At 53.7% G+C, this 250,545-nt stretch overlaps 7 protein-coding genes and 4 long non-coding RNA genes across 55 annotated transcripts; 5 read left to right on the top strand and 6 right to left on the bottom strand.

Annotated features, from left to right (window-relative positions):
* Positions 1-4,595: 4,595 nt before the first annotated feature.
* Positions 4,596-21,401, bottom strand: TRMU (tRNA 5-methylaminomethyl-2-thiouridylate methyltransferase). 13 transcript variants are annotated; one of them, XM_032492475.1, is made up of 11 exons: positions 21,261-21,401; positions 18,371-18,536; positions 15,347-15,453; positions 12,348-12,470; positions 10,287-10,459; positions 9,116-9,169; positions 8,965-9,031; positions 7,539-7,639; positions 6,032-6,176; positions 5,576-5,731; positions 4,596-5,084 (listed from the first exon to the last, which is right to left on the bottom strand). In XM_032492475.1, exons 1-11 carry the CDS (start codon positions 21,340-21,342, stop codon positions 4,945-4,947), a joined length of 1,314 nt encoding a protein of 437 aa, XP_032348366.1. In that variant the 5' UTR covers positions 21,343-21,401; the 3' UTR covers positions 4,596-4,944. The 13 variants fall into 13 exon arrangements, 12 of the variants coding, with proteins under 12 accessions (XP_032348366.1, XP_032348367.1, XP_032348363.1 ...); XM_032492476.1 differs by having other exon boundaries at positions 5,576-5,658; XM_032492472.1 differs by having other exon boundaries at positions 8,965-9,169.
* Positions 21,402-21,409: 8 nt separating this feature from the next.
* On the top strand, positions 21,410-25,114 carry LOC106728661. 2 transcript variants are annotated; one of them, XR_004324391.1, is made up of 2 exons: positions 21,410-21,729; positions 23,363-25,114. It is a non-coding gene; the product is annotated as an uncharacterized LOC106728661 (long non-coding RNA). The 2 variants fall into 2 exon arrangements; XR_004324392.1 differs by having other exon boundaries at positions 21,413-21,729; positions 23,426-25,114.
* Positions 25,115-25,215: 101 nt separating this feature from the next.
* Positions 25,216-45,769, bottom strand: GTSE1 (G2 and S-phase expressed 1). Of its 4 annotated transcripts, none has more exons than XM_006176671.3 (12): positions 45,385-45,769; positions 44,436-44,534; positions 38,426-38,483; positions 37,714-38,338; positions 37,037-37,207; positions 36,164-36,290; positions 34,223-34,570; positions 30,941-31,013; positions 28,748-28,984; positions 26,796-27,000; positions 26,162-26,374; positions 25,216-25,650 (listed from the first exon to the last, which is right to left on the bottom strand). In XM_006176671.3, coding segments are annotated over exons 1-12 (2,241 nt in total). In that variant the 5' UTR covers positions 45,386-45,769; the 3' UTR covers positions 25,216-25,566. The 4 variants fall into 4 exon arrangements, with proteins under 4 accessions (XP_006176733.3, XP_032348358.1, XP_032348359.1 ...); XM_032492467.1 differs by lacking the exon at positions 45,385-45,769 and adding an exon at positions 44,942-44,966 and having other exon boundaries at positions 25,217-25,650; XM_032492468.1 differs by lacking the exon at positions 45,385-45,769 and adding an exon at positions 44,920-44,937 and having other exon boundaries at positions 25,217-25,650.
* Positions 45,770-46,961: 1,192 nt separating this feature from the next.
* Positions 46,962-67,149, bottom strand: TTC38 (tetratricopeptide repeat domain 38). The gene is made up of 14 exons (XM_032492470.1): positions 67,016-67,149; positions 65,896-65,973; positions 63,968-64,049; positions 62,404-62,575; positions 61,385-61,558; positions 60,113-60,188; positions 57,173-57,292; positions 55,160-55,219; positions 54,271-54,309; positions 52,751-52,832; positions 50,494-50,659; positions 49,276-49,435; positions 48,980-49,053; positions 46,962-47,819 (listed from the first exon to the last, which is right to left on the bottom strand). Exons 1-14 carry the CDS (start codon positions 67,046-67,048, stop codon positions 47,726-47,728), a joined length of 1,410 nt encoding a protein of 469 aa, XP_032348361.1. The 5' UTR covers positions 67,049-67,149; the 3' UTR covers positions 46,962-47,725.
* A 4,345-nt stretch (positions 67,150-71,494) lies between these two features.
* PKDREJ (polycystin family receptor for egg jelly) lies at positions 71,495-78,653 on the top strand. Its single transcript, XM_032492466.1, has 2 exons — positions 71,495-71,873; positions 71,952-78,653. The coding sequence occupies exons 1-2, from the start codon at positions 71,732-71,734 to the stop codon at positions 78,617-78,619; spliced, it is 6,810 nt and encodes a 2,269-aa protein (XP_032348357.1). The 5' UTR covers positions 71,495-71,731; the 3' UTR covers positions 78,620-78,653.
* Positions 78,654-86,061: 7,408 nt separating this feature from the next.
* On the top strand, positions 86,062-92,634 carry CDPF1 (cysteine rich DPF motif domain containing 1). Of its 14 annotated transcripts, none has more exons than XM_032492490.1 (5): positions 86,062-86,238; positions 88,721-88,751; positions 89,834-89,945; positions 91,147-91,240; positions 92,063-92,634. In XM_032492490.1, exons 3-5 carry the CDS (start codon positions 89,856-89,858, stop codon positions 92,410-92,412), a joined length of 534 nt encoding a protein of 177 aa, XP_032348381.1. In that variant the 5' UTR covers positions 86,062-86,238; positions 88,721-88,751; positions 89,834-89,855; the 3' UTR covers positions 92,413-92,634. The 14 variants fall into 14 exon arrangements, with proteins under 14 accessions (XP_032348381.1, XP_032348386.1, XP_032348376.1 ...); XM_032492485.1 differs by having other exon boundaries at positions 86,141-86,238; positions 88,721-88,833; XM_014552309.2 differs by lacking the exon at positions 86,062-86,238 and adding an exon at positions 86,247-86,727 and having other exon boundaries at positions 88,721-88,833.
* A 193-nt stretch (positions 92,635-92,827) lies between these two features.
* On the bottom strand, positions 92,828-158,132 carry PPARA (peroxisome proliferator activated receptor alpha). Its single transcript, XM_032492464.1, is given in 10 exon segments — positions 92,828-100,350; positions 102,621-102,852; positions 102,854-103,069; positions 107,571-107,773; positions 108,541-108,679; positions 110,814-110,945; positions 110,947-110,975; positions 114,332-114,580; positions 156,708-156,789; positions 157,943-158,132. Coding segments are annotated over 8 exon segments (1,407 nt in total). The 5' UTR covers positions 114,540-114,580; positions 156,708-156,789; positions 157,943-158,132; the 3' UTR covers positions 92,828-100,102.
* A 1,250-nt stretch (positions 158,133-159,382) lies between these two features.
* On the bottom strand, positions 159,383-165,326 carry LOC116667552. Its single transcript, XR_004324389.1, has 2 exons — positions 165,192-165,326; positions 159,383-160,951 (listed from the first exon to the last, which is right to left on the bottom strand). It is a non-coding gene; the product is annotated as an uncharacterized LOC116667552 (long non-coding RNA).
* Positions 160,951-166,525, top strand: LOC116667551. The gene is made up of 2 exons (XR_004324388.1): positions 160,951-161,433; positions 162,715-166,525. It is a non-coding gene; the product is annotated as an uncharacterized LOC116667551 (long non-coding RNA).
* Positions 166,526-176,487: 9,962 nt separating this feature from the next.
* On the bottom strand, positions 176,488-248,256 carry LOC106728660 (translation initiation factor IF-2-like). 15 transcript variants are annotated; one of them, XM_032492453.1, is made up of 7 exons: positions 222,719-223,982; positions 202,356-202,541; positions 198,532-198,604; positions 195,983-196,044; positions 190,065-190,118; positions 189,389-189,646; positions 176,488-176,499 (listed from the first exon to the last, which is right to left on the bottom strand). In XM_032492453.1, the coding sequence occupies exons 1-6, from the start codon at positions 223,425-223,427 to the stop codon at positions 189,399-189,401; spliced, it is 1,332 nt and encodes a 443-aa protein (XP_032348344.1). In that variant the 5' UTR covers positions 223,428-223,982; the 3' UTR covers positions 176,488-176,499; positions 189,389-189,398. The 15 variants fall into 15 exon arrangements, 11 of the variants coding, with proteins under 11 accessions (XP_032348344.1, XP_032348347.1, XP_032348348.1 ...); XM_032492456.1 differs by lacking the exon at positions 176,488-176,499 and adding exons at positions 214,864-219,331; positions 247,985-248,256 and having other exon boundaries at positions 186,309-190,118; positions 222,719-223,116; XM_032492457.1 differs by lacking the exon at positions 176,488-176,499 and adding exons at positions 214,864-219,331; positions 241,762-241,951 and having other exon boundaries at positions 186,309-190,118; positions 222,719-223,116.
* Positions 224,404-225,392, top strand: LOC116667550. 2 transcript variants are annotated; one of them, XR_004324387.1, is made up of 2 exons: positions 224,404-224,668; positions 224,843-225,392. It is a non-coding gene; the product is annotated as an uncharacterized LOC116667550 (long non-coding RNA). The 2 variants fall into 2 exon arrangements; XR_004324386.1 differs by having other exon boundaries at positions 224,404-224,680.
* Positions 248,257-250,545: the final 2,289 nt, after the last annotated feature.

Below are 250,545 nucleotides of genomic sequence, written 5' to 3'. Positions count from 1 at the left end.
GTTGCTTCTTGCCTGTTTTATCAGGCGGTCAGCCCAGTTACATTCAGACCACAAGCTCTGTCTCACCTTCTGTGAGCCATGACTTTGCTGTGCTGCCCTGGTTCCACCCTGCAGACCTGCTGCTCGGCGAGTCTGGGACTCGGGGCACTTTATGTCATAGCCCTGCTCACAGAGCCTCTGATGTGCTGTTTGGGGTCTGTTCCGTACACCCACGATGCGGGCGAGTGGCACTGGCAGCTCACGTGGAAGCTGGGGTCCACCTCGCCGCTGTCTCCCCCCTGGGATTTGCCTTCAACACTCCAACTTCTGGGGCCCCTTCTCTTGGCTCCTCTGTCCAGGAAGACAGGTTTCTCCCAGAGTTCTAGCCACCTGCACCACCTCACACTTCCACCCAACTGGGGCACCTTTGAGGAAAATTAAGGGAGCAAAAACAGTGGTGGTCCCCACACTGTTCAGCCCCCAGGGCCCCTCCTTTCAGGCCTCTTGGAGCCCTTGCCCCAGTGTGGCCACACAGCTCCAGAGATGGGGCCAGCCTTGGGTCAAGTCTAGGAAGGAAAAAAAAAAACCACCCACAAACACCCCACCCCCAAAGGCCATTCTTCAGGTTTTGCTTCCAACGCAGTCCACCTGCTAGCGGTCACCGCGCACAGCGCTCAGGCGTGGCCGTGAGCAAACACGTCTCCCTCGACCCAGAAGCAGCGCTTAACGGGAAAGCCCTGGGGAAGGAGCGCAGCCCCCGGCGGAGGGGAGCAGGCGCACCTGTCCGGCCTGGCGGTCCTCCCGGGGACACAGGTAATTGCACTCAACACCAACCTCGGACACGGCCGCTCTGGGACCTCCCGGGATTAAGACAAAAACACAGGTGTGAACACGGAATGTCTAAACATCGTCCAGGCCACAAAAATATCCAAACTGCCCCCAACCCCGCTGCAGGTGTAACGGCTCCTTCACATCACAGCTGCAGCCTCGCTCCGGGCCCCCTCCCTCTAGACGAGGTTTGCTAAGACACCCGAGAGGGTGGGGGGATCGGGGGGGTGCGGAGGGTGGGGAAGGCTTCCTGGGACGTGGACATAAGGCAGCTGGAGCCCAAGGGGACAGAAGACAAGCCCCAGGGGGTTGACACCGACTCAGGGCCTCGGGCTAGAGCCTTCTGGGTGTGAAGGCGAGCAGCTCTGGGCTCTCGCTGCAACGCTCTGGAAACGATGCGGGCAGAGGGGGCAGCGCGTGGTTCACACCAAGAGCCGGGAGGAGGTGTGTGAAGGCACCCAGCCCTGGGCCCTCCCCTCACGGGTGTAGGGTGACGGGGGCCTGGAAGCCGGGTGCCCGTCGGGGCAGGAGCGGGGAAGCACATCCATGTCTCGGCCCGAGCGGGTCTTCTGAAGGTCCCCTGGAGGGTACCGCCCTGGAGTCTGCTGGCCCCAGGTGCTTGGGCTGGGCTGGGAGTGGGGAGAGGCCAGAGTCCCAGCCAACGAACTCAGCTCAAAGGCACCCCCTGGCCAACAGCTGCAGCTAAATCTGAGGCATTGCCCAGAGGCTTTCCAGAGCCACCCAGTGGCACGGGAGGCGGCTGTGCCCCAGAGAGACTATAGCACTGCCAGGCAGGAGGATGCCGAGGGCGCCAGGCAGGAGGATGCTGAGGGCGCCAGCCACGGGTGAGGCCTGGTGCCCCGAGGGGCAGCAGCAGCTTTGTGCCCCCTCCTCCCACTTGCATCCACTGGTCATCCTGGCTGGAGGCCTGGCAATGGGCTGGCAGGACAGACAGAGCCGTCCAGAGGCTGGAAGGGTGGGCTCCCCTCCGCTGGCCCCTGCCCAAGCTGACCTCCCCCTGGCCGCCCTTCCTCCCACTGCAGAGGCTCCCCCACGGGTCCACAGTTCAGACCTTGTACCAGGCGAGGGGCCCAGCCACCAGAGCAATAGATCAAGGGAACCTGAGCCCAGGGAGGCTCCGCGCTGCCCTTCGAGAAGGCAGAACAAAGGCAGTGTCTCATCCTGGCCGCCACGCTGGGCAGAGGGTCCCCAAGGGGCACTGCTGGCCTGTCTGGCTCCCCCAGCCCAGACAGGAGACACAACGTGGAGAGCAGGTGCCAGGCTGCCGTCTGCCTCCAGCCGTGCAGAGCAGGGCCTCCCTCGTCCAGCCTGGCGGGAGCATGCACCTGCGCTGGGGCAGCCGCCCAGCCCAAGCCCTCTACCTCGCCGGGACTACTTCTGCATCTGGATCACAGGAACCGTCTCAGAGGCCACGTGGCAGGGTGGGCCGCTTGGGCCCACTCCCCACGCTGGGGAGGCGCTCTGCTGGGTGGGGCCTCAGGTGGGAGTGAGCCGAGGGCGAGGGCCTGGGAAGCGGGAGGAGAGGGACACGAGGGGCTCAGCTCTTCAGACTGGGGCTTCCTCCAGTCACGGGGGCGTGGGGGGAAGACGCTCTGCTCTGGGTGCCGGCCCTCACTCCCCACCAGCTGTGCGTTTCTCACTGCTCGGTTGTCGCAGGCCCCGGGCCACATGGGGGCTCTTGGTGCAGGTCGGGCCGGGACCCTCAGTCCCTCCTGAGATGCGTCCTCCTCCTCATGCGGTCTGCCCACTTGGCAGGGCAGGGTCCATGTCCTGTGCCCCTGACCCCTCACAGGCCCCACTGCAGAGTGGGCATCTACGTGCTGCTCTAGGACTGGACACCACTGAGCTGGGGCCGCTTCCGTCCAGCACTGGGTGGGGGTGTGCAGTGGGGGCTGGCGCAGCTCTGGAAGCTCCCCCACACCACAGCCTGTCACCCCAACGCAGGGTCCCACTAAGCCGGCTATGGGGCCCAGCCTGATCCAAACTCGCTGAAGAACCAAGGGCATCTGGACCCCCTCCCACTCTGGACAACACCCCGCTTTGCAGACCAGGGTGAGCAGAGACACCCAGCCAACAGCGTCAGGACAAAGGGCTTAGTGTCCATTCCCTGACCCACTTTGTCTGACTTTCCAAGTGCAGCATGTCCCTGCTGTCACCTGGTTCAACCCTCCACAGCCCACCTGGGCCCCCCATCCCCTCCATCTGAACCTCACACAGGCCTGAGTGATCTTCCGCTCAACCACGTCTGCCACTCCCCAGGCCTCCCCTCCTGTTCAGAAGGGAACCCAGTCCTCACTGCGGCTCCCAGGCCCTGCACACTGGAGGTGAGGTGCCCGTCACCCACTTTGGGCTCCTTGTGTGACCGGCCTGGGGGGGTTCTGACTTGGGGTGCCTCAACCCAGAGCTGGCCCTGCAGCTCAGCCCCCCAGCACCAGGGGCTCCTGAGCCTCGGAGGGCAGGGAGGCACACAGCTCTGCATGCCCCCCCCGCCCTTGGAAGAGTCTCTCCCAAGGAGCTCCCCCATCAGAGGCTCTGCTGCCTCTGCTCTAGAACCTTCTACACAGGAGACAGGGAACCACACCTCAAACCCCCACAGAAGCCTGGCTTGAAGAACCAAGAAGGTGCTGGGTCTAAGGCCAGTGAAAGGAAGGGAGCCTGAGGTTCACCTGTCCTGGCGCCCAGAGCAGGCGGCTGGGCCCAGGGGCTGGGGAGTTGTGGCAGTGGGGCATGCAGACTCGGGCCCTCCTAGGAAAGGCCAGTTTCCCGCCTGAGCTGGGTGATAGCTCCTCCCGCAGCACAGAGCCCACGAGGGGCAGGGAGAGCTGAGCGTCTCCAAACATCCCGCCTCCCATTCCAGCCAGCCTTTCAACCGCTGACAGGAGGACAGCGGTCACCCCGGGACTCCGTGGAGACCAAAATACCCCAGCCAACGCCAGCTCTGAAGGTCTGTCTGCATTCTCATCGGCCAGGCAGAGCCACCCTCTCCCCACAAGACACAGCTGTGCACACACGCACGTGCACTGAACGGTCCGAGTGTTTGTGTCCCGAGATGCACAGGTTAGAATCCTGCTGTCTGCCATCACGGCGCTAGGGGGTGGGGCCTTTGGGAGGCGGAGCCCTCATGGGGGGGACTGGCGTGCTTACAAGCCTTCCCAGAAGGTCCTCACCCCTTCCACCATGTGAAGACACAGTGAGAAGACGGCCATCGGTGACCCGTAAGAGGACCCTTATCCAACTGAGCTGGCACCCTGATCTCAGACGCCAGCCTCCACAACTGTGAGAAACGAACGCCTGCTGTCTCTAAGCCACCCAGTCCGCGGAATTTTGTCACAGCAGCCCAAACAGACTCAGACACGTGCACGTGCTCCAGTCAGTTTCCCACCTCTGATCCCTCCGTGGGCAAAGGCCCCTGCGGTCCTGCAGCTTTCAAGTGGCTGGCCAGGTGCTGGGCACTCTGCAGGGGAGGGGTGGTCTCGACGCAGCCATGCAGACGGGGGGGGGGGGGCGCCCCTCAGGGTGGGCTCCAGATCCCCTCCCCAGCAGACAGACTGAGTGTGACCTTGTAGGCTGGGCCTCGGCTCAAGGCCCGTCAGGTCCTGTCCTAGTGCCACAGGTGGTGGGCACAGCTGTGAACGGAGGGGCGAGGAGGGTGAGGGTTCCATCGCTGTCTCGTGCTGTTGACGTGTGTGTCCGCACGGTCGGGCAGGCCAGCGCCGTGCAGCCCCTGAGACCACGTGCCCGGGCCTCTACCCCACTGGAGGCCGCCGTCAGAGTTCACATTCCAGACAGAACTTTTATTGGATGCCGTCCCTGCAGCCCACACAACCCCGCCCCTGGTCCGCTTTGCGTGATCCTGGTGGGAAACACTCTTGGGGGTGTGAAAGAGGAACTCTCTAAATGGGGTGCCTGGGACAGACCCACCAGCCAGCAAGGGGAGGAGACGGACCGCCCCTGCCCTGGAGGCCTTCAGAACCTTGTCTGGCCTGGCCGGGACCGGGGCGGCAGGTTCTGGCAGCAGCAGCCAAGCCCCAGGCCCTGCCCCCAACACGTCCTCTTGCGAGCTCTGCAGCAGAGCAGCCGCTCAGCCTCCATCAGCGTGTGGGACCCAGGCCTGGGCTATCGCTGTGGCCGTCGCCAGAGCCCTCCGTGGCCACTCCGGCTCTGCTCCTGCCCTTCTGCAGTGTGTAGGCGGACGGCCCCAGGCGCAGGATTTTCCCACTGCCCAGGCACTCGTCCCCTTTGTAGAACACGGCAAACTGGAAAGGAGAGGGGCTGTGTCACTTGTAGGTGGACCCGGCATCCGGGGGCCTGCAGAGCAGCAAGGAGCCCGACCTGCGGCTGCTGGTCTAGGGTGGAGGTGGGAAGCAATGCTCTGCCTGTCCCTGTTCTGTCCTCGTCCTCAGGGCCCAGCCCGCAGGCAGCCGGGCCCTCCCAGTGGCTGCACAAGTACAGCCTCATGGCCACAGCAGTCGGGAGAGAAGGGGCACCGACACAGAGCTGGCCGCAGTTCCCCCCATCACTGGCTGTGTGACCTGAGCCCCCGCACCCCGCCTGCCCCCGGGCCCCTCGATGCAGACCACGTGCTCTGGGGGGAAGTGCGATGCTGTCTTTCCACAGCAAAGCCAGACCCCGCGCACAGGCTGAGAAAGAGCTAAGAAGAGCCGGGGTCCAGGTCACACTGCAGACTCAGGCTCGGGGTGGCATCCCGGACCCTCTGGAGCACAGCGCAGAGCCGGCGCCCCCTCACCTGTCCCAGGGTGAGACCCCGCACAGCCTTCACAGCCGTCACCCACACGGTGCCATCTTGATTGAGGGTCAGCACACAGGGCACTGGGTGAAGAGAAGGACCCTTGGAGGAGGGCACGGGCCTTGCCAAGTGTGCTCAGCCCCAGGCCTCGGGCTCCTGGGAGGAAGGAGCAGGGAACTACGGAAACTCAGGGCCAGTCAGAGGGGCCCAGTGCCGCCTGCTGGGCCTACAGGCAGCACACACTACAGCCTGGACCCTCACCCCAGCACCCTCTTCCCAAGACCCTCCCTGCATCACAGACAGAGGAGGCTGAGCTGGCCTCAGCACCTCCCAGGGCTGGCTCCCGAGCAGGCAGAGGAAAGGAGGTTCGGGTTTGTCCTATGGTCTGAACGACGGGGACCTTGCCCGGGTCTAACCGCCTCCCCTACACCTGGCCGGGACGCCCTGCTCAGTCACCTAGCGCCATCTGGTGGCGGAAACGGAAGTGGCACTCCATCATCTTGTCTCGGACCAGGGCTGCGGGCGGCTCCTCTGCAATCCAGTGCACGCGACCGGTCCGCAGCAGGTCCCTGTACAGGGCCGGGTGGTCTGTCCGGGGGGCCTGCGGAGCGGAAGGCAAGGCCGTGACGCTCTGGAGCCCTCAGCAGAGGGTCCCCCACCCCAAAGCCCCCTCACTGCACTTCATTACTAAGGACTGTAACAGCTGGCACTCGCTAATGAAAAGCTGCACTGACACGTGGACACGCACGTGCTTATCCCACGGCCTGCACCCCAACTCTGCAAGTGAGGAGACCAAGGCACAAGAGGGAAAGTCACTGGTCACGGTCGCACTCAGCAAGCAGCAGAGGAGTACGTGATCCGGCCCATGACCTCACCCCTCCTCCAAGTTCAAGTCACCCCGCCCAGCACCAGGGGCACACGGGCCAGCCACGCCTCCACAGGGATGCCACGCAAGGCCACTGCGGGGACCCCACGGAGCCCCAAGTGTCTGGGGAAAGGGCCACTGGAGGAAAGGGCCGGTGCCAGCTCTCCGGGGCCTCCTCGGACCCAGTGCCTCCATGAGGCAGGCCCTGTGGGTTCTAGCGGACAGGGAGCCCCATAGGGACAGCTGTCAGGGGCGACCTTCCTGTTTTCCCCTCAAAGCAGAAGAGACCGCTCTGCTCTACACCACAGTCACTGCGGCTCACGCCTGACCCAAATCGCCATCCAGGCTTTCACACCCACGGCTCTTCTGGGAAGGAGACGTCCCAGAACCAGCAGGTGCGCTCTGGCCCTTCCGCCCATGTCTAAGAAAAGGTCCCTGGCTCTGGGACCGAGCACGCTGAGCCGGGCTCTCTGCACCATTCAGGTCTGGGCTGGATCGTTCTGTCATGGGATGGGGGCTCCCTGGTCTCCACCCACTAGGTACCAGTGCCCCCTGTCCCCCCCACCCGCCCCCCTGCTGTGACACTAACAATGTCCCAGACGTTGCTAGAGGTCCCTAGGGGAGCAAAGTGGGGAAGCCCGCCCCGTCTGTGAAGTCCTGCTCTAGAGCGTGGGGACAGTCCCAGCAGATCAGGGCCCCACTGCGGCAGACATCTTGCGTTGGCCCTGGCTCTGCCACCCCCACCCCCTGCTCAATGGTGACTTGCTGGAGCCTACTCTACGCACACTCTGTCCAAGGCACTGAAGCGTCCTCCACGCCACTGGACCTTAATCCTTGGGTCTTGACCTCTTTTGTAAAATCAACTTACTAGGAACTAGCGTGATGACTGACTGTGTGAGCAGCACACAGGGAGCCTAATAAGCCCCTTAAACAAACTCCTCCCGGCACCGAAGCACCAGGCCGACCCCGGGAGGGCGCAGGGGAAAGGCGAGGATGCCGCACCGTCACTGCTGCTCTGTGGTCCCTCCGGCCGCCTGCCTGGTCTCAGCACCGAGAACCAGACCTCCCCCATCCGTCTACATGGCCAGCCTGACTCACCACCAGCACATCACCCTTGGTGCCGTCCTTCTCCACCACGTACCAGGGCTCGCGTAAGCCCCCTATCTTGGCTCTCTGGCCCAAAGTGTACAGGAACCAACCTATGGAAATAGTTTCTCGGTGAGGTGGGAGTGAGCCCCATCTCAAACAGCACACCCATGGGATGGGGAGGAGGGCGGGGGGAGCAGGCAGGAGGCTCTCTTTGAACCACTAGAGGCAGCTGGGTTAGGCTGTACCCCACACAACACAAGGAGCAGTTCCAGCTGTGGGGCTGCCTGAGCCACAAGGAGCAGGGACAACTCCTTTAGAAAGTGGGCCGAGTGCCCTGCGTTAAAGCCACGAGCCCTCCTGCTGAGCCCTTGATGCACCTGTGACTTCTTTCACAGGCACTCCCTCCCCTCCACCATGTACCAACCTCCTCAGGGCAGGACATCAGGGCTGCCCCAATTTCTCTGTGCCAATTCCTCCCAACTGCCTCTGTGCACCCCCACCCCCATCACAGACATCCCCACCCTGCAGATGACATGAGCACAGGCCCTGGCGGAATCGAGGTGCCCAAGCTCCCCTGCGTCCTCTGACAGCCTCCCACTGGGGACAGGCTGGGAGCCCCCGCAGTCCTGCCCAGCAGGGCTGTCGCCTCCTCCTGTCTCAGGAACGCTTGGCTCTCTGGGACCCCCACTCCCCTCAATAGTAACAGGAAGGGGAAGCCACCTGGCCCAAACCAAGGTGGGGCATCTCCAAGAAACACGCCCCAGGGTGGGAGGAGGCATCCAGGTCTGAGCACCAGCCCCGCCCTGCGGGCAGGTCAGACCCTCGCTGGACCATCAGTCCTGAGGGCACAGCCCCACTGCCCACCGACCCCACCTCTGTCCTCCCACCTGGGCTGTGGACTCTCGTGCCTGCCTCATCTCTGTCCCTGTCCCCTCCTTCCCACGAGGCCCAGTGCAGGCTCACGGTGCCCCCACCCCACAGCCGTCTGGGAGGAGGGAGCAGCACCCGGGCCGGGAGGGCCACCTTCTGATCCCATCTCTTCACGCGGTCCAAAATCATGACACTCACGCTCTGAGATCACCCTAACTCCCTTCATCAGGATGGACTTTTTCTGCAGCCTAGCACTGCCTTCATGTAATGGAAAACAATTCTACGCACAAGGACGTAACACAGGACTCAAGAGTGCAGTCGGCCTGAATCAGACGAAGTCCTCTTCTGTTAGCCGCAACGTGTAAAACGGAACTGCATCTCAAAACACACCCCCTAGTCACAGCTACGACCGCCCTCCCTGTCACCACGCGCACCCCTCCCGGCGGTCTCTGATCACGGGCCACCGCGGAAAGGACTGTCAGCATCTCGTCCAAGTTTCTGGAGCTCAAACTCGCCCGTGACTCGAGAAGCTTAGCATGAAAAGCAGCCCCAGGTTGCGTCTCACCTTTATGCGTTCCCAGAACTTCACTGTCTTCTATAGAAATAAATTTACCAGGTCGAGGCTGTAAATACTGGAAAACAAGTGCTTCGTTACTAATGGATCCAGGTCCAGCGCAGAAACGTGACTCCACCCCTTTGCAGCAAAGAACACTCACCTGGAGGATGAAATTTTCAAAATTTCTTTTACCAACGAAACAGATGCCCATGCTCTGGAACAAGAAGGAGGCCGACCGTTAGACGGGACGGCCGGCACCAGGACAGGAAGCGGCTCCACTCAGTCCCGCCGGAGTCGGGGAGGCAGGGCCTCCGTGTGCCTCCCCCGCCCTGAACCTCCCTGCCCTCTGGGCCAGGGGCCTGGCTTTTCTCCTGAACACCAGACGCCAGTCACAGCCACAAATAGACCTTGAGGGGCTTATTCCAGGCCCCAGACTCCGACCTCGCCAGCTACGTAAGCAGCGCCAGGCCACTCCCAACCCAAGAGGGTGAACAAGACAACGTGGGAGGGACGGGTGCGGGGTCTTCCTTGGGGATGACGACTTGCCGACAAAGGCACAGCCCTGCCCACACCCGGAGGACACTTGGCCTCACCCCGACATGGCCCGGCCAGACCGAGCACCCCAGGGAGTGCCGCGCTCACTGGGACCCCATCACACCCCTCCTCTAGCCCCAAGCCCCTACCACACTGGCTTCACCTCAACTCCACCGCCACGCCAGCCCCCACCCCCAACGTCCCTGGGACACTAAACCCCATTCACCCCCGAGGCCTGAGGGTAAACACACTTTCCTCGCAGGCCTTCCCTGGCGCCTATCTCTAAATGAGAGCCACTGTCCTTTTCTCTCACCAGGTCCTGTACCTCCTCTCAAAAACCCCTCTAAGTTTACAACGGTAGGTCTGTCTGTCTGTCTGCCCCCCACCCCGGACTTCAGCTCTGCGAAGGCAGGGACGAAACTGTGCTCCTCACCGCATCCGCAGAGGCCAGCAGCACAGAGCCGGGCCCAGAGGACGCACCTGACGAGGCTGGGCGGACGCGTGGGCGGACACAGAAGGTCCAGGTGCCAGCTGGGCGTCTGGGGGCCCGGTCCGTACCGCCCCGCTCTCACCTGGCAGCTGAGCCCAGGGCATCCCAGTGAGCTGCCAGGCTGCTGGGAAAGTCACTTCTCAGCTGAGTTCTGAATGCCACAGCACCTCCCACTGCGTGTGGGTGGGGCCAGCTCCTCCAGGTGCTTTTCCCAGGCCCTCCCCGGGTTAGATCCCGGGGCAGGAAACACTGCCTGACCCCGACCGTGGAGACGGTGCATGTGGGCACGCACACCCCTCAATCCTACCTCTTTCTTCTTAAGCACATGATGAAGTCTATTCTCAGCAGCTATTTTCTTTACAAAATCTTTGGTTAATCCCCCCAGAGGGAAGAGGGTTCTCCTCAGGGCATCCTGGGAAACCTGGCTGAGAAAGAAGGTCTGGTCTTTAAAGCTGTCAGCTGCCTGGAGAAGTTTTACCGCTGCCAAGAGCAAAGAACAAAAGACGTTGCAGGCATAAAAATAATGACACTTTGCTTTTAATGACGTCCTTCTGTGTACTTTGATCGATTACCCCCTGGTCTGGCAGAAACAAAGATCGACAAGCAACAGCAGATTTCCAGAAAAAAGAACCGCTGTGGGTAAGGTAAGAAAAACTCTCACCCCTAATTTACCTACTGTTGAAAAGAAAACCAGGAAAGAGCCCTCACGTAATGAGGACACTGATTCCAGCTCACACGCCTGACTGCAGTATTTTCAAAGATTACAAAAAATGTTACAAGGTGATAAGAAAAAAACAAATCCAGCCACATTTGGGGAAAGTGGATGAGACAAGATACAGAAAACTGGGCCGGAACAGTGTCAGCGGCGCTGTTTTCTAACAACCACGGGACGTGCCCGTGGCCCGAGCATTCTCGAGGACTCTCTCAACCTGCCAGGCTCCACCGGCGGGGACAGACTGTGCCCCACCACAGCAGCACTCAGCCTCTAAAGGCCTCCCTTCTCAGCAAAGGCGGGTTTTGTGGAGCCCAAGCGGACATGTGTCAGGTGCCCCCTGCAGGTCCCCTCACTTCCTAGGTCATTGCAAAAACCCACACCGGCTCTCCGGCAGCGGTGCAGAGGTGTGACCGACTCTGAACACAGAATGCTGTTCAGAAAAGAAGGTCCGGCTCTGTCTCCCGGCCCACTCAGTCCTGCCTGGCACGTGTGACACAACTTTCATGACCACAGACCCTGGGTGCCCTGCTCTGAAGTTCAGGGACCAATGGAGAAAACTGGACACAGTGCTAGTGTTATGGGTTCTTTCCACGTGTCGCACATCCTGGGCTAAGCCCTATGATAGAATTATCCCCATTTCACAGACGAGGAAACTGAGGCTCATCAAAGTGACTTGCCCACAATGCTGCAGGCAGGCAACGGCAGAGCTGGAAACTGACTTCACCACTTCTCATGCACAAAGCAAAAATCAATTGAAAAGAGAAAAACAAAGTTCAGTCAACCAGTCATCAGGTTGACAGAGTCATTTGCAAAATGCTATTTTTTGTTTTAAAACTAAATTCAGTCAAACAGTGTAAGCGTGTATAAAAGCCTCAGAATACGGGGGCAGTTTGCAATTTCTCAAAGTTCTGAGTTATTTTAAAGCAAACTCAAAATCTATGATTTTTATAAAGGCAATCAGGCCACCCTAGACCACGGAGAGGACCGCCCACTGGGGAGATCGGCCCATGCCGGGAGCCTGATGCCACACCTTCACACTGGCCAGCCAGGGTGCCACCTGCCACTTGGACAGGCGAGGACACTGGCCTGGGGCTTCAGGGCCGGCCAATCTGGGGCTGGCTCTGCTGCCCATGTGCACTATCCCCAAGGACCCAGGCCAGGAGGCCCTACTCCAGGTCACCAGGGCAACTAAGTAAGGAAAATAAAACTTCCAGATGCCTAAAAAACACCCAGAGAACTAAGACACTGTGGTATCGTCAGAACAACTACACAGAACAAAGCCCGTGACAACGCAGTCAGATGCCTGAGTGCCTGCCACTCCTGTTACGACTGACACACATTCTCTCAAACACCGTGGGAGCCTCTGCATTACCCGTGCACGGCATCTAGATGGGCCACGAGCTCCGGCTTCAGTCCCCACCAGCCCTTCCCCAGGCACCGGCCGGGTCTCCTCCTGTTACCAATCAGAACCCTCGGGGGAAATGACCCTCCCAGTAACTGTCCTTCTTCGAAGAGGAAACCAAAACCAGCAAGCTAGTCTGGGACTCACAGAGAGGAGTCTGCTTGGTGTGCTCACACAGCCCACTGCCATTCTTCAAAAGAGCCCACTCTGTTCATGGATAATTAAGCTCTGACCCAGGCGCTTTTACTTACCATTTCTAATTTCAAATCGATTTCTGAAAAGCCCTTCTGGCCTCTTAATGTGCTTCTGCTGGAAAACCTCTTCATCTTCCAGGGAAGTTCGTGCATAGTGACCTGTAGCAACCGCATCTGCTCCTGGGAGGTTTGTAAAAACACCAGGATGTGACTTGAGACTGGCACCTGCTGGCCTCGGCCGGTACGAGCCGAGTGCTCAAAGGAGGGACAGACACCACGTCTTACACCAGATGGCCTGCACAGATGCCCCGCCCGGCTCTCCAACGCCCAGGTCCCCAGGAACAGAGGCGCCCCATAACGCCTGTTGCGCAAGTGCCTTTCAGTCTTTAAGCTGATGTGATCTTGCTACAAGGTTTTACTGCCTCTTTAGGAGCCTTTCAAAAGCTAGTATCTATCTACTCGTTCATTCTAGCTTGAGGAAAAGGCAGATATTCACGCAAAGACCTAAGTACAAAGACCTCATTTCAGTGTTTCCTGCAAACACAAAACATTCACCGCCAGGGGAATGTGAAGTCACTTAAAGCGCCACCGTCATTTCAACAGCGCCACTTGCAAAGAGCTGTTGATGGCATGGGAATGCGCTTATGATATTGCTCAGCTGGGAAAAGTGTATATGACCCCATTTTTTTTGGTAACGTACAGAAAAAAAATGAAGACAAGTATCAGTAAGTCTCCTCCTTTGATTCTGGGAGGTGAAACTGCAGATGACACTTTTCCTCTGTTTACTCTTCTGTAGCTTTAAATTTTCTTCAGTAAATTGGTATTATTGTTATTACAGTGAAGGACCTTCCAGCATATTCAATTTCTTCTTTTCACACTATGCAGAGAGATGAAAGAAACTACCAAGGCACATGTTAGCCCGTAATCGTTTCACTGTGTGAAAGTGAAATTTTCAGACACTCAGTCTTGCAAGAGACGTTTTCCTGGAAGGGGCAGCAAAACTGATTCAAGACTTAACCAACCAAAGCAGCTCAGTGTAAAACAAAGGACCCAGGACGAATTCACTGGTGCACACTAACTGCCTGATAAAGCACCTTTAGGGCCACATTATTATATCTTGCCTGATTTTCTAATAGAGGAAGAAACACTTTAAATCTATTTCTTTAAAGAACCACCACTTATACTGCAAGAAATGTAGGCTTCAGGGGGGTAGGGATAGCTCAGTGGTAGAGTGTGTGCTTAGCATGCACGAGGTCCTGGGTTCAATCCCCAGTACCGCCATTAAATAAACCTAATTACTACCCACCCCCCGTTTTTTTTTTTTTTTTACCGCAGGGTTCCTTGTGAGAAGCCCCGCGATTCCAGATATCTGGGTTTCATGCATCTTGATTCTGTGTCACACTGTTCATGTGGTAAATTCAGACTCAGAAACATTTACTGCAGAAATTCTTCCAAAGCGTCCCCACAGGATGACCACTTCAGGGCTCCCTGAAAAGCTAAGGTGACGGGGAGCTTCGCCCTCTGTGCAGCGAGCACCATTCCCCTCTGAAGCGCCGTCCGTGCCTCCCCTGGGTGAGGCCTTTCTCCCGTGCGTCCCGGCTCTGCCCTCCGGGTCACACGTCAAGCCTGTTATGATGGCCCTGAACATCGTCAGACGGCACGTTTCCCACAGTCTCAAAATCAAAATCAACACACACTCCATGAGTCTCGCTCTTTTTCCCGAGTAAATGGAACTTAATGCAGCCACTAGCGGTGGGCTACCAGGTGAGAACCCAGCAGACCCCTCCTCCTCCCTCAGGCGTCCTGACCGCAGGCGAACTTGGGCTGTGTGGGCTCCCAGCCAGCCCGAGGCCCTCGGGGGTCCCAGATCCCAGGTACTCCCAGCCCTGGACCAGGGGAATCGATCCTGAACCTAGGGAGCAAACTCTGCATTCAGCTCCCTCGATCTCATGGTTTTGGTGTCAGCCACATTCCACCTTGTTGAGACTTCAGCTCGTTACTCTTGCAGGCACCTTCACTACCTAACTCCATGAGCCAACTTTTCATCATCATTGTCTCCGCTACAGGTCACCTTACATCGACTGGCAGGCTTACTCTGTCCCCTTTTAGGTCATGACGAAGTGCTGACAGGACAGAGCGGCCAACAGTCCTGCGGCACACTGGATTCCGGGCGCACAGTGTGTCTGGGCACGCGGCCAGGCACGGCAGGGTGAGTAGCAACGGCCAGGATCCAGAACTTCAGAAACTTATCACGGTGATCCCAGCAGCAGGGGACAAGAAAAAGAACCTGAATTCACAAGAGCACAGCCACAGACACCAAGAGGAGCCTAAGCAAGCAGGTCAGCACCAGGAGGGTCAGCATAAAGGAACGGGCTGTCCCACCAGGCAGACGGAAATGGAAAGCAGGAATCTGGGAACAGACGTGATCCCAGGCAGCCGGTCAGTGGCAGCAGGGCCCTGAGCATAAACAGGCTTTTAGAACAGACCATTGAGACACAGCTCAAAGCAGAGAAACTAAATAGAGACCCAGGATCCAGACTCAGCTACATACCCAGACCTGTCCTCCGGACAAAGCAGAAACCTACTTTTAATACAAGAGAGGTCGGTAGGACTAGCCAAAAGGATGACTAACAAGAAATTCGATGCTGAGTTTCTTAAGCCCTAACCAGGCTCCTGAAGCTTCCGCTCTGTACGTTCACATCTGGAAGCAGAGCTACCCTGAGCAAAGCTGAACCTGCAGGCAGGGTCTAGTGGCCCCACCTCTCAACTCTTCAGCCGTGATCCGACATGTCTGTCCTCGGGGTTTTCTGAAGGGGGCTCTCCTGCCCTTATAGCTGTGCGGACCACGACAGAGAGGCAGCCCCCAGCCCCACCCCTGGGAACTTATCACTTGTGCACGGCCAGAGAGCTCCTCCTTATTCAGTGAAACGTGACCATTTTCACTGCTTCCTTTCCTTCTGAAAGAGGAAACTATTTACAAGGTTTTGACTTCTGGCTTTCTCTGAAAAATCTGCTGGTTTTTAAAAAGACAAATGAAGATAATCCAAATTACTTACCAAGATTATTCACGGCGTAATTAAAAAAACAGCTGAACTTGATGTGCTTGTTGCAGACTATGTCGGGGTTGGGAGTTCTTCCTTTTTCATATTCATTCAAAAAATCACTGGAATGAAAGAAAGAGACTTTTCTAAGTGTGGAACATTCCTCAAAAAAAGAAATCAGGTAGATTACTTGCTACGAGTTTCTCCTTGTCTTAACAAAACTAGAATTTCCTGCAAACAGGAGAGCGTCAGGATACAGCCAGTTCCAACACTTCCACCAAACGTTTGTTTAAAGCCAGCTGTGCTTTCCATCCAAACCTCTGACGACTAATAAGGCAGAAGGAAAACTGAGGCGTGGCTACCTGCCGCCCTGGCTCCCCGGGGGGTCCCAGGATACGCGGAGAGGGATGTGAGGGGCTCGCTGCGCTCTGGATCCCTTGGGCCTCTCGATCACAGGCAGGCTTAGGTGCGGAAGAGACTCAGCCGGAGTCAGAATAGGAATAAAACAACCCAGAGTTACAGCTCGGGGCTCAGCCAGCCACTTCGCCATCTCAGCATGGGAACCCAGGTCACTGGGCAAATACACTAAAAAAATACTTTTTTTAATGTGACCAACACATATGTCTGAGGACTAGCAACCCCCTGGTGCTGAGCAGTGGATCCGGCATCCTCATAAGTGGGTTTCTGCTCTAACAGACTGGACATGGGAGGAGGAGGGTTCAGCAAGAATTTCCCGGTCTTAGGAGTATTCACTTCAAGAGGGCTGTGATGCCCATTTCAGGAGTTTTAAATTGGGTGTATTTCTGGTGTCTGTGACCATTTTTTCATTTAACCTGAAGCTCTCCACTGATTAGCAATGGTTTGAAAAAAAAAAAACGGTGCTCAAGACGGCCGTGTCACGAAGGCAGATGAACAACCTGCACGGGCTCGGAGACCACATGTGCATTTTCAGCTCCGGCAGGCAAGGCCGGACCGCGCGCCCACCGCCTGCCACTCCTCCCGGGACTGCAGAAGACGCGTGCCGCTCCGTATTTTCAACACTTGATGCTACTACACTCGCTCCTCCTCCTTCTTCTAATTGTTGCAAAGTTGTCAAGAGGTTCACCAAGCCGTAAACTACTTAAGTAGTTCCCGTCGAGTCATTTGGCAGCCGTCCCGGTGATCAGCTCGACTATCAAGGATCGCAGTGCTTGTGCTCAAGTGATCTTTATTTTACTTAGTAACGTCCCCAAAGCACAAGAGTGGTGACACTGGCAACTCGGATAGTCTCTTCCTGTGCCCACCTTGTAAATCGAACATTATCAGGGCGTGTATGGACAGGGAACATCGTGTACATGGGGTTCAGTTCTGTCTGTGGTTTCGGGCATCCCTGGGGACCAAGGGGACAAGGGGGACGAGTACCTAGATTTCTTGCTATGGCCTCAATCCCTGCAGTGCTCAAAGGAATCCCCCAAACCAGCTTTCTCCGCCCATCCGGCCTTGATCATGAAGCCGTCACTGACTCTTCCTCACTTTCTCTTGCCCCCACGCTCAACAGGCACCAAGCCTATCACACTGCTTCCCAAAGTAAGACCTGGAGGACCCCCTCCACAGAATCAACTGAAGTGTCTGTTAAAGTGCAGATTCCAGGGCCCCATCCCAGACCCAGGTCCAGACGTGTGTTTAACAAGCACCCCAGCTGATTCCTTAGCCTGACATCCACCGCCCAGAGGATCTGTCTGCAGGGACCTGTCACAGCCAGCCTTCACCTCCCCTCCACGCTCCCACGTTATTCCAAGTCCCTAGCATTTCCTGAGATTCTCTGCCCACAGTCTCCTCCCATAATTTATCCTACACTTGGTTGCCAGATTTATCCTTTTAGTAATGAAAATAACACATGCTACACTTGTTGCTTCTAATATACCAGGCACTGTGCTAAGCGCTCTGTACACAATCTTATTTGATTCTTACTATACCTCTGTGAGCCATTATCCCCATTTAAAGGATAAGAAAAGGAGGCTTAGAAAAGTCAAGTAAATTGCCCAAGATCACACAGTAAGTGGCAGAATCAGGAGAGAACCCAAGGATGTTCTGACACTAAAGCATAACCCACCCCTGCCCGTCACTGCCGCCTCAGATGTCTTCACCGGCCACCCCAGGCTCACGGCCCTGTCAAGGCTCACAAGACTCCAGCCCCAAGCATCCTTCCTCCGCAGCAAAAGGGTCTGGCCAAATTTTTCAGCAGTCCTGAAATAGATGAGGGCCCTCTCCTCCTCTCAGCACTGCTCCTGCTGTCCCACTCGGAATGTCTTCTCTAGTCTCATTATTTTCAAGGGCAGGTCAAATCTCACCTCTTCCACGACGCCCTCCTGACCACTCCACATGACACATTTCTCCCTCCTCTGAACCTGCAGCATTTTAACAGAACCTCGGGTGCTTCCTGCGTGCCACTCACCACCATCTTTACCTCTTCTGACAGTCCAGTCCTCTGCCCGGCTGGCCTGTGAATCCGCACAGAACAGGACCGTGGCTTGCACACCTTTCCGTTCCCGAGTTTACCGGTGCCTGATGCAGGGTAAGCTCTTGAAAACAATTGTCGGGGTTATACTGAATTTTTACAGTTTTTTGTCTGCTTGTTTCTTGTTTTCAAAAGGCACAGGGGAGTGGGTCACCTAACTCTTTTTCTCAGAAACCCTGAATCGCTGACCCACATGGATGCCTGCAAGGATACTCATCCCGTGGCACCTCCCAGGGGAGGCCTCAGCCTCAGGTCCCCTACACTAATTTAGCAGCAGAAACATCTCAAGGTTCCAAAGACATTAAAGAGACTTCTGGCTGGGGGCACAGTAGCAGGAGTACGGGCTGGGGGCGTTCTGGGATCCAGGCATCTAACACAGGGCCTGCAGGGCGGCTAAGGCCTCCCACACACGGTCTTTGGCACCACTGCCAAAACACAAAGCACTGGCTGCAGGCTGTCAGCCTGGCTGAGTACGGCCATCCCGCCCTTGGAAAGGGCTCACAGAACATCAGAGGCCTTCCACGTCTGTCAGCTGCACCCACCTGAACACATCATTCCAATACTCCTTCACGTAGGACACTTGATGGAAAGGGATGTCTAGGATTTGGCAAACTCTGTAAGCATCTTCGCAGTCTTTGTCAGCAGTGCAAACTCCACTCTCATCCAGCAAGTCCCAGTTCTTCATGAACACCCCTGTCACTTGGTAACCTGGGGAGGGATGAAGGGCAAGTTAAAGAGAGGGTGTAACATCACCCTGGGGGGAAAAGGCAGCGATTTCCAACCTTTCACGTGCCTCTGTGCACTGGTGTGCCTGGCAGTCCCACTCTGCCACGGGGCCTTCGGCGCTCTGGTCACATCGCAGTGCAGACCACCCCTGACTCTCCCGGCTAAAGCTCCCTCCCCCGCCTCCCACTGCACTCTGTACAGGCCTCCACCAGCACAATACAGTATTGCGCTGAATTGTCTGCCTGTATCCCCAAGATATGAGCACGATGTTATTTTCCCTTCTTCGTGTCCCCACACTGTGTCAGCACAATGCCTGGCACACAAAGAGGCTGAGCAAATGTGTGCTGATTGAATGAAAGACGAAATTGAACAAAATGTTTCAAAGCAACTAAAAACCACCATTCAGTTACCAGAGAAGTAAAGTCATTTCAAAAGTCACTTCCAATTTTCATCTAAGAATGAGATTCCAAGTTGTTAGACATAAAGACAATTAAAATTGGGGATATTTTATTACAAAGACTGCACAATCTCTACATTTTGAGAACTTTTTTTTCTCTTTTCTGTTGCTGACAAAGTACCCTACCAAATACTGGGAAGATCAACTTTAGAATGACACAGGCACCTATGATGTATGAGAAATCTGTTCCTTCTGGGCAGTCTCAGTGTAAGGAAAGACAGGGCATTTGACTGTAAGAGGTTCAATTCAGTACTCCACAGAACAGAGATTCAATGACAAAGCTTTACCAAAGCTAAAATGCCACATTAGCAAGACCACCTCCCATCCCAGCAGGTAACAGGCCCTTCCTTCTCTGTTTCCCAAGCCACCTGACTCTGTGTCTCTTACCGCGTACAGCACTCTGGACTCTAGTAGTTTACCTGTGACCACTGCAACTCACTAAGGCACAGAGCTCCTCAATCTGCAGGCGCTGTGTCTCAAACAACCAGGTGTCCCCAGTGCCCCGCAGTGCCCAGCACAGCATGAGCTTAAACAGAACGAATAAACAACTCCACACCCAGAGCTTCAAAAATCGCCTCTCCTACAGACTCACTGCCTGACTGTCTTTCTCCTGGAGACGTGACCCACATTCACGGCCCAGGCCCAGGCACTCCAGGATGGGACCTCAGCACCTCGCTCGTCCTTAACCTTCCAGGATCTGCGCGACAGAACACACACCTCCAACAAGACTGGGGAAGCCCTCAATGCCAAGAGGTGTGGCCCACGCTTTTTCTCTGCTATGTCCACCAGCTTCCCCGACGGAGGAGGAAAAACCCAAGGAAGGCTGGAACATCAAGTTGTACAGTATGGATTCCTAGGCAGGAGGGAGGGCTTACCTTCCTGAAGTGGTAAAATACATCGCATCTCCCCGCCGCCAGCCTGCCACATCTAGAACATGTTGCAGCCCTTGTTAGAACCCTCCAAGGACCTAACAGTCTCGAGTCCCTGACAGAACATGTTCTATAACCAGAGCTCAGCCTGCTTCTCTGCCCCATCATGCCAACACTTTCATGCCTCTGAGCTTTTGCTCCTGCTGCTGGCTCTGTCAGAAGTGCTTTCCTCCTTACTTGATGGCTCCATATCTTTGCTCAGTGAAATCCTACGCTTCCTTAGAGCCTTGTAACCGTGGACTCGAGATGAGTCTAGGCCTCCCATCTTCCGCGCTGGCGCCTCAACTCACAAACCTTTCTCTGCTCCAAACTGGAACTTTGGGTTTGTTTGCATCAGACGTGAACTGGGTGCGACAATAAAATCAGCTCAAACACCACCACCTCTGTAATGCTTTGATTCCCCCTTTCTTGCAATGTATATTCTTAGTCTGTCTAGACTTCTATTTAACACTTTATTATACCTTCCATAATAGTTATGATTAATATGAACTAATAACCAGTACTGTTTTCTGAGTGCCTAATCCGTGCTGGGCACTCGGTAAACACTTCGTGTGTATTATGTCATTTAACCCTTCCAGTAAGCCTGTGAGGTAGGTGTTCCTTCATTTTACAGAGAGGGAGAGCTTAATCAGCTTATCCCAGGTCAGGAACCTTGCATTCACTCTGCATTCCAAGTGCCTAGCACGAAAGGTGGCGCACAGCAGAGTCCACACATGTCATCAGGTGTATGAGGCCCCACAATGAGAAAGGGCCACACAGACGGGGAATGCAGACGGGCCGTTCATCTCTGCTCCCGACCCTGGGCACTCTTTAGATAGCTGAAGAAAGGCCAGCGCTTCTGCGCAAGTTTGTCATCCACTGAACGGAAAGCACAATCGTTATTTAACAAGCAGCCCGCCCGTCGGTACTTGTCGCACACAGTGCCTGACGGCCCTTCCCTACGTCGTAAGGATGAGGACCTTTACGGAGAGGGCGCTGTGCCCGCAGAGGTCAGCGCCCCTCACGTCCGCGCGTGGTCACCCAGGCTAAGCGCCGACGCCGCCACCATCACCCCGGGCGCAGGGCCGGGAGCCAGAGAGAAACGCGGCCCCCGAACGTCGGAAAATCACCCTCCTCTAAGTGGATAACGGGGGGCGGGGGGTGCTGACTGCTCCCAGGCAGTCTGGGCAGCGGAGGCGCGCTCTCCCGACCCCAGGCAGAGGGTGAGGGGCCGAGGCGTCGCAGCGAGGTCGAGAGGGGGCGCCCAAGGCCACGCAGGACGGGGAGGGATTCTCCGAGAAGGGGCCGCTCAGGGGAGGCCGGGGCCCTCGGCCGCCTCACCTCTCCGCCTCAGCAGCAGTGCGGCCACGGCGCTGTCCACGCCGCCGGACAGGGCGCACACGACGTGCCGCGCCGCCTGCATCCGCGCGCCGCCGGCTCTCCCCACTGCAGCCGCCGCTTCCGCCGCGCGCCGGAAGTCCCGGCCCCGCCGCGGTGAGCAAGAACGCGGCCCGGCGGGAAGCGTCTTCTCGGCGCCCTGCGTTCCGCCAGCGCGGCCCGCCTCTCCGCGGGCTTCCATTCTTAGTCCGGGGCTCCGCCCACGCCCGCAGCTCGCGCAGCTCTCCTTTTCCTCCTCGGCCCTCGGCTCTGCCTGACGCGCTCAGTACTGGCTGCGTCACGTGTGTGTGTGAGCTGCGCCGGACGGGGTTCGCATCGCCAGCAGCCACAGGAGCGTGTGGCCAGGGGGGCGCGTCGTGCACAGGCCGATAACCGAGGGAAGGACCTGAGGTCCCCAAGGAGTGATGTTAACGTGGGTTCTCCTAGAAGGAGGCGTAGGCCTTCACTAGTCAGGAGGGAAGGAACGGCAGGCGGAGGGCCCCGCCCTGTACCGGGGCCAGACCCCGCGGGCGGGCGCAGTGGGAGCCACCCGAGGTTTTAACCAGGAGTGGGGGGTGGGCGTGGGGGTGTGGTGATCGCATTTAAGTTCGTAGAAAGATTTCGTGGTTGTGCGCTGGACAGGAGCTGGGAGGAGGCCAGGGCACCAGCTGTCTGGGAAGGTGATGGTGGCGTCAGAAAGATGAGTGTTTGGAGGTAAAATCTATAGCCCTTGCTGGTGGAATGGATGTGGCGGATGAGAAGGGGACTGGAGGACTTGATGACTATCTTGTGAGCTGTTCCCAGAGAAGGAAGTGGCCTGCTTCAACGGTGAGGTGCAGTGGGGCCATCCCCCTGGAGATGTGGCTGTTCCTGAGTGAATGGAGAGGGTGGCGGAGCCTGGCAAATGACCGATGTCATATTTTTGGATGATAGAACCTGGAAACGTTTGCTGGGCCTAACAGAAGGGTGTGAGAAGGGAAGAGGGCAGACAGGAGATCTCCGCAGAGCAGAGCTGGCTGGAGGTCCAGTGACTGCGCGAGAGGCTGGGAGAGTGAGGAGGTGGCGGTCAGTGTGGCTGGCCAAAGCCATGATGACACAGCTCAGACCAAGAGCGCCATGGGCTCGGAGGACCCTGAGATTTGGTTTGACACCAGAGGCTACAGTCCCTACGTGCAAAATACAAGCATTCTGTAAATCAGTGACTCTCAACTATTTCAGCCTCAACCCAGAGTGTCACATTTTACAGGGTGGCCCAGAGTACCACTTACCTATAAGTATAAAAAAGAACGCTTCTCAAAACAGTTCTTACCCTTGCAATGTGCTGTGTACCCATTATTTTTCATTTCATTCTTTTTCATGTTTAAAACTGCTGGTGCAGCTTATAAATTGATTTCAGGTAGGATGTGAAGCATGGTTTGGAAAAAGCAGGAGAGGAAATGTCCTGCAAATGCAGGTAGTTTTAAATCAGGTCAATAACACACAGACCAAAGCTTGGTATTAAAGTCACGTTAGTTTATTAACAGTTTCTTAAAAGTGTAACAGCGGACATAAATGTCTAACCATGGATAGTTATCAAGGCAAGTCATCTTGAGAACAGATTCCTGGTGCTAAGGGTCTAGAGTGAGCCGAGGAGGGCCCCAAGTCCCCGTTTCTGAGAAGTAGGAACTGCCAACTGGAGAGTCAGGGCCACTGGTGCCAAGAGCAGGCGGGGGTGAGCTCCATGGTTGGAGGGAAGGACACGTGGCCCCTGTGGGGAAACAGAAGCTGGACTACTTTTTCAGAAGAAAAAGGTATCAGGGAAACATCTGACAAAGGGAGCAAGTGCGTCTTGCATGTCCCGGAAGAAATGAGTAAACCCAGGTCACCCCTAAATGTAGGTGGCCCAGCTGATGTCACTGGGTTTTGAGCTCTGTCTGTAGGAGCCCGCCCTGCCCAGCGGTAGTTTGGTGCAGGCTTGGGGCAGTCGTTTCCTGCTCAGCAGAGGGCTTTGGTGATGGGAGCGCTGCCACCCACCCCAAAGTGGCTGGAACATGACACGTGGCAACATGTTTTGTGCTCCTTTTCAGTTAAATGTGTGGTGATTTAGCTCCTTGGCAGCTCCAAGTCTTTAATCACCGTGTATAATCCAGGTCCGCGATGGACCAGCGAAGGCAAAGACAGTGACATCCCATGTGCCGCCTGCTAACAGCGATGTGAGATACGTGGATCTCAGAGCTGTGAAACGTGAAGTCATCTGCGCCAGGAAATGAATGAAACATTATGAAAATCAGGTGAAGTCGGAGGCCTTAAGCCGGGAGGGTGGCCCTCTAGTGGTAGCCAAGGTGGTTCACCTGCCGTTCAGAGGAAGTGGCTGGCCTCTCCCCGAGCTCTGGGAATACTCTGGTCTCCCTTCGAGTGGTGGACGTAGAGCCCGGGAGCCGGGAGGAAGAGAGCTTTGTCAGGTGAGCAGCAGGGCAGCCAGACAGACGCCAAGACAGGAAGGGGAGGGTGGCAGGCACTGCTTTACCCAGCACATGCTCTTGGGAGGGCTTCTCCCATCTGCTTAGGGAGACTTCAGATCAGGTTACTGCTGTCCTGCCTGGGGACTCGTGCAGATGGACAGTGTGCCTTCTCCCCGAGGAGAGCTTGGCTGCTCCTGAGGAGCCTGGGGGAGGGGAGAGCCCTGGATGGGAGGCCCAGGGAGCAGGTGAGGGCCAAAGGCCCAGCTCAATCCCTGGCTGTGGATGCGCTGCCCAGAGCCCAGGGCAGCCCCCCTCTCCCACCAGAACAGTGATGTCTGAGTTTGCACTCCACTGTGTCCCCGGCAGAAATGCAGCCTGCCCGTAGTAGTTTCCCTAAATATTTGCTGGATGGATTAATTCCAGATTTTGGGTTTTCCCTGAGAATTGAGGGCCAGACCAGACATCCGAGGACCCTTGTGGTGGATTCTAGATTTCTATACTGCCCACCAGGATACAGACAAGCGGGAAGAGGAGCAGACTGCTGATTCCCGTAGGCCCTGCTCCAGCTGGCCAGCAGGCGTCCCAGAGCGAGCGGCCCTGTCTGAGTCTGACGGCTCGGTCACTCAGGACAGCTCCAGGTGAAAGCTCATACAGCCACGCGGCCCACCTCCAAGCGCCAGGCTCTGTCTGCGGGCGCAGCAGCGCCATCTGTGACACACACTTCTCTCCCCTCGATAGCACAGTAGTCCCCGTGCCAGACCATTCCAGGTGATGACTCACATTCTTGACGTTAACCAGAGAAAGTTCGAAGCACAGCCCAGCCAGCTCTCCTCCCTCAGTCCTCTGGGGACCAACATTCCCTGGTTTTGTGCAGGGAACACTGGATGGGAGCCCCCAAAGCTGGTCCAATTAGCAGGTTTTCTGTTTGCTGTGAGGCTACTGAACTAAGACGGTGAAAAATTTCGTCATAAATAAAATATCTCTATAGACTAGTGGCTTCCAGGCCAGCTGGTTAACAAATATAGGGGAGAATGGCTCCGGCAGGGAGTGTGCTCTGCAGTGGCCCACGGCTTCCATGGCTCCCTGCTGCCCTCCACCAGGGGCACAGCCAAGGGGGCCGTCACCTTGGTATTCAGATAAGCCCCCCAGCTCCCGCACTTCCCCTCCATCCTGCACCCCCACATCCCTAGGGCAGCCTCCTCTGCTCCGCTGTGGTCTGTGGTGCATTGCATCAGTCATCTGGGCGCCCTGGAAAGTGCAGATTACTAGGCCTGCCCTGGACCTGGGGAGAGGGGCTGGGGTTTACACTTAAGTCAATTTTAATTCACACTGAAGTCTGAATCACTGTAGAAAGAATTAAAGTTTGGCTTAGATAAATTGTGCATACTGGTTAGTACTAAAAATAGCTATGCATGTTTGAAAATCAAGACAATCTTCAACATTAACATATGGCTTTAATGCATTTCCATTTATTTTACAATTTAACTTAAGTCTAGGCTATTTACCTTTTCATACAAACTTAATTTTTAAAATAGTCACTTGCTATTTTACACACAAGATTCACAACGAATTCTTCACCTGGAGTAACTTCAGCTGGCACGCCAGCACATGTGTGGGTCCGTGAGGAGGGAGGCTGTTGGCCGGCAGTGACCTCAGGTGGCCAGCACCCCCCCAGTCCCACAGCCCCCGATCCAGGCATAGTAACTGTACAGAGACTTTTGTTTTGTTTTTCAACTTTTCCAATACAATTTCTCTGAAAATTAATTTCTAAGGGTTGAAAACCACTTTAGGACTGACTGTCCCTGTAACTGTAAAGGATTTCGTTCTACTCAGAACTTGAGAAGTGGTGAGTCCACGTTTTCTTTGTCAGCCTCCGGACTCAGCAGGATCAGAGGAGAAGCCAGGTCTATCAGCTGCAAGGGAGAAGCGACAGAGGTGACCAGCGCGCCCACGCTGCCCCCTCCCCTCCCGCAGACCCCGAAGGACTGGCTTCACTGAGGACAGGGCTGCCTGCGGCCACCTCCACCACAGCTCACGCCAGCTCACGCCATAAGCTAATGGGTGAACTGGGCTGAGGCCCAGTGCAAAGACATCTTGACCATCATGTTTAAGAAGCTGGAGGGAGAAAGTGCCACACACTGCAGACCTCCGAGTTCCTCAAGCAGTCATGCTCCCTCGTCACACGTGAAGCTCTGGGGGATCCTAGAGCGGAAACCCCGCGACCCCGGCCTGGAAGGGCTCCAGGCGGGATTCTTTGGAGGGGTTTGGCCAACTTGAGGTCACGCCCCTAGCGATGAGGCGAGGCGTGTCGCCCTAAGAAGCCCCAGTGGCCACTCTCCGGGGTCACCATGATGTGCCTGATGGACGAGGTCCCAACTGAGACCCCCCAAGGCCAAAACCAGCAGGGGCCCTGCCACTCCGCACCTGTGCCACCTCATGGGGGGGCTTGGCCACAGCCTTCCTGTTGGCGTCGGGGGTGTTCAGCAGGAGGTCGACCAGGGGTCCGCCTTCAGGACGCACAGCCACGCTGGCCTCCGGAGTGTCGCAGAAGTGGATGAGAGGGCGGTCGCCCCAGGCTGTGCCTGCAGCTTCCGGGGCAATGCTGAGTCCGTCCAGCTTGATGTCCACAAGAACAGCCTACTCGGGAGACAAGACTGAAAAGGGATTCTAGCTCCTTTCTGTCAACCATCTTCAGGAAACGGGCAGGCCTTGCTTATGTCCCATGTGGCTAACAGTTTGGAAACCCAAGGAAGGCGGGCCAGGAGTGGCCAGGTGAGGAGGGGTGCGGAGCGTGAGCACCGACAGCCCTCTCCTCTCCAGCCACCCTCTAGCCCTGTCCACATCCCGCCTGCCAGCAGCCAGCACCGGAGCCCCGCTCACACCCTCACTGCTGCCCTGCTTCCCACCTCCCCTCCTTTGAACCCTGGCCTCTCCGTGGTCAAATATGGGAGCTGCGGTTTTTGTCCCTCCTGGAGGCGGGAGGTCCTGACCCCTCCCTTTGGCACGGGGCTGGGGGGACACCCAGGACAGCACAAGTCAACCCCACGTATCCCTTCACCTCACTGGGGGGTGGGTCCTCAGGTGGCTGCACCTCAGCCGGGGCTGCTTCTGTGCCGATACTTTTTGAAAAAGTAAGATCACTCTTTTCTGGAGAAAAGTTAAGCGCCTGTGGCACGGCGGACGGGGGAGAAAGGCTCCCATCCGGCGACGAGTACAAGCCCCTGGGAGCAGCCCTGTGGGCGCTCTCTGTTGCTGGTGCAGTTCTGCGGGAGGGAAGGAGAAATCCTATAAGGACACGGCCAGGAGGTGCTAGCTCGTGTGATGATGACTCGAGAAGGTTCTTTTCAGAGAAGCGTCGTCCAGTGGAGAGCTCCCGGCGCTGGTTCTGGCTCCAGCAGGCGGATGCGTGGTCTCTGAGTCTGGTGTCTGCACAGGCACCTGAAAGTGTTCGAGAAGGAGAGGGGCAAGGACCAGGTGCAGGAGCCGCCTCTGTCCACGTGCTGCAGCCACGGTGCTCCTGCCGGCCTGGTTCCTCCTGCCTGGAGTGTGGATGGCGGGACAGGTCTGAATACCCAGGTCACACACTCCGCGGGGGGGCTGCCCCTGTACACCTGTCACTGTGCAGACGCTCTTTGGTGTCTTGTGTTTCCTGTCAGTGCAGTGTGCACCCGGCCTGGCCCCCATCTGCCCACTGCATCTCCAGATCCAGGAGAGTCTGCTGCCTGGCAGGCCTCAGAAACCTGATGACTCGGAACTGAATTACACGAGAAAACCGAGGAAAGCAACAATTTCCGTAAATTAATACAGCATATCTTCTTTTCAATATTTTAAAGGCTTCATAACAACCTGAAAGACAGAATTTCTTTTCTATCCTGACACCTGCAAACACATGACACATGTAAACAGCACTGTGACTGTCCATGCTGGGCGTTGTTCGAGTTTTCGGGGCGGCCTTGTGTCTGGCTGGTTCCTCTCCCTGACCTAACACACAGCGTGGCACTCTGTCTCCTCTGCTCTCACAGAAAGACCCAGACACACACCGGCACCCCAGCCTTCCCCCAAGCTCTGCCAGGGTGACGGAGGATCAGAGGCCCAATGCTTACACCTGGCTCGTTAAGGCTCCTTCACAGATGAAGCTTCTAGTCAAGGAAGCCAGTGACCAACCATACACTCTACCTGGGTGGTTCCTCCCACGGATACTCCTGAGCGCCTGCCGCATGCCGGGAGCTTGTCCTCAGGCCTGGTGACAAGCCGGACAGGGGAGGCTCAGGGGAGCTTCCCCACCAGCGGTGTCTCGGACGACTGTCAAGTGGACAAACACACACTCTGTGTGGGCAGCCAGGCGGTGGGAAATGTGAGAAAGCAACGCAGGGAAAAGGAGCAGCGTGACCAGGTCGGGAACGGGGTCTCCAGAAAGGCCCCTGAACATGGACTCCAATTACGGGGAGGAGGCAGCTCTGCCAGGACCAGGGGTGGCGCGTTCCAGGCGGAGAGGATGCAAGCGCAGGCCTGTCCAGGTGCAGCGCAGGGCAGTGCGGCTGGACACGGGCCAGTGAGCGGGACAGGTGGTGGGGAGGTCTGTTTCTCGGGAAGCCTGAGTGTGGTCACTGCTGACTGAGAGCCTCGAGGCCGAGGGTGCGGGGCCCTCCCCAGGGCCCCATCGTGAGGACCGCGCAAGGTCCCAGAGCGCCTGGCACCAGTGCACCGGGTGGCGCGGCTCTGCCCGGAGGGCTCGTCCCGGCTGGGAGGCCCTCGTCTACCCCGAGGTGCGATGAGGCCCAGGCCTCCAGCCTGGACCCAGGATACGATGTCAGGAGAGAAATACGACAAAGAAGCAGGGCCCTCCCTCTCAGAGAACTACCCTCAGGAGGGCGTGCGGCCAGCCTCCATCGCGGGGGCTGAGAAGGGGCACGAACCTCAGTCCAGCTAGTTCCTGACAGTGACTTCCCAGTACACGACTACCTGAGGTTTTATGAATTTGAGACAAACGGTGCAATCTTTAACTCCTACCTCACTGCAAATTTTTTCTGGGGCTCAGAAGACAGTCGCCGAGCAGACACACGCAGGGGAGAAGCCAGGGCCCTGGGCAGGGTCTTAGGGGTCAGCACGGGAAGGCTGGAGAGTCGGCGGCCGGCAGGCGTGGGCAGGGCTGACACGTGTCTCGTACTCACGGGGGTCCACACGCTGCTTACCAGGCTCTGCGAGGCTGGGCCCGAGGACCGTCTAACAGGAGTGCTATGAACAACCCTGGAAAGACAAAATGAGAGTTTTAAGCAGAGATGAGCTGAAACAAACCAAAAAAATCTAATGATTCAGCCACGTGCTAGTGCAGTACAAGGGCCTGTGGTTTCAACATCAAAGATTCAAGCTGGCGAAGCCTGTCAGCTCTGTCCTCTGAGGAGGGGCGGCGGCGAGGGCAGGGACTCAGCGCTGCCACCAGCCCCGGGAGGCCGGGCAGGCGCTTCGGTTCCTCAGTGGGCCCATCTGAGGTTCCGATCCAGCGTGACTGCACGTTATAGGTGCTGCCACGGAAACGGTCTTCACAGGAGCCTCTGCACAGGAGATGGGAAGGTCACCTTCTGCTGGCATAAACATTCCCACCAGGAAGTCCAGGCCAGGGCGGGGCCCGGCTGGGCATGTGAGTGGACAGGCCGTTCCCTGGGTCTAAGGCCCCTGAACCCAGTGTGAACACGGGTGTGACCAGCGCACCTGATGCCTGTTTCTCACGCGTCTCTCCTCACCCTGGCAGTACCTGTGGCTCAGGCTGCCAACCAGTCCCGCCCCGCTGTTGATGTGTCCTGTTGCTGACAGAGAAGAGAGGCTGAACAGACTGTCATCCTCAACAAGTCAGGGCCCTCCTGCCAACGCGGTGCCCGCGGGAGGCCGGGGATGACGCACCTGTTGGTTCTGTCACCCATCGAGGACAGTCTGCATGCTCAAAATCAGTCTACAGACAAGCTTTAATTAACATTCACTGAAAGGAGAGTGGGTGAGAGAGACAGGTGCTGGGAGCAGGATGCCTCTCCCTGCGAAGTTCTGGAATCTGTCCCACGTGCTTTACTGCTGAGCATTGGCCACTCCGCCACAAACTCCAGTGAAAATAAACTTAAAAATACAAACAAATGTAATCTTCAAGGTAACCCTGGAGGTAGGAGCTATCTTCCCATTGTACAGGTGAGAAAACTGAGCAGAGAGGAGACGTGACGGGGCCAGTGCCTGGTGGCTCTGGGTCCTGCTCTTACCCACTGTGTGGAAGGAAGGAATCTCAGCCCTGCTAATGCTCCAAGGGAAAGCACCTGGTCCAACCCCACGAAGTGCCTCCCAAGTTCACATCCAAGTAAAGCCCAGAGTTGTGGAAGACTGGCAGCCGGCCCAGACTGGTCAGGGCAGACCCGAGATCAGGGTCCTGCTCTGCTGTCCGAGCCCAGTGCTTGTCCTGCCCGCCCCATCCAGCACTCCCACCCTGGCATACGCTGGCACCAGGATCCCGCTCCAGGGGGTCTGAGTGTCCTAACTCCCGTTCTACCCTGAGCTGATGTGCACAGGACTGAGCGGCACTGGGCTGGGGTCCCGCCAATGTGACAGTTCCCGGAGAGCTGATCATTAGAGGGCCAGATATGTGGATGGCGTAGCCCGCCCACCTCAGCAGGTGGCAGCGCAGGTGGCAGGAGGGCAGCCAGAAGTGGAGCAGTGTTTGCATGAATGGTCCCAGGTATGTGCACATGCATGTGTGCATGTCATCCCTGCGGGGCACAGGGACACAAGGGGAGGACACTGAGTCATCTGCACTAGATATAGGCCAGGAAGTGGCAGACCTGGGATTCACGCAGGTGGTCCTCAACCCCGGCACACACTAGGGTCACTGTGAGACCCCACAGGTGCTGGGTTCCATGCCAGACCAGCTGAATCAGAGCCTCTGCGGGTGAGCTGGAATTGCAACAGCCCTGACAGCATCTCTGCCGGGCAGCCTGGCTGGAGAACTGCGGGTTCAGGGCTGAAAATCGGCGCTTCCACCCCCAGAGGCAAGTCTGTGGCCACCGTAATCTGCAGGGGAAGGTGCAGTGGCTCAGGAGCCCGGGGCTAAGGCCAGATGTGCATGGCCAGGCTGCGGGTCTCTACACTGGAGAAGGCACTTCCAGAAGTCAGCAGGTGCCTGAGTTTGTTCTTACAGTAACAAGAGGAAGGAAGCAGACGGTAAGTTACCTCCCCACCGACGTGCAGGACTGTGGCCTCTGCGCCCGGCAGGACTTCGGCGTTGCGCTGTCCAGGGGTTCACCTGAGACGAGAGGACCCAGGGATAAGTCCATCTTCACCAACCGGGGAGCTCTTCTCTACATGCCTCCGTTCTCCCGAGTTGCAGTGAGGGCGGCACAGGAAGGAGCTGAAGGTCAGACAAGCCCAGAGAGCAAACCTGCCGCCCAGGAGTGAGACGGGACATGGCCTCCCTCCAGGGGGACCCGCCCCCCGCAGGGCCTTAAGGTCCAACCAGTGGGTGCAGAAGAGGATGAGCCCTCGTCTCACCTCTGCCTGCAGCCACTTACTCACCCTAGATGGGAACCGAGAGCCTTCAGAGTCCCAAAAAGAAGGCAGCGCTCAGTGTGCAACCGGGACAAGTCCCCCGGGAGACCCCCGCCCCCAGCAGCGAGGCTAACGCGGCTGCATGCCAGGCGAGCCCTGCGGAGCCCACCACCGCCTTCACTCTTGGGAACCGGACAGCGCTAGGTGGCCCTAAGGTGGCAAACTGTTCACGTCGTCTGGTGGCTGACCACTTGCGCGTGTGTGATCCTGGCTGATCACAGGTGACCACAAGCAGGCTGGGAGGACTGAGCGAGGCCCGGCACAGGCTCAGGCTGCAGTGCACAGAAGAAGTCACAGACTCCCCCCAGGGCTAAGCCCCCGGGCAGCATCCGCTATGTCCTGGAAGCCCTGGGCAGTGAGGCCGTCCCCATCCCCAGGGAGGCAGGCGTGCAGGGGCTCCCACGGGTCCCCTTCCTCCCTGCCCCCGCTCCACGTCTCTCTGCTCTTCAAAGAAAGATCTTCTCCAAAGAGCTGCCCATGTGTGCTTGTCCTCACCTCCCATCTCCTGTTCTGTTCAAAAGTTGATCTTATCAAAGCAATTCATGCACCAAAAAAAGCCCAAAACATAAAAAATGCAGGGTGAAAATCTGGAGACAAAGCAGCACACCCACCCTACTTCCAACCTGCTTGCTTCCTGTGGGGCCACCTTTGAATCTCTAAGTTACATGTGCTGCTACTTCTTGTTCTTCAAAACCTGCCCAGGTCCCGACGAGAGCCGGCCCCCTCCGGGGCCCACGCAGACCTGTGCAGCCGGCCACGGTGGCTCGCGGCGTTCCGACAGCTGCGTCTATGGACGCACGATGCACCTCCTTCCCGGGGCTCCCACCCCTGCCCCTACCCGAGGTCATAACTGCCTCCGGCTTGTTCGTCTCTTATTTGGGCGCCTGTGACCGAGTGGCCCAGAAGCTCTGCCCCTGGGAGTATCTCCAGGTGGCCCCCTCTCGGGCACCGAGGCCCTGTGCTTCCCGAAGATCTCTCTCCGAGGCCAGGCCGTGCCTGCATTCTCACCCCATCCGGGGCAGGGTTCCCCCTTGCACGGCTGCCCGTGTCCTCCTCTTCCCGGTGTCCTCCCTCATCTCAGTGGCGCACTCTTTGGGAGCCCCCGCAAGGTGCATGGGAGAGTAACTATTTTTATGGAATTTCAGATTATTAAAATACCTTTATCATACCCTACAATTAACCAGGGGTTCGTCCCTCTGCCTTTTCTAATGCCTCCCACCTCCTCGTGGCTCACGTCTCAGCCGTGTCACCTCCTGAGGGGAGTCTACCCTGACCATCTTGGCTGAAAGAACCCCACTCTGTAAATTCTTCCTCATCTTCTGTTAGTCACTTCATTGTACTTACGATCTGGAAGTATACTTACTTGACAACATTTCTCATGTTTTACTATTAAAATGGAAATCCCAAGAGTAGGATTTGCCTTACCATTACATCCCCTGTACCTAAGAGTGCCTAGCACTGGAAGACACGCAATAGAATGGCTCATTCGTATATGAGCAGTAACTCAAATGAGGTTTGCAGGTGTTGAAGGCCGCCTGCACTAGCCAGCGATGCTGATAACTTTAAGATACTCAATCCACTAAGAAACAAGCTTGAAAGGAGGCCAGAACTATCCTCCCCCTTAAATCAGCTCCGTACAACTCTCTGCATTATACACACTTACTAATTTACCTCGACCAAACACGCCACCTCCTACCTGGCAGCCCTGTCGGCACGCCAGTGCAGGTGGGAAGAGCCTGAGGGGAGCCTGGCAGTCTCACTGATTTGAGGAGACAACGATCAGGGTTTGGGAGGCTGCACAGGCTGGAATCTGAGGGGCAGAGTGTTAAGAGGAGGGAACTACAGAGAGAGAGAGTGCTCTAGAAATCCGAGCAGGACCCCGAGTCCTTGCTGCATAGTAAGAAGCAGCACGAATGCAGGGCAGGGCTCAGAAAGGGACAAGAACCAGCATTGGGAACACATCCAACCAGCCGGAGCAGAGACCTCAGGGACGCACAGCACATCCAGGCCGGAACTATCCCAAGAGCACAGGCCCGAGAGCTGCCCCGTCAAAGCTTAAAGAAGCCTTGAAAGGACCGAGGTGACGTGAAATTTAAATTCCTGCCAAAGCAGAATTCAACTCCTTAAAGACAGACAATAAAATCCAGACTTTCAAAAATGTACAATTGATGACATCCAGCAGACACTAAAAAGCTATTAGACATGAGGAAGCAGGAAAATGCCACCATCACCAGGACAAACGAGGCAAGAGAAATGGAACCCGAATGACAGGGACGGTGGGATCAGAAGAAGCAGACTTACAAGGACCATTATAGTACGTTCAGGAATTAAGAGGAAAACACAAACACCATGAGGACACAAACGGGGAGACGCCAGCAATGAAAAATTAACTGGGCAGACGTAGCAGCAAATTGGACGCACTACCAAAGGAAAGACACGTGAACCTGCAGACATGCCAGGAGGGGCTGGAAGAGAGCAGCACATCGTGCCCTAAAAGACAGCATCAGATGGTCTGTAACACAGGCACCTAGAGTCCCAGGAAGTGCGGGGAAGCAAGGAAAAACATTTGAAGAAATAATGGCCACATATTTTCCAGATCTGATAAACTCACAGATCAGAATAACTCCAGAACCCCCAAGTAGGATAAACACAAAAAAAGCCACATCAAAATACATAGTAATCAAAATACTGAAAATAACAAGAGAAAAACGACACATTACGGAGAGGGAAACTTAAGGTAAGAAATTCACTGACTTCTCATCCAAAGCAGTGCAAGCTGAAGACAGATTTAAAGTGCTTTAAGAAAAATAAAAGTAAAGAAACCACCATCACCAAAACTAATAATTTTTTTAACTTTAAATATAATTTGTTCAGTATTTTAAAAACGCATTATAATTTATCTCTTACCAGTAGAAAACTTAGGAACTTTAAATCGGTGCGTAGGGGTAGGCATGACCTTTGTCTTGGAGTTCAGACAGGAGCCGCGCCTCCCGGTTTTGTTCATTTGGGAGGAGTGTGACCAACTGAGACAGGAGCTCAGCCCGGGGCCTCCCAGTTCTGGAGTCTGGGGTTGGGTGAGAGCTGCCCTGGTGGGCTCCCGGGGCAGCTCAGCGGGCCTCTGGCTTTGGCCGCAGGGCCCGCCCCCGGGGCCCGCCTGCAGTGACAGCCGCTGAGCCACGAGTCCCGTTCTGCCCAACTGGCTGGTGTTTGCCCGGGAGCTGTCTGCAGGAATGCTTGGAAGGTCACTCGCTTTAGCTGGAAGAGGAGACACACAAAATCTGATTATCACCCAAGTTGATGTTATTTCCAAATTATAAAGTTACTCAATGGCACACACAAAATATGCTGTCTTTAACATCTCTACCTTAAAATGTAGAAGAAAATGATTTATTTCCATCAATTTCTATCATGGTGATTTCCACGTAAGGAAAACACATGAGCAATATTCTGTAGGTCTGCCAGGCAACGTCCTCAAACCCAGGACGAGCCGGGCCGCTCACAGCCCAGCTGAGTGTGCTCCATGGCGCTAATTCTAGACGCCAGCACCGAGACGCACGTCATTACCCAGGAGTTCAAGCTCTCCTGTCTTCACTGATGCCGACACAGAGGTCTACCCTCGCTGAGCAGATGAAAATGGATCATCTAGTCTCACCTCACCTGTCCTGTCAGTGGGTGGGGAGGGACAGGGAGAGATGACACAACCCTTACTGGTCAGTTCCTGTAAATTACAAGCAGGTTGGGTCATACCAACTACGAGTGCTATTTAAATCAGAACTGCGGATAAAGTAGGGCGAAAACACTCAGCTGCCAACACGCCCAATATAGAAGTCAATCTGGTGAAATATTCCTGGAGAAAACCTAAGGGAACGAGCACTTCCACAGCTCTGGGCCCCTGCGGGCAAGGGCTTCACACGCCCGCCCACACACTGCAGCTCCCGACCCCCGTGATCCCGCCGTGGACAGCAGAGAAATGCACAACCCCCCGGAAGCCACCGGCAGTCTGTCTCGACCCTTAGCAGAGACGGGATCAGAAACTAGTGAAAATGGTGCCGACGCCCTGAACCGACATCAAAGCCGACCTCCCAACACCTAACGTGCCAGAACTTCTCTTTACTGAACACACGCCGCGCAGAGTCAGGGCTGGGGCTTCACGTGGCCTCCTAAGGCCCACGGGAACACTGAAGGGACGTGTTTTCCCCTCAGTTTGTAAAGATACAGGAACAACCCAAATTCTCTTAGTCGCCACTAGCAGTCAGGATTCCAAATCAGGTCAGTTTCATTCAAGAGCTCAGACTATTCACGTCTGTGCACAAGATGCACACCGTGCGGCCTGGCCTGCAGTCCGAGTCCACGCAGCAAACAGCATTTGAAGAGGGTTTAGTCCTAAGAGCAGGCAGTCGAATGCCTCCCCCCATAGCCTCCCAGGCTCTCTCCCCTTCACCACCAGATGGCACCCTTGGCTTGCTGAGATTAAAGTAGCCTGACCTTAAACCCATTTGAGGGCGCAGATTTACACACACCCAGGAGTTACACGGGTCCCGTGCCCTACACCATCTAGAACAGCCCGATTTTAAAAACCTGTGTCTGGTTCCATTTCCATGGAGGCTGGTCCCAGCGTCTCTCTGGGTTCTCTGGCACCTTGAGCACGTGTCCCCTTTGTGACTGCTCGTCCCACCCTAAGACCGCCCGTCTGAGTGCCTCTCCTCAGGAGAGGAAGCACTTTGGGTCTGGGGATCGGACAAGCTCTCTGCCCCAGACCCCCACAAGCCTTCTGGAAACTTCTGCCGAGCTAAGTGGTTCTGTGAAGATGGTCTGTCAGGAGCGGTCAGCATTCGGGGCCAGCCTTACCTTTGCCGGCTGCTGGGGAGGCACACACGCTGGAGATCACACCCGAAAACGACCCCGCAGAGGAGGCCTTCCCTGCGAGGCTGCCAGCACACCCAGGCGGTCTCAGCACGGTCTTCTTCCGCCCCAGCTAAAACAAAGATTTCATTATCTACTCATTACGTATTTCTGCAAAAGTGGGTTTTAATATTGCCTTTAATATTTTACAAAGTATCCTAATAACTAGTTTATTTCAATAGAATTTTGTAAAGATGATCTAAAAAACAAAGACATACCATCTTCTTGGATTGGAAGACTCAATATTGTAAAAAACGTCTATTATCCCTAATTGTATTGGTAAATACATTAAATGTACTCGCAATCAAAATCCTAAAAAAAAAAATGTTTACAAAGTATCATCTGGAATTTAAAGGTCAAGCCGTACTTCCCCGCGCAGCCTTCAGAGCCCTGCACGGAAACCCCTGGGAGCTTGCTGAGCCGCAGGCTTGGGGCCTCGCCCCCACCTGCGGGGCCCAGCTGTGGCCACCTTAAGTCCCACCAGCGATTAGGCAATTTTTCCAAGTACGCACGGCTCAGTCTGACCATCGCCGCTGGAAAACAAATGGCAGAGACGTGGACGGCAGTCCCCGCGCCTGTGAGGAGCTGTGGTTTTCACAGCGTGGTCCACGTCCCATCTCCTCCGCCCGGTGAGGGAAGCAGGGAGCATCTCCGCCGTCAGACCCCTCACGCAGGCCAGGCCTGCGTGCACTTCGCCGAGCTGCCTCTCCTGGGTCCTGTTTTCTACCTTCCCGACCTTGACTTTCATCAGAGGACACGTCCCACGTATACAAAGCTGCCCTTTCTCCCTGCCACCACCTACAGGCCTGGCCAACCCACCTTGTTTGGAACTGGGAGCGAGCGCTTGCCTTGGACCAAGTGGCTCCCACCAGCTGGCAGGCTGGTGACGTCGCGGGCAGCACTGGGCTTGTCAGGGGGCACGTGGCTGTGGGATTCCTTCTCACTTAGGGTCTTCATCCTGGAAGGACTGGCTGGTTTCTCTTTCACGGGCTGAAAAATTTTAAATTGAAACGTGAGAACCGTCTAGTCTTCAACAATGTACGGACACGCTAAGGCTTGGATTAGAGCAGCTGCAGGGACCGTCTACCTTCCCAATGCACGTGCCTCAGCTCATCAACGCTTCCTCCCACAAATGACCAGACAAAAATGATGACGGCGTCCGCTTCCTCATTAAAAACAGGGTGAAATAGTACCGAGACAGATCCCTGGTAGGAGAGCGAGCCTCTGGAGCTGATGCACACAAGTCCACTGCCACTCCCCAGGACAGCTCACCCACTGCATGCCCGGCAAGAAGCCACGTAACCAAGCCACCCCAGCCCAAGTCCACGCCCCCACCCCAGCTGTCGCTGCTCTTCCTGGACTTTCCCCTCCTCTGGCCCCGGGGCCCTCCGAGCAGCTATTTCCAAGTTTCCCCCATCGTGGTTTCTGCCATAACCGAGAGGGCTCAGAACAAAGGAGCGGCTGGTCCCCTAGATAAAGGCGCTCGTGTGTGGTACCTTCTCCACGGCCAAGGGGATGCTTTTTCCTCTAAGAGATGAGGTGCGGGGTGGCGGCAATTTGCTGGGGACCTTATTCTGAGTCACGGCCTGGTTCGGAGGGTGAGCAGTACTCGGTTCCACTGACAAAGAAGAGCTCGGAGCGGGAGGTGGCCCCTGCGTCTGGGTGAGGCTGGCCCGGGCAGGAGCCACCTGCAGGGCCACGGCCGAGGTGGGCTGGGGGCCCGAGGGTGGCAGACCCCGCAAGGGGCTGTCTGGCAGGTAGTACGTCTCCCTCTTAAGTGACTTTGGGCTTTTCTTTGTTTCATTTTCTTTCTCAAAGAGGTGTATTTTTAATTGTGATTCTTGTATGAACCCTTCCCCTCCCTGGCTCCTGGGGTCTTCCTGCCTGGCAGCTGGGGCTGCCTTGTTTCTGCTGTGGCTTTGTATCTGTAAGGCCAGTAAGTGGGCTTCTTTATAAACTTCCACAAATTTTTCCCCAGTGAGAGGACTCCAAGTGAAGTGACTTTCAGATGCTGGCAAAAGAGGTTCTTCAGGAATTTGATTATTTAATTCTAAGCTGGCAGCAATACATCTTTCTTTATGTCCAATGGGGCCAAAAAAGACTTCATCATCTTCATTTGCACTGTTTTAAAAGAAAAGGATTATCAATAACACTGGCATTTAAATGAAGGACTTTACCAAAGCAAAGGAAGGAAACTCATTCGTTTACCTTGAAGAAGACAATGAAAGATCGAAGTCAAACTTTTCATCAGCCAAAAGAAGAACATCTGAGGGGGAGAAAAGTTACCCATTATTTTAGGGGTGGGGCTGAGAGCACGAAAACAGTGCCAGTCTCTGTAGCTATCAAAACTGTTTTACAATTTCACTTCCAAAAGTGTGAAGGAGCTCTAGATTACCTTAATTTTTCCATTTTCTTTTTAAAATAGTGTCAGCCATTCTGTGTTTGCTAAGCTGCCACCAAAGCCTAAGTCCTTATTTTTAAGCCCTTATTCTCAAGATATAATCTAAAACGCATTCACCAAGTCATTCAACTAGTTTTGCAAGACTAGGTAAGTCGTTTCCTGGTATAGAACATTTCCAAAAGACCCCCTGCCCCAGCTCCCCTAGGATTAAATTCCCCGCTTACAAACCACACCTATTCCTCTTTCAAAGATAAATTCAGTATTATTCAAATGCACAGCAGGGGCTCCATACATACCTGTTGACTGTCTCTTCTTGGAGCCTGTCCTGAGCCCCCAGATAAAACTGCTGTCTGTACCAGCTGACTGCAGTGCTCTCACCAGCCCTGAGTGGTCATGAGCCTGACTCCCACTAACAGACCACACAGGCTCTGGGTTGGTGGGCCCCTCTGCTGGGACAGCTGCTCCCTCCTCTATCTCCCCCAGCCCAGCCCACCCCACCCTTCCCCAGGGCCCCTGCGGCACCTGGACCTGCCCTCTGCCTTAGCATCGCTACTCTCTAAATGTCTCTTGACCGCCTGTAGCCCCAGCGAGACCGTGAGCTCCTCTAAACTGAGTGCAGACGCCTGATGCTCTCCCAGATTCCCCGAGGCCAGCCAAGCTCAGGGCCTGGACACTCAGCAAGCGGCTATCACGACGCAGCGGGCCGGCATTTCCACACTGCAGCGCACGTGCAGCGCTTTCACACGTCTTGTTTTGTCTGACCCTAATGGACACTGCAGCATGCTTGCCAAACCGTAAAAACTTAAGTATACTAATAACCGAATTGGGTCCTAATTAGTCGTTTAATTATTCCTAATTATCTAACCAAGGAAAAGGTAGAAAGCACAATTACACAAAAGAAATAAAGAGAAATAACCAGAGAGAAGGAAATTAAATTATTCATGAGCTAGTTTGCTCAACTCTGTGCGTATAAACCCCAGACCTTGGTTGATATGGATAATTTTCTAGGAGATAGAATTTACCTTTTGTATTTAAATGATTAAAATTGATTTACTTACAAAACTGACTCCAGAAGAGACAAAAAAAATCTCAATAGTTCAATTATCATAAAATAACTGGAGAAATTTATTAAAGAGCTATTCTCCCCCAAAAAAGCACAAGTCCCAGATAGTTTCATAGGATAATTCTATTAGATCTTTAAAGAATATATCAGTCCAAAACCATTTACGTTGTTCCAAAGGATGGAAAAAAGAAACCTTCCAACTTACTTCTATGAAGCAAGTATAACCATACCCAAAACCTGTAAACTTTGCTCAATAAAGAAAACTACGGACTTGGCTTATGTCAGCACAAAAATCCTGAACAGGAATATCTGCAAACAGACCCCAGCAACACATTTAAAGAACGAGCAACTCCATCATGACCTGTGAGGTTCAGCCAGGACTTCGGGACTGTAGGATAGTTTAGTTTTATACGATCTAGTAAGATAATCATATGAAAGGGAAGCCATACAATCTGGTCTCCACATACACCAACAAGGCATGTGGCAAATGCAACATACATTGTTGTCTTCAAAAATGCTACATAAAAATGAGGGCTGGGCATAGCTCAGTGGCAGAGCACTTGCTTAGCTTAGCATGCATGAGGTCCTGGGTTCAATCCCCTGTACCTCCATTAAAAAATAAATAAATAAAAATGCTACATAAAAAGTAACAGACATATTTTATCATATAAGGAAGTATCCAAAATTAGACTTCATAGGATGCCATCAGAAGCACTCCTCGTAAACCCAGGAGCAAATACATTTTATCAGTTAGGACAGACTAACTCATGCTGAAGTAACAAAACAGTGGCCACATCTCAAGTGGCTTGTAACAACAAGGCTGATTTCTCACTCAAACTCTATGTCTGCTGAGGGTAGGCTGGGCCCCGTTCCATGTCCTTCTCCCTCCAGGACCCAGGCAGATGGAGCCTCCGCCACTGGAAACGCTGCTGGGCTTCACAGCAGAACAAAGGGGAAACAGCGCATTCCACACTGCTTCTTTTAAAGGCCCACGAGTGACACACATCACAACGTCACCATTTCATTGGACATATTTCAAGTCACCTGAGGCAAATCCAACTTCAAGTGGGCAGGGAAGTTCAATTCTACCATGTGCCAGGAGAAGGAAAACAACGCGGAAATGCTGATGGCCGCTATCTAAGCATAAGGTACCAGAAGCCCGCGTCAGGCTTCATGGTAAACTAAAGAAGAAATTCCTTTAAAGGTGGGCACAGAGCAGTGACGTTCTACTGTCACACATCTTAACATTGTTCTGGATGCATAAACCAATTAGACAAAGGAAAGAATTTGGAGGTAAAATTACCATGGTGCACAGATGCTATGATTACAGACACAAGAAAAATCAAGAAAATCAACTGAAAACGATTATAAATAGTGAGAGAATAAAAGCAAACGGCTGAGGACAAAATTAATACACAACGATCAACAGCTTTCATATCCACAAAGAACAGAAGATACAATGGAAGAAAAAACCTCATTCGCTGTAGCAGCAAAACAACACAAAACACCCATGAACAAACCGAACAAGAAATATGCGAGATGGATATAAAGAAAGCTTAGTATATCACGGAAGTAACACATCAAATAAAAGGGGGAAACGGATTATTTAATAAATGGTATTGAGATAAACTAGATGACCCTTTGGGGGGAAAAATAATACATATCTAAAGTTTGATCCATACCCCACACCATACCAGGACAAATTCTAAATAAGTCAAAGATTTAATTGAAAAAATGAAACCCTTAAGGAACAAGAAACCATGGGGAAATTATCTTCTAACCTGGAGTGCAGAGGTCTAAATATGACACCAAGCTGGAAGTCATGAAATAAAAGGTTGATTGTCCACAAGATAAGACATTTAAAATCTCCGCATGGCAAGAATCACCACGAGCAAAGTTAAAAGGAACAACAAGCAGGGAAGAGAACATTCGCGGCTCACATCACAAAGGGCTGTAAGAAATGACGAAAGAAGAACGGACAGAGGGTACGGACAGATAAAACGCACAGAAAATAAAACGAAATGTTCTTAAACACAGGACAAGAAGTGCAGCCTCACCCAAAAATAAGAGAAATGGAAAAACTCTAAGATCCCCGAGCATTCCACTTTACGCCCGTAAGGCTGTAAGAAATCACAAAGTCTGACACAGCGCAGGCAAGGCTGTGGGGAAAGAGAGCGCTCACACGCTGCCGGGGAAAGTGTCAATGACTACGGCCCCACACGGGTAACCTGGTGGGACCTACCAAACAAGAAACGCACATACCCCTGCGGCTGTCAAGTATCCCATGTTACGTATTGCAGCGGCAGCGTTTGTAACAGCAAGACACTGGACACAAACTAAATGTTCACAGACAGCAGATAAGACCACAGCACAAGCCCACAACAGAATGGAACCCTATATAGGCACAGAAAAGAACAGTAACACTCTTCTTATAGTCACGTACAAAGATCATCAAGATAAACTGGGTGCAGAAAACAAGGGGCAGGACAGAGTTCTCTGTGCTATAAAAGGGGACGCGTCTGACACCGTATGCATGCTGGTTGACACTTGCACAAGTTAGGCCTGGAATGCCCTAGACGGATGAGATCGGTGGCCTTTGGAGGGGGGAACTGAGGGGCTGAGGGACAAAGTGGAAAGGGAGACAGACATTTCACTTTGTATGTGTCTGAACCTAGGAAGTCGATTTTGTAGGTCACTTCTAGAAACTTCCAACTGTCTGCTGTGGTGAAAGGAATCCTGGACCAAGAGTCAGGGGAAAAGCCTTCTATTCCAGGCCCCGCGATTGGCTCAGAGTGACCTGGCCTGGCTGACTGGTCCATTCCGCAGACATGTGCCATGTCCTCCACCAGGTGCCAGGCGGACGGGTGAAGGGCACTCCCTCGGGTGTGCACTGCCCGGTGGGAGCACTGGGTGGAAGGCAGTGTGGTGAGGCCCACGTGGAGGTGGGGCAACTTGGAGGAACTGGTCACGGCTGGAGGGGGTGGATCAGGAGGGTCAGCTCCCGGACAGGGTGCAAGACACGACAAGCTTTTGTTTCACCCAGAGTGTGACAGGAGCTACTGAAGGGTTTTAAACAGGAGAGTGTTATGCTCTAATCTTTGTTTTCAGAAGGTTACCCTGGTGGTGCGTACAGTGTATCGGAAAAGAAGGAAGTGGTATCTATTAAAATTACAAGTGTATACGTCGGCCAAAGTGCAAAAAGCGCAAATAGGTGGAGGTGAGTTGATATGGCTGAGACCAGGCTGGTGGCTTGGGTGGAGGTACAAAGAGGTAAACGGATCCAAAGCATAATCTGAAGGTGGAAAGAACAGTAACTGATGATTGAATGAATGTGCAGCTTCACAACTTCCACAGCTGGGTGAATGGAGGGGCAATTCACTTCCATCAGAAAGACAGAACTGGCTAGGAATGGGGTGGGGGGGGACCTGGTGAGTAAGAGGTGGGAGACATCCACCTGAAACGCCAGTTAGGCAGGTGAATACACAAATCCAGACCTTAGCGGAGAGGCTGCACTCAAGACAAAATGTGGGCACCACCATAAAACAGAAGGGATTTACAGCCATGGGACTGTCTGGAGACCTGTGTGTGTATGGCGGGGGGGTACAAAGAGACCCCCCACCCCAGACCAGGTCCTGGGGAGATCAGCTTCAGAAGATGGGAGAGGAAGAGAAATCTTTAAAGAGATGGAGATACACCAGCCAGGGAGACAGAAGGAAAACCAAGATGCCTCAGAAGCCAAGCAAGGAAGTTTTCAGAAGGAGAGTTCAAAAGTTATTGAGAGGTTGATATCAGAGGACAGAAAAATGATAGATCTGGCAACACAGATATCCTCAGTGACTGATGAAAGCAGCTTGAGCCGAGTGTGAGGGCAGAGGGGGTGGGTAGGGGTTGAGCGGTGTGGAAAAAAAATAGCAAAACAAATGGAGAAGACTCTTGAAGTCTGGCTCTGAATGAGGCACCAAGCAGTGGAGAGGGAGCGGAGAATAACAGGACGAGTCAGACAACAGGACGTATCTGTATGGCAGTGATGAGTGTGAGTTAACAGACCAGCAGAAAAATCACGTGACGGGAGGGTGACAGGGGTGACGGCCTCAGGAAGCAGCAATGAGGGTTCAGCACACCCGGGGAAGGGACTTGAAACGGAGGAAGGAGGAGAGGGGTGGGGCAGCAAACACCTCCCCAGACACCATGAAGCAGCACCGAGGACTGGCAGCGTTAGGACAGTTTCTGCAAAACGGAGACGTTAAGGATACCTAATACCTAGTCTACCCGCCTCACACGGGTGTTGTGGAGAACAAAGGATAAAAGCATGTCACCATGCTTTAGCAGAAAAAGAGGGCATGGCCTTTAACTCATCTTGTGAGGCTGTACCCTCCTCTCCACACTCAAACCAGACAGGGACAGAACAAGACAGCAGAGCTATAGGCCAGGCTCACTCACTAACATGATGGCAAAGATCCTAAACAAGGCTCAGCAGACAGAAACCAGCCACAACCCAAAAAAGGAAGCATCAAACTCAATTCCACAAATACCTGAGTGCCTACTTCAGGCACTGAGGACACTGCAGTAAACAAAACGGGTAAGAATTCTCTGCTATAAAGGAAGTTAAAACTGCGGGTAAAGAGGAAATAAAGAAGTTAGACGGATGCAAACTCCTTGAAGACGGGGACCAGGAGTTTCACAGGAAACGAGCAGTAAGTCGCCCTGCATCTTCCCTGAGCTCCCCAAACAGAGCTGCAGTAACGAGGACGTACCGTCCTTCTGGGGAACATCCATCTCCTCTTCTCCTGCCTGGCTGGCTGAAGCAAGTCGCAGCCGCGTCCTCCTTCCACGGCGAGAGCTGTCAGAAGTCACTGCGGGGAGGAGGGGGCCGCAAGGTGAGCAGGTGTCGGCGCCCAGGCCCCGGGTCCCTCCAGGCCCCGGGTCCCTCCAGCCCCAGGGGCGCCCGGCAGCGTGAGCCGCTGCAGCACCGACCGGGCAGAGCAAGGGAGGGAGAGGCCACCTGAGCTGCAGCCCGAGACCCTCCGCGACCCTCCCAAGGCCCGCGCGCCTCCACGCTGGGAGCCCCTGAACGCCCGGACCCGGCAACGGAAAGCCCAGCTCCCGGGCTGGACTCCGGGGCTTTGGTTTGACCTCGGGGCGGCCCTGCCCGCGCTGCAGGCTCCACGCAGCCCGCGAGGGCACCCTGCGGCCCACCCCACGACCCCCCGGCCGCGCCCGCGCCACCGGGCCCCTCACCCCCAGCCGCCGGGCCCCTCACCCCCAGCCGCCGCGCCCCTCACCCCCAGCCGCCGCGACGCCCCAGCCACCGCGCCTCCGCCCCGGGTTTAAACGCAGCGCGGCGGACGCAGTGCGGGCTACGGATTGGCCGGTTTGAAAGGCCTCCGCGCCCGGTGCATCCTGGGGGCTGTAGTCCGAGCGCCGGGAGGAGGCGCGCGGCGCGCTTACGCACTCGCTCCGCGCCCTGCGCCTGCCGGATGTCTGTCCGGGCCCTGGGGTGGGACGCGCGGTGTGGGGCTGGAGTTCTTAAAGCTCGTATGGTGTGTCCCCGCCCGCTTGGCATCAGGACAGCTACATACGGCAAGGGACGTGGTTCTGACCCCGGCCCTTCATCCTTAAATGGAGAAAATCAAATTCCTAGGGCATTGACCCGAAGACTAAACAAAGTAGGTGCACCTACCTGCTTTGTAAAGCATTACTTACTGGTCAGTTCTCAGCAGAGTAAGAAGAGCCGGGCCCTGTCCCTGAGGAGCGCCCGGGTGACCCTGGGTGACCAGACACCGCGGTTTGTGCCCCTGGACCAGGAGAGTCTGTCTAGCCACGGGTGCCCTCTGCATTTCCCTTTTGGCTTGTCCTGGCATCCCTGATGTCTTGTTTCTATTTAGGGGCTCCCTCTGCAGCCTTCCGCCTGGCTCTTTGCCCCCAACTACGCCCACTGCTTTCTGATGTGCTGGTCCCTCCCTTCCCCCATCCTCCCTTTTCCACCTGAGCCTCTATCCACAGGCTCCCTTCCAAGTTCCATCATCTTTTGCTCTGGTTTCTGCTTAACTGGAGGAAATGGGGCCAGACAGACCCAGCTGCAAATCTCAGCTGCAGGTATCAGTCAAGAACCTTTGGGTTGCAAGTAACAGAAAACCAGCTTCAAGTTGGCTTTAGAAAAAGGAATTTATTGGCTCGAGGAACAGGGACATCCAGAAGTGGCCCTAGCTTCAGGACTGGATAGAGAGAGGGGCTTGAAGGAGGGTGCTGGGTCGGACTGTCTCTCGGTGGCCTCTCTGGGGTCTTGCTCAGCTTCAGGCAGGTGGCCTTTGTTGGGCCCGCCGGCCTGAGAGCTCCAGGCGTCCCTCTGCCGGCAAGGACCTCCTGAAGATGGTGGTCGGCTTGGTGTTGCCTGTGCTCCATCCATGGTTCCAAGGCCCAGACTTGCCTGACTCATAACCACAGGGCAGCTGCAGCAGGGGCCCAGAGGGCTCTAGACTGGAGGGCTGTTGGTCCAGGTGTCCGATCCCCATACCCTCCAGGTGGGGGCAGGGTGTCTGCTAGGGGCAAGGGTCCCCAAACACCCACTCTGGGTGCTCTTCCCCCTGTATCATGTCAGTACATAGTATGTGCTCAGTAAACACACCAATTAATAATTTGTTGCTCTTAACTCTATAAACTGTATCTTCCTCCATCTCTTTTCTTGGCCTCTCCTCTCTTCTAGCAGTGGCCTACCCATTAGAGGTTCATTTCTTCCTTGCCCCTGTAGGGTTCTGCTTTATTTATTTATACACTCATTTATGGGTTCACTGACAGGTAGCACAGGCTCTGTTCTGGGTGATGCTGGGTGACGCAGATCTGTCCCTGACCTGAGGCAGTCACAGCTGGGGACAAAGGTGCAGTAGCAAAGGCAGGTGCCAAGGGCTGTGGGGCACCAGCCTGCTGTTGGGGAGCGGAGGCCTTCATGGAGGAGGGGACCAGACTTCCTGCTTTTGGCCAAGGTGTGTCTTCCTTGGAACCAGGAGAGGGGAAGGCAGGCAGGGTGTGAGCAGGCTCTGTCAGGAGAGCTGGCAGGAGGGGACAGCTCAGGATGGGAGGGCAGGATGCCCCCTGGGATGTGTCCTTAGCTCCTGGGGACAGACAGCACCTCTCTTGAAATCCCATTGTAATTACTCTGTTCTTGACCCGCGGCCCACCCCACCCCACCCCCAAGTTCAAGGATAAGCCTGTCTCCCTAGCACCCAGCCCAGGCCTGGCCCATGGAAGAAGCTCAGAGGTACCCACCCAGCAACAGTCAGTCAAAGGAAGCAATTAACAATTTATTTTAATCCCAGGAATTTGTTGAATCGATTTGGAGGCATCCACTGCCTCCCAGGAGACCTGCCCCCTCCCTGCCCCTGTGAGTCCCCACCAAATTTCAGTTTGCACTGAAGGAACCTGAGAAACATCTGTGAGCTGGAATCACCCCTCACAGCACGACTGAGCTGGCACATTCTACTGAAACCTGCCGCTTGCTCAGGGGGTGGAAGGGCACCGGGGCCAGGTTACCCATGGGGAAGAAGGAGACCGAGGCAGTGTTTAAAAAGCTCTTGTTTAAAAAGCTCAGATCTTGTTAAATGCTTTGGTTTTTGCCACAACAGGGCAACCCCTGAGCTGAAGCCTTATACCTCAGAAAGCACACCAACTCCATGAGCGTGCATTTGTATGATTAAAATCATGGTTGACAAGGGAAATCGTGTACCCAAGGCCCCTTTACAATGTGCAATTTAGAATAAAAAGAAAAAAAGCCCAAATCAGCGCCACTAATCCCTCCAGGGAAGCTTGAAGATGGAAAAATACAAGTTCCAAGGCAAGACCACCCACATCGGTTCTGATTGCTTACAACTGCACCTTGACCCTTAACAAGGATTTGAAGAAGATTCTGAATCACTTTGAAAATTGATTTGAGTCCCTCTTCCTGTAATGCTGCTCTAGCTACTTGTAACCCTGTGAAGCCAGAGGGGCAGCTGGTCTGATGGCAGGGGAGGCTGCTGAGGGGCTCCCCCGGGCAGGCCCCAGGCCTGGCTCACTGCAGGAGGTGGACGGCGGCTGCCTTTCGGATAAGCCTCTCAGTCAAGGGTGAGTTGGGCTTCAGTGCATCTCGCTCCATCAGAAGGCTCCTAGGGAAACAGGTGGGGTCTGTGGTGGAACCTCCTAGAAGGGTGTGCAAGCCAGATGGTCCCTGCACCCCAGGCAGGACATACGCAGCACAGCTGAGGCTGAGGTGGGCAGAGAGCAAGACGTTCCCCTTCCCAAGTTGCTGGAGAGAAGGGACCGCATCGTGGCAGAGGGGAAGAGGGGATGGGATGGATAAAGGCAGAGGCAGGAGGCCTGGCCTTGGTGGGGACACCAGAGGGAAGGTCGGGGGAGGTGTGAGGATGAGAAAGTGCGGAATTCCAGGGCCCACCGTGTGCAGGCCTGTAGGACAGCGCCCCCCCCCCCCCCCAGCATGGACCACATCGCCCCCACTCCAGCCCCTACCCCCATGCTGGCCCCAGCTCCCCTGCCCAACTCTCACCCTCCTCTGTCCAAACAGCCCCACCTTCCCTGCCCAGCCACCACCCTGACACCCCTAGTCCTCTAGCCACACCCCTCCTCCTAACCGGACCACCCTGGCCTGGGTAAACCTGCCTGGTTTCAGCACCCCCCTCAACTGTCACCTCTGCAGGGCACCCTCCTTCTCTGGTTCCCACCCACTCAGTGCCTTCATCAGAGTGTCTTGGAACAATATGCTTGTGCTCGTGGCGGTTTTACATACATCTGTGGGATGAATTGCTTAGTGTCAGTCAGTTCCCACGTGAGAGGTAAGCTCCACGCAGCCTGGGCCTGGGTCTGCCTGCTGCCCACCACACCCCCCGGCACACAGCACAGTCTGGTAGGAAGACGTGCACTGCAGCCTGAAGGATCGGTAGGCATCAGCAGATGAAGAAGGAGAAAGTGTTTACCAGGCAGAGGGTGCAGCATGTGCAAAGGCCCAGGGGCCTGAAACAGTAACGAGCTCAGCATGGCTAGACTGAGGAGTGAGCTGGGGCAGACAGGAGTGGTGGCCTAGGAGTGGGGGTAGCTGGTACCCTTTGGTCAAGTTGAAAATACGAAGAGGGGAGAACCAGGTACCCCATAGCCTCACATCTCCACAGCCTCCAAGGGGGGCACCACCTCCAGCCAAGGGAGGTGGGAGCCTCTGGGCCCCTGGAAGCTGGTAGGGAGCCCTCCGAGTGAGAGGGCGGATGTGCCCAGAGTCCTTCCCAGCCGGGCTTTGGGACCAGAACGAGGAACTCACCGGGCCACGTTCTTGTGGATGCCGGACGAGCAGTTTAAGGCCGCGTGAATCAGTAGCTGGTTGAAGACGTCTCTCTGAAAGATCAGTGGGCAAGTGAGGCTCTGAGATGTGGGACGAGGGGTGGGAATACCTGCCCCCTCACCACAGCAGACCAGCCTGGTCTCAGGGACGAACTCACCAGGGTGTGTGAACAACAAGGGCCCCCCACACCAGGAGACAGGAGCTGCGGGGCACATGGGCTCCTGGACCCGGGCCCTCGCTGCAGCTGCTGGGGTGGCTGGAGGCCAGGGGCTCACCTGGGCGTTGCTGCCTCCGATCTGGACAAGCCGGTAGCGGATGGGCAGGAGCAGTTCCACGACGCGGTCGGGGTTCCCGTTCTGGGCCTCCACCAGGGCCTGGCACAGAGGCAGCCCCACATCGTGGGCCAGGAGGTGCTGGCAGTTCTCCCCTGGGGACCTGCCAGCCCAAGAAGGCACCCTCAGTGGCCAGCAGGGCACTGTGTGCCACCCTGGTCACAGCACATCTGTCTCCCTGCCTGACTCAGGCCCCGGTGTCCCTGGCGCTGTGCCTGACACAGTGGGTGCTTTGAGCAGGTGAGTTGGCAGAAGTCAAGCAGCCAAGGAGGGGAGAAGACAGAGCTAGAAACTCAGGACAATTTGGGCAGGTACTCCAGTTTCTGGCCTCAGTCTGCTCATCTGTAAAGTGGGAGTAACAGTGCTGACCTCGCAGGGCGGTGCAGGTGAAGGCCTGGCACTGGAGCAGGCGCCAACCCCTGTGGACAGCTCTGGCAAGCTTTGCCTTCCTGTGGCCCTCAGGTGGCGGCTGATCTGGGTTATGAAGGCCGGGGGCCTGAAGCTCTGTTCCCAGCCAAAGCCCCAGTTCCGGGGGCTCGGCCCTGGGACGAGAGGCAGGGCAAGCGGCCATGGCGGTGGTCACCCTCCACCAGGAGCCTGGGACAAACACGAGGGTTCACAGGCCCCACAGCTCTAGCCCTACAGGCAGGAGATGGGGGCTGGCTGCATCCCTGGCGGCCCTGTGCTGTGCAGAGCCCACCCCCCTGAACGCGCTCTGGCTCCCACCAGTGCCAGGAACTGCGCCAGGGAGGTGCGTGACCACGTCACTGCACTCACCCTCCCACCAGCCTGCCTCAGCAGATGAGGGAACAGGCTCAGGGCAGAGGAGCCCCTTGCCCAGGGTCCAAGACCCTGTAAGCGGCAGGTCTCTGGCTCCAGGCCCTCACTGTGTCCCTTGTGCGTGACACTGACATCGAGGCCGAGGGGATGGAGAGGCGGCTCTGTGTCCTCGGGGAACCAACCGTGCCCTTGCAGGGCACATCTTGCTGGGATGCACACCTGGTTGGGGGCACGAACCCGGAAGCGCACACCTGCAAGCAGCCCTCCACGGGCTTCCGTGCAGCGGGCTCCACCCCCACCTCCCAGGCAGGGGCAGACCCCCAGGGCCCTCTCAGCAGAGCGGGGGCCGGCCCCACCCTGGCGGCCTGGCCCCCCACATACTCGCTGGCATCCTGCAGGGTGGTCAGCAGCTCCTGTGTGGTCTGAGGGTCCCGAGCGCCCAGGGACGCCATCAGGAAGTGTGCATCATTGAAGAGCAGGATGTGGTCTCGGCTGTGCTTCTGGGTCACGGACAAGACGTCCTGCCACCGCTCACCCACAGGCACCCCTGGGACACAGAGGACACCCACAGGCATGGCGTGAGCGCTGTGTGCACGGGCCTCTGGCACCCAGGTGGTTCCAGGTGAGGAGGCCGCGTGAAGCTGGCAAGCAGCGTCTGGCCTCAGGCTGAGGTCTTTGGGCCCAGTCTACATTAACTTTGTTTAATCATAAGAGCAACAGATGTGTAAGATAGAAAGCAAATTAAAAAAAAAAACAAACTATGGAAGGGCGTTAAGTCTCTGGCTCCTCTGACAAACCCCAAAACCACTTTAAAATGCTTCCCGTGGTTACCGCTGAGATGACGCCTGGGCAGAGCAGGTGCCCAGTAAGAATCTGCAGAGTTAGGGAGGTGGGTATAGAGCCATGCTTAGCATGCACAAGGTCCTGAGTTCAATCTGCAGTAACTCTATAAAAAAAAAGCTTTTTTAAATGAGGAGGAAGGTATACTGCAGTGGTAAAGCGCATGCTTAGCATGCACGAGATCCTGGGTTCAGTTCTCAGTGCCTCCATGAAAGATAAGTAAATAAATAAGTAAATCAAATCCCCTTCTCCCCGTAAAATAAGAAAAGGAAGGAAGGGAGGGAGGGAGGGAGGAGGAAGGAAAGGAAGAAAGAAAAGAAAAGAAAGAATTAATCTGCGGCATCAGTGATAGCGTCCTCCCACCTTTGGGCCTGGATTCCCAGCTCTAGCTGGCCCCTGCTTGGGCTCTGCTCCATCACCACCACCCCCTCCTGTCCCGCTCCACTTCTAGAAGTTACCGGGTCCTCCCCCTGCTCCTCTCGGGTTCCTCCCTTGACCTTGCTGTTGCCCTTGACCTCCATTTCTCAGCACCTCCATCAAACTGGATGACGCTCTTGTACTGTGAGGGGGCGAGGGGCCTTTCTCTTCCCTCCCCCTGCCCCGCGGCACCTCCACTGCATCTCCCAGCCTCCAGACCAGTGCCCCGTGCCTCCTGGAGCCTCTCCTCACACGCACTCAGGGGGCCCAGGCTGGTGGCCTCAGCTCCACCTCCACAGGTCAGGGATCCTAGGGTCAACAGGACTTGACTCCCCCTGGGCCTCTCCCTCTCCACCCGGTCCTGGATGGTGCTGGCTGGACAAGGACACAGGCCTCCGCCAGCCCAGCTCCCTGCTTCATTACCTGGAGGACGAGAGCTCCTCGCTGTTCTCCCACCCCCTCAAGGATGCCCTGGCCTCCAGCCTGGCCTCCCCGACTCGGCCCCCACTGCTCAGTCTTTCTCAGAGCCAGGTCGGACAGGGCCTGCCCAGCCCTGCCTCCCAGGCTCCCCACAGACCCAGATAAAAATCGAACTCCTCGCCCTCCCTTCCTGCCTCCCAGTCTCCTCTGCCCCATCTGACCCCCCAACCCTCCAGTCACTCGTCCTCATAATAGGGAACCAGCTTCTGTGTCTTGGGGGCTTCAGAGAGGCTGCTCTCAGACTGTAACATCCTTCCCTGTCGCTGCCTGGCCAAACCCTACATTCCCTTCTGTGGTTCACGGTTAACCTCCTCTAGGGAGCCTTCCTGGAACCCTCTGAAAACAGTTGGTCCTGCCCAGGCCTCTTCCCCACGTTGTCCGGCTGACCCAGGACTAGAGTAGGTACAGGTTTGGCTCTGCTGAACCTAGGGGAGAGGGGAGAGCCATCTGGCACCCTCAGTGGTGGGCTGGAAGCCTTCTGTAGCCCCGAGGACTGTGGCCAACCCCACCCAGAGCATCCTACCTGCAGAGATGAGGTGACACTGTTGAGAAACCTCTCCCTCTGAAATCCCAGGAGGTTGAGAAACTCACCTGCCTTGTTCTAAGCTCTGCCTCTCCCCTGTGGCCTGCAGGTCGGGTGGGTAGGCTGTGGGAACAGCAGGTGCCACCCAGGTTCTGAGCCCCAGGCCTGCACAGGTGAGAACCAGGGGAAAGGGCAGTGATGGCCTGGGCCCACTGGCCTCAAGCCAGCTGGAAGGCAGCTACAGAGCTGGTACCTGGGGCTGCACCAGGCCTGCCGTTCCACTAACCAGTTCCTGGGCTGGGGCCCGGGCTGCGGCACACCATCCCCTCATGCGTGAGGATAGGAGAGGAGCCACAGGGGAAGGCCAGATCAGGCTACCTTCCATCTGCAGCCGGTAGAGGATGGAGCAGCTGTCCACCACATCCAGCATCGCACCGCTGGCCTGCAGGCTGGGGAGGATCTGGAAGACAGGACAGGTAGGGGATGAGAGGCTGCAGGCACGGCCAGAGTCCGCCTGTCTGGACCACGTGTGGGGCCTGGGCAGAGCCAGCCCTCAGCAAACAGGAGCCACCACCATCATCCCCTCCACCCTAACTATCGGGACAGTCCTCACCAAGAGCCTGGACCACTCCAGGCACTAGAGAGACACTAAGCAGACTTTGAGAAAGAGCCCACGGCACTGGGCACCAGAGGGAGCACGTGCCAGGCCCTGGAACCTGGCACCTCCTGCTCCCGGCCCCAGACCACGCTGGTCGCCCGTTCACGATGCTACATCCAGTTGGTCTGCACCGCATGGCACACAGCTCTCGTCACCCTTCATTTCTTAGCACGAAATCCCGGCATCTAGAAAGGATGACTTAAAGGAAACTTTACAGAACTGTTTCTCTCTGGGGTTTAGGTTCCCAGATCTCAGGCATTTTTGTGACCCCAGGCTCCGTCATGAAGCCCGCCCTGGGGTCTCCCACAGCTGTGAGCGAGCCTTTTCTTCCTCTCTTAAACACATACTTAGGGGCTGGAGGGAGGAGGGGTGGGGAGTTAGTGTTTAGTAGGCAAGGAGTTTCAGTTTGGGAAGATGAAAAAGCTCCAGAAATGGATAATGGTGACGGATGCACAACAGTGTGAAGGTACTTAACGCCACAGACCCGTACACTCAAAACCGGTTAAAATGGTAAAATATGGTGTGTATATGTCACTATAATAAAAAAAATTCTTATGGGCAGACCAATGATTTTACCAAAGAAAAGCAACCTAAAATGACTGGAGACTATCTATAAAATAGATAAGGAGGGAGGGTATAACTCAGTGGTAGAGCGCCTGCTTAGCATGCACAAGGTCCTGGGTTCAATCCCCAGGACCTCCATTAAAAAATAATGATTTAAAAATAAATTAAACTTAATTACCTCCTCCCAAAACAAAAACAAATAAAAAAAGCAAAAAAAGATAAACAACAAGGTCCTACTGTACAGCACAGGGAACAATATTCAATTTCTTATAACACAGTGAAAAAAAATCTGAAAAGAAAAAATATATATATATGTACGTATAACTGAATCACTTTGCTGTACACCTGAAATTAACATTGTAAACCATCTACACTTCAATAAAAAATTAAACAAAAAACCAAAACGCCTGGAGAAAAGCCTGAGGTTTCACAGCTGACCAGCTGAGACGTGTACTCTACCAACGCCTGCGGTGAACAGAGCCAACAGTGTCTTTGTCCCCGCCTGGGTCACAGCGCCACTTTGGGTGAGAGTCTGTGGCGTGAGGTCTTACGCAGAGCCGCGCGCCCGCGCCAGCTGTGGGTCTGGCTGGGGCCGTGCTGACGCGCTCAGAGATCTGTTAGGCCCTGACCAGCCCATCGCTGCAATAAACCGCATCGCGTGCGCACGGGGACTTACGTGGTCATCGCAGATGGTCAACGCGGCCTCGTATTCGCCCTGGGAAACGAAGTTTCAGCTCAGCACGTGGAGGTGGTGAAACGCACCGCTGAGAAACAAACTGAGGACGCCTCGCCAACCCTCACCCCGCCCTGCCCAGCGCCCCACATCACGTTACAAAGGGCTGGGCCTCGCTGCGGCGGGCCTCGGGATGGGAGAAGGGGATGGGGAACCCACGTCGGCTCCCGCCCTTCACTCCCCAGACTGTGCTGCTGCGGAGGGAACACTTTCTGTGAAAGCATTATGGTCCCTACGAAGTGCCTGTCAAACGGCTGCGGGCTTTTCCATGTGTTTTATTTTCCCCTCTGTTTTCCCTACTGCCTGTTCAGTTGGGCTCCCTGCTTATTTGGAGACACTGTGTCACTGCATTCTGCATGTCACTACGGGTCCTCACCTTCCAGGGACTTCTATTTGGCCGTGTCGGGAGCTTCTAGATTTTTCTCTATGATAAATGGCACCACAAGAAACACCCCTATGAATGAGACCCAGTGGTGGAATCACTGAGGCCAAGGGTGTCCCCACACCCTCGCTCCCACTGGGGAAAGGCGTTCAGGGTCCCGTGGCTCATCAGGTATGCTCCGTGGGGTTGGGGCTCAGCAGAGAAGCCCTCAGTCTAACTTGTCCCCACAAACGGCACATGATATACATGATTTCTGAGTCCAGACAGTGGAAAATACTGGAAGTATTTAAACCTGAGAAGCTATTTGAAAACGTTAATGCCCTATTGCACCAGGACACCATTTAAATGTGCAAACACTCAGGACTGCTCCAAGGGATACAAACTGTAGCGAAAGGCAGAAATCTTCTTTCTCTGGACCTCATTGCAGGGTAAGACAGCTGGGCAGCTTACCTTTTCAATCAGATACAAAGCCCAGTGCCAGTAATTGTGACAAGCAAGCATGTCAGAGTCCTGGGGAAAGAAGGAGATGATGAGAGACAAGTCTGACAGCCTGCAGGGAAAAAGAGCAGCTGCTGTCTTGTGCCAGCACAGAGCCCCACAGCTTTGAGTGCAGGAAACACCTGCCAGGTCCCTACCCTGGCCGGCCTGTGCCGGTGACTCCACGCGTCTTTGCTTAAGATGGTCCTACATCTCCCTATCCTATGCCTAGCAAACACCTACTCATCCTTCAGCACTCACCTCATAGGTTGCCTCCTCCAGGAAGCCTTCCCTGACCACTTCCCCCACTAGCCCAGTTGGGTAGGATGCCTACTCCGGGTTTCCGTGGCCCCAAGAGTGCCCGTGTCCTGGTGTGGTCAGCTACTGGGAAGCTGCTCACTCCATTTGACAGGCAGGTCTTTTGAAGACAGAGAGGTCTGGGCTGGACTCTCAGTGGGGTTCCCAGGGCAGGGTACAGCCTGAGGCAGTGCCTGGAGCCTGGACTGTGGCAGCAGCCAAATGCCTGGGGCAGGTGCAGGAGGAGGAGGAAAGGGAGCCCCAGGCTACACCGTCCATCCCAGGGCTGTCCAGCCAGGCTGGAGGCTGCCAGGAGCCACAATCAGGGACATGTGCTGGCATCAGGGGATTAGGGCGTGCTGGGAGATTACCCAGTGATCCCGGGCCACTTCATTTTACCCAATCAGACCAACACTAATGGGGACTCATTTGGGGCCAATGGCTTCACAGTTGTCACAACAGCAGGCTTTCAGATAAGGAAACAGGCTCAGAGGGTTCACCTTCCTGCCCTAGGGTAGAGTCAGGCATCAAGCACCCAGGCCCAGGAAAATCAGAGTCTGAAGGCAGGAGGAAAATGGGCTACCAGTGCCCTACCCAGGCCTCCCTGGCCTCTCTCGGGGAGGACGTGGCCACATGGGCGCCCCCTCCACCCACAGTCAGTGCTCCCACAAGAACCAGCAGTACCTGCCGGGGGAGCCTAGGACGGGGGCCCACCCCACACTGCACCCCGACTCCCAGGGCCTAGCTTTGTGCCCAGTGTTTGGGGATCCTTAGAAAGATCTGAGTGTGATCTGATGAGATTAGAGTTAGGTCAATGATCTAATGAGATCTAATGAGATTATAGTCAAAGGTTGCCTCACACCTGTTCACCTGCTCTACCTAACACCACTCCCTGGGAAGCCAGGAATCGGCCGTCTTGTAAATTATTTCTCTCCGGCAGGTCCCAGGCCAGGGAGCTGCCAGGAGGAACCCAGTTGGCCACGCCAACCCCCTGCTCCCTGCCCGGTTTTTGGTCTCTCCTTGGTTTGTTCAATCACTAGCACCTGCTGCTGGGTGCCAGACCCTGGCAGAGACCACCTCGGCTGGGGTGCCCTGGGAAGCCCACCACGGCACAGAGAAGGGCAGGGCAGCAGACCACACCTGGGCAGGTGGCCAGGCTGTGTGCCAGAGACTAACGCAAGGACTGCAGGCGCAGGCAGAGGAGGCAGGGCCACTGCAGCGGTGCAGGTGAGTCCCGGGAGTGGGAGCAGTGAGGCCCCAAGGAAGGGCCTGGCCAGCCCCGCAGACAGTCGCCAGGCCATCATCCCTGTACCAGCCCCTGAGGGAGAGTGCTCCTTGGTTCTGGGGCCCCGCTGAGCCCACTGGCCGGTGGTGGAAGAGGCAGTTCAGAGCCCCCGTGGTTCTCACCCCGGCCAGGCTCCTATTTCCCCGGCAAATTTCTCACCAATTCCTTCCTATAACCAATGCCTCAGGCCACAACCAATTCTAGAATCACCTGCAAAACGCTGGCAGGTGTTGGGGAGCCATGTGGCTCCCAGGGAACTCTGTGGTTTGACAGAAATGCCTCCAAGTGGAACATGTTTCCCCAGAACTAAGCTGCACCCTGTAACTCTTGTCTATCAAGCTCAGCTTAACCTGGGGGAACAAACAGAATTTCCCAGACAGATGGATGGACAGGAATGGCCATACCTTCCAGTGGGTTTCTGAGTGCCGCATGAACTCCAACCCGTCCTGGACCTCTGCTCTCATCTCATGAATATGGGCCACGGTATGCACTGACCACGCGTCCGTCGGGTTAATAGACAGAGCCTACGTTGGGGTGGGGGGTGGAACACAAGTCAAATAATATGGGCGAGTCAGGCTGCCAGGTGACAAAGTCTCCCCAAGTCATGCAGGAGCACGAGGGGCCCGAGCAAGTGCGGGGACTGGGCTCTGCCTCAAATCAACAAGGACCCCAAAGACCATCTCGGTGGCCAAATGCAGGATGCAGCCAACATCGCCCATTTCACAGATGAGGAAACTAAGGCTCAGGGAGGCAAAGTGACTTGCCCGGGGCCACACTGGGCGGCAGAGGGGTCTTTCCAAAGCAGGGGCTCATCCAACTTGCCGGCCCCACTGCCTCCTGCATACAGCTGAGTCACCTGCAAAGTGCCATGCAGTTTTCCCCATGGTGAGAAATAACGCCACCTCTCTCCTAGGGCTGCCGTGGAGGCAAAGTGGATGCTGAGTGTGTGTTTCAGGGCCTCTCGGCTGCCCCTTCCCACTGACACACATGCAAGGACCACCCCACGTGGCTTTCCAGGCTCGTTCTGATAGTATGGCTAATAACAATGACAGCTGCTCACGTGACTAGTGACCTTGACAGTGACAACAAGGTAGGGGGGACAAGGGGCCTGCCTCCCACCCTGTAGTGGGTAGTTCACTTCAGGGTTACTGAGTGCTTACTGAATCCCCGCACAGAGCAGTAAGCAGGGGCTCGCCGTGGTCCTGTGGACCATCCACACGAGCCCAGGTCCCCCACCCCAGATCTCGGCTTCCCCCAGCCCTGTTGCCTCAGTCCCCCATGCCTTTCACAGGAGCAGAATTGGGAAGGCACCTGCTGCGAGGTCTGTGCTGATGGACTGTCCCCAGCAAGTCCTGCCTCCCTGCTCCAGCCCCTGCTTGCCTGGGCCCACCCAGTGCACGAATGGGACGCTGAGAACAGCACGTCTGCAGGGACAATGGGCAGCCTGGGGCAGAGCCCTACAGGACCAGGACACTTTGGGAGGCCATAGGGGCGCAACTAAGCAGGCCCTGGCAGTGGGGACCCGCTAAGCATGCTGCGCAGGACAGAGGTTCAGGGCGGCAGGGCTGATCTCGCCCGCTGCTGAGATTAAGCCACTACCTGCCTCCGAGGGGCTCCTGGCCAGCTTCCCAGGTCCCCTGGGACAGAGTACAGGAACCTGCCAGCCCCCCAGCCATTGTCCCCAGAGCACGCCCTTCCCACCTGCGACCTCAGCCTGGGCCAATCGGGCACTCCCTGGCCCTGAGCTCCGAGGCCCTGCCTGCAGCTGTTTCCCTGACAGGGCTTGAGGGGTCCAGACGGCCCAGCACCACTGCCTTCCTGTCCAGGGGTTCGGCCTGCGGATGCGGCCCACGTGTCACCACCGCAAGGCCTCTCTAGAGCTGGGTGCAGCCACCCTCACTCTCCTAGAAGCCTGGCCTGGCCCAGTAATAGCCTGGCATGCTGGTGCTGGGGTCTGAGTGTGGGCGCCTGCAGGAGTGGGTATAGAAGGAGGGCGTGAAGGGAGCAGAGGGGGCACCCTGTCCCCACCCCACTGCTCTCTGCTCCTGGCAGGGCATGAGCCTGCCTGCACCTTTCGGCCACCTTCTGGTTTCCCGAAACTTCCTGACAGCCCCTGGGTGCCCAGATAGACGCCACTTAACACGAGGGCCCAGCTGCCATGTGGGCCCTTCCTGCAGCCGACTACCCAGACGGTGCGGCCCAGTCACCAGGCCCTGGAGCCAAGACTGCCATGAGGCCCTCCCCCATGCCCCCCATTTCTGTAAGTGGAGTTGTCTTCAGAGACCCCACAGGCCCTGGGGACCCTCAAAGGGCATTGGCTGTTTCTTAGAGAGGGGTGCTGGGAGCCAGCTATGGAAACGTCTCAGGGAAGAGCGCTGGCTGGGTGCTGGGGAGGAGTCTGGTCCAGGCAGCGTGGACTGTGCTCGGGTCAGGAGGCCTGTGTGAGCATGACTCAGCGTTTCAACTGCGTGGCCGTGGACCTTGGCCTCTCGGAGCCTTGGCGTCCTCCTCTGGGCAATGAGGAGTTCACTGCCTCGTGGCAGGGGCTGAGCAGATGGGAGTGGTCTGTATAGAGTGCCAGCCCTGAGCCAGGCACAGGAGCGGCTATCCTTACCCACCCCCATGTGCATGGTGGCCCCTCCCTGGGCCCCAGGTTCTACTCCTGCGAGACGAGGAGCTGGAGGAGAGGGACCTTGAGAACCAGAGATACCATGGCACCCAGGCCTGCAAGTGAGGGACGGCCTTAGTGCAGACAGGGTACCAGCCAGCCCATCTCACCAGCACAGAGGGAGGGGTCTGGGCCCTCGGGAAGTGCTTAGCAAACCCACCCTACTCTGCCCCTCTGGGTCGGGTCGGTGGTCAAGAGATGGGCTGGCCGGCAGGACCCCAACACCAGGTCAGGGCCCACCCAGAAGCAGCCTCACTCATCACCCATCACTCAGCTCCCGGGCTCTCGGGGCGTCACTAACACTTAGAAATGTGAGGTTCCAGGTGGGAGGACCAACGCTGACACACGCTTCCCCACCTACAAGTCTGGTTCCAGCAGCGCAAACTGCAGGCCCTGGGGACAGGGCTGGGGGCACCGTGTGGCCCTGAGTGGGAGAGAGGAAGTCGGAGCCTCCCTGGGCCTCATTCACCTCCCTCGCCTGTGCAGGCCGCCTGCAGGGCCACATGGCTCAGGTGGCAGGAGGCAGCTGCTCTGTCAACACGAGCCCTCCCGGTAGGAAACGAGGCCGAGGAGGGGGGCCGTGCTGGGGTCACCCATGAGTGGTGGCCCTCACGTGTTCTGCCCCACCTGACGCCACTCTCCAAGGAGTCGGGCACCTCTGTAAGGGCCCACTGACCTCTTTGGCAAGCTTTTCCGCCCGATCATAGAAGTTGGTTTCCATCAATCCGAAAGAATAGATGCCCTTCACATAGCTGAAAACAGAGGAAAAAAATCCTTTAAAAAAAAAGTAGACTGGAACTGTTCAATCCTCAACATGACCTGGGTAGGCTGAATTGTGTCCCCGAAAATGGTACATTTGAACATGTGCCCTAACTTAGAATTAGAGTCTGCAGATGGTCATCAAGATCCTCAATTTAAGATGAGGTCACCCTGGATCCTGGTGGGCCCCATAGCCAATGGCTGGTGTCCTTATGAGAGAAAGGAGAGGGAGGTTCGGATACGGAGACACAGAGACACAGACACAGACACAGACACACACACACACACACACACACACACACACACACACACACACACACACACAGGACAGACAGCCAAGTGAAGATAGGCAGAGACTGTGATTTCAGATTTGCCAATCCCCACAATCACATGAGCCCATTCCTTAAAATAAATGTCTCCCTCCTCCCGCCTCCCTCCCCCCTTCCCCCACATATATGCAAATAGCATGGATACAGACACAGGTCTACATATCCCATTGGTTCTGTTTCTCTGGAGAACCGTGACTAATGCAGCTCTTCCATCTGTTAATCCATTTGACCTTCACAACAACCCTGTGATTAAGAGGCATTGGAGGTGACCAGGTGTGGTGGACCCTAGGGCTGTTCATAGATATTCCAGACCCTCCTCTCCTCCCAGCACACAGCAGAGCTGCACTTCCTGGCCTCCTGTGGGTGGGTGACCGGCTCTGGCCAATGACTGGGGAACTGAGGGGTACCCCCTTCACTCTGAGCCCTAATGCCATCGTGAGTCCCTCAGCAGAGCTCTTCTTTTCCCTCTCAGCAGCTGGTGTGTCCAGAGAGCAGCTGCTTCATCCGCCGGGATCCTGGAGGGAGACAATGGCCTAAGTGCAGCCTCCTATGATGGGCATGTATTATGTGTGAGAAATTAACCTTTGCTGAAGCAAGCTTTGGAGAAAAAGATCTAAAGGATGTTTGTTACTGTGGCAAAAACTAGCCTATGCTGACTGATACACAATGGTACTACCTCATTCACAGGATGGGATGAAGATCAAATGAAGACATGAAGCCTGTTTACTTTAAAGACCTAGGAAAATAGCAATGGTAGTCTCACTAGTTTTAGGGCAGGGCCAGGAGAGTAGCCACATTTTTAGGGCAGAGGAGAGAGACTAACAAATAGCGCAATGATGTGATTTCTAACTGGCTCCTACCTGCTCAGGGGGATGTCAGGTGTCCAGAAGGGATAAACTCGAGCCACAGAATCTCGCATCTGTTCCTGGTAGCCCAGGTAAAAATAGGCATCATGGGAGAATTTCAGGGCCAACATGTCCGTTGGGTGATCCCGGAGAATCTCTTCCCACAGTTCACAGGCTCTCGGAAAGTTTCTGGAAGCCAAGAAAGGTTTCTCAGCAACACTGAACACAGTCCACACCCGGGGAGTGTAAAAGGGTTCATGTCCTGTCTGTGTCACAGCCTGCATTGAATTGGTTAAAATACACATATAAGATTCTATGTTAGGTTGTGGCTCAGAAAATTGAAAAGCCTGTGAGAAGTGTTACTCTCTAATTCAAGCAAAAAACAAAAACAAATACAAAAAACTGGTTCAATAAGCTGCCAAAGACAATTTCACCTGAGACCATGAACCAGCTGCAGGAAGTCTCCAAGGTGGAAGTCCACCCCCGCGCTGACGTCTGCACTGACTGACCGGGAGGACCGGGACAGGACTCTCTGTCGCTGTACCATTAGCTCAGGTCGCCTAGCTCTGCGGGGCATCTCCCCTGGCCAAGCAGACACAGGGTGGTCCTGGAGGCAGGCTTCAGGGTCAGGATGCACCCACACAAGGGGACAGTGGTGGGAACAACAGAAGCAGGGGACACACCTGGAAGACCATGGTGGATGGTCACAGGGTGTGTCAGGACAGGAGCAAAGGGCGAGGGCTTCCTTCCCTCTTCTGTCTCATATATTTCTGTATCATGGTCCTATTATTTTTGGGATGAAAATAATAACCAGTTTATTTAACAAAACAAAATAAATTGCTTTGAATGCTAAACTGGGAATCCGAGCCAACTACATCCTCATTCAGCAGTCAACTGGGGCCGGAGCAGCAGGGAGGATGCGATCTTCAGTCAGACGGGCCCGGGAGGCAGGGTGAGAATCACCGCAGGGCCCCATGGTACCGGGGCAGCCAGCCCTGTGGCATCGCCCAGTATGGCCCAGGGAGGCCCCTCACCCCTTGGCAAAGGTCTCTACTGCAGACACGTGCAGCCGCTCCCGCTGTGTCAGTGGCTGCGTTTTGGAAATCTCCACCATGGTCTTCACAGCCAGGTCCAGCTCTTTGTCCAGCCTCACGGATCTTCCGGTGCCAATCAGCACGAGGCCATTAGCGATGGCGTGGCCCATTGCTGGCAAAAGAGGGGAAAACAGCCAGGGTGATTCAGACGACCTGGTCCAGCCCAGTCCAGCCCCGCCCCATATGTGAAATAAACAGCCCACATCCCAGGAGGGGCAAGCCAGGAGGCAGGCAGGCTGTGTGTGGTGTCCCCACCAAGAGTCCTGAACTCAGCCCAGGCCTTCACCATGCATGTGGAGGAGTGGCAACCCTAAAACATCCGGCCCCTCCTCAAATATTCTCCTACCCAGGGCATTCTGGGGCGTGCCAACCTCCGGAGCACCTGCTGGTTCCAGGCTGCCTCCAGGCTCCTGTGCAGCCCCCCCTCGCTTCCCTTATCAGCTGATATTGTCACTACGACCAGTCAAGGCCTCCCAGGGGCCACCCAGTAGATGCTGTCAGGGGCCAGGTCCCTGGGGCACAGAAGCCAGGATCCTGTCTTGGCTGCTCTTGTGTGCTGAGGGCTTGGAGTTGGTGGAGATGGGGTGTGCCTTGTGGCCCTTGTAGCATCATTGCTGGCAGGTGTCTGATCTGATCCTACCTGGGCTTCCCAACCCCCACCTTGACAGAAGAAGGGTGTCTGCTGGCATTTGGAACTCACTCCCCGGCCGAGGGCTGGGATCGAGGACCCAACCATAGCGCTGGGACCACCCATGTGGCCCCTGCTTCTGACCTGGGGCCCGAGGTCTGCTCAGAGGGCCTGAGCCCACTCCTGGCTATTGGCTCCCCCTATGGCTTCCTTCTTCCTGTATTCTGTGTCCCTGGCCCTCAGTGGGACCTGGCTACCCTCCCCTCCTCAGCTCTTCTCTGCAGCCCAGAACCTCACCTGACACTAGGGTAACCTTCCTGGGGTTCCAGAATGCACTGGGCTGACTCCCTCCTGCCCTGCAAGCACATGGCTTGCCTGCAGTGCCAGCCTCTGTCACTGGGTTGGTCTCCCCATCCCAGCTGCTCTCAGGAAGGCCTCACTAGTGCCCCAAGAAGTGGCAGTGGCCACCTCTTGTGTTCTGGGAGGGGTCCAGGCTTTGGGTTCAGACAGCTTTGTCTGATCCCAGGCCCCCAACCACCAGCTGAATGGCTTTAAGTATATGTCTTACTGTCTCTGAACCTCATTTTCCTCATCTGAAAAATGGGCTCAGTGTCTTCCCTGCAGAATTGATGTACGATTAAAGAAAACATTTAAAAGATGCCTTCTATAGAACCTGGCATCTTTATGGGAGTAGCTGTTATTCTAAGCACAGCAGTGGCTGTCATCTTCCCTCCCCCTCCTCTCCATGCAAACACCAGCATGGTCACTGCCACCAGGCCTGCCCTCCCCAACCCAGCAGAGTCCTGCAGTCAGGGGACCAGTGAGGGACTGGGCTCGTGAAACGGGGCTGCTCAGCTGAGGGAAAGCATCACTCACCGAAGGTCGGATCTGCTGCTTTGAGCTTTGACAGGCAGCCCTCAATGCCACCAAGACTCTGGTCGTTGGTCCATTTTACATACTGAAATACAAGGGTGAAATAAAGCTGTCCTCAGGGAGTTTTTAGTTCATGTTAATGAAGGCATGTATCTAAACCTTGATTTTTTTTTTCTAGAACACTGAGTATTTTCTGAACCTTAGCTCAAAGAAAACATAACTGGGTTGATCTCACATGAAGAAACTGAATACACGTAACTCAAGGCACACTTTCTAGGGCTGGTGAGGCCGCCATTTCCCAAAAAGAAACATCTACAGGAAGTTTCTTCCTGACAGGTGACCTGCCCACAGCGTCAGCCGTGACTTCAGGTACCACAACCGGAACCCTCCTGCTTCCTATTCATTCCTTTAAAAAAGAACCATAGAAAAAAAATTAAAAAGAAAATAAAAAAGAATTTTTAAATACTAAAAAGAAGTCAACATTCAATATAGAAAGTTAGGAAGAGGCACGAAAGCTGCAAGATCAAACTCACCTTGAATCTCACCTCAGTATCATTTTTGACAATGTGGTGTATTTGTTTCTAGCCCTTTTTTTCAGTGCCTAATTTTTTAAAATCCTAAAACCATAATAATGCATTTGATTTCAGAACGTGTTCTTCCAGATGTCCAACCTACATCTACACAAATACAGCACATGTACTTTAACGAGACACAGGGGGGTTGGCACAGAACACACACAGGCGGGGCAGGGGGCAGGGGGGCTGCCTCTGCACTGGGAACTGTCCCTGTAACAAATCACGCTCTGCAGAGGCCTAATGGTGCAGGAAGGGCACATACAGACATAGAGCGATGCACACCGTGGCGTCTCTGGGCAAGCTGACGGCATTTCACCAGTTGTTTCTTGTATGGCCCTTATGTTTCTAGAAGCTTCCTTGGTCCTTATGCTGTGTGGATGGAGTCAGGAGGTAGCAGTTTCACTGCTCACGCAAAAGCTTAGCTCTAGTTTTCCCCTGGCGTTTGCAGACCCAGGTGAACCCTGCTCCTCTGACTCCCTGCAGGAGTCAGCTCGGCGCTCTGGGCCCCAGTTTCCTCACCTGCCAAGCAAAGTAGTTGGGCCTTACTTCTGAGCTCATCCTAGTTCTAAAACTGTAGGCTCCTTCCCTGGTGTTGGAAACGACTGGCAACGTGGTGGAAGGTCTTAGAACAGCCGTAGGTGAGAGCAGTACGTCCACTGATTAGCCTCAGGAGAGGGGCCCCCATCAAACCCTCAGCAGGCCACAGCGGGGCGCCCATGGAGGGCTCAGCACCCTCCAGACCATCCTCACTGTCTGCCACTTGGGGGACCTCTCAGCCATGCCGCGGGCAGGCAGGGACATTTCCACTCCCTAGGGGTACAAAGTACACGGATTCTACTGCGGTCGATTGCCAAAGCCTCCATGCAATTTAAAAAGCACCCACCACCTTCTGAGCCCCTGACCGTGGGGCTTTGGTGCAGCCTGAGCCCTTGGTCCTGCCCGAGGATGCTTCCAAGCCTTATGAAGACTTTTGGGTCCCCACGAAGCCCTGCTGCACACAAGTTTATCAGGAGACTTGGGTAGGAATGAGGATAATGAACTACACTGTTTATAAAATCAGGATAAAGGTGTAAAATTTTGAAAGCTTCAAGTCCTGTGCCTGCTCACGTCATCACCGACCAGCTTTACTGGGAGAGCACATCAGATGACAGGTAGTTTGGCTGCAAACCTAAGCCAGCTATGGTAAATGGGAGCCTGACTCATGCAAGTACCATTTACTCGTGGCACGAATACATGCAGCTGTAAGATGCACTAAAAAATATTTATTTCCAAAAAAAAAAAAAAAAAGCATTCACCAAGGTAAGAAACCTCCCCATAGCCCGTTACAGAAGGGCCACCACTCCTCTGTGGGTATACCTGGGTCAGGGTGGCATCAAACAGCCTGCAGGCCTCGTTGCTTGAGGCTGAGAGCGGGAGCCCAGCATCCTTCCACGCCTACACACAGAGAGATGTCATATTACAGGCAGTCCTCTAAACACACACCAGCCCCAGCCCTGAGCACCGGAGGTCTCCCAGCACCTAGCATGCGGTAGGCATGGGCCTCGGTGAGACCCGTCCTTTTGGGGTTCCCAGATTTCATAGATAATTAAGTGGAGAAAGAGAGATGAGCCCTGGGCCGGTCAGGTCCCCATGCAAATCCCAAGGGCCTCTAAAATAGCTGTGTGCCCTCAGGTAAGGTCCTCCCTCTGACCCTTGGCTGGCCCCTTTGACATGGGGCTCCGGGGGATACGTGGGTGACTGTGAAGAGTCTCCTAGGGAGCAGACACTCGTAGGTGGGAGTCCCTGATCTGGCTGGGGGAGATCTGCCAGGGCAGAAGAGAGGCCAGCGCTGGAGTGCAAGACCAGGAGCGTGTTCTTTCCTCTGGCTGGCAAGGTGTACACTCTATGCCAACCGCGGAAGCAACTCCTCTCATCTCCCCATCACCTCACCAGACGATTCAAACCTTCAGGTCTGTCAGTGGAAGCGTCGCCAATTGTCAGAACTGTGTGCCCTGCCAGGGGCGCACGCACAGGGGACTCCCCGGGGTGGGGAAATATCCTTTACTCTGGCCAGTCCAGCGGCCAGATCCTCGTGAGGAATATTGCGTTGCTGTGGGCATGACTCCTCGCTCCTCTGAACACCCCTTCCACATCTGCAAAATGGGTCCAGGCTCCCTGCCCTGGCGGGTCCTAAGAAGACCCTCACTAACACGCAGCGTCCCTGCCTGCGACACGCCGGGGTCCAGGAGCTAAGTTTTAAGGGGGTCTGGGGTCTCCGGGGGGCCCCGCCCCACGCCGCTGGTTTCTCTAGGTGGGGGCCCCACTGGAGGGTCCTCTGTTCCCTTTCGGGCGCCCCGGACGCGCGCCCGCTTCTAGAGGGCCGCGCCCCACCCAGACCCCGGGCAGGTCTGATCCCGCCCCCGGGGTGCCGGGCCACCCCCGTGGTTGCGGGGTCACGGGGCCGCGGGGGACCGGGTCGGGGGCGGCCTCCGCGTACCTGGCAGTCGCGCAGCGGCGCGGACACAGCCATGGTGCAGGTCGGGGTCTGGGGCGCAGGTAGGTGTCCGGCGAGTGGGCTTCCGGGTGGGGGCGGGGTGCGAGCCCCGGGGGCGGGGCGGCCGCGCTCTCCGCTCTCTCATTGGTCGGCTTAGGCCCGTGGCTCCCTCCTCCCGGACTGTGGGAATCCCGGTCGGCTCGAGGGGGCAGGGGTGAGTCTCTGTGTACTCTCCGGCTCCCCTCGCCCCCCGCCATTAGACCGGGAGCCTGGGGCCCCGGGGCCAGAGGGCGAGCTGGGGGCTCCTCCCCGGGGGGACCCTCTTGGGGAGACGACTGCAGAATCCCTTGGGAGGTCGAGAGACCTGGGACTGCGGTCGCTTTCAAGCTCATGTAGTCCCACTGGGAAGCCGTAGGCACACATTCACAGTGGTCACTTTTGGCCAACATCCCACGCGACCGGTTCCACCAGGTTATCCCCCCCCCCCCCGGCTCCCTGGGTCCCATGCCCTCTCCTTCTCTAGGACTTGCGGCGGGAGTATGACGGGCCTCTCCTGCAGATCAGCTGCTTCTCCACTGAGCTCTGCCATCAGCCACAAACCTCTCTAGCCTGACTGCTCTCCCCTAGTGTAATCTAACCTCTCGCTCTTCCTCCCCCCAGGGTACAGGAGTCAGTAAGTAGTTCAGTGTGGGATCAGATCCTGTCCTTATTTAAATATTAATATTTTGTTCATCATTGTTTTGTATTGATTTTAATTTTCCAAAATATTGCATTAAAATATTATTTGTCTTATTTAAGAGCTGAAACTATAAAACGTTTAGAAGAAAACCTAGGAATAAATCTTCACGATGTTGGATTTGGCAGAGGTTCTTAGATATGACACCAAAAGGACAAAACCCAAAAGAAAGCATAGAAAAAGTGGATTTCATAAAAATTAAATTTTTTTCTGCATCAAAGGATGCTATCAAGAAAGTGAAAAGACAAACTACAGACAAGACAATGGGCAAAAATAGTTGCAAATCATACTGTATAAGAGTTCAGTATCCAGAATACATAAAGAATTCTTACAACTCAACAGCAAAATGACAAACACCCCAACTTAAAAAAGAGCAAAGGATGTGATTAGACATGTCCCCAAAGAAAATACACAAATAGCCAATAAATACCTAAAAAGATGCTCAACATTATTAGTCATCAGGGAAATGCAAATTAAAACCACAGTGAGCTATCACTTCACACCCAGTAGATTGGCTAGAATTTTGTTTTTTAAGGAAAATCAGTATTGGCGAAGACATGGAGAAACCGGAACCGTCATACACTGCTGGCAGGAATACAAAAGGTGTGGCTGCTGTGGAAAACAGGTGACTCCTCAAAAAGTTAAACATAGAACGTCCTGGCCATTTTGCACAACTAAAAGATGTGAAAACAGGTATGCAGAGAAAGCCTTGTACACAAATGTTCGCAGCAGCACTATTCAGAGTTCCAAAATGTGGAAACAACCCAATCGTCCATCAAGAGATGGATGGATAAACAGAATGTGGTCTAGATCCATGTAGTGAAATATTACTCAACTGTAAAGAGGAATGAAGGACTGGTACACACTACAATGTGAAGGAACCTCTGAAACATGCTCAGTGAAAGAAGCCAGGAATAAAATCTCACTTTTTTTTTAACTTCATTTTTAAAATTTTGTTTTTTATTGAAGTGTAGTTGATTTATAATGTTAGTTTCAGGCAGACAGCAAAGCAATTCAGTTATATATATATATACATACATATATACACACATATTTTCAGATTCTTTTCCATTATAAAAGCTCACATATTGTATGATCCCATTTACATGAAATAGCCAGGATCAGCAAATCCACAGAAAAAGTAGATTCATAGTTGCCAGGGGCCGGCATGAGGCAGGAATGGGGAGTGACTGCTTAATGGGTATGAGTTTCCTTTCAGAGTGATGAAAATGTGATGGTATAAGACTGAGCTGATGGTTGCAAAACATTGTGAATGTATTCAGTACTACCAAATTGTGTCCTTTAGAATGGTCAATTTATGTGAATTAAAAATAGATCATTTGTCCTGATTACTGAGGATTTTGGCACCCTCCACTGAAGGAGGCAGGGAGCTGGGGATCCCAACCCAGGACCTGTTGCTTAGAGATTTCTTTAAAGGTTTAAAATGAACCTGTTTAAAACTTACTTACAGTTGGCCTTACATGATCCTCCTGCTTGAGTGATGGAGAAAGCCACCCTGAAGGAAAAGAAAGCCCTGTGACTGGATCTAATGATGATGACCACATTGTTTAAGGGTCCCACTTGCTTGACCTAGCTTGACCACATTGTGTTAGCTTAACTGCGTTGCTTGAGGTCCTTAGTTACCTAATTTTAGCCTGACTGCAGGGTTTGAGGGTCCCTAGAGCTTGCATCTGCAGAGTGTTTGTTCCACAGAGGAGAAGGCATTGGAAGCCAAACAGGAAAAGAGCAGCCAATGGAAAGGGGACAAGAAGCACCAAAGGAGACAGATAAAGGGCCCCAGTGAAGACCCCAAGGGCGGGAGCTCTTACGTCAAGCCACCGGGGCTTACAGAGCACCCACTCCAATGTCTTTGCACTTCAGTGTCTTTTCCTCTTTTCAGCAATAAAACAGCTTTCACCCTGCCCCTTTGTCTCCACTGTGAATTCTTTCATGGCCAGGAGACAAGAACCCACTCTTTGGGGTTCTCTGGGGGCTTCCCTGCCCACTAACACCACCCTTAAATTTTGTGCCCAAGGCAACAAGTCCCTCCCAGTCCCCCACCCTCACTCCAGTCCAGTGTAAACTCGTGTCACTTTGGAAAAGTGGTAGCATCTGGCTAGTAGAAGTGATCATAACTGGACCCCGAGCCTCTGACATTCCACTCCTGTGTGGCCAGGATGCCCCAAAAGGCTGAAAACAACACACAGGGTGACAAGAAGCCTCTACAGGACCCTCACAGGGCCTGTGAATGAGCCTCGCCCTGTATCCTCTCCAGGGTAGAGGCTGAAGTGGTGACAGTGTCTTTGGAGACCAAAAAAATGTGATGTGGCATTCCACACTCCCCACCCCTCAGCAAGTAGCACCCTTGACCTGTGCCCCTGGAGGGCTGGGGCCCAAAAGCTGGTGTCAGCTGGGGGGATCAAGGGCTGTGGTAAGGAAGGATGCACTCCTGGCTGGTCTCTGGCCTGGGTGTGGCCATGGGTGTGCCCCCTGGGTGGTCACACAGGGCCTCACACTTAGAAGGGCTCTGTGCTTGGTTGAAAGCTCTGCTGTCGCCATCTTGAAATTTTTAACAGTTTTTGAACAAGAGCCCCACATTTTCATTTTCCACAGGGCCCTGAAAATCAGGTAGTCAGTCCGTTAACAGGGGCCATCATTCCCACTGCTTACTGCCTCCACTGTCACAAACCCTAACAAAGTCAGAATCAGCTCACTTACGTACAGATTGTTCCTCCAGCAACCAGGCCTAACTGGCCTCTGTCCTTTCATTCCTGCCCACCTACAATCTACTTCCCTCTCAGCAGAATGATGCTTCCAAACTGGAAATCAGATCAGGGCCCTTCCCCGCTCAAAGCCCTCCAAAGACTTCCCAATCCACTTGAGATAAAATTCAGATATGTGACCGTGACCTAGGAGACCCCACGTGCTCTGGTCATTGGCCATCTCTCCAACTACATCTTCTACCACTCTCTGGCCGCCCTGCTCACCCCAGCACCACTACTAACCCTCTCTCTCGTTCCTGCCTCATGCCTTTGCACTTACAGCTCCCTGTGCTAAGAATGTGTACATGCCTAACAGAGCCCCAAAACACAGGAAACAAAAATTGGCAGAATTAAAGAGTGAAACAGACAATTCCAGTCAGAGTAGGAGACAGTAACATCGTCTCTCAACAATTGATAGAACAACTAGATAAAAATTCAGAGAAGGCTTAGATCCAAGCAACACTACCATCCACCTTGACCTAACTGATAATCTACAGAACACTCCACCCAACAACTGAAGAATACACATTCTTTTCAAGTGCACATGGAACATACATTAAGACAGACCACTCCAGCGGCTTTCAAACAAGTCTCAATTTGTTTAAAGGGATAAAAGTCATACAGAATGTATTCTCTGACCATAACACAATTAAATTAGAAATTAATAGCCGTAAGATTTTCACAGAAACTCCAAATATCTGGAAATGAAACAACACGCTTTAATTCAGAGGTTGAACCAAAACAGGGGAAATTAAAAATATTTATAATTGAATGATAATAAAAGTACCATAAATGTGCGGAAGGCAGTTAAGGACTGCTGGCGGGAAACTTGCCGCGGCAAATGCTTCTATTATAAAAGAAGATCTCAAATCGATGACACAGGATTTCACCCCGAGAAAGCAGGACGAGAAAAGCAAAGGAAGAAACCCAGTGAGCTCAGGGCCGCTCAGGGGCCCGCAGTCCCTCTTGCTCCCGCGCCCCCGCCTTTGTAACCAGTTTTCCGGGGGCAGGGTCCTGTGAGGGGCCTTCTTTGCGGGTCGGGAGACGGACCCCCCAGCTAGCACCCCCGAGGCCCCGAGGCGAAGCCTGCCCAGGCGGGGCCGGACCGCGCCCACTCGTAGGCGCCCGTGACCCCGCCGCCCCGCGCCCCCCGTGGCCCGCGCCCCCGCGGCCGTTGGCGAGACCCCGCGGCCTCCGCAGCGCCTCCCGCGTCCCGCTTCCATGCGGCCCGGGCCCGCACTCCTCCTCCTGGGCCTGGGCCTGGGCCTGGGCTCCGATCTCGGCCGCCGCCCTCCGCCGCCGGCTCCTCGCAAGGCCCGCGCCGCCGCCACCGGGGCGCCCGGCTCGCCGTCCGGCGGCCTCCCCGGCCCGGGCCCCGCCTCGGCCCGCCTCGGCCCGCCCGAAGCCCCGGCCCCCGGCCCGGCGGCCGAGGCGCTCTCCGTCGGGGGCGCCCCGGGCCCCGGGGTGCGCAGTGGCGGCTGCGGCCACGGCCGCGCCCGGCTCAGCCTGCGGCCCCGCGCGGCCCGAGAGGGGGGCGGCGTGGTCCTGCGCGGCGGCCGCGGCCTCTGCCTGAGCGGCGGGCCGCCCGCGGGCCCCGCGCCCCGCTGCCTGCGCGCGCTCGTCCTGCTGCGCGCCCGCCGCGCCCGCCGCGCCGCCGCGCCCGCCCGCGTGGACCTGCACCTGTCGGCGCCCCGTGGCCGCCTCTCGCTGCGGTGGCTCGCCCGCCTGCCGCGCTCGCTCGGGCGGCTGGAGTGGACCTTCCGCCTCGGGCTGCTCGGGCCCGCCGCCGCCGCCGCCCGCGTGGCGCCCCGCTCGGTTCTGCCCCGCGGCCCCCTCGCCTCCGCGGACTTCATAGGCCAAACCCAGTGCCCTACGGATGGGCCTACGCCTGTCGTTCTAGAGGCGGTTCACCCGAACCATTCCCGAGCCGTGGAGTCTTCGGTGTCCTGTCAGGTAGAGGACCAGCCTCTGCCGGTCTGTGTTATCCACGTGGTGAAGATCAACAAGGACAGTTCTGTGCTGCAGCTGACCAGGGAGATGGAAGCCACCATCAACGCCACCGTCCGCTACGACTGCTTGCTCTTCCAGGCCATTATTCAGAAGTGGCTTATCTTCCCCCTGCCTTCTGTATCCGCTGTGCCGGACTGGACCAAACCTTTGAAAACAAGTGAAGTCAAGTTACAGTACACTACAACAAGTGTGCACATCCCCAAGAAGTCTTTAATGTGGGGGGTGTATCTGTTTAATTTCTCAGTCTACCTCAAGTCTTGGGACCCAGAGGCACCCGTGGCAAAAGCCTCGGATGCCATCCATGTCGTCATTCTCAGGAGTCCCCTGGAGGCAGTTATCCTCGGGGATGCCAGTGTCACCATTAAGTTCAAAGATGGGCTGACTCTGGATGGAAGTCAGTCCTCTGATCCAGATGCAAACAGCCCCTTAGAGGGACTCCAGTTTTTTTGGTACTGTACCACAGAGCCAAAAAATTACCAAGGAGAGAAGATAATAGTGAGGAGTAAGGACGTCTGTCTCCCAGAGCAGGCTGATCTGAAGTGGACCTGGGCCTCTGGTCCCGTGCTGACACTTTTGCCAGAAACACTGAAAGGTGGACGTGTGTATTTTTTCAGAATGGTGATTGAGAAGAATGACAGAAGAGCGTTTTCAGATAGGAGGGTGCACGTGCTCCCAGGACCAAAGCCTGTGGCGGTCATCTCATGTGTCGAAAATTGTGATCTAGATTTGGTGATATCAGACAGATTCTCTTTGTCTCTAAACTGCACAAACTGTAAAACAAGCCGTGATGTCTATAAATGGTCGATCCTGTCACTTCTAGGTAGTGAGATCCAGTTTGATTGGATGGGGCAAACTACAACAGGGAGGAATGGCGCTTACTTGTCTGTAAAAGCTTTTGCTTTTGAACATTTTGTTGAAGACAAGTTTTGGGTTTCTCTATATCTAAACACTTGGAGTGGAGCGACCTTGGTCTTAAGGCACCCCTTCATTATTAACCATGTCCCTGAAATTGGAGAATGCAAAATTAATCCAGCTAAAGGAATTGCACTGATTACTAAATTTGTTGTCCAGTGTAGTAATTTCAAGGATAGGAATGTCCCTCTTACATATAAAATATTAATTTCTGATGTACATGGTTTTGGTGAAATTAGTTCTTTAAAAGAAAACACCTTGGGGACCATCCTGTATTTGGGGAAGGATTCTACATCGCCCCCTTCCTTTCTCCCTGTTGGTGTGCTGGCCAATCATTATGCCTTGAAGATATATGTTCAGGTATATAATTCTCTAGGACCTTTTTCTCAGGTGACTTTGTACGCCACTGTGCAGGCTCCTACTGACATGAACTCGTCAGAGGCTGTGCTGAACCAGTTATTCAATTTCACTATGGGACCAGATTCATTGCTGTCTACTTTGCTTCAAAATCGGGATTTTTTACCTGCAGGTTATTTAATGTACGTAGTAGCTTCTGTGCTGAATAGCATGAAAACCGAATTACCTCTGCAAGCTGACAAAACCAGACTCCGCGAACACCTTTTCAATCAGTCCTTCGTTCTTCCAGTAAGCACTTTGGTGGAAATTAGCCAGCTAGTCGTGGCTGTTACTAAATTAACCCAGAAAGCCTCTGAATTCACCCTAGTCTCTCAGAAACTGGCCACGGAGAGGATCTGGCAGGCAAATCAAGCCCTGCAGGAGTATCGGCAAAAAGATAAACATGTCTCTTCTGAGCAAATAGAAATTGTGTGCACTGGGATATTAACAAGTTTGTCTAATATCCTGAAACTGACTGCTCGCCACATCGTTGTGGAAGAGCCATTCCACGTGGTGGAGTCTCTAGCAGACACAGTCTTGGCTGGTAAAGTACCGGAGGACGAAACCACTGCCCTGAGGACCTCCAATTTCAACATGTACGTCAAGAAAACGGAAAAGTGGAACGTCACCAAGTTCTTCAGCAACGAGAAGCACTGTCGAAACTGCTTTTACCCGACGCTGAATGAGGACAGCGTCCCCAGTTTGCCCACCAATGCTCCCATTTCTATGATGTTCTGTGAGTTCACAGATGACCCTTTCCCTTGGCTGAATTATCAGGACGACGTTTTGACGGAGGTGGTTGGGTTCAGGATGACGGGAACCGAGGCCAACGGCGAAGTGATTGAGATCACACCTGATGTCTTAGAGGTGTACCTGGTCAAAAAAAACCTGAGCTTCGCGGTTTTTAGTCTCACAGTGGGACCTAGCGGTGAGCCTGATAAAGCTGAGTCTCTGAGAAAGACGGTTGGGGGGTTTAGCTTTGAAGCGGACGGCAGAGCCACAAGCGAGGTGTTGGTTCACATCATCACGGACGTGACCGTGCTGTTCACGGTGCTAGTGTACGCTGGCAGTCAGATCACACCTGATGCTTTGGTCACCACCTTCCTCGTGCCCCGTAACATCCCCCCGATTGCCAACCAGAGCGACCTGTTTGACCCAGCCTGTGCGGTGAACCAGGCCCGCGTGGTCTGCCTTTCCCGGTCCCTTCTGCGGTTCATAGCTCAGCGGAGCGGCTCCTCGGGGTACACTGTCACTGTGGTTCTGCAGGCACCTCGCTTTGTCATGATGCCCAGTGACAAGTTAGTGAGAATTTCTATTTTCAGTGTTCAGTGCTTGGACATGCGTGGGCTCCAGAGTGACTGGAGAGAAGACACCTGCATTCTTGGAGAGAGGACCACCTGGAACAGAATCCACTGTGTCTGCAAGAACACCCCACGGCCCAAGCAGCCACTGGCAGAAATTAAACTCCCCAACCCATACCTGCATACCCGCTATTTGACGGCCAGGATGATTGTGGTCCCCAACCCCGTGGATCTGCGGTTGGAGGTCATCAAGACCGTTCCCCAAAACCCTGTGACCCTCTTCACTGTCCTCTTCATCGTGCTCGTGTACATAATCCTGGCTTTCTGGGCCTTGCACAGAGATGAAATGGACCAGTTTCTCAGGGAGCACGTGATCGTTCTGCTTGATAATGACCCTTACGATAAAATCTGCTATCTGGTCACCATTTTCACAGGAAGCCGCTGTGGGTCTGGGACCCGGGCTGATGTCTTTATCCAACTTCGGGGAACAGAAGGCACCAGCGAGGTGCACTGTTTAAGCCATCCACAGTTTACAGTCCTCTGCCGTGGAAGCATCAACACTTTCCTCCTGACGACACAGAATGACCTGGGAGACATCCATTCCATCCGCGTGTGGCACAACAATGAAGGCAGAGCCCCTAGCTGGTATCTCAGTAGAATCAAAGTGGAGAGTCTGTTCAGCAGGAACATCTGGCTGTTCATGTGCCGGAAATGGCTTTCGATAGACACCACTTTGGACAGAACGTTTCACGCAACCCACCCAGACAAGCCTCTCAGAAGAAAGGACTTTTTCCTCATAGATGCAAGTTACAGCCTGGGGAGAAGTCACCTGTGGTTCTCCATTTTTTCCAGCGTCGTGGCTAAGCCGTTCAGCAGGCTCCAGAGGCTGTCCTGCTGTTTAGCGATGTTGCTCTCCTCCCTGCTCTGCAATATTATGTTCTTCAATCTGAACAGACAAAAAGAACCCGAGCCCCAAAGCAGCAAGTACATCAGGTCCATGATAATAGGGCTGGAAAGTGTCCTAATTACGATCCCCGTGCAGGTAACCATCATATCTTTGTTTGTCTATTCCCAGAGGGAACCTCAGGTGCCTCTAAGTGAGGTGTCTCCCCAGAAGCCTCCTGTGTCATCAGCCGCAGGTGGGCACTGGGAAGAGCGTCTGGAAAAGTGGCATGCTCGCGAAGCCGCCAAGGCACGGTCCGGGAAGCCTAAAAAGCCTCCCCCTAAGAGAAAGCCTGGACATCGTAAGGCTCCTGCCCGGGCCACCTCTAAAACACAGCAGCAGGTGAAGGTTAAGAGAGCAGAAAGCAAGGTCTCAGACACCTCCAGAAAAAATGAAAATGCCAACAACCCAAACACTGAAGATAACCAGAGCGCTCATCCTGAAAAGGCTCCTCCCCCACCGGATCCTCCAGCCCTCGAAGAGAAGCCCCGGGTGGCTCTGCCTTGGTGGTGCATTTACGTCGCGTGGTTCTTGGTGTTTGCCACTTGTAGTGTGTCCTCCTTCTTTATTGTATTTTACGGACTGACATACGGCTACGAGAAGTCAATAGAATGGCTCTTTGCATCGTTTTGTTCATTCACTCAGTCAGTTTTTCTGGTGCAACCACTGAAAATTATTCTCCTGTCAGGCATGAGGACAAATAAGGCCAAGTACTGTAAAAACCTTCCCTGGATCAGTAACCATCGCTACACCCAGATCAGGCTGCAGAGCATCACGACGGACCCGGAGGAGATGCGCAGGCAGCATGAGCACGTCAGCCAAATCCGGGGCTCCCGGATGTACCAGCCCCTCACAGAGGACGAAATCAGGATCTTCCAAAGGAAGAAGAGGATCAAGAGAAGGGCGTTCCTCTTCCTGAGTTACATTCTAGCTCACTTCATCTTTCTGGCCCTTCTGCTGGGCCTTGTCGCCCTCCTGCGCCACACTGACTGCTTTTACTATAATCGGTTTATTCACGATCAGTTCTCCGTGGACCTGGCGACGGTGACCAAGCTGGAAGGCATCTTCCCATGGCTGAACAGCGTGCTGTTGCCTCTGCTCCACAACAACCTGGATCCAACGTTTCTGCCTGACAGCTCCTCTAAAATCCTCGGCCTGCCGCTGATGAGGCAGGTGAGGGCGGTGCCTGGAGAGAAAGCCTGCCTGCCTGCCAAACACTTCGCGCAGAGCAGCCTCCAAGGAGAGATTCGCTGTCACCCCGAATACGGCACCGACCCAGAAGACACAAAAAGCTACTCTGGCTCTTGGAATAGAGTTAGTAAGCGGGCCGTGGACAAGAATGCCAAAGGGTTTACTTACAAGCCTCCAGAAAAGAGATGGGCGTACTCTTCCTACGGGCTGCTGCAAACTTACGGGTCAGGAGGGTATGTGTTCTATTTTTTTCCCGAAGAGCAGCAGTTTAATTCCACACTGAGGCTCAAGGAACTCCAGAATAGCAAGTGGCTGGATGAGAAGACGTGGGCTGTGATTTTGGAGCTGACAACTTACAACCCAGACGCCAGCCTGTTCTGCTGCGTCTCTGTCATCTTCGAGGTCTCTCAGTTAGGAGTTGTGAACACAAGCCTGTCCATGTCCTCCTTCTCCCTTGCTGACTTCAACCCGAAGACTTCGGCGGAAATCTACTTGTACGCGGCCATCCTCATCTTTTTTGCTGCCTACATCGTTGACGAGGGGTACGTCATTATGCAGGAAGGAGCCTCCTACGTGACAAGTGTGTACAATTTGCTCAACTTTGCTTTAAAATGCATCTTCACCGTGTTGATTGTGCTCTTTTTCAGGAAACACTTCCTGGCCACCAGCATAATTCAATTTTACTTGGCAAACTCGAAGGATTTCATTCCCTTTCATGCAGTTTCTCAAGTGGATCACATCATGAGGGTGATGTTGGGTTTCCTGTTATTTCTGACAATTATGAAGACCCTCAGGTATTCCCGGGTCTTTTATGATGTGCGTCTGGCTCAGAGGGCCATCCAGGCTGCCCTTCCCGGCATCTGCCACATGGCGTTGGTGGTGTCCGCCTATTTCTTCGTGTACATGGCGCTTGGCTACCTGGTATTCGGTCAGCATGAATGGAACTACAGTAACATGATTCGCGCAGCGCAGACGATATTCTCCTACTGCGTTTCAGCTTTTCAGAACACAGAGTTTTCCAGTAACAGGGTTCTTGGCGTCCTGTTCCTCTCATCTTTCATGCTGGTGATGATCTGCATATTGATCAACTTATTTCAGGCAGTGATTCTGTCTGCCTATGAGGAAATGAAGCAGCCGGTGTACGAGGAACCATCAGAAGAGGCAGAAGCAATGACCTACCTGTGTCGCAAGCTAAGAAGCATGTTCGGCTTTCTGTCCCTTCGATCCAAGGAGGAAGACGAACCCGAGTTCTTCATCAACATGGTGTACGGGCAGCCAGAGAAGAGCAGCCGCCGCTATCTGGGGCTGAAGACCAGAAACATCAACGGCAAGAAAATGGTCTATCTGGTCGTGTGATCTGTGACGGTCTCAAGGCCTGCAGACATGTTTCTCCCAGGGGCTCTCCTTAGGGGATTAAGGAATGTTCAGTGGCTCAGCCGTGCTCTCTGCCCATATCCTTCACAATGCACATTTGAAAGGACCCCTCTCTTGGCCTCCATTTTGGGGAACGTGAAAGGAGGGTGTCGGACTGCAGTGCAGCCTGTAGGGGGAGAGGGTGACAGCCTGTGAGTCCCGGGTTGATTTTCCTCTAGCTGGGAAGTAGGTGTCTTTGGAACCCACTGCAGTTTAGAGGGTTAGAGACCCTGATTTGGGGGAGGGAGCTAAGTTCCCCCCTCTTCACCCCTCCTCCCCTGAAGCAGCAGGAGAATGCTTCTGCTGCTCTGTGCCCCTCTCCTGGGACTGGAAGAGCAGAGCACCCCCCCCACGGCCAGTCCCTCAGCCCTGCTGGTGGTTCCCTTTGCAGACCAGTGCTGCAGGGCCTCCCTCACCCTCCTTACCCCCACCGCCCATGCTCCAGCTGGGCCAGGGCTGGAGTGGCCTTGCGAGGAGTTGCAGGGTTTGCCCTCTTGCTTGGGAATGCAAGGGTGTGTGCCAGCGTCAGAAACCTGGAGCTTCACATGGACTCCTTAAGGCCACTGGAAGTTAAAGACGTAAAATTTAGTAACATTTTCTGGCCATGAGTTAAACAAGGTGTGTGGGGAGGTTCACACTGACAGACGGCAGACGTTCTATATGATGAATATAGCAATATATACATCCAGGATTTGGGCTTTCAGTGGATTGTTTAGGAATAATAAAGAAAACGTGGTTTATTGCTTAAGAAAAATGGGCTAGCATCTGTTATATTTTCACTCAGAAGCATGTTCATTTATGTAGATGCCACTTTAAGCTTGATCAGAATTAAATGTGAGATTTCTTCTATGAGACGTGCAGTGATTTCTGTAAGAAGGTCATTTGCACAGATGGTCCTGCCCTCAACGTGGAGGTACAGCACAGGTGGGCAGCAGCTGTGTCCCGGGCATGTGTGGCTTGCTTGGCATCCCTGTAATCCTGAGCTGCACTGGAATGGCCACTGCATGCCGCACCTTGGCAGGCACGCACACACATGCACGTGCAAATATACACACCCACACACGCACGTGTGCACGCGTTCCATTGTTTCCTCCCAAGGGGGGTTCTCAGAATTGGGCGCGGGGAGTGGTCTTCTCCACCAGGTGAGAAAATGGGGAGGTTCTGTGACTCCCCCAGGGCCACTCACAGGGTCAGAAGGTCCTATCTGGATTTTCTGACTCCTTTGGCGGGAAGTTGCCTGGTTCTGGCCCAGTGATTCTGACTGACGTGCACGTTCACAGTTAGCACCTCTCCTTACCGCCTGACTTCTGAACAGGTTGAGAAAAATAGTAAACATGGGGACCACATGACGACTTTTCACTGACAGAAGCCAGCTGGGGTTCTGCCCCAGTTGCAGGCGGTGTGGGGCCGGCCTCTCCTGAAAGGCTGCAAAGACCGGGGCAGGCAAGGCAGACTTGCCTACTCTGTGAGTGGGGGCGCCCAGATGTTCTCCCCAAATGTAGGAGTGGGCTAAGGTCTCTGCTCTCTCCCTGTGGGAGGCTCAGGGTTACTCTAGTTGGCCTCCCTTCCCTGAAGGAAAGCCCCCCAGGTCAGCTTAGCATCTCATGACTCAGAGCTGTGAGTTCAGGGTCATAAACGGCCCAAGTGAGCAGTCCAGGGACGAGTGTGGAGGGCATCTGAATGAGGACCGGGACGGACGAGACGCTGAGCTTCTGGTTACCGTGAGAAGTCTACACTCTTCCCCTGCATATTGGGTAGGAAGAGTGCCAGGGCCTTCTAACGTGATGGAGCAATGAAGCATTTATAGAGTTTAGAAATACAGAGATGCCAATGATAACTTTATCAGTGACAAAACCGATAAAGGGAAACCTCACTAAAATGAAGTCGGGAGGCCAGAAGGGGTTGCCCTCATGCACATACCACTCAGGTCAGCACCCGTCCCAGCAGGAAGAGATGGACTTCGCATCTCAGGCAGGAGTAATACTACCGCCACGAGCAGGAGGAAGGAAGATTTTTCTCCTTGCCTGGCAGCAGCGCAGCCTGGGAGAGATGTCACAGGTCAGCCATTGAAAAGCCACTGTATTTTGTGCTTGCATTTTCCTCCAGTGGACTTTGTATTTATAACAGCTCCTCCCAACTTCCCCTTCTCCTCTATAAAAGTTTCCTCTCCTTTGCTTTGTCGGACGCAGACGTCCCAAATTGCAATTCTTTGCTGCTCCCAGATAAACCCATTTTGCTGGTAAGAATAACTGGCAGTTTTACTGTTTAAGGTTAACATCAGGAAGACAAAGTAACAAGTGAAACAGATCAAAATTCAGGTTTCTTTTGAAGGTCATTTTCATAGGCACATGGCAACAATTTCTAAAGGAGTCTTTTAAGATTCCTTTGTTCTCATCGCATTTCCAGGAATAGGGAAGGTATATCCAGAACAAGTTGGAAACAGTTATAAATACCCTCCCAAGTCTGCATTGCACAGGAAAGCATGGTAAGTGTTCTTGGATTTGTTCTCAAAGTAGCCCCTCGTTAACCGGGTCGTTGAACAAGTTTCATGTGCAGAGCAATCCGTCTCTCTGTAGCTACATGCCTTTCATCTACTTCAAACCCTTTAATTATGAAGACTTGCGTTTGTAAGGCTTGTTTCTGTATGTACATTAAATTGTTAGGTATTTACTTTAAAACTATACAACTTGAAAGACATTTTGCCCGTTGGCAACACTTTCTGGTTGCTAAATGCTTCCTCCCTCCAGCACCCAACAGAGGACCAGACTCTCCCCGCCAGTGTCCTGTGTGTGGGAGACTTCGTCCGGGCACTGGTGTCTCTGTTGCATTTATGCGGAGATCCATCTTGCTGAACGTTTAGGAAATGTGTACTTTTCTGGATGTATGGTACACTTCTAAGAGTTTACTTAAAAACTAAGGCCTGGTTCTGGGATTTCATTAGCACTAAAAGCAAAATGCCTGCCTTTTGACCTTAATTTTTACTGGCAGAAATGGAGAAAGGGATGAATAAGATTGCATTTAACAGGGAAATGAGGTGTGTCAGGAATTAATCTTCCACGGTACCCCTCTTTGGTTGCTATTAGCAATGCTTTGCTTCAGATTCTACTCTGCATTCAATTCCTTATTTTTTGATTTGCAAATTTCCTTTCTCAGTCTTCCCTTTAAATACACAATGTACAATACTTGTTTAGTACTGTGACTTTGAAAAAGCTTATAAGGATTCTTTTAAGACCATATTTATACAACATTTTGTAAATTGTATAAATATGCCACAATGTATAGGTAATTATATTCCCCGGCAAACCCACCCCTAACATTGTGGGAGCCCGGGGCAGGGTGACAAATATCTAAATGTCTAAATACTTAAAGGTTATAAAACAGGCTTACAAACCATTAAATAAAATATGTTACATAAATATGGGCATATACACTTTCATAAGGACAAAATAAAAAATTACATGTAAAGCTATGGTTTTCATATAGATGAAAATGGGCAAAATGTCGATGATAACTGAATCACTGTGTAGCTCTGGCTGTCCTGTTGATGGGCTGCTGATCCTTGGATGAGTAAAAAGCATACCGAATCCATAAATTATCGTGTGTATATTTTAAAAAAAATTTTTATTTTTATTGCTTTATTTCAGAAAAATTATGGTGTTGATAATAATAAGGATTTTCACATAAATATGTCTTATTGGCCATAGTGCCAAGTTAGACAAACTTTTCTGAATCATAACTGTTTGTAGACAGTTTTTTAATGATTTCAGTTGGGAGGAACTGCACTCTGCAGAGGGAGTAGCAAGCGGAATTGTCAACAAAATTCTTAACGCTTTAGATTTAGAATTGAACCATGAATCTTGATGTCGTGGGTAAACATTATAAGGAAGGTGCATATAAAATATCATTATTGCAAAAAATATTGTATTTTCATTTCATCATATAAATGTCATCATTATTTCACTGTTATCACCATTCCTTACAGCACATCCAGGGCCATCCAGTATTTCTCAGGTTTTTCTCCTTTCACGTTTTCCAGTGCTGAGATACCATAAGGAGAACTGAACACCGCAGTAGGTTGCTCACTTGTTCAGACCTCTCTCCCGCAGAGACCTTGCCTTGATCCACAGGGGCCAGACAACAGTCTCTGCAGAGATCAGTTTCAGGATTGTTTGTGCGTGAAAACCCTGCAGGCTCCAGCAGATGTTATTGTTTCCTAGTTCTCATTTCTCCACGTTGTATTTGAATGTCATTGCAGTGGTTTTTCTTTAAAATGCACTTTATTTTCTAGAGCAGTTTTAGGCTCACATCAAAATTGATGGGGGAGTACAGAGATTTCTCATATCCCTCTGCCCCCACACATGCATGGCCTTGCCCATTATTCACATGCCCTGACTGGTAGATTGGTTATAAATGACGAACCTACGTTCACCTGTCATAATCACTCCTCGTCCATAACTTACACTAGGTTCACTCAGTGTTACACAGTCTGTGGGTTTGGATAAATGTATAATGACATGTACCCACCATTGCAGTATCTGCGGAGTTTTCACTGCCCTAAAAACCCTCTGTGCCCCACCATTTACCTCGCCCTCCACCTAACCCCTGGCCGCCACTGATCTTTTACTGACTTCATCGTTCTGTCTTTTCCAGAATGTCACAGAGCTGAAATCATACACTATGTAGCCTTTTCCTATTGGATTCTTTCATTTAGTTATGTGCACTTAAATTTCCTCTATGTGTTATCATGGCTTGTTAGCTCATTTCTTTTTAGTGCTGAATGATATTCCATTGTTCAGGTGGACCACAATTTATCCATTGCCCTACTGAAGGACATCTTGGTTGCTTCCAAGTTTTGGCAATTATGAATATGAGTAAAGCTGTAATAAACACCGGTGTGCAGGTTTTTGTATGGATGTCAGTTTTCAAATCCTCTCGGTAAAGTACCAAGGGGTGCAATTGCCAGGTCACATGGTAAAAGTATGTAAGAAAGTGCCAAACTGTCTTCCAAAGTGGCTGCACCAGTTTGCACTCCCACTAGCAATAAATGAGTTCCTGGTGTTTCACAGCCTCACCAGCATTTGGTGTTGTCAGTGTTCCAGATTTTGGCCATTCTGACAGGTGTACAGTGGTATCTCATTGTTGTTGTAACTTCCATTTCCCTGATAACATAGGATGTGGAACATCTTTTCATATGCTTATTTGTCATCTGTGTAACTTCTAAGTTTATTTTTTAATGTTTTAAAATATTTATTTATTTATGGGGGGAGGTAATTAAGTTTATATATTTATTTATTTTAATGGAGGTACTGGGGATTGAACCCAGGACCTCGTGCGTGCTAAGCCTGCCCTCTACCACTGAGCTCTACCCTCCCCACTGTGTATCTTCTTTAGTGAGGTGTCTGTTAAGGTCTTTGGTCCCTTTATAATTGGGTTGTTTGTGTTCTCACTGTTAAGCTTTAAGAGTTCTTTGTATATTTTGGATAACAGTCCTTTATCATATCTTTTGCAAATATTTTATCCTATTCTGTGGCTTTTCATTTTCTTTATTTAGTCCTTATTTCACAGGTAGTTTCTTTTGGGAAACCAATTTTGTCCTAAAGCTTTAGAGATATTTTTAATTCTTTTGGAGTTTTGGAAAGCTTTTTCTTATTTTAATAACTGTGGACAGCTCAAATCAAAATTAACTTTATTTTCTGCCGAAGACCACGATTTACTCTTTGAATATATTTCACTTACCTCTTCTAGTGCATCTAGTAACTTGTCTAAATTGTCTAATGGCTTTGACAACATTCATGGGATTACCAGTCATGTGTTTGAGAGTGGCTATAGGTCAGATTTGAAATGCTTCATCAAGATGGCCCATCTTTGGACAGATCCAAAAAAACCCCCAAAACCCCATTATATCATCTTTGAATTGATTCAAAGAATGTCATTGCTGTAAGCATAGTTGAGGTCATATGTTCTACTAGCAAAACCAAAGTGCTTGCTAACTCCTGAGGCTCAGGGCAGGAATGCCTCTTGCTCAAGTCCAGGAGTCGTTCTTGTTCCCAGCATTACTGAGATACTTCCTATAACCCTTCTTTTTCAATTCCGCAAAGAGAAAAGTTCCAGGGCTACTGGCTTTAGAATCATCCCCTAACCCCTAGGATGGTGCCCCGCATACATGTGAGTAGAGGGGCCGGGGGTAGGGTGGGACAGCCATTACAGGTCTAGGGAAGAGATTACCTGAGGCTCAGAGCAGGGGGAGCTTAGGAGGGTCCAGGGGAAACTTTAGAAGCTGGCATGGTTGGTGCTTCAAGATGAGGATCTGGAGGTTGAAGGATGGTGGGCCCAGATGACCATGGGCGTCGCCAGCCACTTTAAGGCTTTGCAGGAACATGGGGACAAGTCCTGGATGCAGTTTTTAAAGGTCACAGGAAGCAACAGTGAGGGAGGCAAGGAGCCAGAGAATAGAAACCAGGACCTGCTGTCTAGAGACTTCTTTAAAGGTTTAATACTAACCTGTTTAAAATTAACCTATACTTGGCCTTAGGAAATACCTTTGCTTGAATAATGGAAAAAGCCACCCTGAAGGAACAGAAAGCCCTGACTAGATCTAATCTATATGACCACATTGTTTAAGGGTCTTGCTTGATCTAGCTTGACCACACTGTGTTAGCTTAACTACATTGTTTTGAGGATCCCCAGTTACCTGATCTCGTTATTTGCAGAGTGTCTGTTCCACAGAGCAGAACAAACTGGAAAACAAGCAGGAAAAGAGCAGCCAATGGAAGGAGATAAGCCACAAAAAAGATGGATAAAAGGACCCAGCCGAGACCCCAAAATTGGAGGTTCTTGGTCAAGCCACCTGGGCTTATGGCTCCCCGACTCTTGTTTATTCTTTTTTTTTTTTTTTTGAGCAATAAAGCAGCCTTTCACTTTGTCCCTCTGCCTCTTCTGAGAATTCCTTCTCAGCCAGCAGACAAGAGCCCACACTTTTGGTGGACTCCATAATTTAAGGGGGCCGGGGGGTTGCCTCTCTATCCACTAGCAAAAGGGCTGTTTTGAACCAATTTTGTCTGCTGCCTTACGGGGACACCGTCGCCACTGCCTGCGCCCTGGCCCCAGGCCCCCGGGCTCCCGTCCTAAGGGGGAACACGGAGCACGAGAACCAAGACCACCGCATTGGGGTCGCAGGCGCGCGGTGGGCTAAACCACGTGGGGCTGAGGAAGGATGGGCTAGTTCTCTGCGCCGTGTACCGGGGGCATCAACTTTGCAGAAGCCCGGTGGAAAGCCCCGAAAAGAGGCTGAGAGCCTCCGAGCCGCCAGCACAGCAAGTCCAGTCCGCGTAAACTAGCCGGGACTCGCGAAGGCCCTGCCGGCCGTCGCCAACCCGAAAGCTGGGGCCACCAAGATTCTCTGCGGCGGAAGGCGAGGCGGAAGCCCTACGCGACGCCCCGCCCGGCTCCGCGCCGCGCACGCGCCGAGAGCGGACGGAGGGGCGCGGAAGAGAGGCCGGGGGCCGGGGCGGTGGACGGGGCGTGGCCGCGCACGCGCTTTGGGCCGGGCGACGGCGGCAGAGGTGAGTGGCGCGGCCTGGCGGCTTGGCGGGGACGTGCGCGGCCTGGCCCGGGTCCCTCCCGGAGCCTCCCGCTCGCCTGGCCCGGCCTGCGGGCTTCCGGGCAGCTGCCCGCGGCGTCGGGGCGGGAAGGAGGACGCGGAGGGGGGCGGCAGGGGCCGAGTCGGGCTCATCCCGGCCCTCCCTGCCGCGGCGCGCTGCGCGAACGGGGAGGGAGGCCCAGCGGAGGCGCTGGGAGTAAAGAGCGCTGCAGAGACGCGAGCCTTCCGAGGGCAGGGCGGCCGATCTGACACACCGGGGGGAGGAACCGATGCACCTGAGGCCAGGCCGGTGGAAGTTACCCGGACTGAAACAGAGAGAGAGGAAAGAGTGAAAAAACAAAGCCAGAACGGGGGTCCAAGAATCGCGGACAGTACCCAAGTTTAACGGGTCTGCAGTTGGAATCTCCGCGGGAAAAGAGAGACCAAGAATGGGGCAGAAGAAATATTCCAAGTGAATTGTCCAAAATAGTAAAAAAAAAAATGGCACACCACAGATCAAACTGCTTAAATCCGCACAACCAGGATAAATAGGTTAAGGAGAGGGGGAGGGAGAAGATACACATTCGAAGAGCTGAAAGCCAAACTGAGGAACAGAAAATGTGCGAGGCAGCCAGAGGGAAGCCCCGTAGGTGGAGATGTCGGGGAAGGCCCTCCGAGTGGAAGAAACATTGGGAGCAAAGGCCAGGCGGCGGGAAAGTGCAGGGAACCTGGAACGTCTGAAGGGTAGTAATGACCCACTTAACTGCAGCCTGCTTGGATGGAGGGGGGTAGATGGCGGAGCGATTGGGAGAAGATAATTCCCAGATTAAAGAGGCCTCCAGTGCCCAGGAAGGAAGTCTATTCTGTAGTCAGGTGGGAAGCCCCTTAGCTTTGAAGCACCGCTTTGTAAAATCCTGCTGAATTTTGTTGCCCTTTTCATGCGTCTGTTGACATGATGGTGTGGGCTTCCTTCCTTCATTCTCTGGCCATCGTGAATTGCATTCACTGGTTTTAAGCCAACATTGCACTCCTGGGTTAAATCCAGTCCATCGTGATGCTCTAGGCTTCTTTTGTCTCATTGAATGCAGTTTGCTAATATTTTGCTAAAGACTTTTGTTTGTGAGGAATATTGGTCTGTAGGTTCCCTCTGATTAGTGGTATCGGGGTAATTCTGGCAGTTTTGGTGTCCATGTAATGCTGGCCTCAAAACCTCTTGGAAAGTGTTCCTTTATGTTCTGAAACAGTTTCTATAGGTTGACATTAATTCTTCCTTAAATGCCTGACAGTTTGCTGGTAAAAATATCTGGGCATGAAATTTGGCTGGTGTTCTGTTTTATTTTAAAGGAAAATTTAAAATTATGAATTCAACTTTCTTAATAGACATAGGGCTATTCAGGTTGTCTATTTCTTTTCCAGTCACTTTTGAGTATTGATGTTTTTTTTTTGAGAAGTGTGTCCATTTCATTTGAATTGTCAAATTTATTTGGTAGAAAGTTCACAACATTCCCTTATTATCCCTTTTAATGTCTGCAGTCTTAGTGATGTCCCCTATTTCATTCCTCACTGTGGTCGTTTATGTCTTCTTCCCGTTTTTCTTAATCAGGCTAATTTGAGATTATCAACTTTGCGGAAGTTTTGAAATAACCAGCTTTGGTTTTATTGATTTTTTTCCCCCTATTCTTTGTCCATTTTCTGTTTCTTTGATTTCTGTTCTTTATTTTTTTCTTTCTGTTTATGTTAAGCTTTATTTGCCTTTTTCTAGCTTCTTATAGTAGAAACTTAGATGGTTTATTTTAAAACTTCTCCAATTTAAATATTTAAAGCAGTGAATTCCCTGTAAACACCACTTAAGCTACATTTTCTGTATGTTAATACTTTGTATTTTAGTTTTCATTTAGTTCAGAATATTTTCTAATTTCTCTTGTGATTTCTTCTTTTAATTATGGTTTATTTAGAAGTATATCATTTAATTTCCAAATGTTTGGGGATTTTCCAGGTATCTTTTTGTTACTGATTTTAATTTAATTATTTTGGGGTTGGAGAATGTACTTTAGGATTTCAGGCTTTTAAAGTTTGAGGCTCATTTTTTAAAAATTAAAAAAAGTTTGTTTTTGGGGGGAGATAATTAGGTTTATTTATTTTTTACCTATTTATTTTTTTAACGGAGGTACTGGGGATTGAACCCAAGACCATGTGCGTGCTAAGCACACACTCTCCCTCTGAGCTATACCTAGCCCCCACGTTTGAGGTTCATTTTATGGCCCAGCATATAGTCTGTCTTAGTGAATATCTCACGTGCACTTGAAAATAACATGTGACCTTGAGCAGGCCTCATACTCACTCTGAACTTGAGGTTCCTTGTCTGTAAGGTGTCCTTACCTATGGGTAAGAAGCATGCAGCGGGGCTTTGAGATGTGGGTCGTTGTTGGTTCTGAAGGTGACATCCTTGTCTCTGGATCTTGCAGATGGCATTGGAGGCAGAGTGCCGACCCCTGGGTATGTTTGAGTGCCAGCTGTGCTCCTTAACAGCTCCATACAGCTACGTGGGGCAGCAGCCCCCTGACACCCAGTCTGTCGTGTGAGTAATGGGGTCCCAGTGGCCCAGGGGAGCCTGCCCAGTGCTGGCTGGCTTGAGTCTGACACAGGGCTTGGGAACTGTGCTTCGGTCCCACCCCACCAGGCTCTGGATGCTTCAGGTGTGACCTGGGAAGGCACAGGACAAGGTTTGAGGGCCATCCAGCTCTCCCAGAACCTCCCAGTCCCTACCTCCCTGCTCAGCCCAGTGTCCGACCCCTGCTCTGGCTGTGAGGTGGAAGCACTGTGGCTCAGGCTGAAGCAGCTCAGCAGCTGGGGACACAGGAAGCCGTGGAGGCCCCTCACCGGGGGCCCCAGGCCTAGTTGCCTTTCCTGCTGGTTCCCGTGAAGTTGCCTTCTCGGCAGGGAGCCATCTGCCTTGCGGCTCCTGTACTAATGGGAGTGAGTCCTGAGGACCAACTTCCCATGCGTCTCCCCAGAGGAGGCCTGGAGTAGAGCCAGTGGGTCCCGGGGCTTGATTCCTGACCTGCATCTCAGGGAACTGACCAGCACATCACTCACGTGGGACAAGTAGTTGGGCCAGGCTTCCTTCCTCCGGCTGGGGTTCCTCTGCGGGCGAGGGGCCTGTTGGTCTCCTTTCTGATGTGCGCTAAGGCCAGCACCGTACCCAGTGTAAGGTGCCCTGTTCTCCCTGTGTGGAAGCAGACAGTTTGCGAGTGGGCGTCATCGTGGGGGTGAGGGGAGGGCATGGAGAGCTTGGGTGGAGGCCCCTGGTGAGTCAGGCTGGGGGCAGGGGACTGAGTTGCAGCAGCCTTTCTTCTGGCCAAGGAGGAGTGGTTCTCTCCCTGCAGTTGTCACAGAGCCTGGGGCAGGTCTCATTTCAGTCCCTGCCTGGCCCTCTGGCTTGCCTCTCTGTTGCTACTTGGTGGTACAGCGGGGCCAGCCCGTTCCGTCGATGGGCTGGCACAGCATGCAGGCCCCGGGGAGGTCCACCAGCAGCCGTTTGGGCTGTTCTGACCCTGGCACCACTCCCTGCCCTGCAGCCTCCTGGAGGAGAGCTACGTCATGAGGGACCCCTTCACCGCGGACAAGGGCAGATTCCTGATCCTCGGCTCCAGATGCAGTTTGTGCGGCAGGCTGGTGTGCGTGGGCCCGGTGGGTAAGCCAGGAGCAGCTGGGACCGCCTTCCCGCCCTCCCTGTGGCCGGGACCTCACATGCGTGATCGTGGGAGAGGTGACAGGGAAGCCTTTCCCGGGAACAGAGGAGTGCCGGCCTTTCCTGGTCTTGGTAATCCCGGGAGCCGTCACCGTCACTTGGCAGGGGAGTCGGGGGTCTCTCAGGGGCCGGCTGGTCTGTCTCATTGTGGATAGGCCGCTGCGGCCAGCGGAGGGGTAGGGCCAGGCGAGCGGGGCAGCTGGAGGGTCTCAGCCGGGGTTGAGGAGTAAGAGATTGTTGGAGGCTCTGCACCAGCCCCTGAGGCCCCTAATAGTTCTTTCCCCTCCCACCAACTGTCCAGATGGCTGTGTGCACCTGCCCTGAATGGATTGTTCTTGGGGGACCTTCCAGAGGAATGAGTCATGCTTTCTTGAGCATTTGTTGTGTGCCAGGTCCTGTGTTTGGGACCTGTTCACCAGTGAGGCGTCCTTCAGTCCCATCCCACGCCTAGTTAGGCAGAGCAGTATTACACCCATTTTACAGGTGAAGAAACTGATACTTGGAGAGGCTGAGTTGGCCCTGTGTACTGGGAGAGCTGAGCCTCTTGTTTGAAAACCCAAGGATGGATGGAGGTGCAGGCATGTGGCCCCTGTGACCCGAGGGATCCCACAGTCTGAGAGGTCCCTGAGCTCTGCCTGGGGGTCAAGTGCAAACGGCTGTGTCCCAGAGCATGTTTAAACGGTCAGCCTCCATCCATCAGAGGTCAAGGTGGTGCAGTTTGGTGAGGTGGGAGGAAGCCTCAGCTCAGGCAAAGGCCTGGAGGAAGAACTATTTTGGGGCCATGTGAGGGGATGGGGCTACTGGCATGGCCAAGGCCCGACTCGGAAGAGAAGCAGCTGGGAAGTTAAGACTGGGAACAGGGGGGTGGTGTGGGGGGTGGGGGAGATCCTGGAACACCACCCCTGGGAATTTGGGCTGCACTTGGTGAGCAGAGGGGAAAGGGCCCCTCACAGTACCAGGAATCTCCACAGTCTGAGTAACTGGCCAGCTGTTAGCCAGTGAGTGCCCACGGGAGCCATCTCCTCCCCAAGCTGCAGGGCGGGCAGCCTTGTCCTGGTTGAGGTGCACCCACACCACTGGAGCAGAGGGGCCCCCAGACACTGGGTAGACTAGACTGTCTTGTGCACTTTTCTTCTACAGGAGACGCCATCACAGTGGTGCTGGCTGGCAGGGCACAGCAGCCACCTCCACACAGTGTCTGTGGTCCACGGAGGCAGCTGCCACTCCCACCATGGTATCTGCATCCCCATCGGTGGGAAGGGACAGGAGAGCACCCACCAATTTCCTTCAAAGGGCATAGTCTGGAGGGGGCACACAGCTGCCGATGACAGCCGCTGCGCAGACTTGGCCACGTGGCCATGCCCAGTTGCAGAGGGGCCAGTGGCACCCTGTGCGGGATGAAAATCAGTTTAGTGTCAGGAGTGCCAGGGTCGATTAGAGGCATGTTTGGGCAATTCTGGCCTCCTGTCCGGACCAGCCAGTCAACTGGCACAGGCCTTTTGGTCTGTGAGGCTGTCCCTCCTGTACCCTGCTGCCCCCAGCAGCGTGGTCACCAAGCTCCTGTTCCACTGCCGTGGTGACTGGGAGAGGGAGGGGTCTAGGATTTCCAACCATTTAAGTGTGGCCCGGGCTACAGCTTCTCACCCTCACCCCGAGATGGAGCCGGCAGTCCCGGAGTCCTTCCCGCCCTGGTTAAGCCAGGCCTGCGCTGCATCTCTCCTGCGTGCATTTGCCACCAGTCTCGCTGAATGAGTCCCACCTGTCAAGAACCCTTAGATACCCGCTGCCTGCAGGTTCTGACCCTGCCTCCCGCAGTCCTCCGTCATATTCTCTTGGGTGGAGACCCTACTCCAGGTGGTGGCCAGACCCCTGGGCCCAGCTCTCCTTCCTGCTGCTCTGGCCCTGGCTGCACTGTCCCCACCTCCCCTCAGCTGCCCGTGTGTCCTAGGGGCCTGGCCCAGTGCCCCTGCCCTGCCTGTGTGGAAGGTCTGGCCCCTGGGAGATGCCTCAGTGCTCTGCAAGGTACTCAGCCTCCCCCCTCCCCCTCTTCTTTCAGGAGTGCAGTTTATTCTACTCCAAGAGATTTTGCCTCCCCTGTGTCCAGGAGAACATGGATGCTTTCCCTCAGGAAATCCAGCAAGACTTGGAGAAAAGGAAAGTTCCATCAAAGAGGCCTGCCAGCCAGCTGGGGTCTCGGACATGAGTCTGGTTGGTGTCAGGTCCACAGCAGTGCCCTGCATGGGGCTCCCGGGCCATCTGGCCTGTGGCCCGCCTTGTTTCTGGACCCGCAAGAGCAGTGTCTGCAGCCCAGGGGAGCTGCGGTCCCCCTGCAGCAGCAGCAGAGCCAGAAGCCACGCAGAGAAGGCGCCCAAGAGGCAGCCTCAGACGCCCGTGCTCCAGAGCTAGGGGTGCTGAGGCCACGGGCGCCCTTCCCCCTGCACCGCTGCCCTCACAGCCCCCACCTGAGCCACCGGTGGTACTGGCTGTGGCCTTGCCTTCTGCCTGCTGGTTCTCAGGGGGTAGGACCCACTCTGTCTCTGTAATTTGTGCAGGGCCAGCTTACACAGCCTGGGGATGGGGGTTTAGAAGCATGTTTGATGAAAGCATGAATAAAGAGCCTTTACTGACTGATGTCTGCGCTGGGTTTTCTGTCCCGGGGCCCCAGGCCCATCCTGTCACCCGAGGACTTGGTGTAGGTCGAGCCCACCTCCGGCGTGCAGCTGGTGGACGGTTCTGGGTGCTGGGCGGGCACTGCAGCTGGGGCTGGCTTTTTCAAACCAACGTTTCATTCTCACAGCAGCATCACTCAAAACTCACCAAATAATTTTTAAAAATAGTTTATTTTTTTAAAACCATTAAGGCAAAACTGTACCCTGAAATTAACTCTTTACATTCATCAGTCTTACAGTAGGACATTCCAAATACGTAAGTTCCCATAAATTCAGGATATAAATCAGTATGTGTGATCAGTTCAATCTCGTAAAGGGAAACTGGGTAACACCCAAGATTTTTAAAAAATCAAAGTTATTTTATAGCCATTTTCTAATTGCCTGGAACCGCTAACCATAAAGTGACTACAAGATCCCATTTGCTCCTCTCCACACACGCGGCTTCCTGCCGCCCTGGGTGCCCTGCCATCATGCCCAGGGAAGATCTGCTTTGGAATTCTCCTGTTTAGTATAAAATACAAAGGGTCTGTCAGCCCCCTAAGTACTTTGAGAGTATAAGGCAACCGAGAACAGTGACGATGAACACACCAAGAAACTAGGCTCAGTCCTAGCTTTGGAAGCCTGTGCCGTCCTGCCCTGTGTCTGGCAAGGCTCCCCCGTCGAGTTTCGGCGTGACGGCCCCACAGGTCCCGGTGGGCGGTACAGACAGACATCAAGAAGAAATTTGCCAAGATACAGAAAACAACGTATGGGGGACTCACGAGGGTCTGTGGCTTCTGCTTTATGCTCCGGGTTGGGCCATCTGGGGGCTGCCAGGGACCCAGCAGAGTATTTCAAATTGCAAAGTTCTTTGGTAAAATTGCACAGGTGGTAATTCCCTGAAGAGCAGACAGCTACTCACTACATAGGAATAGTTCACGGCCTTGGGCGAGACCCTGCTGTGTGGGGTCAGTGACTGCTAACCCGGCCTGAGGCAGCCTTGCTGGTAGGAATGGCAGAGAGAGACGTGCTTGTCGTCTTGTATGTGAAGCGCACAGACTTCACACACAAGGGCTCCGAGAGGAGGAGCCCTGCGAGCGCGTGCGCGCGCGCAGCTGCGTTTCAGTTGTGGTAGTTCAGCTTCCTCTGTGTTTCCGCAGGTCCAGGAGCCAGACTGCTAAGAGTACATGTCAACTAATACTGATTTCAGGAGAATCCAAGTGTCTGCTATTAGATGCATGATTGTAAGTTAGTAAAATATTTATATTAGGATTTTTTTTTAAAAATCACAGTATTTAAGATATAGCCATTAACATAGTTCTTTTGACCATACAGTGTAGAAAAAATAGTGATACTCAAATTCGAATACCGTGATCTTACCAAAAAGGGTTCTGAGTGGTATCCATCTTACGTGAGGTACATTTTTTTTTAGGCCTGAAAAAAGGACCAGGCCATCTGTGCCTTTAAAATGAAAAGACATTTCCCCAAAGTGAATGATTTTACCTTGAAATCACTTGTCTTCAGGGCCTGGGGACTTGGTGGCCCACGTGCCCATGGCCCCGCAGCTCCCCGCTCGTCCCAGGAGGCAGGGGTGATGGGGCGCTCATCCGTGCACCGGCTGGCGTGGTTCTGGACTGTTCATTACAGAACGGACTTTAGGTGCTGGGTGCCGGGGCAGGGCAGGGGGGTAGGAGGCCGGTGTGTCACCTCCTCTGGGGAAAACATGGAAGGCTTCACATGTGACCCAAACTAGCAAACACATTTTAAATTTAAAAACGTGACCCAGGTCTTAATTTGCTGTTTGTGATGTTAAAAAATTGATTTTTTTTTTTTTTGCAAATAATGCATTGAACAACCACGGGGGCACTGAGGTCCTTGCTGTTGTCAGTTGCCTCAGTCAGGATGTGACCTTGAAGTGGATGCAGTTTGGTCTGTCCTATTAGGCAAAGGAGTCCCGGAGGACGTGGCTGCATGGATCCCAGCTAGGCCACAGTGGCCCCCCTTCCTCAGAGGGGTGGAAGTAAACAGGGAGACTTCTCTTGTCTCGGGCGGAGATTCTGAGAAGCAGACGGTCTGCTGACAGCCCCACTCGACCTAGAAGGAGTCCTGATGTCTTAAGCTGGGAAGAGGCTGCTGGAAGTCAGCCGGGATGGCACCTCTCACTTTCTGCTCCAGTGACCAGGTGGCGCCCACAGCGGCCCCCTCTGCAGCTCGAGGACCTGCCGTGTCCCAGGAAAACAGCCGAACAGAAAGCGCTACTTGACGATTGAAATGGAAGCATGAAGACTCAACTGTCTTTTTTCCCTTTTGTCTTAACAAAACTTCCAAGATCACATTTTAGCTTGTATTGTAGTTTCCAAGGAAACAGAGGGGTCTCCTGTGTTCTGAGTCAGACCGATTTCTGGCCTTTATTCTCATTCTAGTGTGTTTCACAGGCTGAGGGTCGATGGCCACGTCCCTGAATTGTATTAAAACAGCACCTAAAAGCAGACAGACTTCACCTTTGGAGCCGAGTCTTAGATCTGTCCTGGCAGAAGGTCCCCAGAGGAGACCTTGCTGTGGGGACAGTCCTTACCGGGGTAAGGTGGAAAGAGCCCAGGTAGGGAGGCGCAGTCAGCACCGTTCGGGCAGCCTGGTTACCGTCACGGCCCCGCTGAGCAGTCCGCGGGGCCCTCCTGCTGCAGGCAGGCTGTGCCATCTGAAGGTCACTGCTGTCAGGAAGGCAAGATTCCCCTTAGCTGACCGCTTGATGCAGACTTGTTTGGGAAGAATCCTTAATCCCAGGGGAGCCCATAAGTCAGCTTGGCCCAAGATTTAAGAGAAGCGGGGCCACTTTGAAGATGAACAAATACAGATAACCTGGCTTTGGAAACGGCCAGCGCCTGCCTCCCGGTGCCGTACAAACGGTGAGTGTGGAGAAGGTCCTCCCTGGAAACTTTTTAACAATCCGTAAGCCCTCAGTTGATGGCATCGACCTTATCTTGTGACTTCTATGGACGGTATAATTTCCTGACCTCTCCTGAGTTGACACCACTGTTGTGAATTTAAGAGCAAGTAACCCCTCCAGGTGGCCCAGGCTAACCCGCAGGAACCCGGAGGTGGGGGAAATGCGCTAGACCTGGGGCCAAACCTGCACCGCCAGGAGAACCTTCATCCGAACCCAGGTGTTCCCATCATGGGGCGGAGACCTGGAGGAGACAGCAGGAACCTGCGTTGACAGCCTAGGTGGGTAGCTGGGAGCACCTGACATGTTTTCCTTGCGGGATCTGTGTTTTGAAAGGCAACATGGGTCGAAGAGGTACTATGAAGGTGCTGGGCTCTCCCTGGGTCCCTGGAAGCCCCCACAAAAGGCCAGGCCGGTGGTCAAGTCAGTCTTAGCTGGGAGCACTGGACTTGCTGGTTGAAACAATGGATTCATATTTAAACAGGAGTTTTAAAGACATTCCAGAGACAGATGTGGTCATTGGGTCAATACACACACACACAACCTCTCCATCGTGTATCTGGTCGTAGTTGCCAAACGTGCCCAGTGGTTTGAAACGGGAGCCAGAGGCCGGAAACGCCCGGAGCCAGGCACAGGTGCAACTGGGGGGCGGCGAGGCGTTGGAAAGCCACGGCCTGACGGAGGCTTGCACGAAGGCATCTCTCTCCATCCTCACCTGCCAGGATCTCTCCATGAACAAACAGGCTTACGCATGGCCGGCAGGCGCAGCTGGAGGTGGGAGGCCTCGGAGGGCAGGTCACCGCAAGCCGGGACCATTGCCGTTTCTCCTAAACCCGGGTACCGCTCACGCGCAGCGACTTCTGCACGTGTGTCTGTAAGGCTCCCTTCAAACGACAGAAGTTCCCCTGAAGAGTCCTGTAAACTTCCGTGTCTCAGCGCACACAGTGGCAGTGAGCGTACAGCCTGAGCCCTCAGCTCAGGTCAGACTAGAGGCGCACCAGAAAGCCCCCGCGTTTGTATGCACCTTGATTTTAACAGTGCCTCTGACAGCTCTCCTGAGGTGGCTGTCCCGCTGCGGGCTTGGGGAAGCAGGAGTTGCTAAATTAATGGTTTACTTATCATCATACTGTCAAACAAAGGATCTTACTTGTGCCTTGAGCTTCTGCTCGGATCTTAGGATGCTGCCCTGGGGCTGGAACCTCTGCACGGTCCTCAAGGCCGCCTGTTTCCGTAGTTTTACGGCAGAAAGAAACACATCGCTCCAGTGGAAAGGTGCGTGCTATGCTCGTAGGAGGAAAGGGAGGAGTCCCTTTAAGAGGGACAGCTCTCATAGGCATTAATGCGTGGAGATCCCTTCAGCTCCGTTCACAGGTATTATTTGTGTGTGCGTACATCTTTTTTTTTTTTTTTTGTTTTGGGAGGGGAGGTAATTAGGTTTATTTAGTTAGTTAGTCTTAATGGAGGTCCTGGGGATTGAACCCAAGACCTCGTGTGTGGTAAGCACACGCTCTACCTCTGAGCTAGACCCTCCTCCCCCATCCTCTTTGGGAAGATGCTTTAAACTCATCTCACCAGAGAGCTGTAGGAAGGTCACAGGGAACCTGGAGACAAGGCGGGAAGGAAGGAGGGGCTCCTAAGCTCCGGCAAAATTCAAACTGCTCCCAAATCCCGCACCCACTGATGGCTGGAGGGGACCCAGGTTTCTGACAATACCGGATGTCACCAAAACAACTCCCTGCATGTGCAGCCCTCTGGCCTCTCGTGGGGTGGCCGGTGCAGAACTCAGTGCGGGGGGCTCCAACTGGAAATGCCCAGGAGGCAGAGGAGGGGCGCCGCGAGCCCCTCATCCCTCTTTCCCGTCAGCACTGGAGACAGAGGCTGCCCGTAACCTGTGGTCTCTGGGGAGTCCAGCCCTCTGTGCTATGACAGGTGAGGACATGAAGAATCAGGTTTAAACAGCGACTTGAAGGTGGGCTCAGGGTGGTGCAAAGGGGGCCCCCACGTCCTGTGTCCAGCACCGGGGCAGCGGGCTCCACACTCATGGTCGAAGCACCTGGAACCTGCTGCAACGCTTCGTTGTCGCTGACGCTGACGATGTCCACTGAAGCCCAGCCAGCAGTCCGTGCACCCCTTAAAGTTCCTATTGGACGTACTACCGTGTATGGCCTGGTGAATAACTCGTCCATATTTGACTATCAGTGCTCTGAGAAATCTTGGATTAGGTGGCCCAAAATATTCCGAGTGGCAATCAGTGACACCGTCGTTCAAAACGAATTTCTTCTTATTAACAAGGGAACAAGGTCAAGTGACTTTCAGGCTGAGGTCACTCGCGGCCTCCTCTGTGGCTTCCCCAGGGGTGCGGCGGGTACTCTGGCTGGGCCCCGGGAGAGGCCGAGGCTCACTGACGCGGCCGATGCAGCGCCTGGGCCCCCGTCAGCTGCTCCTGCGGCCAGTATAAACTGGGAGCTGTTTTACGTGGGTTTCATGAGGATCTAAACAGGACGGACAGCTTTTCTGAAAGCCTGCGTCTCAAGGTTCACTTTCCGAAGTCGCGTCCATGTGAGTGGATCTGTCCCGGGACACCAGAGTGAGGGGCGACACACGCCTGGCCCCAGAATCCAGTCCGCGACCCGAGACCCGCAACATGCCACAGCCCGCCAGGCTCCCAGCCCGGGGAGGTGGCACTTTAGGAGAGAACAGGAAATGGATGCACCGCGTGACTCAAAGCCCTTCTGACTTAGGGAGACCCTTGATTGGTGTCATTCTAAAGAGGAAATGCCTTTGTTTGCTTCCAACAGATCCTTTGATTGGATATTTCTTGAAAAATGAAGATAAAAAACATTGCTACATGTGTTATGTCAAAAGGACGTCCTGATTGTAACCTTTGTTTTTTTCTAGTTGAAGTCTCACAGTTCTGCTTATAGTGATGCTGATCTTGGGAACTTTACCAAATTCCATCCTAGTCACTCTTTAACAGCAAATAATAACAATGACCTTACAGAACCAAATTCCTCAAAGATAAAGGGGGAGGGAGCTAAGGTACAACCAGGCCGTAAGTGCTGTCAGTTCAGGAGGCGTCCAGGGACCCTGCGGAGTCAACGGAGCCTGCAGGCTCAGCCCGTCTGGCTCGGGGGGAGGCCCTGCTGCAAGCCCTCTGACAGGACAGTTCATCTGGCGGACAGAGAGGCTTTCCAGGTCCAGGTGTTCTGAGACACACCCATAAACAACACTGCTTTCGTAACTGGACCGAGGCTGAGGAGCTGCTCTTTAAGGCTGAAACAACTATTTTAGATACTGGGCCAACCCCCTTCCGCACATAGTTGGAAGAGGAGACAACTCTCCGTCTCTGTGACAACAACCAGCCTGTCAGGAATCCTGAGATTAATACGACCCTCTTTCACACCCCACCCCTCCGTTCTCCAGATGAGACCCCTGCCCACCCCTGAGCCACGCCATGAACTTGCATCTGCCACATCTTCTCTCCATGAAGCAGCTACCACCAGCAAGTGTTTAAAAAAAAATAATAAAGCTGCATATTTCAAAAAGCAACATAGAAAAAGACCACAGAGCTGCCTTGATGGGGGCAGGGGGCCCAGAGCAACATTTACAAATCATTTGTCAGTTTGCCCCTGAAGACACGCCCATGGCCCCCAAAAGCCTGACTGGGCTGGTTCAGATTTGAGGGGAAATCGAGGTGAGAGGAATGGGAAGCTGACCTACGTTCAGAGTCTGTCTCGTCCCTGCCAACCACAGACGCTAGCTTCACACGGCAAAGGACCAAGTCCAGAGGGGCCTGAGACCCGGCTTCCAGGACCTTCTACACAAACCTGGGGATAGACTTCTCCACGTATCAGCCCTAAGCAGGAAAGCAGCACACTGAAACAAAGCCACCCCGCCCGCGCACAGCTTATCAGGAATTCTCGGAATCCTAAATCCTATGATGAAAAAAGCCCAGCATGTTGCCTTTCTTCAAATTCAGGGAACATAATCGAAGTCTTCTAAATAAATACTTGGCTGCTTCTAAAACGCCTAACCTTTGGATGCACCTAGACTCACAGGATTATGAAAGTTAGAAAGTGCTGATTAGTTTTCAAAATTAGAAAGGAGCACGACAGTCAAAAGGTGGTGAAAAGGGAAGACAGCGTGAGTTCTGAGGCTAAAGCGACGGCAAATTACGAACATGATGTAAAGAAACCTGTGATGATTAACTAACATCAGGTGTGTTAAAATCGGACCGCTGAACATCACTCTCCTTAATTTTCCAAGTCCTGACTGTCAGCCGCCTACCATCGGCATTTCAATACTTTGCACGCGCTCAGAAGTACTGGTTAAAAGAAGACAGAGACGTGGAACAGGACTCGGTTACCCGGAGCCCAGACTCCTGTCATGTAAGGCTAAAGTGTGGCTGCGTGTGCACAGTCGCACCGCCGCCACCGCTCACGCGTCGTGCTGTCGCCGGCAGAAACCCTGCACGAGTTCCTCTTCTGGGTTCACGGGCGGGGCATCAGTACATGTCCCTGTAAATCTCCTGCAGCAGCGGGTGCAGAGCCGCGTCCGACTCTGTCTTCTTGATGACCTGCACCAGCTGCGCGTGCTCCGTGACCAGCTGCCGCAGGTCTGCCAGTTTCTGGAGGAGTTTTGGGAAGAGGAAGATGTCGTCAGGATGGTTGCTCTGCAAGTGGAGCCTCAGAACGTGCACAATGCCCTCCTGCATTTTCTCAATGTGTCCCACATTCAGGAGGCCGGGCCGATCTACCCTCGAAAGAAAGAAAAGACGCCTGAATGCCGTGATCTCCGCGTTAACGCCGAGTAACGGTTTTCCAGCTTGAGAAAACCGAACATTCTTATTTTACAGAAAGCTTAGCTGCCTTTAGGTGCTGTCAACTTGCCTGGAAAGTGGAACTGGATTTTCCCAAAGTCGCCAGGCCTAGAAGGGGTAGACAGTTAGGGCAAATACTGATTCCAAAATATACCTACTGCCTTAACTCAACTCCCTACCTTACAGGGCGGCCGCTTCCTCTAGGATTGATCTGATTGCCACCTGTCAGGGGAAACCCCCAGCATATTAGGTGAAGCTCTGCACACAACCAATTTTGCATAATACGGGAAATGAAATTCTCCTCCCCACGTCTTCCTAGATCTTTGGCGTCAACGATATTTGAGGCCTGTGATTAGTTCACCGTAGGCTTTGTGGTATAAAGCACTGTTGCAGGTACCTTCTCGTATAAATCGACTTGAAAGACAGTGGAGCGAGAAATGAGTGGAAGGATGGATACTGGCTGGAGAGGGTGCTGAGGACACCCGCAGAGGGGAGGTCCGAGGCCTGGCACGGGAGAGGCGACGTGGACAGCAGGCGACTCCCCGGGGCGGCTCAGACGCAGGCCCCAGGCTCCCTGGACAGCTCAGACCCTGTGCCCCCCGCCCCCAAATCCAAACTCCATAGGCGGCGCTCTCTTTAGAGTCCTACTCGTTACCAGGATTTTCGAAAGTGTTGCTAATGATGTGGATTTTCCTTTGTTAAATAAATATAATTGTTAAGTTTTTAAACAGAGAGATTTAAAAAATAGTAAGTAAGCCCCCCTCGAATTTTAACCCCATCATACAGATTTAACGGATATCCCACCAGACGGTCTCTGCTCTGTGACGGGAACGTCCTTTATAAAACTGTGGCCATACTGCTTAGAAACAGTTCTGCCTGGCTTTCACCCACAACACAACTCTGGAGCGTGCGCACCAAGGACAATGACAGATCACATGCGGCTGCCTTGTGGTTCTACGCATTTTGCCAGAGCACAGGACAGAGCACAGGACTCCCCCTGCCGGACTGTGCCCAGCTGGATGGTCAGAGGGACGGCCTCGTGCAGCTGAGCACCGCCCCCCGCCCCAGCCCCACGCATGGAGTCTGGGCAGCTGCGGCCAGCCTCAGTTCTGCCAGGGAGGGACTCGGGGGGACTGCACAGCTCCAGGGAGTCTGAGGAGGCCGTGGCCCCATCAGTCTCCCCAGGGCTGAGTGAGGTCAGCTGAGTTTACGGTAGAGGGATGACCTTCTTAGACCCAGGACAGGGCTATTTAAAGGAACATGACACTGAGCCAAAAATCTGGGGACTGCAGCTCCCACGCACAGAGGCCCAGACCTCCCTGCACTGGGATCCATTTCCTTTGGCAAAGCACATTTTGCAGTCACTGCCAGTTGGTTACTGACATTTTTCACTATGAAACAGTGTAACTACACCAACAAAGGCAGCGACTGGACTAACATCTGTGTGCACTTTATAGAATACTGTCCGTGATGTGCATCTAATACTATAATAACAATTATAACACAGTCGTCCCTCGGTAGCCATGGGGGACTCGCTCCAGGACCCCCAAGGACACCAAAATCCACAGATGCCCACGTCCCTTCTATAAGATGGCATATTACCTGCGCACACCCCCCCGTGCACTGTAAATGAGCTCTAGATTACCTATAACACACAGTACAATGTAAATGCTATGTAAATAGTTATAAATACAGTGTAAATGCCATGTAAATAGCTGTCGGTGCGTGGCAAATTCAAGCTTTGCTTTTTGGAGCTTTCTGGAAATTTTTTTCCTGAATCTGCAGTTGGTTGAACCTGCAGATGCTGAAACCCACAGAAATAAAGGGCCAAATGTATATGATAATAATATACACCATACACTATAATATTATTATTATACCTGATATATAATAGATACTAGATATAATGGATAACAGATATAATTACACTAGCATTATTAATGATATGCTATAAGTAGAATATATATTTATGTAATTATAAACAGAACATATTTCTATTGCGCAAACGTGTTTGTATATAAGACATGCTGTAATATGACATGTGGTGACGACATTCTCACCTGTTGCCAGTGGGGACGCGGGGCTCGGACGCCGCGCGGGCTCCGCTGGGGCCTGGCTCCCGCTCACAGCGGGGCCGCCCCCGCCAGGCCTCAGGCAGGAGGCTGTGAGTGACAGGCACCTGCGGAGGAAATCGGTAACTTACCTCCGCAGCAAATGATAGCAGCCACGAAGAGGGAGATATCACTGTCATCCAGCTCGAGCGCGTTGAACTTCATGGCGAAATCAAACTTGGGCTCCATGATGTCGCAGAACGGCTTCCTGAGGCTTTTCAGGAACTCGCGGGTTATGAAGCCGTTTCCGTAGGCTACCAGCATCCCGTCTTTGTTCATTACAGAAGACAGCATGGCAAATATGGCCTCGTAAACCCCGTACTTTCAGCAGGGTGACCTGATCGTTCAGGTCCAAGCTGGCGAAGCCCGGGATGGACTTGGCGAATTCCGTGAGCTCCGTGACGGTCTCCACGGACGTGCACTGGCAGCAGTGGAAGATGCGGACTTCTGCCTCCTTGTTCTGGATGCCGTTGGCCACCAACTTGGCCACCAGCGTCTTCTCGGCCATACACAGCGTCTCCATGTCGTGGATGACAAAAGGCTGGAAAGGGAGACACTGGGATAAGTCAGGTGGTTGGTGTCAAGCTGTCCTCTTAATTAGCAAGAAACTGATGGCAGTCACTGTATTCCAGTCGCCTGTGGAGACTCAAAACATGTGCAAAACACAGCCCTCATCCTTAGCCCCAAAGCGAGCTGCCGATAAGAATTACTAGAGAACAATGTAAGTCAGTAAGGTGACAATCACCACTGCCTGACACTGGAGGGGACTTCACTGCTAAGAAGCTAAAGTACTGATTTTGATGATAAAGCTAACAAGAAACAGAGTATCAGCAGGGCACTTTAAACATTTTATAATATCCTCTGAACTCCCAAATACGACTGCAATAGCCTTACCTGCAATCATTCTTTTTTAATATTTTTATTTTTAAATTTTTATTTATTTATTTTTTGGCTTTGGGGTTTTTTAGGGGGGATATTTATTTATTTATTTATTTATTTCAGTGGAGGTGCTGGGGATTGAACCCAGGACCTTGTGCATGCTAGGCATACACTCTACCACTGAGCCATACGCTCCCCCCAAGAATTCTTAATTTTATCATTTTGTGAACTTCAGAGATAACCACCATTATCCAACACTGAGCATCGAATGAATGAATCTGGCACGTAATCACATACAACTCAGAAAGTTGGCATTTGTGTAGACGTCAACAAACGCGCATTGTTAAGCCCGCGCTCTCTGGGCACAAGCGGAAAAGCCCTGAAGGGCTCTTGTTTCTCAGGGCAGGAGACTGAAACCTCCTCCCCAGTGCCCCACCTTCTGAAACAAGCATCAAGTCCCCATGGTAGCGCCTAAACGTGGCCTCACCATCTGCCTCCAAACCCACCGGTCCTGCCACTTCCTAAAGATCTAGAGAGGAAAGAAGAGGCGGCTGGCATGTTATTTGAAGCCAACGTGCCCAGAAGGGATGGTGTATCTGGGGGGCTTAGGAGAACGGGCACAGACACCGCTGCTGGCTGAAATCCACGCCAGGTCTGTATGCGGAGCAGAAGAAATGGCGTCTCCAAGGGCAGTCTCTGATCTATACTGTGCTCCACAGATCAGAAATTAAGTTGGCGGAGGCATTATTTTCAGTCCCCACTTAGTGTCCAGGCAGCCCAGCGATTTTAAGCACTGCTCTGCCAGTGGGTAAAACCCATCACCGACCATGCATCTGGGCTCACAGCATGGCACGTGCCCTATTTCTGGGCTGACAAGAGCAGCTGGAAGAATCACAGTACAAAGCCATCTGCAGGGCACCTGCGGGGTGTCCCTGGCCCAGAAGCAAGCTGGAAATGTTGGAATAATCTGATGACTGCACTTAAAATTTTTAAACAGAATTTGAATTTGCAATATAGTGTTGGACCAAAAAAAAAAATTCTGATTCCACATCAGAGGAAAGAGAATACTTTTTAAATTATCTGTGAGCGAATGAAAACATTCTGAGTATAAAATTCAAAGCCAAACTTCTAAAACTCCTGTTTGATAAAGGAAGACTAAAACTGTCTCTCTCTAAAGACTTTAAAAGCAGGCCAGATCTACCATTGTTCTGGGAAAGTTTGCGGGCACCTCTGCTTCACAGAAGTTGGAGCTCAGATTTAAAGAATTAACGTTAATAGGATGCACTAGAAAAATGTTTTTAAAGGAGAGATGGCACTATTTCCTCAACTCCAGAAAATACAGTATTAGGTCACCCTGACTTTATTTGAAGCATTGGCTTTTTAAAAGGACCTTCAGCAGAAATAAAGGTATTAAATAAAATTTAAAAAAACGAGTGCCATTGTCAAAAAAAAAAAAAAAATTCGAGAAACACTGAGTTAAATGAAGTTAGGGCCTGCCAGAGCCTTTAATGCAACGAGTGTCCAGGACAGGGTTAGGGTGAGCAGTGGTTCCAAGTGTCTGATTACAGAATGCTTGTCTATTTATTTGTTATTTTTTGGTACAACATCTCATAGGACCAGCACACATTGGCTCTATAATCTGCAGGGTCCAGTGTAAAATGCCACTTAGAAAAAAGTGATTAAGAATTTCAAGACTGGGACCCAGAGCATTAAATCTCGGCGCAGGGCCCTTCTAAGCAGGGGACATTGTGAAACAGAACGGGTGCCCAGGAAGCTGGCCCGGCACCAGTTCTGTGTGAAACATTCTCTCTTAAATGGAGACTTAACTGGTAACAGATATCTCATTTCTTTTAAATAAAATTATCACTTGGATTTTAGAAGGCAGGCCTCATTCACAGGCAAAATTAGAAACCATATGAATTCAGAAAAAGTGCTAACATTGAAAAACCATGTTTATTGAAGCCAAAGAGAAACTGTATAGTAAGACACTTGAAAATCTGCCAAACCTTATGGAGAAACATTCTTGATAAGACTATTTTAAAAATCCAGGAAGCTTATATTTAACTCTGAAATGTGCCTTTTATAGCCAAGCTTGAATATGAATCTATCTGACGTTACAGGAGGTCATTTCGAATCAGCGGAGCACATTGCCAAGACTTTCAGCAGCACGGGGCAGAAAGCTGCCCACCTCCCCAGACCGCCCCACACCAAGCCCAGAAGCCTCCCCGCACTGATACATGCCACCCCGGCTCGTGCCTAATGGTGTCCTCGGTGTGTTAATCCTGTCATTTATAAGAAGTCCTCTCCAAAACACATTTAAACTGCATTTTCTATAAAGTTGGGCAGTGCCATCTTTTAGGAGAAATCTGTGAATTATTGGTAGAATTGTTTTGGGTGAAATTATTTCATAAGCTTTTGGATGGGTTTTACTACGCATTTCTAGATGCACTAACAAGAGCAGGTAGTAAATGTGTCCCTCAATCTGAAGACAGCTTAAGATGTAGGTACGATACTTCAGGACAACACAGCAGGCACAACCGCGGGGTGTGGTGCGAGGGGGCTGCGGGTCCAGGACAGTGCCCCGCCTGCGGCTCTGTCCCTGAGACTGTGCCCGAGCTGGCCCTCCAAGCTCCGGGGTGACTGGGCTGGGGAGGTGGGGAATGGAGGAAGGCCATGACTCGGCAGACAGAGGACATGGGGTGGGAAGTGAACCTGACCTGGAGCAAACGGTTCAATCAAATGAGATGAGTGACACCTGGACCCTTCCTTGCAAAGCGGGACCCACGCTGCTCTGGTCTGGAGGTGGGGCGGAAGCAGGCATGACTGAGCAGTACACCAAATTCGTTCCCTGTACAGTGAAGCCCAGCCCTAGAGTGCTGGTCTACTATTTCCTTCCTTACGATCAAAATACAGATTCCTCTCCCAGACTAACTGTCTGAGAGTCCTCGTCAGCTCCAGCCGGGGTGACGGCTTCCTTCCAAGAGCGTGTGGTGCCCAGGGGCATGAGAAGCATACTCTATGGAAATCAAGTGAATATCGAACAGGAGGGTTTGGTTAAGAGCGCAGATGACTTTTAAGCTTGCTTTACATTCTGAAAACCCACGGGAGATGCAGGGGATTTCAGGAAGGTCTAGAAGACCTCAGGGAGATCAGGAATGGGGTCGCTCTAACTTGGGGCGGTACTAATCACTTCCAGGGTAGACGCTCACAGGTTAGAAGATTCCTTTGCTTTCAGCCTGTGGTCGGGAAAGGGTGGAGTCTGTCCCAGCCTCTGGGGCCGCCCGCGGGGGTGTGGCTTTACCAATTTAATAGAGCTTGCCTGACCCCTTCTAAAATGGCCAGCCTGTTTAACTGGAGAACTCCCTGAAGAATGAAAAGACTCAGTTAAAAAGAGGTTTGGTTTGTTCATGAAAGTAAGCAGCTTGTGAAATACTTATTTGGATGTGACAAAAAGCCCGGTTTGTAATCCCCAATAAGGAGCAATGCAAGCTGCTCATTAACACAGATGAAACCTGTCTCACCAGGCCCACAGGAAAAAGGCTCAACCGCTTTGTTCGCCAACCTTGGGCCGTCCCTGTCTTTGAAGGAAGCTCTGGGATTAGCTCTGCAAGGGAGACAAAGACTTGGCTGCCGTGGGAGTGGGGCGGGATGTGGGGTGGGGGCAGGGTGGCACTCGCCTGGGCTCTCGCTGGAGGAAAAGAAGGTGCACGGGGCGAGGCGGGGAGGCGGGGACGGGGGAGCTCCGGGAGGAGGCAGGAGTTTTAGGAGGAAGGGTATAAGAGCACACTTTGAGTGGGAGGTGAACGGTTTCATTTTCTGGCATTAAAATAGGGATTAAAAAAAATCACTGAAGAAAGCACCGGAGAACCTGGTAAACTATTAGCCAGATTTTTCTGGGTGCATTAATCACACAGTCATTACAGTAACTCGGTTGCTAGGAGCTCTGAGGTGAACTGGATGGGATGGGATGGGAGTTGTGTTCAGCGACATTTTACAGTCGGCCAACGGAATGTTTCCACTCCATTGTCTCCCATTTGCCTCGGGGGTTAAGTATTATTTTCTCAGCATTCAGCACAGATGTCCTCAGCCCTCCTCCACGCCTCTAGCTGTGTGTGGCCAGTGGGGCGCCTTGGACTAGGAGAAACAGCAGCAAAGCCACCTACTGGGTTGTTGCTGGCTTTTCCCGCGAGGATGACTCGGGCCTTGACCTTGTTCATGTTGAAGCTCTTCAGGTAGGCCTCGTAAATCCTCTTGGCCAGAGATTTGAGATCTGCGGTTTCCGAATCTTCCAGGTCATGTTCACACGTGAGGATTTCTGCTTTCAGTTTTGCCTTCTCAGATCTTGGCATTCGTCCAAAACGAATCGCTGGGGGTTGGGGCAGGGGGTGGGGAGCAGTGAATGGAATAATGGAAAACACAGAAATGAGCAGCGCAGCACAGAACAGCCACGGACAGCTGCGTGGGAAGTTCGCACCCCGGGGGAGAAATGGGTGAACGTTCCCACGTAAGTTAAAACCCTCTTCTCAAGATTCAGCCTGCTGCTTTGAAGGGATGAGAATAACACCCAGACTCCCTATGTCCTGGACTTTTAAAAAGGGTTAAAATGAAGGGCAGCCCCATTACTCACTTCACAGCAGGATGGGCTTAAGGTACAAGGGAACTGACCCCTGAGGCCAAGGAGCCGATAGTGGGCCTTAGAGGGACTTTACGTAATACCCTTTCCTTTTCCGAGAAGGTAAACATGCAGCTCTTGGGAACAAATTATTTTCAGTTTACTCTCACGTAGTAACTGGCATACTCTAAAATGAGGGGACGATTAAATACAATTAAATTCGTCGCACGGTAAAATGCCAGAAACAGCAGGCGCGGCCTGTATGTGACGTGAGCGGCGAGCCGGCCTGGCGGTTCCCAGTCGGCTTCAGACTTTACATTAAAGTCTGACCGTCTGAAGTTTCCAGCCGTGATTCCAAGGGCTCTGCTGGATCTCTGCTATTGGAGACTTACTTTCTTTTGGGTTATCATGTTATACAACGATCTGGGTATCGGTGTTCATTCAAAATACAGTCCATGCCAACCCGACAAAGGAGGTGCACTGAGGCACAGACAGGGAATGCGATGGATAACCTTACCTACCGTTATGGGACATCCCAACCGAAAGGCACTTGTGAAAACGACAGTACTGGCACTTATTCCGATTCTTTTTCTGAATCTTACAGCTCCGGTCACATTTGTCGTACGCTAGCTTTAGCCGAATAGTTCTCCGAAAGAATCCCTGCGGATTAACATGCCGTTGATTAAAGAATATGGACCACCACCGAGTCAGCGTCAGTCCTTGCTGTGCATTTAGTGTCTTTTAAAATGAACTAACTGGAGAGAAGTAGTTCTTCTAAAAATTCTGATATAATTAGGGCAAATTGAAAATTTGAAATTTCATTACATGCAAAATGAGAAACAATAAAATGAAGCAAAATTCAAAGTGATTTCAACCTGTCCTCACCTGGCCGGGGGAGACGCAATGACAGTCTCCCAAAGAGTGACTGCACCCTGCTAAGATTTACACACAGTGACTTTCTCTTCTCAGAGGACAGATCCACTTTGGTGACTAAAATGTTCTAGGGATTTTTGTAAGAGAATATCTACATTTAGAAGATGTAGATTACAGAAGAAAAGGAGGCCAGTTGTTTGTCAACAATTTTCTTACTTTCTAAAAGCATCTTAAACTTTACCCAGTAAGAAACAACTTAACTACTTGGCCCATAAAAAACCAAGAGCAAACAAAGGTGATGAAGCCCTGGCCCTGCAGAAAAGACTGCTTTGCAGGAATTTTTTTTTTTTTCCCAGTGGGGAAGTAATTAGGTTTATTTACTTATTTTTTAATGGGGGTGCTGGGGATTGAACCCAGGACCTCATGCATGCTAGGGAGGTACTCTACCACTGAGCTATACCTTTGCCCCTTGCAAGTAGCTTTTCTAAAGGTATGTGGTTGGCAGACTTGTGAAGGGTTTATACTGGGCCCGTCCCTCACTGCTTCCCAGGCATCCTCTGTACTTCTGCTCTGCAGGTCCGACGGCCCACAGGAGAGGGGACAGCATTTTCTTGGGGAACGTAGGAGGAAGGCTGCTGTCTGCACTTGCTCAGTTATCTGGGTTTTAAAGTCGCGTGGCCAAGGAACGTGTGGGATTACGAGAAGGAGTGAGAAGAGAGAGTTTCAAAAGTCAGGATGCAGAGATGCCCTGCATCTTTCTAGCTGTGGACCAGGCCTCCGAGGCCAGGCTGGCAGGGGCAGTGTCGGTGTTCCAACAGTGCAGTTTTCGCGGCCTACCATTCAAGGCTGTGACATCTTCCCAAAGTTGGAAACACTTCCAGCATTAGCAAGGAAAGGAGATTTCTGATTTTAACCAAATGTTCAGATTATTGAAGCTCCCGTGCATCAAGTGCGGGAATGCACGCCCACACCATGCGATGATCCTGGGAGTGTCAGGACAGAACATGTGGTCCTTCCCGCCGTCAGGCGGGAAAGTCTTGGAAGGACCAGCAAGCTGGTGGGCGCAATGCTGGAGGACATGGCCTGACCCCTGACACTGTGGGCCTTGTGGTTGTGGTTCGGGTGAACAGGCCCCCGATGCAGGAAGGACAGCTTGGGGGTCGGGAGCAACTGGGGAGGGAGCTGGAGTTCTGCCGGGTCTGGAGCTCGCCGCTACGTGCGGCGGGGTCCTGACATCTCTGATGGAGTGAAAACCACTGCCCTCCAGGACCTTCCAATGAGGCTGGGGGGAGAAAGTGGGCAAAAAGAAGTGGGCTCTGTGGCCTCGCATCCGAAATGAAGGGATCATTCTTAATGTGGCTTATTTGCTTTTAGAGAACACATTTCTCTAAGTCATTTATAAACAGTCCAGCGAAGCGGGGAGGGGACAGCTCGGTGGTAGAGCACGTGCTTAGTATGCGTGGGGTCCTGGTCCAATCCCTGGTACCTCCATCAGAGTGAATAAAGCTAATCACCTCCCTAACCCCCCCCCCCCAGATAAATAAGGAAACCTAATCACCACCCCCGAAAAGCTCAAAAGATAGAATAGTTGCTTAAATAAAAAATAAAAATAAAAAAGGGGGAAGGTGAAGCTCAGTGCTAGAGCGCGTGCTTAGCATGCCTGACGTCCCGGGTTCAAGCCCCAGCACCGCCATTACAAATAACTAACTAAATAAGCCTAATTACCCTCCCCTCAAACCCCCAAATAGTCCAGAAATATGCCCTGGACTTTCCGAAGGGAGAAATTAATCCGTCCCTTGGGTCAGTTCTGGTCTACAGCTCCAGCATTTCTCAGTAATGACCAACGTATGGGTATAAAATAAACGGAACCACATGTAGTCCCTGAAAGGCCACCTCTCTCCCCGTCCAGGGCCCACTGTACCTTGCAGCCTTCACACGCGTGGACTCCGTAATGGTAGCCCGAGGCTTTGTCCCCACAGATTCTACATTCTATGTTCAGTGCTACGCTGGAAGAGTCATCAGTGCCACCAGGAACCACGGGGTAAGTGACGGACTGAGGGACTCGAAGCCGGGGAGAGGGTGTCTAAGAACAGAAGGGGAGGATTTATGAATATTCACGGCCGTGCCATCCGATGTCACAACCGGGCTTCTGAGGGTATGATTTCACGTGTGAGGCATCTGGTGGGGCAGCATCAGCCAGTGGGCAGGGCTCCCACCCGGAGTCAGCCCTGCCCTGGCCCGCCCACACCTGCTGTGCTCCTGCAACTCCAGCAGCCCCAAAGCTCCCCCAGCCAAGGGGCTCCCCGACTAGGAGACAACTTTACTATTTGGTCCATAAAAAACTAAACAAAACGAAAGTGACTAAATCATGGCCCTGCAGAAAAGGCTGCTTTACATGTAGCCTCTACACACGACTGGCCACAGCAGCTTTATTCTCAGTTGTGAAAAACCAACATGTCCTACACAGACCTCATTAGCTTTTCTTTGCTTCCTTCCTTCCAGCCCTTTTGTGATTGTCAACTCAATAAACTGCACCCAAATACAGTATAAAAATCCATGTGGGCAACACAAAAGCACAATCTGTGAAAAAAAAAATTGGACTTTCTTCAAATTAAAAACTTATGCTCTGCAAAAGACACTGTTAAGAAAATGAAAAGACAAGCCACAGACTGGGAGAAGGTATTTGCAAAACACACATCCAGTAACAGACTTGTAACCAAAGTACACAAAGAAGTCTTAAAACTCAACAGTAATAAAACAAAACATTCACTTAAAAAATGGGCAAAAGACCTGAATAGACACCTGACTGAAGTAGATACACAGGTAGCGAGGAAGCACGTGGAAAGATGCCCCCATCACTGGTCCTCAGGAAATTGTGAATTAAAACAACAATGCGACATCACTACACATCTATTAGCGTGGCTAAAATCCAAAAAACTGACAACACCAAGTGCTGGCGCTGATGTGGAGCAACAGGAACGCTCGTTCACTGCAGGTGGGACTGCAGAATGGTGCGGACACTTTGGAAGGCAGTTTGGCAGTTTCTTAGGAAGCAAAACAGTCTTAAGGGAATTATTCTCCTAGATATTTACCCAAGTGACTTGAAAATGTATGACCACACGAAAACCTACACCTGAATGTTTCCAGCAGCTTTATTCTTAATTGCCAAAAACAGAAGCAATCAAGATGCTTCAGCGGGTGAGAAGCCAGTCCAAAAGGCCACTACAGCCTATGGGATTCCTAATATCTGACATTTTAGGAGAGGCAGAGCTGTAGCAATGGTGAAAAGGTCAGCTGCTGGAGCAGGGATGGGGGTGGCAGGGTTGAAGAGGTGAAACAGGGGTTTTTGCAGGTGGTAAAAATATTCATAGGAAAATGTAATGGTGAACACACAACACAATGCATTTGTCAAAATCCACAGAATTTTACCATACAGAGTGAACCTTAATGTGTACAAATGAACAAAAATAACAGGAGGTCCAAGGATCCCAGGATGGAACACAGAATGTGACCCTACAACCTGACTATATCGCAAATGTACGACACATTTGCAGGAAACTTCCCCTGCAGATGCTCAGATAAGATGACCTTGGAAGATGCTCACCTAAGTGACCTTGGAAACGAGTGGCATCTGTGAGACCAAAGGCAAAGGAACCACAGCTGGACACTGTCCTTAGCTGATCGAGTTGCTTCCCACAGGGCTGAGGCCACTACCCACGTACACGCGAAATGGACAACTAATTAAATGGACGGTGCATGGGGGCGGCCAGGTCTCTCACTGCTGGAGTCTAAACTCACAGATAAGCAGGAGGAGGAGGCTGGGATGATCCGGGCAGTGGTGGATTAGAGTCGCAGACATCTGTTTGAACCCACATTTACCTTAACATAGAGACAGATGGATACATACAGAAACATTCAGGCGGGGGCTGCAGGAGGGTATAGCTCAGTGGTGGAGCACATGCTTAGCATGCACGAGGCCCTAGGTTAAATCCCCAGTACCTCCTCTAAAAATAAATATATAAACAAACAAATAAACCTAATTACCCTCCTCTCAAAAAAGAGGAAAAAATAGAGAGGAAGCAATAAAATGCTTTAAAAAAAAATCCACAGACGTGTATATACATAGGTTAGTATACACTGAAATACTCTGAAACACTCAGAGGGAATAAGACTGAGGACTCAGAGGCAGTCCCATGACCACCACTCATGATGGAGAAGCTCCAAATCCTTAGGGCACTGGGGAACACACTCAAAAGGGTTTTGCCTCAGAAGTGGAACAAAATTACCTCTAGAATCAACACTGTTACGGCCCCATCTAACAAAGCTTAACCACAGGACCTGAAAGGATCAACATTCTCCGAGTGCTTTAACTGCATCCCAGAACAAAACTCAAAAATATTTGTGTAAATACAAAAATATCCATCGTCAACAAAGTTCACGATGTATGGCCTCTAGTAAAAAAAACAGACACATTCCATTAAATTGGTTAAAAAAAAAAAGTCCATCCCCCGCACACCTGTGGGGTTTCGAGCAGGTGCGCCCTTAGCTAGCTGGTCCACACACACAGGGTCACCAGTGAGCGTGGCTCCCAGGGAGGGGAGGTGCCCCCTTTCCCACCGTCACTAAGTCAGCGCCCAGTCGTGAAGAGCGTCCTCACGGAACGGGAGGAACCAAGCTGGGGAAACGTGCTGCAGACCAAGAACCTGATGCAGGGGAGCCCAGGAGGGGAAAGAACACAGACACCTTTCACCAAACGCCGCAGGGAGAACCTTCTCTCTCAGTTTCCCGAGAGAGCCCGAATGGTCCAAACTCAGAGTCAAAAACCACACGCCAAGTGCAACCGCTCCTCCTGAGTCTGAATCCGACTTCTTCAGTCCCAGCCCAAGACCCACGGTGGCCAAGAAGCACGGTGGAGTCAAGTCCACCCCAGACGCAGCTGCCGTTAAGTCAAGGGTGCAATTTACAGCACAGCGTCCTGGGCTGGGTTAAATGCTGCCTCGAAGGGTGGTTCCCTCCCTCCCAGTGAGGTTACCTGGGTGGACCCCACGTGTTACTTCCTTGCACCCACCTTGCCTGATGTCTGATGTGGTTCTGAGCGCAGTGAACGCAGTAGAAAGAGGGCTCATGTACATATCCAGATAAAAGAGAAGGGCTTTTATTACAGCAGGAGTCTCTTTGCTTTAAAGAGCTATAAACTCAGGGCATTTAGCTGAATATGAAGCATTATTTGACTTCTGTACAGCTTTTAAAAGAAGGCATACTGTGAGAGGCAAGATACACCCCAAAAGTCTCAAGGCCCAGCGGCTCTGGGTGTAATGCTTTATCATGTCTGAAGAATTCCATGCAGAAAGAGGTGACTTCTTTTCCAGGTAAAGATGACAATTTTCCCTGTGGAAAAAACATTTCGGAATAAAGCTTTCCGGGAAACAGCACACTTACCGGTAATAACGGATCCATCTGACCCTGGGCCATTTCCTAAATACTGGTACTCTGTGAAGCTGAAGCTTCCAGAACTGTCCTCACCAATGGATGGAGAGATGTCTTGAATGGTGCCCATTTCCTGCAGGAATTCTTCGGATAATGGGCTTTCCAGATCATCAGCCTCGAGTGGGGAGAGGAGACAAATCGGGCTCTCTGTGTCCACCATCCTGACGGGACGGGGCTGGCCTCAGGCTGGGCTCCGGCCTCCTGGGACGACAGAGATGCAATGGGTGAAACGGGCATGTAGGGACGGCGGTCTCCCCACAGAGAAGCATCGCTGCTCAGTGAAGACACACCTGAACTCACCACCTAAAAAGTAACCCTGTCGGCTGCCTTTCCTCAGCTTGGCTGTTTTTTTTTTTTTTTTTTTTAATGGAGGCACTGGGGATTGAATCCAGGACCTCATGCATGCTAAGCATGTGCTCTACCACTGAGCTATGCCCACCCCCTCAGCTTGACTCCTGATAAGCTCACCAAGAAAATAAAAATCTTTAAACAAGAAGACGTCTCAGGAGCCGGAGCCGATTAGGATGGAGGCCACCCCTGTGTCACCGAGCGCACACCACGTGCTGAGCTCAGTCCGTCGTATCCCAGGTAGAAGAAACAGCAGAGGACACGAAGTCCCCCTTGTCCAGGAACACCCCTTCTGGTGGGGACACATCTGGAATGTCTGACGGTGATACAGCGATGCTGGCGTGAGGAGGGGGGTGGACACTGCTCCGCACGGCAGGCTGGGGAAGGGCCTCGCGGAGCAGGGATGCAGACACCTGCGGGAATGAGGGAGGGAGCTGTACAGATGTCTTGGGGGAGAAGGTTCCAGCAAAACGAATGGCAGGTGCAAAGCCCTCAGGGTGGAAGCAGGCGAGTACTTCTAGGAATGACAGGTCAGTGTGTTTCAGCTGGGGGTCTGGGGAGAGCGGAGGGGAGGGCGGTCAGCGGGCACACGGGGCGCAATATTCCATGTCCTCCGTGCACCTGTGGGTGACTCACGTAGGTCCTGCTGAAAGATGACTGCGCCAGACAAGAACATTGTGGAGTTAAAAAAAATCTAAACAGGCCAGTCCCCTGACAGCACTAGCCTGTTTCCACCAGCGAGCAGAAGAATGCTTTCTTTGCGGATACAGGCTAAGCTGTGTACCCCCAAATTCGTACGTGGGAGCCCTAGCCCCCCAGGACCTCAGAATGTGGTTGTCTTTGGAGATAATACAGAGGCAACTGCATTAAAATGAAGTCTTTACGAGGATCTACTGTACAGCACAGGGAACTACATTCAACTTCTTATAATGAGCTGTAAAGGAAAAGAAACAAAAAAAAAACCATGTATGTGTATGTATAACTGAATCACTTTGCTGTACACCTGAAACTCACGTTGTAAATTGACTACACTTCAGCAAAAAACAAGAATAAAAAAAAAATGAGGTCTTTAGCAGGGCCCTAATCCAATGTGGCTGGTGTCCCTCCAAGGAGAGGAAATTAGGACACACGCAAAGAGACGGCAGGGGTGCGCACAGGCAGGGGGCGACCATGCGAGGACACGGCGAGAGGCGGCCACCTGCCAGCCAAGGGGAGAGGCCCCGGGAGAAACCAGAGCTGCTGACGCTCTGATCGTGGACTTGGACCCTCCAGGGGCACAAGAAAGAAGTTTCCATTGTTTAAGGGCCAGTCTGTGCACTTTGTTACGGCAGCCGGAGCAAACGTGTGCAGGGACAAAGTCAGAACAGTGGCTCTTTCCGCGGTGGCTGGTTTCACGTTCTGGCACAAACATCTGAAACCACTTCCGCTGACCTTCAGACTCATGCCCAGGGTCCTCCGCACAACACGGGCCCTGCTGACGTGTCTCCTCGGTCTCGCCCTCGTCACCGGCCCCCACCCCCGTGGTGACCAGTGGCACAGGGCCATCGCCTCATCCAGACCTCCCTGTGCTGTTCTCTGCGCCTAAGCCCAGACCCACCTCCCTGAACTGCCCTCCCGTCCCTGCCTTCCCGAGGCTCTGCTCCAGGTCCACCCCCAGGCCCAGCCAAGTCACTCACTGCCAGCAAGGCTGACGAGGTGACATTTAGGTCCTGGAACTGTTTTCCTATCTGAAATGAAGCCCACAGCTCACACCTGGGACAGGACCAGAGGAGGTGCAGGCCAGCAACAGCGGCCAGGGCTCACCACAAGGTGGCTGCCACCCCGCCAAGACCACAGGCCAGGCTTGCTGATGGACTGAGAATACGCCGCCAAAGCAAACTCACGGAATGCACTTGCGTAAAAACATGTCCCGTTTCAGCCTTGCTGAAAGTCAACAGCAGCTTTAAGTGCAAAGATGAATGAATCGCGGCTCCCTCTAGAAATGAAAAATGGCTACAGCTCACATGTCTTTGGTGAAATTCACATCTCATGCTTGGAATTCTGACAGTAAGTGGCCACAGCCGACAGCAACACATAAGGGAAAATAAAAGAGAATCATCAACCTTTCATAAGACTTAGAAGACTTCCTCTAGCATCTGTTAGTGTAAATTGGGCCATGAATCTGGGCATTTTTTTCCTACTATATTTTATTCTTCATCATAATTGAAGGAAGATTTCTTCCCATGGCAAGTAAGATATTTTATAAACTGTTTCCAACTGCAGTCATTAACTTAACTGCAGTCATTAACTTACTAACGTAACTGTGGAGTTCAGCCTGATAAATACCCGGTAGCCGGGCAGAGGCTGTGTTACCGATGGGGCCGTGACTGCCACCTCTTCCATCTCATCATATTCTCAACGTGGACAGCCGCCTTTTATTCCTGCAAATATTCTGTCTTCCAGCCGGGAGCCTCAGAATGTGGGCAACTGATCTTTGATGACAAAAGGATGTTAGTGTCCTTGTCACCACATGCAGGGAATCCGAGATCTTATCATTTTACTTTCCAGTTGCCTGAAATTGATACCTGAGATTTATGTAGAGAAACATCAGTCTTCCTGTTCACGAAGACCTTCATACGATCCCTCCAGAGTGAGGCAACACCGTGAACTCCGCCCGGAGGACCGGCCTTTGCACAGATCACTGGACACTCTGGCCCCACTTGCTTCCAGCCAGAGCAGATCAGGGACTATGTCCTTTGAATGCGTCCCCTGGGTAGAGCTGAACACGCCCAGCCCCGCCGGCCTGCGGTTCCTGGCGGGCTCCGGCACCCGGCTCCCCCAACGTTGCTGTCACCTCTGCCCAGGAGCCAGGAGATCCTGGGAAATCCCTGTCTCTAAAACTCACAGAACACAGCCACTGCCCAGTTCATGGAGCCGGGCAACCAGACGCCAGTTACTGTGTCCTGTGCCCGATGTCCTACGTCCCCCAGTGCTTTGGAGGGAGGAAGAGGCACCACAAGCCACCTGTTTTCTCAGCAGCTCCCAGGGTGGCCCAGGAGGCGAGAAATAAGGAGAGGATGCGGGTGGGCCTTAAACAGGCCTTCGGTTTCCTAGCAGAGAGAGCTGAGGGCAAGGGCAGAGGGCTGTTGAGGAAAGGAAGTAAGGTCTGGACCAGGCAGAGGTGGCATCTGTCTGATCCCGCCATTCCTGGGTAATCCTGAGACCCGCTTGGCTTCTCGGTGCACCTTTTTCTTTCCCCCCAGTTTAGATGTTAGAGCCGCATCCTGTGTGTCAGAAACTCGGATGAGATGCTGCCAGTCTGCCTTCCGCAGAGCACCTAGGAGTCAGAATGTTTCTTTGAGAATGATGAAGCAGGCCACGTGAAAACTACAGAACACTGGGGGGGGGGGGGAGATACAGGCAAGAGGGAAAGAAGGAAGGAAGGAAGGAAGGAGGGAGGGGCAGAGGATCCTACAGTGGCTTTATGTCACCCAAACACAGGGCAGGTGAACACACCGGAAGAATTTTCTTTTTAATATTTTTTTAATAGGGAGGTAATTAGGTTTGCTTGTTTTAATAGAGGGACTGGAGATTGAACCGAGGACCTCATGCATGCTAAGCACGTGCTCCACCACTTAAGTTACAACCTCCGCCCTCTTTTTAAAAACATTTTTTTAAAGAATTTTACCATTAATTGTTAACCTTAATTTTAAGGACTCTTCCTCATCACCAACTCTTAGATGACGCAACCGGAAGATCAGGCTAAAATGAGCTGCTAATGGCATAATAAGTCCTGAGTTTGCAAAGCCAAGGAGGGCCCAGCACACTCTGCTCTGGGCTCCCCCAGCACCTCGGGCCGGTTCTGACACAGCCCTCATTATTCACGGTGCTGGAAATTTTCACTTGTCCCCACTGGACTATACGTCTCCTGGGAGGTTCTGCTAATCGTTGTATCCGTGCTTCCGGCCCAATCCTGCGATGCTGCAGGAGTTCCACTTCCATTCCTCTAGCTCGGCTGAGGCTGGCACAAGACGCAGGCTCACGACGTCCTTCCTCCCCTGCTCCCCAGGTGAAGGTCCTGGGGCCTCATCCCCACTCTGCATCAGCCTCTACAGCCCGGATCACCCAGAACGGCACACACGGTCAGTGCGTCAAAGACCACAAAACGTAAGGACACTTAACACAGAAGTCAGACTGGGTCTACCTTGGGAAAGTGATCAGAAATTTGCAGAGTGAATCATAATCATTGTGGGGACTTAAAAGCAAAGCACGAGAGAGGAAACAAAAGAAATCTAAGCATATTAGCGAATGACAAGATCCAAGTCGGCAGGAAAGCAAGCTGCAAACGGGGCAGGGGTCTGCTTATCAACACCTGTGTCCCGAGGAGGAGGACTGTGCCCACGGCCCGCGCAGCCGACCGGCACTTAACACACCTGCTCAGCAAGGCGAGGACGGGTCACCAGTGTGACTCTGCCCCGGAAGCAGCAGAGGAAGTGTCCTGAGATAAAACAAATCAAGCGCTTGGAGGAAAAAGTAAAGAGGCTTCACCATCTGACTGGAATAAAATACTAAGTGAAATCGCTTCCTGGTTGGCTCCCGAGGGCGTTTCTGTATCTTACCCATCTCTGCATCCCTGACATTGGACCTTGAAGACCTTCTGCAAAGGTCCTCTTAAATTAAGTATTAAATAACAGTTCACTATCAAAACATGTTTACAGGCTGCGAAATCAGATAGTCAAGAAAAAAGAACAAATGGAACTGGGCAGGAATTCTCATCCTCGGAACTTACGTTTGACTCCCAAGGGTCCAGATACATGGTTACAAACATCAGTCTTCTCATTCCTTTGCTATTTCTCCCTGCGTTCAGCTCTCACTTACTGCACTGCAAAACCTCTCAGGTTATCGCTCACTATGCTTGACGATGCCACCTTAGAGAAACCTGTATACGTCTTCCTTTGCTAAATTAAGTCTCATCAGACTTCACTGAGTGGTTTAAAGGCACAAGACTTTTGTCAAAGGAGTACCATTTATGTAGCAGATAAGCAGCTCTCAGACAAAGAATTCTGTCTGTTTTCCACCAACTCTAATTCACTACCTTGTCAGATTCTTTATTCTTCCCTGTACACTTTTTAGATACTACATATACTATTTAGACGCTTTTTGGCTTAATTTGTTGGGCTGGGATTTAAAACATTTCAAAATAAACAAAAGAATGCTAAAAAGCCCTCTGTACCTTCACCCAGCACCAGAAGTTCACTGAAACAGATTAATCATTACCACCTGCATAATGATTAACAGGTTAACCAAGTAAGTATAGAAAATGCCTAGGAAACACATTTAAGACGAAGAAAAAACTACTGGAGTAAACAATGATAAGGAGATGAGGGACTATGTATTTTATTTCATTTAAAAATGTTTTATTTATTTATTAATTTTGAGGGGGGGTATTTTTAGAGGAGGCACTGGGGATTGAACCCAGGACCTCGTGCATGCTGGGCACGTGCTGTACCACTGAGCAAGACCCTCCCCGCAGACTATGTATTTTAATGAGTTAAATCAAACACATCATCAACTGTCTGCACTCAGCATAGGTTTGACTGGAGCTATCCAGATCTTTCCTAACGATGCCGCAGGCCTGAAATTTTGCAACCACAAGAATTTGGCACCCGGAAGTGGGGGCCAGAAGAGTAGCTGGGAGCCTTTACACGTTTACCTTGAAAGGCACAGAAGGAATGTTCCCAGCCACTTCCGAGAAGACGCCCTGCAGCTTTACACGAAGGTCACACGATGGGACAGTGCATGTTACAGCCGCTTCAAACCCAACGCGCCTTCCCATTTTCCTGAAAACAGGCTTCCCGTTCCTAAATGGAAGCTTACCTTTGTGGATAGTGATACCAAAATAATCACAGGAAGGCTGCAACTTGGATACATTTCAGTGTCAGCCGCCGTGAAATCTGAATGAGAAGCTTGCCACAAAAACTGACAGTCGACGTAGGGGACAGCAGAGCTCAGTGGCGGAGCGCATGCCTAGCATGCACGAGGTCCTGGGTTCAGTCCCCAGTACCTCCATGAAAAATAAGTAAACCTGATTACCTCTCCCCCGACACACACAAAATAAAAAATAAAATAAAACTGATTTTTAAAAAATGAAAAAGGGATTTAAAAAAAATTCGGCGGAAATGAAATTCATATTCATCACACAAAAGCTTTGACCCAGTATAGACGGAACCAGCAGCAACGGAGATGACCAGGGCCAGACGATGGAGGAGCAACAGAGGACCAGGGGCCTGGACAGTCACAGCGCTGAAGGACCACACTCCCCAACAAGGAAGGCCTGCTGGGTTTTGGCAGAAACACATCAGACACGCAACAGGCAGACATGCTAAGGCTGAGCCTCCGGGAGCTAAGCTGGTGGTCACCGCTGGGATGGGAGACCATGTCTTACGAACTTCACGAACCCTGAGTCCCCCTGAGCTCGTGATGGTGCCTTCCCCTGGAGGACACCTTGCAGGGACCCACAGCCCCAGGGCAGCGGGTGTGGAGCCGGAACAGGGCAGGGAGGGAGACAGTATTCACTGAGCACCCCTGGGCCAGCCCCTCAGTAACAGTCACCACACTGCTGTCTTTAGTGGGTCCAATGGGGGCCAGGGTGGGTAGTTCTGGCCCCACTGACAGGAGGAAATGCAGGGGCGCAGGGAGGAAAGCCGCCGTGCAGTTGGGAGGTGCAGACGGTGAAATAAACAAGTGGCGGGGAGGCTGCGTGACGTCACGGTGGGTTCTGAGGGTCCAGAAAGGCTCCGTAAAGGAAGGGACACCCAAGCTGAATCCTAAAAGGTGACCGGAAAGAAATGCAGCAGAAAAAAATGACAGAAAAAAGGGTAAGGGGCATTTCTATGAAAAGGGCACAGTCCACATGCAGAGATGACCTGGAACACCACTGAGCAAGGAGCTGAGCAGGGCTGGACGTTCCACTCCGGGACAGCTGGGTCAGTTCCGCGTCGCCGCACGGCCAACAGCCCCAGAGCTCAGTGACTCGAAACTACAACTGCTACAGTTTGCTCACAGCTCTGTGGGTCAGCAGTTTGGGCTGGGCTCAGCGGGACGGGTCTTCTGCAGCCAGTTGGCAGCCGAGGCTGGAGGGCTGGTGGAGGTGGGTGCTGGCGGTGGGCTGGCCCCTTCTCCCCATGGGGGCTTTCGTCCTCTCGGAGGCCCGCCCAGGCTTCTGCAGGTGCACCAATCTTCCAAGAGAGTGAGTGCAGAAACTGCAAGACCTCACCTGTAAATTCTACGTCACTTCAGCCACACTCTGTGGGTCTGAGCATGTCAGGAGGAAGCTCATGTCCCAGGGCGGGGAAATGAGCCCTGCCTCTGATGAGGGGGGAGCCCCACTGTTGATGCAGCACAGGGGGAAGTGGGAGGAGGATGCAGACGTGGGAGAGGCTGGCAGTGCCGGTCAAGGTGCGTTACTGCTCACGCTAAGGAGTGTGTGGACTCTGCCCTGCAAGCAAGAGGAGTCACGGAGGGGCGCTGGGCCAGAGCACAGCGTGCTGAGAAGTGCTTCAGGACTGTCGCGGCAGCAGGGTGAAATCTAGATTTAAAGGAGACCAGACAGGGAGTGTATAGCTCAGTGGTAGAGCACATGCTTAGCATGCACGAGGTCCTGGGTTCAATCCCCAGTACCCTTGGTAAAATAAATAAACCTAACTACCTCTCTGCCAAAAAAAAAAAAAAAAAACAAAAAACAAACACAAAAACAAAAAAAACACCCCAAACATAAAGATGTAAAGGAACAAGACAAGAAGCATCAAGACTCCTTATGAGGCTGCAGTAACTGCCCCCGTAAGAGGTAGCGTCACCCTCGGGAGCTGACTTTGGCAGCTGACTGAATTGGGACAGAGCCTGGGATAAACCTGCTCTCTGGCTTAGGGACCTGGGGGGTGAGGTGACAGCTACGAAATCTGGAATATAAAGAGGAGAACGGGTTTCCGGGGCGGAGAGAGCCTGTGGAGGTAGAAGGATGACTAATCCAGTCGTGCATGGGGTTCCAGTGTCTGAGGGACACACAGCCTCTGTGCAGGTCCTCTCCTCCTCCGGGAGGTGCTGACCATGTCAACAACATCACCTTGCACGCCTCGCAGCAGCAGCAGCACCCAGGGCAGAAGCAGGCCCGTCCTCGGGGAGAGGGCGAGGCTCTGAGTGACCCTGGATACCTGAGCCGCAGTCCAGCAACGCTGAATCGGGGTCAACAGCATCCACGTGCGGGTCGTCCCGAGCATCTGCGGAGCCCCGGGCACGTGTCTGATCACCCCCATCATTCCTTCTGAGAATCCCCGCTCCCACCGCCCACCGCTGCCTTGATGCTTCGATCACGCCCTTCCCTCTGCCTGGCTGGTCTTCCCCAGACTGTCACATCCTCAGAGGGAAGACCGAGTCTTACTCAAATGTACTGCACAAACACCCCCTTGGATGCACCGAGCTGAACCACAAAGGGAAGGGAAAAGGAGGCAACATTTATATTCGATTCTATGAGTACAAAGAACATGTGTCTGAGACTACGGAGGACTTCATGTTACTGAAAAAAAATGAGACAACAGGAAGCAGATGACTGAATGTTGACCGATGGCATTCCGCCCAGGAATGTATTTCTCCCCAGGAGAGCATCTCAGAAAAAAAAGCAGTACCAGTTTTAAGGGAGAGATAAAAGACCCTTGCCCTTTATTTTTAACTTCTAAGGGCCAACTCAGCAGAATTCTAAATTTGCTCTAGACCAAGCGTAACCAAGAGAATTATTCTGGTGCAGTTCTCTATCCCGGAGGTTAATTTTGGCTTTATAATTTGATAAAGTCGATAGAGAAATGTGTCCCTTTTTCAGCCTTTCTCCTTTAACGTTCCCCTTCCATTTTCAGATTACATCAAAGGGATGGATTTGGCCAGAGCAGACACGTTCTGAACACCCTCCCTTGTCTTCAGAGTCTGACAAGGAGCAGCAATGGGAGAGCGCGACAGGGTCGACCACAGAATTCCAAAGCGAGGGAACTCCAGGGCGAAGCGGTCTCCCGCTGTCCCCGACATGATGAGAAACGGCAAATTCCAGACGCTTCTGAAGAGAGAGGAAAGGCCCTCCCGCGCCCCTCGGCCCACAGCACCGGCTGGGAAGCCAGCCCCTCCACAGACGCACTCAGGAGAACAGCTGTGCTGACGGGGCGCGACTGCCCACAACGTGAAAGCCGTCTTTTGGACAATTCCATACATAACACTAAGGCTCAGCGTGCCCGCGTGCGTCAGGTCTTCAGTGTTTTCTGCCTTCTGCTTTTCCAGTGGACGCAACCCATCCCCATCCTGTGCGTTTGCTCTCCGGCCAACGAGCCGCAGGAAAGGAAAAAGCCAAACCTGGGGGAGTAGCGTCATGTTCCCACTGGTTTCATCCTTCTCCAGAAGGATAGAGAAATGGGGAAAGAAAAGATCTCTCCTCTTCAGGACCTCTATTTAGGTAACTGACCTACAGTATTATAACCTAATTTCTATAGCCACCAACCGACGGTTTCTCCTTGGCTTTACTGGTCTGTGTGCAGCCTGCATTAGGCATTTTGGGGAGACAGCTGACTAGGACATAGCTCTTATTCTTAAGGAGTTCCCAAGTGCTGGGGGAATGGTGGAGGATAAAACACGTTCACCAGTAATTGCCCCGGAAGACAGGCGCTGAGGTGGCGCCGAGGACTGCAGAGGGAGAGACTGCAGGGTTTCAAAGGAGAAACCCAGTCACCACACTCAGAAATTAAGCAGAAGCTCAGCTTTGCGGAACTCTTTTTTTTTTTAATGGATGCATAGATGATTTACAATGTTGTTAGTCGCTGGTGTGCAGTGTGGTGATCCAGTTACACACACACACGCGTATATATTCGTTTTCATCAGAGGTTACTACATGATATTGAGTATAGTTTCCTGTGCTACACAGTAGGATCAATGTTGTTTATCTGTTTTATATATAGGAGTTTGTATCTGCAAATCCCAAACTCCCAGTTTATCCCTTCCCACCCTCCCCCCACTGGTAACCGTACGTTTGTTTTCTATGCCTGTGAGTCTCTTTCTGTTTTGTAAATAAGTTCATTGTGTCATTTTTTTAGATTCCACATATAAGTGATATCATATGATGTTTGTCTTTCTCTGTCTGACTTACTTCACTTAGTATGACAACCTCTAGGTCCATCCATGTTGCTGCAAATAGCATTACTTTATTCTTTTTTATGACCAAGTAGTATTCCACTGTATAAATATACCACAGCTTCTTTATCCATCATCTGTCGATGGGCATTTAGGTTGCTTCCACGTCTTGGCTGTTGTAAATAGTGCTGCTGTGAACACTGGGGTGCATGTATCTTTCTTGCTACAGAACCTTTTTTTTAATTCAAAATTTAATCTTGGCCCCATGATTAGGAAGTGTAGGTTCTGGAGTCAGTTGAAACTGTCAACGCTTTGTATGAGTTGTGTAACATTGAGCTAATTTACAAAGTCCCTGAGCCTCCATTTCTTATCTATAAAAAGAGAGGAAGATTTTGAGACGGTGTGGTGAATCATACACACTTAATTTCACTTTTTTCTGCATCCCCTTTGCAAAGCTTTTAAAAACAAAAGGTATAAATCTGTGCCGGAGAGAGGGGCTGGGAGACAGGGGCAGAGAGACAAGGGCAGAAACAGCTGGAGGCTGGAAAGGAGATGGAGGCAGAGGACGGAGCAGAGATGCAAAACCAGCGCTGGGAAAGGCAGGAACCGTGAGGTTCATCTTGCAGAGCCCGAGCACTCAGGAATCGGGGGACCAGGTGGCCAGGCAGGGGCACATCTGGGGCTACAGCAGGAGGGTGGGTAGCAGCTCTGAGCAGCGGCCCTAATCCTCTCCCCCGTCCGCCCGCACAGGAACTGGATGCTCCTGCAGCTGCTGGGGACTGGGAACCGGGATGCGCACCGGGCGGCCAGCAGGCATGGCGGAGGCAGAGTGCCACCAGCAGAGGGGATTCAGCGCGAGTGTGCGTTTGGAACGCGGACACCCCAGCCTGCTCTCCTCTCCCTCCCGAAACCCTGGGGGATCGAGGTCTCTCTCCCTCCCCCCTCCCCCTCCCCCAAGCAGAGGATTGAAATATCTGGGAATATCTTCCACTTCAGAAGGGAGACTTAAAGATATCAATGATCAGCCTGTCAAGAGCCCATCCCTCCCTGCCCGGCCTGATCTCGGAAAGACGTCTAAAATGAGTATCTCCATCTCTGCCCACAGCCTCAGTCAGCTTTATAGTCCCTCACTTTAAAACTAGACACCCCCCCAAAATACCAGACTTCTGAGGAAGGCCTCTAACACGAAAGAAACAGACAAACGGACAAATCAGGGGGCGGCTATAGCTCTGGGGCAGAAGGCCTGCTTAGCATGCACAGGGTCCTGGGTTCAATCCCCGGTACCGCCATTGAAAAAAAACCCAAACCTAATTACCCCTCCCCTCAAAAGTGAAATTAAAAAAAATTTTTAAAGAAAAAAAATTTTTTTAATAAAAATCAGCTTAGAGGGAACAATACACAGGAGGAAGAAAACGACAAAACCAGGGGAAACATTGTTAATATCCTCAGAAAGAGAAGAGAAGAATTTGCAATGAAAAGGCGCATCCTGAGACCAGAAGCCCCTCTGGACACGACCACAAGCGTGCGAGAAGGGTTCGGGGGCAAAGGCTGTAGCCTCCCAGAAGGAAAAGTGGAAAGACGGAGACGGACGCGGGAGAAGCCGGAGCAGAAAGTGAGGGGACCAGGCCAGGAGGCGAGAGTCGCCCAAATGAAGAAACCCCGGAGCGAGGGAGGTGAGGAGACCGCAGGGGAAGTTATCCACAAGCGAGCTCAAGGACGGGCCTCAGAGACGAAGGCCGTCGATCCCCAGGGGCCCGACAGAACGGATGGCTACGCACCCTCGTCAAGGCAGGCCCCTGGGAAATCCAGAACGCTCCGGACAAAGAGGGCAGCCTCCCAGACCCGCGAGTTTTCAGAGGGAGCAAACGTCAGCTACCAGATAGCTCTGCCGTCCCTCAGCAGCGGCACCGGGAGCAAAAGACTGTGGGTCGGCACCGTCCCAGCGGGAGGGAAGGTGACTCCCACGGAGTCCACGTCCAGATGAGCCACCCAGCGTGTGGGGAGCGGGGAAGTTCCTGTTTATCCTTGCAGTGGAGTGACTGTCTCTGAGACCCTAGAATCTCTCCCTCCCATGACACCTGGTACTTCTCTCGTAACTGGGGGTAACTACCAGCCAGCGTGTGTCTTTATGGAGTTGCGCTCAACTCAGGCACCTTTTCTAGACATCTGACGGCAGTGAGTGTTGAAAATAGCCTGCACTTCCTCTGCGTCATGTTGTTGCGGGTTTATAGGCCTTCATGGGCCAACTTTGGGGCCTTGTCATCATTGGCCACCACTGGGACAAGACACTGCCCTAAATGAGAGATTCTGTTGCTGTGGGTGATGGTGGATAACACTTCCTGAGTCCTTATCACATGCCAAGCCCATGAGGGAGGCACTGTTAATATGTTTACAGAGAAGGAAACTGAAGCACACGGTGGTGACAGCCATGTGCTCAGGGTCAAAGAAGCAGCGGAGCTGGGTCTGAACCCAGCCAGCCAGCCTCTGGTCCTTGCCGCTAAACCACCATGCTATAACCCTCAGTGTAACTTACTGCACTGCACCTCCCAGTGCTAACGTATCACAGCTCAGCTATGAGGGTTCGGAGATCTGATAATCTGTTTCTGAATTACTTGCAAGTAGTTTTCCCTTCCCAGTTCATCTGCGTTAAGAGCAGACGCTCTGTTGTGTGAATGCAATTCTTAGCTAGAGTCTCTATACTAAAGTTTAGAGATCGGGGAAGAAAAAACAAACGAAAAAACCAAACCAGTATTGTTCTAATTTCTTTTTAAAGTGAAGACTGGAGGTTTGAACTAATGGCAGAATGAAATGTGGAGGATTCATGGAATTCCCAGTACTCAAGCTCCTAAATGTTCGCACATTGAGTGGAGAATTGTCTGCTCATTCCACTAGTGGAGTCATTTTTGTAAGTGTCTTCAAGCTGGGCCGCTTCAGTCTTAGATAAAGACCTCAGAGCCAAGGCTACAGTTCTAGCGCCAATTATGGGAGAATCATTTTGTCTTCTTTTGTGTTAAGCCCACTTTCTTGACGTAGAATTGGCATACAATAATCTGTACCTAAAGTTTTCAACTTGACGAGTTTTGACGTATGTTTACACCTGTGGAGCCACCATCACCATCAGGACAGTGAACATATCCATCACCCCGCAAAGCTTCCTCCTGCTCGTCTGCAGTCTCTTCCTCGTGCCCAGCCTGGCCCCCCATCTCTACGTATCTGCTCTCTGTCACTACACATTAGTTTGCATTTTCTAGAGTTCTGTAATGAACAGAATCATACAGTATATACTCATTTCATCTGGCTACTTTCACTCAGCAGAATTATTTGAGATTCATCCATGCTGCTGCCCATATCAACCGTTCATTCCTCCTCATTGCAAAGTAATATTCCATTCACCTCTGGATGAACATGTGGATTGTTTCTAAGTTTGGGCTACTGCAGATAGAGCAGCTATAAACATCCAGGGACCGGTCCCGTGGCTAAGCACCGGGGCGTGGGGTGCTGGATTAAATGCAGGTGTTTCACCTTTCAAGACATGACCGACCAACCTGTTTTCCGAAGTGTTTACTTGTCTTCCATTCGAACCAGCAGTGTGTGAGAGTTCCACCCCGTCCACGTCATGGGGCCATGTTTGGTATGGTCGGTCTGGGTACGTGAGTGGCACCGCACCCCCCCTGAAAGCTGGGACATGCCAGGATGGGGGCTGCGGGCTTATTTGCACTGCCCTGAAGACGTGATGCGGAACAGGCTCCACGTGCTGGCTGGCTATCCACGGGTCTTCTCTGGTAAAGCGCCAGTTCCAATCTTTTGCCCATTTTAAAAATTGGGTTATTTTCTTGCAGATGAATTTTCTGAGTTTCTTTCTGGATATGAATCCTTTATCAGACTTAGGCTTTACAAAGATTTCTTCTCAGTCTATAATCTGCACTTTCATTTTCCCAAAACTGTCTTTTGAAGAGCAGAAGTTTTCATTTTGGCATAGTCCAACTCATCATTTTTTTCCCCTTTTGTACATTCTGCTATTGGTGTCATGTACATGAAATCTTTCCCTAGTCCAAGGTCATAAAGATTTTTTTCTTGTATTTTCTTCTAGAAGATTTTATAGTTTAGACTTTACATTTAGATCTGTGGTCTGTTTTGGGTTAATTTTTGAGTATATGGTGAGTATATGGATCGAAGCTCATTTGGGGCATGTGGAGAACCAGTGGTGCTGCACCATTTGTTGAAAAGATCGTCCTTTCACCACTGAATTGCCTTTGTACCTTTGTAGAAACCAGTGATTTTTGTTAGTAACAAATAAGGAATTTTATCAAATGCTTTTTCTGTATCTACTGAAATGATCATAAGAGGTTTTCTTCTTCATTCTGTTAATTTGGCAAATTACATTAATTTTTGACTATTAAACCACTCTCACATTCCTGGGCTGAACATCTGGCTCTGCTGTAACATTCTTATTATACCTCATTGATCCCATGTCCTGAACTGCAGGTTCGAACTTTTGCATCTATGTTCACAAGGGATGTTGGTGTATAGTTTTCGCTACTTGTAATGCCTTTGCCTAGGTCTGACATCAGATTAATGCTTGCCTTCTAGAATGAATTGCAAAGTACTCCCACCTCTTCAATTTTGGGGAAGGTTTTGTGCACAACAAGTATTATTTAGATATTTGGTAGAATCTATCAGTGAAGCCATCTGAGCCTGAGATTCTTTGTGGAAAGATTCTTAACTATTAACTCTATTTAACAGACACATGGCTAGGTAATCTAGTACTTCTTTAACTCAGCTTTAGAGATCTGTGTATTTCAAGTAATTTATCCCTTTTGTCTGAGTTGCCAAACTTATGGGCAGAGCGTTCATCATATTTTCCTGTTATCCTTTCGCTATCTGTATAATCTGTAGTGATGTCACCTCTCTCATTCCAGATACTGCTCATTTGTGTCTCTTCTTTTTCTGGATGAGCTGGGCTAGAGGTTTATCAGTTTTATTTATCTTCTAAAGAACCAGCTTTGTGTTCCATTGATTTTTCTCTGTTGTGTTTGGTTTTCTATTCCTTGATTTCACTCTGATCTTCATTATTTCCTTTCTTCTGGTTACACTGAGTTTAACTTGCTCTTCTTTTTCTAGTTTCTTAAGGTTATTGATTTGAATCCCTTCTTCTTTTCTAATATAGGGGTTTAGTGTTACGAATTTCCATCTAAGTACTGCTAGAGCAGATCCCACAGATTTCTATGTTATTTTTATTTTCATTCAGTTAAAATATTTTCTAATTTCTTCTTTGATTTCTTTCTTTAATGTATTGTACTTTATTTATTTTGGGGGGAGGGTAATTAGGTTTACTTATTTTTTGAGGAGATACTGGGGATTGAACCCAAGACCCTGTGTGTGCTGAGCGTGCTCTCTACCACTTGAGCTATACCCTCCTCAATTTTGATTTCTTTTTTGACACATGGGTTATTTGGAAGCACGTCATTTAGTTTCCAAACATTTGGTGACTTTTAAATTCATGTTCATGTTATGGATTTCTAACTTTTTCCATTATGTCAGAGAATCTACTTTATATGACTTGAATCTTTTAAAATTTATTGAGGCTCATTTTATGGCCCCGAACATGATGTATCTTGGTAAGTATTCTGCATGCACTTGAAAATAATGTATCCTCAGCTGTTTGGAAGAGTATTCTATATAAAAATGCCAATTAGATCAAGTTGGTTGACAGTATTGTTCAAATCTACATCCTTGCTGATATTCTCTGTATTTGCTTCATGAATTATCTCTGATTATAATTTTGTATTTCTTTCTTCTTAAAATTCTGTCAGCTTCTGTTTCATGTATTTTAAAGCTCTGTTATTAGATGCATAAACTTTTAGAATTGTTTAAACATCCCAATGAATTGACCCCATTGTTTCTCCAAATATTTTTCCCATCCTGCACTTTTCCCCCACCAAGGTCCCAACTGTATGTATATTAGGCTGCAGTTCAACAGTTCACTGATGCTCTTTCCATTTTTAAAAAATTCTTTTTTTCTCTGGGTGTGTCATCTTAGTTTCTACTGCTATGCCTTCAAGTTCACTAATCTTTTCTTCTGCCATGTCTAATCTGCTGTTAATCCTATCCAGTGTGTTTTTAATCTCAGGTACTGCAGATTTCAGCATAGAAGTTCAATTTGTATATTTTGTTATATATCTACTTAACTTTTTGAACATCTAAAATACCACCATAATAACTATTTTAATGCACTTATCTGCTACATCTAATATATATGTCAGTTCTGGGTAGGTTTCAATTCATTTCCTCCACCCCCACCAATAAGGGTTCTCTTTTCCCACTTCTTTGCATGTCTAGCAGTCTTTGATTAGATGTCAGATATTGTGATTTTTACCTTGTTCAGTGCTGGATAGTTTTGTTTTCCTGTAAATATTCTTGAGCTTTGCTCTGAGATGCAGTTCAAATACTTGGAAAAGATCCTTTTGTGTCTTATTTTGGAGGTTCATCAGGCAGGACCACAGCCACACGCAATCTAGTGCAATTATTCCCCCCCACTGAGGCTAGATCTCTCTGAGTACTCCACACAATTCCCCGTGAAGCATGAGGTTTTCCAGACTGGCAGGTGGCAACGGGCACCGTTCCTGGCGCCATGTGGGTGCCAGGCACTATTCCTGGCCCAGTCTGAGTGCTGGGCACTGTTCCTCTAATCCTCTCAGATGGTTTTTTCCTGGCCTCAAGCAGTTTTACTCACATGCCTGCACCAACTGGCACTTAGCAGACCTCCAGAGTCCTCGCCTTTGGCGCCCCGCCCTGGGGACATTGGTACTTAGCAGACCTCCAGGGTTCTCGCCTTTGGCACTCTGCCCTGGGAACACGAGACACTTAAGTCTCCTTAGGCCCTCAGCCCCATCTCTTCAACCTAGCATGCCTGCCAAGCTCTGCTTGGGCTCCTCTCCCTGCACCACAGCCTGGAAGCTCTCTCAAGTCACATCTCTCACTTCGTTTGTTTTCACCTCACAACCATCGGTGCCCTTCACTGCCTGATGTCCAAGTGTCTCGAAAAACATTGTTTCATACATTTGTCTGAATTCCCGGTTGTCTCTGGCAGGAGAGTAATCGGTTCCTGGTATTCCATCCTGGACAGTGGAGCTAGTCATTTTCACACACACAGAATAAGTTGGTTACGAGGTCGCAACCCTTATTTCTCCATCTTTTTAAATCCATGTCCCCTTCTGATTAACAGAAATATCACATATTCTCCTTTAATATTGTTTTAAATGTAAAAGTAAATAAATTATTAGACTATACTTTAAGAATTCACCCCCTCCTTAGAGATCCTGCCAAGCCTCGCTGGGTAAATATCTGAGATTCTGATTTATCTTTTCGGTTATAAACCTGAGATTCTGTTATAAACTCTTGGGTATATACCCCCAGATCTAATTACCTCCTTGGCTCTGTACCTGAGATTCTGCAATAGCTCCTCGGGTAAATACCCAAGATTCCGATACGTGTCCTTGGATGTACACCTGAGGACACCTGACACAGCTCCTGTGTATCAGCCCAAGCTTCGGAAATACCTCCTGCACGTACTCAAACCCCTGCTTACACGTAACACTGAGGTCGATCCAACATCCCTGTTTATCAAAACTACGTAAGACTGTTCAGAGTCCTTTTTAAAAACTGAAGTGTACAATGTTACATAAGTGTACAGGTGTACAATACAGTGATTCACAGTTTTTAAAAGTTTTGCTCCATTTATAGTTATTATAAAATATTGGCTACATTCCCTGCATTGCACAATATATCCCTGTAGCTTATTTTACACCTAATAGTTTTTACCTTCAAAGTTCATTCTGAATCTTAGAGGGTATAATATAATCAAAATTTCACATCAAATATTGTTGACAGTTCTGATACAGTGTTAGGATTAATGAATGCTGAATAAAATATGAAAGGAAGAACATTATCGGCTATTAAAACAGATTACTTTTAAATGTATAAAGGGAGTCAGAAAATGATAAAAGGATTCATCCACTAAGAAGACATGACAATCCTAATTTGTATGTCCCAAAAATAAATTCACAAATTATGTGAAACAAAACTGTCACAGAGTTGAAAGGAGACATAGATGTACCCACCATTATAGTTGGGGACTTAACACCTCCGTCTTAGAAACCAATACATTACTGAATGGAAATTCCACAAGGTAACAGAACTGCTGAACAACATAATTAACCCATAGGACCTAACGGACATAAATAAAACACTCCACCACCAACAGCAGAATACTTTTTCCCCAAGCACCATGGAACATTCACCAAGACAGATCATATCCTGAGTCATTAAACTTCAACCAATTTAAAAGAGCAGAAACCTCACAAAGTATATTTTCTAATCACAATAGAATCAAGCTAGAAATCCATAACAGAAAGACAACAGGAAAATATCTAAATATTTGAAAATTAATCAATATACTCCTAAATAATCCAAGAGGAAATGACAAAAATTTAAAAATACATAGAACTAAATGAAAAGAAAAATATAATATACCAAAATACACAGGATGAAGCAAAAGCAGTGCTGAGAGGCAAATTTATAGTATTAAATGCTTATAATAGAGAAGATGAAAGGTTTTCAGTTAATCTAAGTTCTGACCTCTAGAAACTAGAAAAATAATAACAAAACAAACTGAAAGCAAGCAGAAGAAAGGAACTAGCAAAGATAAGTGCAGCAATGCAATCAAGGGATTAAAATTAGGAAACTGGGGAAACCAGTGAAACAAAAATCTCTCCGAAAAAATAAACTTCTAGTGAGTTTGATAAAAATAAAAAGACAAGCTGTAAATCACCAATATCATGAGTGAAACAGGGCATCACTACAGATCTTACAACTAGTAAAAGGTTAATAAAAATCTGCAGACAATTTTAGGCTCATAACTTCAACAAGCAATAAATAAATTTCTTGAAAACTACAAACTACCAAAACTGAACGAAGATGAAACAGATGACCTCAATAGCCTTACAATCGTTTAAAAATTGAATTTGTGATTAGAAATCTCCTGTGAAAGAAATTTCCATGCAGCTGGCTTCACTGTAAAACTCTACCAAGCATGCAAAGAAGAATGAACACTATACCAGTTTTATACAATCTCTTCTCAAAAGTAGAAGAGGAGGAAATACTTCTCAATTCATTTTCATGAAGCTAGTATTACTCCAATACCAAAACCACACAGAGTCAGTGCAAACAAACGAAAACCATGGGCCAAAACTGTTTGTGAGCTTAGACATTAAAATCCTCAACAAAATACTAGCAAATCAAATCCCAGAATATATAAAAAGAATTACACACCATTACTAAGTGGGATTTATTCCAGGTATGCGAGACTGGTTCAACATTTGAAAATCAATTGTAATATCCTATACCAATAGACTGAAAAAGAAAAATCATATGATCATATTCATTAATGCAGGAAAATGTATTTGACAAAATCTGACACTCCTTCACGACAAAAAATCTTAGCAAGTTTGGAATAGACAAGATCTATCTCAAACTGATAAAGAATATTGACAAAAACATCACATCATACTTAATGGTGGAAAGCTGAATGCTTTCTCCCTAAGATCAGGAACAAGGCAAAGATGTCCACTGTCACCATTCTTATTCAACACAGTTTCAGAAGTTCTAGCCCCCGTAATGGGGGGTGGGGGGTGGGGGTGGGGAGGAGAAGGAATAGAAGGCCTACAGATAGAAAGGAAGAAATAAATCCTTATTTGCAGATGACATGATTGTCTAGGTAGAAAATCCCCAGGAAGCTACCAAAAACCTCTTGGAACTAATGGGTTCAGCAAAGTTGCAAGATCAACATGCAAAAATAAACTGTGTTCCTACATACTAACAGTAAACATAGAGTAATGAAAATTAAAAGCAATGTCATTTACAGTCTCCCCAAAGAAAATGAAATACTTAGGCGTAAGCTTAACAAAACAAATACAGGATCTGTATAGTGAAAATTACAAAGTGCTGATGAAAAAAAATCAAAGAGAACCTAAACAAAGAAGAAACATACCATGTTCATGAATTGGAAGACTCAACACAATAAAGATCTTAATTCTCCCCAAATTATAGTTTTAACATAATTCTATCAAAATCCCAGCAAGATTTTTTTTGTAGACATAAACAGGATTACTCTTAAACGTATATGCAAAGGACATGCCCTAGCAGGGCTAAATCAGTCGTGAAAAAGAAATGTGAGTGGGGAGGAATGACTCTACCTAATACTGTAACAGAGAACCAACCCTGGCTCCATGTTTAATCTGTGCCTTTAGCTCTAACCCTGGGCTCCATTTCCTGTGCTGAGTCTTGCTGGTTCTGCACCTTTTGTAAACGAAAGTTGCCTATAACCTGAAATACACAGGAGAGCCCATTCTCAAGGCTCTTACCTTTAAAGATATAACACTTTTCCATTCATATAGAGATAAAAAGTTGCAGAACAGAAAATAACAACTGTCTTTTTGGAGGTTTATAGAAACATTGTGACCAGATCTATATGGACAGCTGTAAGAACAAAAGATTCTGGCACCAAGAAGTCTGCAACAACCACCCCCCTCTGCCACCCTCCACCTTTTTTAGTATAAAAGAAGCCTGAATTCTAACTTGAGGAGGAAGGTTCTTTGGGTCACGAGGCCACCATCTTCTTGGTCTGCTGGTTTTCCAAATAAAGTTGCTATTCCTTGCCCCCAACCACTTGTTTCTCAATTTACTGGCCTGTTATGCAGGAAGCAGTATGAGCTTGGACTTGGTACTAAGACCTATTGAGTAATCAGGGCAGTGTGGTATTGGCAAAGGGACCAACACACAGACAAATGAACAGACCACAAAACACTGAAACGGACTCATACAAATATGCTCAACGGATTTTTGACAAAGATGGAAAAGCAAGTCAATGGAGGAATGACAGCCTTTTCAACACATGCTGCTGGTGTGATTGAACATCAGTCATCATCATCACCATCTCAACCTAAGCCTCGCATCTTACACAGGAATCAACTCCAAAGGGGTCACGGAGTTACACATAGAACGTAAAGCCAAAAAACTTACAGAAAAAGGATAGGAGAAGATCTCCAGGATCTACAGCTAAGTAAAACGGTCTTAGGCTTGAGACCTGAAGCATGATCTCTAGAAGGAAAAACTGAAAAACTGGACATCATCGAAATAAAAAATGTTTGGTCTATAAAGGACCTTACGAAGAGGCTGAAAAGACAAGTACACTTTGGGTGAAAACATTTGCAAATCACATGTCTGACAAAGGACAAGCATTTTAAAAATATAAATTTCAAAACTGAACAATAAAACCCCCAAAATCCAATTAGAAAATGGGCAAAGACACGAAAGAGACATTTTACCAAAGAGAATATACAGACAGCAAAATAAGCACGCAAAAAGGTCTTCCACATCACTGTCCACTAGGGGCACTGCAGACGAAAACCAGAGAGGCATCACCGCGTAGCTCTCAGAACGGCTGAAATAAAAAAGAGCAACACCGCCAAATGTGGGGATGTGGACAAACAGGATCACTCAGACACTGCTGGTGGGAACATAAATAAAACGGTAAGTCACTCTGGAAAACAGCTGGCCAGTTTCTTTTTATAAGAAACATACAACTGCCATATGACCCAGCAATTGAAACTCACGTTGGGCATTTATCCCAGTGAAATGAAAACTTAGGTTCACACAAAACCCTGTACACATACCAAGAGCACAAGTGACAAAAGAAAAAAAATTAATTGGACATTGAAATTAAACATTTTTGTGCTATAAATACTACCACCAAGAGAGAGAAAAGAGAACTCATAAGATGGGTGAAAACATTTAAAAATCACATACCTGACACAAGACTCGTGTCCAGAAGATACAGGGCACTCTGGCAACTCAGCAATAAAAAGACAAATATCCCAATGAAGAAATGGGCAAAGGATTTAACAGGTATTTCTCCAAAGATTTGCAAACAGCCAATAGGTGCATGAAGAGATGTTCAGGGTCATTAGTCATGAAAACGCAAAACCAAAACTACAGTGAAATACCACTTCACATCCCCTAGAATGGCTGTAATCCAAAAGACAGACGATGCCAAGTGTCGGTGAAGGTGTGGAGAAACTGGAACTCTCGTCTATTGCTAGTGAGGCTGTAAAATGACGTGGCCATTCGGAAAAGAGTTTGGCAGTCCCTCAGAACAAGTAAACACAGAGTCACCACATGACACAGCAATTCCACTTCTAGAGAAACGAAAGCATACATCTACACAAAAACTTGCACACGAGTGTTCCTAGTGGCTCTCATTCATCACAGCCGGCAAGTGGGAACCACTCACACAGCCACCAACTGATCAATGGATAAAGGAAATGCACTGTATCTATACAGTATTTTCAGGGACAAAGAGAAATGAAGTATTGATTCCTCATACAACAGGGATGACCCTTGAAACTGTTATGCTAAGGGAAGGAGGCCAGTCACAGAAGACCAAGTATTGTATAAATCCACTTAAAGGACGTGTTCATGGCAGGCAAATGATGGCTAATGAGTACACGGTTTCTTTTAGGGGTGACAAAAATGTTCTAAAATTAGATTGTGGCAACGGCTGCACAAAACAGTAAGGATAATAGAAACCATGGAATTGTGCACTCTATTGTTTAAGTATACCAGTTACATACTGGAATTTGGTATGTAAGCTACACCTCAATAGAGCTATTTAAAACCTGTACACAAATGTTCACAGCAGCTTTATTCATAATAATTTGTAACTGGAGAAGCACCCATGTGTCCTCTGAAGGGTGAGTGGTGCCCAAACTTGGTACATCCATTCCATGGGATACTATCCGGCAATAAAAAGGAACGAACCCTCAACACGCCCAACCACGGGGATGAATCTCACGGGAATTATGCTGAGTGAGAAAAGCCAAGCCCAAGGAGTTACATAACATAGGATTCATTATCTACCATTCCTGAAATGACAACATGATAGAAATGGAGACCAGACTGCCAGGGTAAAGCAGGGGTGGGATGGGGGGCCCAGTGGCTATAAAGGCAGCCTGAGTGATGGCTGGGTGATGGCAATGTTCTCCATCTTGACAGCATCATGTTGACACCCGGTGATATTGTCCTATTGTTTCTTTCTTCCAGTGAAACAAATGGACATTTACTTAAAGCATTCCTATATAATATATTCCACAGAAAGTCAGCTAACATACGTGATATTAATATAGGACACTGTAACAACTCCGCTGGGCTAATCTGTACATCTGCGTGCACGCACATACACACGCGTACGCACACACATTCTTTACCTTCAGTGGGATCTCAGGTGTTTTACAAAGAGCTATAAAATTACAGCATTTAAAAATTAAAAGAATCAATTAGGAGAATATGTTCTCTTCCAACTAGTTTATTTTTTAAAATTTTTGTATAATTTTTAACTTTTTAAACTTTTTTATTGAAGTATAGTTGATTTACAATGTTGTATTTCTGGCGTATAGCATAGTGGCTCAGTTATACATACATATTCTTTTTCATATTCTTTTTTTTGCAGGGGGGGTAATTAGGTTTATTATTTATTTTATTTTATTTTTTTATTTTTTTTAATGGAGGTACTGGGGATTGAACCCAGGACCTCGTGCATGCTAAGCACACGCTCTACCACTGAGCCGTGCCCTTCTCCCCACACTATTTTTCATTGTAGGTTATTATAAGAGATACTGAGTACAGTTCCCTGCACTGTACAGTAGGAGCTTGTTGTTTAGGCACTATTGTTTTGTAAGATGTTACCATAGGGGGAACCGGGTAAAGAGAACTAGAGATCTCTTTGTATTACTTCTTACAACTGCATGTGAATCTACAATTATATCTAATTAAAAAAAATTTTTTATTTAAAGAAGTGCTAAAAAGGAGATAAATTAGGAGTGATGTTTTCAGAATAGGTGAGCTGTTACTCACATTTTCCTATCTGCAGCTTCCAAATTCTAAACATGGTAATAATTGTAGCTAAGACATAGAGGTAGAAACTGCTTTTTTTATTTGCTTTTTCTTTTCACGTGTAAGTAATTTCATTTCCAGAAAAATTGCGCGCACACACACAAAATAGTATGAAAAACACGGTAAGCCAAGTACCCTTCATCACATTTACTTATGATCAACATTCTATCCACTTGCTTTGTCTTTATAAGTAGGTAACCATATAGTGTGTGTGTGTGCGTGTGCGTGTGCGTGTGCGCGTGTGTGTGTGTTTGAAGCAGAGCCCTCATTCCTTCAACTGAAGCATGTGTTTTCTAAGAATAAGGATATTCTCTTATACACTACAGTACACTTACCAATTTCCGTAAATTTAACAGTGATACGAAACTTTATGATTCATAGTCAAATTTTGTCGATTGACCTAATAATGTCCTTGACTGTACTTTTTCCCTCCAGTACAGGATCCAGTCTGGGGTCAGATGTTGCATTTTGTTGTCATTTCTCTCCTCTTTCTCTTTTTTTATTTTTATTTTAGTATTGTCAGTTTACAATGTGTCAATTTCTGGTGTCTAGCATCATGTTTCCGTCATACATATACATACATATACTCATTTTCATATCCTTTTTCATTATAGGCTACTATAAGATACTGAATATAGTTCCCTGCGCTATCATTTCTCTTTTAATCTGAAACACTTCCACAACTTTCTTTTGTCTTTCTAAGACACTGATTTTGTAAAGGAATAATACCATTTCCACCTCTCCTTCTGTTTTCAGATTGCTTTAACTCCTGCTCGCAGTAAATTTTGCATTTTGGTAGGTATCTGCTGGGAAGAAGCAACACTTTAAGAACCTCTAACTCGAGGTGTGCTAGGTCCCTTCTGAAGCTGGGTTTTTCCATAAGCCCGAGCCTCTCTAGCAATTTGCACGCCCTCAGTTTTGTCCACCTGCCAGCTGGAAATGCTTACAAGGCTTTCCTATTTGGAACTAGAGGTTCCCAGAGCTACATAGCTTCAATTCCTATTCACCATGACGAATAAAAGAAAACTGGAAACATAATTATTTTGTAAATTCCCCAATAAGAAGAGAGTGAAAAGGATAGAAACAAAATCCACCTAACACTGATTTTTAAGCAGCTCAATAATTCACACATTTAGCAAGTATTGGTAACAATAAAACAAGTACATTCTTTAACAGCCGGTTGCAGAACAATTGCTTTTCTAAAGCAACAAGGATGAATGCAACTTAAAGTGACAAGGATACTAAGGGAACAGAAGCAATCTGTTTAGGGGAAAAAAACTGAATTTTCTGCTATAAAGCCAAGCTCTGCATAAAAATAAGAGAAACAGGAAACCTAATAAGGGTTTATGCACAAGACCCAGTGCAGGGGATTTGAAGGAGACACTGGTGTTTCTGTAGTAACTGATTAGCGCCTGTACTGGGCCAGCTTCAGGCGGGGAGGAGGCTGAGCGACCCGTCAAAGCACCAATGCTTGACGTGCAGAGGGCTCTGCGCGGCCACCCTGCCAGCAAGAGGGCACATCTGAGGCCAGGAACAGCTGTCAGCACAGCACGCCTTATACCCAACACGCCCTAATGTGACCTTGGTCTTTTGCGCACGCACAGAGTTACAGCGTAGGGTCCTCTGGACAGTCTGGTTTGTTTGTTTGTTGTTTATTTTGAAAGATTGTTTTCTTCTTAATTATTCGCACCCATCCTGTGTTTGCCCAGCCCACGGCATCACTTCCTCCAGCCCGGTCTCCTGCATCAGCCCCCTAGCCTGCCAACTCCCCTCTCCGAGGGGTCTCCTGTGTTGCTGCCAGTAAGTCCTGAAGTACAGCCCTGATCCCACCACCCCTGCTTTAGGGAATCCCTCTGGGGAGCATCGGTTCCAAACACCTGGATTGCAGGTAAGGAAACAGACCAAGGACAAGCATCCTCCAAGGTCACGCGGCCACGCAGAGGTCAGTTTCCCTGCCCCGTGCGCGTTCTCCCACGCCACTTCGCTGCCCAAGCCACACACCGCCAGGCCCTTGGTGAGTCCTGGGAGCCTCCCAGCCGGCCCGCAGCTTCTGCCCCGGCCCCTGAAGACAGCCAGAGGGGGCCTGGGGAGGCTAAATCGAAGTGTACCATGCCCCTGCTCAGGACCCTCCTCCTCCTGCGTTCCCAGGGAGTACAGCCGGAGCCCTCACAGTGGCCCCAAGGCCCTTCACGGTGACCCTCTGCCACCTCCCCTCGGGGCCCTCACGTCCTCCTCCTGTCCGGGATGATCCTCCAGTCACACTTCCTCGTGCTCCTCCCATGAGCCTGGCCCCAGCTGCCCGCGCAGCCGGGACACTCCCCTCCTGGAGTCTGCTCAGCTCTCCCTTGCCAGTCCTTCCCCAGAGGTCCCTTTCTCAGAGAGGCTGTCCCTGCAGTGTCCTCGCCCTTCCTGGACGCACACCCCACTCCTGCGCTCAGCATCGAACACACCAGGCCACGCACCTACCGGCCACTAGGCTGCTCATGTGTCTCTCCCTGCCAGGGAGCCAGTCCTACAAGATAAAGGATTTTGTGCAGTCTGCTCACTTATGTACCCCCAAATGCTTAAGAATGGTGCCTGGCATCCGAGAAGGAGCTTCATAAGATCTGATGAAGTTTTATCCTTAGTCAATCCATCTTCTCTTCCGTTTCCTCCACAAACCCCGTGTTCTGGCCAAAATAAACTACTCAGCGCCTGCCAGACTCCCCTCGCGCTTTCCAGCCTCCATACTTTAGCCTATTCCTTCGCCTGAAACACCTCCCATTCCTGCACACGGTCAGGGAAGCTCAAATACCGACTGCTCCCCAGAGGTTTCCCGGATTCACCCAGGCGGAATGACCCCTGCCCGCCTCTGCATCCGCGCAGCTCACATCCCAGGTGCTGACTGGTGCCTTTTCTGACCCACTGATCTGTGACTTCTTAAGGCAGGAGTCACATCCGCCACTGTCCTCCCCGCACACGGCAGGTGTTCATAAATACAGACTCATTCAGTCTAACATCAGTCGTACATTCTGAATGCTTTCTTACACACAAAAAAACAAAAACCCCTCATATCATTTTCAGTAACAAACCAATGAAAGGAGTCTGCGCAGAGGATACCACCAGGGTTCAGAGTGCGAAGGGCGGGTGTGGAACAAATGCTTTTCTGGAGAAACAAGAATTCATGCAACTTCAAGTGACAAGAATGCTAAGGGAACAGGAACAATCTGTTTAAGGAAAAGCCATCCTGGGATGGGGTGCATTTAGGGGCTTCCAGGCCACTTAGACTGTCTGCAGCCAGCGCTGAGAGTCCACACTGACGGTTTGGCTGAACAGTTGAGATGCCCACATGAGCCTGGTGGCAGATGTCAGTGTCCCTTGTTTGGCACATACGACACTTTTGGTAAGAACATCAGTGATATCACTCGCCAAAATGGTTCTCCAAGTGTCTGCACCACTTCACCCCCCCCCCCCCATCGCCAGTGCCGGAGGCTTCCGGCCGCTCACACCCCCGGCCGGACACATGGTCAGTCTTCTCCGTTTGGCCACCCCAGCGGCTGTTTACTATCCCTCTGCCGCTAACAGCGATACCCACTAATGTTAATTTGCGTTTTCCTAATGACTAATGATGTTCAACATCCTTCCATACGCTTGCTTGCCATCCTGTACCTTTTGTTGAAGAATTTGTTCAAATCGTTTGCCCATTTTTGCTTTAACTCTTGATTGGATTGTTTGTCACTTTTTTACTGAATTGTGAGAGTTCTTTATATATTCCAGATACAAGTCCTTTGTCAGATAAACGTCTTGCAAACTTTTTTGTCCAAGTCTGCGACTTGCCTTTGATTTTCCTGTTTTTTGGTGGGGAGGGAAGGTAATTCGGCTTGTTTATTTAAATTTTAATGGAGGGACTGGGGATTGAACCCAGGACCTCGTGCATGCTAAGCATGCACTCTTATCACTGAGCTATAGCCTCCCTCCTTAATTTTCTTAAATGTCTTTTGATGAGTAAACGTTTAGAATTTTGATGAAGTCTAGTACATTAAACTGTTCTTCTGTAGTTCATGGGTTTTGAATCATCTATACGAAATCTTTGCCAAACCTCAAATCACTAAGATTTATCCTATGCTTATTCTGGGAGTTTTACAGGTTTACCTCTTACAACCCGGTCTATGACCCACTCCAAGTTCTCCGTCCTTGTCTCGTGGTTTAACATCGTGTGAGACGAGGGCTGAGATCTCTTCTTCTGCATGTGGCTATCCAATTGTTCCAAAACAATTGTTGGAAAAAATTATCTTTTCCCACTGAAATGACCTGTCACTTGGTCCAAAATCAATTCACCACATAGTTGGGTCTATTTCCTGAACTCGCTATCTTGTGCCATTCATCTACTCGTCTATTTTCATATCGATACTATATTGTCTTGATCACTGTGGCTCTGTAATAATTCTTTGCTTTTTGGGGGGGAGTTAATTAGGTTTATTTATTTATTTATTTATTTATTATTTTTTATTTAATGGAGGTACTGGGGATCGAACCCATGACTCACGCATGCTAAGCATGTGCTCTACCACTGAGCTCTACCCTCCGCTCCTCTGTAATAATTCTTGAGTTCAGGTAGTCCACCTGTGTCCCTCTTCTTCAAAGTCGTTTTAGCCACTTGAGGTCCTTTGCATTTGCAGTTTTAGAATCACTTTGTCAAATGCTACAAATACGTATGCTGACATTCGATGCTGATCACTTTGAATTTGTAGATCAGTTTGGGAAGAATGGCCATCTTAACAATGCTGAGTCTCATGACTCAAGGGCATGCTGTAACTTGTCATCGATTTGGGTCTTCCAATGTCTCGCAGGTTTCACAGTCCAGGTGTTGTGCATTTTATCCAGGAGCATTTCATAATTGTTGATGCTTGATTACTTTTTAAATGTTAAATTAATCTTCTATTCCTGGAATAAACCCAACTGTGAGCACACAGAAGATGTCTTCCCACTGTCTTCCGGCTTCCGTTGTTTTGGTTGAGAATTTATCTCTGACTCGTTGCTCTTTTGAAAGTAACGCCTAGTTGTGTTTTTTGTTTTTAATCTCTAGCTTCTTTTTAAATTATCTTTTTGTTTTTGTTTTTCAGCAGTTTTACTATAGTGTGCTTACGTATGGATTTTTGTTTTAATTCTGCTTATGGTTCTATAGGATTCTGGAATCTGTGACTTAATGTCTTTCATCAGCGTTAGAAAAACTCCAGCCACTCACTGTCTCTTCAAATATTGCTTCTGTCCCATTTCTCTTTCTTGTCCTCCTAGGATTTCAATCACATGTGTGGTAGAATTCTTCACCATATTCCCTGTATTTTTGTTCCATCCTTTCGACTCTTTGGGCTCCATTTTAGGTATCATTTTCTGATCTACCTTGTAATTCACCAGTTCTCACATCAGTTGTGACTACCGTGCTGTTATATCTTTCTACTGAGTACATAATTTCAGTTTTCATATTTTTCAGTTTTATAATATCTACTTGGTTATTTTTCAAATCAATGTCCTTTGTAAAAAAGATAATTTCTAGTGTTCTACCAAAAATTCCCAATCTTACTGTTCATCTTCGTGAATATAGTTAAGCAAGGTTATGTGTTTTTAATTCTAATATTTAGAGTCATGTGGGCTCGTTTCTACCATTTATCATTTCTGCTCGTTCATAAGGTCCTCTCATATGCTTGGTTGGCTTTGTTGTGTGTCATTACTGTACAGTCTTGGTTTGCATGGCAGTGCAAGACCATAAAAAGCATCATGCAAGCAGAAATTATACAAAGTGATTTTACAATCAATGAAAAATTACAACTGCTCTATGACCTTTAAAGCTTTTGTCAGAACATGAAAACATTTCTTATTATTAGTTGAAAATGCACAGAGAAATTAAAATATATAGTAAGCTAGTATTTATTTACTACATTGTAATTTAAAACGTGAGGAACACTGAGACTTAAAATGTTTTACTTCCTTTTAAAAACTCATCCAGAGTAGTTTGAACCATGCTTGCTGCCTTCTTACTGCATGACAACAGTCGGAGCGAACTTCTATTCTTTGCCTTACTAAATCGTCATACTCCTTTCTACGTTTGGACTGGCTTCCAACATTTTTCTCCTTTGCACTTTCAATGTCACGACGTATCTTAGAGAGCTCTTTAACGTGATGGGGGGGGGGAGCTGGGATGACTTCCTGTGTGGCATCTTCAGTTTCTTCATCACAACCATTTCCCTCAAGGATGGTGACAAGTCACTTTCACTAAGTCCCCCGGCCACCTGTCTAGAGTCTCTCGAATGGCAGGAGTGTCCCCATCCCCAGGGTCAGCGACGTCTTCTAGAACTCCGCTTCTGTCCGATTCTAACGTTACTTCACGCGTTACCGTTTTTCACTTATTTGCTGTGCTTTCATCTCTGTTGGCCGTGTCCTCTGTCACTCAGCCATTTTTAGGAAGTGTCACATGGGTTTTCACAGGGAGACAAGGAGGCAACACGACCACACACTTTGCTGTCTGTGCACAATCTGACTGACAGATGCACAGGGACCAATCACAGGCAGACTTTGAAAGGAGGGAGGGGCTTGGTCCGTAGGCGCCTCTGTTATCTGTGCTGTGATTTGCAGACTGGGGAGCTGACAGTGCAGACTGTTTTATGCAGCTACTCAGTTCTTATCCCTGGAACTAACACATAAGCCCTGGTGTAGGGAGACTAGTGTCATTTAAAGAGGCATGGAAATGAAGTCTGTGCATAATGGGACTGTGCAAGGTGGGGACTGTCTGCATTTGAAAAATCGTTCATAGAAATAGAGGCTGAGGATGATGCTCTGTTCCCCTGAAGAGGATACTGCTGGCTTCTGCCAGGCATCCGAGGTCCTAGCAACGTGGAATCACCTTAATCCAACTTCAAGAATTGAGATTAGTTCAAACAGGCCTTCAGGCCTTGAGCAGCTGACTGACTTCTAGGCTACCTGGATTCCTCGGGGGCAGCTGTTGGGGGCCCCAACTCAAGAGTTTGGGATATTTACCAGGGTCTTGCCTTCTTGGAGGCTTTCTATCCCAATTTTTGACTCAGCCCCACAGAAGGGCTACTTGGGTCCTTGACTCCATCTTCCATAAATTGCCCTCCCCCAGTGACAAAATGAACACAAATGTCACGTTTCCATCTTCTCCAGATCTCAGCCTGGCAACTGTTCACCACCTCATGAGCTTGCCAAAGCCTTGACACATGTTTAAAGATTCTGTCCACCTTTTTGAGCTGAATTCCAAACTGTGAAGCCACTATCAGAAATGGGGCCCTCATCTTAACATTTTTAAACCACTGACTATTTATCAGCTCCACAGTTTGAAATGGCTGTTCTTCTCTTTATTTTTCACTTCCAGAGCTACAAAGAAGTATTTCTGTGCTCTTCAATAAAATCCGTAGACCAGAATATGGAAAAGTGGTATTTCCTTAAGGTTTTCCTCATATTCAGGCAGTATTACTGAAATAACAACAACCTGCTAATCAGATGCTAAAAAAAATTTGAAAAGAGAAAAACCATCATCTTTTCAGCAAGCGGGAGGGCATAGATTATTAAGCAGAGCGGAAATCTTTGTTCACTCAACAGATTTATTTTTTTAACTGAAGTATAGTTGGTTTTCAATGTTGCATCAATTTCCGGTGCACAGCATCATGTCTCAGTCACACGTCATACACAGACACACATCTATTGGTTCTCATATACCTTTTCATTATAGGTCATTACAAGATACTGAATATAGTTCCCCGTGCTACACAGAAGAAACTTGTTGTTTATCTATTTTATATATAATAGTTAGCATCTGCAAATCTCTGGGTGCCTCCTGTGATAGGCCCTGGTGGAGCCAGTCTAGGCACAGCCATGAAGAAAGCAGACACACACCCCTGTCCTCCAGGAGCTGCCATTCTATGGGAGATCAGTGAGAAACGAATCAATGAAACTTACACCATGTGAGATGGAGACTGGGTGGGAGAGGGGCAGCCACTATAAATCAGGGGGTCCGAGAGGGCCTCCCCCCATGGGGAGTGAGCAAACTTATGTGTCCTTCCTTCCTGTAATGAGACACGAAGCTGGGGGGGGTCTGATGGGGCCCCACCACCTCCTGGCACCCCAGCCCCTCCCAACATCTGTGCTCTCACCTTGGCACCAGCCTGATGGAGGGAAAAGAAGGGGCCGCTGGGCTCTGCACCTGCAGTGCTGTGATTCATAACTGTCACTCCCCAGTCCTCCCACCGTCCTCCCACCGACCTCCCACCGTGTAAGGTCCACACGACCAACCCTACCTAAGCCGCCTAATGCACTGGGCAACTCTGGTCACGGCTCTTTTGCTTTGATGTTACAGATTTGCCCTTAATCGACAGAGCTGGATACTGGGCATGTCACCCACCTTCGAGCGTGAACAGGACACGTTTAGCGGTCTCAGTGCTCCACCCCTCCTTGAACGGCGTTCGCTGATTGTGAGTTCCAGGAGGGCACGCCCACGGAGTGATGCCAAATAGTGGCCCCAAAGATGTCCCTAAGGGTACCATCATGGGTTCGTTTGTGTCCCCCACATCCTAACACCTCCAGCACTTCAGAATGTGACCTTATTTGAAACGGGGTCTCTGCAGATGCAGTTATGATGCGGTTACACCAGAGTGGGTGGCCCTTAATCCAATAGGAATGGCGTCCTCATAAAAAGTGGAGATTTGCACACAGACACACCCAGAGCGAGAACGCCACGTGAGGACAGGCGGAGGCTGGAGGGGTGCTCCCACAAGCCAAGGCACGCCAAGGGTGGACGGGCACCAGCAGAAGTTAAGAGGGGGCAAGGAAGGGGCCTCAGAGGGAGCACAGCCCTGCCGACACCTTGATTTCAGACTGCAGGCCTCCAAGCAAGACATGCGAGAGAACAAATTTCTGTTGTTAAAGCCCCCCACGTTGTGGCGCCCTGTTATGGTGGCCACGGGAGACTGACGCCAGTGCAGACCCTGAGAGGGGAGAGTGGCCTGGATTTTCCAGGTGGGCCCAACCCGATCACTTGAGCCCTGAACAGCAGAGAACCTCCCCTGGCTGCAACAAGGCAGAAGCGGGCGTGGGGGTCAGAGAGACTTAGAGCAGGAGGTGGGTGCAACCCACGTGGCAGGTTTTGACAACCCAGGGGCCACGAGGGAAGGAATGTGGGCACCTCTGACTGACATCCAGCAAGAAAACAGGCCATGATGATTTTCAAAATGCACAGAATTGTCCATCCAAAAAAGATGAATTTGGGGGGAAAGACTGGAGAGGGATAAATTAGGAGGCTGGGATTAACAGATTCAAACTACTGAATATAAAACAAGGTCCTACTGCAGAGCACAGGGAACTACATTCAATAGCCTATAAGAAACGGACGCAACGTTGTAAACTGACTACACTGCAACGAAAAAGAATGCCAAAAAACGCCTATAAAGAAAAAGAATATATATACGTATAACTGAATCACTGTGCTCTCCACCAGAAACTAACACAACATTGTAGATCGACTACACGTCAATTAAAAAAAAAAAGGATGAATTTTACTGTGAGTCAATTATACCTCAGTAAACTCGACTTTAAAAAAACCTCATACCCATCTCCACCACCTGGGCGAGTCTGCTGTTGGAAGCTGGTACCTCCAGGAGCCGGCCCTGCTCCCACCAACGTAACTGGGCTGATAACTTCCCGGGCAGGACACAGCTGCCTCTCTCCCCATCACCCCAGCCACAAAGCCACCTGCAGCCCTGGAAGACACACTTCACTCTCTGTTCATCAGCCTAGGAAAGGGGCTTGCGTTCGTCTAGGGAAGAATTTAATTTGCCTCACTCACTTCTATGAAACCAAATGATGTCACACTAACGGCACACATGACCCAGCTCATGTCCCTGCAAGTCCTTGTCCCTGCTCCTTTCAGGGAGCAATTACCATGCTCATATGATTCAGACAGACTCCCTGGTCCGAAGGCTCATCTGCTTTTAACGCTGAACTCTTGGCGACAAAGAGAAGGCAGACACCACAGCCAAACGTGCGGTGTTTCCTGGAAACAGGTCATCCAATGCGAGATGAGAGTGTTCATCTCAGACTTAAACCCTGCTGACCCAAGCGGGCCAGAAGGCTTTCCCTCGAGCACTTCACGGTAAGTGGAATAATAAGATACGCATCAGGGGAACTACACCTGCTTGGATAATTTTTATTCACTCTTTTCCTTTCTCCCAACTTAGTTCCTTTAGTGAAAGGAAATTCTGAATTTTAAAGACAAACGTTTATTGAGCCACACAGGCAGACTGCTGTGAAAATGCCGCTGCCCCACTGGACGCCGTGCTGGTCGGGGGAGAGCAGCCTCAGCTATCCGACCGTCTACACTGGCTCTGACCACCACGCGCCACACCGCTTTGGTAGCTGCCTCCCCTTGGAGCCTAGGAGTCCGTCATGTAGCGCAACGCTTTCTGGTGGCAGGCTGTGAAAATGCCGCTGCCTCCCTGGATGGAACCTGCTGCCTGTCACTGCTGTCCCCAGTACTTAGAACACTGCCTGGCATGTAGCAGGTGCTCACTGAAGGTTTGTCAAATACATGAACGATTTCAGGAATAAACGACCGATGTACTCAATAAACATCTCCTGGGGTGAAGGCAGAATATCTCAAATCAGAGAGATTCAAACTGCTACAGGAGAGTGACAAAATTCCCTCCTCTCATTTGGGGGGAAATCAAGGACAGCTTCCTGAAGGAGGTGGCGTTTGATTAAGCCCTGAAGGAATGTCAAATGGAGGGTAGCCTGACCGGAGCTGCATGTTCACAGAGCAGGTCCTGCAACTCCTGCCGGTAGCACATCCAGGGCGCTGCAAAGGGAGGCAGCTGTGGTTTCCGGCCCCCCAGGGGGGCAGGATGGAGAGAGCCACTTCCTCAAGACACCACGCAAATGAACAGGTAATGGGCACGCTCATGGGAAAAGCACCGGGCACTGTAAGTGCTTGTAGCAGAGACCCGACTGGGGCAGGCAGTCCCGAGAGGTTTCCCTGAGAAAGTAATCTTCAGCTGAGATCTCAAGGGTAGAGGGTAGAGGTAAGGGGGCGAGGTGGAGATGAGGCAGGGTGAGGGAGGGTCCCAGGTGCGGCAGAGGATCTGGTCACGAGGGAAGAATGCCAGCCCCTAAGAGTCAGGCCTCTGCCCTCCCAGTCACCACAGGAGCTGGTAAATGAGGACACATGAGTCCCCGTTGAGGCCGGAGAGTTAGTAACAAGCAAGGAAACAGCTAAAGCGTTCTCACTACGTGCTAGGCACAACCACGCAGGTTGTGCCACACAGCACTAGTATTGGCCCCATTTGTAGACAGGAAAACTGAGGCGCGGGCCGGATGAGCAGTCTGCCTGAGCAGTCAGTCAAGACCCTGCACTTGTCCTGCCTCCACTGCCCCAGTGGGAAGAGGGGGCAGGAAGGCCACTTATTGGACAGCGAGGAAGACCGGGGTTGGGGAGGGAAAACTTGGTGGGGTCTCAGAACCGGACACTCTGAGTTTGAGTCTCTGGGAGGGTCAGGGTGATGTCAGGAAGGCTGGTGGATGTGGGACCCAAGGTCACGACAGCAATGAAAAAATGCAGGGTCTTCCAGGTAGGGGCAAGGCTGGCTAGATCCAGACAACTGTGGAGATGAAATGCTGGCACAGGGAGGGGCGAGCCAGGAGGGCTCCAAGGAAGGGACACACACGGCCAGAAAGAGAACTTCCGTCTTCCCGGTCCTCCAGCAGTTTAACGTCACATGTACAGATATGAAGACAGCAGCTGGATGGATGAGATTTTAATACCTGACGTTGGAATCGCACCTTTTGGTCTCTTTCAAGTCACTGCTTTTAATTGCAGAGTTCTAAGTTTTCATTGCTACTCTTGTCTCTCAGAGTTTTCATTTCAAAGAGACCACAGCAGATCTGACACAGATCCTCCCGAAACACCTTCTAGAAGACGATTTACTCTACAAAGAAAGCCCACATCTGAATTCACCGAGTGCGTCCTAGGTTTTGAGCTCTTGTATCAGTCCGTGACCCAGCCACAGCTGTATCTGCTTTTCTGGCTTTTTTTTTTTCCCTTCTAGATTCTTCTTTCTCTTAAGTCTTGTGCCTCTATTAGTATTAAAGATTATCTGCCGTCCTTGAATGTGGTTAAATATTCACTTTCACTTAGACTTCTGACCTAGACACTAAAAGCTGACTTTGTCAGATTCACCTAAGTAAAGAGAATGCAGCAGGGAAAAAGTCAATAATTTTTGGTTTCCGGAGTGAAAGAAAATACCCCGTTTTCTCTTCGTATATTGATATGCTGCTAGTCTTTACACGACACTCACGCACAAAGCTGGGACTTGGAAAGAATGGCCACAGCTCTTCACTGAAAGCTTCCCACGTAAACCTCCCTCCGTCACCAGCTGCTGTCACCCTCAGCCAGGAGCGTAACTTTCCTCTTTCAGTTCAACACACCAGCGCCGGGTCTGGACTCCCTGGCGGTTACAATCTTTGGTTTTCAGGCTGCTCCAGCGGAGGCCGGGCAGTCCTCCTCCAGCCACTGCTAGGGATGGGTCCTCCGTCTCCCCACCTGAGCGAGTGCAGGCGCCCCCGTCTTACCTTCTCCCCCGGGGCCAGAACCTTCTTACTCTGGCCCTGACAAACTCTCCAGGCACCAACATTTCCACCCCTACGTTCTGCAGTCATCACTTGTCACTCACATTCTTTTAACCCTGTCTGTGCTGGTCTTTTCGCTCAAGGAACAGCAGCCACCGATGCCTCTAAATATTCCATCCTTCACCTTTCTCTTCACGCCTCTTATTTTTCAAAGCCTTCTTCTTAGGTCAAGCTCTCGCCATCAACATGTCTGCACGACTGAACTTTGTTTTTTTCTTTTAACCATTCATCTCTTTCAGGACTCCTCACTGAATGCCACGGGTTGGGTTTATTTCTATGACTTGAGAGCTATGGTAAGAGCATGTCTTTCCTTCTGGAAAATGCTCTCAGCAAGTGGGTTTCTTTAAGGAAAAGAGGGAAATAAAGTCATTTTCTGAACTTCCATGCACTCTGGATTGCTTGCTGTGGACCATCAGGAGGACTCTGCAGAGATGGGGCAGAGGTCCCCTCGCCTTGACCAGGGGACGCAGTCTGCAACGTGTTGCAAAGTGGGAAGAAATAATAATTGTGACACTCAAGCAAAGTGCTCTCCCCACAAATCCTAGAACCCAAGGATGCCGTCAAGGTATCTGCCTGCTGGTTTTGTAAACAATTTCCACACACCGAGAGACGCTACTGTATTGAAACCAAATTTCAGATTTCTCTGAACAATGTTCCTTTTACACGTCATTCATGAGACTCCCATCCCTAGCACACAGTTAGACAAACAGAAATAGAAAGTGAGTGGACAGTGAATAAACGACACTAACCCACGTATCAAGCTGTCCCGTGGAACGAGCCAAAAAGAAATTACAGGCTAGAATGTATCGAATTTATTCATAATCCTACACAGAGGGGAACACCCTCTTTCTGCTGGCAGCCTAATAGATGTCAGCTTGTCCAGCAGGGAACGCTGCCTGAAAACGCTTCTAGAGATTCTTTGGGTAAAAAAAAATAATCCCATTTAACATATAGGGGATATTAGAAAACTTGATTTCAGATCGTCAAGATTTGATTGTCACTTAATCCTGCAATCCTGTATTTTACAAGCCATATTACTTCACTACAAATTTGCATTTCAATACGCAGGCAATGGGAGAGGACGCGCTCAGTGGTAGAGGGAAAGCTTAGCATGCCTGAGGTCCTGGGTTCAATCCCCAGTACCTCCATTTAAAAAAATCTTGTAAAAACAAATAAATAAACGGGCATGTGACACCTTCTTAGCCTACTTCAGAAAAGGGCATATATATACACATGTCAACCTCTAAGTAACCGGGTCTCTTTTACTAGAGCTTGGCAATTTGTCACCTCAGTGTGGTTATCACATAACCACAGACTTATTCAGTTACAAATGGCTGCAAGGAACTTGGTGCCTCACTCACTCTAAAATGGGGGGGGGGGGGGGAACTACAACATACTGTTTACGTAACTATATTATCAAACCCAACCTTTCCTACAAAGCTTCATAAACTTTGAGACCATCAGTCACTCTGTATTTGCTTCCCCAGCTCTCACTATTCAAGGTACTACTTTTTCAAAGGTTTATTTGTGGTCTCTTAACTTAAAAGTGTAGAAGCAAGCAGGTCAGAACAGAAACCACAGGTCTCTTTATTCACAGATCTCCTTAAGCAGAGCAAAATAAAAGCAGTCAGATGAGTGCTGCCTCCCGGAACACAGAAGACGTTAAATCAGTGCTTCCTCCAGTTTCTCCTGCATGTGCCTTTATCACCGCAGTTAGAGGGCCAGCGGGACCCTGGCCCTGTTAAGACAAACACTGCTCCCCTTCCCCCACTGAGTCAGTTACTTGGAATTGGAATCCACGATCTTGCAGGAAAAGGGCATTCTTCTCTGTCAGATTCTCAAGCCGTCTCAGACAAAGTCTATTTAATGCTTAATACCCCCCAACTCTAGTGATGATTCTGAATAGAATAATTTGAGCCGCAATCTTTACAACACCTCTGCGCTGGGAGCCACGCTTGCCTAGTGGCGATGGAAGGACAGGCTCTCGCTGCGGCAGATTCAAGGCAAGCTGCAAAATGCCTGAGGAAAATCCTCTTGCGGTGGGAGGCCCCCTGCTGCGCTGCTAGCGCCCCCCCCCCCGCCGCCCCCGCCAGCCAGCTCCCACCCCCATCTGAGGGCTGTAGAAAACATCCATCGATTAGCACTTGTTGAACTAAATTCTATTAATCCCTTATCTGGTCAATGAGCAGTCATCCCTCGGCATCCTCACGGGATGCGTTCCAGGACCCCCGCCCTCGGGTACCAGAATCTGCAGGTGCTCACATCCCTTATATAAAATGGTGTGGTATCTGCATATAACCCACGTGCACCCTTTGTATATTTTAAATCGTCTCTAGATTACTTATAATACCTAACATACAGGCTATGTCAATAGTTGTAAATACAGTGTAAATGCTATGTAAGCAATTATTGGTGTGCGGCAAATTCAAGTTTTGCTTTTTGGAACTTTCTGGAATATTTTTCCCCCTGCATATTTTCGGTCAGTTGAATTGGTGGATACAGAACCTGCGGATGTGGGGGATGGGGTAAGCCACTCCTAGGTATACAGGACCAGCAAGGCAGCGATGAGTAAGACTTACTCCGCTCTTATCAAGGTCGACTCCATGGGGAAAGAGACATGGGTAGCACTGAGGAGCAGCCCTAGCTGGGGAAGATCTCATCCAGCCTGCGTTTCCACAGACCCTCCAAGGATGAGGAACAACTGTTTTCACGGTCTAGGTGTACCGGAGTGAGGACCGATGCTAAGTACATCACCATCAAAACTTGAGGGCATAGCCACAGACAGAGAAAACACAAACCACTCATGACAGTTTCATTCCTACTAGGGTAGGACTACGGTTTACCTACCCAAAAATGAAAAAAAAAAAAAAGTATATATATGCAGGGTCGAGGGGATGCGTTTCTTTCCGAAAGCCTTTGGAAACTCACAAAATGGTCAGAGCAAACAGAGTTCAGGTACCAGACCCGGCTCAGGGAGAGCAGGCAGTGCAGTGTGACACTGCCTGCGCTGACGACGGTTTTTTACATTTTACAAAGAATCTTCATGTGAGCCACCACTTTTGAGCCTCCCAATCCTTCAGAGAGGTGGATCGGAGAGGAACTCCATTATGCACAGAGAAAACAGCCTTTAGAGAGGTGGACAAAGATGGCGAGGTCTGGCAGGTGGCCTCGAAGGGATGAGAATCAAATCTCACGAAGACCCAGTGCCTTTTCCACTATGTCAAGCTGCTTCCCTGATGGAAAGCAAAACACTCCAATCCTCTTTCTTGTACTGTATGCTGACCTCAAAACAAATGCAGCTCAACCACTGAAATAACTATAATAGGTCTGACTCGTGAGGAGCAAATTTTTCACCTTTTGATGTGCATACACTCTTCCACAAGATGCTAATTAAGTGCTCTAGAAGAAAAGAAGGAACATGACTCCAAACACCGAGCACATCAGACGAGGTTATGTCTGTTACCCACAGGACAGGTCGCTACAGGAAAGTGAAGGAAATACTTGGGAGAATAAATGAGTTCTCTTGAATACAGTCCTCTGGGACACCTAGGGCTCTTCCTGCTTGGTTCTTAAAACTATCCTAACACCAAGTTGGAAATTAAAATTCCTTGCCCGATTTACCCTAACCACATGGCCTTAGAGGAGAGCTAACTTGTTCTATGTAATTAATACGGTAGAAATAAAAGATCCAGCAAATGTCTGTCCTACAGACAGAAACTATATCATTATTTGAAATGTCTATGAAACATATAGAGTCTGTGACTCTAAACCAAGCTGCCAAGGACAGAAATAAAAACAGGGGCCCTCAAATCCCAAAAGAAGCAGAAATTATGCAGGCCTCTAACTGCATCCTCTAACTGCAATGCAAAAAATTATTACAATCGTTCACCAAAACCTCTGGTCACTTGGAAATTAAGACACTCATTCTATTTGCCATGAAGAATACATCACACACAGACTGAGAGAGGAAACAGAACTTGGCATGTTTGAAATCTGTTTACAGTAAGCAAAGAAACATTTTAATAAAAGTTTTTTTTTAAAGCTATTACTTAAAGAATCCTTATTATAAAAACACAGATGTTCACAGACAACATGCAAGAAAAAAACCCACTGGCTACCAATCATTACACAACAAGGTGTCGTGGCAAAAATATTTCCCTTTCTGCACTCCAGGTTCATCTTCTTTTAGATTCTGGTAAACATTATCTTCATGAGCAGATCTGTGGTTGTTGCCTGGCTCAATTCTGAGCACAACAGCCCACAGCAGCTAGTCAGTAAACAGTTCTAGAATAAATGAGTTTTTAAATTTATATATATATATATAAAAGGACTGGCCTAATAATCACTGTATCTAAACACAATAAAATATCATATGGACATTTAAAATGATAAGACACAAACACATTTATTCACATGGAAAGGTTTTTCATAACCTAACAGTCAATAAGCAGATCACACAATAGTTATATAGAAGAAACGTTTTTTTCCTCCCTCCCTCCCATTCTCTCTCCCACATACACATACTATGTTTAAAAATCTGTTTTACAAGTTGGACAAACATGAGCTAGTAAAAAGAACTATTTTATGATTACGGAGTAATTTTTATGTCTTAAGACGTGAAAAGAGGGAAATAATTTTTTTCTATCATCAATTAATTAGCTGTTGCTTCAAAGTTGTAGAGAATTTTGTCAAGCTCACTGCCTGGCCCTTCACACAGTGACCACGCAGCCAGACCACCTGCGTGCTTCTCTAGGGTTCCACTGTCCTGGCTGAGGGCAGTTCTAGACCAGACCTGCTAGCTCAGAAGGCCACTTGCTTGCTATTCAAATTGGAATTAAAACAGCTAAGAGATGGCTCTTCACTTCTCAAGTGTCTGTAACTTAAGTGTCTGTTAAATAAAAACATTTCTCACAGTTATATTAACTGGTTTTAAATCACATGGAACCAGCCTGCCAGAAAGAAGTGCCCAGTGACATTGACGCCATAAAGTTTTCAGAACTTAAAAGAGAATCTATCCTCAATTCATCTGACTTTCGAAGAAATGAAAATATACCTAACATTGCATCACAAAGTAATAATTAACCCCCAGTGCTAGTCTGTAGGGCAATGGAAGCAGCACTTAAACACTGCAGTCTGGAAAAATGAGTAAATCGAACCTTCCGTTTACCTGTGATGACAGCGTCTTGGTTCTGGGCTTGTCTTGCCACGAACTGTTACTTCACAGAAGAGGCAGGGCCTTTCACTGCAGCCTTGGCAGTAAGAAGGTAAAGGAGGAAATGATTACGATATGTCCTCTGGATTCTCCCCAACTCTCCACCACCTTGGAAGAGGAAAGTCACTCTGACCCTGCTTTTTCAACGGCCATAGTGTGGTGGGGTCGTCCCCAGGAGACCCTGCACCCTCGCTCCCCTCCCGGCCCGGCCCACACCGCTTCCCAAGCAGCCCTGGGAGAGGAGGGGGCTCGCTGGTTCGCGGAGAGGTGGTTGGCACCGGGGTGGGCACGCAGCCCCGAACGTTCCGGAGCGCCCCACGAACTCCAACACATTATACAACTGCAGACTTTTCTTAGAAAGAACCTTGACATTTGGGGCACGGAGTCCAGCCTTTAAACTGAGAAAGGCGAGGGAAGCACGGCCGTGCAGTTGTTCCCTGTTAGTCTGGGGAAGGCGTGCGGCAGAACCGACCCTCCGGACTTCCGCCAGCACCAAGCTGCGCAGCCGGGGACTTGGGGAGACTTGTGCGCCGACGCCCCGCGCCGGACGCGAGGGCCCCGGGCTTGGAAGGAAGTCCCGTGGCGGAGACTGCCCTGGGCTCGCCCGGCCCGGCCCGGCCCGTCTGGGTCGCCCGACTGCGCTCAGGCGCAAAGTGGGGAAGTTCCTCAAAGGTGAACTAACCCGCGTGTGAGTCTCTCCCGTCGGATCCTAACCGCCCCGCGCACGGCCCGGAGGGTCGGTCTGTCGGGGCCTCCGGCCACCTCGCCTATGGGATCCCCGTAGGTCTCGGGAAACGCCCCCCCGTCGCCGACGCCCAAACTCGACCACGCTGAAGGAAGGGTGCGCCCGATGCCCCTGCCTGGTGGGCCTTCTCTCCGGGCGACAACCTGAGGACCCCAATGTCTCTGAGGTCCCTGGCCTCCACCTCTGCCCAGCCCCCAGCCCCACCGACAGCTGCGGAAGCCGGAGCTCGGGGCAGGCCCTGGACGCTCGTAGGGAGGCCGAGCAAGGGGCGGCCCCCTGGGCCCCGGGATCCCCCTCAAGAGCCGGTCGCAAGCGCCCTCGCCCCGCGCCCCTGGGCCCCGCGCATGCGCCGCCGGGCCCCTCCCCGTCCGCCGCCGCTCTGGGTCGCGAGACGGGGGAAGTCCCGGCCGCAGACCCCTGAGTGCGCCCGCCCGCCCCCTGGCACCTGGAGCCGCAGTCCGCCGCCTGCCTGTCCGCCGGGCGAGCTCGCGGAGGGAGGCGGCGCCGGGCAGGGCGCTAGCGGCCGCCTCCGCCCCCGCCGCCCGCTGCCCCCGCCGTGGGGCCGCCGCGTCCCCAGCCCATGCCCGGCGCCGCCTCCCCGCGTCCGTGCCAGCCGCGCCCCAGCGGCACGCGCCGCCCCTTTGCCCCCGCTCGGGCCGGGTAGCTGCTGCGGCTCGCGCGGGTGGCCGGCCAGGAAGCCCCGCCCCCGGGCCCGCCCCGCGTGGGACACACCCCCCGGGTGGCGGCGCCCGATTGGATGCCCGCGGGGCGGGGTGGGGCCCCTCTCAGCGGCTCCCACCTCCTTCCCCGCAGCCACTGCACCAGTGGGGAAACTGAGGCGGGGGAGGCGGAGGGACTGCCGGGCGTGGGCACAGAGCCGCGATGGCACACCGCGTGCGGCTGGGCGTCGGCGCATGTCCGGCCCCGCGCCTACGGGACGGGTGGAGATTCCCGCCTGGCGCCCAGGCCCCTCCTCCTCTGGGCTTTGCGGGTCTGTGCAATGAACTGGTCTAGACCCGGGGCAGAGGCGCGGGTGACCTCGAGTCTCGGGGTAGCGTGGAGGGCGGGGCGAGAGGGGAAGGACCTTGTCCCGGGGACCTCAGGATGCAAAAGGAGAATGGGAACGCAAGCTGGGAGGACATGGACGCATCAACAGGTGGCGGAGTTGCCAGGGCGGGTGAGGCGGGCGAGGGACACAGAAAGGTGAAGGGCAACCAGGCCGGGTGCCGCGAGTCGCTGCCAACTGCGACCAACCGCCCCCCGCCCCACCCCCTGCTGTGGAGAGCCGTGCCCATCCCCCCGTGCGTCGAGGGTGAGGGACTGACTTTGCGCCCAGCTAAGGCGCTGGGCTTCTGCCAGCGCAGGGGGGAGGTCGCGGCCCGGCAGCCAATGGCGAGGAGCAAAAGGAAAAGCTGCAAAGCGGCTTTGTTTGCGCGGTGACGCCCGAGCTCCCCGCGAGGAATGCAAAACCCCCGGTGCCAGCGCATCAGGACGCCCCTCCTTTGGGAACGAAATGTGTGCTATGCCAACCCTGCTCCTTGCCCTCCCGCTGCTCCTGCCACTGTTCTATTTGTAGCAGCGAGCGCCCAGGAGGACCTACTCAGGGCAGGAAATGCAGCACTAAACAAATCCCCGCATTACACAGAGACACTGGAGACCTGGCAGTACCTGGCCTTTCACAGAGGTCTTCAACTCACCCTGTTGATTGGTCCCATACCTGTGGTGAACTTCGCCCCAACCTGCAGACACCCACATAATCTTCCCACTAACTCACCGAGAAGCCCAACTTTCATTGCACATAATGTATAGCAAGGGACAATTTTTGTGTTATGTTTCAGAGTTTACAAAGTGATCTGTGTACATTATATCCTGGATATCTCATAGGTCGGGCAGGCAACAGTGTTTTTTATTCATGCAGCTAGGGCTGGAATGTGCTGGGTGTCATGGATACAGAAGCTTAGGGAGCTGACCACAGGCTGCCCATACTGAGATCTTGTCCTCATGAGGACATCCAGGCTCCGAGATGTCTCCTGACATACTCCAGATCCCAGGCTATCAGGAACCAAGGGTCCAGGCAGGAGTGTTGACTTCTTTTCCCAGATGCACTGTGATGGTTGACCATAATCCCAGTTCAGCTGGGCAGTTGGAAAGATCTGGGAGAAATTGTTTTGAATGAGGACAAAGGAAGCTGCGTAGAGTTCAGCCGAGTAGTGTGCACATCCAGCAGACATAGAGAAATGATGTTCTTCGGGCTCCAAGGTTTTAGGGAGAGAAAACTTTTTCATGCATGTGACGAATGTTGTCACCTTTGAACAAAGGCTCTCAGCCAGTCCCTTGCCTCCCTCTCCCCAGGTAGAAAGTGGAAGGGTGCTCCGGGCTTTTCTCACGGGAGGATCCATGAAACAGATTAGTACATGCTGCCCCCAGGGGACCGTGGGTTCCTGTTTACCTTGAGCAGACTTCTCTTGGCCATGAGAAAGCTGTCACGCCCAGCAGAGGGGAAACTTCCCAAAGGACAAACCCCTCCCCGCCCACAGCTCCTGAAAGTTCCTCTCTCTCCTCCCCTCCCTCCTTGCCTTCCCCAGCATTGATGGAGCGTGGGCAACACAACAGCACGTAGGCAGCCTCCTGTGCAGGGACTGAGAACTTTGTAACTCCGGGGACAAGTTAGTTCTCTTGAATACGCATCTGAGTATCACCGGAGTTCCTCTTTGCAGACTTGGGAGACACTTGGAGCGTTTAGGGGGCCGTGCATCTTAGTTCACAGCTTCCATTTATTGGGTGCTGATGCTGTTTCAGGTTCTGTTTCGTGTTTTCTAATCTTGAAGGTGTTTGGAGAAATTATTATTATTATGCCCACACTGGAATAGGGACCCTGAGGCACAGTGGCCCCCCTATGCCCTGTACCAGGTCACACTGGCAAGTTGCAGAGCTCAGGGTGGGAAGTGGGTCCGTGGTGCTCACAGCTGCCCTGCTGAGCCACTCCTGGATATACCCACATGCCCAGTCTCACCAGAGCATCCAGGGCTGTCTCTCGGTCTCCAAAGGAGAATCAGGGAGCTGGGACATTCAGAGGAGGGGAAAGGGGGCAGCAGGATGAGGCTCCTGCCACTAGACACCAGGCAGTGGTTAGACCTTGAATGTGTAAGCAGGTGATGTTGGCCATCTGCTCAGAGGCTGGCCCTGACCCCTGCTGGGGTGAAGCATCTCCCACGGGTCTGGGGTCCAGGCCTTAGACAGGAGTCTGTCTGTTTGCCCTGCAGTTTGGATAAGCTCTTTTCCAGGAACTGTCCAAAGCCTCTGCAGGTCACTTGTTTGCCCTTTGCTGATCTGCCTCCCGATGGGACAGAGTGTGTGCTTCCGGGATGTCATCAGCCAGGGCAGTGGCCTCTGATCTCCTGGCAGCGTGGCTTCAGGTCAGGTGGTGGAAGTCAGCAGGGGCAGGAGACACAGACTGAGAAAGGGAGAGTTTACCGTCAGCAAGTCTAGAGCTGCTCCGTGGCCCACGGCTGGACCTCGGCAGAGGCCACCCAGGGTGCACTGCTGCCATCCTAGTATCGACGGCAGGACCTCAGGGGTCCACGTAACAAAGTCTTGCCACATTTAGGCATGGACCCTAAACTCACCATGGCCCCACAGAGCAGCTGGGTTCATCCTAGTTTTGCAGAGTTGGAAACAGAGGGAACAACAGCCCTTGGCTGAGCTCTCCAAGATGGTGCAAGAACTGGACCCTCAGAGTCCAGGCCCGTCTACCCTCCACAGCAGCCCCAGGTAACCCCGTGGGTTGGCAGTGGGGCCTCTCCTGGCCTGATACCCCGGCAGTCTCTGGGAGACCCAGAAGCACACCGTTAAGGGTCAGTCTTGGCCCCGGCACCCCAGGAGGGCGGCGGCGGCGTGCACAGAAGCCTGTGGCAGGAGAAGGAAGCCACATTCAAGGTGAGAGTGCAAATGGCACAAGACAGGCAGAGGTGGGCAGTGACTGATGGCCCCGTGGGGAGTTTGGCTTGACCCCAGACCAGTAACAAAGAAAACATGATACATGTGAATCGGTTGTCATTACTGAGGCAGAGGTGGTGGTGGTGCTGGGTAAACTGTGCCCTTACTGGAAGTCTGCAGGGTCTGGAACCTTCTGCAGGCCCAGCCACGGTCTCTCTCCTGGACACCAGGCCGCTTTGGTGAGCAGCCTGTCCCTGGCCTAAGTTTACAGACTGGCTTTGCAACAGGCTCCACCTGACGTGGGTCTCCGTTTCTAATGCTTGTGTCTGTCGTTCTTGAGAAGTCCAAGGCAGCCCGCCCACAGCAGTGCTGCCCCCCACACCTTCCCTCCCAAGAGTCAGCATGTGCTCTTCCATCCCGGGTGACTCAAGCTCCCTGAGGTGGGCTGGGTCGTTGGTGTCTTTTGTCCAGTTCAGAGCGTGGCCTTGGAGCTTCAGAACCTAGTGTGGCCTGGCAGGTGAGACTCGCATGGTAAAGCTGACGTATAGATGAATTTGGTCAATAAAGGACATTCTGCTCTGCTAGAGATGGGGTTCACAATTATCTGCCCCGGGTAGGGGTCCCTGCTGTGAACTGCATTGCTGTGGGAGGGCGAGGTTGAGGGCCCTGCAGAGATGAGGCAGGTGTGCTGACCCACGAATGCATGATGAGTGTGATATAGGTGTCATTGCCTCTACCTGGGACACCCCCCAACTTCCTCATGAAATTAGTGGACAGAACCTGGGATTTGGAGTCAGACCTGGATCCAGGACCCTGCTCTGCCTTTCGCTCACACTGTAACCTTGAACAAACGACTTGACCTCCTACCTGAACTTCCTCATCAACCAAAAGGGGTGGCAACGCTGACCTCCATGAGCTCTAGGTTGAGAATTAGGAAGGATCGTGTAGGAAGTGCAGAGACAAGACCTGCTAGGCGGGTCACCTTTGAGACTTGGTGACCACTTGCCTGAGGGCTCTGCCAAGGGTCACCTCCTCCAGAAAGCCTGTCTGGCATCCATCCCACCCACAAAGCCGCCTTCTTCCCTGTGTTGCCACCCCCCACCCCAACCCAGGGCTCTTGTCGAGTTCAGGCCTGTCGCTCCAGCCCCGCTCCCCTGCCTGCCTCGTTGCTCAGAGTAGCTGATGTGATGGAGGCCTCGAACCTCTCGGACACCAGGTGAGTGTCTGTTACTTGCTCCCCAGCTCAATCTTCAGATCTAGGCCAGTCTCTGCCTTTTACAGAAAAGCCCGCCAGCCAGTCAAGCCCGCGCAGCCTGCGGACCCCCGGCCTCTGAGACATCAGTGCGAGGGAACTGCCAGCGCGTTCTGCCAGCATCTCCGGGCCTTAGATTTCACTCATATGAGGAAGCGGACTGTGGACCCCGGTCCCCTAAAGGGACAGGCCACATTTGACAGAGTGTTCCTGGTCTGTGGCAAAAGCCGCAAAAGAACTTTGCAGAGTGTTTTCTGCAGGGCTGCATCTAGTCGATTTAAAGAAATACCCTTTTTTCTCCCCGGGTGTGTCCTTTACACTGTTTGGTTGTTGTTGAAAATGCCTTTTCTTATTAAAAATGTCTCGGATGAGGTGTCGATAGGGACGGTGTGTTCTGACTTGGCACCCCGGATCTGTCGCCGAACTTGTGTAAAATGTTGGTTTGTGAGCCCGAAGTCCAGGCTGCACTGGCCCAGGCGAGCAGTGTTTACTGATAAACACAGCCCATTGCAAAGGCCTCCTGACGTGTTCCCAGCCCGCGTGCCCAGCTCCCTCCTCCAGGTCGACTTACGGTATTTATTTTCACGGCAACACTTCGGCTTGCGCTGAGACTTGCAGCCTGAAGTGTCAAATCCTCCGTGAGGGCCTGATTTTGATCTTTGATAAAATGCGGGAGCAGGGTGTGGGCAGGCGTTACACCCACTCGGGGCCCCAGCTCACATGCCGTCGGGTACCCTTGGAGCGGGGCCAGGCCCCGGGGATGAGCGTTCCCTCTGCCTGGGAGCCTGAGGCGTGCAGGGGAGGGAGTCGGTTGGAGCAGGAGGGAAGCTGAAATCTACACAATACACCAAGGCAATCAACGCTGGAACCCTCTAGAAGGTGCCAGTGGCATGAGGCAGAAGGCCGTGGGACCGGCACCCTGGCAGGCAGGGTCCTTAGATGGCTGGTGGGAAAGACAGACTGGGGGACTGTCACTTCGCTTCTCTAAGAGGAAACCTTAGGTCAATCAAATTTCTGGGCAAGCGCCAGTGCTCGGTTTGATTTGAAAACATCCCCATCCCCATCCCTCCTCCAAAAAAGGATCTAGTAATCACTGAGCAACGCTGAGACCTGAGTTGCTGCTCTCCCAGCGTGACACCTCCCCGGCGACCCCAGCCCTGACTTCCTCCGGGAGAGCAAGGTGGTCTGTGCCCCCTTGGGTCCGACTCCCTGGCCGCCAGCCCCATGCAAGGGAGAGTCCCCGCTTAGCTGCCTCACACTTTGACTTCCGTCCTCACATGTCCCTCCCTCACAAGGTCAAGGCCCAGCCTTTCCAGATTGGCACAGGCCGTCAGGACAGAAGTGGCTGCAGCGCCAAGTCCCTGCTCCTGCTGGAGGTTCTCCGTGGTCTTGGCCACTCTTAGAGGCTTTGAACATCATTTTTAAAATAACTTTTTCAGCCCAAACTTTTACTTGTTTCCGAAAAGGGAGTCGGTCCAAATAGCCTGGTCTGCTGCTCCTGGACACAGACGCTTGAGCCATTAGCTCAGTTGTCAGTGACATTATTTGTCTTTTGGTCTGGACGTTCAACAGCTCGAAGACTGGGCCTGTCCGTCCCTCTCCACGTGTCCCCACTGCGCCTGGGTGTGGGGGGCGGGGCAGGTGCTAACTAACCAGGGATTTTTGAGCAGGTCCCTTCAGGGTGCTGTTGATCCAGGGGAAAGCGGGTCCCTGCCCTCTTCCTGGGCAGGGGGCCGGGTGCCTGGGGTGTTCATTGGTGGTGTGTCCCCTGGACACAGGGCAGTTGTGCTCAGTGCTGCTCAGCCCCAAACAGCTCTGCAAGCAGCTGTGGCCTCGCTGCTCCCAGCTGTGGAAACTGAGGCTGAGAGCCTGCCCCATCGCCCTGACCCTCATACCTGGAGCTGCAGGCCTGGGCCCGGGGCCGCTCGGCCTGGCTCACGTGTTCTTGCTTTTTCCACTCTGCCTACCACTCCCCTCCCGGGCTCCGTGACCTTGGACAGCCACGACCGCCCCGCCTCTGTTCCCAGCTGTAAACTGAGAGGCTGGGCTGGCTCATCTCAGACGTCCCTGGCCAGCTCGGGATTCTGCACCGTGCTCGGGGTATGACTGTGACAGGCCCCTAGGAGCCAGCTGCCAGCGGCCACGAGGGAGGCATTTTTTCTGGCCTCTCTGGGGGAAAGCAGACACGTGACTGCTAAGGCTGAGCACTTGTGTGAATTATGCCTGGCTTCTCGTGCTCTGTGCTTTGGAAGTGTGTTCAGGACCAGCCTCCAGGCTTGGGACGGGCCGCCTGGTGTGTGGCCTGGCGGGGGGAAATCAGCTCCTCTTCTTAGGCTGGAACCTCCCAGGCCAAGGTTGATCAGCTGAAAGTTACTCCCCTCTGCTTCTGCAAACACACAGCGGACAGAATGCTCAGTGTCCCATCTCAAGCCCATACCAGGGAGGGGACACTCACTAGCCCTTCCTTCCCTCCAACTTGCCCTCCCAGTGACTCTTCCAGCCTTACCTGCTGCTTTGGTCTAAAAATACACTCTGGCATCTTGTTGGAAACCAGTGGAGGCGATCGATCCAGCCAATTAGAGGAAGAAGTTACAGGATGGGGCACGCTTGGGCAAATAAACAGAACAGCAGGAACCCAGGCTGGCTGCCCCATGTATCCTCCACTCACGCACCAGGATGTTAGGGAAACAGAAGGCCGGCTCCCAGCCGGACCTGGGCCTCCTCGCCCAGTCACTGCTGCCCCTTTTGGAAGGGAGCCCAAGAAGTCAGCTGGGGAAGGGCCTCTTGGCAGGACCTGAGGTCCAACTGGAGCTTTCTAGACTGGGGGATTTCTTAAGGGCAGGATCCCATGGAATGCTAGGCTCCTAGGGCCAGGCACAGCCTTGAAAGAAAGGCTCAGGCAGCCATGTGGGTGACCTGGGGTTCATCCCTGAGAGAGGCTCCCTGTCCCCATCACCCATTTTGTTTGGGGAGCAGAGCCAAGCTAAGAGTCTGAGCTCTTACCCCAGCTCTGCTGGGCAAACTTGGCCAATTGCCTTGCCTCTCAGCTCCTCAGTGTCTTTGTGGGGAGAATTAAGGCTGTCCTTGGAAGGTCACTGTCAGGGTCAAGGGTAATGAAGATCAGCATGGCCCAAGTCAGCAAGCTGCAGGCCCCTGACTCTTCCCCAAGCTGCTGCTCCAGCCCTTCGGCTGGGCCCTCACTTCCCTTACCCACCAGCCGCCAGGCTCTGTCCTGCCTGCACAGCCCACCGACTCGCCACAACCCTGCTCTCCTGGCAGACTGTCAGGCCTGGGCAGAGCCCCTGGGCCTCACACCTGGGGACAGCCTCTCTCTCCAGCCTCTCTACTTGCAATCCACCACACCTGCCTTGCTTTAGCTTCAGCGGGTCATCTCCTCCTACCACTTCCGTTCTTCCTTTAAGGTACCACCTCTTCCAGGAAGGCCTCCCAGATCTCCCCTCTCTGGGCTGTGTTCCTTTTCTGAACACCTTCAGCCTCAGTGCCTCAGCTGATCTCTCTGTGTTATACTAGTCTGCTAGTCTGTCTCCCTCACTAGACTGGAAGATTTTTTGGGATTAGAATCTTATCTGAGATTATGAGTAACGATAACAACAGAAATGAACTTTGAAAAAAAATCCCTTAAACATTTTTTTTACATCCTGCATGTTCAGATTTAACCATGCCTAGTGACTTTGTGCTGAAACCTTTCACTAGTGATTGCTTTTATTCATACTGAAATGTTATTTTATAGTGAAGTATATCACAAATGTATTCTATAATTTTGCTTATTTTTGTTACGAGGCATATATCATTATATTTAAATAAATGATTTTTAATGTAGTAATTTTTTAAAGATGCATTTATTTAATTTATTTTTTGAAGGGGGAGGTAATTAGGTTATTTATTTATTTGCGTATTTTTTAATGGAGGAACTGAGGATTGAGCCCAGGACCTTTTGCGTGCTAAGCATGCACTCACCACTGAGCTACACCCTCCCCCTTAACACAGTAATTTTTAAATTGTGGTAAAATATAGAGAACATAAAAATGTACCATTTTTAAGTACGTGGTTCAACGGCATTAAGTACATTCATGTTGCTATGCTATCATCACCACCATCCAGAGCGTTTTTCATTTTCTAAACTGAAGCCCTGTCCCCATTCAATAATAACTCCCCATTTCTCAGCTGGATTTTTAGTTACTATCAAAGAGATATTTGGAGCATCAGGTGAAGTCAGAGTGAAGGCTGTCCTCTGTGGGGTCACGTAAGTGTTCATTTCCTGATTTTAATGGTCATGTAAGAGAGATTCTTAAACATTTTGGTTTAAGGACTCCTTTTTATTCTGAAAAGCTATAGAGAACCCCAAAATCTTTTGTTTCTGTGGGCTATACTTGTCGACATTTCCAGTGTTAGGAAATAAAACTGAAAAACTCTTTATTAACTCAAATAAATATAACAGTAACAAACCCTTCCTGTGTTGACATGTACAACACTTACAGATCTCTTCAATGTCTGGTTTAGGAGAAGGTAGTCGAGGCCTCACACCTGCTTCTGCCATCATTCTGCTGCAATGTGTCATTTTTGTTGACCTCTGTGAAGAAAACCTAGCTTCACATGCATAGCAGGTGGAAGGTGGGGTATAACTTAATGGTGGCTTCAGGTAATTGTGGGTATGTTTGATACTGCCCCCAAATTCAGCAAGTAGATATTTCTTTTCTTTTTTGATGTGATAGATTTACTGCAGTACAACTCACATGCCCTAAAATTCATGCTCTTAAAGGGCACAAGCCTAGGGTTTGTAGTGTCTTACAGGAGTCCCAGCCCTCCCCACTCTCCTTCCTAGGGCCCAGAGGGCGCCTGAAGGTGGGTGCTCAGACCAGGGTGAAATTAGGACCTTCCCACCCCATACACCTGACAGTGTGACATCAGGGTGGGGGGAGGTGCCAGGAAGACAGGGGTCCCCTTAGGAGAATCCTCAAGCCCCGCAGGCAGGTTGATCCTGAGACCTTCTCTCCGCTGAGACCACACGGGAGGAGAAGTTTCTGCTGGCGTCGGTTACAACCATGGGAAAGACATTGTCCCCAGTGCCCAATGTGGCAGGGCTAACTTTGTGTCCGCCGGGAGGGGATGCAGAGCCCCTGAGAACCGTGGCAAGAACCTGTGAGCTGCAGCCCAGGTGATGCGGGAGGTGTGCTCGGGTCAAGAGCGCGGTCGTCGTATGAGGGTCCTGTGGCTGCCTGCGACACATGACCACGTACGCAATGGCTGAGAGCAACCCAAACGTATCCTCTCGCAGGTCCGGAGGTCGTCTCACGGGGCTACAGTCAAGGTGTGGGCAGAGCTGGGTCCACTCTGGAGTCTCGAGGGGAGAATCCATTTCCTTATCTTGTCCAGCTTCTCAAGACACCCACGTTCCTCGGTTCAGGTCCCTTCCTCCTAGCAGCCTCGCACCTCCCAACTTCCCTCTGACTCTGACCTCCCTCTCGTGACCCTTGTGATGACACGGGACCTACAGAGAAAATCCAAGACCATCCCCCATGTCAAGATGCTTAATTTAATCACATCTGCAAAATCTCTTTTGCCATAGAAGGTAACATAGTCACCGATTCTGGGGATCGGGACGTGGACGTCTTGGTGGGGCATTACTGTGCCACCACGGTGGTGGGGAGCGTGGCCCCAGTGCAGACTGTCTCAGTCACAGGGGAGAACAAGCCCGACTCCATGCTGGACCTGCCCCTTTGGCTCTGCCCTGGGCTCTGTGTCCCGGGCCCAGTCGGGCTGGTTCTGCTCCTTCTGTAAGAGAATGCCTGCCTGGAGCCTGAAATACACAGGCGAGCCGGTTCTCAGGGCTCTGACCTTTAAGGGTGTAGCACCTTCCACTCGTGTAGAGAGAAAAAGCTGCAGGACAAAGGATTCTGACATCTGTAGAGAGAAGGTAGTCACAGGCCTGCCTCGTCGGGCTGTTGGAAGGGCCAGTGAGGTAATAACCACGCGTTCCTCGGGGCTGGGCCGGGCTCCCGAGAGGGGCTGCCTGGAGGTTTACACCTGTGGGACCATCAGGACTATGAGGGGGTCGGACTTTACTGGCCATGAGCCTGGGGAAGGGACCAAATCCCCTTTGTAGCCCAGGAACCTGGCCTCACAAGGCACTGGTGGCCCCCCCAGGGTCCTGCCTGGGGCTGCTCTGCATGGCTCCTGAGTGACCGATGTGGGGCCCTGGAAGGGAGGCCCATCTGCATCCCAGAGCCCCCAGCCATCTCCTCCCACCCCCACCTGGAGGAGCTTCCCCGGGTGGGGGCGGCACTGCAGCAGCAAGCAGGGAGCTGTCCCGATTCAAGCCCTGCTGTGCAGATGGGGAGACAGGCTCAGAGCAGGACGCGCCAGCCCAGGTGCCACTGGGCTTCTGGCTCCTGGGCCGCTGCTGTTTCCACAACCTCTTCTGGCAAATGCCGAGGGATGTGGGTGGTGGCCATGTGTCTGGAACCTCCCCTGGCCACAGCCCATGCAGCTGGGGGTCCTGCCCCCTGAGACCCATCATCCGTCCGTCCATCGCCCCCTCCTGAGAGCGGTGACTCTCACATCCGCACTCAGAGACCGCCCAGGAATGCCCTGGGAGGGGGCAAGAGGGCAGGGAGGTGGCCTGGGCCACCATGGCCACATAGGGCTTCTTCTTGGGGTCAACTGGCTTGCAGGGAAGGACTTGAGTCTCCGTGGGCGTTACATCGTCCCACGCCACTGGGAAGTCGCAGACGCTGAAAGCGCACTTGCTGAATAATGAGTCATCCACTGCCCCGTGGTGGGGAAGGGACAGACCCACAATTTGTCCCCGCCGGCCCCTCAAAGCCTCCATTTTCCTCTGTTAATATGTAATATAAGGGGTATTTATATCCAAACAAGAAAAGGACTGTGGCCTCAGCGGCCTATGTGACCGTGAGCACACCCCTCCCCTCTGCCCGGGGAAGCGCAGCCGGCCCCCAGCCGGGGAGGTGGCAGCATCCCTGCGCCCTCCTGCCAGCTGCCCCTGGAAGGCGGCACTGCGCCCGCCCGAGCCAGTCTGACCTTCCGCTGAGCGCGTGCTGCTGGGAGCCAGGAGCTCCCAGGACCATGGCTCCAAGCCCTCACCCAGCAGAGGAGAAAGATGTGGGTAGGAGAGCCACTGGACCCCATGCAGCTGAGTCACTGGTGGACTGAGACGAGCACGCACGTATGTGCAAGGCTGCATGCATGTCTATGCTTGTGTAGGGGGTTTGTGCATGAGCAGGTATGCGCTTGTCTGCATACATGTGCATGTGAGTGCATGTGACTGTGCACAGAAGTTTGCACGTGGGTGCCACCTGAGTGAGCATGTGCATGCACACGTGTGTACAAACGTGCACACGTGAGTATATGCTTGTGCACACGTGCGCCTGTGTGTGTGGGTTTCTGTGCACGTGTGTCCAGGTGTGTGCGAGCAGATGCACATGTCTCTGCGTGCTCATGTCTGCGTGTGTGAGCCTGCCTGGGTGTCTGTCTCTGTGCACACACGTGTGAGTTTTTCATTTTCTCCCTCAGGCAATCCAGATGGCTGTGGAGATTCGAGGTAGCGTTGGAGGTGGAGGCAAAGACAGGCCCAGGGAGAGCTGCCAGCCTGGCCCTGGCCCCGCCTGACACCCACCCACTATCAGCTCAGGCTCAGCAAAGCCAAGGTCTCCAGCAGGATGCTCCCAGGACGAGGCTGCCAGCACCTTTCACCGGCTCCCTCCACTGCTCATTTCCCAACCTCTCCCACTTGCCCTGTGTTTCTTTTCGTTCCAAGCCAGATCCCAGGGTGGGGTTGGGGAGAGCCCCATCTTTCCTTCACACACGCCTGGCCTGCCCTGGGAGCCCCTTCCCCAGGCTCTGAGGGCTTCTTTTTTAGGTCCCACCGTAAGGCAAACAGCTTCGGCTTCCCCGGGAACAAAGACGGAACTGTGACGGCTTGTGGGAAAGGGCCGCATTTCGTGTGCCACAAAGAATTCATTTTTTCCTTCCCTGATCTGAGCCCTATCATCCGGCCCCTGGGCTGCCTGGGAATTCAGAAGCAGCTTCTGGGAGGAGGCTGGGCAGGTGGTGTGGGTGGCCAGCCAGTCGTGGCACCTGCTGTCCCCGCAGTGCCTCTGGGGGGCGTCTGCTCTGTCTCTGAGTCCCACCCAGGGCCCACCTGCCTGTTTGGGATGCACATGGCCTCTCCCTCCTTCTTCCTGACACTGGGCCCTCCGACCCTCCTCCTCCACACTCCTGGATGGGTTCCTTGGCCTCGACTCTGCCTTAGGTGTGTCCCCTGCTGCTCTGGGCTCTGGCCCAGGCAGCCATCCTCTTCCAGTGTCCCCCCCCACCCCAACCTGGCTCGTGGACCCCACAGGAGGCAGTGTCTCCCAGTCTGCCTCCCGCCCAGCCCTCCCTTCTGAGCTGCCCCTGGGGGCCTCCCTGAATGACCCTGAAGTCAGACACTCCTCAGTTCTCCCCATCTTAGCCAACGGCTCCCCACCCCAGCTGGTCTGTCTAAGCCTGCTGAAGTCAGACTTGGCCGGCCCCGCCACCCGCATCCCCCCCAAATCATCAGCTCCAGCCAGGGCTTCTCCTGAGAGTCCTCCCTCTTCTTCTCCACCCACCCACCCCCACCACCGGCCTAGCCCTCTCCCACTTCCCAAGCAGCCCCCAACTGCACTCCCCTGCCTCTCACACCCCCTCTTCTAAAAGCACCTCCAATCTCTTCACTCTGCCGCCTAAAATGTTCCCCAGCTCTCACCTGGCCACAGGAGGAAGTCTCCTGCCCTGATGTGCCCCCAGGGCCTGCAGGGCACAGCAGGGCTCTGGGCACACAGGGAAGGAGAGGGGATGGGAGGGGACTCAGATCCCAGCCCTGTCCCGGAGGAGTGCCAGGCCAGGGGTGAGAGCCCTGAAGGTCAGGAGAGGGTGGAAGGGTGGGGCAGGGGGCCTGTGAGGGGGGCCTGGAGCCAAGCCTCCCTCCCAGGGGCCAGGTGCTCAGACACCCCAGCTTGCCAGGCAGCTGCTCCTCAGGGGAGCCAGAGCCCCTGGTTCCTCTCGGCTGGGCAGTGGAAGAGGACCGCCTCGGCCCCCACCCTGGAGAGCTGGGGGAGTCCCAGGCTCGCATCACCTCCCAGCCACCCCCTACCTGGGCGCCCAGTCCAGGGCCTGACAGTGTGGGGCTGGCCGCCCCGGAACTGAGAAGGCCCCTGCTCAGGCCTGCCGGGTCCGAAGCGTGGCCCTCCCGCGGGGAGAGGGCTCAGCCTGGAGCAGAGACCCGGATCCTGGCCTGGCTGAGCCTGACCACGGTGTGACTCTGGCCTGGCCTCTGGACATGGGGCAATGTGACACTGATGCTGAGAGAGGCCCTCTGGCCTGGTGGCTCCACAGTGGTGCCCATGACACTCGGCCCACAGCACCCTCACCCCAGTGCTCCCCTGGCCCTGAGTGTCACCAGTGGGGATCAGACAGATGGAGACAGATGGCCACTGCCCACAGCCCCACCCAGCACAGCCCAGACACCCAGGGAGCGTCCATGATGACGTGAACTTCCAGGCTGGGTGTGGTGGGAGGTTGACAGACCAAGGGGCTGAGCGCCTTCTGCGGGGTCGGGAGCCCTGGGACTCTGCCCACAGCCCCACAGGTGCCCTGGGGCTGGGAGGCCACCACTGAGGATGTGCAGACCTCACTGTCCAGCGGGGGTGTCCGGGGTCTGGGTCCTGCTGCTGGATGTGAGGCCTTGGGTGCTGGTCACACGGCCGAATGCCAACTCGGGTCCCCTGACTCATCTGAGCATGGGCACGGACCCAGCCTGTGGTGAACCCAGAGGCCCGAGGAGGCTGCCTCCGGCACAGGCCCCCATCCTGGGCTACCCTGGTCACCAAGGGCCATGTAACACTTTCAGCACCTGCCACAGGCCATCCCTCCTGAATCTGGGACCTGGCCCCAAGAACCACACTCCTGCTGGACACCTCCTTCTAGAAGCCTCAGTGTCATCTTCCCCCCACTTCCCCTTGTGTGCTTTTCCACAAGCCTGGGGACCTCCCCGAGATACGCCACACCTGAAATGGGTCAGGGGCCCAGGGCAGGCTCAGAAGTCCCACAGAGACAGGCTGGGCTCCAGCTTACTCTTCCCCAGGGGACCCCTGTGAAACCCATGGCCTGCTGGTGTCGCCATCCTGTCTCCCTACAAGTGCTCCGAACCCCTAGCAAATCCCTGAGCCTCTCCTGAGCCTCCCACCTCCCACCCCTCCCTGCCCTAGGCTGCTGTGCTCCCGCTGACAGCCACACTGAGCACAAAGCTCGCTCTGAAACTTCAGCCACTCGGCGGCTCTTCCGCCTGGTCCACCCTACTCCCGCCACCTAAGCTCCTGACGGACCTACCCTGGGGCCATCGCCTGGCCCTGTGACACCCCTGCCCTGTCCCCTCCCAGGGAGACGTCAGTCCCTGAAGCTGGCCAGCACTCCAAGAAACCGAGTGCTGCTGGCTGTTTCTGCTTCAGTGGTCCGAGGTGTGGGCTGGGAGGATGGGCTCCTTCAGAGCCAGTTTGGCCCCCAGCACCATTGCCCTGAGGGGTGGACCCCAAAGAGCAGCAGGAATGGGGACTCCAATCCAGAATCCACACAGCAGCCAGGTGAGATTTCAAAACACTCACTCCATCTTGTCATTCACTTGTCACTGCTAAAACCATTGATGGCTCCCTGTGGCCTTCAAGGACCCAAGGATGCCCAAGGTCCTTTGTGGTCCTCCCACCCACCTCTTGCCTCCAGGCCCTGCCCCCTTCAGATGATCCCTCACCTGTGGACACCACATGCTTCCCTCCCCACCTCCACTGCTGCCTTAGCCCTGAGACTTTGGGTTAGTGTCCACATCACCTCCTCCAGGAAGCCTTCCGGACCTCAAGCTGGTGAGGGCACATGTCCCACAGCCCTCGCTCTTGATTCAGCCCAGACAGAGGAACTCTCTCACTGTGGGGGCGGGGGGGTATTGGGGCAGGATTTGGAGACTCACACCCGCAGCCAGGGGTAGGAGGGTGTGCAGGCGGGGAGCGCTGAATGTAAGACAGAGTGATCTTCCCAATCAGGGTGTGACCTCAGGCCTGAGCTCCCCCGGGCCTTAGTTTCCCCGTCTGTGAAACGGGGTGCTGTCCCCCCAGCACAGGGGAGTTGGGTGTGGTGACAGTGAGAGTGTAGGCTGGGTCCAGCAGGTGCTTCTAACCCCAGCACTGTCACTCACCGCTGTGTGACGTTGGGTTGACCTTGCCCAGTCTCTGTCTCTGGCAATGAACTGGGGACCACAGAAGTACCCAGAGCCTGAGATTAGAGCCAGGCCTGCAGATGGCCCCGGGGCCTGAGAACCCAGGGAGCTCCAGCCAGGAGACTGTTTTGGGGAGGGAGGGGATGAGGGGTCAGGAGACAGCGGCTGTCTGCCCTTGGGAAGGTCACCGGCCTCCTAAGCGGACGACCCCTCTGAGGCCCCACGGTACAGCTGGGTCCTGCCTGTGTTCCCAGGCTCTGGGTCATGGCTGGGCAGCCCAGCCTCCCTGGGAGTCGGCCCAGGCTGAACACGGCGCTCCACCAAGCCGTGCCTGCATTTAGCACCAGAATTGAGACATAAAGCGGAGGGGGCACTTCCCCTCCTCCTCTTCCTACTGCGATGGCGGGACCGAGGGTGCCACTCTCCAGCTGCGGTCCCCTCAGGCAGCCGGCCACCAGCCCCTGCTCTGGCCGAGAGCCTTTCCAGCTGGGACGGGTTCCGGCCAGAATCTCGGGGCTTATGCTAGCTTGGCGTGAGCAAGACGACCCTTGGAGACCGCCGTGCCTGGGGGCAGCCCCAGGCTGCGCTGGGAACTTCGTCCCCGTGCCTGCGTTTCCCATCCCCTTGCCCTCGACAGCGAGTGAGGGATTGGTCCACCAGACGTCACCTGGGCGCCAGCACCCTACCAAGCCCTAGCTGCGGCCCTGTCTACAGGGCCCCCTCTGGTCCAGCTGATTCCAGAACAGGCCAGTCCCGCTGGTGGAGGCGGTGTGAGTGGGGGAGTTACATGCTGCTGGGGGCACAAGGAGAAGAGAAGGCAGCCTTATATGTGGTCAGGGGCCGGGGAACCCAGGTAGCTTCCAGGGAGGGGCACACGGGGCTTGTCCCCATCAGCTGGGGCATCAGAGTTTTAGAGAACCCCGGTGTGCAGGCTGGCACCCTGGGCCTCTGTCCCAGACCGATTTGAGCTTCAGGGCTGAACGTTCTGTGGGCTCCTCCTGGGCTTGGGCCAGTGGCTGCCCAGCCCCCTGACCCTGGCACCAGAGAGGGCAGGCATCCTGGGGGGGGGGGCAGGGTGAGTCTCCTGCCCCCTGACTAGCGACAAGCGGTGTGGAGTGGAGGGATGGTGTGTGCTGCTGCCCCTGGGTCCCCGGGGGCGGGGAACTGGTGAAGGTGTCCACGTACAGTGAGCTGCTCACCGTGGCCAGGAGAGGGTGGGCACTGGGGCCAGGGCAGTGTCCGGGTCAGACAGGGCAGCTCAGGCGTGGGCAGGACAGGTCTGCTGGCCATCCCAGCGCCCCGCCTCCCGGCCACAGAGCTCTCAGCTCCTGGTCCGCCTAATGGAGCAGGTGTGAGCAGTGCCTCCCTGGCTGCTGCTGGTGGCTCTTCTTGGGGCGCCGTGGAGCCGCAAGCGACTGAGTAAAGCGGGACCAGCCCAGGCCCTCTCCCTGCCCTCCCCGTGCCAAGCTGGCCTGGCCTCTAGAGGAGCTGCTTCCTGGGCCCTGGTTGCCTGCAGAGCTGAACACTCAGACCGGCTCCAGGGGACGGACGGGAAGTTCCAGCCAACTTGGCCATCGCAGCTGCCTCCATCCTCTCCAGTTCAAGGTTCCGGCAGGGGCCCATGTGAAGCCCATTTCCACCTGGCATTGACCTCTGTCCCAGGAGCAGCAGCTGGCTCTGCCCCCCAAGAATCTATTGCCCCTTCGATCCCACCCCCACCCTGGCGATGTGGGGCTGGCTCCACCCCAGCCCCCGCTGCCCAGTGAGCATGCACAGCCCGTGGTTCAGGGCTGAGCCTTTGTCCCTCACTGCTGGAGAAGGGGAGAGAGCCTTCCATGGGGTGGGAGTTGGGGGCTGGAGGCGTGGCCATCTCTGCCTTTTCAAGGGGACCTGCTGAGGGTAGGGGCCCACAGAGGGAAGCAGTTACCAGAAATGGGGAGGCAGAGTCCAGAGGACATCCTTTGACCCAGCCATGTCTGACGCTGGTCCAATTCCTGGATTTTTTGTTACGTAAGGCTGTAAATCCCCTCTGGGCCTAAGCTGGTTTGGCTTTGGTTTCTGTTACTTGCAATTAAAGGTTCCTGATTAATTCTGAGACTGACTCTAGAAATGATCTGCCCTTTTGGGCATGAGGGATCCCAGGGCCCAGAGGGTCCCTGGCCCACCCACCCCGTCAGTATACCATGTGGCAACCCCTGCATGTCCCATAATACACACATACAATCCAATTGTGAGTGTGGGGGCTTCTCATTCTTTTTCCTACTCTGTAGCTGGCAAACTACTCATCCTACAAAACCCATCTCAGGACTTACCCATCCCAGGGAGCTCTCCATGATCTTTCCCCCACTCCACCTCTGCTCTGTGGTCCTCCTTCCCTGTGCCTCCCAGGCCCCAGGGCATTGCTCCCCTAACCCTCCAGCGTAGTCAGTGCCTGTTTTGGGTCTGTCTCCCGGCTGGAATGTATTGAACAAAGGATAACTTAGAGGGCTGCACTACCAAGCTGATTCTTCGCAGTGATGAGCATTCTGTTCTGGCCAGTCTGGAGTTGAGACTGCCCCGGACCCCTAGCCCCTTCCCCTCCACCGCCAGCTGTCCACAGGTACCAGGACTCAGGGATGTCTGGGTGCAGTTGTGTGAGCAGAGAGGAAAGACTGCAGCCAGAAGGCTCCTCAGAGGTGAGAGAGGCCAGACTCCTGCCTCTGGGGCAGGCTGGTGGAGGCAAGGCTGGGCAAGACTGTGTTTGTGTAAGTCTGCCTAGGGCCCTGGGTGCTTCTGAATGGGCGTCTTCCAGGCTGTGGGGCCTTGGGCAGGTTTCTCACTATTAAGATGAAGGGAAAAAAAAAAAAAAAACACCCACAGAAGGGTCAGATGGCATGACAGCACAGGGCACATAGTTAACAGAAGCTGGTGGCTGTAACGGAAGGCCTGGCGGAGGTGACTGGGGAGGGGGGCAGCAGGAGGGTGACCCAGGCAGAGATCTAGGGTGAGAAGAAGCTGGGTGCCACGTGCTCCAGGTGGCAGGGGCTTCCTGCGGCTGGAGGGAAGCTGGAGGCAGAGGGTTGCTGTGCGTGAGCCCCTCGGAGCTGGAGGCGATCAAGTCGAGGCTGTGAACCAGGTAGGGGAGGGCTGGGTGATGTCTGGCCCCTCGGGCCCCAGCGATTCGCTCTCTCTGGGCACCAGACCTGTCTGGGGCCTGGCCATGGGCTGGGTGGGACAGTGGCCTGGACTTGGCTTCCTTGGGACCACCTTCAGGCCCAGTGAGGCTGCACATCTCGTCATCTCCCAGACAAGATGCCCAGCTGAACACTGCTCTGGTCACCAGGATCTGCTGGAACAGCTGAGCCCACCTGGCTTAGCCCAACTCCCAGCCTGCTCCGTTGGGGCCAGGCCAGCAGCCACCCCTGCCTGCTGCCAATGGGGCAACTCACCCGCCAGGCTGCTTGCCCCCTCACTGGGGCAAGTGTCGGCCTGGCTAAAGGGCCTGTGGCTCCCATGCCCTGTGCGCCTGGCTCCCCTCAGCTGCCAGGGATGGCACCTGCCCAGCTGCCCGGGGGTAGTACCTACCCACTTGCCCGTGGCCATTCCCGTGCCCCCTGCCCACCCAGCCACTGGTCTGTCCTTGTGAGCCCACAGCTTTGTGGGGGGGCCTCTTTGCAGCTGAGGGACAACACCCCCAGGACTCCCTTGGGAGTGGGGCTCCCTGAGCATCTAGGGGGATGGTGACTGCCTAGGGCCACTGAGCAGTGACCTTGCAGGTAACAACAGTGTTTACTGCCCACGGTCCAGTGGCTGGGCTCAAGGGCTACGGGGGGTAGTGAGGGAGACCCTGTGCCAGAGGGACACGGCTGTGTGACTCTGGACATGGTGCTGACCTCTCTAGCTCGGGTACAGGGATGAGAAATCTGACTCAGCCCCAGTTGTGGGACCAGAAGAGACCCCTAGATGCCCCCACCCAGGCCTCCTGCCAACCATCAATTGGTGGACAACCGGGGCTTTCCTACTGGCCCTTCTGTGGTCCAACTGGGTGAGACCTCGGGCCACGCAGCCTTCTGCAGCCTGGCCCAGGCGGTAGCCTCCATTTCACAGGGCGGCCCTGCGGGAGACACCCGCATCTGCAGGGGCTGGCACACAGAGGGGTGGCCAGGGACAGAGGGGAGGGGTGAGGTGGTCATCTTCTGTCCCGCAGTTGGGGAGGAGGCGCAGAGAGGCAAAGATCTTGTGGTCCAATGTGGGGAGAAGGGCAGACAGACACGGGGTCAGACTCCAGCCCAGCAGTTAGACCTCTGTCCAGTGCGTGGAAGGGGCAGGGGACAGCAGTCCTCCCGGTGGCTGGAAGGGGGGGTGTCCCTCCCCCACACAGCGCCCCGAGCACTATACCCACCCCGGGGGGTGTAGGGAAGGGAGAAGAGGCCGTGCCTCCTGCAGTGGCCGCCAGGCTGATGCTGATTCCACCCTGCCCCCTTGTTCGTGACCCCGAGGGCTGCTGGGCCTCAGGGCTGCAGGGACCATTCAGGCCTCACGGACGCCCACTGCCTGTGACTGGGCAGCATCCGCAGGCCGCCCTTCCCCAGCCGGAGCTGCACTTTTCATCAAGTGCTGGGCGCCACCTGGTGGTCAGTCTGGGCCTCACCTCAGAGGCTGGACCAGAGACAGCCCATCATGAGCACACAGCTGCAGGTCCTGGGCCTTCAAGTTCAGGTTCTCCTTGCACGCACGTGGGGAAGCTGAGCTCACAGAGGAGCTGGGAACTCTGTGGGTCCCTCGGGGAGGCGAGGCTCCTGGCACCGGCCCAGTGCCCATTACCTCTTTTGTTGTGCTCAGGGCCCCTGGCCCGGTGGCCTGGTGGCCCAACTAATGTGGCTTAGAGAGCATGGGGAGCCCGGCCCAGCCCTGCAAGGACTCAGGTTACAGCCCAGCTTGAGCCATCTGCTGCCAGTGGGTCTGGTCTGTCTGCCCTGGCCAAGCCGAGACCCCCACCCTGCTGTCCCCAGCACCCTTCTCAGAGCCCACTGTTGGCTGGGAAACCAGCAGGAAACCCCTCCAAGCTCGTGACCACAGGCGAAGAGGCCCATCTGCCTCGCTCCTGAGTGTCCACCTTAGTGGGAGCAAAGTGGCCGCCTGGACTCCATCAGGAAGAGGGCCTTATCCGAGAACAGAAGCCCTGTGCGTCAGCTCCTGTCTTGCCCTGGGCCTTCTCAGACCACCATGACTCACTGCCCGGCTCTAAGCTCTGTCCTGGGACCCGCCGGGCCTGGGTCCTTGGGCCCCACCCCCGCTGCTGTTCCCACTGCTGTGGCCATGGGGACAGGGCGTGCGGAGCACTCCCTGACCCCAAGGGCCCAGGAAGCCCGGGGATCTCTCTCGGGTGCCCCGGGCAGGTGTGTAGGGAGGGTGGGGGCACAGTGGCTGGGCTGGCCGCATGGACCAGCCTCCAGCTCAACTGGGGCCCCCTAGGTCAGTCCCCAGAACACCTCACACGGGGCATGTCCCAAACCTCACCTGCTCTGTGCCTGTTCCCAGCCTGGCTCCTCTGCTTCACTAGGTGTCCGCCCACCAACCCGGAGGCCTGGGCCTCCCCTGCCACTCCCCACCTCTGCCCCAGTCAGCCTTTGGCTGGGATCTCTTTGGCTTCACCTCCCAATGTTTTTCAAATCCACCCACTTCAGTGCTCTCTTGGGTTACCACCATGGTCCAAGCACATCTGCTTTGGCCTGAGCCCAGTGGCCACCACCTCCTAGGGCCCTCTGCCTCCCCAGGGCCCTCTGCCTCCCCAAGTCCCTCTCCCCTCATGGCAGCCAGAGGGATCTTTGGCAAATGCAGAGCAGCTAGGCCATGCTCCTGTTCTGTGGAATGGCCACTGGTATGACTTGACTGGCTGGGTTGGTGTGGTCAGGCCTGGCTGGGAAACTGCGAGTTAAATCAAGTCAAACAGGTCTGTCTCCTCTCTGCAGTCCTTGTCAGAACCTTTAATGGGCTCACAGCTGTGTGACTCCAAAAGAGAACACTGTGGGCAGCAGCTCTGGGCGTGTTCATCCAAGGACCCCCTGAGTCCAAGAGCATCTCAGGGACTTTTCAGGGGACAGCCAGCCCCCTCCTCAGCCTGGGTGTTTGGGGTCCCCGGTGCTGCTTCCTGCTGCCCACCTGTGCCACTGCTTCTCCGGCCAGTTTCCCTTATGGTGCTGGGTTCACCCCACCGGCCTGTGTTCACTCTAATTCGCTTGTTCACTCAGTAGGCATTTATTAAACACCCTCTGCTCCAGGCCTTGGGCTAGGGGCCGGGGAGGCTGCAGAAACGAGGGACACAGCCCCTGGAGCCCAGAGCCTTGTGGGGCAAGGGATGGACCACACTCACCTGGGTAAGGAGCACGGACGGTGGTGCTGAGAGAAAGAGGCCCTGGTAGCCTAGGAGCCGCCTGGGACATCAGCTGGGCCTGGGTGTCCTCCTGTGGACACAAACGGTATCACAGATCACCAACACCTGCCCTGGTAATCCTGGAACACAGACGACAGCCTGGACGTCACCTGGGCCACATAAAGTGTTTAAACCTCCCCCTTCCAGATGATGGGAGTGGCCGCTGCTTCCCTGGCAATTCACAGCCACCGCTGGCTCCAGGCCCCCCCCCGCCGACCACAGAGTTTAGGACGGCCCATTGCCGTCTGCCCCCTTCCTGACAGCATCCGGTCCAGAGCACAGCCGCCCCTCAGACTCGCCTTGCACCCAGCGCACCTACTGTTGAGATGCCCCATGGTTCTCTGGTTGCAAAGATCAACGAGCCCCTTGTTCTACCACAGGGGTCCCGCAGTTTCCTTTGGCTGGAGGGTAATGACAGCTCCAAGGAGGGAAGAAAGTGAGCTGGAGAGAGGACAGAGAGACATAGGGAGCAGTGCAGTGCTGCCGGCCTGGGGGTGGGGCAGTCTCTTGGCTGTCTGGGGAAGGCAGGCCGTGGGGCCTTCATGGGGGGCCATGGGTTCGGGCTCGTCCAGCAGCGCCGGACCCTCGTCTCCTCATCCCGTGGAGCCTGCTTACCTGGCCAGTGCTCGCTGTCCACGGACCCTACAGGACCTGCAAGGGCCAGTCTTCTTATCCTCAGCCTGAGTGAGGAGATGGGTTCAGAGAGGGCCAGGGGCTTGCCCTCCGCCACACAGCTGGTGTGTGGCTGAGCCTGGACTTCCGCTGGGTGGTCTCCTGACCGTGTGTTCCTTCAGCTACACGCTGGGCCCCCTCCATGGCGTTTCAGGGGCCAAGCTGGTTGCAGGGTCCCTCCCCTGATCCCCAGCCTCCTGGAGGTCCCCACTGGCTGCTGCCTGAAGCCTCTGTCCCCTCTGGGCGGTGGGCCATCTGGCCGGGCCCTCGGGCTGTTGAGGCTCCTGGGCCTCCAGGGACCCCTGCAGACAAGGCCTTCTTCACCCCTGGGCCCGCCGCGTCCCCACCCGCCCCCACACTCCCTGAGCACATCCCCGCCACTGAGAAGGGGGCCCTGCTGGCTGCTACCCAGTCCCCCGTCTGCTACACAGTGGGCACCCTCCTGCAGGTGCCTCCTCCTCCCACGAGGACCCCACCCGCCCAGGCCGAGCCCCGGACCTTCCTCCTTCACCCCTTCCCTCCAGGTGGCGGCCTTCACTCTCCTCTCCCCACTCCCCACTCCCCCCTCAGCCCGACCATCATGGGCTCCCTGGCGCCCCCTTCCTGGAACCGGCCCCCCTTGCTGAGGTGGCTTTCCCCACTCCTCCTTTCCTCCCCAGGTCCCCCCTCCTTTTGTCCCCTCGCCCTGCCTCCCCCTCCTCAGGCCTTTGCATCCTTTCCAGTGGCTGCTGCCTGGGCCCTGAGGCTCCCAGACCACAGGCCAGCTGCTTGGGCCTCCCTGCCTCTCGGGGACAGAACATCCACATGGAGCCAGGGGCCCTGGGAAATGAGCAGAAGAGGGTGCTGAGGGGAGGCCCCATGTGGTGGAGGGGCGCAGGGAGGGGAGAGGGATAGCAGAAAGACAGGGAAGGGGCGAGGCCTTCTCCGGGACAGGCCACCCTTCGCTACTGAGACCACAGAGGCCAGCACGTCTAGTTCACCGCACCGCCTGAGGCTTGGCCGGAGGCAGGATCAGACCCCAGGATCTGGGAAGAAGGTGGAGGGTGGGGGTCCAGGCCTACCAGGAACAGTCCCCACCATTTTTGAGCCCAGCTCAGGGCTGAGGGGAGAGAAAGTTGCTTTCTTCAGAGGGGCCAGACGTCCAGTGTGCAGGCGGCTACTTTGCTCTGGCTCAGGTGGACCCTCTTGTGCGAGACAGGCGGCTGAGGCACCTGGCAGGGCCCTGGGTCTGGCCGGCTTCCTTGGCCACAGGAAAGGGATTCCAGAGCTCCACCTGTCCCTTCCCTGTGGGCATTCCCTCTCCCCTACTGCAGGCAGGAGGACACCACGGGGGAGGCAGGACAGCTACAGGCCCTGGAATAGACCTGGTAGTCATTCCAGCTCTGCCCTGGCCTGCTGTGTGGCCTTGGGAAAGTCGCTGCATCTCTCTGAGCCTCAATGTCCACATCCATGAAATGGGCTTAGGATAGTAGCCCCTCCCTGAGGACCAGAGACTCCCCCATGGCACACGGCATCACTGGTGGGGGCTGACTTGACAGTATTTACACCAATGGCTGGAGCCCTCCACTCCCATCCCTGGGAAGGTCACCCCTTCCACAGAGACCTGGCTGCCACGCAGATGCACTGGGGCTAGGGCCATCTCTGGCAATGGGCAGCTCAGAGACCACGGGAGTACTGGGGTCAGGGGCACTAGCTGGTGTCAGTGTGGATGATGAACTTGGGTCACCAAGCAGGCAGCTGGGAAAGAGTTGGCCTCAGGCTTCGGAACAGCTGGGGCTGTGCTGCGATTGGAGCCCCTTGAGCAGGCCAGGCCTGAAGGCCCTCCCCTCCCGGTACATCTCAGCCCTCTAATTGTCCAGGGTCTGACATGGATAACCTGGCTGGTGCCACCTCTGTCCTTCTAGAGAGAGACAGGCTGAGCTCAGCATGTTCACCCAGCTGACATGGGGACTCTCCCAGGCCCCTGGGCCCCTGGGCCCCCCCGGTCCCTCAGACCCTGCCTGATGCAGGAGAAACAGCACCAGGGAGCCCTGGCTCTGCTAAACCACACTGACGGGCATGAAGTCTCTGCAGGGAGTCACGGGCACAAAGCAAGAGCAAGACCCTGCCTTCACACCAGTGCCCCCATCCTCCCAGGCTTGGGGATGGTCTCCCTTCCTGCCCAAAGCCAGTGGATGGTGCCTGGGGACAGAGGTGGGTCTGAGTTCCTGGCGGAGGGTGGGGCCTGCCCCTCACAGGTTTGTTGTGGGTGTCGCCATGAGGAGGGTGTGCTGATGGGGGCCCGAGATGCTGATGGTGGGCAGGACGCTGCCAGCTGTCACCTGGGGCCATGGCAGAGGTGCACCCAGAGCATGGAGAAGCCGGCAGGGGGCGTGGGGTAAGGGCTGCTCAGTTATCAGTCTGCAGTTCAGGCCCCATACACCAGAGAAGCAGAAAGCACTAATGGGGCACTCTCACCAGGGTTGACTTTGAACCCGAAGCTTCCGGCCCAGGAGGGGTCATCCATTCCCTTCCAGGGCTTTGGGCCCCCAGCCTGTGGTGGGTGGTGGGCAGGGCTTGGCGGCTCACAGCTCACAGTTGCCACTGCCTCCTGCTGCCACACGGTGTCGCTGTCGGAAAATGCACAGTCCGATGGCAGGGGCCGCCCAGCTGGCCTAGGCCAGACCTCCCTCTGGTTGGCGGAGGAAGGGGGGACCGGGGGGGATGACAGCAGAGTTGGACCCAGGGCCAGTGAGGTGCCCAGGACACTGAACTAAAGGAGGCGCTCACCCTCTCGGGGAGGCAGGGCAGCGGCCAGGATTGCAGGCAGGGCCCAGGCCGACTGGGGGTGGGGGTGGGGGCACTCCGCCTTCCTGGGTGCTTCCCCCATAAAGCAGATGACAGAATGTGCTTTATGACCAGGTTGGGTAAAGACCAGTAGAACCCAAGCTGGGCTCATCACCGCAGACACCGTAGGTCCCCCAGCACGTGGAGTTACACACGTTCTGATGTAGGTTGTATACACTAACATGTAATATGTGGTCAATACTGTTGTATTCGTTTTTCCTCCAAATTTGAAAAGGAATTGAAATGAAACTGCTTCGTGGGCCCCTGACAGCATGTGGGCCTTGGCTCTGTGCCCAGCGTGCTGAGGGACAGGCTGGCGGTGCCGTGTGACCCTGAGACCAGGGGCCCCCTGGGATGCTGGGCCTCGGCCACCTCCTCCTAGTCCTGGCCCTGCGTGCCGGCCCCCTCACTTGGTGCTCACGTGGCTAGGTGGGCTCTGGCTCAGCTCAGGACTGTAGGGTCCAAATGCTGGGCTGGCTCTGCCACCTCTCCCATCCAAGGTCAGAGGTGGCCCTTGTGGACCCTAAGGCTCAATGTCTCTCAAAGGGCCCACCCTGGACACCCCAGAATTCCCTCAAGTCTCTCTGAGGAGTCACCTCCCAGGAGGAACAGTGATACAACGTCTCTCCTGTAGAACACAGCCGCACCTTGGTGGCCAGCCTCAGCTGGGAGGGGTCTGTGGAGGCCTGGGTCCTGCACACTTGGGGACGGGGACCACCTCCAAGGTCCCAATCCCTCTTTCCCCCTCGACTTGAGCTGAGCTGTTATAAAGTTGACTGGTCCTCATGTCTGACCATGGTCCTGGCCCATGGACCAGAGCTCATAGTTTTGGTAGGGGGCAAGCTTTGGGGGCCCCGAGTTGGCTCTCCACTCTGCTAAACTGTTGATTAGACCCAGGGCCTGAGCTGGGCTAGGAGCCACTCCCTGAATAGGCAGCAGGGGGCACCAGGCGCCCAGCCACAAACCAGGGCTCAGGTCTGGCCCATCGGCCCCCCTGCCATTCTTGTGTTCCCTCCCTGTGGTGCCGCCAGCCTCCGACCACCCCCAGCTGAACTCTCTGAACTGCTGTCTCCTGACACCCCACACAGCCCCCTATAAAGTTGGGGGGGAGTTGAGGTTTCGTGAGTAGAGCAACGGCCCTGGGCCTCTGTCCCCAAAGCTGGAGCCCTTTCTGCCACCTGGCAGGGCCTCACAAACACATTAGCTGCTTTGACTGGACTAACAGCTTCATCCAGTTTGTTCTGGGATTAAACTGCTTCCGCACATTGCTGATGACCAGGTGATGGGTGGCACCCTGGTCCCATCCCCTTCAAGCCCACGTTTGGGCAGGTTCCGACACCCAGTCTCTAGGGATGGCCAGTTGGTGACAGTGGAGAGACTGGAAGTTGGTTCGCTGGAAGGTGGAGAGGGTCCCAGGGTGAACCAGGTGTCACCTCCTCCAGGAAGGCACCCCTGACTGCAGGGCTGGGTCCAGGGTTCCTCAGGGCTCTCCCAGCCCCTGATGTGCCCCCATCATGGCCCTGACCATGACAGATGGCCGCTGTGTGCCTAGACTGCTCCCCACCAGGCCATGAGCTCTGACTGCAGGGCCAGGCATAGAGGTGGTGCCACTAGGAAAGGTTGAATTCGGGGCATCCATGGTCACAGTCTGCTCAGATAAGACACTGTGGCCAAAGGCAGTGCTGAGCTGTGAGCATTCAGAGGAGTGGGCTGGGCACTCAGAGCCATGATGAGCAGGAAGAGGCAGGGAGGGGTCCAGGCGAGGGTGTGCACAGGTGTGAGGGCAGGTCTGCTCCCAAGGGGGCCGAGGGCCCAGAAGGGCAAAGGGGCTGTTCCAAGAGGCTCTGAGGTCTGGAGTGGGGACGGAGAGAGGGGAGGGACAGAAGTGATGTCCAGGGGACACATGAGGCCAGTGTAACCTGCCACTGACCACAGGGTGAATAGGTGGACAATGCCCAAGTTTGTCATCTGCCCTGGTCCCAGAGGACGATGCGGGAGGTGTCCTAAGGGAGTGGGGCTTGGGAGATGGGAACTTCCGGGCTCCAGTCAGGCACTGGGGGCTGAGGTAACCTCGGGGGCCGGGCCCTAGACTGGGCTCTGAGCTGCTGCCTGGGGTCCACACCAATCACGTGGGGGCCCGCGGGGCCTCTTCACTCACATGGGGGCCAAGTGATAACTCTGAGGCCTGGGTCCCACAGTCTGTGCTCAAAATGGGTGTGAGGGGGGTGGAGGATGGGATGGGGCCTGGGTCCCAGGATGCAAACCATCAGGAGGGCCTAAAGGTTGCTGGGACAGCAGACTAGGGTGCAGAGGGGCAAGTCTGGTGAAACCCCAGCTTGGACACGGCTGCCCAGTCAGGCCGTGCCCACCCCACACGCCCCCAACAGCAACACGCATGCCCTCCATCGCCCCGCCCCGGGCTCCCAGAATGAACAGGGGCTGACTCCAGGTTGACGTCAAAACAGCTTTTATTGAGATCAAGGTGGGCAGCCTCCCGCCCACCTGGCCTGGGGCTCAGGCCCCCGAGTCACCTGTCGAGCGTGGGGGCGGGCCCTCCCGTGGGGCCGCGGCTGGGCGCCTCAGGGAAGGCAGTAGGTTGTATAGTTATCTTCCGAGGGGGCAACATCACTGCCCTGAAACCACACAACCTACTACCTCACCCCGCCGGCACCCGGGCTGTGGGAGGGCCCGCCGTCCCCGCGGCTGCCCCGCGCTCGGCCCCGGCCTTGCCGGGTGGTCCGCAGCCACCAGAGCCAAGCCGGAGGGCTGGGCAGCACAGGGCAGAAGGGAAGATGCAGCCGGCACCTTGTTTCCCACACCGTCTACCTGAGGTTGTTGGCGATGGAGCGGGTCTGTACCCATCAGGGGCCAGGCTGTGTCCAAGTAACTCTTCTCTCCCACCTCCCGTCTGGCCACCCTAGTGAAGTCTCAGCTGGCACCCCTCCTCCTGGGGTCCAGGGCCGGCCACAGGGATGCAGCTGAGGGCACAGTCCAGACCGGGGGCTGCCCACGAGCCTGGCTCAGGGGACGGGGCCGGGCCGCACAAACTGCCCGTCGGGCCCATCAGCTCTCAGCACAGCGTGGGGAGAGAGGTCAACTCTGAGTCCTGCCCTCCTGGGATACTTCACCCAGTATTTCCCTCAAGCCTCACTTGTCCTATTTCACAGACCAGGAAACTGAAGCCCAGAGAGGTCAGGGGGCCTGCCGCAGGCCACACAGCAAGTGGGAATCCAGGCCAGTCAGATTTCTTACTTCACGGCAGCCACTGTGCCCCCGGCCCCGCCCAGCCGGGCCCTGGCGCCGTCCGCTGTCGGCATTACGGCCACTTCAGGAAAGACAGTAGGTTGCATAGTTATCCCATAGCAGGGCAGGGCCCCAAACTATACAACCTACTACCTCACCCCAAAGGGCCGTCAGTCTCGGCGCCGCGAGGGGCTTCGTAACTTCCGGAGGTACCTCCTGGAGGGAGGAGGGGAGCTGCAGGGAGCCGGGGGTTGGGGTTGGCCCGGGGACTCTGGCAGGCGAGTCAGTGGAGGGCCTGCACAGCCCCGAACTCCCCAGGAGCAGCCCCCCAGGAGAAAGCCATCACCCAGAAAGGGAAAAGGAAGCAGAGGGGAGGGGGAGGGAGGCAGGCAGAAGGGCAGCGTGGCTTCTGGGAGAACGTTACAGGCAACTGGATCACTCCCGTCTGGACAGGAGTGGCCATGACGTCCCTGAGGGACTTCTGCCCTGGTGACACTGGGAGGAAGACTGTCTTTTGTTGGAGGCCAACATGTGTCCAAAGGGGCCACGAGTGCCCACCTGGTCCCTGCCCTCTGACAGCACAGTTTCTCTGCTGCCCCAGAACATCCCGTGGTCTTGAGGCCTGCTCCCTCCACCCACTGGATGGATGGGGACCCCCTCCTGGTGGGTTCTGGCTGGTCTGGTCCTGCCACCCAGGGTGACCTGGGCGTCCCTCGTCTTGGGAAAGGCTACAGAATGTTGTTCCTTCCTTCCTAAAGGGAACCTGGCTCCCAGGAAAGGGTGGCTGAGCCAGACCCTGGAGGGACACACAGGCCCAGTGCCCGTGCCTGAGGCCCAGACAGGCAGCAGGACCTTCACAAGGTCACACAGCTGACAGGCAGCTGAGCAGAGTGATCCTTCTGCTTTCTGCCTGGTAAGATGGTACGAGAGCTCTGAGCTCTCCGACACCCCACACCTCCTCCTAGCAGGCTGCCTCCTCCAGGTCCTCATAGGCCTGGGGAAGCTAGGATCACTGATCCCATTCCATAGTGAGGAAACTGAGCCTCAGATGGGCCTTGCTCTTAGGTTCTCCCAGCTTGGCCTGTGCGCACGACTGCAGAGGGCGGCCTCAGGCCCAGTCCCAATAATCAGGGCAGCTGCTGCTCCCTGAAAAACCCTGGAATGAGTCCCAGAACCCTCAGCCAGTGAGGAGGACATCAGGTCCACCCAGAGTGGGAAACACGGGGCAGTCACCTGGGAGTGGAGCCAGCAGTGCCCCACACAGCCTGGCCCCCCAGGAACCCGTGGTCATGGGCAGCCTGTCTCCCTCACGGTCCCAGAGGGAAATCTGCATGAGAGGGTCTCGGGGTCCCGCTCCCCTGCTTCTACTTGGACTCCCTGGCCGGTGAACAGGACCAGGAGGTCCCCAAGGACTCTCCACGCAGAGCCAGCCAGCCTCTAGGGATGGGGTTGAGGGAAGAGTGACCAAGGGTCTTCCTCTGACATACTCTCCCCACCCCCAGCAATGATGAGTGGTCCGGGTGGGGAGAGCCTAGCTCTGTGCAGAGGTAGCCTGATGCCTGCCCAGCTGCCCTGCGGGGTGACTGGCTGCCGCTGGCTTCATCACTGGGGAAGAAACAGACCAAGAATCTGGTGCCCAGCTCAGGGCTCCACCAAACGTCTCAGAGTGACTCTAGGGGAGGCACCCTGAGCGCATGCTCTGGGCTCCTGACTTAGCCCCCGAGACTGCAATGCTCTCAGGCTGCAGGGACCATCTGGTTCTGACCACGGCCCCAGTATGAGGCAGGCCAGCCCAGCAGGTGGAGCTGGCTGCTGGACCAGGTGGCCTCCTTGCTCGGCTTCTCCGGGCACCTCTTATGCCCTCGTGGGGCCTGATTTCCTCACTCAGATGTGGGGTCGATGCAGCAGCTGCCCTGCAGCCAGGCCACCTTAACTAACCCTGAGCTGGAATCCACGTATGCCCCAGCGCTTGGACTCTGACAGCCCCTGCACTGCGGCCTGCGTCTGCTCGTCCTCCCTGGGGCCGGGCTTCAGCTCCAGAGCCTGCACGGCTGCCCGTAGGAGGGCCCCGGCCCGAGGTGGGGGCCACGGGCCAAACAACGGGCTGGCCTCCAGGCTAGGCTCCAAGGGACAAGGAAAGGCGTGGGGAGAGAGGGAGACGTGCGTGCACACACACCCTGGTCCACCCCCGCAGCCACTGCAAGCCCCCAAGCCGCCAGCCCGGCCTGGGAGGAGCAGGTGTGCCTGGTCCCCTCATCTGGCCTTTCTTGTTCCAGGCCAGACTCACCGTGTGCGTCTCAGGTGGATGGCAGGCAGCCTGTGTTATCAGGACCACACTTGAGGGCTGATGCATGGCTGGGCGGAGAGAAGGGTGCAGGGTGAGGCCGGCGGGGAGTCCTCGCTGGGCAGAGTGAGATGGGGCCGCGCTCCTCTTCCATCCAGATGCTGGGACAGACTGTGGCCAGAGAGCCTTCAGAGACCAACAGCTCAAAGGTCACAAGTGTGTTGTGGGCAGGTGAGGTGAGCCACCTGGGAGAGTTTGCTGCTGAGCAGTGGCAGGAGGACAAGGGGAGACGTGGCTTCAGGTGGACGGCTTAAGCCTGGGCAAAGGTTTGGCACTGGTACCACCATCTAAGGACCTCTGTGTGTGACAGCGGGGCCCAGAGATGAACGGGAAGGACACAGATCTGATCACATCCCTCCCCATGATAAACTGCCCATGGCTCCCTGCTTCCTGGAGCCAGGACGGTAGGAGGGGCATGCCGAGGTGCCAGATGTGAGAGCCCCTGGGCATTCCGCGGGAGTGGTTGTGCAGCAACTCTGAGGCCAGGGGCAGGAAGCCGGCTGGCCTGTCTCCTGCAGGAGGCCAGAGGGCGAGGCGGCCCGTGGGTTGTGGCTGGGCTGGGGAGAAGGGGGCGGGCAGTGAGGTGCCCCTACAGGTGGGGCCCTAACGCTCAGCTCACCGTGAGGAAGGCCGGCCTCAGACAGAAGCTCCCATCTCAGCGCCTCTTCTTGACCTGTTTGGGTTTTAGAAGAAAAGGAACAAGCGTCAGGTCTGGAAGAGGCACAGCCACGCCCGAGCTCCAGCAGCTGCCCCGCGCGTCCGCCACCCCCCCACCCCCATCTCGGTCTCGCCCGGCCACCTGCTGAAGAGCCTGCATTTCCGCCTAGTCTGTCTCACCAGGCCTCCTGCCTGGACACAGCCCGTGCAAAGGCTTGCGTGGCCTCTGTGGCTGTCCCATGCTGGATGATGCCAGGGCACAGGTGACCAAGACACAGGTCTCATCCTTGAATGCTGGGTGGCCAGCGCCAGGCCAGGTTCCCACTGATGCTCTGGGGCATGGAGGGGACGGGATCCGGGAGAGAGGGGGCATGTACTGCCCTCCTGTGTGCCTGGCAGTTAGTGGCACCGGGACGAAAAGTCACACCCCCCCCCCCCCTTTAGAGGAGGCTCCAGACAGGCTGAGGCTCCTGTCCTGTGGCCAGTGAGGCCTGGGATGGTCCCCGGGGCAGGGGCTCCCAGGGCCCCGTCTGAGGCCTCAGCCAGGGCTCCCTCAACAAATTGTAACCCCACCTGGCTCTGGCCCATTCTGGCCAGGTGTCCTCCCAGAGCCAGCATGGGGGACGGGGGAAAGGTGAAGACGACCACAGCTGACCTCTGGCCAGCTGGACAGCCCAAGGCTGAGCCCAAGATACTAGGCTTGGAGCCTGACCCACCTGGGTCTGCCCAGCCCTGCCACATGCCAACTACTGAGCCCTGGGGTCCTCAGCCATAAGCAGGGCTGACCAGGAGGTCAGCCTTCCTGGCTGTGGGGTCCTGCCCCGCCCCTTTCCCTCGCGCCCCCCTAGGCCGGGCTGCCTGTCTCCATGCTGCTGCACCTCCGCACTGCGCCCCAGCCGCCCGGCTCCCCTCGCTTCCTTGGAACCCTGCCCCCTACAGCCTCCCAGGGCAGAAGAATGCCCTGGGCAGCCCCCCTACCCCCTGGCCGCTGCCCTCGCCTGTCCTGTGCCAGGAGTGATCACTCCACTGTTCCCCTCCTTGCTCATGAAGACCCTGTGCTCCCCACATACGTGTGCCTCCCTTGCAGCCCATCCGGAGGCCTGCGGCGGGGGCCCAGGTGAATCCTAGCTCTGCCCTGGCTCTGGGACCTGGCCTTGCCCTCCTAGGCTCCAGTCCTCACGTCTGAAACACCCAAGCCCGTGGCAGGCGGTGTAGCCGATGCGAGCGGTGCCTGCGAAGGATGCCCACGGACAGCGGAGCCTTTCTCTCTCTACCAAGGGCGGGGCGGGACGCCTGCACACGCACAGCCGCTCCAGGCCTCCCCGGTGACCGGGAAGCAGGTACTGTACCCCAAGCAGGGCTCCGCGAACTCTGGCTTTGCCCACCGAGGGAGGGCCCCCACGGAACCTAGCTCTTTCTTTAGCCAACAACCCAGGTTCGGGGAAGGGAGAAGGGACTTTTCTGGGTCTGTGACCCGTTCGTGGATACATTTCTGAGCCAGTGGGGGAAAGGCTCAAATTCCGTGTATTGGCAGGCATGATTTGCTGGGCTCCCCCACTCACCCCACAGTCCTAGGAGTGACCAAGGGTCTCACGCCCAGGGAGGAATGGCAGAGACCGCCCCTATTCTGGTGGGATGTCAGGGGTCTGAGACCTCCAAAGGGACTTCCCAGTTGGTCTGGACCAGGGACTGGCAGCAGGGGCAGGCAACATAGTGAGAAGGGGGCTCCCTGAGCAGGGCTGCCAGGCAGTGAGCAACAGTCACCCTGCCATCTGCCAGCTGCCACCACCAGCCCAGCCCCAGTCCCACAGTGTCTGCCCATGGGCAGGGTGCCGGGCAGCCCGGGGTGGGAGGAGCCAGGCCAACTGGGGACAGGTGTGTGGGAGGCCTCAGTGGGCAGGTGGCCCTTTCAGGGCCAGGCGGATGTCTGGAGCAAGCGAGGCAGACAGACGGTGTCACCCTGCAGTCACCTCAGGCTTGGCTTGGGGCCACCAAGAGCCAGGACCCCCCCAATGGCTGCCCCCCTACTGCCACCCCGATTAGGTTTCTCCCCATAAAGCGGCCAGTGTTTCTGCTCGGCAAGCCGTGCCAACAACGGAGTCTGGGAAAAGGCGTGGGGGTGGCATCCGGGGGCCGGGTCTCCCTGCAAACACGGCCGGCCCATAAAGTTAACGAGATGTGTGCACCGGGCAGAGGCCAGCTCGGGCCGGCAGGGGCCAGGCATCCACCGTGGGTCAGGCACACACTGTACGGAGCACCAAACTCAGGAACCAAGACAAGTATCTTAATGTAAAATCAAAAAAACAAAATCAATGCAAAAAGGTCCATGATATAAAACACCAAGCTTAAACCGAGGCAGGATGGAGGGGCGCCGACTGTTGCTCTTGCCCCAGGTTCCCACGGCTCGGCTAAGTGCAAGGGCCACTGGCTGCAACACCCCCAAGAGCAGCCCTCGGGGACAGAAGGCAAAACCGGAGCCGGACTCTGGATTTCTGAGCCCATACTCTTCCCACGGCCCTGGACACCTCTGGGCGGCACAGGTCAGGAGGGTGGGGAAGGGGCCCTCCAGACAGGAGCCCCAGCTCCCCAGGTGCAGCCCATGGGTCGGGGACAGACCCCAGGCCTGCCTTCCTTCTTGGGCTCAAGGTGCTCTCTCGTTGGCACCTTCCCCGCCCAGCCTCCCCACAACAGATGCCCCTGTGCTCTGGGTAGGGGTCTCCCATCCTCAGGAGTCTGTGCTGGCTCCCCACTTTCTTGTCCCCAGAGACCTCCAAGCTCACAAGGGGGAAGGTGGCCAGGCCTGGGCAACGTCCGCTCTCCAGGGAAGGGGTCAAGTGTCATGGACCACAGACGTGTGTCTGGAAGCCCACAGAGTCCTAGCATGCAGGAGGCTGGGAAGGCCCGAGTGGCCCAGGGCCAGGGGGATCCAGCCCAGCTGTGCAGACACACTTGCACCTATGGGGGCCACGGGCACAGAGGTGGGGGCGGGGACTGATGGCTGTAGGGGCGGCCAGGCCACAGTTCGGATCCCTGCTCTGGCTCCAACCAGTGAAGGGAGGGCCTTGGACAAGTTAACCAGCACCTCTGGCCTCAGCGGTCTGCTCTGTCAAGTGAGGCAGGGACACGAGGGCCATCGGAAGGGAGGTCCAGGTGCCTCTGTGCAAAGTGGGGTGTCCGCAGGGGAAGCGGTTATTCACAACTGCGGGGTTTGCTCAGAGTCCAAAGGGAAAAGCCAGGCGCAGAGCCCTCTCTGAGCCCACGGGTGTCTCTGTCTGGCGTTTAACTACTGGGCAACACTTTTAACCTCAAAGGCGTGTATTTATCTGAAAATATTCTCAGTTCAAGCCGCAGTCTGGGTCACAAGGCGCGGAGAGAGAGTAAGGGAGGGGGACCAGATGCAACCACAGCATTAAAACTGCCCGGTGTGAAACCGCGCCGGGGGCAGCCCCACCTGGTGGCAGCCTGGCTGCGGAGCTCCCTGGCCCCCCAGGGAGGCCATGGGCCTGGCCTGGCATACGGACCCTGTGGCACTGGTCTGGGCGTGCCATCATCCTGTCCTTGGCTGGGTTTCCCTTGGGTGGGTGGGGGGGGGAGTAGTGGAGAGGAGCAAACCTCACTTCATGGTGACGGAATGTTCTCTCTGGGAACCGCGAGGAGAGGGGTCTGGGAAGGGCCTGGGGCTGCGCCCAGCAATCTTCCCAGTCTGGAGGGCTTGGCAGGGCCCCAAGGGTCTGGGGAAGCCACGCTGCTGCTCCTGAAGCCCTGCTGTGCCCTCTGCTACCTGTGTGCTGTCCCGTGGGGACCTGACCTTGGCCACACAGAACACAGGGCAAATCTGGCCCCGGGTCCCCGGCCCACCCCACGCTGCCAGAGACGTGACAGCAGTCCCTTTAACACGCGCACACTATCTTCAAACCCCAGCCCCTGCTTCTTTACACAGAAATTTCTGTGAACTTCCTCCAGGAAGTACGCTGACTGCTCTATGAGGACCTACCACCTGGTCCTGCGGGCGGGCACTGAGGCCTGGCAGCCGGCGGAGCCCTGCCCTGTGGTGACACCCAGTGCTGGCTCCCGGGACAACGGCTTCTCCTGTCTCCCTCCAGGCCCCGGCTGCCAGAACTCCCTGGACTGCCTCCCCGGGGTAATGCACTACCGCTGCCTGCGGGGTGCTGGCTGCCGGGCGAGCCTGGTCACACTGTGCACAGAGCAAGAGCACGCGGTGCACAGGGAGACGCCTGCTGCTCCCAGCCTGGAGAGCGCCCTTGGGGGTGCTGCCTTAGGGGGGTTGGTCCCGCAGAGGCGAGGGCTGTGGGTGCAGCGGGGCTGGGCGTGAGCAGGCCCACCCTGGCTCTGGGAGCTGCAGAGCTGCCGAGGCCCAGGCCCCAGGGAAGCACCGCCTGCCTCTCTCAGCAGGGGGCTCACCTCCTCCAGGAAGCCCCCTGCCCTGCTTCCTGAGGACTGGCAGTGCCTGTGTCTGGACCGGAAGCCTGACTGACCCCCGTGGCCCCAGTGTCTGGCCTGGCGCCCGGCCAGGAGCCCAGAGACTCCTCAGGCAGGAAAGGGGGTTGGCGGCCTGAGGGTGCCGCTTCCCTGTCTCTGTGCGCGGCATGTCCAGGGGGCCCCTCCCCCCCTTGTTTCTAGAACTGTCTGCACTGACCCGGTGGCTGCCAGGGACCCCCTCCAGGAGTATGGCTCTCATTGCAGCTCTCCTGGGCGCTGGCTGCAGCGTCTCCGTCCGCTTGGCGGGGAGGCCTGGGGGCGGCGAGGGGCTGGGCAGGGCTGGGTGAGGGGCCAGGGCTCCCAGGCCGCCTCGCCAAGGCAGCGGCTGGTGCCAAGCCCAGGGGAGCCACGGCCAAGGCCGGGCTGGGGCGGGAGGAGGCGCTGGGCTCAGTCCAGGCCACTCGGGGCCGCCCGCCTCGCACACAAGATGGCGGAGGGCGGCGGCCATTTCGCGCAGCGCCGGGCGCCCGCAGCCCGCGGGGAGCACGTCTGTGCTGGAAGCACTCCGAGGCCGGGAGGGCCAGGCAGGGAGAGGGCAGGCAGTGCGCTCTCCGGAACCTTCCTTCCGCCCACGCTCCCAGCTGCCAGGGTCACCAGAAGCCCTGCTGCCCTTTCGAGGGGCTCCGGGTGGTCCCCAGGACAGGCCCCTGCCCCGGCTGTGGCATCAGTGCCCTCCCGCCTTGCGGGGAGGCGGCCCAGCGTGAGGTGGTGACCCGTGAGGAGCTGCGGTGGTGAATGCAGGTTTGCTGCCTCCCAGGCCTAGGCTCCTCCCGGGTGAAAACCCTCCTCTGCTCAGGACCCCCCTGGGGGGTCCTCATTGGCCTGAGGTCAGGGCAGCCTCCAACCAGGAGGCCCAAGGGGCTGTCCTGCGTTCCAGGGACATCCCAGCATAGCTCACCCCGCGGTCCAGGCCAGCACCTCCTTCCTGTCCAGTGAGGGACACCGGCAGGACCCACTCCAGCGATGCATGGCCGCAGCCCCCCTGACCTTCCGTAGCACCAAGGCCCTGCGGGGCTGGGGCCAGAGTCGGCCACAACCGCTTCTTGAGCCTCAAGACTCCTGTCCTGCTTGCCTGTCTTGTGTCTCCTCTGGGGAGCCCCCTCCCTGCCTCCTTTGGACAAGAGGCACAGCCTCTGCCGCCCGAGCAGATGGCGTCCGGGTCAGAACCCCAGACCTAAGGCAGAGACCAGCAGCACCGCCCTGGGGGCCGTGGGTCCAGCCCCAGGCCACCCCTCCCAGCCTGTGCAGAGCTAAAACCCTTGAGAACCATCCCACAAATACCAGGAGACTGCCCGGGGGTCGCCGTGCACTGGCCCTGGCTGCAGCTAGCCGTGGGGTCCCCGAAGGGCAACTGGGTCGGGGGAGACACTACTCACGCACCTCGGGCACAGTGGCGCCCTGCTCTCTGATGGAGGCGGCCAGGTCCAGAGCCGGGGCAGGGCCTGCATCAAGGAATGAGAGAGGGGAATTAGGAGGGAGCCCATGCCTCTTCTACAGGGTGGAGACGCAATGTTGCAGGGCAGGAACCACTGTCCCTGTCGTTTGTGTGACCACAGGTATCCTGACAAGTCCCCAGGCATGAGCAAAACAGCCGTCTTCACCAAGGGCTCTCCCAGGCATGCTCAGGACTCATGCCTGCTTCCGCTGCCGGAGGCCTTGTTCCCTGGACTTTACTGGGCTGGAAGCTCAGCTGTGTCCACCCTGTCCAGCAGCCTGACGTCCCTGCCCCAGCAGGCACAAGTCTGAGCAGCTCTTCTCCAAGAGCACCGTGCCTGCTCAGCCTGGCTTGCCCGGGAGCGCTGAGGCACCAGAACGCCCTTGGCCATCACCCATGTAAAAAGGCTGTCACCCCTTCACCATGCTGTAGCCCCAGACACAGGTCAGATTTATGGCCAGCAACTCTCAACACTGGCTCTGCCATGGGTGCTAAGCCACCGCCCAAGCCTTGATTTCCTGTGAACCCACATCCATGCCAACTCCCAAGGGACAGGGTGGCCTCTATCTGCAGGGTGCCAGGGAGGACAGGGACAATTCCCTTCAGAAAACTGGCCAGCACTGGTTGCCGACTGGGCCCACGTGTCTCCCGTCTGCTGCTGGACGTGGGTGAGGCGGCAGGTGCAGGAGCAGGGAAAAGAGACCAGGGCGCTGCCCAGGGCCTAGACCTCGCCGTCCTAGGCCACCTCTGGGCAGACTCGCAGAAGAACAATTATGAGTTGGTTCAAAAACAAAGCCACCCAAGTGAGTCACTGCCCCCTCTAAACCTTCAATTCTCCCCCAGCTCCAGCCAGCATCCCAAAGGGCTTCCATCACCCCAACAGCCCTGCAGAATCACTGACGAGACTGGAGCTGGGCTGCTCCGAGCCCCGGAGCCTCCAATTCTGGATGGACAGAATGGAGGTGACAGACCACCGTGCCAGGTCCTGGGGAGGAACGAGGAGGGTGTGCACACATGGAGGAGGGTGGCCCTGGGCACGCTCTCATCCTCGCAGTGACCAAGCTGTGTGGTTATCCCGGTGATTACTCAGGTGCTGGGTGAGCACTGAGTAAGCACCGACTGTGTGCACTGGCCTTATCCTCCATCGTTGCACAATGCGCTCTGGGCCCTTCCCCACACATCCTGGGCCTCGGCCACTATGCACGGCCCCCATCACTCTGGCCCAGGAGCCCCTCCAGCCTCCCAGCTGGACCGGCCCGGGCTCCCCTGGACCCCGTCTCCACTCCTGGGGATGTGCCCTCGTGGCCTCCTGCATGTGCCTGGCAGGGTCTGGGGACCAGGTCCCAGAGGCACGTCCTGGTGCCGGCCTGGGTGTTGGCTGCACCTCTTGGGGCCTGTGTTTCATCCGGACCCTGGAGGCCACCACTGCTGCCCAAGAGACATTGTGGGGATTTCACAGTGGCTGCCCAGGAAAGCACCCAGACTCGACGGCCTTGAGCGGAGCCCAGCAGGCCCTGTCTCCCCAGCGACAGCGTGCAGTCCCTGGTCGCTCTGCTCCGTCTACCTCCTCCCCGAGCCCGGGCCTGCTTTCCCTCTGCCTCCGCTGTTCTTCCTTTCCTCTGCTGTGTCCCCTCCCACACCCCTTTCCTCCCTGTCTCTGCTGTCCCCAGGGGCCTCCTCTCCCCAGCACCCGTGTCCTACCCAACCCTTGGGCACCGGCTGGTGCAGGCCCTGGGTGCAGACACACAAGCCCCAGTGCAGTGTCTGCAGAGTCTGGTGGGCAGGCGGGACCTGTAAACATGCGAAGCCCAGATGGCAGAGGGGTCCCAGGTCCTCTCCACACAGACCCAGGAGGCTGGCCCGCCCCTGGCCATGGCAGCAGCAGGGGAGGGGAGATGGTGCCAATCCGGTCCCGCTCTCACACCCCCGCCGACTCCCCAGGAGGCTGGAAGCAGCCAAGCGGGCCTGGCAGACGTCACCTCAGGCTGGCCCCTGGGGGAGGGCCCCACGGACCCTGGGCACGACAGTTCCATCAGGGCACGAGGCGGGAGGGGCAGATGCTGCCAACTGCCCAGCGGTTCCCGGTCCCCAGCCCTTGGCCCACTCGCCCACCACTGACCCCTGCGATGGCTGCCTCCTCGCAAAGGCGGCTTCACCCAACTTAAGTGCAGGAGGGAGCTGGGAGGACAGTCCCGCTTCCTGGGGTGAGACCTGGGCCAGCCCTGACTCCTTATAGACCCTGGGCCCCCTGGCTGCAGAAAGAGGCCGGAGGGGCGGGGCCATGGCGGGAGAGGGCCCAGCTGAGCCCCAGATGTGCGAGAAGCAACCGCCCAGCCCCTCGGTCCTCCAGAGGCCAAGCCAGCATGCGCTTATGTGTGCACATGCGTGTGTTACATGTGCGTGTGTGTCCTTTCAGGCATGCCCAGCCCAGGGTGGTACCTGGAGGGAGGAGGTGGGGAGCTCTGATGTTCAACTTTCAAAACGTTGCACTGACCTGGAGGAGGCGCAGTCATCCAAGCTCCAGGCATCAGTGGGGCAACAAGGTGGCCGGGAAGGAGGGGCAAGACCTGGAGGAGAGAGACGCTGATTCAGTCCTGGGAAGGAGCCCCCAGGCGTGTGGGGGGCGCACCCCCTGCGTCTGTACCCTGTTGGCTCCGGCCCACCCTCCCCTAAGACCCACAGGGCCCAGCACAGCTCAGGGGAAACCCAGAGTCTCTCAGGGGCCACCATGGGCCAGGAGGCCACTGTATCTATGTGACTGTGCCCGAAACACTGCCATTTTCTAGGGTCACCCTCTCTGAGGGGCAGCAGGCCACAGTCCCCTCATCTCACTCATATACCCATAAACCCGAACGGATGAAGCTGGACCCTGCTGAGCTCCAGTGAAGGGAGAGGAGGCCAGGAAAGCACCAGGTTGGGGAGGTTTCTGCCTTTCAGTGGGTTATAAACCCCTGCTGCTTCTCAGGTGCAAAGACTGGGGGTGTCTCACCCCCAGGCTCACTGAAGCCATGGGTGCTCCGGGGGTCACTGTGCATCCCCAAAACTCTGCTAGGAGGTACTCCTAAGAGTTACAGTCGGGTAAACCGAGGCTGAGGGCACCAAAGAAGTCTACCTAGGCAAACAGCTCGTAGGAGGCGGTGGGAGCCAGTGTGCCCACCTCTTGGCACGGCTGTGGGTGTTGATGGTACAGAGCTTGCTCAGAGAGTCTTTGCACCAACGACTCAGCCTGCCTGGGCCTCCCTGATTCCATCTGCTTCAAGGAGGCCAGTCAGTGCCATCATCAGGCCAGAGGGCAGGTGGCGGGGCCACAGCAGACCAGGGAAGCCTTTGCTCTGCTCCCTGGGTCCTGGTCACAGGGCAGGAGCTCTTCGACGGGGACCTGGGAGCCCAGCGTGCCCTACCCACGCCGCGTGGGCTTGGGGCCCCGAGTCACGCCACTCTGGCATCTAACCCTGCCTCCCCTGCACTCACTGCCTAGTGCTTCTCTCGGCCTCAGTTTCCCTGACTGTAGGATGTGGGTAATGAGGTCTGAGCCTGTGAGCGCTGGGAGGTTCCGGGAGAAGCTGGGGTGAGGAGGTCAGCTCAGGCCTGGCTACCGCCGCCTCACAGAGCCTGCGCAGGCTTCCGGCCTCGAGCACATCACTGTCCTGTTTCACAGGAGGGGGAACAGCCCCCCCTCCCCGAGAAGGGGCTGCCCTGAGGCTGCACAGCCCCTGCCTCTCCCACCAGCAGGACGGGCCGAACAAACCCTTCTGCCCGGAAGGAAACCCCGACGGCCCCTCGCGCGTGGCGCCTGGGCTGGGTCGCTCTGCTGCCGTCACTTGAGACAGGACAGGCCCTGCGGCCGACCCAAGAAAGGCCACAGACTGGACACCCTCCCACCGTGTGGGGGTGCCAACGTGCACCCACCCACCCTTCCCTCTGGACGATGAGCAGGGCCCGGTTGGGGCTCAGGAGGGCACCACCCTGGGCCACGCGCTGAACGCCCACGGGCCCAGGGGCTGGGCCTCGCTTCTGTGAACAGCCCAGTTCAGTCGTCCTCTCGCTGACGTTAGCGTCAGAATCAGCACAGGAGCTGGGAGAGGCGAACCAGGACAAGGTCACATCTAGCGGCGACAAACAGGGGGAGATGCTGGCGGCCCCGCAGGCCGCCCCCCGCCTGCTCTGCACACCTGGCGTGTGAATTTCCCTCCTGACAGGCGAGTGGTGCTCCCGCTGCAGAGGCAGGGCAGCTCTGGGGCCCAGGCTGGATCCCTGTGAGCCACACGAGCCACACGTGGCCACGGCCAGATAACCCACTAGGACAGCTGCCCACGGGGCCGTTCTGGGCCAGGGTGCCCCCTCCAACCTCACAGAGGCACTTACAGGATGTCCTCCCTCTGGGACACTCGGTTCCCCTGTATCCTCTCGGTCACTTGCCCAGTGGTGACCACAGAGCAGCCAGCTTAGTGCCCGCTGGGGTCCCACGTGGGCAGAGGCCGTGTCGGGTACTTGGCACACAGAGGCGCCCGGGCGATACCAGCCCCTGGCCTGCTGTCTTCACTCTCCACCTGCTTGCAGTCACCGTGCTTCCTGGTTACACACACGGTGAGTGACGTGCCCTCGGAGCCTTTAAAGATCTCCTGAGAGAGCATCGCTCCACGGCGGGGGGGCCTGAGCCTCCCAAAGCCATCCCCCGCACCCTCTCTTTTTAAATGGAGGTACCGGGGATTGAACCCAGGACCTTGTGCACGCTAAGCACATGCTCTACCGCTGAGCTATACCCAGCCCCCCGGCCATCCTCTCTCTTAATGGGTCAGCCCACGCGGTGTGACAGAAGGGCCCCTGCCTGTCTCAGGATCACCCGTGAACCCCAAGCTGCGGTCCCTCAGGGGCACGAGCCTCCCAAGTTCCAGGGCCCAGGAGGCAGGCTGTCGGGGGAAGCGAGGGGGAGTCGGTCAGACCCACCGCCTCCGCTCGCTGTGTGGCTCCAGGCACAGGACTGCCCTCTCTGGCCCAGTTTCCCGCCGTGAGGTGGGACAGCATGCCGGCCTCGCAGGGCTGTGGCTGGCATTACAGGTGACAAGATGGAAGGCCCAAGCCCAAGGCGGCTCACGGTGACGCTCGCTTCTCCCAGCCCCAAAACCAGCCCGGGGCCGGCACCGCTCAGAGCCCGTCCCCATGGTGTGGGCCCTCGGATGGCAGGGCCAGCCCAGGCCCTCTTGGCGGTTCTTTGTTGAGATGCAGTTCTGTCCTCTGGAAGGCTCTGGCCCGCTGAGGCTGGAAACAGCACCAGGCCCAGCAGGGTGCCCCGGAGGTTGGTCCCCGTCCCACCCCGGGCCCTCCTCACCCCCGTCCATGAGTATCTCTGGCCTCCAGAACATTCCTGCGTCCATCTGCAGGGTGGCCAGGGGCCACTGGGTTCCCGTCTCAGCTCTGTCCTTGTGACAAGCCCCTTCGCCTCCCCGGGCCTCAGTCTCCTCCCTCATCTGTAACACGGGACAGCGATGCCGGCTTCCTCAGACTTACACGCGGGATTAGACACGACGCACGCGGCACAGTGGGGCTCAGTGCCGATCCCCCTGCATGCTTCGAGGATGTAAGAGAAGTCACTCCGTACTCCAGTGTCTGGAGAAATCGCCCCCAGCCTCTTGTCTGACAACTGACCAATGCACCAGGGCCCGGGCCTGAGCGGACACAGCTGGGGCCAGGCCTTGGGCAGGAGGCTCTGAGCACCGGCAGGAACCTTGATGTTGGCCCAGCTGCAGGGCCGAGACCCACGGGCACACAGACCCCCGGGGGCTCAGCCCTGCCTTGTCCACACTTGTCTTCAGCATTCAGCCTGGCTCCTCTTAGCGGCCACTGCAGGAGAAAGGTGCTAACGGATCGTGCTTGGAGCAACCCTCGATTTCTGTGCAGACATGCAGTGGGCAGGACTGAGACCTGGCCCAGGGTGGTGCTGTGCTCGGCCCCCAAGCCCTCAGAGGGGCCCAGGACAGGTTGGGAGGGGTCAGAAGTCAGCCAGCGAGCCCGCGGGCGGCCACAGCCTCCAGCCTCCCTGAGTCACCAGATAACACAACCAGGGTCTGTGCCCAACCCCACCACTTCACTTGGGCCAGAAGAGCTCCCGCAGGGACGTGGGGAGCCGACGGCTACCACGGCAGGCAGAGTGGCCAGGGCACAGGTGCGCCCAAATCCCCAAGGACACGGCACCTAGTGATAGAGCCGCCAGCCCTGGGGAGAGCCTGGGCTCCAGAATCTTCTGGGCTGTGCAGCTGCCAGGAGCCTGGCCTCTCTGAGCCTGTTTTGTATCTTAAAAGGGGGCCCGTTTACACCTACCATCCAAAGCTGTCATCAGAGACGATGAATGAATGCGAAATCCCAAGAGCTTGGCCGGCACACATAGTAGGTCCTCACAAAAGGCAGCCAACACCAGGCTAATCCCCAAGTCTGTTCTGGAAAGCAGGCCGTTGCCAGACGCCAATCTGCTAAGTGGGGTTTGTCTGTCACAAATGAGGTCAGTATCTGGAACGGCAAAACAGCGGGGCCCTGGTGCTAGCGCGAACCCAAAATGGGGTCCTGTTTTCCCTGAAGACGCGTTTCCAGGCATCAAACTTGGAACATCCCTAACACTCATCCAGAGGATGGGCTCTGCCCCAGAGCCTCCCCGAGGACCCCATCTCAGAGCACCCCCCGCCCCCCAAGTCACCTCTGCTCCTTTTAAAAGGACAAAACACTTCCGGATGACGGTGCTGCCCCCACTGTGACCACCTGCACCTTTTGTAAGGTCTCTCTTTTCAGGAAAATGCGCAGAGAGAATTTGGGCCTGTCAGTTTCACTCTGGCCAAGTGCTTAGTTTTGTAATTTAAATGATTTTTTTTCCATTGCAAAAAAGAATAGATGCTCATTAAACACTATTTTGCAAAACTGAGAAAAGGAGAAAGAGGCAGTAAACACTCGGCACCCTGTGCTGTGAGCCCAGCACACAGCACGCTCCCGCCAGAGTCGAGGCTGTGAACGCCAGCGCCAGCCAGCCGGTGTGTCCTCCCAAACCGCCAGGGAACCCCTCCCATCAGGTGACCTTGTCACAATGATCACAACCGCTTACCCCACACAGCCAAGCCCGGGAGAATGGCTGGTCCAGTTTCCCACCTTTCTAACAGACATTAGGATGGACACCTCTTATCTTTACGCATAAATCCTTCCTTGCTCCCCAGGGAGACCCCCCGAAGTGAAGTCCCAGCCCAAAGCCCAGACGTGCTTTCACACGCCTGAGGCAGGCACCTCAAACCCGGCCTCTTAGAACCTTCCAGAGACCCACCCAATGTTGGAGGTGGAGGACAGAGAGATTGTGTGGCAGGTGGGGAAACAGGCTCGCGGCAGCAGAGGGGCTGGCCCGAGGTCTCTCATAGCAGGTCTGTGACAGCGCTGGGGATGCTACCCAGGCCCCTGCCCTCCGGTCAGCGGTCATCTCCCCAAGGTACTTTTAAACGACCTGAATGGATGTTGTCCCAGACCCTCCTCAGCTGGACAAAGATACCAAGCCAAGCCCCTGGAAAGGTGCCGGGCGCTGACACCCTTTTTCATTGTGACGGTGAGTGGTGGGAAGACAAGGGCTGCCACCAGTCCCACCCAGAGCTGACCCAACAGAAACTGGCCACTGCCCGGGGATGGGAGGTGAGGGGCTCGCGGCTTGTGATCACCTCCTGGAGGAAGAGGACCCCAGTGAGGGGCAGGATCGGGCAGGAAATCTGTGAACTGGAAATATCTAATCTAAATGAACGGAATGTGCTGCATCCCACTGATGACATCTGATGGGCGGCCGGATCCGTCTTTCACACCGAGATCGCGGAGGAAGAGGCCCCACGGCCATCCATGGGCATCTCTGAGGGCTTGCAGCCTCGCCCGCAGTGCTCCCTCCGGGCCGCAGGCGTTCAGAGCTCCAGCCTGTCTGCCGGGCGGCGTCACACCGTCTGTGACGAGTGTGGTTTCACAAGCTCCTCGGATTCGCCCTCACAGGGAACGTATTTGGTGCAGGTGGGAAGATGAACTCCATCCGCCGGGTCTCTGAGCACCCTGGGCCACAGGCCAGCGTGCGAGCTTGGTGCCTTGTGCGGCAGCTCGGAGCCCAGAGTCTCCTCTTCTTCTGTTTTAGTCTCTGGATTCCATTTCGTTCATTCATAAAATGTTCCCCAAGAGCCTGCCCTGTGCCAAGCTGGTGATTCTGACCCATCCTTTCCGAGGTGCCCAGTCTCCCAGGGCAGACACACTCATGACTGATCCCCCAACTCTGGGCAGTGGGTCGCAGCGTAGTGGGCACGTGGAGTGGAGAGGGCTTCCAGGAGGAGGTGATTCTGTGCCACAGTCTGGAGAGGTGAGGGGCAGTGCTGCGGAGGGGGACAGGGCAGGTAGTCGGGAGCCTCTCGAGTCCCATGAAGGGGAGACTGGACTTCGGCTGGGAGCTGGAGGAGACCCTGCAGGATGGGTGACAGGGCAGAGGCCTGCCTTGTGGTCATTCCTGGATGGGCAAGACTTGGGCACTGTCTGGCAGGTGGAGAAGGATGTTGGGGAAATGTTGAAAGACAGAAGAACAGGAAGGACCTGGGATGGTCTGGGTGTGGCAAGGAAGGGAGTTCGAGGATGACGGGGCAGGTCTGCAGCTGTGGGGACATCCCCCAGGAATTTTAGCAGGAGGGAGGGAACGGGTGCGGTCACAGCAGAGTGAAGCCCCCAGTGGAGCCATCCAAGGTCAGGCCCTAAGTGGCGCAGCGCCCAGCAGCCCGCCTGGGCCGGCAGTGGCCGCCCCTGCATCCTGGCCGGTGCATGTCTCTCCTCTAGTTCAGACCAAGCAGCCCCAGATTCCAGCCAGAAAATGCACCTTTTTGCTTCTGCCCACCTCCATGGTCTTGGCTGTCCCCCTCCTGTGGCACCAACAGTGACAGCTGCCAGCCCCACCCTGACTTGTCATCTTTCTAATGGACTGCCTCCCAGGCCCTGGCGGCCCGAGGCCCCACACGCAGCTGTGGGCAGAGGGAAGGGTCTGGAGTTTGGGACACTGGCTGGTCTGGCTCGGGCACAACCGTTTAGATCTGTGTGAGGGGCTCAGCCTCTCAGACCTCAGCTTTCTGGCTAGTGGCACATTGGGGTTCCGTGAGGTCACCCCAGATAAAAGACGTCAGGGCCGGCACACAGAGGGCTCTGTCCCCGTGACACAGGCCGAGCCGGGGTGCTGGCCTCGCTGCTCCCCCACCTGCGGGTCTCTGGGGTGCAGAGGACTGAGGCGGGAGGGGCGGTGGAGCCGGCCAGAGGAGCCCGCCCGTAGCCATAAATCACCACGCCAGGCTTTATAATTATCTGGGCACTTAAGCTCCTCTTTCTTCTCTTCCCCCTTTCCCTGGGGAAATTCCCTTCATTTCCTACATTATCCCAGTCTCCCTGTATGTCTAAATCAACCTCGGCCAGCACAGCAGCCAGCTCCTCCGAGCTCACTCCCTCGGCCTACTTTTACCGGGAGGGCAGGCCGGGGCACCATCGTTCAAACCAGAGTTTTGTTCCTGCCCAGGACAGAAAACTGAAGATGCCACCACCCTGCCCTTTGGGCTGCAGTGACCGTGTCCCCAGGGCCTGTCGGCTGCTCCTCCTGCCACCGCGATCAGTCGGCACACTCTGGCGGACTCGGGTGGGAGGCAGGTCCAAAGCTGAGTGGGGAATGGACTCAGCCCCATGGCTCAGACGAGGAAGAGGACACACCGTCGTGAGGGCTACCCAGGGCCAGAAGTTCCAGGTGACCTTGAGAAACGTCAGTGTGTCCGCACTCTCCCTGGAGGTGAGCTGGGTGAGGGTCAGCCCCACTGCGGGTCTGCGGCAATCGAAGACATGCGGCCTGCCGCATTCCCAACAGGGACGTGAGGGTGGATGCCGTTCTGTGCCGCCACCTTCCACGTATCCAGCCCTGACCACAGCTCTCATCTGGTTTTTACACTGACCCGACAGGTCAGGGCTACTATCCCCATTTTACAGCTGAGGATACTGAGGCCCAGGGAGGAAAGCATCTTCCCAAACCACCCGGCAGACCACTCCCCACTGCTCTGAAAGGCCTGCCACCCCCGGACCCCCGTAGAGTCTGCTCCTTGTCATAAGCTGGAAAGTGTCTGCAGTGTGCCAGTGGCAGACACCCAGCAGAGACTGGCCCCCATGACATCTGTGACATTTCATGGTAAGCAAGTGGGAGCTGAGAGTTCTCATGGGAGGAGCCAAACCACCCATTTGGCAGGTGGGGCAAAAAGTCCCCAAGTTGTCACTCATCATCTGCTGTGAAACTCGTGATGCCCAAGAAGTGGGGAAGACGGCTCCTCCACCAGGCTGCCAGGCTGGGTCTGGGGCAGCTGCTGCAGACCAGCCTTGCACGAGCGCTGCAGAGGTAACCGAGCACCAGCGGCCCCCAGGCCTCTCGCAGGCCCCCCAGTCTCCCTGGAGGATGACTGGCTGGTTTTTTTTAAGCTGGATCTCATTTTCTGTCCACATTTCTGACCTGCAGAAACCTCTCGGATAGTTTCCCAGAGCCTTCTGATTCCGTCAGGGGCACGTTTCATGCCTCCACTCACTGCGCTCACAGCCAGGTCACTGGGCACCCAGCAGGTGCCAAGTGGAGCCCGGCGGGCACAGCTGCACAGGCCTCCGGCCGCCCGCAGCCGAGCCGGGCCTCCCCGTGCCCTTGGTCCGCAGGCTCTGGCTGGCCTCGGCCTCTCAAATTTGGTCTCCGGTCAAATTCCATGGCTCCTTCCTTTAAAAAAAAAAAAATCCCCCTTTGAAAACAAACAAAAATCCCAGAATTGAGACTCCAGGAGGCAGGCGTTGCTGCAGCTTCGTTTTCTCTTTCTCTTTCTCTTACGGCACGGTGAGAACCTGAAGAAAACCGTCTACCCTCTCATTTCATAGGGGGTAAACCGAGGCCCAGAGACAGGAGGGGGCTCGTTCACTGGTCCCCGGGACGGCCGGGACAGGAGCCCGACTCGGGCCCTGCGTCTGAACCTCAGCAGCCGCTGGGCCTGGGCCTGGCGAGAAGAAACGGGGTCTGGGCCTGCAGCCTGTTAGGCCCAAGAGCCGCCGCAGCCCTGGGCGGGACTCTGGGCGCTCACTCCACTGAGGGATGTCAGCCAGGACAGGCGGGCCCAGGCCGCTAGGTCCCCTGGTGCGGTAGAGGCCAGTGCTCAGTAAATGCGGGGAAGAAACCCCGGGGGGCAGGCCCTGAACTTCAGGGGCAAGTCTCAAGGAAGGTAGACCCGCTCTAATGGAAACCAGTCAGTGGGCCAAATGCTGTAGGCCCACCCCGCCCCGGTTTCCATGGGGACAGAGGAGGAGGCGGAGCTCTGGCATGGCTGCCACAGCAGATGTGGCCTGTGCAGGGCTGGCGTGGGGCGGTGGGAGGGGCGGCACTGCGCCTGGCAGCAGGGCCCTGGGACGTGGCAGGCCTGGGGCTGGACTCGGTAACAAGCCGGGGGCCATGGGTTTGCCACCTCCAGGAGGCTTCCTGGATTCCCCGGGCACTCGCAAGGGGTGTTCCAGACTAACTCTGCTCCCCACCCGGCTGGGCCCACCCCAGCCTGGCACCCTCTCAGCTTGGGTCTGGGCCTCCCAGAGGGCCCCCTGCCTGTGAGCAGGTGGGTGGGGGCAGACCCGCCAGTCACGCACTAGCCCCTCAGGCCCGAGACCCAGTGCTCCACCAGGTCTGCCCCAGTGCTGCCCGTCCCCTCCCGCGCCCTGAGCCAGGGCCTGCCCAAAGCTGGTGCCCCAACCTGAGACCTGTGGAATCAGGGACAGGAGCACGCCACAGGGGGCCACACAGACGGAGACCGACAGCGGGGTCCCTCAGACAGGACAGGGTCCCCGTTCGCCTGCAGAGATCGGTTTCACAAGAGCTTCTCCTGGCCCAGCCACGGCACCCTGGCACCTCTGTTCTGCCCTCACCTGAGGAAGTGCCCTCACCCTGGAACCCAGTCTTGCAGCAGACCTCAGCACCAGGGACACCCAGCTCCTGGCCCATCCACAGACCCCAAGACAAGGCATGTGCACATCCACGGGAGAGCAGTCAGTGCCTGCAATGGGGCTCACTGTGAAAAACCTGAGAAAAACCCTGGGCTCATGGTCTACACCGCAGGTTCCTGCTACAATGGAAGGGCCTGGATTTGGCACAGAACAGAAAGGACCATTTTGAGAATGCTCAAGACTGCAAAACGGTCTTGCCTGTTTGGGGTTTTTACAGCATCTCTCAAAGGTTTTACTCCCAGCGCTTAAGGGCAAAACTCTCTGCAGAGTTTCAGAGATCACCTGGGCCTGCAGCCTCGTACATGTCCCCCGTGGACCGTAGGAACACTGAGCAGAAGGATGGCCCCATGTTCCCTCCTTCCCGTCGCCTGTGGCCACACTGTGTGCTGCTTGCTGTCCATACCCGCCAGTGCTCTCAGCCCAAAGGCCTGGAGCCCTCACCCAGCAGGATGCCCGGGGGCCTTTCAGGGCAACCAGCAGGCCCTAGATCCTGGGGACAGGCCCTGGGGACCCCAGAACCAGCACAATGTATGATGCCCAGGAGGAGAGGGATGGAGGCAAATCCTGGCTCTCCTTTGGGACAGAACTCCCGCCCAAAAGACTGGTCTTCCTGGTGACGGGTCTCCGGGGAGAGCCTGCCAAGGCCAGCACCTGTGAGAGGCTGAACACAAACAGGAACCCTGTGCCGGGCTGCTCCCACCCTGCCAGGGGACAGTGTGGGTCCTGCAGCCAGAGACCTGCATTTGGGGTCCATCTTTGTCACCTGCTAGCTGTGTGACTCTGGGGACGTGCCTTGGCTTCTCTGAACTGCAGTTTTCTCAGTCCGAGAACCGTTAAAACCCACCTTCCACACAGGGAGGGATGCAGGCGACCTGTCAGAGCCCTATTCCAGCACCAGGGCAGCGCTGGTACACGCTGGCTCTGACTGGATGTTGAAATGAAATAGAATTGGGCATATTAAATTTTAAAATGGCTGTTTGAAAAAAAGGATTAAAGTATGCAGCCCTGGGCCTGGCGCTTAGCAGGTCACTGAAGGTCGTCTCCCCTCAGGGAGCTGAGTCCTGTTTGCAACATCAGACGTGAGCTGGCCTCCCTTGAAGGAGAGAAGTGTGGCCCCTGGCTCTCTACAGCGGGCCAAGGCAGATTCTGTCACTCTGCTCCCAGCGCTGGTCCTGCCCCAGCTGGTCTCACTCACCCCTCCCCTGGCAGCTGGACACTGAGAGCCGCGCCACGCCTGTCCCTCGAGGCATCCTCCGAGGCTGTGGGCTGTGGGGGCCTGCCACGCTGCTGGACCCACGAGCAGCCGCCTGGAGGCTGTTCGCATGAGCCGCCCACTGGCGCCGGCCACAGGCCAGGCAGGAGCACCCAGGGCTGGTGCTGAGACCCTCGAGGCCCACCCCCCAACCCCGGTGCTGGGAGTCCCGGGAGTGTGGGCGCGGAGCCACTCAATAGCTGTGCCTTCACGACAAAGGCGCGAGCTGGAGGCCCTCTCCGCACCGCCAAGCCCCCTCGTGGCCGCAGGAGGCCTCCACTGCCCTGGCCCAGGCTCCCGAGCCCGGCCAGAGGGCGGGGGGCCGCCCGCCTGGACCCCGCACTGCGGACTCAGGTGGGGGTCCGCGTCCCATCGTCCTGTCCCAGCGTCCCATCGAGCGACAGGAGCAGCACCGCCAGGAGGCCGGGCGGGCGGGAACTCGTCGCGGGCCTCCGGGGCCTCCGCCCACGGCCACCGGAAGTGCGGGCACACCCACCGCAGGAATCCCGGGCAGGGCCGGGCTCCCAGGAAACGGGCCAGAGGTTCCCGCGCACAGGCCCACAGGCTGGAACAGCCAGCACCCGACCCTGGGACCCACCCCCGGCTCCCTTCTGGGGTCAGCAGGCCGGGCCTCTGCCTCCCATCCACCCAGAGTCACAGGGACCAGAGGCCTGATCCTCCTCCAGGGCCCCCCAAAACCTGCTCCCGTCAGTGGCAGGTGACATCATCTAACAAGGGATTTTCCTCTGCCTCAGGGAGGGGAAACTGAGGCCAAGATGGGCAGGCAGCTCACCCGAGAGCCCTGGCCTCTGGTCTCCTCCTTATGGGATAAAACAGGCCGGCCGCTGGCCTCCGGGACCTCTCCCTCATTGCATCTGACGGTTTCCCGAGGCTGATGCTGTCACCCCCACTTTAAAGATGAGAGAACCGAGGCCTGGTGGTAAGAGTCAGCCTCAAGGACTTGTTTGCCCAAAAGTGGGCTGGGGGTTCACGCCGTCACATCAGGTCCCCCCAGTCCCTACCATGTTCCTGGTGGGGAAACTGGACCTGCTAAAGCTCCCAGGTGTGCGGCTCAGGGCCTGAGCACGGCATGCAGGCACGCGTGCACACATGCACACACGCGTGCACACATGCACACACATGTGCGCACACGCAGACCTGCACAAAAGGCCGGCCCTGCTGCCCGCTTCTTGGAAGAGGGCGCCAGCAAGATGACTGGCCCACCCGGGCCTTCCGGCCGCCCCCGCCCTCGGCCCGCCTTCCCGGATCCTGTCCTGGGCCTGCCCGCGCCGCCATTTCCTCTCCTGGGCTGGAGGCTCAATGCCATTCCTCCCAGTCTGCAAATGGCCGGCGTCCGGAACGGCCTGCCCCCTCCGAGGAGACAGCGGGTGCCTGGCCAGGGCCCAGAGTGCAGCCGGCCCGGCCAACAGGCCTTCCTTCACCCACCAGAGCCCGGCACCTGGGCGGCCTGTCCACCCATCGCTGGCGTGGGCCAGCCCTGGGCTGTGGAGGACGACCCACCCCGGGGGGCCATGGGACGCCCGACCAGACATCTCCTGGGTGGCCCAGGGACCAGGGAGCACAGGACACCTGTGTGTCTGCACACGTGTTCCAGCACCACCAAGGTGCACAGGCCCAGGCATGCCATCCACATCAGGCGGCCGTGCAGGCACACAATTCCACACTATCATTTAATGCAGAAGGCTTTGGGTTTGAATCTCATTCCAACCCTCATCAGCTGGTTGAACCTCCGAGGCTCGGTGCCTCCCTAGAAGAAGCAGGGATGACGACCCCCGCCTTGCAGGCATTTCCAAAACTCAAACATAAATCAAGAATTAATAGCATTTATGGGGTGCTTGCTATAGATGAAATGCTGTGCCAAGTGCTTTACATGTATTATTACAAAGCAGGGACACTTACTGTCCCCATTTTACAGAAGAGGAAACTGAGGCACAGAAAGGTGAAATTACTTGCCCTTGATCAGCACTGCCAGGAAATTAAAACACTTCAATTTACACCCAGGCCATGAGTTCTGGAGCTCACCCTCTCCTTCATCCTCCTCTTCCAAATGTGGAGGGAGCCTGACGTGGTGCGCTGCACACAGTGCGCGTACCGTCCTAACTGCCATCACCATGGCATGGTTACTGTGACCACCTGGTATTCTGAGACCCTGGCTTGGGAGGGCTGGGCGGCTTCATTTGCCTGATCTTTGAGTCCCATACCAGAGCCATATTCACAGGGCTGCTAATCAATATAGTTCTGATGTGGAGACGCACGCCCAAGAACTAATTCAGAAAGGATGACGTGGTTAAAAAATCCGAGAGCAGAGCCACTACAGAAAGCAGCTGCCAAACGTCTCGGGCAAATTTCATCCACGTTTCACTTTTCCTATTATTCCCCCAACATCTCGACCAACAGGTAGCTTCCTTAAAATAAACAAGCCACAACAAAGCACTGCTACTGACAGATGGGAGGGTGTCAGGAGCACTCAAGACACGCAGAGGGAAGCACCCTTCTCCCACTCAGCGCGGCTGACTCTGGGGCTGCTGCCCCAGCCAGGGACGGCCTCGGAGGCTGAAGGTGGCGGAGCCTGAGTCCAGAATTCAGACACGCCGACGCGAACCCTTCAAAATAAGGAGGGGGCGGGAAAAGAACCCTCAGAACCGATTACATCATGATGTGAGCAAATTCACAAAATAAACAGTTATCATCATTTGCAAATTACTGTGGCTGTAAAACCACTCTGCCCTCATGTGCGTTGATATGGACCAATAAATTTTGCACTTTGTTATCTCGGCAAGATAATTTTTTTTTAAAGTTTATAGCTACACTTTGCAGTTTACCTGTTGAATTTTTTTTTTTTTTTTAGTTTGGATTTACACATACCTTTAGACCATGCAAAATATTTATCATCTGATTTTTCAAAAACGTCTTGAAAAAATTTTTGAAAGTCCATATAGAACAGCGAAAGAGTTCATGTCTTCCCTACAGAGATCAAGACGATATTCAAATCAAAAGTCCTAAACCCTGTAATTTTTAATATAAATCTAGTGTAATGCTGTTCATGATGCAAAACAAGATAAAATTCGTAATTAATTAAAACATTTAAGGCCCTTTGACATCGGGCATTTGGAGTCCTGTGAGGTGCAGGTGAAGTTCCAATTTTAAATTAAATTTTAATGAAGGTGATGGTTGTTCCTCTACCAAATATTTCAGGAGATCAGAAGATCACTTAATAAGGCTGTTTTTATACGTAAATGCAACTTGTTTATTTTGACCTCAGTTCTTCGAAATTGTCGACTCCACAATTGAAATATGCTATGTGTTCCAACAAGGACCCGGCAGTCATAATGACAGACCAGCCCATCTGTGCTGTGAGGATGTATAATTTCAGTCTATAGTGGAATTTATATAGAAGCAATGATGTGAAAACTGCTATGTGTGGTACTTTCTTTAAAAAAAAAATATTGCTGAGAAGTACTGGGTGCCATGGAGAATGCTGATATTTTCTGCCTGATTAAAAAAAAAAAAAGCTTCTGTGGAATTTTACCGATTTGGAGGACGTAAAATATTATTACCCAAGTTAAAAAAACTGAGATGATAACTAATCACATTAAGCTATTCCAGCTACGTAAGGTGCATGCTGGAAAATGTGTTATCTGTATACATTAAACCATTAGAGGAGCATAATCTCAGTGGAAAATACTAATTTAGAATGAAAATGCTCATTTATTGGAAATTAATTATCTTATGCTACTTGCCCTACCTTGTCCAAAAAAGAATTAATGCTCAGGAAATTTGACTACCCATCATTCCAGGATTTAGGATTAAAGGCCTGTTCATCTACATTGATTACACCAAAAATTTTTTTAAAAGATAAGTGGGCAGCTAGTAAAGGTAAAAATCCTTTAAAAATGACCACCCTCCTCCCCACTCTCCCACCAGTCAGTCTCTCTACACTCTTGACTCTTCTGAGCCTTTAGAATTTAGTACACTCTTTTTTTCCTATTACTTTAACTTCGTCACCAGTGTTTTATTTGGTGCTTGCTAAATATTTGGGTGGAAAGACCCCCCCAGCTTACAGCAGCAGAATGTGGCTGTCACAATCATGAAGATGTTCTAATTGTCTCTGCTTATATACCCCTGTCTCTGGAACCCCAAATCTTCCAGTACCAACTGCCGTCTCATCTAAGGACAAAAGCAGCCGTGGATACCCCTGTGGGTGCCGAGCTCAGTTTCAGTATTTGGTGGTGTCTGCTCCGGCCGGCTGCTCAGGCCTGCACAAACAGGACCCAAACGCCTCTCCATCAGGAAAACAAAAAGGTATTTACTTGGGAATTTTCCTCCGGGTTGCAATTTAGAACTTTCTGGGCCCTATTTTCCATTTTCCATAAATCAAAACCCTGGCTACCCTCAAATGTGGGGAAACCAGGCTGCATCTGCGGGTGCTTTTGTCAGGCTGCCAGGGGACGAAGGTGAGCTCCGAGCTGAACGCTGCAAAGCCCACCTTTTAAATGAAAAGGTTCAGGGACCAACAGAGAAACTCAAGGAGCCCTGGAATCCAGCTCCCGGGCAGCAGTGGCAGCGTGGCCTGGGGACTCAAAGGTCTTCAAGGGACTCACTCCCTGCCCCCTGGGCCACAGCTCAGGCCCTGGATGGTCAGAATGTCTCGGGCTACAGCTCTGCAGATGGGAAACCAGGACCGGATCAGGGCACAGGCAGGCCCTGGGACCACTCAGGGCCCCCGAGGGTCAGTCTGGTGGACGTGCCCACGTGCACCCTATGAGCTGTCTGTGGGCAGGGCAGTTATGAACCAGGCCCAACAATGTTAGCTGGAACCCCTCAGATTAAATAAGAGCTTAAAAAAACAAAGCCCAAAACAACCTAAAATATTTCCCCCACGCTAAGCTGAGAGCCAAAAAGAGCTCCCCCCCCCCAATAAAATGAAATGAAAGGGAGAAAGAACTGTATCGCTAAACTGTGGACACGGCAGCATTAAAGATGCCGGGCAAAATGAAAGGACCTCTGTTTCTCAAAGCAGAATTCGCCCTCCCGTGTGCCGGCCTGGCCCTGCTGGCCAGAGTTTGCTGGGAGGAGCGTGCACGTTTCTGATGCTTTTCGCTTTGCCACTCCTGGCACTATCAAAAATTAAAATAATAATTAATAATAATAGTAATAATGAGACTGCCACAAAAAAACCCGACACAACCGAGCATGAAAGAGTAGGCCGTGCTCATTAATACCTCCTGAAACATTCGTTCAAATTATAATTGGACATGCAGCTACTGTGAAATAACAAACATTCATTTTTATTGTGATCTCGAAAGCCTGTCGCTTCGGATCTTAAAAATAAATGGGGTTGGCGTCTGCCTTTTCCCTGCAGTTTTTTCAAGGACTTATTTCACGGAAGCTGTGGGGGTGGGGGGTCTGAAATGGAATTTTGAATTTCGGGGAACCAGTTAGAGGGGAGGACACGTAACAGGCATGAGCACAAGATGGCAGAGCCCCCGGCTCGTCTCCAGCACGAGAGACGGGAAGAAGGAGACTTACCCCGGGCGCAGGAGGATGGGGAGCTCCGCAAAAGCAAGGCAGTGAAAACCGGGTCCCTCGCCCGGCTGGTCACCGGCGCAAGCAGAGGAGGGCAGGTCCCGCTGGCCAGCAGGCCGTCCCCAGGTGCCAGCCCCCGTCCGACAGGCCCTCGGGCGCCTGATCTCTGGCCACCGCCGGCCGCCGGTCCCTGGGTCCTGGCCGGCGCGGCCTGCGCCTCGGCCACCCCGGCACCCGGAGGCAGGGCTGCCAGGAGCCAAGTGGCGCTGGGGAGGCCCTGCTGCCAGCCCAGGAGGACGAGGAAAATGCTACTTTTGTCTCCTGCTCTCATCTGGCACTGGCTGCCTGGGGAGGGGGGGGCCAGAGGCGGCCGCTGCGGCTCGGCCCCGCCCACCGGGAATTTTTGAAAGATGCTCATGGGTGCCGGGAGGATGGCAGACGTGGCAGAGGCGGGTGGGCCGGACCCCCAAACCCACCACCGGGGAGGGGGGCGGCCGAGTGGGAGGGAGGAGGCAACAAGAGCGTCTGGCCACTCAGCGGCCAGCCCGAGGAGGACGCCGGGAGCCGGGCCGGGCCCAGGCGCCAGCCCTCCCCGTGGACAGGCGGCGCGGCCCTGGGCGCCATGTTGCGGGCGGCCTGCCTGGCCGGGCTGCTCCCGGGATAGAGGCCACATTGTTCCCACGCTGCGCCCGCCCGAGGGGCGGGCAGCGGCCAGCACCCCAGGGCCGAGGGCCCCCACCTCACTGGTCCCGGCCCGCAGCGCGAGCCCACTCTAGCCAACACCTCAGGAGGCCGTACCATTCAGGCTGAGAGCCGGGCCGCCCCTTGGAACCCGGCCCTGTGTCTGACCAGCCACCCAACCCTCAGCAAGCCACGCCACCCAACCCAGCCTCAGTTTCCCCATCTGTCTACAGTTTCCCCATCCATAGGGATCATGGCTCCTACCGCTTGGGGCTGCTGCGATGACACAATGAAAAATGCACACAGCCAGGCCGTGGCGAGGACTTCAGGTCAGGCTCCAGGCAGGTCACCACACCCCTTCCAGTCATCACAGATCCACCAGTTTCACCATGGCAAATCCCCACCGCGGGGAGGAACGGTGACCTGTGCTGGACGGGAGCTCCAGCCCTCTGACCTGGGTCAGTGGCCTTGAGGTTCAACGTGGGCATTTTCAGTTGGAGATTTATCAGACTCCTGGCCTTTTCCTGAGGGCACTGAGCCATGGCCACACAGCCAACCTGTTTGCCCAGGTCTTTCCTTCGGCCTTTTCTGTGGCCAGGAGCTGAGGCGATGACCACTGACCTGTGCAGGGTGAGCCACAAGAGTGTGAGTGTGGGCAGGGCCCCCGGGCAGGCAGGGCCAGCTCTGGGAGTAGAAGAGACGGAGTGGAGTGACCGAGGCTGGGCCATCACGGCCGGAGTCCACACACGGGCCCCGGCTCATGGTCCTTCCTGTCTGTAATGATTGGAGGTATTGGGGTACCTGGACACCTCCGCATCCATGGATGGGAGCTCCCCCACTGCCTGGAGCACGTTTTACTTGAATACTGCTTTATGCCTGCTCAGAGACCGCCATGACCAAAGCGAAGGGGGCGGGGGGAGTGAGTGAGCGGGAAGGAAGCACCCGGGAGGAGCCCTCTGTCCTCGGCTCCGGTCTCACGCACACGGCCATGTGACTAGCTCTCCAGCTGATGCCAGAGACAAAGCAGGTAGGATTCCGATGCCACGTGCCCGACCAGGAACACCGGGAATTCAATTCCAGGAACAGCTTGGCCCAGCTGCCAACAGCCCGGCCCCGGGAGGAGAGGGTCCCCCATGCTCTGTAGGGGAAGCCACTGAAAACTGCAGAGCCATTTGGGGGCCACCCTGACAGGGGAGATGAGGCAGAAGCTGAGTTACAGCTGCAGAAGGAGGTGGGCATGCCCCCCCCCCCCCAGTATCATCACCACCAGAAGTGGCCGCTGCTGTGCCCAGCTGGCTGCCCAGGAGAGAGCGCCCTCCACCCCCAGCCTGGGGCGGGCGTGGGGCTGGGGATACAACACATCAGCCAGGGCGGCAGGGCAGCCAGGCCTCAATCAGGCCCTTCTCAGATAGAATGAACGGTGTCCCGTCAGGTTTGGCAGCATCGCCACTGTGCCGGGGCCAGAATCTCCATCCACGAGCCCTTCTCCTCCAGGCAGGGCAGGGAGGGCCCTGCAGGTAACACGCACGGACCCTGGCATGCTCAGGACACCCAAGTGGCCCTGCAGGCCAGTACCTGCATGTCAGATGCCTGCTCATGCCTCCTCGGGAGCCTAGACCAGGCTGGTCTCTTACTGTTTAACCCCATGGAAGACTGAATCCCGGCTCCATCATTTCATTATAATTTAAAATGTAATTATAAAAGGCTGATTTGAATGTAAATATCGCTCTTAAACACATGAAAGGCGAATCTAGATTTAAGAGCCACGAATCAGCAGGTAAATATTTCAGCTAAATGCTCTTCCTACCATCTGAAATCTTAGAATTAAGGAAAGGCAATTCACAGAAGAACCCAGCCCTGGCGTTAGAAACCAAAAGCATCGGGACAACACTCTTTTTTTATCTTAAGGGAAAATTCTGTCACTCCTAAAAAAAAGGAAGAAAAGAAAATTTGGCATTTCCTTTGTACGTCCCATGCACACCTTTTCCAACCACAACTACCAATCTCATTTGGCGACAGTAACCAACGCCTCTACTGGTAACACCTCTGCTCGGAAAACCTCTCAGGCGCTGGTTAAACAGTGAGCCCGGCCGTTTGCTGAGGCGCTCGATTTATTTATCCACGCGGTTCTGAGCCGCTGTCCCTAAAGGCAAGACTCCTGAATCCGGACTCAAACACACGTTTCCCATCCAAAATGTCACAGTAAGACTGTGCAGCACTTTACTTTTGAAGCCCCTCTCCGAAAAAAAAAAAAAAAGTAAATAAAAGCTTATGTTTTAGGATAGCTCTGCCTCATGATGTGAGAGTTCGGTCTTTTCCATTTCAATTTTACTCATTCTACACGTGGCCTCGGAGGCTGTCATGGCCTCGGAGGCTGTCATGGTTACCCCACTCCCCGCAAACAGGGCTCTCTTCATAGCATTTGCGGGGGGGGGGGGGGAGGCAGTTAATGCAGAAGGTGAAACAGACCACAGCTAAGAGGTTCCAGGATTAAAAAAAAACAATGCAACAGCAATTTTAAAAACAAAGCCTTTGCAAGTCAGGTATTACAATTTGCCAAAAGTCTTTTGGATAAAGGGGATGCTTGGCAGAGAGGGGTCCCTCATCACCCACCCTGATCAGGGCCACTCCCTCTTCTGTCCTCCACCAGCCAGACACTGGTGGGGGTCTGGGGCCGACTGTCCACCGCGGCCTTCCCAACGTTCCCCCAACACTGGGACTGGTTCCCCGATGTTCCGATTCCAAGCCCAGCCTGATCAGTTCCTCCCGGGGTTCCTGGCGTGAGCCTGGGATCCGGGCCTGGCTTCCCAGGGTGCCTTCCCGGCTGCGCCACAGCTGGGACTGGAGGAGAAAGACACGGGGTCGGCAGCTCCGGCACTGCCTGCAGCTGCAGAGCGGGGAAGAGGGAGCTGGCTCGCGAAGAGGCCTTGGAGTAAAATTCTGCTCATTCTATCAGTTCAGAAAACGTCCATCCAGCGTGAACTCTGGGCCCGGTTTGCCCAGCCGAGGACGTCGGTGTTTGAGGGCCTATGTGAGGCACTGCCAAGTCAGGCCAGACTCTCTGATAACCTGCTGGCCAAACCCAAGTTCACGGAAGAAGGGGTTTTGGGGAGGAGTAAAGGACACCAGAGAACTATGAATACTATCTGAATTTGCTCTTGGTGGCTTCCCCTCGACGCCCTGGGGACAGACCCTTCCTCTTAGTTCCAGTTTCCCTCACTTCCATTCTGCGACCCTCCAGCAGACAAAGGCCAACTGGGCCTGGCCGGAGGGAGGGCCCGTGCAACCCACGATCTGAAACCCGGCTACCTTTACGGTGCTTGCCAACACGCCCCTGTGGCCCTTCAAAAGAAATCACAGGGGAAGAAAAAATAAACTTGCGAAAGTTTAAACTCCATTCGATAAAGAAAGCCAGACATTGCCACCGAAATTTCCCAAGAACCGCAGGTCAGGGGACTTTCTTTTTTCCTTTTCTGTAAATCTCGTCCCTGACTGAGTTCTCAGGGCCCGGGATGCCCAGACACTGGTGCTCTGCGGTCCCAGCCAACGGGACACTGGTCGGCCCTGAAAATAAATATTTCATATAAAAGGTCCATTGTCTTTGCTCGGAGACAATTGTTGCTTTTTCTCCCTCCTCGGCTCCATAACATCAGAAAGCATGGCCAATGCCATCTGGGGTTCTTTCTTGTTCCAACAAGATGTTTTGAGAAAGGGCAATCTTGCTGAGTCTTCCTGGATGATCAGCTAAGAGATAAAATTCTCCCAAAGCAAGCGTTTTGGTAAACGCACGCTTGTATGGGGCCAAAAAAACAATTAGCTTGTCAGAGTGGTGAAAATTCCTCCCACCAAACTGCCACCCGCGTTGCGGACAAGGACACCGTGGCTGGCGTGGCCACTCTGGACCCCCAAGCCCTGGTCTGTCCCTGGTCAGACTCCCAGGGGCCAGCACCCAGGTGAGCTCAAGTGCCATTCTGGGGGGGGGCCCATTTCTAAAAGGTGTTTCTCCTCCGTGAGCACATCCCGGGACCCCAAGGGGACCCAGCGCTTCTCAGCCAAGTGACAGGGAAGGCCCAGGCTTCGCAACTCCTGACAGTCTGCCTTGAAAATACCAAGGTTCACTTTCGCTACCACCTGGGTGGAGGAAGGAGGGGGAGGTTAACTCCCAGGTGTCCTGTCTAGTGAAACCAAAACTGGGCTCTCTGTTTCTTAAAAACTTGAAAATGTAATAATAATTAGCAATAAAAATGGCGATTACCATTTACAACAAAAACAATTACGGTGACAGCCATTTACGGCGTCCCCGCCACGTGCCAGAAACCGTGGTTTGTGGAATTAACGTCGTCTGAACCTTCCCAATGGCCCTCTGAGGTCGGAATTATGATTCCTGCTCTAGAGCTTGGGGTACACTCCAGGGAGGTAATGTGCCTTGTCCAAGGCCACATGGCAAGCTAGCGGCAGGGACTGGATCGGAGCCGCCAGATGTGAGCTAGGACACCCTGGCTTTATGGGAATTCTGCAAGGGTAGTCTCTATCCTCCCCAAACATGCAAATACACCCTCCCAGCCCAACATCAGCCAAGTGTGATGGTTTTAAAATGTCTGCCTGCCTGGCCTGTGGGGCCTCCTCTCCTTCCTGATCACTGCCCCTCACTGGGGGCACATGTCCGTTTCCCTGCACACCAAGGAGCACCCACCCACGCAGGGTGCCTGTCAGGGTGGGCAAAGCCCTTTACCCCTCCCCTGGCCCCACAGGCTGCCTGCCACACCAGGGTGGAGCAGGCCCCAGCGCCCATCTGAGGATGCAAGCCTGTGAGATCGGCCCCAGCAAGGTGCAAACCACAGGTACTCAAGAGGAACCAGGCTGCAGAGCTCCCTGCTGTTCCCTCTGAGCGAAGCAAAATGCCATCTGCACGTGTTCAGGCGGCATACAGACCCGAGCACGGTGGGGGCCTCATCACCACACACGGCCTGCGCTGAGCTGCTGGCCTCCCCAGCATCCCGAAGACGACGAGGCCGGGGACCTGGGGCCTCAAGTGGCCAGAGGCTGGGCATGGTGAAGCCTCAGTACAGGCCAGGGCCCTCCCTGGGGTTGGTTCTGGTTTAAAACAGAAAGCAGGAACACCAGGGCCATCCTCCCGCCAGCTCACCACAGTCCATAAGGCCCTGGCCCCCGCTTAACACATTCTTCCTATTAAATCCAGAGTGATAAAGAACAGACAGGTGCCAGTTTCATTTTCAGAACCTCATCTCTCATGTGCGTGTCCTCAAAAATAAATTTTGCCCAGATGAGACATCCCAACGCAGGAAGACAACCCTGGTAGGACCCGAGTCTCCATGGGGAGTCTCCAGTGGAACTGGGCTGGCTCTAAGGACAAGGACAAAGGCAGGACCTCTGTCTGTGGGCAGGGCCCACTGTCTGCCATGGACTCTCAGCCCTATCACATTCCTTGTGCCAGGGGCACCCTTGGGGCAGGAGGTGGGCCTCCAGATCTTTGATGACTAGTACCCCCCTCCAAGTGGCCCTAGGGGGGCTTCCTCAGATGCTCAGGCCTTTCCCTGCTCCCAGTGTCTGGCCCATAGGCCTGTGGAGAGGGAGCAACCGATGCCCCTTGTTTCAGGGTCTGTTTTAATCCCGGGGGTTACCCAACAGCCCAAGCATAATGCCACACCACCCTGCGCCCCATGCAGCATGCTACAGGTCATCTGTGGACCTGAGAAGGCGTCTCCCACATTTTACAGACAACGCTTGATGGAACTTGGGCTTTTTATAATTAGGAAACCCATCACCGCCAACAGCCAGGCGAACAGCGGCTCCGGGCTGGAGTGGCACGCCTTGGCAGCTGTGCCCCCTGGTTTCTAAGATCATTCCTGAATGTCCCACCCCAGGTTTCATGTCTGCCAACTGCCTCTGACAAAGTCATAAATACAAATTCAAAACGGGGGACTGGGGGCATAGACGGCCTAGCGAAAAAGATGGCGAAGCCAGCTCTGCAGTACAAAGCAAACTTTCAGCCTCGGTGCCAGGTGGGCAAGACCTTATTGAAATGGTTCTCCCCTCAGATCTAGACACCAGGCAGCCGAGGGAAAGGGAGGCGTGAGGCAGGCCTGGGCCACTCAGGCCTCTGTCCACGTTCCCGGAAACATGGCCTCCAAGTGCCAGCTCACAGCTCTGGGGTGTCTGGAAACAGGGCCCCCCCCCATTATTTTGTGGTCAGAGCATCCAGCTAGGTTATCCAAACCACATCAATCAGATGGAGGTGAGTAAAGGGGAAATCACACCTGTGATACAATCATATTTAAAAGGGGGCTTAACCCCCCCCCAACTTACGGGTTTCATTTTAAGGGGATAGGTACATGCAAGTACAAACCTGCATTTTAAAAATCCCAAATAGTTAGAACCAACGACCCAAAATAAAACGAATGTGGTGCTGGCCTACAGAGACTGCCCTGGCCTCTAAAGCCCAACTTTGAAGAAATTAATTTCAGTGTTACTTTAAAACCCTGTAATTATGGCAAACATGCATTCCTTCACCCCTGCCCCTCTCTGCTCCCCACAAATTCCCCAGGGCTGCCGGCTGGGCCTGTGTGTGAGCCACCTATAAAGGGGGATTTATTATGAAAAGTTATGAGTTGCTTTTCGTTTTATGCCACCATAAACACCAGCTTCCACACACAGGCCTTTCACTCCACCGGCCCATTCGGCCAATGCCTGACCCAGGGCCGCCCTAAACCAGCTCTTCATGAACGCCTGACCAGCAGGAAAAAAAAGTCGCTGCTGGTTTAGGAAATGAATGAAAGATTTCAATTTTTCAAGAAATGACTGTAGCTTCCAAATAACCCTTCCAAACATCTAATCTAAAAACAGATGCTTGCTCTTTTCTTTCTGTTCTTTTTAAGATGCCTGCGGACGCTGTTTTACGTGTTCAACATAATTCTCCCTGGCAAACGGCCTGCACACCTGAGATCAGAAGCTGTATTTCACAAATTCCAAGTTGCAGAATTTTCATGCCGGCCCTGGAGTTCTTGCAAGCTGCTGGTGCGGCTTCAGGTTCAAGAACAACCTCCTTCCCGTGTCCCCTCGTCTGTGGAAGGCCTGCTCTACAGAAGGGATCTTCTTAGAAATCCCTTCATTAATATTTAAATATTCACTAAGTAGCGAAAGTGAGAAATCCACTTACCGTCCCCAAGAGTCGACTTGAACCCGACCGAGACTGGGGCGCGCTGGTCGGCTGCTCTGCCCTTGCCGGAGGGACGCGCCCGCCCGGACGCGGCCAGCGCTGCGCTGTCGTGCCCACGGCTGCACAGGCCCTCGGTGTGAGTCCTGGGTTCCGGATGATTCTCTCCTTCACCCGTCGGAAGGGCAGAGAGCAAAGCGATGCCATCTCCCGCAACTCTTCGCAGGGCCGGACAGCTCCGGGACCGCGCGGGCAAAGCACACGGCCAGGCCCCACTTCCCTGGTCCCGCACCGCGCATCGGACCGCGCTGCTCCTCTCCTCCCGGCTCCGGCTTCCCTGTCTTGAACAACTGGACTTCCCCGAAGAGTACCCCGCAGTACACGGTCTCCACGTCCGTGACCTGCAACGCGAAGGACCTTTGTCCGGGACGAAAACGAAAGCGCGCCGGGCCAGGGGCGCCCACGCCCTGCCGCGGAGGTCCGCGCTGGCGCGCCCCGCGACTTTCTCCAAGTTCACGTGCATCCCAGGGCGGGCGGGCGGGTGCCCGGGGTCCGAACTTCCAGCGCCCGGCCGTCGGGCGCGCTGCGGGGTGCGGGCAGTCACAGGACGGCCGAGCGGCGCGGGCCCGGGGCACAATGGGAGCCTTCGGGCAGGCGGACCGGAGGGCGAGCGCGGGGACAGCGCGGGCCCGGCCTCCGCGCGGCCGCTCATCTACCGCGGCCAGGGAGCCGAATGCGGCGGCGGCGGCTGGGCACAGACGCACCGCGCGCCCGGTGCATGCTAATGGCCGGCGACCGCGCCATGAATTATTCAGCAGCGGCGCGGAGAGGGCAGGCGCGGCGCGGAGGGCGGCCTGGCCCGTGTGTCCCCCGCCGCTGCGAAGCCGCCGCGGCGACTTCCCAAACTTTCCCCGGTCGGCACCGAGGATGCGGCCCCCGCGGCGCCTCCGTCCCCGCCCGAGCGCGCCGGCCGCGCTTCCCCCGTTGCCGCCTATTTTATGTCTTTTGTCTCGGAGTTGGCACCTGTCCCAGAGAGCGCGTTTCCCTGCCCACCCCTTCGCCGCCGGATCAGGGCGGGGGAGGGGGTACGGGGGACCTGGAGAGGAGGGGATGGGTGGGGGGAGCAAGGCGCCTACGGCCCCACAGCCCGGGGGACCGCCCGGGGGCGGCGGCCGTGCCGCGCTCCCGGGCGCCCCTGTTCCGCGGGGAGGTCAGGGCTTCGGCTGTGCCCAGAATACCAACGAGGCCTCCCGGAGCCCCCGGCCGTGCCCGCTGCGGGCGAGGACCGGGCGCGGCCCCTCCCCGACTCCCCCCTCCGCCGCGCACCCTCCTCCGGGGGCCGGCGCGCGCGGGCGGGGCTGGCGGCGCGAGCAGCGGATTCGCCGCCCGGGCCCCGCGCCTCGCCCCGCAGCCCCGCGTGCGCGCCCCCGCGGGCACGCCGCCCCAGGCGCTCCCCGCCCGCGCGGTCCCGCCCGCCTGCCCGCGCTGGGCAGGGGGTACCGCGCCGCAGGGACTCGTCCGCCTTCTGCTTCTCGCCTTGGGGTCCGCACGTCCCGGCCCTGGCCCGCCCCCGCCGCCCTGGCACCGAGGCGGCTGCCGGAGCGCGCTCGGCGGCTGCGCTCCGAGGCGACGGCTGCCATGATTGCGGGCAGCGGGGCGCGCGCGCGCACGTTCGGGCCCGGCTTGGGGACCCCGGGCGGACCGACGGTCCCCGGTCTGACCGCAGCACCGTGCGCGCCGCGGACTGCGGCCAGGTCGGCGGGCTCATCTCCGCAAGGCTGGTGTTCACTGTGGAGCGCAAGACGAGGCTCCGGGACAGGGCTTAGGGTCGATGGTGGCAGGAAGCTTCCCCCGGGGCAAGGCGCGCACCAGAAGGAACCCGCGGCTGCTCGTCCGACACTGTTCGCCCGGCTGCGGGAGAGGCGCGGTGCCCAATAGCGTCGGTGGCGTGGTGTAGGGGATCTGGTGAAGTAGAAGGGGCAGCGCACTGTGCCCAGAGATAGGGGGGGTGCAAGGTGCCTGGCGGAGAGGAGGCCCTCACGGTGCCCGGGGAGGCGTGGGATGGGCGGGGGCATTGTGCCCGGAGCCGCTGCCCAGCTCCAACCGCGCTCTCTTCCTTCACCGCAGAAACAACTTCCTGCTACCCCGGCCCAGGGCGCAGGAGCTGCGGGGAGAAGTTCTAGGCCGCAGCTTTGCTGTCTTGGAGCCGGACGACTACACTGCTGCCCCCCGGTCGCGCGGTTCCTTCCCGCGCCCTCTCCCGCGGTCGCGACCAGCCGGGCTCCAGAGTCCGGACACTGGTTAGAATGACAAGAAGGCCGCAGCTGCTTTTTCTGCCTGTTTGGCAGGAGCGCCTGAGTGGTTTCTGGCGCTTGGGGACGCCGATATGGGGTCACTCTGCTGGGACCCCATCCCCCTGCCTGGACATGCCCTTGCTCAGAGCCAGATGGACCTGGTTGTCCCCGGATGCCGCGTCAGGGGCCCGAGAGAAATGAGGCCTCCTGGGCCCCATCCCAGTGTCTCTCTGTGCCTGTCTACCCCCCCACACACACAAGCCGGCCTTGGCATTCTAACCAGTGTCCCTTGACGTCACATCTCGCCATTTCTGTCAACCAATTGAAACTTGCCCGTTGTCATAAAAATATATATACTTTTTATGCCATTGGTAAATTCAAAAGTTCCTCGTGTGCCCTGCTTCCCAGGAAACTCCATTCCACATTGGATTGGACTGCCCAGGCAGGGGGCCCTGGGCACAGGGGCAAGGCTGGGCTGGGGCAGCTGGAGCAGCTCAGCTGGGGCCTCTGAGGCCCACTCACCCATCTTGAAGGCTCCCTAGACCCCCATGACCTTGGCCTTGAATCGTGCTAGACACACACGTAACTGCCACCACTGTATGACATGTACGACTTGGAGGGGAAGGAAGGAAGAAAAACCAGGATCAATTAAGAACTCTTCCAAAATGACTTCCCTGTAGGTTAGGATTTTTACCATGGCCTCTTCTTTCTAGGGATAGCTTTTTTTTCTTTCTTATGAGAAAATTCAGTTTTGGAAAGTGGAATAGACACGGTTTCCAGTTAATCTTTTCACTGAAATCCTGGCCAACTTTCACTTTCCACAGCTGCGGACACCAAGCAGAGACAGCCCAAGCAGGGGTGATTTCACAGTGGGGTGGGTTTCACTCTTTCCTTGAGGAAGGTCCAGGGTGGCCCTCCCAGCTTCAAGGACTAAGGGGGTCCACCACTTCTTTCCTCAGAAAAGGACGTTCTCAGCAGCCTGAGACTCGGGAACGCAGCACCCATGTTCTAACAATCCCGCAGGGAAAAACAGCCTCTCTGGTCTAGCACAGTCCTTTATCATTTTCTTCACTATTACAATTCCCAGCCCTGACTAGGACGTGTGGAGTAAGAGAAAACGTTCCCACGAGATGAGTATGTGCAGGGCAGTCTCCAAAAGCCCCAGAGATACTGCTGTCACCCACTCCTGCTCCGGCCACACCAAGGAAGGGCCCATCTGCTAACTGCCATGATAAGTACCCCCTTCCCCTCTTTACGGGATGGTTCAACTACTTTATAAAAAACATATTAAAGACATTTTGTGGTTTAGCAACCCTGGGGACTCTAGAACAACAAAAATGCGTTAGAGACTGGGCTGAAGGCAGAAATCTAAATTCTGTAAGTACCAGGAACTTTTAATACCAAATCTTGTTTTTTTCAAAATAATAAGCAAGCTCGGTAATGACCAAAAGGGGATTTTTGAAAATAAATATATGGTTAATATTCTCACATAAAACATTCCCAAGTGCGAACTCTAGAATGCTTCATACCTTTGAGATAACGTTCACAAACACACACATACACAAATACCACAACCAACACATCCAACAACCACACCTACAATCTATTTATAATCACTTTCCTAAACACTATAAATATTATAACTAATGTGATATATGTTTTGTGATTAAATGGGTGGATTAAAACATTGAATTAAAAAAGCCACACAAAAAAAGAGATTATCTTCCATTATGCCACTTACAACTTTTGTTCCATTGGCACAAATACAAATTTGACAACTGTATCATTACTGAAGGCAATGACTAAATGCCAGGATATTAACTTTGTAATTTTCACCTGAAATCATACCAGCTTGCTAACGTTTTAATTAGCTGATTTTTTTTCTTGCTCTCACACACAGTAATCGGTTAATTTAATGCCTTTCTCCTCCTCTCAATTTTTATTTGGTAAAACAAGAAATTGGGTGAGTCAGGATAATATTCGAGAACACACATTCTTTTTTATCCTCTCTATACTTGGCAAGGATTTACATATAATTTGGTTGCAAATTCAGAAATCAAATTCTGCTTTATGCGAGGAAAATAATAGCACGTGGGCAACTCTATTGGGTATTTTTCAGGTTTCAGGTTTTCTAAGGTCTTTTTTCAACTCGTTACCGTATTTTATTATTTAAAGTAAATAATATTTTAAAAAGGTGCTTACATTATCAGAAAGGATTCCTGGGAAGTTATGCTGTTGAAGAATATTACGATGGACAAGTTTCCTGGAGGAAGAACTTGGTGTGTGCCCGCGGGCCGCACCATGCCCGCGGTCCGATATTTGAAAAAGGAAGGCTCTCACTATACCAGGATGTTTATAGTATCAGTCTTATACAGTTATTTTTTCCTGATTTCTTCCAAGATTTGCCTAATGGGAATGTGGCTGGCCACTTCCTGCTATGCCCCGGCTCCGTCTTCGGCCGCAGTCCAGCCTCACGAGGCCGGGGCAGTTCAGTTTAGTTTCCCTTTTTTCAGCCTAGCAACATTCAGTAGTTTTAAGATTTTTGGTATCCAAAGCATTCCGAGGACTTAGTAAACAGATGCATTTAATCTAATGAAAGCAAGCAGGATGAGTGTGAGTGAAAACTTACATTTCCACTTGGGTTTCGAACATTCAACTTGTCCACCCAAGACTCTGATGATTTTCAAGCCAGCCCAGTAAAACCGAGATTGCCAGTTTGTAGGATGCCACTTCCTCAGTCACCCCAGACAGTGTGTTCTTTAGAAGAGCCTCTAAGAAGCGCTGGGTACTGCGTGCAAAGGCAAACCAGGCTTACGATTTTTTTTTCCTTCTGCCTTTGTCTCCAAGTAGTTTGCAGGTCTGGGATTCCGTTTGGATACATCTATTTCGTAATAACCTGTGCTGCTCTTTATGAAGCGTTCATTTTTACTCTCAAGCATCCAGAGAAAGGATTCTTTCCTCCCAGACATAATGAAGCATTTTTCAGAATCTTTTGCTTGAGTTTACTCAGTCTTATGTCAAACTTGGTGTGAGTTCACTGGCAACAGAAATGAAACTCTGGCCATGGGACAAGCATGTGTGAGGAACAAAGCACAGGGCAGGAGACTGCATTAGGAGCCACCCTGTCCCCACCAAAAAAGCATACCAGCAGAACAATTTCTATATCTTTTCTTAAAAAAAAAAAAAAATATATATATATATATATATATATATATGTATGTATGTATGTATAGAACAGACATAGCGCGCCTGCAGCTGACAATGATCAGCAGCGTGCCCAGGGACCAGCAGAGCTCCACACCCATCACCTGGCCACCCCTTCGCCGCCGGATGAAACCTGTGAGCAGCTGTTTTATCATATTTAACACACTTTGGAAGTCCATACTTTCACTTGCCATGATGTTACCTGTGCATGTAACACCATCTATTAACCCTGAAAGCATTCTTTAAGGAGTTTATTATTATTTTTCAATTAAAAGATATGCATAAAATAACCAGAAGTGTGCAATAAACGTGCTCGATCATATATCTAAATACGTGAACATACTATATGCAATACATACATGCTACTATGGGATTTTTTCCCTCATAGATGAGGAATTACAGTGAATATTCCCCATTCCAACATAGTAACAATGCAAATCAGAAAATAGAAATTAAAGATGATGGGCCAATATCCCTGATTATAGACACATATATCAAATGCCAACGCTAGATTCTTGGGTTCGTAAAAGGAATGAGAAAAAGCACAGTACAGACTAAATTTTTTTTAAAATCAAAATTACCTTTCAAAGAGACATGGGTGCTAAATTTGCTTATTTTGGTTGCTCAAGTCTACAATTTCTAAAATGGAATCATAAATTGGGAAATTAACATTTTTCTAAAGCATTTATTGTGCCACTCATAGCAATTTTTATTAGCAATTAAAGATCTATTAGAATTTGAACTTGAACAGTTTCTAGTAGAAGCAGGGATGAATTTTCATGAAAATTAAAAGACATCAGAAAATTTGAAAAGAATTTTACTCTCTTGATGTCCAACGGATGCCTTCCTTTCATAGTTGAAAAGCCTCAATTTTTTTGAAGTATTTTTTGTATCTTATCAATCCTTTATAGGGGCCTGAAATAATCATTATTCTTTTTGAATTGTATCTAAGAAGAATTTAGCTATTAAGAATTTAAAGCAATTTTAAACTTTAAAAACTCAAATGTTTATTTTTTTAATTTTTAAATAATGCTGAAATCCTAATGCAAGTTAATTTTTTCCCTCCTCACAGATGAACTGAAAATTTTAGTACCATTTCTTAACCACACAGCCCTTCAGTAAGTTAGGTAAATTATAAGCCCTCTAGACTAAAGGAAAAAAAAGTAAGGAAATAAACTCTGATTTAGAGCTCAGACGGTTCACTACTAAATTGCAAGGGACAACAGGAACTTATTTTAAAATCAAGATTTCACAGATCACTTCTTTAAAATGATTGCAACAAAACTTAAGCTGCCTGCAAAAAGGACCTATGTCGAATGAGGGGTTTTTTGAGGGGTGGGGGTGTTACAAATTGTTTAAAATTCAACCACACTGGTCTTGTTTATTGGAATACTCCCATTTTATTTTTTAAAAATCTAACATGATTTCACACAACACAAGCAAGTACTTTGCGTTATATATAATGACAGTTTCATTTTCCTGACTATGTCTAAATATCATAGCTTTCAGATCCGGTTAGCAGAAAGTTAGGGTTAAGGTTGGATTTTTCATATACATCCTCGCTTCAAAAAGTGAAAAAATGTCTCACCTAAATTTATCACTGCAAGACAAGATAATATTTAATGGCTGCAAAAAAAAAATACTGAAAAAGAAAGCCAATGCTTTTGTTCTGTTTTGTTTCTTGCTATTTATAGAGCAACTTTGGGTGTAATTCCTAATTTTAAAGGAACAAGAAGTTCTTTTTTTTTTTTAACCAAAAGAAAGTGGTAATATAGGCAATCAGACCACGGGTGACATTAACCTTGAAAATAGGAGTCTGTATAATTTTTATATGATGAATACATATTTTTAAAATGGGTTTGAAAATAAAGAGAGATGTGGACATTTTCACTCCCAGGCTCGGCTTTCCACGATGTTCAAGGGTTTGTGCCTTTCCTAGTATCTTACTGATAAACCAGTTTTTCAGCCCTGTATTCTAAACGTGCTACAAGAGTCTCTCCCTGCCTCCGTGTCTGAGGGGAAACAGTGGATGCAGCCCGCCACCTCCTTCCCTCACTCACAGCTTCTCTGAAGCTGGCAGTCTCTCACACACAGAATGCCGGAAATTTCTAGGAGGACTCCAAGGCTCACTGGGAAACTTCTTGTGTTGGGAAAAAACTTCTCAACGCACACCTGGATCTACAGATTCGGAAAAATTCACCAGCTGTAGCCAAAAACCAAAACACTCAACCACCCGAACACAGTCTACCAGAAACACAGAGTTCTTTGACGTGACAGAAGGCTTATAAATAAAATAGCTCCAAGGCAGGCAGGCTGAATGAGCCTTTTAAGACAGCCTGTGGGTGCCTCAAACTTTAATATTAGAACATTAATGCTAGCAACACGAAGATGGTATCCTGGGATGTGTGTGTGTGTGTGTGTGTGTGCACGCACAGAAATACAAGTTCTGCTGCCCTTACGGCTTGGGGCCGACTTGAGGTCCTGGTGGCGATCCTCAAGCCCAGACAAAGGGCAGGCCTCACCTGTATTCTGTTCAGGTTCCTCCCTTTTTCATTACACATGTGCAAACACCAAAAGCCAGTGAAAACATAACCTGCTGTAGATAACGAGACTGACCTCAGATAGAGAAAAACTTTCCCTGCAATAAATATATATATACATATATATATATATGCATGTATATATACATATATATATACATGCCATTTTGTGAATGGCAAACCAAGCTGACCTCATTCAGCCCTGTTAGGACAAACATGGCAAGAGCAGCTTCGGGGAGTGAGGCTAGGGGCCGGGGCCGAGGTGTGCTGTCCTCTCGGAAGCCACGTGCACCAGATCCCTTGGGAAAGGAGGTCAAATTGTGTGGCCTGGGCCGGGGTTTGGGCCCTGCAGATCCCTACCCAAGCCAGGCTGGGTGAGGCTGCAAAGAGAGCCTTGAAGCCTGGGATAAACATTCAGGGCTCTCGGCATCCATGCCAGGAGGAGGAGGGTCTCCAAACCACCAAATCCAATCCCCCAAGTTAGGGACCAACTTGTTATCACGATCAAAGGCCTTGGAGAGGCAGGGATGCTCTGCAGTTTGTCCAAATTCTCACCATGCTCGGCCCACACCTTCTTATACCATCGCCGAGGGTTTTGATATAGTTCAAGTCAACAAAAGCACCCCAAGCATTTAGTCTGTGCCAGGTACCACGGGAGTCACTGAACATTTTCATTAAAAACAACGGCTCCTAGTGCAGGTTTTTGCTAAGGTGATAAGGACAGCGTCTCGTGTGTGGAGAGCATGCGGTTCATGATTTACGGGGTGCGTAAATTTCTGAGCCCTGTCTCACGTATCCTCACAACCCGAGAAGACAACAAGAAATGTCACACCTCCTTAAAGACCAGAGAAACTGAGGCCTGAGCGGGTGGAATACTGATTTGGCACAATATTGTACCGACCTGGGACCCCCAACCACTGCAGGCACACACGCCCCTTCGTTGTTTTTTTTAACAGAACATATCACCACCCATCCCTTCACGCTCACGCATGTGCAGGCTTATTTTATAGGTAAGAACAGTTCCCGGGAAAAACAGAACTCCATTGAAACATGGAGCCCAGAACTGCTTTGAGCTGGCCAGCTCTGGCAATCCCCCGCCCCCGCAGCCGGCTCCGGTCATCTGAAGCGTCCACCCTCCCCTGCAGGTGCATCCTCGTCGCCCCCACACAACTGGGCTGGACGCATCGACCTCCGGTGTAAAAGCACGAACTTGAGCTCCCCACGCCGGGCCTGCCAGAGTCCTCGGAACAAAGCCGCCTCAACGGAGTGGTGGGGCCCCAATGCCCCCCGTTCACCCTTCTTCCTGTTGGTGTGCAGACACCCTGCAACCAGGGGCTCCCCAGCCACACAACCACCATAGCTCTGAGCCCCACCTGAGCCTTCCCTGACTTGCGGCCCCCTGTGAACCTGGCAGGTCCCTGCCCGTGGTCTCAGTATAAAAGGCCAAACAGGTGACAATGATGGTCTGGGAAAACCTCAAAGTCTCAAGTCAGCCAGGATCACTCATGACCGGCTCCCCTCAGAGAGGCTCATGGTGGCAGTTCTCTCCTGGAGGGATGTCCAGGGCCAGGGGCCTGGAAGTCAGCATTCTGCAGGGGCACATGATTGAGAAAGAGGTGAAAAAAGAGGGAACTGGGTTATTTTGGAAATGGTTGTATTGAAGGAGATACCAGCAGTCTGTCTCCAAAGGGCTTCCCTTTCCAGGAGAGATCTGCACCACACAGAGAAATTTCCTGAAGCCCCTGCCTCCCCCTAGTTCATGATACGCACCGACCCAACGCCCGCTCATCCTCGGGACAGCAAGGCACGGCCCCGAACTGCAGAACACCAAGTGTTCCCCAAAAGCCAAATTCCACGGCAGAATAGTCCACTGCACAAACGGCAAGCACAGGAAGAAACTTAACATTTTTAAAAGGCTCCCTGGCAGAGCCAGGTGAACAAAACTATGAAATAAACGAGGCGCGAGCCAGAGGCCTTGCCTGGCTTGGCGGAGAACGTGAAGCCACCCTGTTCATTTTCAAAGGCAAAGGCTTCCAAGACGCCTTTCTCTTGCCTCCTTTTTGCACCTAATTACAAGAGAAAGTGCTTTTTAAAATCAGACAAAACCTTAAAAAAAAAAGTTACAAGGAGCTAAGTCTCAAAAGCTGCTTGGGATAAAAATTATAACCTTGTCCAGCATTTGAGGAAAAAACAAAGAACATAGGGGACATGGGATGGTCAGGGCTGAATTTAGTGTCAGCTGTTTTCATCACTCTGGGCCTGGTAGGTCCCACCTAGAACTATCCCCAAGACTCTGTAAAGGTTGTGATTTGGAGGGAAAAGAAGGGCCTCGGAGACAACGAAAGCCCAGTGCAGATGGGTGTGAAGGTTCCTGTTTTTCATCACAGGGGACCCTGGATTCTGCTTTCCTGGAGCACCTTTTCTTTCCCATCTGCGGGACTTCCACAGAAATGAAGAGCAGAGAAAGAAAAACACATGTGCCTTGTTTTCCCGCAGACCTCTCCTCTCTGCACTTCAGCCGGCGGGTCGGTCGCAGTCCACAAGGGCCCTGCAGAGCGACGCCTCCAGCCGGGCTCCTGGCCTGGGACCCGTGCAGCGGTGCCGTCGCGGCCCCCACCCCCCGGGTGGCAGGCGCCACGCGGCCGCGGTGGCTGCCTGGGCTCCGTCGGCGGACCAGCGCGTCGGCCACCGGGGTGGGCAACCGGGTTGCGGCTAGTCTCGTCCCGCCGGGTCTGGGCGGGGCAGGTGACACGACGGGGTCTGCACCTGCTCTGGAGGCCCGGAGGTCTCGCGCGCTTCCTCCATGCAGCCCCCAGGCTCCCGGCCCAGGGCGGAGAGAGGGCTCCGCGGGGACGAAGCCGAGGCAGGGCCAGGGCCGGGCCGGGTGGCATCAGATCTGGAGCCTGGGGTCCACATCAAGTGGGGAGCGGAGCCTGCAGTCTGAGCCTGCGGCCGGGTCCACGTACGTGGGGGCCTTGGAGTCTGAGTCGGGGGCGGGCGCGCTTTGCGCGGTCCGAGCCGGGAGCCGAAGCCGGGTCTGCGTCAGGCAGGTGTCAGGGTCCAAGCCGGGGTCCCGGTCCGAGTCCGAATCTTGACCCGCATCTGGATCTGGGTCCGGGGTCCGAGTCCCAGCAGGTGTCCAGATCTGCGTTGGGGTCCAGGGTCCGAATCCGTGTCGGAACCGGGTCCGGGTCCGGTTCCGGGGTCGGACTCCGCGCTGGGGTCCGAGTCTCTGTCCGAGCCGGGGCCGGGGTCCGCGGCGGCGGCGGAGGCGGCACGCGCCCCAATTAGCCGCGGGCGGGCGGGCGACGGGGCGGCCCCATTGAGGGCGAACAAAGGGCGCGACCCCGGGGTCAGGGAGTCGCGGGCCGGCGGCCGCCGCTTTGTTGGCCCGCCCTGTTTACTTTGCCTAAGTAAAGCGCACAATATATTGACTAAAGCGGATTAGAGGGTCGCGCCCCAGAGGCCGCGGGACCTCCCAGCCGGGCGCCTCCCCGCTGGCCCGGCCCGACGCGTGCAGACCCCTTCCCGCCGGGTCCCCGCCGTCCGGGCCGCCGCCAGCCTCGCCTCCGCCCCCACCCGCGGAGGCAGCGGGGGAAACTGAGGCCGCAGGCCCTTCGTGTCAGCCGTGCGCAGGCGGCGAGCCGGCCCAGGTCCTGGACGGGGTCCCCGCGGCCGCGGCTCACCTGCGCCACGTGGTGTCCGGAGCGGGGGTCAGTCTGACAGCCTCCCACCGGGCCTTGTAAACCAACCGGGGCAGTGAGTTATTTCCGGACCACTGCATTTTTTAAGATTCTACCCTTTCCAACACTGCTGGTATAGGGAACGGATTTTACAGGAGAGCAAATGGCACTTGCCGCAAGGCTCAGATATTTTAGACGGTAAGATGGACAGAATTTTCCATATCACAAAATCCTGTAGCATTATGCTCACAAAAGAAAATTCCTGCCTCTTGTCTTGTTACAAGCAATGTATCCCCCGGCTGTGAATTAGCAGGTGACTTAAGAGTGCAGAATAATATTTTGAAATATAGAAGTCCTGGGAAGTACAAGCTGGAAAAAAAATTGTTTTCTTTCTTTCTTTTAAAAGAAAATAAATGAGAGTATAAATAAACCGCTAAGAGTTCTACCCAAAGACCGCAGTGTATCATCTGGCAGTATGAATCCAAGATCTGTGTTCTTCTCCAGATAAGAACTTGCAGGATCTTTTAAATTGCCCTTAAAAAACAACCAGTAGAAGCAGAAAGCCCAAACTCGGAATCAAGCAGTCTCACCAGGGGAGTGGGGAATCACTGGACCAAATAGCCAAGAAGAACAAGAATGCCTTTTTTCTCATTTCTGGATGGTATTGTTTAGGGGACAAAAATACTTCTCCTTAAGTTCACACAAAATCTTAGTTGAGATTTTTGTGCCCTGGTTGTGCAAGTATGTATGTTTGTTTAGGGAATGCATGTAGCGTTTGATTAATAAGCTATCAATGTACAAATCTTTTATGAGAACAAACAGTATTTACTTACTATATACATTTGTTGGCCTAACGAATAATTCTGCTACTTGCCTTCTATCCACAGTATTGAAGGAAAAATAAGCCATTTGTCTATATTTCTACTCCCAATAAAGTAGAATGATTCTACTTCATTAAAAAATTTCTTTAATTAACAAAAATTTTAATTTTAATTAACAAAATTAACAAATTAACAAAAAATTGTAAATGAAGTAGATGTTTAAATCTACTTCATTTAAAAATGATTTTTCTTGGTGGAGGGTACAGCTCAAGTGGTAGTGTGCATGCTTAGCATACACAAGGTCCTGGGTTCAACCCGCAGAACCTCCTCTAAAAATAAATCAGAACACCTAATTACCCACCGCCCCAACCAAAAAAACCCAAACCAAACAAAAAATGATTTTTCTTGCTTAGAAAAATACCACATGTTTACGGAAGGCAGACAATAAAGTATAAGTAATTTAAAAGTAAAATATGAAAATAGATATTTAAGATAGAGATAATTTAAGTAGTGAGTATAAAGTATAAATAATTCAAGTACAAAATACATGGAAAAAACGAAAATTCACCTATTTGCCATTATCCAGAAAATAATACTCTAATGCATTTCCTTCCCAGCAGTGAACATGTGCGTACAGTTACATAATTTACATACATATTTACTGTTCGTAAAATGTTGCATCCCGTATGTCCCCATGCTATTACAAACTCTTTGTCAACAGCATTTTAATAGTGACACAATATTCCATTTTATTCTTATGTGATAATTCACTCAGCATTTCCTATGACTATTACAAATTTCAGTTCTCGCTAATATTTCTCTACTATAACTAACACCACAACTAGCAGCCTTGCCGGTGAAGTCTATCTGCAGTGTGGGCTGTTAATAAATCTCTAATGATCTGTTAAGATGATGAAGGCACTGCATTATCCAAGGGGGTCAAGGCAGACCCCATGGACTCCATTTATCATAGCAGAAATGAACTTAGAAATTCTAGAATTCACTTCGGATGTCAGTTACTCTAGAAAACAATATGGAAATCAGTTTGTTTCCCCTTCCAGAGGCCTGGTAATGGCGAACTTTTGCCTGATGGATTTGTGGGACCAGACGAGGCCCGTGCCTGATTGCAACACAGCGTTTGGGAACTGTGCCCTTGTACTAAAGTGCTGGCCTATTTCTGCCTACCAAGTCACTTGGCATTAACCTCCAATCGCCTGGTGAGTTTCAGTCAGAACCAGAAAGCTGAACACCTTGGAAACATTATCTTGACAGCTCTGATGAAACTTTGCCCGTCTAAGGGGTGATTTAGCCCAAGTGGCTTTCTGTGCTGAGAATTCAAACCTCAGGCCTGCTGTTCACCACTTTCCTGGCTGTGGGGTCCCGCTTCTCCCACCTCCCGGCCCCATCCCGCATGGAGAAGGCCCAGCTGTGCTCCTCTCCATCCCCAAGGCCTGGGCACCGTGAGACACTGTGTTTCCTGCCACTCGCCCCATGTCCCCGATGCCCTGAGTCAGCCTGGACTCTGCCACGGGGTCGTACTGGCAGTCTGTCTGGCCTGCCCCGACACGGCTCCCGGAAGGGCAGGGGAAGGGGGCTGGGAGCCATAGAACCTGAGGTCGTCTCCCTGAATGCCAGGCCCTGTGCCCAGCCTGCTTGAAGGTGGTGGCCTGGGCACCAGAGGGAGGGGCCGCCCCTAGAGAACAGAAGCTCAAAGAAGACAGGAGACCCCAGCCAAAAAGCATGATGGAGTCATCCGAAAGTACGGGCTCCAAGAATCCACAGGGCAGAGAAGAAAACCTCGCAGGAAAGATGTGGACGCGTGACCAGAGCTGGAGTGGGGAGGATGACTTCCCTTCCATGCACTTCTCTGCATTTTCCAAAATTTCTACGATGAGCATGTGCTGCTTCCGTAATCAGCAAGGGGTCGTATTACTGATAAAGCTGCATGTATTATGTCATAATTCATTTCAAGAATAAGATACGTTACTATCGCTATTTATGAGTTAAACATAAACAATAATGACCATATATTGCCAGGAAAGTTATTAGGTTGATAACGGCAGCTCACGTGTCTCCAGCACTTTACCTTTTAGAGAAACACATTCAAACAGAAAATGAAACCGGGCAGCTCTGCTATGCAAATATTGGCTGCCGCTGAGATATTCCTGCAACAACCCTGGACAGTGCGCTGAGGTCATTTTTTTTTCTCATCTGAAATGTGGGAAACTGAGGAGTGGAGGAGAGAAGTTAAGAGCCCCAAGATTTGAATGGAGGCTTTGAGTCTCCCATGTCCCCATGGCAGCTTCCAGACCTCTCATCCCAGTACCTTCCTGCAGGGGAGACAGTTTCCCCAGGGATCAAGTGTGTTTCCCATTATTCCAATTTTTTCCTTTTTTTCCATTACTGGAGCTAGTGCCTATGGCCAGGGCAGAATTGCAATTAGTGAAGATTGTGTGGGGTTTGCTTTAAAACAATGGTATTTGCACAGGGTCCCTTTATCTCTCGAGAGGTGTGTGGTGTGACTGTGCCTCAGGCAGGCAGGGACTGTCTTTTTTTCACTTGATGACTTTATGGCTGAATGCCACACTCCTCCTGGGAAGGAAAAATGTGCACAGGACAGTGACTCAAGTATAAGTCCGTGGCCCCTCTGGGGCTTGGGTCCACCCCAGAAGGACTCTATGCCTGTGTGGGAACATGCCTTTTCTTACGTTACTTTGTAAAAGTGGGCTATTTCCAGCCCCTCGATAACAACGGACGGGAAAAAAAATCTACGAATCAAATGTATTTGATCTGAAGTCTATTTCTTTTAAAGTGAGCGAAAAGGCGAACCAGCATGCTGTTTTCTACTCTAAAAGGCAATTTCTAAATTTGGATTTTGAAAAAAAAAATTGTATTCCGGCTTGAAAATCCAATGGCTCTCAGAATGCAAGTAAGATACATCACTCTTTGTGCTAAAATCATCTTCACTGGTTTAAAAGAAATCAGAACGAAATGATGTGAGCTGACCATAAGCCTTCCATCACTTAATTTCTGAAGGCAGAAGCCGGATGTACACAGTCCGTGCTCCGTCCAGAGAGCCGCCTGGGCCCGGATGCGGCGTTAAGTGATTTTTAACAGAGAGGCACCAATGTCTCATGGACCAAACAGAACTAGGTTTTTGATATTCCAAAGACATCTTCAATTCTAGATAAGGATTCAACAATAAAATAATTACCAAATGTAATCAACAGGTAAGATGAATAAATTGGAGACATTTATTTCCTCCAAGGGGAAAAAAAAATGTCTGGCTCTTGGATTTTTCAGCTGTAGTAGATGGACACATTTTCAAAAGGCCCTTTATTTTACTTCCCCGCCTCACACAGGGCACAGCAAACCATCCCTGCCTTCTAAAATAAAAACACATGCCACTTTAATTTAGCAAAGAAAAGCCAAAATGCAGAATCTCTGCACAGATCATTTTTAAGTTAAAGAGAGTGAGAGAGACTGTTAACTGTGTTTTATGCCTTTTTGGGGGGCAGTTACCTTCTCCACGTGTTAATAGTTTAACTGTCAAATTACAACAAACAGCTAATTCCATCTCTGAGATGCCAGAATTGCAACCTAGAAGGGGTGATTTTAATTGTAACTACCAAACAGCAAATGCTGACAGAAGTCCTGCTTCAGTCCCCAGACAGGGCTGGGACATGACTAATTTATTTTATCTTATCCATCTATCTATGCACAGGATTAAAATATTTATGTCAGTCTGTTCACTTTAAAACAGGCAGTACCGGCACCAGCTTCAGGGCCACTCCTTAATTTTTCACAGTTTTGGCTTTTCATTGTTTCCAGAAATGCCCAGCCCTTGCATGGTGAATACTCTCAAATGCTGATGGATCTTTAAGTCACACAAAACCGGTCCTCAAGCCCACAAATGCTGCCCAGCCACGGTGATGGTGACGGAGCTGTGCCAATGCCTCTGTCCCCAGAGATGCCAATGAAATCACGCAGGCCTGAGCCCGGCTTCAAGAAGAAGCTTGCCTCTGGCCAGGGTGGCTGATGGAAACCAGAGCCTGGTAAGGATGCCCCAGCCAGGTGGCCAGGTGGGCCGTGGGGCGGGCAGCAGGGGGTTAATCGGGGAGCAGGGACGGGTGCAAACAAAAGGCCAGGGGCAGGGGAAATCAGGCTGCAGGGCCCAGCCCGAATAGGCGCAGACACAGGGAGCTCTGTCTGCCTGCCCGCTGCCCGGCACTGTGACTAACCGCCCCACTATTGTACCCTGAAGCCAGCCCTTTGTGCCGTCCCCCTGGCGTCTGGGAGCACGGCCGAAGAACCCTCTGCAGCAGTCCCCCCTCGTCCTGGAAGCTTGCAGCGTCAAGACCCATTCTTTCAGCTTTCAGGGCTGCTGGAGCCTTGAGTAGCCAGTGGAAGCATCCTTTACCCTGCCCAAGAAGGGCCACCAGCAAAAAAGCAGCAGAAAAACCAGTCTCCCGAACTCTGGAGGAGGGGGGCCACAGGGACCGCTAAACCCACGCTGCCCAACACAGCGGTCCCTGCCCATGTGCAGACCCTGGGCCTGTGCGACTGGGAGAGTGTCTCCAAACTGAGGTGTCTGGCTGTGAGCGGGCTTCGCACGCAGCCTGCTTTCTCCCAGGCAGACAATGGAAGATGCTGCCATGGTCTCCCTGCCCAGTGACAACCCCTCACCCCACGGCCAGGAGCACCAGGCCCTCACGGCCACACCTGAACAGCCTTGTGTTCACGTGTCTCGAGGACAGGGCCTTGCACACTCAGGGGTCTGCAAAACACGTGTGAGCACAGGGACACGCACACACACGCGGGCGAGGGCCCTGGCTCCTCTTCACGGCACGCGTCACCTGTCCTGGCGGGCCTTTGGAGAAGCCAGATTCACACCCCTAAAGACCCCCCCTGGAGCCAGACATCTGACCCTTTGCCCTGGGATACACCGGGTCCATTCAGGGCCCCGTCATGACTTCTGTGGATCCAAGCAGTTTTGCTTTCATGGCTCCTTTCTCCATAAATATTAAAATTATATTTTATGATTGCATTGCTATAAAGATGAATATAATCCATGCCGAATTAATTCATCATTATATATTCATTGTTATTATAGTCATTTTATCTTCTGATTTTTTTAAAAATTGAAGTATGGTCAGTTTACAATGTTGTGTCAATTTCTAGTACACAGCATCTTGTTTCAGTCATCCAGGTACATACACATATTCCTTTTCACATTCTTTTTCATTACAGGCTACTACAAGATACTGAATATAGTTCCCTGTGCACTACCGAAGAAACTTGTTGTTTATCTATTTTATATATAGTAGTGTGTATCTGTAAATCTCGAACTCCCAATTTATCCCTTCCCTACCCCCTTTCACCCCTGGCTTGGAACCTCCCCTTTTTTCTTCTGATTTTAAAAAACATTAAAATTAAAACTTATTCCTGGGCCCTGGGCACTGTGTCTCCCTGGACCACCCCTCTGAGCTCCCTTGACCTCTTCCTGAAAGGCATCCTCACCCCATGAGGTGCATATGGGACTTGCCTGCCGTTCCTCCAGTGACCAGATCACCCTCTTGACTCCAGAATTCATAAGTCCTGCCCTGAATGAATGGCATGTGAAGTCCCCAACAGCCACCAGAAGACTTTCCACATTATTTTCAAAATGTAAAACTCAATCATGAGAAAGGCCTAGGATCCCAGCATGACTGAAGGCCTCACGTCAGTGGGAACCCAGACCCCTGCCCCACTGCTGTGCTGGGGTCCCCAGCCAGGTGCCCCGGGTACCACATTCAACACCAAGAGATGGGCCCACCAGGCACATGTGATGGTGACACAGAGGTAACTATCAGGGTGCCCAGTGGCCCACCACGTGCCAGCTCTGTGCCAGCCCTGGACACCCACGCCCTCCAGTCCTCCTCACACCCCTGTGTCGGGCCCAGCTTCTGGAGAGGGGCAAGGGTCCTGGCTTTCCAGCCTTTCCCAGAAAGAGGCATCTGGGGCTCTCACCATTCCCCCTCCCGTGGTGCCACCGTGCAGGGCCCAGGCCACCCTGCTGGAGAAGGACAGCGCAGGAGATGGTTAAAATTCTGCATGCTTTTTGCATCCGCCTCCAGAGGAAGCGCTGCTTTTTTTTTTTTTCTCCCTCTCAAGCAGGAGGAGGAAAAAAAAAGCTGAGAGCAGCAATTTGCAGGCCTTGGGATGTTTTTCTCCTTGACAGCCCTGGGCCCCGCCTCGCTGGGCCTTCCTCCGGCCAGAGCGGCCACAGCTTGGTCTGTTGCGACTGCCTGGCCCCCGTGCACGCGAGGCCTCCCCGCGGAGCCGGGCCGGGGCGGGAGGGAGGGAGGCCGGCTGGGTGGGCAGCGGCGACGCCTGGCACTGCCCAGCTTTGTGGCCACGTCCTCTGCTTGCCGTCCCTCTGCCCGCCCCGGGCCTGCTCCGGGCCGGCTGTGCCGCCTGCTGCCCGCCGAGCGCCCACCCCGTGCCCACCCCGGGTGCCCTCACCTTCTGGGCCCGGCCTCCCGGCCTCGGGTCCTGCTCGCGCCAGGGGCGCCCGGCCACGTCCTCGGCACTGCCGCCGCTCGCCCCACCCTGCTGCCCGCGCTCGGCGGCGAGCCTGGCACGGCGCCAAGCTGCCTGGGAGCCCGGCCCGGGCTGGGGAACTTTCCGGCAAGGGTGTGTGTGGGGAGGGGCGCGGGGTGCAGTGGTGCCAGGGGAGGGAGAGGCCCAGATGCCCGGCGGCCGCCCCCACCCCGGCCCGGGCCGGCCGCGGGGGCCTCCCCCTGCCTCCTGTCTCCTGAGTCCCATAAAGGCACAGACAACACGGGCGGTTTAGTCAAAACAGCCATGTGCAGGAGCCGGCAAACAAACAAAAGCCCTTATTTATTTATTTAGTTCACACACTCAGATAAGGAGGCGCCTTTTGTGCACATAATTTCACACACACCAGAAAGGGGGCGATACCACCATGCTCCCCGCAGCCCTGGCCCCGGACAGCCCGCCTGGCCTCGGGAATAATGGCATCGCCTGGCCTGGGCATTTCCATATTTAAATTGGGCAGCAGCGTATGATTAATTAAGAAGGAAAAAGGCAAAAAGGAAGAAAAGTGGTGGGGGTGGGGAGCTGGACGTTCTGGGCAGCGCGACGTGCCAAGGTGCCCGCGGTGGCTTAACCCCTCCCATGCCAGGCCCGGGCCCCAGAGGGACGCTGACTGCGCCCTCTGCAGAGCCCGGGCCCTGGGAGCACACCCTCGGCTGCTGTCCTGTGTGTACTGAGTGCCACCCCAGCTTCAGATGCTGCCCCCGGAAGTCTTCTTCCTCATTTTCTCGCTCAGAGTGGCTCAGCTTTGGGCAAGTCAAGGTGCTGTGCTGGTGCTGGTGCTGGGTAAAGACGCCCCAAAGCGCCGGGTTGGGGGCTGGATGGAGAAGACTGGCGGCCATTCTGGCTGGGATGACTCTTCCTTTGCTATCGACACCTTTACCCCTTAACACGCAAGCTCCAGTGAGGCCCTGGCCCTAGTGAGGCTCCCAGATCCACCCACACTCACACGAGCAACCTGCCGAGGGCTGCCCCACTGCCCTTCTGTCCCTGAGAGCAGCAGCCTGTTCTGGGAACAGAGCAGGAAGGCCTGCCTCCCTTCTAGAAAGAATTAAGGGCTGTGGCAAGGTGAGAGCCAGGAAAGACCATGTTCCTAGAGGCGGCTGGTGGGGGGGGGGGCCCACAGAGCCCTGGATTTAGGGTCCAGCCATCACCAAAGTTCAGCCCTGCCCCTTGCCAGCTGTATGGCCTTGGGCAAGTTATCTGGACTCTCTCGGCCTCAGTTTGCCCACCTGTAAAGTGGGGATGATAGTAGTGACCACTCCACCTGCCCCAGGGAGTTGAGAGGAAGAAGAGCAGTTCCTCGCTGAGCAGAGAATCTGCCTGAGTGCCCAGAATGTCCACCCTCGAGGTGGGCAAAGGCTGGGGCCACTGGGGCCTCTAGCAGGAAGTTCTTCAGCCTAGGAACAAATTCAGAACAGTCTGAACCCACTTTGCAGGTGGATGAAATCATGGGCCTGAGCTGGGTGAGCAGCCTGGGTTATCCACGTGGGGCCAATCTAATCACACGCATCCTTAACCACAGAGAACTTTCCCAGCAATGGTCAGGTAGACACAATTCTCTTTGAAGATAGAGGAAAGGCCGTGAAACAAGGAATGTGGGCACCTCTAGAGGCTGGAAAAGGCCAGGAAATGGAGTCTCCCCTAGAGCCTCCAGAAAAAACCGGCCCTGCCAAGACTTTGACTTTAGCCCCGTGAGACATTTCAGATTTCCAACCTTCATAAATTTGGTTGTTCGAGGCATTAGAATCAGTGAACTTTGCTATGGCAGTAATAGGAAACTAACACACCATCCCACCCTGGACTGGCCCCAGTGGCTCTGAAGGAGGCCATGAAAATGTGCTCACTCAGTCACTCCACACACCATGCTCCTCTGTGGTGGGCAGAGCTGGGCTGGGCTCAGCAGACCTCATCCCTGCACTCAGGAGCCTCCGGTTGGGTGGCCAAGTGCCCTGCAGAGCCCTCCTCCCCTAAGGGGCTCTAAGCTCACCTAAGGGGCTGTCCCTCTTCCCCCTCCCCTTCCCCTCACCACTACTTACTGAGTATCGCCCTCACTCAACCAAATCTCATCCTACCCCCAGCCCGACAGGCTCAGCCGTCCAGGCAGCCTGGATCCCCAGACCCTGTCGGTAGTTTGTCAGGACGAGGGGCCACTTTCTGCTTTGTAAGCATGTGTCCTTCTCACAACAGGACAGGCAGGGGTTCCTTGGGCTAGCGCCTCTGCCCTCCTGGGCTCAGGGTCCTCACCCGTAAAGGGGGCTGGGCAAAGCACATCACACGGTAGCTGTGAACGTGGCAGCCGGTGCTGTGTGTGCAGTCCGTGCTCAGAACTGCCCAGTCAAGTCAGCTCTGGGGAGGGTGGGGTTTTATTCTACAAGTAGAAAGATGCCAGGCAGGCTAGCCCCCCAGTACTGCCACTGTGCTGGAGGCTGGCGGCTGAGCTCCTGGCCAAGGTGGAAGTTCAGACAACCTCAAAAAGCTTCTGGAACCTAAAGATCTCTCCTGACAGCCTTCAGTCCCTTAGGAAACAAGCAGAAATGTGCACACAGAATTCCTCAAAGTGTGTTTACAACAGGGAAAACTCAAAATAATTGGGAACAACCGAAGTGTCAAATAATAAGGGGTTAGTTAAGGAGACACACCTACGGAATATTAAAAAGTCATTAAAAATCAACTTATTGACTAGTATCTTCTGATACTGAAGAATGAGTTGTGATAAAATGTTTAGTGAAACAAACAGAAGATAAAATGATACATATAATAAGATGCTAATTTTGCTTGAAATTCTCTGTTTTTGTAGCAGCAAGGTGAGGCATTCCCACTGGCTATTTCTAAGGGTGGTTTCACAGGTGATTGAAAACTTTTCTTCTTTTCTGAGGATTCAAAATGTTCTAAAATTAGCACATAACATCAGTGATGAGAAAAAAAAAATCAGTGCAGAAGAGTCACGCTCCTTCAACGGAGCTGCCGGCGGGTCCTGCTCGGTCCCTCGGCACGCGGCAGGAACACGTGCAAGGAGCTAGGCCAGCTGGGGGGGTTGCGGCCTGTCTGCCACTCAGGGCCCCACACTCAGCAAGGCCCTGCACTCAGAAGGGCCTGTGCTGGCTTTAAAGCTCTGCTGTCTCTGTTTTGGAATTCTTAACCATTTTTGAAGAAGGGTCCCCGCTTTTAATTTTGCATTGGACTCTGCAGGGGTGCCACCAGTCTCAGCAAGGAGCCCCGGGCTCCTGGATGCCCCACCTTGCCTTCCAGGAGTGCAGCAACCAGCCCTCTGTTCTCAGTTTGTCTGATTTCCCACACTGTGGCCCCTTCTCTCCTTTCTCCTTCCTACGTGGGCTGTTGGCAAAAACGGGAAGCGGGACTCTGTTTTATAAAGACATGCATCGATCACTTGCAGTACATTCCTGGAGACTGAAATCAGCACCTCCCCTAAGTTTTTAGGACCTTCTTACCAGATGTGTGTTTTCCCCGGGAAAACCAGCAAACCCAGAGCTACTGCCGCAGTCCTGTCCCACAGCAGGTCCTACCAGTGAAGGCTCAGGGATACCTAAGAGGCTTGCACCTGCAGCTTCTGCAGAAACACCACCAGAGAGGTGCTGAACTTCCCGTCTCTGGGGGCATTCAACAAAAACTGCACGGCTGGCGGCAGGAGAACTGTGCAGGAAATACCTTCTCTGGATGGAAAGTTAGCTCAGAGAACCTCATCCTGGTGTGATAATTGCACAGGGCATCCGGCAGCTTCTCAAGGCAGGGCCCCTATCAGACTCACCTCTTGTCCCCCGAGTCTCAGTATGGGGCCATGAACACAGGGGAGGGGCTCAGGGGTGGGGTAAGAAAAGAAACAAAAAGTGGGGAGAGGCAAGCGACTGAGAGTTGACATGAAATTTGAGGAATTCCTGTGCTGCCCCAGAAGCAGGTGATGTATTAGAGGAACCAGAAGGCACAGTCCACCTCTACGTCAGTAAAACAGGCACAGCTAAGGTTTACTGAGTACCTCCGCGTGCTAGTGCCACGCTAAGCATTCCCACGGGAGTTACAATTCTCCCAAGGCTCGACTGAGTCAGAACTATTATTAAGCCCATTTTATGAATGAGGAAGTTGGGGCCTTAGAGAGGTGAGGTTACTGGCCCAGGGCCACCCATCTATCTCTGGGCAGGGGTTTAAGCCCAGGCCTGGCTCACTGAAGAGCCAGCCCCTTTAGTGCATCAATAAGCCCAGGCTTTCCTAACTGGCGGTGGCTGCATTGTCTGGCCTGGGAAGAAAGTTCAAGTTCAAGTTCAAGTTCATCCTGTCTCTCCTTCATTACTAACTGAGCACTGGTGGGCAGAGCCTGAGTGGATAGATTTTAGCTTCAAATCAGCTCCACTAAATAGATCAGGTCTTAAAGAGGCAAGCCAGCTTCAGGCACCTGAAGGACACAGTACGTGGAGGCCGACACTTCCTGTGATTCCTTCGTGATGAGGGGTAAATGAGATGTGAACTTCCCTCCCTCCAGATCTATGGGGCTTCCTTGTCAGAGCCTGGGCTGGAGCTGGGGTCACTAAAAAAACTTCTTTTTAACACTAACCAGCTCACATAGACACAGGGGTTGCCACCTGGATGTCCACAGGTTGGATTCAACCCAAGGATGTGTTTCCTCTGTTCCGCACTCACTGTTTTCAAATTTGGGGCATTCTATGCACAAATCTGCATTTCCTGCTCCTGAAGGGCTGGAAGGCCTGAAACCCTAGGTCTTTACCCTCTTGGCAGCATCTGGCAGGAGCCTCGTGTGGCCTCCACCTAGGGCAGGCCTGGGCTGTCTATTCCCACAGTGCCTGAAAACTCTCTACTGCACCCCACCTGGCTGACCTGACCATTTAAGGACCCTGCTGGAGTGTCCAGGGTATAGAGGGTGGTGACTTGTCTGGCCCCTGGCTGGCCCAGGCCTTCTCCACCCATTGTCCCTGTAGCCTTTCACTGAGGGGAACTCTGGGGTTCAGGAGCCCTGGGGATGGAAGTGAGGTTGGGAACCTGCCTAGGACCAAGTGCATGCCCAGCCAGCAGTCCCTGCTATAGCTGGGGGGACCAGGCCTGGGCTGGGGTTTAGAGGGGGCAGGCATCGAGTCAAATTCAGAGCCCGGGGCTCAGGGCCCAGCTCTCGGAGCCTCTGAGGCCCTGCCACCGCCCACCCTATAGGTGCTCCCCAGGGATTAGGGCAGTCACTGGAGGCCTTGCCTCAGGCACAGGGAGGAGACGGGTGCACAGAAACTGGCCAGAGCCAGGCCTGGGCCTGGGCCAGTGGGCAGAGGTGAAGGGAGGCACCCATGTCCCCAGCCCTGCTCCCCAGGGACAAGGCCCCACAGGGCCCAGGCCCCCACCATCCCCAGGTCCTGAACGCAGCTGCCATGTCGTGTCTCCTGTGCCTGCCACTGCAGCCCCAGGCAGAGCAGAGGGAGTGGTGGTTGCTGGTAGTCCTGCCAGGGGTGGGCAGTGGGGAGTCACCCTGTATGGCCACAGGGAAGCCACCAAGGCAGGTGGGGAGGATCAGGAACAATCCCTACCCGGAGCCCCCAGGACCCGGGCCCATTGCAGTGGCAGGGGAGGCAACTGTGCAGGTGGCCCAAGGCTGCCCTCCCCTGAGCTGTGGGGGTCCCTCACCCCACAGGCTCTGATCTGCCTGTGCAGCCCCTGGCAGGCCCCTGCCAGCCCCGGGGGTTTAACACCTGAAAGCCGGAGTGACACCGGTGCCCCTCCTTCTGCCCTCCAGCCAGAGTGGGTGGAGGGCGTGCAAGACGGAAGGGAAGAGAAGAGAACCAGAGCGAGCTTCTTTCCCCTTTAAGAGCCCTGATGGCCGCCGCCCAGACCCAGCGGCCCGGGGACGGAAAATATCGGCAAAGATTCCCCTCCGAACTTCCCGAGCCTTTGTTCAGGAGGAGGTCGGGGAGGGCCGACTTGGCTTCGCGGAGGGCCGCGGGCTGAGCCGTGCGCTCCATGGCGGCCGCGGCGGCGTCCTCCGCGCTCTCCCCCCGGGGCGCCCCCTCCCGGCCCAAGGCCCGGCCCCGGCCCCGGACCCCGGCCCGGACCCCAGCCCCGGCCCCTGCTGGCCGCGGGGGGCTCCGAGGGCGAGGGCGAGAGAGCGGGCGCCGCTTACCAGGTCATCCCGGAGTGCCCCCGCGATCCCGGCGGGCGGGAGCCGGAGTCAAGTTCACGTCCGGCCCGCGGACTGTCCGAGGCCGGGCGCGGCCAGGCAGAGCGAGGCCACCACAGGCCGCCGCCCCGGGTCACCGCCGCCCCCGGCCCCGCGGCGCCGCTGTCGCCCCGGCCCCGCGACCCCAACTTTCCGCACAATCGCGGAGCTGGAAGTTTCCGGGCTTCGCGGGCGCTGGGCTGGGTTTCAGCAGCGACGTCTGAGCTTGGCAACAAAGAGGGAAAGCAGGCCGGGAGAGGGGAGGAAAGAAAGAAATACTAGGGAGAGCGGGCCGGCTACTTAGACATCTCCAGGACTTGAAATCCCACCCAGAAGCTTTTTTGGGTTGTTTTTTCCTTAAGTGGTAAACAACCACCTCTGACTCACGATGGGGCCCTTTCCCTCATGTTCTGGTCTCAGGCTGAGGCACCTTTCTTGGGTACCTGCCTGGTTTATAACCCACTCAGAAAAGTCGGGCAAATCTAGGGGTGGGGTGGGGGAGTGAGGTGGGCCCAAGATGCTCCCTGAAATGTGGCTGACCCCAGTGCAGCAGCAGCAGCAGGCCTGGGCTCCAAGGGGCAACCTCATCTTGGGCCAGCCACTGCAAGCAGCTACCCCGTGTTCCTGTCCTGGAGCAGAGGGACAGCTGGGAACCCCCAGTGTCCAGAGAGGACCTGGGCTCCACACAGTGTCCTGGGCCCAGGCCCACCTGCTCCCAGCCCACAAATGAGGTAAATGTAGGACCCAGTCCTCCCTCGTTAGTCAGGTGTTCCATGAGTGAGGCAGGAGGATTCACTGGCCTGGCCCTGACCTGGAAGCTCAGGCCCCCTCTTCCTGGAAGCTCCCTGGCTGCTGCATGATTTTCTGTCCTCTTGGCCTCCTGAGGACATGTCTGGGCTGGAGGAGGCTGCTGAGCGGCCCCAGGCTTGGGAACCTGCACAGTGGCCAAGCCCAGTCCCTTCGAGGGCCGTCTGGGCCCTGGAGCAGGGGCTGAGGGGCACAGAGCATCAGCTGTCACTTGGCCTTGGGATGCTCCTGCCCTACCCTGTTCATCCATTTGTCTGTCTGTCCTGCCCTGCAAGACATGTTTATGGAGAAAACAGTCCCAGAGCCCAGAGCTCTGTGAAAGGCTGGGAGAATAGGGTTGTTTGTTTTTTTTAAGAAAAATGAGCAAGGGGGCTGTGGAGACCAGGGTGGGGGTTGGAGTGGGGGGAGTATGTTGTCTCTTGTCCTGCAAAAGTAGGCGGTGCCTGAGAGTGCTGGGGAAAAATCCACCCGCCCATGAAGCCCAGGATCCTTTCCCAGAAAATGTCCTCTTTTCACGGGAGCAAGCACGGGCATTGTCTTTTCTCATTTCTCCCCAAGACCCAGGCTGGTCAGCCGTGCACTCCCGTGCTCTCCCGCAAGGCACTGAAGTTCCATCAGGGCTCGGCGCCAGGGGGCGTCCTGCAGGGGGTAGTCCTCCTGGACAAGCCCCTTGCTCAGAGGCTGGGCCCTTTCCAGGGGAGGGAAGTGCCTGCTCTCTCCCCTGGCATCCTCACCAGGGAACTCCATTCCTGAGCTGCAATTATTTTGTATTTTCAGGACTGAAAATTTTATCTGGAACTGTACGTCTTCCTAAAGCTTGAACCCATTTGTTGTCTAATATGTGATCTCTGGAGCTCAGTTTGTCCCCAAAGGGGATGTGACCCTTGCTCAATCAAAACCCACCAAGACCTTGTTCGGCCTGGCTTCACGGGTGTGTAGCCCATGCAGTCGCGCCACGTTCTATGCTCTGCTGTCCTTGTCTTAAAATTCTCAGTCCTTTTGGAACAAGGCGCCCTGCATTTTCATTTTATCCTGATCCCTGGGATGTTCCCCACTTTGGCTGTTGGTTAACAGGGTCATAAAGTTTTTTAAAAATGATTAGTGTATTTATTTTGCTAAATTCCGTTTACAGAAATAATTTCAGATTTTATTTAAACAAGATAAAATATTTTCATTGAAGATGATTGTATTTGGGAAAAATACCTTGAAGAGGCAGGAAATTGTTACGGAAATAGGACAGAGCTGGAGTCATCCACGTTCAGCCCCCACCTCGGCCACGTGGGCGCTGCGTACCGACGCAGCTCCTGCGTGCTCCTGCGTGCAGGGGTGACAGCTCGCACGTGCTGGGTGTTCTGAGGAGCCAGGATAGTGGGAGTTTGGTGGAACATCTGGAACATACCAGACACTCAATAAAAAGTACCCTTGACTGTCATGGTATCATTGGACATGAAGGTTCACTTGCAGTTTGACTACATTTAATAAGAGTGTATTTTGTTCCTTCTTGTTATAACAAGAAACGGTTATAGAAAGTTTGGAGTATATGTATATATAAATACATGGAGAAAGAGAGTGAGAGAGAAGAAAGCATGTCCCTTAGTCGCTTTTACTTCAGAGGTGCCTTTGGCTACTCATATTACAGTTGATTTCTTTATATAAATTGATACACAAACATAGGAGAATCTGAGCGTGACCGATGGCCCCCACGTTGTGAGCTAATT

This window comes from Camelus ferus, chromosome 12, assembly GCF_009834535.1.
Source record: "Camelus ferus isolate YT-003-E chromosome 12, BCGSAC_Cfer_1.0, whole genome shotgun sequence".
Lineage (NCBI taxonomy): Eukaryota > Metazoa > Chordata > Mammalia > Artiodactyla > Camelidae > Camelus > Camelus ferus.
This window is presented reverse-complemented; position numbering and strand designations above follow the sequence as displayed.

Excerpts from the sequence above, each read along its gene's own strand:
- TTC38 (XM_032492470.1), bottom strand. The coding sequence starts at position 67,048 with ATGGCTGTGTCCGCGCCGCTGCGCGACTGCCAG. Across the intron at positions 55,220-57,172 it reads ACTCAGAAACCCACTGGAAG|GACTCTGACATGCTTGCTTG; the intron begins GTATGGCCATTC and ends TTCTTTCCCCAG. Across the intron at positions 49,436-50,493 it reads ACCCTGCAGGATGCCAGCGA|GTCCCCAGGGGAGAACTGCC; the intron begins GTATGTGGGGGG and ends TTGGGCTGGCAG.
- GTSE1 (XM_006176671.3), bottom strand. Across the intron at positions 38,484-44,435 it reads GGATGTTCCCCAGAAGGACG|ATGTTCTTCTTTTGGCTGAT; the intron begins GTACGTCCTCGT and ends TCTCCCCCTCAG. Across the intron at positions 26,375-26,795 it reads AGGACCCACCCCCCAGTGAG|GCTGTTCTTGTGGACATCAA; the intron begins GTGAAGGGATAC and ends TCTCCCGAGTAG.
- TRMU (XM_032492472.1), bottom strand. The coding sequence starts at position 21,342 with ATGCAGGCGGCGCGGCACGTCGTGTGCGCCCTGTCCGGCGGCGTGGAC. Across the intron at positions 15,454-18,370 it reads TATTGGAATGATGTGTTCAG|TGATTTTTTGAATGAATATG; the intron begins GTGGGTGCAGCT and ends CTTTCATTCCAG. Across the intron at positions 12,471-15,346 it reads TTACGCCGTGAATAATCTTG|GAGCAGATGCGGTTGCTACA; the intron begins GTAAGTAATTTG and ends CAAACCTCCCAG.
- CDPF1 (XM_032492483.1), top strand. The coding sequence starts at position 86,912 with ATGTCGGGGAAGGCCCTCCGAGTGGAAGAAACATTGGGAGCAAAGGCC. Across the intron at positions 86,999-88,720 it reads GGAACCTGGAACGTCTGAAG|ATGGCATTGGAGGCAGAGTG; the intron begins GGTAGTAATGAC and ends TGGATCTTGCAG. Across the intron at positions 89,946-91,146 it reads GGCTGGTGTGCGTGGGCCCG|GAGACGCCATCACAGTGGTG; the intron begins GTGGGTAAGCCA and ends TTTCTTCTACAG.
- PKDREJ (XM_032492466.1), top strand. The coding sequence starts at position 71,732 with ATGCGGCCCGGGCCCGCACTCCTCCTCCTGGGCCTGGGCCTGGGCCTG. Across the intron at positions 71,874-71,951 it reads CTCGCCGTCCGGCGGCCTCC|TCGGGGGCGCCCCGGGCCCC; the intron begins CCGGCCCGGGCC and ends AGGCGCTCTCCG.
- LOC106728660 (XM_032492450.1), bottom strand. The coding sequence starts at position 223,427 with ATGAGCGGCCGCGCGGAGGCCGGGCCCGCGCTGTCCCCGCGCTCGCCC. Across the intron at positions 202,542-222,718 it reads CAAGTCGACTCTTGGGGACG|ATACTGACCTCATTTGTGAC; the intron begins GTAAGTGGATTT and ends TTGCCGTTCCAG. Across the intron at positions 190,119-195,982 it reads AGGGCGCCACTGTGCCCGAG|GTCAAGAAGAGGCGCTGAGA; the intron begins GTGCGTGAGTAG and ends AAACCCAAACAG.